Genomic DNA, 246,092 nt, shown 5'->3' on the forward strand with positions numbered 1-246,092 from the left:
AGATTTTTTTACAAAGAGAAAGAATCCGTGAACGCCAAAATTCTTAAGGTGAGTAAATTTTCTGTGTATTGAAGTTTAATTCCTCTTTATGCTTTTCAATGAGTTTTGATCATAGGTAGACAACTAACGCTTGAAAGCTGTTTACTAATTTTTTTGGTTTTAAATTGCACTTAGAAATGTTAACAGCACAGTTTCTTTGCTTAAGTACAAAGTAGCTTTCTTTCAGGGAGAGGTAAGAGACAGAAGTGAATCTGCTCTGGTACCGTTAGGATGCTTTTTGGTGTCTCTTCACCAGTGGTTCAGAGGAGGATGTTTAAGGAGAGGGCCAGAGTCACTGGACAGCGTAATAAAGCTGTCAAGAAATGTTTGTGCTAACAAACACTTCCTGTATTAGTTATTTTAATGGTCTGGCTTTTTGATTGACAAATGCAGAACCAGCTGCAAACAGCTGAATGTTCCAATTTTACTTCCTGTTGACTTTGGCGGATAGACCTCCTAAGCTGCCCAAGGAGCATCATGATAGGGGATTCCTGTTCCTTACCAGGCAAATGAGGTTAAAGGCACACATTAACTATTTTAGAAGACTGGATAAAACAAGCTGACATTTTTCAAGTTGTACAGTTGTGCTACTTGTGTTGTTTTGCCTTAGGCATGCATATGTATTTCCATAATATAAACGTATGAGAGCTGATAATAAAGAATCTAAATATTTACATTGAATGTTGTATGATGGTTTGTTTATACTGAATGAGACGTTCTGCTGTTAAAGTATTGTAGCCCTTTGGGTAAGTACTATCAGCAGTGTTTCAGTAGATTAAGTTGTCATAAATGCGAGGAGAGTTGCATTTAATTGGGCTTGGTGTTGTCTTCCCATGGGAGAACACTTTAAGGTGCAGTACTGAATTCTGCTAATAATCTTTATGCCGTTTGCTTCCTAGGATGTTAAATTTCCACTTATGTTGGATGTGTATGAGCTGTGTACACCAGACCTTCAGGAAAAAATGGTTTCTTATCGATCAAAATTCAAAGATCTAGAAGACAAAAAAGTAAATCAACAGCCAAAGAATGTAAGTCTTCTGGTGATTCCACGAGTGCTTTGATTAAATAAGTCATAACATCTGAAATTGCGGTACAAGTAAGGACTAGAGAAAATGTGACTTCCATAAATATATCGTTTTCTTCTTTAGACTCCTTGGTATTGAGCTTTGGATCTTTTTTGTGTGTTTTCATGAAAATACAGTATCTGTTTTGGTCCGACTGCTTGATGAGAAATGTTAAATGCAGTATGTAAACACATTGCTTATATTTTTATTTCAAAATGCATTAAAATGTAGTGCTTCTGCTTACTAGGGCTATGCCTAAAGGCTTCCTGTGGGTGACACAGAGTGATTGCTTATTGGCAGGTCACTTGTTCAGTGGAGTATGAGTAGCTATTTCCTGCTCACCAGCTGGAAAGGATTGTACAGGGGAGCACTATGTGTCTTAACCATTGAAATTTAGCATATACATATTAGTGACTGAAAGATTGTGCTTTAAAATCTTGTTAACTGGTTTCACCTCCTACCCTGTCCACGCATTCTAAAACCAGTTAGCCTTTCTTCAGTGGAAATAAAAAGCAAACTAGCTAAAACTGTAGTGTTTTAGCTAATTTTTTTCAAGTTTGCTGCTCAATTCCTGGCCTAACTCCTGGCAGTTTCATATAAACATTTGAATAAGGCTTGCATCTCTCTTTACGCAGTTAGGAACAAGGAAAGAGTGATATTTTAAAACGGGATATGTCATTGCTTAGAAGTCTGTCTCTGGTATTTTCTTGTTGCCACTTCTGCTGCTAGTGAATCTCTAACAAGGAATAAAATCTTCAACTACAGAATTGTTCTTGTGCTCCAAACCTGTAAATCCGGTGGGTAAACAGTCTAGGCAATATGTGCTAAAGTGGTTATATATTTGCTTTAAAAAATGGTAGTGTTTAGATTAGGCTTTTGGATGTCCAGCTAGAAATACAGTAATGGAACTTGTTTCAGGTTGAACAAAGAATGTTTAGGCTTAGAAACATCTTTGTATGGAGAGCTGAATGGAGAGTTGGTATTTGATATGATTGTGCCAAAGCTTTCTCAAAGCTGTTCCACATTAATTCAGCATATTCTGTTCTTTAGCCTAGCAAAAGTGATGGTGCACAGAAAGAAGTTAAATATGAGCCATTTTCATTTCCCGATGGTGAGTACAGAGAAGTAAATCTGCTCTGAAGTAATTTTCTATTTACTCATCTTTAAGAGGACATGATGGTAGGAATATTTTGAGAACTCTGGTTATTTTTAATGCCTTTGAAACTTAATCTTTGGAAACTGAGAGAAATTTAAAGAATGGAGAGATTAGGCAAGTTAGAATGCTGATGAGTAGTCAAAGACTTAATTGTCATCTGTCTGACAAGCTGGTGATATGCAGGAGACATGCACGTCAAAAGACATTTGCATGTAGTGTGCAGTTGTGTTGTATCCTCCTGTGTTGGTGGGTGGTAGGAACCTGAAATCAAAACAAAACTGTAAATTGGAATTTTAAAACTGCTGTGGTGGTGCTAGTGTTTCCTCACTTGGGGCTGACTTGAGCTTGACTGTCCTAAGTGTTCACCCTCATGTTGAAGACACTATGCAGAAATCATTTTGGAGATCTTGTTAACCCTTATTTGTTAGCATTTGGTGCATTCACAGAGGGGGGTGTGTGTGATGCAATGTGTGAGAAGTGGTGAGGGGTGTTTACCAGCTCGAGAGCAGTGAGAACAGGATGTTCTGGGGTGCTGAGAAATGCAGATCTTTGGGATTAGCTGGGTTTTTCCATAGAAAAACTGAACAGCTGATTGAACTCGCTGTGGAGAGGGTGATCTGCTGCATCTCAGTCTTCTCAGCACAGCCCAGCCGCAGCACACCAGTCCTTGCAGTTCCGTGCTTCACCCTGAATGCAAACAGCAACCAGCGTTTGAAGGAAGCATTGGCTAAACCTGTCCAGAGGGTTTACTGACTCTGTATGCCTTTGTTTTAATGCTTTAAGCTTACTGCATTTGTGTTACATGCAGGATACATGTATTTATGTCATGAAAACTGACCACACTCCCCATTTCCCAAGAGGCTGTTGAGCCTTGAAAGCCGCTGCTTTCAGTTCACAGTGTTTAGAGCTGTGCTATAAAAGGGGTTTTACACAGCTACGGTGCTGCAGTGCGGCTAACGTGTCTGTGGTCTGCATGCTGTTAAAAATGCTGAAGCTGTTCATGCGAGACTGGTGTAACTCTTTCTTTCTCTCTTCCTTCAGACATTGGTTCTAATAACTGCGGGTATTATGACCTGCAGGCGGTGCTGACACATCAAGGCAGATCAAGTTCCTCTGGGCATTATGTGTCTTGGGTTAAAAGGAAACAAGGTAAGAAACCATAATTACAGCAGTGTTAACCACCCTTCACAGCTTCTTTCATTGAAGATTAGATTTTATGTACCTGACTTACAACTAATCCTCTTGTTTTTCTTGCAGATGAATGGATTAAATTTGATGATGACAAAGTCAGCATCGTTACACCTGAAGATATTTTGAGGTTATCTGGAGGTGGAGACTGGCATATAGCTTACGTTCTACTCTACGGGCCTCGCAGAATCGAAGTGATTGAAGATGAAGCTGAACAGTAGTCTTCAGTTCTAGTCGTTCTGCCTAGGTGTGAAATAAATGTTGATTACCAATCACTTCTTCTTTTAAACCCCAGAGCTCTAGCAAATGGATAAATAATTTGTTCAAACCTTTTCATGTGAAGAGGGATGTTTCCAAACTGATCCATGTACCAGTTTAGCCACTGCGGACTGGACTGCCCACCACAGGTGGTGGTGACAATTCTTAAAATAGCTTTAATGTCTTGCAGAAGATATTTTTTTTTAAATGAGCCTCTTGCCCTTCCCTCCCCCCTTCCTCTCTGATGTCATCAAGTATTTATTACACACCTATTCTCACATTTGTTACTCTTGCATGGTTTATACTACAGTCCAGTAGCTGCCCATCCTTTGCCTTACCTGGCGGTTCAGTTAGGGAGGTAGAGAAAATACTGCCTTGTTGCATAACTCAGTGCTGCTGCCGATAGCCAACAACCGTGGCTGCAATCAAGTCTTTGTCCAGCCTGACCTGCTGATTCAGTCTGTTCTGTCGCTGGCATCTCATGACTTCAAAATAAATTGTGATCAACAATGCGTCTCCATTAAAAAAAGTTTGTCTCCTGGTAGTGTAGCCAATATGCGTCTGTTTTCACTTCATGGGCCTCTACTGCTGAATGTCTCTGAGCAGCCAGGTAATAAAGCCACCTATTTTTTCAGATGTAGGACACAGGCACAGGTTGCCCAGAGAAGCAGTGGCTGCCCCATCCCTGGAGGTGTTTAAGGCCAGGTTGGATGTGGCCTCGGGCAGCCTGGTCTGGTGGGAGGTGTCCCTGCCTGTGGCAGAGGGGCTGGGACTCGATGTTCTTTAAGGTCCAACCCAAACTGTTCTGTGATTTGTTTCCTGTTACTCTTTACTCAGTAGATAAGTCTGGTGTGGTGGCAGCCAAACTGGGCTTTGCTTACCTGCAGGAGCACAGCAGCCATGGTAGCAGGGGCTGCATAAAGCATATCAGTGTTGGCAACACCCAGAAAAGCACTGGGCCATCAACAGAACTCACCTTTGCTGGAGGAGCCGATTGAGGTTCATGCTTGAAGCATCAAGAACAGAACTTTGGATATGGCTTCCTTCAGTCACCTTCCCTGGGGCTGTCCTCATCCACAGCTTTCCCAGCATCAAGGTGGCATGAAGGCCATGTCTGAGACCTGTTGGTCATCCCCACACACCTGAGCGTACCATGCGCTTGAGTCCCTTGATCAATTGAACCTGTGGCCATCCTCATCTCCAGCTTTTTCATCATCAGGATGGCAGGAAGGGCATGTCCCAGAGCTGCTGGTTGTCCCCACACCCCTCAGTCCACAAGGGGCTCGAAGTTCCTTAATTCATACCTTCTACCAAACTGCACTTCCAGCAGGGAGCAAGACTTCAGCTGTGATTTCTACCAAACATCCCATAGCTCAGCCCATGCTAACTTAACTGAAGCACCCAGTAATCAAATTCCTAACACAGTTAAATCCCAAGGGAGGGAAGCGGACACAGAGCACTCCTCAATGGCTCTGCAGTGCCCAATGTAGCTCTGAGCTGGTTGCAAACCACCCTGGAAACTCCGAGGATTTAATAACTGGAGCAATACACTGTGGAAAGAGAGTCCTCTGATGTGTAGTTTTTCACTCAGCAATTAGATTTCACTGGATGACAAATTCTGCAAGAAATAAATAGCCACAAAACAAGTTGTAGCCAGCTACAGCTTAAGACCACAAAAAAATCTGACTGGAAAACAGATCTAGCTACACAGAAGAACTGGCGCTCACCAACAGCCAGACATATCATCCTTAAAATGAAACTGATATTGTCACTTCACACTGACCTGGGACAAAATTACCTCATTTATCATGAGGATATAGGTTGTTCCTACACAGCCAGACACAAGCAGCAACTGAAGTTAATGATTCCTAATAAAACAAAGCATAGAACATCCCAATTATTGCCTGTCAAGGTCCAGAGGCAGTTCTTCAGCTGGAGAGCAGACTGACCACAGCGTCCCTCCAAGGGACAATGATCACTATGACTCGGAACACCACAACTCTCTTATCTCCTCAGTCTTGACCCACTTGCAAACACAGGTACCTTTTGATGGTTTGCAGCTTCCCACTGTGCCAAACAATGATGCAGAAGTCCTGCGCACCTACCCACACTCTGAGCAACCACCCAGAGACAGCAGGCAGTTAGAGAAACCATCAGCTGCTCTGTTCAACACAGCTCTGTGGGTGCCAAACTCTCCTACTGCCGTCTGCCTCTCCCTCTCTCCTCCCTTTCCAGGACCCCCTCTCCTCCCTTTCCCTGAACCTTCATGTTTCTTGATCAAGACAACTAAACCTTTTCTCAGAAAATCTGGACAACTGAAAAATATTATTAAAAAGTTTTACTGTTTATTGAACATAAAATACCTACCAAAAAATCTACCACCTAGCAACAACAATAACAGCAAACCAGTCACAATTAACAGCCACCACCCCCAAAACCAAACTGGGCTTGATGCAAGTTAGCTGCTGCCTTCGGTGTCGCTGGTGAGGCTTTCCGCAAGGTCGCTTAACCCGGCTTTGTTCAGTGCAGCGATCAGATTGTCAGGGGTTGCGTGTGTGCCCTCCTGATCCTGCCAGGCAACCAGCAGCTGCTTCGCTCTCATCTTCACGTCCTCACTGTCCGACTCGATCTGCCTTATATCAGAATCCTTCATTTCCAAGTAGGGGGCCAAGACCTTCCACTGCTCCCCAAGCCTGTTAGCAAATGACTCAATTTGTTCGCCTGTCATGGGTTTGTCCCGTTGTGCCTCCGGACCTGGGGAAAAAAAACAAAGAAAGAATAACGGCAAGATACAGGAAATGTCTCCAAGTACTGCAAATGAATCTTCTCTGATCTGCTCCCTTTCAGACCTCCTATTTGTTTACTAAAAGATCTACACCTTTCCTTTAGTTGTTCAAATCTATTCAAGAGTTCCAAGAACAGAAAGATTTTTACAGATGCATTAGCTGGGTTTTTTTTTTCAATGTCCCTTAGTGTCCACGATAAAGAAAATCTTATTTATATTATCTCCTGTTTAACTGAGAAAATTGCTAAAGCCTCAAGTAAATCAGAACTGCCTCCTCCAAAGAAAACCAAAGATTCTGGCAGGCAGCCTGCAATTTTCAATACATGACTCAACTATAATATTAAAATACAGAGTAATCTTTAACATTCAGTTGTCTTTTGGACTTAACTGTGAGTACAGCAAATAAATTAACTCAGCAAAATACACTTTGCTTCCCTTTTCCTGAGTGACTGAAGCCTCACGTTCCCAGTATCAGCAGGCTTGGGAGTAGGACAAGAACTTTAACACATAGTCAGTGCTTTAAGGAATTTTTTGCCTTTCTGGCATCAAGATAAAAACATGGAATGCTGTGCTCTGCTGAGAAGGCAAGTGCTGCAGTGATTACACAGCTGGGTTTGCACACACAGCTTATCATGGTCTACAATCCACGGCTCTCCACTTGTTTAGTTTGCTCTTTTAAAGAGAAAGCCCTGCCATAATTACTTATGCACAGAAATTAATAGCGTTCTTAATTTTTAATAACTATCCCGCCCTCATGCCACCTGACGAGCCAGCTGGCAGGCAGTGGAAGTTTCAACTCTCTCCAGTGCTTATCAGTCCCACTCATTTATCTGAGCTAAAGTATTACATCAAGGGAAAGAATGGAAGACCACAAACAACAAAACAACAAAAGCACTTGGATCGCATCCATCTAAGTGGAACACTGTATGGAAATGCACCGACCACAGCTCTGACATCTTTGCTTTAAACCAAGATTTAAAGAAAGACGTAAATCCGACACAGTGAAGCCATGAAGGCCATGTCAGACAGCGTTAAGCTGGAAAGAAAAGAACATTTATGCCGGGTCTTGCACTTGAGGCACAACAACCCTATGCAGTGCTACAGACTAGGAGAAGTCTGGCTAGAAAGCTGCCTAGAGGAGAAGGACCTGGGGGTGTTGTTTGACAGCCAACCGAACATGAGCCAGTAGTGTGCCCAGGTGGCCAAGAAGGCCAATGGCATCTTGGCTTGTATCAGAAACTGTGTGACCAGCAGGTCCAGGGAGGTTATTCTGCCCCTGTACTTGGCACTGGTGAGACCACACCTCAAATACTGTGCTCAGTTCTGGCTCCCTCACCACAAGAAGGATGTTGAGGCTCTGGAGTGTGTCCAGAGAAGAGCAACGAAGCTGGTGAGGGGGCTGGAGAACAAGTCTTACAAGGAGCAGCTGAAGGAAAGGGGGTTGTTTAGCCTGGAGAAGAGGAGGCTGAGGGGAGACCTTATTGCTCTCTACAACTACCTGAAAGGAGGTTGTAGAGAGGAGGGAGCTGTTCTCTTCTCCCAAGTGACAGAGGACAGGACAAGAGAGAATGGCCTGAAGCTCCACCAGGGGAGGTTGTTGAGTCACCTTCCCTGGAGGTGTTTAAGGGACAGGTGGATGAGGTGCTGAGGAGCATGGTTTAGGGAGTGTTAGGAATGGTTGGACTCGATGACCCAGTGGGTCCCTTCCAACCTAGTGATTCTATGATTTACACTGTCAGCAAGGAGACTGTGGAAAAAAGTTATGGGATGGAAAAGCGCAGCAGAAAAGATTCACAGGGGCCCACAAGAGGCTTTCCAGCAACAGAAAAGCTCTCAATGAAACTGGCAGCGGTATCCAGCTTGTGGCTTCCACACCCTGCGTATCATCCCATCTGGCCACGCAGCACACAGAGATACAACACGCAAGGGAGAAGGTGCTGTGAGCTGAAGGCATGAATGAGGATGGAAAAAGGCAGATGCGGAGACACAGGAGAAAGGGAAGGATGCTTAGGAGCAACACATACCAGGGTTATAGGCAAGAGACAAACATGGAAGGGCTGGCTTGTGGAACGAACAAGAGATAATATTGGTCAGGAAGGTGGCTCTTCGCGCCGAGAAACTTTTGCCTTTAAGATGTTTTAAATGAACGGGAAGTAAAGATCTCAGAGTTGGGATACATCCATTTCTGAAAGCCCCAGAACTACTCACCCCAGCAGGGGCTAAAGGGATGCACTTAACCTGTGGCAATAAAAGGGCAGAAAGAACAGGAAAGCAGGGGAAGGAACATGTGGGTAGATCTTTACACAACAATGTTGGCATTTTAGCTATCAACATCTACTAACACTGCAAACATGCATCATGCAGCAGAAAAGGTGGAAAAAGCTTGGAATGAAAGTGCTAATCCAATTTCAACAAGCTGAACGCTTTCAGCACAGCTGGCCACAAGACTGAGAGGCTGCTACTGGTGCAGGTTCAAGTCAGAAGCACTGGGGTAACCAGGACTGGTGACCTTCAGTAGAAGGTATGTGGAAACACAGCTTCCACAATACACGTCAAAAGATAAACTGAAAAGACTGAGAACGTGCAGATCTTACTTTCATTGTTTTCCTTTAATAGAGCATCATTATCTTCCTCATCTTCATCTTCGCCTGTTTTTATTTCTTCAGAAGGAGGCTACAATGAGAGAACTAGACATTACTGAATTAATTTCGTGATTAAAGAGAAATTTTACAGCTCTGCGATTGTCTCCGGAATGTGAGTCAGAATGGGAAAACTGACACGATCCCACGTGAGAATTAATATTCCCCTGATCTCCTGTATCCAAAACACCAGTAACAAGTGTTCTAATAAAACACAGTATTAACTAAAAAATGAATGAAAGTATTCACTGCCTTCACAGGATTGTCTTCTTTTCACAGCAAGTACAACTAAGCATTACACACCTTGCTCTATTACTTAAAAAAAAAGTGACAAACAGCTTTCTACGAGATCACTACTGATGAACATTTTTTGCATTCTTCTTCATTAATTTTATTCCTCACTTGGGAATTCCTCAAACTTTTCTGTCCTTTCAAACTTCGACGTGGCAAACAAACATGCGAACAACAAACTTTTCACTCTCTAGTTTAGCTATGGATCAGCTGAGGTGAACAAAAGGCTTCTTTTCCCATTTTTCAATCACAGTCCTTATCTATGTATTTCTTTCTTTCCATAACATTTGGTATGTGACAGCAGTACCATCAAGAACACTGCATAAAAAGATATCTTAAGATATGAAACAGCTTTCCCCCCCAAGTATTCTGCTAAAATTGCTATTAGCATCCAGTTAACTCTGATGGCTGAATAAATAAAGAAGCTAGATATCACAATCCAGTTTTTACACCTCCTTAGTTTCATATTGCAGACAAGGTAGGTCTCAAATATGGAAGCACGAGTTCAAATCCTGGGCTGTGTGCTAACCCAAAGGTTTAGAAAACACACACCCCCCCCCCAACTGTTAGTCTCTCTTGTTGTGTATAAAGTCACACTGAAGACCCCTATCTGGCCTCAAATTTATGCTGTTGGACATGCAAAGGGTTAATGCCTTAGATTTAGAGTTCCACAAGGTCTATTTTTCTTTACGTATTTTAAAAATCAGGGGGCTGACAGAAGAGATCTGGTAAATCTTGCTATAAAGCTCTGGTAACACTTGGCACAGCATCTTCAGCTGCACACCCTGCCCCTTCTGCTGCTCTCCCAGCAGCCACAGCTACTGATAGTCATGAGCCCTAACGCCTAACATATTCCTGTCTACCAACCCAGGAGGGAAACTTGGGATTACGACGGCTGTTCGTTCACAGCATACAAGGCAGTTATTCAGTTAGTCTATGCTATTCACAGTTTATTGTTACTGTGATCTCCATTGATCAGACCAATTTTACCTGCAATTTGTATTTTACCTTCCCCTCCACGGTCTTTTTGCCCTTTTCCCTCCTCATGTACTGAATGGATTGCAGGAACACAAGCAGGATGTCAAATGAATTCAGCATTTATTATTATAGGATATTACTTACAGGCAGCTCCTTGGCTAATTTGATTACCATGTTTTCTAGATATTCAGGCAAGCTCTTGAATTGTTGGTTTGTTGGCTGGAAGAAGTGGGGACTTCTGCGCGCCAGAAGTCTCAACGCTCTCCAGCCATAGTTAGAATTGTTCACGGCCCTGTAATAAAACACAAGTTTGGATCATAAGCCTGGCATCTATGAAAACACAGAAAAAGATCTGAGGCATTTAGTAATTAATATAATTCTGTCAAAACACATATATTTTTTGGACATTACTGGTGTCCAACACAGATATTAGTATCACAGAGAACAATCTGTTTCCTTTAGCATTCCAAACACAAAAGAGATCAAAATAAAGCAAAACACAAAGATTAACATACTTATACTTATTTTCAACCATGTTTTCAGGGTCTGCTTGTTCAATAGCTTCTTCAAAAAACTCCTCCAACGTTGGCATATACTCCCTAAAAAAATAAAACAAGGAGCTTAATATTCCTCACAATCTACTCTCGAACAGCTGCTTTTCAGTTCCCTCAAACACATCTCAAGCTTATCCACTGAAGAAAACAAAACACCTACTCAAATTTAACAATTGCAAAGAAGCAAAGAATCTGTTTGACACACGTTGCCATAGAATTATTTACTGCTTAACCAGTGAAGCGTATCAGTAGTTGCTAGCACTGCCTATCAGATGTATTTAAACCTTCTCCCATACCAAAAGGTGACATGAAGATCTGTCAACAGCTTTCAGTGCAAAATGACTATGGGACCTAAGATGAATTCTGGCAATAAGGAACCAAAACTTCCATAAACACTGGCTGTGTTACAAAAACACTGCCACTCACACAGCTCACAAGTACTCAGTCCACGATGATTGTTAGTTTTGTGCAATTTGACAGGACAGGGTAAGTAGAACATGGCCTGTTTACTTCCCCACTCTCCCATTTCAGTTTCATCTGCTACCAGAGAAACCTAGACTACCATTACTCCCCAATTTCAATGATTCACAATCATTAGTTTAGAGGAGGGAAATACTAGTTGTACTTAACGATCCAATCTTAGTGGCTCTCCAGCTTGCTCAAACATGTTCATTTCATCCCCCACAGTGATCCCTGTACCTTCTGCTGAAAGAACTTCAGCCAAAGAACATTCAATGCAGGTCCAAAGTCTACAGGCATCAGGAGAAACTGATCCATTTGAGACAGACTGAACAGCACCAGAAACCTTGGGCTCAAAGAGATGGTATCAGTGGCACAACATCCCACTAGAGGCCTATCACTAGTGTATGCCAGGACTCAGGGGTCCACGCAAAAGGCTGCGCAGGGACAGGAACATCTGACATGGAGAGACTGAGTGACCTAGAATTGTTTACCCTGTAGAACAGAAGGCTTGGGGACAATACTTGATGGGGGCAGTAAGGAAGGAAGAGTCAGACTCGATTCTACTTGGTGGAAAGCAAAAGCAGCAGCTGGCAAAACTGATACACAGGAATTTCCACCTAAGCATCAGAAAAAACACCCCAAACTTTCCTGTGAGAGTGGTCAAACACTGGAACTCTGGCCCATGAAGGCTGTGAAGCTTCTGCTCTTCGATATAACATTCAAAACCCAACTAGAGAAGACCTCGGGCAACTTGCTCTAGTTAAACCTGCTTTGAGCAAAAGGGATGGACTAAGGACACATCTCTAGGGGTCCCCTTCCAACCTTTGCTCTTCTGTGATTTAAACCACAATATCTGTGGTTCATAAGGGACGTATTAAAAAGATGACTGATGTTTCTGTTCTTAGAACAGCTAGCGGTTGCTCCTCTAAGATATTCAAACCAGTATGTAAGGAACCATGACCCAGAAAAATAACGGAAATAATATTCACTCCAATCAGGACAGGACTGCTGCTTTGAGGATTAGAAGCAAGAAATGCATATTACCAAAGAGCTGTAAGAAAAGATTACCAGTGGTGCAATGCAAGGTCATAATGACCTGCAGTTCTCCTACCTAACATTTGACAAGAGACATCTACTTCTACAAGGGAACCCAGTGATCAGTTGGGGTAGGGGGAAATTGCACTGGTCTATAAATTCACTTTAGTTTTGTTTTGAAAAATACATTTTGGCTGGCAAAAGGAGTGCTTTATGCATGTTCACGTGTAGAAACATCAACTACTGGAACCAAGGCCAGCATCTGGAAAACACATCTGATTTGAATCCTGCTATATTTGGCACTATGCGAAAACTTAAAAGCCAGATTTTATCCCAAGAACAGGTACCTAAAAAGATTACAGGTAAGGAAGTATTACCACATATGAATGGAGACATGAGGATCCAATGCAAAACGCTACAGTCAAAGTTTAAAATAAGACTTGGAGCTGAATCCAGATCTCCCAGGATCTCTTTTTCCCCTTTTACCATATCATGCATTTTCTTGGTTTAGATCCTTTTTTTTTTTAATTTAACAAAGTTGCAGCGCAATACAATCGTGCACAGGACATCAAAACCTTTGGTTCTGAACACAATTCCACCTTTAATCCTTGGCCTAGTTCAGGCAAGTATCCTGTTAGAGGCCTTCCTGCACATACCAGACTCAGAAAAAATGAAGGCACTTCCTCTGCAGAGCTCTCAGCCTCTGGAAAAGCAAAGCCATCACTCGGGACATCTGCACAGCTAGCACCTCTCCCCAGGCATCCAGCGCTCAGAGACACTACTAGCAAAGTTCTCTTTGGGAATTGTCCTATTTCTTTTCTAAATTTTCATACTAGGGACCACGTCTGCACAGAAAGGGACTACACTCTCTGTAACAAATAAGAGAGCTACGCAGTGAAGTACATTGTCAGTATTCCCTAGAATTGTGCAAGCAGAAGCAAACGGACAACCAATAACTGCATTTTTCTACATCTGGACTATTAGTAGATGCAGTACACACTGAAACGATGCCTGCAAGGCAATTCCCTCTTATCTGGTATAGTTCAAAGCACATGTCTCCTTGAAAATAATAGCCAAACAACATGCTAACTTCATTAGAGCCCAACTTGGCAATCTTCCTTTATTATATAAAAGGTACTTAATTATACTATCATGCTCTACAAAATGGGAATTTCCATCTGTTTTTTTACTTAGATTTTAGTTTACTAAGCAATGGAAATTACCAACAACATAAACACCAGTAAAGGAAACCGTAGGGAGATTTTTAAGGCAAAGATTCATAAAAACAGCTTCTCTCAAAACACACAGTGAAACGTCAAACCATGAAGATCATCTTATATACTTATGCTAATTTTGTAATAGCTGTAATTTTGAGTGCAAATAGAGCGTTGAAAGTCAGAGACAGTGAGGTGTCATCTTTTACCTACCTACTCTCAGATTTACAAGCTTCCATGTTATCAGGACATAAATTCCAAAGGCGGGTCAGTTCCTCACTGAAAAGAGAGGCATAAACACATATTAAACTCCATATTCATCATTCTATCATTCCGTGCTCCATTATTCACCTAAGACAGGCACAGAAAACAATGCTACAGAAATTCTCACTCTAGAGCCTTTATAATAAAGCACACACAAACTTCATGATACATATATATTAGGAATTAACAGAAGTGACAGAAGTCTGACATTGCAAATTAAGAGTTAAATTTCTATTGTATTCTCTTGCTTATCTATGGTCATAAACAGTAACAAACTCTCTTTCCAAACTAGCTAAGGGCAAGCGATTTTATTTTGATAAATGAAATAATTTATCACTTTCTTTTTCAGGAGAGATATTTTACTGAACACTCAGTACAAGGTCTTGAAGCTCAAGACAAGGTCAAGATTTCCACACCTAGGTTGGGCGAACTGCTACAATGAAGAGATGAGCCTTTCTCCCAACAAAAAAAGAAGTGGAAAAATGCTGCACTTAGTGTCATGCAAACTATGGCACTTCTGTTGGAGAGGACATATCAAGAATAATTCTTCGCCGCAAGGATAAAATACCAGTGGCTGTTATTTTAAAACCCTCGGCATAGATAGGTTTTAAGCAAAAACATAAAGACAGAAGTATAAAAGCTGACCCAACAGTACAAACAACTGATTTTTCAGCCTGTAACTTACAGAATATTTAAAAGGGATCTACAAGAGATGACTATAAGGAAAGGAAGCCTACTGAATGGTTTAAAAGAATGACATATCCTAGGCTGTTCTTTCCTGGCAGTTCCAAAGTGAGGGAGTTGGAAATTACTGGCTAGGGAAAAAAAAAAAGTCAGTGGCAAAAAATCCCCACAGAAACCCCACAACTAACCAACCAAACCCCAGGAAAAAAATCCAACATACTTCCCCATCAGGATTTTTTTGTTTGGTCCTTTTCCTAAGAAGTCCTCTGGAGCTGGCCTCTTTCTCACAGGCCTCATTGGCTTTGAATCAGGCGGTCTAAAGAAAAAAAGTGCTCTTTAGTATCAAACCAGTAATATTTAGAGAACAAAATCAAGGCATCTCACTTCAGCTGGTGCCAAATTAAATCATAATGAAAATATTCAGAAGTACTGTGATTCTAGGAGTGGAAGGAGGGAAGGGGGCAAGAGGAGAGAGAAAGTAGATTAGGGAAAGGGATTTGCCAGACACCAAAGTTAGTTCATTCACAAATTTAAAAGGTTTATCAGTCCCAATACAGAAAAAGAGGCAAATCACATTTATGCCAGCAGCACACTAAGCATGATCTATATGATTTCCCCAGGTGCACCTGATTTCATGGGAACTAAGAACATGGATCCCAGACCACTGAGGTTAAGGTAAGACCTACCCAGGCTGAAACTCTGGCTGAGATCTAAAGGAGACAGAACATTTATAAAAGTCAGATTTCATAATCTTACTTTTCTCCCTGCAACAGTAATTTCTCTCCTCTCAAAGTTGCCCTCCCCATTTTGCAAACAGCTGAAGTCACAAAGAGGAGGCTTCACCTGTTCTCTCTCCATAAAAGAGATATCTTTGGAAAGAGATAATAACCCAGCTGCTCCTTACTACAACAGGCTACAGGCACATCTAGAACGAAGAAGGATGGAAAAGGAATGTTTTAACCCCACCTCATGATAGTCAAGTAGACGTAGGGAGTAAAAGCTCAAGTTTTGCCACTAGTCAGTAACTAATTACACCGGAAATCTTTCAATGGTGATAGCCACTTAATCATAACATCCCTTCAGGTGACCACCAAGTGGCAGACCTAATAAATAAGGTGTGTCAGAGAACTACTACACAAAACTCCAGGTATGCTGTTCCATCAAAGCCATAACACCAAGTGCTTCATTAGAGGCAACCCAAGGCCTATGGGAGAGTCAGCCACTACTCAGTCTAGGGCCTGCTGATGGCAGTAGGGGAGACAACATGCTTCTGTCTCCTCAGTCAATGCATTCCTAGTATTAAGAGAATAAAATGTCACCTTGAGACAGCGAGGAAGGCTCTCCTGAGACTCCCTACATGCCTAACTACTGCTCCACTAGCATAATAAAGCCCTAAGAATCCTGACAGAAATATAGAAGCCTTCTGCACACAAAGAAGGGACGTTCAACCATGCAAATCTCAGAGTTGCATGAATCGCTGATGTTCATATAGACCACAGGTACATATTCTGACGTTGAAGCACCATTCCAAATAAACAGCAGCAAGCTTCTACTTCATAACAATGTTACCTTTCTTTCACAAAGCTTGGGCAACCCTCGTTTTTCCATGAGTTCCAGTTTTCTTCTGTATTCAGTATATGCTACAGAAAAATAATATTGCACATTGTTAGAGTCATAAAAACCTTTAGAGTGGACCCTAAAATCCTTAATTGAGTTATTACAATCAAGCAGAAAACTTTATTACTCTGTATTTCAGCCACTATTTTGAAAGTCATCATTGAAAGTAAGTCTTAGGAACTGGTTCAGTTTATTAAAAACTAGTTTAATCTCCACTCCTCAATAATTGTGGGAAAGGCTTAATTCCTCCATCTCTAAATAAGAAAATGGATGCAGCCAAAGTAAAGGAAAACAGGAAAACAAGATGAGACCTTCTTTTTTTTTAATTCCACATGTACCTTATTCCTATCTCTTTGGGCGCAGCAATCCTTTGTGGAAAGATTTGCTTAAAAATATGTTTTGTTTTATTTTTTCCTCAACAACCAATGCCCCCTGTATACACTCATGCTGATGGCAGGAATTCACACTTGCATTTCTTCCCCAGGAGAAGGAAAAGCACATTAATGAAAACATTGGAAAAACAGAACTATAGAATAAAAAGACATGAGACCTTTTTTACTAAGATCACAGAATCATCATACGGTTCGGGTTGGAATAGACCTTAAAATCACTCAGTTCCAACCCCCGCACCATGGGCAGTGACACCTCCCACTAGATCAGGTTGCTCAAAGCCTCATCCAACTTGGCCTTGAACACCTCTGTGGATGAGGCATCCACACTTCTTTGGGCACTGGAACAGGTTGCTTCACAACCCTCACAGTAAAAGATTTCTTCCTAACATCTCATCTAAATCTCCCCTCTTTCAGCCCAAAACCATTCCCCCTCGTCCTATCCCTACACTCCCTGACAAAGGGCCCTTCATTAGGTTTCCTGCAGGCCCACTTCATGAGATAAATAATCCTCTCAGATATTATACCTGTGTTCCAAAAGACAGTTTAAACTGATACTGCTTTTTTGTGCTCTATATAGACTTTGTTCAGACAGGCACCAAAGTACTTACCTCTACCATTTTTGAGAATCTTTCCCCATCTGGAGGATTTTCTGAAAGAAGCTACGATTGAGAGGGAGAAAAAAGTTAACTTTTTGCATTACATTTATAGCAGAAGATGTAGGAAAAAAAGACAAAGAAAATACTGGTTACTGCTTCAAAGGTGGTCAAAACGATATTACATAACAAATATTTTTCCATGTAATTTTTATAGAACTATTTACTGTACCAACCTGGTAAACAGCTTTTGTAGTATCTTCAATCCAAAGAGACTGTTCATCTGTAAGAACATAGTTTGAACTGGAATTGAGAAAAAAACAAACCAAAGAAGTGTCACTAAATCAGCTCACTTTTGTTTGTAAAAATGTGAAGAGTTTACTACACATCAAAATAGCACTGAGGACACATCGTTTATACTACATACTGAGAGGATCTTCAGAAAGCACTTTGTGCTCTGGTCTGGTTCCAAGGACTGTCTGCTTAGTAGTTTGTGGAGATAATTAGATGTGATCATGGAAAATACTTTCAGGTTTACCTTCATCCACAAGGAAGACTATGTGCATGATTCGAGATCACACCTTGATGTTGGATCCAAAGCACAGCAAGTGTGCACAATAAAGAGATTTCCTTCAAGAAAACTGTCTCCTAACCCGAGCTATAGCACTACTGTAGACAAGAAAGTTTACCAGCTGTATACAAACAGAAATTGTAGACTATTAAATATGGCATAACCTGAAGGCATTAAACAAAGTTGCTTTGTCTGTCTAGAATTATAATGCAATCAGTAATTAGAAGTGAAAAAAAACACAGAAATAAATACAATATAGCTCACTTCATTCCCAAGCAGAGATCAGAAGTTTTTAAAACACTTCAAAAATCAGACAAGAAATCTAATTTTTGTTTTCACTGGTTCAAGAAGAGTCCATTTGAAGCATAAACATTAACATTCCATTTTCAGATTTCAAAAGCAATAACATAAACCAGCTTTTTATGAAGGAGTAGGTACCTTAAATAGCAAATATAAACACGACTACAACTATGTCAATAGCATGAGAAAGACTTTTAGAACTAACTTCTCTTATTTAAGAGGATATAAAAAAGCTCATCTTTCAGGGAATAATTAGTATTATTTTACAATAACCCCACCAAGTGCTCTATTACACCATTTTTATGCCATATTATCCTTGATGACTGATAAATGGAGTGCTTTTAAAGAGCACTTTGATGAATTGTCATTGACTGTCTACCACCTCTACAGAGTTGAACAGCAATCCAGAGGAGGTAAATTCTATTCCTTCTTGGCCACCACACTACCTTGGTAAATACTCTATAGCATGAGGGCAAAGATCTTAATCTAGCTTGCAAAGTCCTTTCAGATCTCTTTATAAAGAGCAGTGTAAAAGTGGTGAAAGATAGCTGCTTTCAATGTTAATCATTATGTGCGCATGTGGTGAACACCCCAGGAAATGAACAGAGAGGTAGGTTTTTTTCAGCGTACCATCAGAGTATCGAGTAGGAAAAGACGGTTCTGTTCCATCCCATTAATACATGAAAGCAATATTCACCATTGTTCTTTCTGGCTGGTTTAGACTGAATTCTGTAGCACACCAGGGAAAAAACAAATTGGCAACCAATGCCAGATCGTGGAGTCAATACAGATTCAAAATGATGCCACGTACAAGTAGCTTGTGTTGGTCTGACAATGTGCTGCTGCCAGAGACTCCTTCCCTCCCATGGCTGGCACTCACTTTAAGCAAGCTTTTGTGGCCTCTACTTTTCCGAGACCATACTCAATTCATGAATGTGGCAGAAAACTAACTCTGCAGAGATGAGCAGATTAGGTTTTTTGCTGGTTTAGTAAACACAGATTTAAGTAAGGCTAATTAACACTAGAGCCACTGTAAGGCAGAGCAGAGAATGATGCAGAGAGGAGCAGAGAAAGGCAAGAATAAGACTTTGCCTTTCGCGCTGAAAAATTACTTCAGTCACATCTTTTACTTACCAATCCAAGGCTCTGCAAGTCTCAAAGGAATCTTAGAATGAGTAGATATGAGCTCTCTCAAAACATTTTGGTTCGCCTCCAAGCTCTTAGCTCCCCCATCCCCAAAACAAACCATTACCACATTACCTTTTAAATTTGACCTGTCCCTTCAGATACTGAAACAGTATTAGGTACTGCAACAAGATGTGACGGCGAAAGTTGCTGTCACTCAACTGTAAATCCATCAGCTAAAAAACAAAAGTGGCAACAACAAAAAGAATTACACATGTATTTTCAAGATATTAAACATATATAAGCAAAAAAATCCAACATTTTCAGATAAGCTCCAGGGAGACCGTTCTTACAACAAGATGATAGCAAGTCATTACAGAACATCTACTCAATATCACCTATACTTTTAGGGCAGCATTTTGTAAGGTACTAAGATTGGCAAACTATCACCTAGCACAACTTAGGAAGAAGTAACAGACTTTCTAATGAAATCAATTTACTAAAAGCACAAAGAACTGCTTGTAGAAGCAGCCCTAGATATTAGCTTAACTAGTTGTATACTGCTGGATTTAACAACATTCACTTTGAAGCAAATAAGAATCGGGAAAAACAAATATTCCAGTACTTGAGTAACTGAAGGACAGCTGGCGCTGTTTTCCTGTGAACTACTGGCTATAACATAAGGATTCAGCTACCACAGAAGCATTCACTCCCATCAACACTAACACAGTGATAACACTCTTTAGTTTCTACCCTATGTGCTGCACAGCATGATAAATTATACAAAGAGAACATCTTAAGAATCTTGGAAGAAAAAGGCCTTTGACTACTGGGTGTTAACTACGCAACTGGTTCTATATCTCTGATACTATGTTATTTTAAAATTGTCAACACACAGGCCAAAGGCTTATGAGGAATTTACCTACTCTCTCATCCCAGAAAGAGAAAACTCATCCTGCACTGAGACTTGTGTTCTGTCATCTACTAATACATGCATTTAAAAGTTAGTTATTCCATTCACATTATTCCAAGGTGAAAACAACAATTTTAGGATTAAATTCAACATAGTGTTCTATTTATTATTAAGTCAGAAATACAATTTAAAAAAATCTTAAGATCTTTTTCAAAGCAATTTTAAACAGGTCTATTATGATGCAGGAAATATACTTGGCATATCACTAGCCAACCACTGAAAATTTAATTCTAAAAGCAATAAGAAAAAGCAACAGATATTTAAATATTTACTCCTGACTTCCCTTTCTAAATGTAACAATACAAATCAAACACAATAAATGTCAGCTTTACTGAGCTTTACTGCAGTCTCTTATTGAGATACAGAAATCCCTGAATCATCAAGTAGCAGAGGGAATCCACAAAGAAAGAATAAAATTAGAAAATAATAGAATAAATCTATCTAAATAAAATGATCAAACAATGTAATCGGACACCCAGAGAAGCTGTGGAGTCCATCTGTGGAGACAATCAAAACCCAACTGGACACAGCGCTGATCAACCTGCTCTGGCTGAGAACTCTGAGCAGGGAGGTTGCACTACACAGGTCCTTCCAATATTGACTAGTCTGGGATTCCGAGAAAAAAAAAAAATCACATACCTTTTCACTAGTTAGGAATTTTGCAAAATACACATGTTCTCCTCCTGTTTTCAGTTCTTCCAGCTTTTTTCGGGAAGCCTGAGTATCATCCAATTTGTAACTTTTGAAAACAGCCAAAACTTCTTCCGAGTACTATAGAAAGAGAGTTATTTACCTCATGAAAGTAATACAAAAACTTTGTCATTAATTACAGAACAGCACTAGACTTGGGGCCGAGCAAATAAAGTCATTTGTAAACTTGCTATCAACCAGTCAAAACAAGAACTACTTGCCACCAATACGTGGGGGTTCTCTAAACAACACAAATGACAGTAAAACTGTCATCTATCACTTCAAAACATCTAATAATATGGAGCACCTAAAATATGCTAAGAAAAATCAATGGGTCGTGAACAGTGCACAATTGTTTTGTTGTTTAGGTGTTATGAAGAAAAAAAGCGATGATAGTGCTATATTCAAAGTTAAGTTGTTCAACATATATAAAGAAAAGTACAAAAGTGAGACTTAAATTTGCAGTGCCGCTCTTGTAATCAATTCAGAGCCTTAAAGCTGCAATGAAGAAAGGCTTAACCCTGGCCTTAATCAGTTTCCCTGAAGCACACATGGGTTTTTTTTGCAGGTTTTTATTTCTGAAAGCCGAGAACGTAGATCTAATCAACTACATTTATATTACCATGTCTGAGCAGATGTTACCTCTTTTTACCAGAACACACAGAACGAAGATTATACAAAAAACCCAAACAAGCCGCCCCTTTTGCTATTAAATGAACATTGGCTGGCAAATTTTAAGGAAACACTAGCTTAACAATAATCATCAAAATTCAAACTAAGCAGAATTGAAACAGCTGGCTGAAGTGGACATTCAAGTCATCGCTTCTATAAAGAGCCTCGTTTCTTTATAAATCTATGATCTTTAGGGTCCCACTAGGATCATTGTGACTATTCAAAAGTAAAGTCTAGGACTAGGTAAAACTACCTTTCTTGTTAGGGAAAAAAAAACCCACCCAAACCCACAAGTTCTGCTTTTTGCAGCTAATGAATCACAAAAATGATACTTCTGACATTTTCCAACATATGAAGTCTTTCTGCTAGTGACTCATACAAGTTTTATTAGGGGATTTACTGTACACCTTAATATTCTGTTTACTGTCTAAATTTCACTTCAGAAAACAGCAAAATGCATTTCCTCATGCACGCTTATTTTCAAGTGGCATTAGCTGTTCAACTGTTCTATTTGTATGTGGTCACTCGTCTACTCATATAAACGGTTATTTTTACTTAGGTTGAATGCTTGAAAGCACAAACTCAGATTACCTTAAGAAAAGTTTTCCATGAGACCTTCTCGTAGCACTGCACAGGATTTCTAAAATAATCTTGAAGTGACCAGAATTTTCTATACAGGTTATAATCTATTGGAATGGAACTGAGGAGAAAAAATAATATTCAAAGGGTTACAAAAATCCACATGGAAAGCAAGCTATTAAACTCAAGTCTACTCAGGAATGCGCAATCATAGAAATTAATTTTAGAAGTGAAACAAGTCAATAGCGAGCCCTTCCAGAGAAATCTATAATTCAGAATTTATCTGTAATAGAGTTTGCTGTCCAGTCTACTGTTGCTTTCCCACCATAAAAGCAAGAATAGTGTAACTCTTAAGACCCCTTTTTCCTTATTAACTGGAGAATGAAGAGGAACACAGCTTTTTCTCCTAAAAGCATACATAGTATGTAATCAGAATCCCTGAGTACATCTTACCAGATCAAATTTTGTCAAGATAATTAGGAAAGTTGTGAAAAAGAGAGAATTTTCAGCCAGAGCACACAAGCTTTTCAAATCATCTGCAGATTTCTTCCCTCTTCCAGGCGTCTCCACTTAAACAGACTAAGACACTGCCAGGTTGTAACTAATCTTGAGAGGACCGGAGGTAAATAGAATTCCGAGTACATTTAATGGTATTTCCCAAACACCTCTATCCCTGCATTTTATAAAATACTGTTTCAATTTCTAGAATTACTATAAGCTCACCAGCTTGTTGGTGCTTCATCATCTCCCATTTCACCTTCTTCTACATCCATTCCTTCTTCTCTCTCCTCAGTGTGCTAATAGGAAAAAAGAATTAAAACCAAATGCCACTATGATTTACAAACAGTCTTCGTTGCATTCTCTATTTTAAACATTCAATTACACTTTAGATCAGAAAGCTGGAGCTAGTAATTCAAAAGACAAGAGAAGGTTCTGAGGAGACCTTACAGCGACCTTCCAATACTGGAAGGGGGCCTACAAGAAAGCTGGGGAGGGATTGTTTACAAAGGCTTGTAGTGATAGGACCAGGGGCAATGGGTATAAACTGGAGAGGGGCAGATTTAGACTAGGAGGAATTTCTTTACTATGAGAGTGGTGAGGCACTGGCAGAGGTTGCTCAGGGAAGCTGTGAAGGCCCCATCTCTGGAGGTGTTCAATGCCAGGTTGGATGGGGCCTTGGGCAGCCTGATCTAGCGGAAGGTGTCCCTGCCCATAGCACGGGGGTTAGAACTGGATGATGTTTAAGGTCCTTTCCAACCCAAACTATTTTGTGGTACTATTATTTCAGTAAAACGTACAACAAATTCCTGTCTTAACACCTTACTACACTTTGCAATGGTAGCCTTACTTCTCTTGGAAAAAAAGCCAAAGGGACAGCGCTGCCCTCCATACACTGTGGGGAAAACTTAGTGAAACGACAGTGCTAATTCCTCGCAATCAAGTCAACTTTCTTCCCCTCAAAGTTTAATGTACGAGGTATCGTGCTTATTTCCTGAATCAGCAGCTTGATCTGTAAGAGGGACAACTGAATTATAAACATTCAGTTCTGAACATTGTGCACAGCAGTACATTTCTGCACAGTCTTACAGGTTTCTTGCAAAATGAGTGAAAAAAGAGGAATTTTCACCTTCTGTCCTAGAGTGCTCTCATGTTCATTGGTATTGAAAACAGTGACATTTTCCAGGTTAAACTGACTCTGCAAGTTAAGTCCTGTGAAAAACAAAGGGTAAGTCTTAGAACCTGTGATGTTCCCAAGTCTGTTCAGAGTTGTTTATGAGATGCTTATATTAGATTCTCAGAAACAGCACTCAAAACTTGTGTTTGAAACCACTTACAATAACTAAAAGTGACTAAAAGTCACTTACAATATCAAGGGTAGAGCCAAGAATTGCGATACATGTGCAAAGTGATTTTCTCCAACTGAATTTGGTCTACATACATCATAAACTTAAAAGATTCAGCCTATTCAGTTGTCATTAGATGTTAAGTGTAATGAAATGCAAAACAAATCTCACCTGACTTTTCTGAAAGCGGAAATAACCTTGCCAAGAACAGCTGAATTCTTCCACAGAAGACCGTGTTCTGTGACTTAGATAATCTTCTTAGGAGGTCTAAATATTGTATAAAGTACAGAACATTAATATTGATCCCTCTTTCAATTTCTCATGCACTAGAATTTAAGACTTGCTAAATACATGACCTACACACCTAACGAAAGGAAGCTAATACTTGTAAATGTAAATGCTAGTCACTTCCTCAGATTGTCCATATTTTTTCCAAATGTATTCTACTAATTATCTTAACACTTTTAACAGCAATAAAAAAATGAGTTGAAATGAATCCTACTCAAATACAGCCTCCAATATGGGCCTTGTCATTGCTGAGGAATACATATTGCTTCGACAATCTGCAATAACTGTCACTGATGAAGAGATTTTCCCTAAGGACATTAACCACAAGACTCATAAATATCTGCCAAGATGAGTGATCTGCCTCCTAACTTCATTACTTATTGAATAAATCTGAACGTAAATCAAATTATTAAACTCACTTTAATTTGGTGAGACAGGGAGCTCTCTAATTCCTCCCCCCCGAAAAATTCCAACTCACCATTGCACATTCGTAGCAAGTAATTTTTTCCTGCAGAGTAAAACGTATTCTGAAATGAAGTAAAGATATTTAGATCACTAAGAAGACCCAAAACCTTCTTGAGCAGAACTTAAGTCAATCACCAGCAATGAGTAATTTAAAGTCATTCCTTCTGTTAACACTAAATTTCAGTTTTCTCTCAAGAGGCAGGTTTCACAAAAAGGCAACATAAAAAGTCCAAGAAAGCATAAACCACTACATTTAAATCCAGCTTCCATATAGAAAAACCACGAGTGACAATGAGCTGTAAGAGCAGTATCTAACTCTTTCTCCTGAGACACACCAATCCTTACATTTGCTGCTTTTATTATTCCATGTGTTATTTATACGTATATGCAAAGAGCAATACACAGAAGATTTAGAGCACTCACAGTACTATTTATCTGGCAACAGGAGAAAGAAATTGATGGGTACTTGAATTAGAACAGTTTGTGAACATAATGGAAGGGGGGCTGAAACAGAACAGTCTGAATGAATCCTTATGGAAGGTAGTTTTGGTTAGGAAATCCAGGTTAGGAAAATACGGAGAAACTGGAATGCTTTTCAGCACCTATGTAGTTGCTGACCCCTGTGGTCCCAGCAGTACTGCCAAAGGGCAAACAAAGAACACTGAGATCCAAGATTTCTTATGATCTTGCAATAAAATTCAGTCAGCTTAGGACTTCTGCCCAAGAGCCTGAATTCCCTTCTTTAATGAACAGTGCCCACAGCACAAGCGGCTCAGCAGCTCGTTGCAGTAGCTCTTCTCCTGCTATAGCACCATGACACAGCAAGACTGTAAACAACACAGGTCTCAAAACACGGATTAACATATTCACTATCACTATAGTTCACAGTAATGGTAAGATCATTACGGAAGTGACCAAGATAATGACTTGCCCTGCAAGAATTTGAGATGGAGAAACCTCCTGCGGCTCTGAGAAAGAGGCTGAATGAATCAAGAAAGAAACTACTCACACCAATTGTACATCAGAAGTAAAGTTTCCGGTTTCTAAATGTGACAGACACCGTATGATGTAGAAAAAGGAGTTGAAATAGAACAATCGAAATTATGGTTTATTTTATTATTAATTTTCCTCTCCTGCCCAGACACTATTAAGCCTCAAAATGAACTATGCTATTTTAACTGAAACAAATACAAAGACAGTTAAAATCTGTTTGTAAAAATGGTGCAGGTAAACAGGATCTTTGGCACAACTATACCACATTTTGGAAAAACACCTACCGATTTCCATGTAGCAACATTTTTCTCCACAAAAGTGAAAATTTTGTCACATTGATCCAAAGGCAGGCAATCCAGAACATCCCCCAGAAGCACAAAAGGGGTTGATGCAGTGCAGATACCTACGAGGAACAGGAAACATTTTATTCAGCCAATTTGAACTGAAATTCATTAAGGATGCACGGCAGGTCAGGGACATTGTGCCAAAAAAGAAGAAAAAAATGTTTCTTCGGTTCCTACAAATCCTAACAAAAAGCTTGGTCTAAAGCATAACCTTCCATTAAAGCTATTTCTACACGTAAACATATGCAGATGAGCTTTACAAGAGCTTTGCACTAACGTAAAACAAATAATAAAGAGTAACTGTTCTAAAAACCTCAAAGGCTGAAACAATCTCTCATCTTTTTGCAGGCTGAAAGAGAACTCTTTCAGACTTACAAACACATGGTTAGTTACACTACACACACTTAAGAAGTTTGAGAGACTTTTCCTCAGGCAAAGTACCACTAAAGCAGTGCTCCATGTTTGCCTAACCATGCTCTGTAGTTTAGTAGCAGCTGCATTCCTTGATCACAGGTCTCCTTATTCTACAGTTCATAAAACATATCTGTAGTTGAGCTATGTTTCTTAAAACAAACAAGTATTTGATGCATAATATGAACAAGTAAAGGAAAGAGAGGGAAAAGCTCTTCAGAAGAGATTAGCACAATAATTTCTGACACAAAAGACAGTTCTAGAAAAAGATGTCAGCCATGCGCTGACAGGGCAGTGCTGGGAGACAAACACTGTTAACTGAGAGATTATTTCTGTCTCTGCTAGCAACTGACAGAAAGCCCCACAAGTCATTTAACCTCTCTGCCTCAGCGGTCTCCTCTCTGAAATTATGATAGGAGACTTCTAAGCTTTTTTCAGTGGTGGACAAAGATAGAAAATGCTAATTAAGCCACAAAAAAACCCATGCCTCTTCCTCTACTATAAAAAAAAGAAAAAAGTCAACACAAATGTCACAGATATAACTGGATTTAATTATACCTCACTCCTCTCATGAAAGAGAATTAATAACTACTAGCATAAAGACCACATATTATCAAATCTAACTGTTGTGAATGATGCACCAAAATAAAGATTTTAAAATCCCCCTAAATAGCCCCTAAAACTGCCAAGAGATTTGAAAAAAAGATGCTCACCTTCCGTGACTCCATTAATAGCAAGCGAAATAATTGCCAGGAGATTTTCACACGGGGCTTTGTTTATCTAAACAAAGAGAACAGCGTCAAACTTCTCTATTCTGACCTAAATACATGTAGCAAAACTAAAATTCTTGTTTCCAAGTAGGCCTATTTAAAACGGATATTGACATTCAGCTAAGCACAACTTCAAACAATCTATTAAATTAGGCCTGTCAATTACTATATAAAGTTTTTATTGAATTAATAACAGTTCTTTATTACTTCTAGACATTAAAAACCCTACAACATCTACTGTATATTTACCTCTGAAAACTTTCACATTCAGCCTTCACTCGGGTAATACCAACAAAAACATTCTTTGATTCCTCTTCTCATCATTATTTTCAGCTGACAAAAAGCTTCATTAAATGCTAGAAATAGATAACCTGCTCCACCTCACTCTTAAAGTATTGTTGTAGAACAATGCATATTTATGAACTAGAATTTCAATGTATGGCAGACTTTCATAAACATTACAAAGAACTGCTGGAAACACGTTGACAACACCTCTCACTATAACGTGTTATCTGGAAAATACTGCTACTCTGTCCTCCCTACCAATCTCCTTTAATCATCTATATTCAATCTTAATTTTGTAATTTTCAAATAATGAGTGTTTTTAATAAACAGTATTTCCTTATACTAACATAAGTTGCTGCTAACACATTAACTTGCAAACAGAAATTGAGTTTCATAAAGAGATAAGCTGTAGCAGTTTAAAGTACTTACTATTTCTTCTTCTACAATAACTCTAAAAGCTTGATCCAAGGTGCACTTCTTTTCATTTTCACTGCAAATGCAAACATTCCACATCAGTTAAAAACAACTGTTAGGGGCAAGATTACTACAAATTATCTGAATAGGCACCTTATAAAAATCAAACAGCATTTACTTACCTCCCAGGAATCTGGTTAAACGCATTCAACAATGGCTTGATACTTTTGTTATGCAGAGCCTCTCTAGTGGAAGTCTACCAAAATGTAAAGGAATAAAAGTTACAAAACTAGTAGGATTACAAGGGGTAATGGGTATAAGTTGCTCCTGAGGATTCTGATTGGATTCCAGAAAAAAAATATTCACCATAAGAACAGTTAAACATTGGAATAATCATAGAATAGTTTGGGTTGGGTTAGAAGGGACCTTAAAGATCATCCAGTTCTAAGCCCCGACCAAGGGCAGGGACACCTCCCACCAGACCATGTTGCTCAAGACCCCACCCCACCTGCCCTTGGACACCTCCAGGGCTGGGGCATCCACAGCTTCCCCGGGCAATCTGTGCCAGTGCCTCATCAACCTCATCGTGAAGAGTTTCTTCCTAACATCTGATCTAAGTCTTTCCCCTTCCAATTTAAAGCCACTCCCCCTCGTCCTATCACTCCCTGCCCTTGTAAAATGTCTCTCCCCAGCTTTCCTGCAGCACCTTCAGGTACGGGAAGGCTGCTCTGGGGTCTGCTCGGAGCTTCCTCTTCTCCAGTCTGAACAACCCCAATAATGTCCCAAGGGAAATGGTAGACTCCCCTACACTGAACACTTGTAAGGCTCAGCTCGACGGGGTTCTGCGCCGCCTCATTTAAGCTGTGTATCACCTGCATGCACATGGCAGGGGTGTTGGAACCGGATGATCTTCGAGGTCCCTTACAACACAAACCATGGCATCGCATCCTACCCTACCCTATCCTACCCTACCCTATCCTACCCTACCCTATCCTACCCTACCCTATCCTATCCTACCCTACCCTATCCTACCCTACCCTATCCTACCCTACCCTACCCTACCCTACCCTACCCTATCCTACCCTACCCTATCCTACCCCATCCCACTCCACTGCATCCAGACGGGACCAGATGACTCCTCAGATCCCTCCCAACCTGGCACCTTACGATCCGCTCTATTTCACGCTGTTTTTCTCTCTCTGATGGGCACGGCGCTCCCGTCCCCACAGCCTCCCCCGCCGGGCGCTCCTCGAACCGGACCCCGGGCCCCTCCCTGCTCGGCGGGACGTGGGGGGGTGAGAGGGGAGCGAGGAAAGCGGAACAGTGAGAAAGGAAAGGGAAACGCCCCTGGACTCACCGTGAAGCGGAGCCGAGCCTCCGGGAGGCTGAACAGCGGCGGCGACATCCCTCCGCCCGGGCGCGCGACAGTAACGTCACGCTCAGCGCCGGCGTCGCAACGTACGACGCTCCGCCGAGCCGGCCCTCAATAGCCACACCCCCATCCATACATAACCCCGCCCTCCATATTCCCGCCCCTCTATAGCCCGTCCCTCCTTAGCCCCGCCCCCACACCCGCGTAGCCCCGCCCCATATAGCCCCGCCTCTACACGGTCACGCCCACCAGTAAACACGCCCCATACTTAGCCACGCCCTTCACCCCACACAGACACCTCCTCAGGCCCCTGTAGCCCCGCCCTTTTCCCCTCGCCTCGCCCCTCATTCCACACAGCCCTTCATTAGACACGCCCCGCCCTTAGCCCTGCCCCTCATTCGGCACAGCCCTCCTTAGCCCCGCCCCTCAGTCGACTCAATCCCCATAGCCCCGTCCCTCACATTAACCCCGCCCCCTCATTAACTCCGTCCATCTATACCCCGCCCCCTTACTCGACACAGACTCCTCCTTAGCCCCTCACCGTCCATAGTCATGCCCCGTCCAAAGCCCCGCCCATTAACCCGCCCATACATAGCCACGCCAAGTCGACCGGCCCATCCTTAGCCCCGCCCCCTTAACCACGCCCCACATAGCACCGCCCCTCAATCGCACCGCCCCTTTCCCTTGCCATGTTAATTCAACTCAGCCGCTCCTTAGCCCCGCCCATCTCCCCGCCCCTTTTCACTCACCCTGCCTCCTCATCACCCCGCCCCTCCTTAGCCCCGCCCCCTCCATTTGCCCCAGCCCCTTGTTCTCCGCCCCCGTTCCTGCGCACGTGGGCCGCGGGCAGTGGGGGCGGGGTGGGTAGCAGCCCTGCAGCCGCACTGTCTGTCACAGGTGTCCGTGCGGTGTTGTCCCGGTGAGAATGGCTGTGAAGCGTTAATGACACAGTCCCTGGTCCCAGCCAGCACGAGTTCACGAGGGGAAGGTCCTGTTTGACAAACTTAATTCCTTTCTGTGACGAGCTCACCCACCGAGTTGACCAAGGGAAGGCAGCTGATGGAATTTTCTGGATTTCGGTGAAGCGTACGATACAGTCCCTTGCAGTATCCTCCCAAACAAAATGTCCAGCACTCAGCTGGATAAACACATAATGCAGTAGGTGAGCAATTGGCTGATGGGTTGGGCTCAACCGAGGGTAAGAAAATGTCTGTGCTTGAACACACGTCCACTGGAGTGAAGCGATTGATCTCAGCCTTGTCTCACTGTGGTGGGTTAGAACATGTTCCAGAACCATCTCTGTGTCTCTCGCCTCCCACTCTTGGTTCTTGAGCTATAGGGTTAGTCGTGGTGGTTTTTTGTGTCAGACTTTGTATGTTTCTTGTTGGCTTTGATAAATGGTAAATGTTTAAGCTTGTGTGTTGATCAATAGCAATTGTCTAAACTTGTTTAGCTTATAGTGATATATGCCTTGAGAAATGTTTTTCTAAGGGGGACCCATTGTGAAAGGAATGGGTATCCTGCAAGATAAGATAAGGAAGCCTGGAATCCACATCACACCAGCAGAAAAGAACTATTTTTTTCAAAATTTGGGCTGCACCCCCCCTGCTCCTCCCAAGGTTGAAAGGAAAACTTCAGCCTTCATCCTTGGACCCCAGGAGGGGTCCTCGTGACCACCCAAAGGACCAACTGAGCATGCGAACGAGGCGTGGAGATATGTTAATGATTTCTCAAGAAAGAATGAATATGTAATGCATTTTTGGGAGATGAAATGAGTATGCATGGATCTGTAACATAAAAGACACGCGATTTTCTTGCTTGGTTTGCGTGTTTTTGGAGGAGCAATTCCCCCATGTACCGAGCGCTGCTAATAAAAAGAATACCTGCTTAATAATTACTATTTGGTTGTTATCAAGTTATTATCTCGGAATTCTTTCCCAGCCGCACCTAGCCTCCCACTCCAGTGAGGAGTTTTAGAAAGCAAGGGGGCTTGGCAACTCTGCTCTTTGAATCAGCTTCTTCCTAGGCACTGCAGAGCTGACTGGAGTTACTGGTTTCTCCCACTGCTTCTCCACCCTGCTTTCCCTTTTGCTATCAACACAGAGGCATTTGATTCACCTTCCTTTCCTTCTTTACCTTTCACCTTCCTTTCCTTTCCCCCAAAGCAAACGAAAAACCCCACCCTATCTTTTCTATTGCCAGTGCCGAAACTCCTTAAGCGGTTGCTGTTATTAAAACCCCAGCTGCTTGGCTGAGCCTGCCAGCCCATCCTGGTGATAAGTGGCCCTCAAGATGAGTGACTAGCACTAAACAAACCAGTCTAAGTCTATCTAGACTGTCACCACCATGCTCCTGAATGTGTGGCTGCCCTTAAATTGAAATTCCTCAACACAGCAAATCTTGTGTTGCAACGTTGAGTGGATTTATTTCACCCCTGGAAGACAAAGCAATGTTCTTTCATGAAGGTAGTCTGCTTCCTCTTGTATGTGGAGACCTGCTGGTCCCAAGGCAGTGGGCGTGGAGCACACTTTTGCCAGAAAACCTGGGGGCTCTGTGAGGGAAAGATCTCTCAATGCGCATGGTATTCTTTCTCAACACCCTTTGATCATGCATTTCTAGTTGCTTTGGGCTGCAGTCCCCCAAGCAGCTGAACCTCTGGTTTCTTGCCATCAAAGGGAGAAGTGTCCTTAGGTCCTGTTGCACTGGAGACAACACGGACTCTGAGACCCTGTGGGAATTGCTGTGAGGCCTCACTCAGATCCCGTATTATTTCTGTCTGAAGAGGTTACTATCGCTCAAGCCAAAAATATGTAATTGATATAAGAAAATATGGAACACAGTGAAAAGTGTAATTTGCTGGAAATATTTCTGTATTGCCTTTTTAAAAAATAATTGAGAAACTAAAGCACAATTTTATGATGATTTAAATCTGAAAACTGCTTTTTTTGGCTTTTTTTTTTAAAAACCAAACCACCTCTCTCCTCTTTCTTGCTTTTTGATGCCCTTCATTTCCCTCCCAACCCGATTAAATAAGGAAAGCATTATCTTATCTAGTTGGAACCTCCTTTTGCCCCCTCACCCCAATTATATAATAGAGCAAAAGTTTGTTATGAATTATCCAGTTGTCATAATGAAAACAGACTTTTAAGCCCCAGTTTGTTCTGCTTTACGTTTAGTAATACAGAGAGCAATTCAGGTACCTAAATAAAAATGCCCAGTGCCACATTAAACATTTCAGGGCACTGGAGACACCTACACAAAGACACATGAGAGTGGGAGCCATAGGACCTGCATCCTTCTGAAGCAACAACTGGAGGCCTGGTGGGATGCCCTTCTACGTCTAAATTGGCACTAGAGACCTGCATTGCATCCATAGAAAGTAATGGTGGAATATAACTCTCCATCCCGTAGATGTCTATGCTGAGCATGGCCTTTGTACTTCATTGGAAGGGAGACTTAGACTCATCTCAAGCATGAGTTATCTCGGCTTTAAGCAACTGGGTTAAGGCAGAGGAAGAATATGACCCTATCAATGCCTGCTTCTCTGCATTCACCACAATGATCTGATTTAGATAGCTAAGATTAAGTGAGATAAATCCTACCCCATGTGACATGTTTTTCCATTTTTAGATGATACATGCCTGTGAAGACATCAGAGGGTTGACACTATACAGAACACCTAGGAAGTACGCATAGAAAATTGTTTTGCTGAATAGCATGGAAGGAATTTTCATTTTCTTACATCCCTTCCTACTTTTGCTCTCAGCAGAAGCTTAGCCTGTCCTGATTCAATACAAATGAGCTCATCCCGTAGCTTTTTCTTAGCTAAAATTCATGATAAGCACAGTGCTCATCTGTCTTTGTCACACAGTTATGATGGCCTCCTAGAAAACTGGAGATGTTTCTTGTTTCTGTTGACTTTGCCACTCTTGCTAGTGCGTGTACAACTTACACCGGACAGAGTACCCATAACCAATGTATTTCCCACCTAGGTATGGTACCACCCTGAAAACAGGAACAACATGTTAGCCTAACAATACTGAGGAAACTCCCAGTGGAGTAGGAACATTGCTTCAGAGTTTCTGAGTTACAAATGGCCACATTTTGTGCAGGAACATTGCTTTCAGACAGCTACAAATGGCTTTTTTTTTTTTTTTAGCAAGATCATTGCTTTCAGTTGAGTTACAAGTAGTCAGTTTTATGTCTCAGGAAAGAGAAATATCAACCATTTTTGTAATTCTTTCAAGTTGCTGAATTGGTCTGCACTGCAGATAGCTGACTAGCCAGTTGTTCGTTTCTCCTCTTAGATCTCTTTCTTTGTCTTCTAAATCACTGGGAGAGTGCAAGGAATTCAGCTCATCACTAAAGCACTCCATTTCGTGGATCTTGCTCTTCTTTTGCAGTACTGTAACCTTGGGCTTTTGGTCAGTTATGTTGTCTGTCTGCATGTGCAGGCAGACCTTCTGCCCATCTCTGGCTCTTCATAGGAATTTTTCAGCAGTTGTCTTCTGCTGTTGTCTCTGAATCCTTGAGAGAAATGTGTGGCCGGAGTGTTCCTTAGTTATAGTATACAGTGGTCCAGTATATGCCTTGATTTCTATTAACAGGCTAAGAAGTCCTCTTCTGGACCTGAAATCCTTTCCTGCATCTAGCTTTGTGGGCTGGAGGCTCTGATTTTTCTCCGCCGTGCACCAGCAGGCTGGGACAAGCCCTTGCAACAAGGAGGGGGGATCACACATGTACTTTGGGTTGAGCTGTCTGGGTCAGAGGGTTAGCTCACCCACGCCTGCCCACGGTCTGTGCAAGCTCAGCTGTTTATGTCTGCATTGCTCCCAGGATCCTTTCCAGCGGCAGAACTGCCTGGCCCAAAGCAGTAATGTGCTTTTTGGAAGGGTAAGTGTAGGAGGCAGCAACAAACTGTTCGATCAGGAAAGTTGCTTGCAAGGAAAGGATCTGACCAGAATTATTGGAAGCATTACAAAATGTCCATCATTACTAAGTTTCCCTTTTTTTTTTTTCATTTGTTTGCGTAAGGTAAAGGACTGCCATGGCTTCAGCTTGTGTTTTAATTCAGAGAACGGAGAGAAAGCCAAGCCCCAATGTGGTTTCCTAGGTTTCCTAACCATGCTGCTTGGTGTCTGGCCAAAAAGCTCTGGTACTGCCAAACTCTTGTTACATAGGCGGAAAAAAGCTCAGGCATCCAGTATCCTGTTCATATTGGAAAAGGCAAACAATAGTAAGATTAAATTCATTGTTATTATTAAAAGCAAATATTTAAAATAGCGCATGAAAGGTTAGATGGGAGTATGCTTTTCTATGTGATGTGGTTGTAGTTAGTTTTTGTACCGGGAGAGGGAAGTGTTTGCCCAGAAAACGAAGGCGCAGGGTGAGGGACTGCTTGTGGGATGCTTCTCCGCTAATGGGGAACTGGGTGGATGCAGCCAGCCCAAAGTTTGTCACTTCATCTGTAAATAAAACCAGTGCTTGACACTGCCAAAAAATGCAGGATATGTCAGAGCCATGCCAATTCATTTCAAATCACTGGGAAAGGGGCTTCATAACATTGTAAATAGGCTCAACGTGATTTATTGTTTTGAATGAGTCACCTGTATATGCTATGAGACACACTGAGTATTATTCATTCAGTCTTGGCAAAAAGTTTATTTGTTCTTTATTTTTTTTTTTACAAGGCTTTTTACTATTTCTCATATCTTTTTTTTTTTGATAAATTAAACCATATTATCAGCGGAATAAAGGGCCATTTTAAATAATTTGAGGATATTCTAGCCCCCATCTCTTGCTGGATGAAAGAAAAACAGAGAAGAGCTCTCTGAATAGATTTTTTTAAAAAAAGTTTTTATGCTTTTACAAAGATAGTGGAAAGCCAATTACAAGTGTCCTGAGGAGATATCGCCAAAGTAAATGGAGTCATTTTTAGAATACAAATATTCCTTAAGCCAAAATTGATGTTGTAAGTGAACAGCGAGTAGGACTGCCAGCATGCTGGAAAGCAGTATAATATAATTGTTAGTGTGTGAGTACAGCATAGACGAACACTTTTTTTTTTTTTCCTGGGGTAGGAACAGATAAAGAAGAACAACATTGTTCCCACTGTGATTTAATAGCATTTTATAGCCACCTCTGATTTGATGCTGAATTTTTCCTCTGTTTGGAACAGTGTTTGTTACTTCTAGATGTCATGCAGAGGGGGGATCAAGGCCGAGCTGCTAGTGTTCGTGTTGGGATATCGACAGATGAGTCTAACAAGCGGACTGCAGTGACTGGAGATGTTAGCACCCCAGCTGTTGCTCTGCACCCTTGGCAGAGATTACTATTCATAGTAATATTCCCACAGCAGTGTCAGCAGCACGCCACTTCTGCTTGTCACTTGTTGCTGCCGCAGTGCAAAAGGGCTTAAAGCCATCTTCATTACTGTTTAAACAGAGATATCAAACTATGCACTGGACTGGCGGATAGAAATAGCTCTCTTTTTGGGGGATCAGAAAGTCAGTAAGAGGAGTAGTGCTGTCTGTATGTAGTAACAAATTGCTGTCTGTGGCAGTAACAAATTAAAATGCCACAGCTGTTCTTGATATGGAGTCAGTGTCCTAAATTAGCTAAAATATGTTAGGAAAGCACAGCATCGATCAGGATATGTCTTCTAGTATGTGCTAGGTGGGAAGCTAAGGGGGGAACAAATGAGTTAATATTACTTTCTTTAAAACTATTGCAAGCAAAATCAGTTTTCAGCCCAGATTTAAACACTATCACCAGGTGAAAGCCCAGATAGATTAAAGCAATTAACAAAACCATTGTCTCAGAACATCTGTGCTCAGAGGGCAGTTGATAGAACAGAGATCGTATTACCTTATGTCAATAGGTTGTGTAGTTTGAATTACAAAAAACTTCACCTAAACCAGATGCTATCTTTCCAAATAAAAGTCTTGTCCAAGAACGAATTGAGTTTCCATTTTAACTTCTGCTGTCATTCTTACATAAGAGTATAATTGGAACCACTGAAGTGTCCCGTCTTTGACACTAAGTGCTTGGTGCTTCGTTCTCCCTCCTTCGTTGTCCTCCCTTGTGCTCAAGAGCTCTTCTTTTCAATCTTTCTCCATGGACAAGGTTGCACAACATTTACTGTAGACGGACTGGCATGAAAGGTGGATAAATTGCCTTATTAGCCTAGTTTAAGTAGCTTACCTGCTACTTCCGAACAAGTCATGGGAAGTTGCACAAGTTACTTTCACCTTTCAAACAATTATGAATAAAAGCTGTACTGCCTTTGGTACTTAATTTTCAGATGGCATCCTGCCAGCCACTATAGTTTACTACTGATTGTGAGATACTGTTAATAATGTGTGGACTGATGAGGGGGAAACTTGATTAACACAAAAAATAGTCCCTCAGGAAAAAATTAAATTTAATTTGAAAAAAGTGTGTAACACTCTGCCTTTTAGTAGAATGTTATACTTCAACAAAGCATGCGTATAAATTTTATGTTTGTTTCATGATGATGTTCTGCTGCTTTTAATACTTTCTGGGTTTCTTCTTGATTTCACAAATGAGTTGCTGGGGAATATATACCATATGATCCCATTCTGTCATGCCAGTTACAGCAGAGATGTTGCACCAGTATATTTTGGTGGCATTTTTCAAAACACTTGGTAAGGGTACCTAGAGAGGGTTCTTTTACCTGGATTCACCTAGAAGACTATTTTTCATGCGAATCTGAGAATGATGGACTTTTCTACTCCTCATCTCCCATGTGGGACACAGGACTTAGAAGCCCAGTTATTCTAGAATACTATCACTCTGCATATAGGTGGAAATACAGTCACAGATAGCAATAGGTCTCACCCATGACTGACTTTAATGATTAAGACCAGGGTTTTGACCTTAAAGTGGAATAAAAATAAGTCACTGGAAGCTGAGAGCATGCAGTATGTTCTTGCAGCATGCTAAAGGTGCTTATATATGATTCTACTCAAACTACAGTGCATCATCTCCACCTACATTGAGCCAAATTAACTGTAGTATTCTAACAAGAGATGATGATCATCAGACAAGGCACTGCAGCTAGATACTTGCGATGGCTCCAAACCCAGGAGCTGAATGACTCCCTTTTTCGTCCCTTGATTCTATGTGGCAAGCTAGGGAGGAGGATTTTTTTTGGTGTGTGTATAAAACTTTGCACTATTTGTATGCGTTTTATTGTTGTCATTGTAATTGTGAAGAAACACAAATTTTATATGCAAATTTAATGTACTACAGAAATAAAAGACCATTAAATGTTTTCAGATAGTTTTATTTGCTACCTTTAAATGTCTCTTTTGTATTTGGCTAATTTATCATCAGAATCTTTGTGTCTTGACTATCAGTTTACAGAAGTGGTTATCATATACTGTAGGTTTTATCCCACTGGAGAGAACATGTTCCATTTTTGTTGCCAGAAGAATTTACTAAAATTCATCTCTTCATGCCACTAATACTACAGAAATCTGTTTTTTTTTTCCCAAAAGCAAGGTGTCATACATCTGGCTGCTATTCACAATAATCATGCTATCAACAGCTTCTTCCTTCAGTCAGTAATATTTTTTGGATTATAACCTCATAAAACTACTGTGAGTTCAGCAGAGAACTTGGATTAGCTTGACAATTTTAGCTAGAATTTCCTTGCAACATACCTCTCATTTTGAACATACTCCGATATGGATCCCTTTAGTTTTATTAACGAGTGCCTTATGATGTCAGGCTTGGTTATTAAAAAATGCAGAAAGGCATTTTCTGGGCCACATACTTATGTTTCTATAGTACAAGTGCCTGGGGTTACTTCTGTACTTTTGCATCTGCCATTGATATGAATTCTGAAGTATGCTGCTGTTTTGTGATCATGCTGCTGAAAATTGATACCATTTTTGCAGATTCACTTTATGTAGATTGCACTACTGAACCACATTCCTTCCTCCTTGTCATCTTCCTTTTGATGTTCCTTGTCAATATTTAGGTAAAACACAGCTCTGCTCCAAAGAACTTGAAGTGTAGTTCATACATACACATAACAAAAATACAAAGCCAGTGGCAGAGATAAGCAACTAATGTCGCTTGTAAAGTTTTGCTAATGAGCTATTCTTTGAGGATGAATTCAAAGTGAGAGAACAAAGCCGCTCAGCACTCCAGGCTTGGGGTGGAATGGAAGAAGACAGGAAAGTGAGGATTCCAGAAGGACTTTGGCAGAGAGAGTGGGAATTGATAAGATGTAAGAAGGAGGCAGAGTCAGAACCATGAAGACCTTCCTGGAGGATGAGCTTGGTCTCAACGGAGAAGGAGAGGAGAAACTCTTGGAGGAATGAAAGAGAAAATAAAGGCAGGGAGAGAGCCCATCTTAGGTCAAACATTCAGCCTGCTTTGCCCTGAAATAGAATGAATCTGCCATGCAGCAAATGTTTATTCTTTGGCTGTCCAATAGCTCTTTGTGTGAGGCATGGTTAAGGAGGAAATGATCCCTAACTGATGTTTAGTCCAGTTCCAATAACGTCTCACTGTTATACACATAGACTAAGACGAAAAGAAGGAATCAGCTCTGGTAGTTCAAGCTACAGGAAGGTAGTCTGAGAAAGCCTTGCTGAGGTTTTATAGCAGGAATCAATCAAAAAATCTCCCTAAGCCAAGGGAAACTCTCTGGGCACAAAGTCAGTCTTTAGATCAGAAGCTGTTGCTCTGTCAACTGCTGCTTGTCTCCTGTGCGTCAGCACAGGATACTTTATAGGAGAAGGGATCCTCTAGCTTAGATGCTGTATCATCTCTGCCTGCTGCTATCATGTGTTAGTTTTCCCTAGCGAAGAATGAGGAAAAGAAAGAAAAAAGTTATTTTAAAAATTGTGGTGGAATTCAGTTAAATGTGTTGAAATAGGTATCGTCTACAGCTAACCAGTTTATTGAGGTACACAAAAAACCCTGTAGGGAGGGCCAGGAGGGGAATTAGCAAACTCTGTGTGTCATATCTCCTGCCTCACTTCACTAGCATGTCCCTTTCTCCTTTATCTCATTCTTTATGTCATAATAAACATAAGATTTCCATGCCCAAATGGATGTTTGTAAAGCACCTTGCACTTTGTGGACCTGTGTTTCTGTCGCTCTCCAAATGTCCTTCTAGATCATCTGTGCTTGGAGGGCTCATGTCACCTTTTCAGAGGGATTGTGGTTGGAAACTGCCAGTGTATGGAAACTGATGACGTTCTTAAGAACCAGCTGAAGACAAAGCAGAAAATCCAGCCGTGTCCATGTGTAAATTCTGACTAAGGCATGTGTCATTGATAAACTGTGCTGTTGGGTCTCTCTGTTATACTTTATTTATATCAACTTAAAGTCTGAAAGAATGTTGCTTTGGCTGCCTTTCAAAACATGAAAGCTGAGCATATGTGGATTCATTGAAAGGGAAGTTAGTCACTTTTATTGTTTTAGAGAATCCAATCACTTTAAAATCCTTGCAACATCAATATGCCTCTCCAGGAAATAGATGCCCCAGAATATTTCTTGTTTTGAAAATTGTCTTAATTCAACTGTCAATCTAACTATTAAAGCACAGTTCACCTACTGAAGTATGCAAAAGTGTCTTGAAGTGTAGCTTGTTCAACCATAATGTCTGAACAGACGTGGAATCGGCGCAATGCTTACGTTTTTATCAGTTACCTCCAAGTGCTCGCTGCTAGTAGAAGTTGTCTTTTTCCAGGCAACCTCATATGTCATGCAGTAATGGAGAAACTTCATGAAGAGACCCACTGTCCTTTAACACTGCAAACAGTAACAAACCTAAAGATATTTACTCTGTCTCTCACTCTCACATGCACGTGCATCCACACATTGTTTTTTCAGCTTCATCAAGTCAAATTGTTTCTCTAGGTATAAGATGACAGTACGGGCCCGAAAGGTCAAGTGTTATTGCCGTGGTGCAACCCACTGTGGTGATGCAACCCAACTCCTTTCCAAGGGCTCTTCATACTCTGTATGACCATGACATGTGGCAAGCAGGTTGCTGGAACAATGTTATGGAATTCCCCAGTCTCTTGGCAGGTGAATCAGACTAAGCAACAATAAATGACCAAAGAGAATGCTAATACCCACAATAGCAAAATGGCTTTGGTTGGTAGCAGAGCTCTCTCTGGCTCCAAGACTGCTCAAAATATCTCCCTAGTCATCACTGGGAAGAGTGGCAAACAGGCTGTTTTCCTCTGGGGCCCCTTCTAGATGAACAGCCTTGAAGTTAGGCTCCTGTAAAAGATGTGGGAATGACAGGCTTAGATGCAGAGGAAAGAGAGTGAGGAATAATTTGTAGTCACTTTTATAGCTGTGTTAGAATCACAGCATCATAGAATGGTTTGGCTTGGAAGGGATCTTAAGGATCATATGGTTCCAACCTCCCTGCCCTAGGGAGGAACAACTTCTACTAGATCAGGTTGCTGTGAGCTTCATCCAATCTGGCCTTGAACACCTCCAGGGATGGGGCATCCACAACCTCTGTGAGCAACCTGTACCAGTGTCTCACCAACCTCACAGTACATTCCTTCAGTACTGTCTGTGGAACACCTCTTCTGCTCTTCCTGAGCACCTCTTCTGTGCTTCCTGCGCACCTCTTCTGCTAAAACTAAGGGTGATTCAGGTTTTAGGTAAGATGAGTGATGCTGTGGTGCCTTGTCCTCGCAGAGAGCCTAAGGCTGGTAGACTTCTCTCTTATGCACTCAGTTAAGTACCATAAGTTAGATGGGTTGGATCTGAGTGACAGAAGCATGTCTTTTCTATTTCTCTTGTATCACATTTTGAAGTGGCAAGTGGAGCAGACTGGCTGGACGATTTTCATTCATTGCCCACACCCACTCTTCCGTCAGGCTACAGCCTGGGAATAACGACTAAATGAACTTACTCAAAATAATCTCAGATCTGCTGCTTTTCCAGATAGTTGCTTGCTTTAGATACTTCTTACAAAACTAAAGAAAAATATGATCAGCCTGCTTATTTTTTCTGAGACTTGGTCATGGTCTTGAGACAGAAATTTTCTCATGAAAACTGATAGCATGTATTGAGAGATATATCTAGTACTGTAGAACTGGAGTGTCACTGTGATTCCTCTCCTTGGTTAGGTGGTTCCCCAGACTGTCTCATAAATCTGGATTCTTTCTGTAGTCATGATCATATTATTCATGATTTCAGTTTCTTCACATTTGATATTGGCTTTGATTTCTCTCCATAATGAGACTTAAATTCTCTAGCTATTCTAATATTTTGGCATAGTTATATTTTTGCAATTTTTTTATTGTTGAGAAGTTTCACAACATATAATTAAAATGGGAGTGTTTGCATGGCAGCATAATAAACTGAGCTATGTTTTTAGCTGAGCTATGGTTTTAGATTTGAAACCAGTCAGTTGAGCTTGTGCTCAGGGCTGTGACAGCAACAGATTTGCAAAAGGAAGTCAGGAACTAAGTTTCCTCAGGTCACTATTAGTGATACAAAGTCTGCTAAGGTTTTTGCTTTGCTCGGTAATAGGCTAAGAAAGCTGAAGAGCTGAAGCCTGCAAGTAAGGGTCTGAGGCAGACCTGCAAACATTTAAGTACTACCTGAAGCATGCAGGTAAATCCAAAATAAAATTCCTGCACTTTGCTGGACCTGAGAGCTGGGTGAGCTTGCAAAGGAGAGCATTCACTAACACATGAAAGAGTTCCCCTGGCTCTTGGGGGAAGAACAAGTTTGGGGAGGGACTGGAAGTCAATTCAACTTCTTTACTTGCTCGCGACTCTAATTGCCAATTTAAATGACTTTATGGCATGTTTTGTCCTTTTTTTCAAGTTGTTTTCCTACCATGACAGAGCAGGTAGGAGAAGAAACTTGCTACAAGGAGAAAACCATGCAAAGAGTTGCCAGATACACAACGTCAGTCCACTGAAAAAAAGTGAAAAATATATTTCCCCCTTATTTCTTTAAAGTAGGATTAGTAATCTGAGGTGCTCCTGTGCTTCACAGCGGCAGGGATGCTCAGGTAACAGTGTGGTTTCTAACCTGGAGATAAAGAATGCAATGACAAGAAAAAAATCTTGACTACAGCTTTCTAACAATCACATCTTTTCTTGTTATATGTAGCTTACCTACTTAAATTTCACATACAAGTTACTTCTCTGAGGTACCCAAGGGGACAGTCATAACTTAAGAAAGTATTCACATGAAGGTTTCTAAGATTAATCAGCTATCTGTTAGGCTTGGGATAGACTAAGTATAGCCACACGGGGCCTTTATTTAAAATCCAGCACTGGAAGAGTAATTTCTGTTTCAGCAGCAGCTGCCAGCGGGGCCACACTCTTGCTGCAGCTCTGAATCTAAAAATGTTTTAATACCTCTGTCTCCTTCACACAAGAAAAGGGTAAAATAGGAAGAAAGGAGTTGCAAGAAAGGCCACCAGATGAGAGCAAACAGTACACACAAACATTTTCCCAGCTTTTTGAGCAGGAAGCATTTGGCACAGGGGAACCCAAGGAGTGCTGGTGAGGAGATCATTCTTTTCAGTACGTGATGGGGATGATGTGATTGAGAGCAGCCCTGCGGAGGAGGACTTCAGGTGCTGGTCGGTGAGAAGCTCAACATGAACCGGCAATGTGCGCTTTCAGCCCAGAAGGCCAACCGTGTCCTGGGCTGCATCAAAAGAAGCGTGGCCAGCAGGGCGAGGGAGGGAATTCTGCCCCTCTATTCCTCTCTTGTGAGACTTCATCTGGAATACTGTGTCCAGTTCTGGAATCCTCAACATAAGAAGGATATGGAGCTGTTGGAACAGGTCCAGAGGATGACTACAAAGATGATCCGAGGGCTGGAGCACCTCCCATACAAGGACAGGCTGAGAGAGTTGGGCTTGTTCAGCCTGGAGATGAGAAGGCTCAGAGGAGATCTTATAGCGACCTTCCAGTACCTGAAGGGGCTACGGGAAAGCTGGGGAGGGATTAATCATAAAGGCTTGTGGAGATAGGACCAGGGGGAATGGGTATAACTTGAAGAGGGGCAGATTTAGACTGGACGTTAGGAAGAATTTCTTCACTGTAAGAGTGGTGAGACACTGGCACAGGTTGCCCAGGGAGGTTGTGGATGCCCCATCCCTGGAGGTGTTCAAGGCCAGCTTGGATGGGGCCTTGGGCAGCCTGATTTAGTGGGGTGTCCCTGCCCATAGCAGAGGGGTTGGAACAAGATGATCTTTAAGGTCCCTTCCAACCCAAACTATTCTATGATTCTATGATTTTTTTCTGGAGCAGCAGAGATGCTGTTTGCAGCAAGTTGATGTTGCCACATCTTACTGCTCCTGTGGCCCTTTTTTCACAAGTAAAGGCTGGTAGAGTATTGTGTCCCCAACATAAGAAGTGCATTGAACTGTTGTAATGGATCCAGAGGAGGGCTACAAAGATGATCCGAGGGCTGGAACACCTCTGCTATGAGGACAGGCTGAGAGAGTTGGATTATTCAGCCTGGAGAAGGCCCTGGGGAGACCTTAGTGCAGCTTCCAGTACTTGAAGGGGCTACAGGAAAGCTGATGAGGGACTTTTTACAATGACGTAGTGAAAGGATGAGGGAGAATGGCTTTAAATTGGAAGGGGGGAGATTTAGATTAGACATTAGGAAGAAATTCTCCACGATGAGAGTGGTGAGGCACTGGCACAGGTTGCCCAGGGAAGCTGTGGATGCCCCATCCCTGCAGGTGTTCAAGGCCACGTTGGATGGGACCCTGAGCAGCCTGATCTAGTGGGAGGTGTCCCTGCCCATGGCAGGGGGATTGGAACTAGGTGATCTTTAAGGTCCCTTCCGACACAAACCATTCTATGTTTCTATGATAATGAAAGTTCATGTTTCTTCTATAGATAGCAGAACATTTTTTGCTGCTTTGGCAAAAGGACATGTTCTTTCTTTAAGAATCCTTCTCCTAATCGAGCCCCCTAACTGCTGTCTGTCCACTCAGGATAGGCTCTTCATTCATTGCCTTCTTTAAGGAGAAGCTGTAATTGTTTTGGTTATTTAGTAAATGAGGCAAAGAGTAGTTTGAGCTAGTTGATCACTAATACCTGATGAACTAGTAGAATTTTCAGGGTGTTTATATTCCTAGTCCATACTCCAGCCAACTTTCTCAAAGTATTTTGCAGGCGTTCCTGTGGGAACACTCACAAAACCTTTCTTTGGTTGGCAAGTTTTATCACTGTCTGTAGTGAATACTGCGAGAAACTGCAGTGAAGAGTCATTTAGACATTGATCAGTGGGACCAATGATCTTTTTAAAGCCAAGCACAAATTTAAGTGATTTACCACACCGGGCTTTTAAATCTTTGCCAAATGTAATCCAGAAAATTGATGGTAGTATCCATATTTCCTACAGCTCTGCCAGGATAAAGCTTTAATTATTACAGCAAACTACTGTTTAATTTAGTAAAAAAAAAACCCTGACAACCTGGGAAGAAAAATGATCTTTTGTGATAGGCTGCTGCACATGGAAATCTTGTGTGACAGTGATACAAGATGGGGCTCAGTCTGGTTGACTACTCCAGAGAAAGGACCTCAGAGAATCTGTGAAGTAGAGGAGTAGATATCTTCTGTGTAAATCCTCTGTTGTCAGGCTGTAAAGTTTTTTAAAATAAGAGGCAAATTTCACCTGATTTCCTGAAAGGTGAAAAACACGAAGATATCTGTAGCTTCTATTGCTTAAGCCACAGTGGCATGCAGTAATTCCCTATTAGGCATGGTATAGTCTATTTTAAAATCAATACTTTATTTCATTAAAGCGTATGTTTCAATGCAGGATTGTTCTACACTAGTTTGGAAGAAAGCAAAAGTCAATGGGCAGGACAAAAGAAGTCAATATTCTTCATAAGTTCTGTTTCTTGTGCACTACAAAGTGCAAAGCAATCTCAGAGTGGCCATGCTGCCTTCAACTAGCTCAATCAGAATTAGCCCTAATGATGCCCTTAAATACCACAGTGCTTTTAGCTTTCTGAATGTGACTCTTGACAGTTCAGGAAGCCCAGTCATTGCTGTCAGGTTGGTTCATCAAGAAACAACGGCCTAGGAATCTGTTTGGTGTAAGTCTGCTTGCCTTTCCTTCTACATGCATCCCTCTAGTTGCAAGGGTAACCCTGTCTCTCAGTTTGCTAGTGGAATTAAGATAGTTCTAAATCTTCCCTATTTTATTCCTCTCCAAAGGAAGAAAAGAGCTTTACCTGCTCACCCCGTAACACCTTTTAGGAGTCTGGAGCACATTTTACCATTGCCATTTTTCCTGTACCACTGCATGATGACACTCAAGAGTCACTTACAACCACAATGTGAGTACTACTAAAATCAGCTGCTTCTCCATTAAATACAAGAGCTGACGTTAAGTGTTACAGTCATCGCAATGCTCTTCTCTATTACATTTTTTCTCCTTCTCTCTCTGGTTGGCATGTAAATGACATAGTTTATCCTCTATATTAATTGCAGGATTAGAAGCCAACTTGAAATTTATTTATCTGATGTTTTAATTAATATTTGTTTCAAGTGCATACTCTTAGTGCTCTAGAATTTAATTTATTCAAGCCATTATATTCTTATTATTTTATGAACCAAACTAAACCAGGTCAAGGTTGTCTGTGGTGTTGTGTGGCATTAATGGTGTCTTTACTGTACACTCTCTGATATCACCTATCCACAGGTACTGGGTGCTGTGGGGTAGCTGAGATGTTCACACAAGAGTGGTGTAGATGACAGCCTGAAACCACACCCTTGGCAGCAAGAGAAGCTGGCCCTGTGCACTGAACACCTGTGAGTAAGTGCCTGAATAAATCCCTTGCTCTTTGGGTATGTTTTCTCAGGCAGTGATCTCTTTTGAACAGAAGCAATGGGTCTGGTTCTGCCCTCCCACAGCTGTCACACTCTGTGACCCCTCAGGTGTGTCATCTCGTGTGGAGGAGAAATGCATGATGTGTGCTCCTTTCCAGTGTCTGTACAGCCCTGATCACGCTAACAAAAAATAACAACAAATATTTTCCTTATGTTCTACTTGTCACGTATTTTGGTTGATGATCAAAGAATTAACCTGTTCTAGGTTTGTTTTTTGTTTTGGTTTGGTTTTGTTTTGTTTTTTTTTTTTTTTTTTTAAATGAAGCAGAAGTTCATAACCTTCACCTGTTTTCTTCATTTTCCTTCTAATATGTTAAAAAATTAGGGCTGAACCTTGCAAGCTGCTGCATGTGTGTTGGGAAATAGCTGTGCCAGAGCTCACTGGCATCCCTGGGCTCAGAAACACCTCTGGCTGCAATGTCAGCCGTGGCAGGGAAGCTCCCACCTGACAGCTCTGGTGCAAGAGCCATGCACTTCTCAGATGGCAGTAAAATTATCAAAACAAGCTTGTTCTTGGCTCTTCCCTGTCATCCCTTGTCCCTTATCCATGGTGTGAGGAGCAGCCAGGCCCTGAGCGTGGTCAAAGAACTGTGGGAGTCAGCTCCAGATGGGGTTGTGCAGCCTATTATGTGGTATACGCTTTTTTTCACTCTCTCTCTGTGCTTGGAGAGCGATGTTCCTGGCTTTCTTTGCCTGTTTTCACAGCCATATATTCAGACAGGTTATTTTTACCCTGGCTAGTGTGATTACAAAGGAAATAGTGCAGTAGCCCCCTCAAATTGAGGGAAAAGAGCAAATCAAAACACACATCAGTCTCCTTAGCCACAGTGCCAACTACCACAGAAGTGGGGAAAATGCTGTGTACGTTGATTTTTCTGCATGTGAAAATGAAGGAAAGGGAAATGAAAAAATATGCCATCATGTCATTTAAAAATATGTACCTACAGAGTTGAAGCAACCATGAGTGATGCTGTACAGATGGTTTTTCTCTTGCCAGAGAGAAGTGTAGTGGGGTCAGATTCTTTTGATCTGTCATATGTATAACCTGCAATTTACAGTTGGAATCAGACTTGAAAATGTAAATGGATTTTCAGTTGCAGAGTCTGCTCCATCGTAATGGCTTTCATTCAAAGATTTGTCTGAGTAGAACAACAGTTGTTATGCCTGTGTTTTTTATTTTGTTTTATTTTTAGACTTTTCTTATATGTAGAATGCCAGGAGATGGATGCAGACTGGGAGACCTAGTGGTGATGTCTGCTAAATAAATGAGGTTCTCCCAGTGATACCTGAGTGAAAGTATGTTTTGAAAAGTGCCATTCCTTATCTAATATTGCAAAACACACAGAAGGAGAGCATTGATTTCAGCTAGTTAAGAGCCCTGACCCAGGCTTTTGACCACCTTCCTACTTCTAACATGGCTAATCTGGATAAAACAGGATGCAGAGATTTGCCTTAGAAATTAGCTTTTTCTTGAAGCTTTTTCTTGAAATCACCAGCTGGTGACTGTGGAGAGATCCCCTGGAAGCTCTAAGTTTTGCCCTTTAAAGTTAAAAATTGGGGAAAGCTGGTGGTCACCCATTTTAAAATGCCACCTTTAAAATCCCGAACTGTGCCCCCCCCCCCCCAGCACTTGGGTATTTGTCTATTTGTTTATTTAAACCAAACTATCTCCTTTTTATTTCAGTAAATCCTCTTTTTCAACATCTGTACATTTCTGCTGCTGTTTACTACTATTATTAAAGATGCATGTTTGACTGTTCATAAAGTGCACCTGTTCAAACGTGGATACCAATGAGAGTTTAGTATGGAAATAGGAGTTACGAGTCCAAATGCTGTTGTGGTCCTATTTCCCATGGCACACATTGTTTTGTTGCTTGGAGACCTGCTGTATGTTCTTGCTTTAATCTTTCTTCCGAAGTCAAGCTCTGTGCTTCTATTACAGCTGGAAAACTAGAATATATTCAGTGTTTCAAAACTTGTGTAGGAGGAAAAGGACGTGTAGGAAAAAACAACCAAGCACGAAAACAAAAGTCCCAACCCAGATCCCTGCAGACCTGGAGCCACCAGGAATTTGTGTTTGTGCTGGGAAAGTAGTACATGACTTCAGGCACCAACTGAATGACATGCTTCTCTTGTAAGACAAGGATGCATTCTTTTCACAAACAAGAATGGGAATTACGAAAACCACGACTGTTATACTGTTTTTGAGAAGAGTGCTCCTCTGTGGTTGATCTTACTAGAAACCACAATGAGAATATCAGCGTTCTTTTTCCTTCTCAGTCATTCTCCATCTATTTCCCTTCTCCTCCCTATCTGCCCCTTTCTCTTTCTCTTCTTATCTGTTCCTTTGCTGTACTCAGCTCTTCTCTCTTTACCCTTTTTCTCTTATTTCCCAGTTTCTTTGAAGCACCACAGGCATGCAGGGTTGCCCCTGCCTGTCAGAAGATGGACCAGTGGCAAAGCTGTACCTGCAGTTAAGTTTGCCTCCACAAGCAGATAGCACTAAGCAGTGTGCTCTTCAAATATCAGTTAATGCTGTTCTCACAGGTATTAATCCAGGAACATTATTTCCTGCTGCAGTGGGGTACTGCAATGCCAACGGATGTTTTGTCCGATTTCTACTCTCAGGCTTTTTTTCTGACATTAAAAAAAAAAAAAGTGGACAAAAATACATTGTTGCCATTCAGAAAAATAATTCATCATCTGTTTTATATGAGTGTGGGTAATAGAGCTGGAATTAAGGAAATGTCATTTTTGCAATATGCCCAGACTTCTGAATGAGAGGGTTTCCCAAACGAACTTCTTCCAAAGTCACAGACTTGCAGATTCCAGTGGCAGGACCTCTGGCAAGGCTGGCAAAAGCATGACTGCAAATGTGGGGAGTTTGGAAGCAATTCTTAAAGCCTGGAACCACACCGATATCTGAGCTGCAGATTTTGCTCGGCAAGACAGATAGATAAGAAAAAGTAGAAGTCGCATGCTAAACTCTGAAGTGAAGATTTTAGTCTCTTGAAGATCAAGGGCCTAAGTCTGACCTGAACTTAGATTCTGCTCTGGTGTAAAGCCAGAATAAATGTGCTGAAGCTCAGACCTACAAACTAATTTCTTAAAAGCCTTGTAAAATGCGGCACTACCTTATAAAAAACCAAGCACTTGAAAGCTGCTCTAATTCCACAGGAAACCACCTTCTATACCCATTTTGTTGCTCCCTGTCTTCTAGCGGTACTAACAAGAACAGAATATGGAAAGTTCCACCAGTCAGCAGGAAGGCTGGCGTGTCCTCAGATAATCCCTTGTGGGGCTGGACAGTGGGACCAGAGCCAGACTCTGTCGTCAGGGCTCCCCGGCTGGTCAGAGGGATGTGTTTGTTCCCAGCCATCCCTTACTGTGTCTCAAGATGAATGACTCCACACTGACCACTACAATTGCTCGATGGCCCCAGGAGAGATGCTGTTTAAACTAAAGGACTGCACTGGAATGAGAACAAATGTGTTTAAACTGGACATAATTGCATTCATGTTGTTTTTTTTTAAAGAAGGTTCCTAGTAAAGTTTTTGAAGAGCAGCCAAGATCATTAAAGAGACAAAGAAAACCCTAATTATTTTTAAAGAGGAACTTGGTACATTTTCTGGAGGATTTATTGGTGTTGGGCTACAGAGGAGTAAATAGACTCAGCAGTCCTCTAACTGGTTTCCTCTGAGCAAAGGGTCTCCTGGTAACTTAGCGTAATTTGTTAACTCTTAACTACACAAGACGTTGCTCTCTGCCAGGCTGGTGTTGCTCTGGTTTGATCACCCTCCAGAACGTATGAATGTTGATGTGGGAGAGACAACATTCTGTTTAATTTAGTGTTGAAAAGCCCACTGCCTTCACTGAGATGTATGAAAACTAATTTGCTATGTGGTAGTGTTGGTTACATTGGAAAAAACCCACACCTGTAAAAATCACCTCCCCAAAATAAGAAAACAAAATTCCCAAAATTGAGACATTTGAATGAATCAAATTCTTGAAAATCTCCTTTTTCTTCCAGTCACAAAATGAGGCTGGCAATACTTACATGCCTCTGGGAAGCCCTCTGGGAAAGAAAATCCTCATGGCATACAAGATCTTCTCTAAAAAGAGCTTTATTTTTCTAGTGATTTGCTTTTAGTTCTGGTATTAAAAAAACCCAACTCTCTATGCAAATTTTGGAGCGTTACGCTGAGTTTATTTTGAAAGAGAAATCAAAGAATGATTTTTTCATCTCTGAGCCAGATGGAAAGAAAAAACAAACATATTTCACCCTAAGAAAGAAAACACATGAGAACTTAGAAAAAAATTTTTAGCCAAGTTTTTTTATTTTTTTTCTTTTCTCTTTTCACTAAACAGCACGGAAAAAGTGAGATGGAGATGGTGAACAAAATAGGCACTAGTTTTAGGAAGGCCTAGTTTCTGGGGAACAAGGGTTTTCTCCATAAGGCACTGTGTTTTCCCCATCTATAGATACCCAAACTACCTCTGAGTGAATGTGGCTGAGCACCAAGAGCCCTACAGCTGCCTCCTCCTCCCTGGGCGCTGGGAGGAGCAGGGTGTCCCAGCGCTGGGGAGTGCCAGGCATAGGCAGCTGTCCTGCTGCTGGTCCCTCACGAGTGTGAGCCCCAACACCGGCACATTGTAGCACAGAGTCTGCACTAGGGGCAGCTGGGCATTCATGGAGGAACAAACATCTCCAGGGCGCACACAGACATCCGCAGAAGTGAGAAGGGAAAAAGTAAAGCAAGTCTGGAGGCTGGGGTTGGAGATGTTTGGTTCCTTTTGGATGCTGCATCTGCGTGAGTTGCTGTGCTTTTAACCAAGGTAGCTGCACTGGGGAAAAGTAGTTTTGTTTTCTTACTCAGACACCTCTCTCCTACTCACTGCAGCGCAGTTTCCTCTGACATCCAGCGGCCACCCTCTAACCACCTCCTTGCCTTGCCAGTGATCAGAGACAAGATCCTGCTTCTTCCTAACAACACGGGAGTTACCAGAAACAGAAAATGAAAAATCAGCCATCTGAGAGACAGAGAGAATCAGCAAGATCAATTTAACTATTACAAACAGCTAATTTAAGCTAGACACAATAATGCCTAATCTAGGGACTGCTCCCACTCTACTTGAGTCAAGACATCCTTCACTTGGGGGCCCATCTTTGTGTGCTTCTGCAAGGACAGTGAAATGCAGGAGGGAATTCTTGTACAACTCAGACCTTTAAAATCAAGGTTTTAGCACCTAGGTGCTGAAAGAACAATACACTAAAACTGCAATTAAGGGATAAAATAACTACCATCATGCTTAGAACTAGGACAGTGTAAGTGACAACAAAGGCTTTAATGAAAATAATTTTCATCAGTTTGATTTTTAATACCTACAAATTCTTCCGTTTCTACATCTCTCCCATCTCCACATCTCTCTTGGTTATACAAGCACACACAGAGTAAACAACATTCACTTCCTTGTCTCCACTTAGTGCTTCCTTTATTGGAACATTTGCAGGTATTTTTTATAGACATCAAAGGGGAGAAAGGTTTGAGATTTATCTGCTCTAATCAGCTGAAGATGTTTCCAAATAAATTAATGAAAGAAGTCAGAAATGACATTAAGAAATCCAGCACTGGATGTAAATCATGACTTTGCACCGTCTCTGTCTTCCCTCCCTTCCTGCAACAGTCCCGGTGCTTGCCAGGGTGTATAAACTGCATTTAGTTTGATGTAAAACAAGAAAAAGGATGATGGACATGTGTAGTCAGTATGCCAAGTTACCGTATTTGTATATGAGAAGGAAAGCCAAAACTGGAGCTGGGACAAAATGATTTCCTATCTCCTAAAACTTTCCATTCAAACTGTGTTATCACTCAAAACCATACAGAAAGCAGATTTAACGGGGATGTTTTCCAGACCCCGTGTGGCAGCTCTGACTTTCATGACAATTTCTTGGCCCTTTCTGGTGTGCTTCTTGCATCCCTGCCAATCTTTCTTTTCTCTGACAGGTTCCTGAGCTGTCTTAACACTCTCCCAGTCCTCCCAATGACTTCAGTCTTTGTTGCCATTTGACACCTCCATTTCCCTTCTGCAGCAATACTGGGTCAGAAGGATGGTTTGTCTCAGCCTCCCTGGCTGCTCAGGCCAGATTTTAAGGATGACTGAAGACGCCAGGCACGCAACTGCAGCATCCCTCCCCAGCCAGTTTTTTCCTAACAGCTACACTCAAACAGAGAGCTTGAGCCCAGGCATGTTTCGTTTCTCGTTTAAAGGTGAATAATTACAGTGATATTATAGGTAATTAAAACCCAGCATTGAAATTCACTTTGAAATGTGTATTGAATTCATAAACAAGTTGCATCCTCGAGCTGTCGTAGTTCAATGGTCATTCTCATGCTATAGCCACTCAACTGCCTGCAGTTTAGCATAGCTGCTATGCTAGTTTGCAACAAGCTAAGCAGCTATTGCTAATAAACAGCCATTCCTGTAACCGTGTGCAGGCGTAACTGTAGATACGGCTGTTGATCTCTCCTGCACAGAAAACCTCTTTAGAGGGAGTGGAGGACACTAGATGACTCTTGAATCTTCTCCATAGCCCATTGCTGCCATTGCTGAAGGAAAAGAGGGATGAAATCAGGGTGAGGAAACTATAGCTGGGGCTTATAGAGAGGTTTCTCATGAACTTCTTTTGTGAACCGAAGTCTATCACGTCAGCAAAAAGCAAGAAGACTTTCATTTAATGTGGCAGATGTTCAGAATGGGCTCACTTGACCAAAATAAGCCTACATTCAAAACAAAGGTAGCAGTGCTTCTAACTCAGTGTGGTTCTGCAAAGCATCACTTAGCAGTGTTTGTGAGGCTCTCTGGGTACACAAAGTAATAGTTTTGAACCTTGTTATCCAAAAATAGCACTTTGACATTATCTATACAGACATTGTGTAAATATACATGTAAACACTACAGTGTGTATTCATACACAACTCCTAAGTACAGCATGGCAGGATGTATAACAGAAACATGTTGTATTCAAAACCTGATGCAAAAGCCAAAAGGAAAGTCTCAGGAACTGCAGACTGAAGAAAAGCCCCACCTCCAAGATGGGGACAAATGATTTCTGCAGCTGTAATACACAGACCTCTCACTTTTAATTACGCAATTTTCATGTCTCGTCTGTCTCATATCTAATATGTAATACAGGACTGATTCCCAAATGTAACATTTTGTGTATTTTCTGTAAGCAAATTATAATTAAAATTAGAAGTTGTCCCCCCCAAATGAACACTGGAGGAAGTGCAGGATGTAGGAAAGCAATGGTCTTTAATTAGTTGGTCTTAGGAGCAGTGTTTGAAAATCTGAAGTACAAAATCTTGTCTCTTTCCAACAGAACTGGAGTATTTCAAGAAACTTATCTGCATTTAGCCAAGGTAAATGGCAGGTCAGGAGGCAATGGAAAAACAACTCTCCTTCCCAAGAAGCCAAACCGAGTTCCTTTGTTGTACAGCATGTGGCCATGCAGAGTATAAAGACTGAGATCCGACACAACGTTTTTGCTAATGAACTTGAACTAGTTGCTCTTTTTTTTTTTTAATTCCTAATAAGCCGCACTGCTGCCTAGACAACAGCTCGTGAGACTGGAGGAAACTGCCTGGGTGATGGTATGTTACTACCCACACTGTTCTGTTTTGCAGTGTATTTTATTTTCTGTTTTGTTTGGGAGAGAAGTACTAGTCCAGGAAAACAGACATCAATTTCCAAACCCCTTTGGATAAGTGGAAATTGATTAGAATTTTCAGACCATGGCATGTTTTTCTTACCAAATTTTGAAAAAGAAACATATTTCAGTATGGGGAGCCCCTTTATTTCTGTTTTCATAAAATCCTTCATTTAGGCTTGACTTGCAATGTGGGTAGCACCTGTTCGGGTAGAATCCCTCACAAGAAGGGAGAGGAATGAAAACACTTCAAAATAATTCTAAAAATTCTGAGATTTACTTCTGTGGCCTTTCTCATGAGGAGAAGGAGGGCAGGAAGACAGGGTGGCAGGAAAGCAGGCAGGATGGAAAGAAGAAAGGCAGGCAAGCAGGGCAGGCAAAATACGGCAGGCAGGAAAGAAGGCAGGCAGAAATGGCAGGCAGATAGGCTGGAAAGAAGGAAGGTGGGCAAGTAGGCAGGAAGGAAGAAGCTTTTATTAACATAGTACCCCAGTGGAACTCTGGCTGTGATCAGAGCTATAATGAGTATCTAGTCCTTAGTTAACTCAATTGTTACACATGCAGACTAGACTGCATATAGTACGGAAAACACTACCTAAAATCTGCTTTAAAAGTTATTTAACCAGAACAAATCATCTGGGAAAGTACAAGTATTTCTAACTGGAAAAATATTTCTCTATAGCTGAGCTAGGCCTGACAGCAAAACTTAATGAATTATTAGTACCTTTATTGTTTTCTTTGGCCCCTGTGCACTATATTTGTAAAAAAGTCAGTAAAAAACGAGAACAATTGTAAAAAGCAATATTTTGTACAAAAATACAAAGTTTTAAAAGCTCTTAAAAGTATATTCCATATTATTGATAAGAGTTGGACTATATATATATATTTATATAAAATCTATATATTTGTGTATCTGTATAATTTTCCTACATTTGGGATTTTAGCAAATGAAACGTACTGTTTACACAGTTGGTATGTTTTTCTATATGAGTGACCAATAGTCTTTCTCAGATTGACAGAATGTCTTTTCTCAGGAGACGAAAGTTGCTTACATATATGGTTACTGGTTGGGAAGAAAATATATAACAGAATTAGTCCAACTGTATATCCTGATGCTGTGGGTCGAAAGGCCTCAAATAATTACGGGATGCTGGAGAAGAGTTGCCACTGAATTCCTTTATGCTTTTAAACCAGTTTTCAGTGCTTGCTTTTGTTTTTTTCTCTCAGTTTTGGTAGGCAGTGTTGTTTGCTCCCAGGATTTTCTTCGTCTTTAAGTAAATTTCCATAATATGTAGGTATCTGTGAAGTCACAGTCTATTACGCTCCAAATATTTGCCCTACAGTAAGAAAGAAAAACAAAGAGAGAAAAAAAAAAAAGAATGTAAAAAGCCTGGCAAGATTAAATGTATTTCCAAAAAAGAAAACTGACAGAGATCAAGGTATGAAAAAGGTTTAAGTGGACTCATATTCCCATCCTCTAAGTCCCAGAGGATAAATATTTGTAAAGTATGAAGTTTTCCTGGAACAACAAATGCATGTAGGAAAACAAGGGCAAAGTACATTGTTACTTACACATGATCCTGTACTCTGGACACCCAAACAGAGTTCTACACTCACAAAGCTTATTCAACACTTTGTTTTGTCTTTTAGGGGAGCAATTTTTGTGGATAGGATGTAATTTTGGCTCTAGCTGACATTTCCATCTGCCTTCACTGAAATTCAGCCTACATGCTTGCAACTGGAGCAGCCACGCACCTTTGGCAAAGCAATGTTTAAACAGGTTGTATGGAAGAGATAAGGTTTTGGGCAGAGTTCCACCATGAACACAAATATCACCTAGCTCTGTGCAGACAGATCTAGGTTCTAAGCAGCCATGTGAACCACCTTCCCTCTGCCATTGCAGAAATGCCTATAGAACTTGAATGAGATGCCCCATGGCAATCACCTGGGTGACTGCTAAGTTGTGTTGGCCATTTATGAGTCCTCCACATCAACTGCAACAGATAAACTGCTTAGGGCCTGTGGACCCAGACTCTCAGCCCTATAGGACATGTCCTGACAGCAGTGGGAATTTTAAGACCTCTTTAGCAGTCACCAAGTGCCTCCTGTGCAACAAACTCTCAGAGTCCTTCTGGTTTTCAAAGGCTGGTTCTTCAGTCACGCTAAGGCCAGCTCCTCCCAGGTGTGGCCACTAAGCCTATAAAAACAGCTACCAGTGTTGCCAGGGTCTGGAGCACATGAGCTAAATCATGCTTGAAATTTTAGGTGTGTTTGAAGTCTACAGGAGATAGTCAAGATGCAGAGCATGCTATGCCTTTGACCAGCCTGAAGGCTGCTCTTTTCTTGTGGTGAAAGAGCACAAGATTTATTGCAATAAATACAGCGTCTGCATCGTGCAGAGTACTAAAGAAGGCCACATTTGGCTGGATCTGAGCAGAAGTGCACCAAGTGTGATTCTCCCTCTTCCTCAACAAGGCACTGCCATAGCACCTAGTCTTATGCCCGGATCTTTTCTCCTCTAGCTATCAAAAATTTATTTGAATTTGGCCTGCTAAGGGTAGGATGAAATAATCAAACCAATCATCTTGCTTACCTTTGTCCATGTCTTTTTCACAAATGAAATTGTTAACATCTTCACAGTGGAAGTCATTCCAGAGCCCAGCATAGATTAACCCAGCACAATCTTCCCCTGGCCCATGCCCATGGCTCCAGTTATCAGGTTGCCCGGTTTTCCAGTTCCTTTCAATCAAAAAGCAAGAGATATGATTGCACAACACAGCACACATGACTGTTTCTCACCACAAGAAATTAAAGAAAACATCACAAGATCTGTTTTGAAAGGGAAATACACGTTGAAACAAACAATACATGACTCTTGCTGAAAATGGAAAACAGATGTATTACAGAGAAGGGATTCGGCCTCAAGCTGCCAAAACTCAGAGACCTAAAATTAAACTGATGAACTTTATTTTAGTTTCTGAATGTACAGGCATATATAGTGGGAGTGCTCCATGCCCCATGTGTGTTACCCCAACCCTGCAAAACCTGTGCACTGCATTCCTGGCAGCAGATGGGACTGAGAAGAGCTGGCAGACTCACGAGTGCTACCCAGGATGGCAGCAATTAGTCATCGCTGAGTGCAAAGGTGCTCAACCCTCTGACTGCACTGAGGTGGGCCCCTTGGACTTGGACTTACCTGTTTTATGGACCCATATTTGGATCAGAAGTGAATTTTTCAACTTATATAGTATAGAAATAGAGTATAGAAATTATATATACACGTATCTTTTGAGATCATTAGCTTTGACGGTGAAACTTAACGCAGCATGCTAAAATTGCAGCAAGTGTTTCCTCATCCTGTTTTTGTTTAACAAGTGAGAAACACTTCCAACTTCGGGACTTATAAGCTTCATTTTCCTGAAGAAACAGGTTGTTGAAGGAAGCTTGTGATTACTGGCTGATATGTTCCATGCTCAGCTAAAAAACATGCCTGCCTGACACAGAGCATCTGACCAGGCACCTGGGAGGACACACGGCTTTCCATAAGTAATGAAATACTTTGAAAATCACAAACTGTCAGCTCTGAGGTTACAACAGGGCACCTAAAACCACAGTGTGGTGGAAACCTATTGAAAGCAGTGGCTGAAGTGGGAGCCAGTCACAGTGCTGCCATTAAGAGAAAGATAGTGGAAAACAGGGAGGGAGAAAAAGGGAAAAATATTATGGTTCATTTGAAACACATCTGACTTTTTCCATGTTTCTCATCAAAATGAACACTAATGAGATCACAGCTAATAATTTTGTAACATCTGACTAACTGTAGCCTGTTCTTCTGGAGCATAAACTCTTTAGTCCACTTCTCAGTATTAAAAATCTGGGTGGTTGCAATTTATTCTTTTTAGGGCAAATTAGGTGTAGCCCTAGGATTCCTGGAGAGCTGCCAATACAGTTCTCAGCTGGCCAAAGCTTAGACACCCTCGTTTCATGCATTTTTCTTATGTTTTTATGCTTTCCACTTGGATTTGGACTTTATCTAAAGGCTAGTCCCTTTTTATCAGAAGGAGCACTCTATTTTTAGCCAGTTGTAATACAAATAAGGAAAATTCAAACCAAGACAGCAAAACCGTCTGTGCTTCACATCTCAACTTTGTAATAAAAGTCAGAGCAAATGTTTTGGCAAGAAAGACTGCACTATGTAGTTCTGTGATTCTTTCATTCAACATTCAGTTTTCTTCCTGGCAAGAAAAGAAAGCCTTGTGCATGGAGAAGGGAGAGAGAAAAGACCAGTTCAACAGCATCTTCAGTAACCAATTATTTAATTGGCATCTACAGCCCTCTGGATCCATTGGATAACTTCTAGATGATGCTTTTAGAAGCGTTAGCAAGAGTGGTAGCATCTGCAGAAAATAAACACCATTGTTTTTTTTTTATTTACGTACGTGTAAGCTGGTAAGGATCCATCCAGCCATTTCCATTCATTTTCCTTCTCTGAATCTGTTAGTCCAATCCAGAAGCTGCCTTTCCCAGAAATCTGTCTTTTTATCCATTGCTGTGGAAGAAAGATCTTAGTCCATAACAAAAACACACAACTGCCTTGGAGCCAATAAGCTACTCTGGTTTCATAAGCATCTTTGTTATGAGAATAGGAAGGGCCAGAGAAATTTTTCGAAGTTGAAGATGTTTTGGGAGTTGGCCTTGTGTCCCCTTGCCTACACTAGAATCTGTCACAGTGTCTGCATGCGAGGTAGAGAGCTAGGCAGAAAATTAGGTTGACAAAGTCACAGCCAATGTCTTATAGATACAAACTGAAAAAACCATAAGAGTAACCGACGTCTCTCCTGTTATGTAGCCACCAAATAATTACATTGAACTGTAGTAAAAGTATAGCTAGATTTCTAGCTAGATTAAAAATACTTTTTTTTTGATCACAGTCGTTCTAGGCTACATGTATTAAATCACAAAATTTAAATTATATTCACTACTGCAAAGAATGCATTTTGGACAATATGCAAGGTAGAATGGACTCCCTCTTTAAAGGTTCAACACTCCTAGAATTTTCACCAGCCTTTCTGCTTGCTCTGTGCCCACCGCCTTCAAGGTCAGAACAAGCTCTGCTCACACTGCTCTTCTGCACATGGAGAAGCTGCTGAGAAGGCAGAGGGTTGATAAAACACTAACTGGAGTCAATCACTGTATCTGCTCCACCATACAAATTAATGACGCTCTCCGCTTCCCATTTGCCTGACGGTTAAATACACCATACAAATTAATGACGCTCTCCGCTTCCCATTTGCCTGACGGTTAAATAACTTCAAACTCTCTCCTTGAAAAAAAGGAAGTAATTACCTGCTCCTCTTTGTTGTTTATGATAACCAAGCGTGATGCCTTCTCTTCACAGAATAACTTTGCCCCTTCGAAAATTTCTCTTTCCATTGAAAAGTAGTAGCACTTTTCTGTATAGTTCTTCCAATGAGGAGAACAACCTATGATGTGAAATTTTTGTGTTAAACCAGTTACTGACAAGGGATCGGTGGTAACTTTCTGCATAGGACCAATAATAAGCAGGGAATCCCATTCTCATCTACAGCATGTTGACACCTAAAGTACTTACATACAATTTGGGAATTTACTTATTAGGATCCTAACTCTGTGAAATCGAGGGTGAACTGTGTGGTCAAGAGAATTATTTATTACTCATACTACTGCCGCCTTTTCTTTAGCGGTGAACATTAACTTAAATCTGTTTCAGGCCATTGGAAGTCCAACAGCTATGGCTTTACTTAACAAGACTTTTTGTGATAAATCCCACAGATATAGTCTAGGGCAGCAGAGATTATTTGAACCAGTAACTAAGTGGTGAGGACCCTCCTCTATATGTATTTGTATCTCAATAAAAGAAGCATGTGGTGTGTTGACAGCTTACCATTAGCCTCAGGCACTGACGTAGGTTCACTTTGCAGTGCCATTAGCATCCCTGGTCCTGGTGGCCCTGGTGGACCAGGTGGGCCCTTTGGACCAGGCAGCCCAGGGATCCCAGGTAGCCCAGGTAATCCTCGAGGTCCTGGTACCCCTGGCTCTCCCACAGTTCCTTGCAGACCTTGAAATCCTTGTGGGCCTTGTGGCCCAGGTGGACCGTCTTTGCCTTGTGGACCTGGTGGTCCTGGGTCTCCACTTGGTCCAGGCAGACCCGTCTTGCCTGGAGAACCTCTCTGACCTTTGGAGCCAGGTGATCCTCTTGAACCTTTCCCTCCTTTTTCTCCTGGTGGCCCAGCTGGCCCAGGTGGGCCCTTTTCACCTGCAGGTCCTGGTGGTCCTGGTTCTCCTTTTTCTCCTTTTTGTCCTTTTAAGCCAGAGGGGCCAAGAGGACCTTGAGGGCCTCTGTCACCTTTAGGTCCCCTTGGACCAGGAGGGCCTGAAACAATATAAGCATGTAAAGTGGGAATACGGACAGAAAACAAAAGAAAAAGCATGTGCAGGGTCTTTGTTTAATATATTTCAGACCAGCAACACTGGATATTCAGCACTGTGAAAACCAGGGTAACAGCTACTTCGAGCAGTGCTTGTAAAAGTACGTCTCCACTTCTCAGGTGTTACAGAATCATAGAATGATTTGGCTTGGAAAGAACCATAAATATCATCCAGTTCCCACCTCCCTGCCATGAGCAGGGACACCTCCCACCAGACCAGGCTGCTCAAGGCTCCATCCAGCCTGGCCTTGAACACTTCCAAGGATGGGGCATCCACAGCTTCCCTGGGCAACCCCTTCCAGTATCTCACCACCCTCATTGTGAAGATTTTTTTCCTTATGTCTAGTCTAAATCTTCCCCACTCCAATTCAAAGCCATTCCCCCTTGTCCTATCACTACATGCCCTTGTAAAAAGTCCCTCCACAGCTTTCCTTCAGGCCCCCTTAAGGTACTGGAAGGTTGCTATAAGGTCTCCCTGGAGCCGTCTCTTCTCCAGGATGAACAACAGAGATTCCAGAACTGGGCACAATACTCCATCTGGGGGTCTCATGAGAGCAGAGAGGGAGAATCACCTCCCTTGTCCTGCTGACTACGCTTCTTTTGATGCAGCCCAGGACATAGATGGCCTTTTGGGCTGTGAGCACACATTGCCGACTCCTGTTGAGCTTCTCATCAACCAGCATCTCCAAGACCTTCTCTGCAGGGCTGCTCTCAATCATGTTGTCCCCCATCCTCTATTGAAACTGCAGATTGCCTCAACTCAGATGTAGGACCTTGCATTTGGCCTTGTTGAACCTCACGAGGTTCATGTAGCCCCACTCCTCCAGTCTGTACAGGTCCCTCTGGATGACTTCCTATCCTTCCGATGTGACAACTGCATCACTCAGCCTGATGTCATCTGCAAACTTTCTGCATGTGCACTCAGTCTCGCTGTTCATATCATCAATGAAAATATTAAACAGCACTGGTCCCAGTATGGACCAGTGGAACACCACTTGTCACAGATACCAATGCTCTTTCCTGAGCCTCCATGAAATACGGGATACTGAAGAAAATAACCTGATGCACCTTGTCTTGTGAACTAGACAGTGACACCATGGGTCAGGTGATCAGCTGAGGCTCCAGTCCTTGCAAGACACACTTCATGATGTTGATGCATGTGGTCCTGCATGTTGATGCTCCTGTTCTCTCACTCTGCTATGCTTCCTTTTCCTTCTAGACCTGTCTCTCTACTCATGGACTACAGGAATCTCTCCTGCAATGACACTGTTTGCTGCTCTGTCCATAAAGGTTTGTCAAAAAGAGACAAAATGATGGATACTGAGCAACAAGTCAACTGTGGAAAGACCAGAAATACTAGTCAGTAACTGGCCAGCTATAACAGGGCAGTGAACAATACCCATGATAGGAAGTTGCAATATTGTGACAGCAATAAATAGCAAAATCATTTCGGAGTCTGACCATGGGTGAGCAAATGCCTTGCCAATACACCCCACTCCCACCGCTAATTTAAACTCCTCCACAGATAAATTCCTAAACTGGAATAATTTTGGCCTGGATGAAATGAGAAGGGTTAAGGTTACTGACATGTAATCTTGGGTCTAATTCAGCCTTAGTTTATTTGGAGCAATGGATTTATATTTGCGATTAGAGTTTTAGGGCTGACTGGTTCACATCAGGTTGGAAATATGAGTGTTCTTTTCATTTGGGATAATACTTGGCTGGAAGAAACCTCCTAAAATCGATGCTATTTATTTCTGGAGAAAATAAAATACCCCAAGATTAAAAACTAAGCAAAGTAGGATGTTTTCTGGCAGACTAACAGCTGGCTTAAAGTGAAATAGCAACTTGTTTTTCAGCAAGGGTGGACCTTTCTGGGAATAGGCCAATGTATATTTTTTAGCCATTTCCTCCTTAGCAGTGATTGATTTCTTGAGGTCCCACACCTTCACTAGCTTATTTTAGAAACCAAATCAAAAGCAGATCAAGTTAGTCAGTCACTCAGAATACATTTCGCTAAGTCAGAAGCTTCTTTCATAACATGTATGTAGACAAGGCATAGGAAAAATAGTAAGGAATATTCAAGCTACATGCACATTTCCGAAGTTTAGAATTAGATAATGGAAAACTCCATATCAGCATGCACCAACTAACTTCCACAGAACTAAAGAAATAATGCGAGCAGTAATTCAGCATAGACCATTATGGGCATCATTAGAGAAACTGCATACCTTGTAAGATAGTGAAGTTCTTGATGAGCTGGCCATGTTTGGAATCTACCAGCTTCATTTCTTCCATGATTACTGACAAATTGGCCACTTCAACATCTAACCTTGACCTCATCAAATCCTGTTGCACCTTGAGAGATGCAGAGTCTAAGCGAATATTGGCTAGTGTGCTGTTCATAAAAATAAGCTCATCTGAATGTTTACTCAAGGTGTCTGTACAAGTTGTCCTGACCTCATTGAGATTGCTAGTCAGTGTCCGTAGATGATGAGCAGTGTAGCTAATGTTGCTAATGATATTGACTATATCGGTTTCGAAAACCTGGAACCTCTCTTCTAGCTGGTTGAATTTGGCAGAAGTTCTGTTTTCATATTCTTTATGCTGTTCCTGGAGATCCTTTAGATTTTGTTCATTGGCTTGGGCAATTGTGGTGATATTCTCCATTTGCCCACTGAAGGAGCTGAGTTGATTGTTCATATCTTCAAGTGTATCATTGTTAGCTTTTGCCAATGCTGAGTTGTTGGCAGCCAAAGTCTGTAAGTTTTGTACTTTCTCCTTAAGCCAGTCAGTGTCCTTCCGAGCTTGAAGGACTACCTGCTGCAGATTTTGAAAGTCATTCTTGATTCTTAGAAGAGCCAAGCTTGTATCTTCCATTGACTTCTGCAGGACACTGATAAGATTTCTTTGCTGTATTTGTGTGAGGTTTAAGTTGTTCAGGTTCATGATGACCACATTATGAGAATGCACTTGGTTTTGCAAGTCTGTTTGAATATTACTTGTGTCTTGTTGAAGATTGTTGATATATCCAGTATACGCCTGAAGAGTCTTATTGACACTGATGATCATGAAAGAGTTACTATCTAAGGCACTTCTCATTTGGCTCTGTCTATCATCTAATAAACTTCCAGACTCTTGCAGCTTTTCCAGTGTATCTTTGTTTCTGGTAGTTTTCTCTGCAATGTCATGGAGCTGCTGGCGAAGAGCTAGAATGTCAGATCTGAAGCCAGACAGTTCAGTGTTAGTATTCATGGCTTTTTGTCCAGCTTGGTCATCTGTTGTACAGGAAAAAAAATTGAAAGGCTTTAGGATGAGTTTTTTAAAACACACGATAAAAAAGGAAAGTGTATTTTAATTGCACTCAGGTTGTCAAAATATTCTGTCAATAGAATTTCTATGCTATCTATTCCAGAAAAGAGAAATCAGTAAGGAAAGTTATGCCACTAGATAGAAAGAGATGAAGACCTTCTGTCTTAACGAGGACAAGATGGTGATTCTATTGTCATAGACAGGAAGAACTCTCATTAGAAACTGATATATATACACAGATAAGTAGTGCCTGTATTCTCAATGAAAACTGAACAGTAAGCAGAATTCAAAATATTAAAGAGGTATCGGTAACTTTATGTTTTGAGGTTACAACTGGCTATTACTGAAAGCTCAGAGGTAAATTATAGGTGTTTGTATTTTCTCCCTTTTTGTAGCAGGTGGAATATCTTAATTGTGATTTAGTACATATAGTTTCATTTTTAAAATCTTAGATTTAGTTTTAAAATAGTTCTAATACCTATTTTAAAACAATCTGGGTTAGAGATGAGCTTTGCCAGAAGACTACTCCAGATATGACAGGATACGATGTATTTCTGTTTTTCTTTCTAACATACTACTATTGCTTGCAATGACATTTATTTTGGTGTTATCATTTCCTCATGTTCTGAGTTTCAGGAAAGCAAAACCTTTAATCTTAGAGGAACATGTTTGCTCTTGCTTACACTGCCCTACACACTGCTTTTAGGAGCTTGCCTGAGTTTGATTAAGCTTTTTGAGGCTGCAGAGCTCATCAGCCAGGACATAGAAACTGAGGAAATAAGCAGTCAACACTCAATTCCAGGGAAAAATCCTTTTCTTGACCTCAATCACTTCCTTTTCCTACACATAGTCCATATATTTTTGTCCTCATCTAAGTGTAGCTATATTTATAAATTATGCAGTCTCAAGACCATAATTTCAGATAACTCCAAGAGAGGGCAGAATAGTTTTCATACACTACAGTGAACATAGCTGTCGATGGAGCTTTCTTCTGTGGTGTCTGAATGAATTGTGATGGTGAACATCAAATGGTGGTTTGTGAGATTTTAGTCTTAAATGTTTATGGAGTCTTTTGTGGCTAGACATCTTCCCAAGCACAGCTGCTCTCCCTGCCACTTGTCTTACTCCAGGTTCTCCTCAGGTCTGACTCTGTTTACCTCTTGGTTATAGCTCAAATTATATTGTATTCCTCACACAGCTTTGACAACTGCCAGGTCCACATACAGCTAATTCCTGAAGGCACGTCTTTCATTCACCACATGCTCTTATTGTTCTGACCCTACAGCAGTTCTCTTTCCTTTATGCCTCCCACACACAATGCCCCACAACTCTTCTTATTTCTGTATATGTATCAGTAAAAGTACTGTCACCCCATGTCTTTGAACTAAATGCAGTGTGCAAATACTTCAGAATCCAGCCATTTTTTGAGGGGAAAAAGTTGTAAAACTTTATGATTAAGCTGCAAGCAATTTTTTCCTAGAAATAAGTCTCAATATGTGGTTTATGAAATTAAACAAAATTTATTTCAAGAAGTATGTGCATGCATGTGTATATTATTATCTATATAAAATCTAATTATATAAACTATAAGTCTATGTATATATAAAATGACAATTAACAACTCTGCTTTCTTTCCAGACAAAGAAGAAAGGTAAAAATGTACACATAGTGAGCAGAATCCTTGTCCATGATCCTTTTCCATCTTCCTGCAAATTAAGAACTGTAATAGCACTTGGGAGACCTGAACTCATAACAACCTTGTGTCCTATATTCCCTGAGATGATTAAGAAATATTTTATGGAAGTAACCAACTTGCTTGATACATAAGAGTTTTGAACATTTCATTATTACTGCACCCCTTAAAATTACTTCTAGTTTTGAATCTTAATTGCTAAAACAGCATCAAGACGACGGGGTGACAGATTTTCATTTTATGTAGAATCGCTTGTGCTGTGTAACAGCTTCTGCTACATTTTATAGCTCTAGCTCAGAGAAAACTCTCTCCTGAGGACAACTTTTAAGTGTCTGTTTATTTTAGTATAAATGATTTCAGAGTGGCTTCAATGATAACTGTAAATATTGAAGCATGCTTAAAATGCTATCCTAATAATGCTGATCTTAACTATTCTAAAGTGTTTTCCAAAGTCTTGAGAAATTGGAATTGAGTGCTGTATCTTGTCATAGTCAGAGATTTTTCATATGAATTTTTTGCCGCTATCTCCCAGAAGAACACCCCAAAGCCATAATACAAAGGAGCTTTGCTTGTGTGTAGATTACCTAATTTTTTCAGATCGCTCTCCACCTCTGTGAGCTTTTCTGTATATCTTCTGTGGGATGTTTCCAGGCCACCTGTCACATTGTCCATTTTTTCTACAACTAGGGGGAAGAGAACAGTATGTTATGGAAAGAAGAAAACTAAAATTATGAACAAGTCTGGTAAACAATAAAGCAAACCAAAAAAACACTACTGTCATGCCGTCAAACACACCAAAAAAAACCCACCTTAAAATTGCCTTGCTTGCCACTATACTCTGCTCTTGCTTTGTGAAAGGCACTGGAACATGTTGCCCAGAGAAGTCATGGATGCCCCATCGCTGGAGGTGTTCAAGGCCAGATTGGAAGAGGTTTTGAGCAACCTGATCTAGTGGAGAGTGTCCCTTTCCATGGCAGGGAGGTTGGAACTAGATGATCTTTAAGGTTCCTTCCAACTCAACCCATTCTATGATTCTATGACTTCATGAGTCTATGAAATATTGGAAGGATTAGCTCCTATCTGCTAGTAGGACCCAGCATTCTTCCAGTTCTTCAGTCTAGCTACAGTCCTCAAACACTTCTTCACTTGTGAATAATCTCTCTCCTGAAGGAGGAAATCCCTCTGTGGATTATCCTCATGAATCAAGTCCTTTTCTTTTAACAATATTTTCATGCTCCAAGCACAGTGCTGTGTGGCATAGGCAGACTGATTGCTAAAGGCTCAGACCAATGAGAGGAGACTTCCTTCTATTTTGTTATGAGCCATTTCTCCTTAAAAAAGAATATTTTTTTATTCTGTGCCTTTTAATAATTAAAAATTGCCCCTTGGATAGCAAACTTTGGACTGAGATAACAGTTTGAAGATGCAATTCTAAATGTTTTGCGGATCCAATATAAACATCTTGATAATGATACAGATTGCTCAAAATGGTCTTGAAACCATTCTATCTCATTAAGACTGAAAGGATGGTCATTCAGAAAGTGCAAATTTATGGCTGATGTACTTTTTATTTTGTAATGTCTGAGTAATTTTCTTGTCACTGAGACAATCTGTTTATCTGATGAAAATGATACTGAAATGGTAAAAGCAGAACAATGAATAAAGTGCCTGGGGTGGCAAAAATGTGAAGTGCTTGGAAGGTAAGAGGCAGCCTTCAGCTTCCACACTGAACCTTGCCTAATAGGCTTTTGCATTCAAGCAACAAACAATGGCAGAAAATTCTTCTCATCACAAGATTATTTAGCCCTTTGGCTACACTGGGAGGAGAATGGATCTGAAACAACTCTAGGAGAGGCTTCAGGAATTATTGTGCCAGCACCCTCTTCCTCACGTCTCGAGATAGTGAAGCCAATTCTGCAAACCTCTGTGAGTTAAGGGGTACCACTAACTCTTTTTTGTCTGAGACAATCTGCCCCTAGGAAATAGTCTCATAGATGTTGTTGCTACATAAAGATTTGGATTTTTACTAGAAGCGTAAATCTAGGGCATCTTTTGCTGCTCATGAACAACCACAAGGATCCCACACCTTTAAAGTGTAGCCGATCAAGTGCTCCTTTATTAACTTTTGCCCTTGTTTTTCTGACTCTAGGTACCACAGTTACACAGCAGGCTTTTATTGCTTCTCCAAAATCAACAGAAGAAAAAGCAGACCAAGGTTATCTCTGGTACAACAAGTGCACCGAGGTTAATGGAGTTACAACTCAGAAAAAGTCTCAAGGTTTTCAGAAAGACCAGACACCCTCTGGTGAATTACACACCTGGTCCTTTCTGTACTGCTAACAAGCCACTAAAACAGAGACCTGCGTGTGCAAAGGCAGAGCTAGAATGTGGCTTTCTGCATTCGAGATGATGGCAGATTTTTTGCTAAACACCTTATCTAAGCTACAATAATGGCTTTGTTTTTTCAGGGGGACCATTACTCATCACCTTCTGCTTTAGAAAGCATCCCCTCCCACAACATAGCACATATTTTTCACTGTTCTGCTGCCCATTAAAGTTACTTGTCAAAACGCCATATGTCATTTTTCCTAAATGAAGCCGGAGTTGATTCTCTGTTTGTCCTGCCCAACTGCCTCCCAGGCAGGAGACCAGGTTAACAAAGGTCCTTCAGTTGCTTCTAACACTCCACTGATGCATGTATGCACCTATGCATCACATGCAGTGAGCATGGGCACCATACTTGGCTTTTCCTTCCGGCTAGCTCTAGGCAGCTCGTTGTTCAGTCTGTGGTGTTCTGCTTTGTTTCTGGATAATCACTGTGAAGGACATGACTCACTCTGTGCATTTAAAGAGGATAAGGTGAGAGCATCAGGATTTAACAAACAGGTCTACTCCAAGTGTTTCTGCTGGACCTGTGCCTTAACTAGCAATGTCACATCACTTATGGGTCTTGTTAATTCAGATTTAGTGCAATATTCACCTATTTTCTCCAGTTATGGAATACACTTGGAGTTGGCAAATGTATACGTATTATCAATAATGAAAGGAAAACATATTTTTTTTTCCTTTTGCTTTTTTTCTTTTTGTTCAGATGAATGCCAGTTTGTACTTCAGATCTGAAGTTTGAAAAACTGAGATTTTATACTGTCCAGTAGCAACAAGAATGTTTTCACAGTTGAATAAAATCTAACACTGGAAACTTTGATTAAAACATTCCCATGAAGAGTCCAAAGCAAATGAAAACAGTAGAAATTCTATCAATATGTAGTAGTCTGCACTGGCAGTTAGATGAGATTGTATAGAATTAAAGATAATGATGGTGTATGGTGTTTTCATTCCCAAAAGTAAAAAAAAAATCCAGCCCACACTAAAAAGACTGAATCTGGTCTGTAGCTATGGATATGCTTTGTGTGAAACACCCCAAAAATTTGTTGAATCAGTATTTTAATCAGAAGCCTTGCTGGTATTATTGACAATTGGCCATGATATGTGGGCAAGAGACTGCCTGCACTGTGTCTGAAAGATCACTAATGAGCACTGTTAAAAGGTCTTTCAGTCCCCAGCAGCTTGTCTCCCACAGAAGGTAAGTTTTTAATTTCTGCGTGCAACTGGATGCCAGAGAGGAGTCCTCGATCAGGAGCACTGACATGACACTTGGCTGGAAGATACTGTTAGATGCTGGAAAGAAAAGGTTGCTTTCAAATATGCAAGGTATTGGTTTTGTCCATTTGACACTAAACTGGTGATGATTTACCCAGATTAACTGACGTGAAGTGCAAAATTTGCTCTATCAGGCAAACTACTTCCTTTAATTCAGCTTGCCTTCAGAGAGCAAGTCAGTCCTGTTGTGTGAAGTGCAGAGAGGCCAGAGACGAGTTCAAACCACCCAACTCCAGCAGCAGAAACAGTAGAGGTCTCTGTAAATGTGAACTGCAGTGATAGCTTAACGATGTGGGCTATGCTGAGTTTTGTCATCCCATAAACAAACCAACGCATATATTTGATTGATACGGAGGCAGGATCTTAGCTTCCATGGTCAAACAAATCATGGGCTTGCAAGACTTGATCTCCTGCCCATATTCCCTCTCCAAGCAAGTTGTAGCTTATTTACTCTCTTGCTACTGCCCTGCAAGTGGAAGGGATGAACTCTGAGGAGAGTAAGTAGAGAGCCATGGCCAAATTAGGTTTTGTTGCTTTTGCTGTCAAGAGGGGTCATATGGACAGATCACCTCTCGTACCCCCTGTGAAGGCCACTGCTGCTGTCAGAAATGCAGTCTGTCTATGCCTTAAGCTTGGTTTTGGATAGCTTTACCTTAATTCTCAGCTTGGTCAGATCTCTCTACATTATCATCTCACTTTCTGACAAGTTTACTGTGGATAATGTAGTAAAGACCCTCCAAAAGAAGCCGAAATTTCAAGTAGTTGCTGACCAGAACAGTGAGGACTGTCCGCATCTGAGCCACTGTTTCAGAAGCAGGAACAAAATATGCCATCTCACCAGGGTATGTTGGCTCTAGGTAATGGCAGGCAAACTCTGGGAGAGAGATAAAAGAAGTAGACGAAAGTCGCAGTGGGCTTTAGTAAAGAAGCTTAAAAACAAGGACTGACCAGAGGATGAGAACTACCAAAAATTAGAGCTGAGAGCATGCCAGCTTCCTTCACTGGAGTGAGTCACAGGAAGATCATTCACCTCCAACAGGCTAATCCAACACTGGCTGGTGCCAGAAAAATTATAACTTTGTATTTTGAATTTAATTTAAGAAAGCATGCGTAAAAAATTGCAGATTGCTTTGTTAATGCATTTAAAAATAACTTAATACGTCTTCTCAAAGGAAACTAATAGTAAACTCCACTTGTTATTCCTTCATGACCTTGATGCTTAATTTGTGTTTTGGTTTCAGGTTTCTCCAACCTACTATGTAATTTTTACCACCAGTTTGGAGGTTTGTTCTCTGTTGACTTTGCCTCCCATTGAGTTATTTTTTTGCCTGCCATATTTAATCCACTGATTAGTAGTTTTAACGTTTTAAATCACAAAGGATATCTAAATACCACGTAGGAAATGAAAGTTTTAAAAGTAGTTTTGAGCTTCATAAACATAAGCGTAGGAGGCAAATTTAATGGAAACTTAGCTAAGAGACTGAAAGAATCCCTGATGCCAGCAGAATTCCTTCTTTCAGTGTAATATTGCAATAAAAGAGACAAGCCAAACTCTGATGCAGAGAGGAGAGTTCAAGAGCTCTGTAAAGTTTTAGAGTTTTGTTCTCCCTTCAAGGTCTAATTCCTTCCCAATGGTCAAAAATATTGCAATAATTCCTTTGAATATGTACTGTCAGCTGGGGTTTTGTTTAAATCATGTTTTACTTGCAAATTAGTGCTTAGGCACTGTGGAGATGAAGCTCTTAAGCTGCATGTACAAAGTCCAAAGTTAATGCCTGACATATGACCATTTGCTGCTTGACATTGCAGAAGGGATACCTTGGACTAAACAGGACTTTTCTTCAGCATACACCTCTTTCCCTTGGCATTCAGTGGAGCAGTCACCAAGTTGGTAAGCACTGGAGCAGTGGTGACCAAGATGTCTTAAGGTCTGTCAGCAAGATGTGTGTTATCTATCCACCCTCCTATAATCTTATAATCTTCCTCACCCCCACTTTTTTGTTGTTGTTTTGGTTTGGGTTTTGGTTTTTTGGTTTTTTGGTTTTTTGTGGGAGAGGAAATTCTCTTGTCCTTGCTCTGAGTAGATGTGGCTTGGTACTGCTATGACAGAAAGACCGGTCCCAAACTACTTAGTACAAGAAGGAGCTTTATAAATGTGTGTAACAAAGCCTAGGGAAAAGACAGTGCTAGAAGCCTCCATGGAAAGAGAAGCTTGAAAACTGTGGATAGAAATGAGGAAGAGAAACTCCATCTCCCAAAGAGATCTTTTGGACAGTTTCCTTACTGCTATTGCTTCCTTCACAAACATGAAAGAACATTTGCCAAAGCAAGATTTAGAGCACTGGTCCCTCCAGCTTGATACTCTGTTTCTGAGGCCAAGTGAGCCCAAGAATCGACAGCCTTGTATGAAACTCTCTTGAGGAAAATTCTGCTAAATCCCAGGCGCTTAGTGGCTGGATTATAGCCCAGAAGGATCCCATTCTCATCTGCTGCAAACTGATCTCTGCAGATCTGTATCTGAAAAAGGCTTAAGTTTGTCCTCCCCTAGTCCATATAACCAAATGATTTTATCATTATAGATCAAGAACAAGTTTTGGAATCCCGGAAAGTTCTTTTTTTTTTCTCCTCAGAGTTTGACTTCCAGAGACCAGTAACACATTTTTCAGGAGAATGTCTGGCCAATTATATGTGTTGCATTTTTCTACATTTGATTTTTCAAGTTGCCATATTCCATCTGTTTTATCATGAAAAAGGAATAGCTATGTGTCTCTATCTCTCCTTCACATTGTCTCATCTCCCTGGCTAAATCTTCCATCTAAACCAAGCAGTTTTCATTTTCTTCCCACTCAAAACTGTACCAAATCTTCTTAAATAAGTATTTATCCCTTTCTATTTCTATAATTTCCTTTTCTTTTGCTGGCAAAGGACCAGAGGTGATGTCAACTCTGCTACAAGCACAGCTGTTGGTGGCACAGGATGCACGGCACGCTAATCACATGACTATTTACCCAGCTTTTTGGAGGGCTTTTGAAGCTACTCTCTGAGTGATACTCAAGCAGCTAGTTTAAAGCTAGCTTGGTGTTCTCCACAACATGCTGCAATGTCCTGTTATAATACTCAAATGGAAGTTATTAATTTTCTTTTTCTTTCTAGAAACTCATATCTTATTTATTCCACTTATTATAGCTGTGGCTGTACAACAAGCAGACATTTACCTCAAAGCATTCATAAGAACGCATAAGTGGCTACAGTTTATTAGTGCTGAGGATGTATGGGAATTTTAAGTTGCACTTTCAAATGTGCCCTACCGATGACTTGCATTACCAGAATCCTTGAAATTACTGTTGAAAGTGTCTACGTGTCTTTGTTCATCAAAATAACTGTAGATAACTCAATACATTGGCACTTCCCATTTCAATCGTTCTTCCAGGTATTTCCAAGCAATATTGATCCTACACTTTGCTCCTGCGATAAGTATTATTTTATTAAGACTATTCCTGGCTCTCCCATTAAGAAGAACATTTATTCCGGAAAGTTGTGATATACGCAAAAGAGCTCAGTGAAATCAAGGTATAACATGTTACAGAGCTTTAAGTCTCCCAGCTAGAACTCCTTCGAGGTGGAAGAATGAGCATTTTGTTCTAATTTTTTTTCTTTTCTTTCAAATGTCTAATCTAGTTTCAAAACTTCATAATTGTTTGAAATGGAAAAATCTAAGGTTGCAGTTTGTTGTTACATGTGTACAAAAAGTCAGCATTGCCAACCTATTGAGGCTGAAGGTGAAAATTTCTTGTGATAAATTGCCTGTCTATCTAATATGTGGAAATGTGCTTGTATGCTTGGCTGAAAGTGAAATGTTTGGCTCAATGCATACATACCTTTGTATCCCAGAATGGCTACTGTGATGGTTAACAGGGCACATAAAATATATAAGAAGATGATGGAAAACTTCAGTGCCCAGTTATTTTTACATTTGGTACATTGAGTCCCCTCCTGAATACCTGCAAAAGAAGATTTTAAGAATTTTAAAACAATGAGAAAGAATATATTGCTGATTCTATCTCCCCATTTCCTCTCTTCCATTTTCCGAAGAACAAATTATTTATGTAAGCAGGTGATATATGGGTGCCTATCTCCCTATTCTGCCAGGAGAGATTCCGTGGTGGTTAAAGCATCAGCTTAGAGGTACAATCACTCTGTGATTTTACCATGTTGAAGAGAAGGACATTCTGCTTTGCTGAAAAACCTGTGGCTTTCCTGAGAATTGACTATTTTCCAATTGTGCTACAAGATTATGGTGAGCTTTGGAAGTCAAATGTTTATTAGCATCTCCTCCATCAGACACCACATCACAGTAGCTCTTTCTCAGTTTTCAGTCTTCCTACGGAAGCAAGAGCAGACAGTAAACGCTCTGGCAGAAAGGAAAATAAAAAATACAGAAGTAAAATAGTGTTGTGAAAAGCTGGTAGGACTACTAGTCCTGCTTTATAGCCATTACCACAAATGGTTACCATGTGAACACTCTTTCCATAATGAGAGAGACCTTTTTCTTTTACTTGGGGTATTTGGAGAATGCTATTCCCACAGAAGAGAAGGGCTGCTATACTAGTAACACTAGTGGTACAACTATACTAACAGAAAAATGCAGGTGAATTTCGCCTTGTCGACAAGTTTAAGAAAAAGGACCTCAAGCTGATGAGAGAAAACAGGCCTTTGCTACTTTATATTTGAGCCTTTTGCAGAATGGCTTGATATCTTTGAATCTCTTAGGGAAGCGATATTCCTCTTTTCTCTACGTGCTCCTGAGGAGCAGTGCTGGAAGCATTGATTAAGCTACCAAGAAATTAATTGGAAACCCAAACATGTAAAAACATGAAAACTGGACCACTGCTCTGAACGAGTGGTGGGATTTAACCCTCCTTTTGATGTGTGTTAAGCAGGACAGGATTAATGCAGGTTTCTGTGTCTGTCAGAAAATGCATTTCTTTGATATTTTACTCTATTTGTGTACTATTAGGGGAGTTTCACAGGAAAGCTTTAAGGTCTAATAAATCCTATGCACCAGATCACTTAACTAACCAAAACTTCCTCCATAGCTTTTTATGAGTAACTTTTATTTCCCCCGAGGCTTAACCCACAGCTAATTTTACTTTTCCCAATTCACGACATTCTGCAGAGTGTTTTTTTATTTTTCATTTTTTAAGAGAAAGCCATGGGCCACTTCCCCTGGGCTCACAGAGGACGGGTGACCAACGTATCAAGTTAAGTTAACTGTATTTCTCTCTAAAAGAACAGCATTTTCCACTGTCTCCCTTAAGCCCAAGGTACTTGAAGGAGGGATTACCATTTGGGGCAACTCAAGAAGAGGATTTATACAAAGTTTATTTGAGAAGGCATTTTCCTCTATTCCCTCTGCACATATACTAGCATGGCTAAGGCAGAAATGCATCTCTCACGGGTCAGCCCACTTTCCACATTATGTCATCTCATGCCTTCTCCAAATTTTTAAGCTGTGACATCACATTCTATTGCCATGTGATGAAAGCAATGCAATAGATTTGGGTTCCTTGGGCTTTAGGCTTAAGATTAGTTTGGAACGTCTAGCTCTTTTTTCACGAACAGGAACATTAGGGGGAAATGAAACAAAGATTTGTAAGCATAAACCCAAGAACAGAAACTCCAGAGGGGAAAGGCTTCTCTCCTGCCTATGTAGCTGGGAAGGAAGTGAGCTGCCACAGAGATGAGCGATGGCATGGTCCATTTATTGGTGACTTGGATTTGGAAGGTTGATAAATCCTGCACCACTAAAGAAAAGATGAAGGGTCCGTAGTTCAATAGCCAAGATTATTTATAGATCCTGATGTGTGAGCTGGTTTTCTTTGATTGGCTGGTGGTCTAAAGGAGTTTGCTAGTGGGGAAGCTCTCCTTGCTGATAAAGCTGGAAAGTGCAGTTTTCTAAAGGTTTGCAGTAGGTATTTAGGGACTGAAATTATTTCACAGTGGGAATGTGTTGTCTCTGGAGCACCATTTTGCTGTTGTTAGCTGGTCCTAATAGGCTCATTGAGCCTCTGTGCACTGAATCATAAAATCATAGAATCATAGGATGGTTTGGATAGGAAGCGGGCTTGAAGATCATCCAGGGAGGATGCCATGGGCATGGACACCTCCCACCAGACCAGGCTGCCCAAGGCCCCATCCAGCCTGGCCTTGAGCACTTCTAGGGATGGGGCATCCGCAGCTTCCCTGGGCAACCTGTGCCAGTGCCTCACCACCCTCAGCATGAAGAATTTCTTCGTTATGTCTAGTCTAAATCATCCCCACTCCAATTTAAAGCCATTCCCCCTTGTCCTATCACCACATGCCCTTGTAAAAACTCCCTCCACAGCTTTCCTTCAGGCCCCCTTCAGGTACTGGAAGGTTGCTATAAGGTCTCCCTGGAGCCTTCTCTTCTCCAGGCTGAACAACTCCAACTCTCTCAGCCTGTCCTCATAGCTCCAGCCCTCTGATCATCTTCATAGTCCTTGAATGTAAGGTTCCTCCTCTGAAAGGTTTACAGTTCAGATTCCAGTCCTTTAAGTCTCTGAACATCTCACATATCAAAAAATATGGGAAGCTTGGGGCAAAAAGCACATCACATTCACCTTCCAAACACACAGATAATAGAAAGCTTGATCGTCTCTATTTTGATGTTAATGGAAGCAGGATCAGATCTATTAATGGGAAGACTGATAGACTGCAGAGGTACAAAGCACAGAGAAAGGCAGAAATAAAAACAAAACTTTTGACAGCAACTGCATATAGAAATGTTTCACTTGATTACAGTCTCATGTTAAGATTACTCATTTTATGACATGACCTGCTTTCTGTCACCATACACTGGCTTCCTGTGTAGTGTAATGAGCTGCAACTTCACTGATGTCACTGGATGTATTGCAGTTCAGCATCTAGCATCATGCATGTTCCAGCACTTCATAAGGATCTTGTTTCACTTGTCTCAGTCCTCTCTATCACTGGTTCAATAAAACAGCACTTTGGCTTTTTGGAACTTTTACTTTCAGCATATTTCAAACTGACATCAGAACAGCACCCCAACAAAAGCCAGACCCTTCCATCCTTTAACAGTCCAGTGCTGTTGGTATCAATAACATAAACACAGCGTACTAAAGCAATCATACAGGCAAGAGAGATTCCATTAACTAAGCTGGGCTGGAACTGCATACTGCATCGCCTGCTGGTGCTTTCTGCCTGTCAGCTTAAAACTGCATCTGACTGCCATCGAACCCCCACTACCCTCATCTAACATGCCTCATATCCAGGGTTGGAGTAAAAAAGCCAGGGAGCTCCAACAGGCTCCTCTGTTCTCTACCTAGAGATGGACACTATTAAATCTTTCAGAGCTATTAAATTTACTCTTTTTTTTGCAAATACATAGCTTTTAATTCTGCTGCCTGTAACAGCTGACTTTCTAGTTTAGTAAACACGTAAAAATTACTAAAGATAGAGGTACCTTGAAGAAAAGATCTGGAAGACTCATTTCAATGTCTTTTTGTGCAGTTAAATAATCCAGGCTATGAGCAAAGGTAAAAGCCAGGAATGCAAACCTGTCTGTACAGGGATGAATTACAGTGTAACCAGGGCTCCATAAGTTTCTCAAGCACAGAGCCTGGCTTCAACTTACCCTATCACTCTTCCTTACTACCCTGTTTAGGGATCAAGCCCCAGTAAGATGGTTCTGATACGGGAGATGCATTTAGTCCACAGTGAGGACAGTTACTTTTATTGAAGAGTTGCTCTGAAAAGATCTGATAGTCCAAACATTAAACAACAACAGATGGGAGACTATTGCAAGTGCTCATTATGATTAAACAAAACCCAGCAGACTGGCATAAAATTATACAGGTTTATCACAAAAGTTGAGAGTATAGGCTTGCAGGAGCCCATATTTGGGCTTTAATTTGACAAAACTTCTCCACTTTTGCTCACTCAACTGCTTGCATTTGAGGCTTACATAAAATGCAGTCTTCTTCCAGGAGATGGATAACCTCTCATCTAGAAAGCTGCAGAGAAAATGTACAGGAAAAGACTCTACATATCCATTCCACTGACAGAACATATGCAAAACCTGCAAAAGGGGTTTCTCGGCTGAAGTCAGCTTTTCTCCATTTGTTATTGTTGCTCCCAGTGCAGCACACTCCTCTTTGTGCCCTGTACACGTGTTTTCAATGTTGGTCTGCTCCCAGACATTTGTCACTAACTTCCAAACCCAGGGAGTCAGGGTCACTTCCGCATGATGTGCATTTCTCACTGCTGATTTGATCAACGTTTAATAAATATCAGATGGGACACAATGTGCCCTGTTTTGCTGGACACATGCTTTTTTCCATTCCTTTCCCCAACTTATTTTAATAAGAGCTCTGGTTTTTCTATCTCACTGTTGGGAAGACATCTGGCCAAACAGACAGCAACCTAGTACAAAGAGATCCTGCTGGCTCACATGCTTTGGGGACCCCCTTCTCTGCAAACCAAGATGGTCACAAAAAAATATGCAAGTGAGACATCCCCCGGTTACCAGGCTTTGTAGTATTTGTTTTTATAGTGTTGCATTCCAGTGACTGAAGACTTTGTTCTCATGCAGGGGGTATACATCTGCAGATTCCTTTTGGGCTCTAGATAAGGAGGGGTTTTGCTGGGGAGGAGCTGGGGTTTTTGGTTGGGTCTTTTGTTGTTGTTTCTTGTTTTTTAATGGGAGACTAAATATTTTTGGTCTTTGACATGGAGTAGCCATATTACAAAATGTCTGATTCCTCAACCGTATTGCACTTCAGGAGTACATCTTTGAACACTTAAATGTGATATGCACACATTTTTTTTCTGAATAATCGTTTCAGAAGTATTTGCCTGTGTGTCCTTTTCTTGGCTCCTGCTGCAGGATCTTCGGTGGCCTAATAACATTTCTGCTAGCAGATGAATTTTGACAATGATGCAAGATTCCCTTTAGAAGTCTTACAAAAAACATACTGGCAAGATGATTGAAGAAATGTAGTGCAGGAAATGAAAATGCATACATCAGTTAGGAGAGGTTCTCCCCTGTGCCATTCATTGAAAAGAGATAACATCCCTTGAATTTCAGAAGGAAGACAGCAAGCCTAGTTTGCAGCCTTCAAATGATAAAATCTCTCAAGGCTAATGTTTTCAAAACTGATGAGCAGTGTATCTAATAGCTATACTTAAAGGGGTCTGAGCAAATTATGTATATTCAACATGTAGGGAGGAATCAAATACTGAGAGGTACTTGTGCAGATTTGCAACAGGCTTCCAGCAGGTGCTTATCTCACTAGCAAAAGTAGCTGATCCCATAAGGAATCCCTCTCCAATTTTAAATAAAAAAATACCTCGAAAACCTGGCTATAAGTGATTAGTTTCAGGCACCCAAATGTAAAATCATAGTTTCTCACTAATACACATTACTAAGTAAGTCTGTCTCTTAGGACAGAGAGGATTTTAAAATTCAGACATATAAGCATGTACATATATATTTATGTAGAAATATATAAAATCATGTATCTGTATGTGCTTTTTTTTAGAAGAAGCTTTTGCACTGACACACATCCAGTATATTAAATTAGCATACTCAAATCATAAGCAAACACATCTTTGCCAACAATAAATGTTGTATAGTTTTGAGATTATTGGATCCATCCAGCCACAAAATTCAAAGTGCGATTTTTGTCTTCTGTGTGGTGATACAGGTTACTAAGCTAGCCTTTATGAAAACAATTCCTGTGATCCTCCATGAATGGGTTAGTCGCAGTCAGTAAAACTGATGATTTGATGGCTCCACATGACCAACCTACCTCGGAAAGCAATCCTTCTTTATAATGATTATAAATGGCAAAAACTGAGACTGGTTTGTTATTTTTTTTTCATAATTACTGTGAGAGAAATTTTAAAGTGCCTGGTTTGGGAGAGCCATGCCGCTATCTTAATTCAAACTGTTCCTTATGCCATAGCTCCCTCATACAAGCATATCCATCCCCTGGGCTTTGTTGGGAAGAGCTATCGACCAGGTAAACCAAAGCCCTTTATTGCACATCATAAAACAGGGTGATACTACTGAACTGTGTCTGCTGCCACCCGCTTCTTCACTTCATTATTTCCTCTCTGCTTAGCCCTGGGGGACACATGAGTGCCAGCTTTCCTCCCACATCCGCAGTCTTCCTAATCCCTGTCTCTGCAATGGCAACAGCCCTGCTCGCCCAGGTAGTGCAGTGCTGGCTTGTGGGTGGGTAGATTGCAACAGACTGCTTAACTTCATTGTCAGATTTTTACAATGCCATTGGAAAAATATTTAGCACAAACATGCTGTCATTTGTTCCAGAATTTACTAGTTTTGCTTCTGGTTTTGTAATCAAATAGGGATAAATGCAAGCTATGCTTGTTTTGAAAATATTTCTGGTTATTTACTAGGAAGCAATTAAAGCAGTGGAACTTGAATTCTAAGCGGTGGGTATGTACTCACCTAACTTGTGCCAGTTTTCCTATGCCAGGTGGAAAATCATGAAACATGGCAGCAAGATAGAGGCCAAAAGAGCCACTCTGTATTTCAAGTAAGCTCTGCAAGACACAGAGCTTCTTTCTTCATAAATTAATAAATAAGTGAACCAACCCCAAACCACTCCATCCTCACAGGTTTCTGCATGTCTTGCATAACCTGATCACTCCGTTACACAGCTGGTGGCTTGTACAAATAACCTCTGGAGAGGAAAAAACATACCTCAAAAGTCTATTCTGTGAAGTTATGCCTCAAAAGAGCTGTGCAACTCCTGACGGGGCCAGTGATGCCAGTTCCTGTGATTTTTATCCTGAAATTCAAACTGCTGAATTTCTTTTTCACCCTGGTACCTATTTTTTCCAACTGCAAGGTCCTACACCCAGGTCAGGGCAACCCCTGATATCAATACAGGCTGGGGGATGAAGGGATTGAGAGCAGCCCTGTAGAGAAGGACTTAGGGGTTCTGGTGGATGAGAAGCTCAGCATGAGCTCGCAACGTATGCTCACAGCCCAGAAAGCTGAGCGTATCCTGGGCTGCAGCAAAAGAAGTATGTCCAGCAAGTTGAGGGAGGTGACTCTCCCTCTCTACTCTGCTTTGGTGAGATCCCACATGGAATACTGCATCCAACTCTGGAGTGCTGAGCACAAGAGTACATGGACCTGTTGGAAAGGGTCCAGAGGAAGGCCACAAAAATGATCAGAGTGATGGAACAACTCTCCTATGAGGACAGCCTGAGAAAGTTGGGGTTGTTCAGCCTCGAGACTAAAAGACTCCATGGAGACCTTATTGCAGCCTTCCAGTCCTTTAAGGTGGATTATAAGAAAGATGGGGACAAACTTTTTATCAGAGCCTGTTGTGATAGGACAAGGAGTAATGGTTTTAAACTAAAAGTAGATAAATTTAGACTAGCTATAAGGAAGAAGATTTTACGGTGAGGGCAGTGAAACTGGAACAGGTTATAATGCGAGGTATTAGATGCCTTTCCACTGGAAACATTCAAGGCCGCATTGGACTGGGCTCTGAGCAACCCCATCTAGTTAAGGGAGTCTGTACTACACGACCTTTAAAGGTCCCTTCCAACCTAAACCATTTTATGATTCTATGATTCTTACAACTATATAATTACGTGAAACTTTCAGCTTACATTTTATGAGAACAGCATATTCCTAGACTGTTAAAAAAAAAAATCAAAGTGGGGAGGAGTTGTTCCTTATTGTTTAAGACAATAGAATAATCCATCATTTACAGGATTTTTCATAATCCTGCCCCTAAGGAGCTGCTCTCACCACCAAGGAAGAATACTGCGGCTGGCAGTGTTTACTATGTCGCTCGTCCCCTGAAGCTGAATCAAGACAATTTGTCCCAAGAGCTCAGTATATTTCAGTGGAAATGGGGGTTTTCCTTCTCTGGAATGTCTGAGAAAAAATCCACCCTTGATGATCTGCAGGTTGCATCCTGAAGCTCTGCATGCAGGAGAGGCTGGGCAAATTCCCTTCCTTGAGACCAAGTCTGTCAGCGACAGTGGCCGCTTCCCATAAATCCAAATCCCACATCTGACATAATAAAGAGCCTCAGAGGGCCAACACTATTATCTCTGGAAAGCTTTCAGTCTAAGAAATACTTTATTCTATACAATGTACACAAACCCTTTCATTAAATGAGGGGAGAACCCTCATTTTCAGCCTGACCATCATCTCTCACTTATTTATATAACCCAGCCAGCATTCTCTCTCTGGCTTTGTTCTTCTTCACAGTAGACCAGAGATTCACAATGAATTGTCAGAAATCCTAATTATACACTTCACCAACCATCACCATTTAATTATATAGTATTACCATACAACGTCCTACTGTGATTAAACACAAAATATCTTAATTGAAAGGATACAAAAAGCCCAACCACAACACAGGCGAAAGCAAAGATTGCTGAGTATCTGAATTGTATGTTAGGCAAATATTATGAGCAGAACTGAAGGACTACCATGGTAAATTTTAAGAAAATCCTGGACTTGCAGCAGTTTAAGGTCCAGCCATAGTAATGTGGCAAGAATATCACACCACCAGAAGGTCCAACATCCCATAGACTATTAGATTTAAAGACATGTCTAGAGCTTAACTCAAGCCAGAACAAAAAAAACCAGTAAGTGCTGGTGCTTTTAAATAACTGTCTGGAACAAGAGAGATGTCTCTGTCCTTAGTTACTGAAAATCAAGCAAGAGACTACTCAGCTCATGTCTCTGGAACTAAACCCAAAAATCTAATTAGGCTATTCAGAAGATGAGAGAAAGACTAGAACAGCTAAAAGAAGATAAAAATCATGTATGAATTAAAAACCTGTTCAATGACAGGCAAGACAGTCACAACACATCACAGCAATGATCCCCTCTCAAACTGTATCCCAACAGAGAAGGATTTAGATTGACTTGCAAGAAGATATATAGCCAGATCTATACAGAGATCAAAGCTAGATCTTTGGTTTGTGTAACAGTCTCCTAAGGCAACCCAAGGATATTCCATCCAATGAATTAATTAAAGGTAGAGTAAACAAAGCATTAGCAAAGTCACAGAAGGGATAAGTCCTTCAAAGTTAAGGCATTTAGCCAGACGGCAAAGTAATGCCATTTCTGTCTAAGTACAGGTCCTTCATTCTTAAATAAATAAGCTTCCTAATGAAACACAGCTCCTAATTAAGATAGTATAATTTGATGACTAATGTAACATGATTTTTAGTCTTAGTAATTAACTACATTTGACAGAAAGGAGGACAAAAGTTTAACACAGTCAAAGTGTATATTCCCCTTAGCATTCTCTATTTTTACAACACAGATTTAGGTGTTAGTGACACTACTAATGGTGTTACATTAACTGGTAGGTAAAAAAAAACAATAGCTCTGTGCTTTGTGGCTTTTGACATACATTTCTCTAAGAAGGCAACATGATCTCATCTGGGGCTGTGAGTGTGTTAGGTGCCGATACCACTGGCAGTGACACCTGTACTGCAGAGCGACTCACTGGGGACATGCAAAGTTGTCCAGAGCACAGGTGGAAAAGCCATTCTCTTCACAGGAAACTTTCACCCTTAGTTTTAATAACTTCTTCTGTAACTTTTAATATTATGCTAAGGACAATGTTCAAAACATTGGATCGCTGTTTTACAGACCAAAGGAAAGCTCGCCCTTGCCAGATGAAGATTCCAGCCACACACATACCTCTCTGTACTCACCGATGCTGCCAAAAAATGCTATTCCAGCTATCTACAGAAATTAAACATTTTTATGTGCCTGCACAAGTCAAACAGGAATACTCAGAGACCATCTGTTCCATAGCTGTTTCTGTGCAGGTGCATATGTGCACGTGTACACCTCTAACACGATTGAGGCAGATTGTTCATTTAAGTCATTATAAAGTCCCATGTGTCTTTGCACAACGCGCTTTCAAACTCTTGTAACTCATATAAATCTAAACCAATTTTCACCAGGTAGTCGGAAACACACTGAATGCTCTTCTCATTTGTAATTTTTTCTTTTCTCCTCCGCTACCTGCTGAAGCAGAACAAAATCAAGTTTCAACCATATTCAATGGCATAAAACCTGAATTTCTCTTTTTCCATTGCAAAAAAGTACAGAGCTGCTTTTGATGAAGCTTTCAGCTTCATAATTGCCTTCAAGCTATGACTAAGTATGCCCAACTTTATGTGCAAAAGCAAAAGTTTGAGAGAGTTAAAAAGACTGTGATTTGTTAGCATTAAAATGCAGATGTATCTCTATCTACAGGCTTTGTTACATCTTCCACCTAGACTGCTGCAATGAAAAGCTGTCATTAACAGAATTGAAAAAAGTTAATCAAGATTTGATGCCTCAAATTAATTTACAGAACTTTATGCATCCTTTGCTGGACTTGGTGGTAAGGTTTCTGTCACCCTCATTAAGAAACATTCTAATGTTAAAAAATGCCTCTTTTCTAGAAAACAGAAAAAAATCCTTTCTAATAGAAACACTAAGGTGCTTCCGTTAGTGCTGGAATATAAAGTATACTTTACAGCAGGCACCTTAGTTGGAACGTGACCATGAGACTGGATCTACACCCCAAAAATGAAGAGGGCCACGAGGAAGAACACAGTAGAACCTCACACAAGAAAACACAGTACGTCTATGGAAGCCTGCTCTAATAATGTTTTTAATTCTGGCTGTGAGTGCAAATTGTTCCTTCTGACCAGCCTTTTCCATGATAATATCAAGACTGCCTGGCTGAGATACCATCACTGAACAGAGAAGAAAGTCCGCCTGCAGGCACTGCATCAAATGTAGCTCACCATCACAAACACTCTGGCTGTAAATTCACTCCTAATCTCCTGAGGCTGCATGTTCAGCTACAGAAGAGAAATTATGCTCAGGTATAAACACTGCTCCTTTGGAAGTGTGTTGCCTTATTCCCTTTGGTCAAATCAAGACATGGCATTAAATCACCTCCAAAGGATAGGGGCTGGCAAGGCTTTATTTTTCACCTCACTGCCCTTCTAAAACCACTTTCTAAAGGTAGGGCTTTTTCTTCAGAAATATTGCAGGCCTGATGGCAGACACAATAAATCCTGTTTCCATCCTTCAACCAAGCCAACCTCCCCCAATCCACCTCAGTCTCTGCTTCCTTTTCCTCAATCTTATCTTTTCGAAATAGATGCTTTCCTCTGTGAGGCTGGATCTCTAGGCTGAGAGGAAGGACAGTGACCCAATGCAGCTGCCATCCTTTAGTATTCTCACTCTATTTTCCCCTTTCCTTCTTGTCCTCTCTGTATCCTGCAATACACCCATCTCCAACACTCTCCCAGCATCCTGGCCGATACACACCTCACTAGCATCCAATTTCCTGGGAAAAAAACAGATTTAGAATGAATTTCTCAGGCAATCAGAACATTTTTCACACAGTTGTGCCAATGTGCAATGGCCGTCCATTGTAAGGAGTAAACAACCCAGATAAATGGATTTTTCCCACCTAATACCATCAAAATTTCTGTGATTTTTTTCACCATTTAATATTCACCTGTACCTAGAGAGGAAATTTTTATTCCATAAATCACTACAAAAAGTTTTCTGTACAGAGGTGGGAGTGTGGTTGATGAATGCAGTTCATGTTTTCCCTCCCAATAAAAAAATATGCAAATTTACACTGTCTTGACAAACATCGGAAACTGCTGAATTAAATCTGCTTATTACAAGTGAGCAGAAGCTATGTAGAAGGGCATCCAGAGCACTGTATTCACAGACAACATAGACTACTAGCCAAGAGTACAATAAACACACTACCTACCTACATAGCACCTACTCGCTATCTTCCTAATGCCAATGCAATCACTGTACTAAACAGGTGAAAACTCTGCTGCAGTCATGGAAATATGGAAGTTGATAAAACCATTAAAAGCATTAACCTACTAAATCTGTAAGGTGTACATAAGCCTTGTAACAACTTGGCATTTTCTTCTATCATATTTTTAACTATTTGAAGAATGTTAAAGTTCTCAAGTAATGGCTGCTAACAATCAGGTTTCCCTATTTTGGTAGGATACACCACTGAAAATATAAGAAAATGGTCCTTTCCTGTACTTATTGTAAAAGATGGCAAACACATAGAAAGTCAATAGAATTGCACGCATTTGTGTCAAGCCTGAATTTGGTTTTCAATGTATATTTTTTGCCAAATACCAAGATTTATTGGTCCTTAAAGCAAAAAAATGACTGAAGCAAATCTGAGGTCATTATTTAACTTTGAGGTGAATATATCTTGCTTTTTCACTCCCAAAGAAGTCAATATTAGCCTTTATTTATGCCATACTCTGCAGCTGCTCTTTTGAACTCCAACAGAGAAATACATCACACCCTTGACCCACAGTCTTTCAACCTGGGAGTGGAGACACTATAATTTATTTGCTCAATACAAGTGTCAAATGTTTTCAGCACTTAACTGCACTAAACACTCTTGTTCCTTACCACAAGTTCAGCTACACAAATGTAACCTCTCTGGCTTCCACAGTGTTACATGCAGTTTATATCAATGTAGGTCTATCATTCAACCAGGGAGTTGGAAAACATATTTTCTTCCACGTCAAGCTAAAAGCATAGACTAGAAGAACAGGTGAAGCAGCCAAATTGGCAGTTCAGTGGAAATTTTAGATTAAAAAAAACCCACACAGGCTATAACCTATTTAACAAAAATCCAATAAATTTCAAAATAACTCTTCTTTGTGTCTTTAAGAATCCACAGGCACTGAGTCCCTAAGTGTCCTAAGACTTTTAAATAGTAGCCTGACCAATAACTTTCAGGTATTAAAACATCTTCTAAAAATGTCTGTTTCTCAGCAGTTTTATTTTACTTAGAACATTTACTTCTTGGCTGGTTCCTTGTACCCAAATTTCAGCCCAGTATGATTTTTTCCATGTCTGAACTATATAATCCTGAAAAGCAAAGTTGGAAATGTTGAAAACCATAAACTATAGCTAAGGGCACACATCACAAATAGGACTGCGAAGAGTAGAGCTTTCAGTACAAGCAGAACATCTTTAATGGAAGATACATTTTGTTTGCTAAGTGTACATCACCTTCTGAACTCTTACTGAATCTGACTCAAGCCCCTATAAGGAAGAAATATTTTGATGCATAAGATATAGCCTTTTCACATAAGAGACTAATGGTTTTCACTATTTTGCATGCTCTTTTCCTTCTTTGCTCCTTGTCCAATGCACAGGAAAAGTGGCATCCTGTTTGCTCGTTTGAATGATGCATTACTCTATTTAAAAGGCTTTTGTAAGACTTTCTTTAATACTGTGAAAAAAACCCACAACCTTTCAAATTTTTTTTAAGGTGAATTAATGGATTCAGCTCCTTCATATCCTATTACAGGAGTACTATTTTTACTGGCAAGATCAATGTCTGTAGAATTTCAGATGTTGTTGCACAGTTGTGCAAATGATACTAATGCAACCCTAAAACAAGTTAAATCCCTTGATAAATGTTCTGGTAGCTCTTTATCAAAAGACAAGAAAGACTATGTCCCCTTGTATTACGCTCCTGTAGAAGTTGTAAGGGTAGCCCATTTTGCTGTGCACATTCTTCTCTCTTCCACTCCTTATTTTGTTAAGAGCTTTGTTAAAGAAAAGTTAAAGACACTTACGGAAACTTTCTTTAAGTGTTCTGCCAAGGTGCATGAGCAAACTCCGGTCAAAATTTTGCTGTACATGGACAGAAGCCAGAGGACAGAAGAGCACTTCATTTTTAATCATTTTTTCATTAGTCACTAAACTGCTTAGCTGCTCCACAATAATTTGGACTGTCTGAAAATGGCATCCAGCTTTGTGGGAGATCTTTCACTGGCCCCTCTCAGCCATTTACACAAACTTTGTAAGGTTTCCAAACTAACATAAAACTTAATGCATAACTAATGAAGAGTACAGGGCAGCCATTCAAGCAAACGGAATTATAGGATAAGCTGGAACCACTTACAGAAAGTGAATATCAATGTAGCTACGAGTATGGTGAGAAACAAAAACCATAAATGCTGTGTGCTGTCCCCAGAGAGCAGTGGCTCCAAAAAGGATAACAGGAGAGAGAGGACAAGCATAATTCCCGTGATGTTACGGCCAAAAGGACAGATCCAGCTTCCCAGCTTGCTGCAGTGAGCTGGCAGTTGGACAGGTCTTGGGTATCATGGCATTGATGAGCACCTGACTCAACACAGGGACCCCCAAAGTCCAACTCACTGCTGTGGCTCTCCAGCCTTCCCATACTGACAACAGTCCTTGGAGCCCAGAAAATCTTGGACAAGCTCAGCATCTCAGGGCCGGGCTAATCACGCAGAGACCAAGAGAAAAGATCTCCTGGGGCCAGTGACCAAAGGCAGCTCCTTGTGGGGTCAGGAGCTTTGAGGGCCACTGGCTCCAAGGTAGCACATGAGGGACGGAGGTACTCTTGAGCTAACAATCCTCATAGTGGGAAGGCTGCAAGTCTTAACAGGCATTTCCCCCACTATGAGTCTTAGCAGGGGATGGGGTCTCACAGTGAGAGGCTTAAATTGAACCAGATGCTTTTCTTATTTGGCAGAAAGCAACAACAACAACAAAAAATAAAAACAGAAGACTTGGCTGTAGACCCTAGGTGCTTTAATGGAGCACTTTTATCAAGAGGCAGAAGGAGTAAGATACAACCCTGGCTAAGAGTTGGAGGTAGAAAGATGCCTTTTGGAGATGAAGCAAAACTGTAAACAGTGGGAGTGTTTACAACTGGAACAAACTACCATCACAGGGGATTCCCTGTATTTTAATGTCTTTAGATCAAGCCTGACTCCTCATTTAAAAGATATGCTTTAGCCAAAATACAAAGTCATTTGACTCCATACGGGAGTAACTGGATATAATTGTACAGCCTATCAAACACAGGAGGTCAGAGTAGTTAAGCACTTTGGCTGTAATCCCTACAAATGGAAATATGTGTCTCAGCTGTGGCCTGCTGCACAGAAAATATATGTCTTTAGGGGAAATTAATGGTGATGACAAGGCGTCTCACTGCCCTGAGGGGGATGTGCCTTTCGAATCCAGCTGAGCCCAGAATTAAAATGAGGAGTGAGCAGATAACCCTCCCAGATGTTTTATGGCACTGGATGGAGACAGAGTATGATAAGGGTCAGTATGCTGGAACACAAGAGAGTTTTTTTTTCTTATAAAGGGTGTAGTAAGGCTGTTTGGTGAAAAAACGAAAGGAATAAAGGCTGGAGGCTAATTAAAAGCCTGCTTCTATTAATACAATGGGAGAAACTTCTCAGGAACAGTCCATTATGTTGAATCATCCCTTTTACCTAGGGGTGAAAAGATACTTTCCTCATCTGGCCCTTCTTTTTTTTTCTTTTTTGTTCTTTAAATATAAGTAGTTAATAGAAGTCTTAAATCTGGCTCTTCCAGTCTGCAGGCCCTTCTTCAGAGCTGCCCACCAAATTCTAGAGAGAAGGTAGTTTTGCCAAAGTGCAATTTTTTCCTTGAAGAGTACACAAAGCATATGGAAAAGTATGAGGGAGGAATGATTCAGTCAATTAATACAGATATCAGTACTAAGCCACATATATCAAGACTACGTTACAACTACCTGAAAGGAGGTTGTAGCAAGTTGGGTGTTGGTTTCTTCTCCCACATGACAAGTAATAGGACAAGAGGAAACAGCCTCAACTTCTCCCAGGAAAGTTTTAGACTGGATATTTGGTAAAATTTCTTTACCAGAAGAGTGTTCAAGCATTGGAACAGGCTGCCCAGGGAAGTGGTGGAGTGTCCATCCCTGAAGGTGTTCAAAAAGTGTGTAGATGTGGCACTTTGGGACATGGTCTAGTAGGTACGGTGGGGTTGGGCTGACTGTTGGACTTGATGATCTTAGAGGTTTTCCAATCTTAATGACTCTATGATTCTACACAAATTCATGAACATTTGCTGATAATGCTAGCGACTACTAAATGGCACAGTATTAAATGTTAAGATTTAGGACTAGGATGTGAAATAGAATTATTCTCTAGAAAACTGTAAAGATCTAACTTTGACAGGCTTGTGGAAGCTATTGCTGAAGTACTATTTAAGACAGAGCTCACTTGACATTCACAGAAGACTTCTTAGATCCAACTAGTCCCTACGGTCCCTATTCTGGACATACTTTCTGTTGTATATACACCCCTTACTTGTGGCAATCAAATTAAATGCTGCATTTCAGGACAATTTGGTTCATATCAGAAAGGTATAAAGAATGATACAGTAAACCAAACACTAGAAGATTGCTAGAAGTACTGGACAACTGTGCATGAAGCCTTAAGCAATGAAATTTGTTTTCTTGCAAACTGTCTTTTATCCACATCTATTGGGAAGGTTCCTGCAACTTGCAAGAGAACAGAGACCGAAATAGGGATTTTTTTTTTAATCAGCCTTTCATGGCATAATGGGTAATCAGGGCATCAGCCTTTTACAGCCAAGAAACTTGCCTCCCTCTGAGCTGTAACTTGAATCATACACCACATTAGTCACAGCCGGGGTTGGCTATGCTCTGCTTCTAGCCACAACTCTGCTCCACTGCGAGAAGGGGTAAGGGTGCTTTGGGGAATCTGCAGCATGGTAGTGACTCTGTCATTGATGGGGGACAGTCACTGCAGAGAGTGAGTGGCCACCTCCGTTCCAGGGTGACATGCTTGAGGGATGTTCACACTCATATTGAGTTGTTTTCTGCAGCCTGTAGGTCTATTAGTGTTTTTTTTTCACCTTTTTTCATCTAGTGGGCAGCAAAACGTGGAAGGCTGAGTGCCCAGACATACTATATTATCCAGTCTGACACCTATTAACTGATAAAACGCCATTGTAGTACTGAGGGTGCTTCTTAAATTAACAGTGTTGCCTTTCAGCAAGGATGCTTAATGTGTTGCAGAAAGAAAGACTGAGGGCCTGTGTCTTCTTAACTCATCTGAATAGTACCTGGCAATCTTACAAAGCTACAAGCATTGGCTTGAATTTTCATTAAGGCTCAGTGTGCAGATTCGGTGCCAGTTCCCATTGGCTCACTCCATCTTCAAGATAAGCTGCAAATGAATCCATTTTACTTTCTACAGTAGCGAGGTCAAATTATCTTTGTATCTGCTCCAGTGGAGCCTCACAGAGTTAATGTCATCAGACTGATAAAACTTGGACCAAAATTTGCTGTGCAGTCCCTGCTTTTCTGTTCTTTTTTAAAAAAGCTCATCCTTCAGTTGCGCAGCACAACTGCTAAAGCCACCACTTCTAAAACTGATATCTTTAGTTTGCTTGATCAAGACTTGCTTTGGTGAATGTCCTTTTCTTTAAACAGACTGAATTTGCTTAGCAACTATTACAAATTGAAACTCAGCTCTAAAGGTTTATTAACGTAGATTAAGACAATTTTCTGCAGTGTGAATTCACTTCATAAATCAGGTCTGGTATTCACATGGCCGTGCAGATGCACCAACTCAACTGCAGCTGCAGACACTTGGAAATCAGCAGAATTTGTCCCTAAATCTGCAATTGTTTGATTACACAATTAATGTATTATGACTTTCAAGTGAAGAGATTACTTAAAGATGTTTTATAATACAGAGTTACAGTATATTTAGCACAAAACACCGCTGCTGGTAAAAATGTGGCGAAAGTGAAAATTAGTGGGTTTTTCTAGTCCTGGCCTCATTGCAGTTTTTCAAATGTATCTGCCTCTGACATGTTGGTCAGCAGAGCAAGCATTTCTTCAGTATTGACACGCCATTCAGCTCTACGTGGAATATGAAAAAGATGCTCTCGTGCCACAAGAATGTAAAGCACTTCCAGGTTCAGGGGAGTTACTAAAATAAACAGTCTACATTTCAAAATTACCTGGCAACTCCTATTGAAATTGGGACCATTCATCAAAGTAACAGTTTAACACTAAATACATGAGTAGGAGGTTAACTGATGTTGCTGGTGGTTTAGCTCTTTTGAAATTTGGTCTATTATTACTATTTAGCAAGTGCCCCCAGAGCCAAGGTCCCTGTTTTGAAGACTATGGACTAACCACATTTCCTTATTTATTTTTGTCAATCAAAAAGTGACTGGAGTTACTGATTTTGGCAGAGCAGACAGAGTGAAATAAAAGCTCTAGGAAAAGAAACCTACATGTTTGGGACAGATACTGAATTAATGAGAAAAACATCCATGATTCAGCAACCACGAAAGAAAAAAAAAGGAATTTTTTTAAAAATAATTTTTACATTTTCCAACAGAAAGTTCTTTACTTTATTCACAAAAAAACTGACTCAAATTTAGAATATTAGCATAATCCATTTTCAGCGCTGAAATATGCCACATTCACCAGATCTGCAGTACTGTGTTAGATTTGCTGGAGACATTTTGACTACCCTTTTCTGTACTTACACATTTGCCCTTTAAATACAATCTGCCAGTCATGCTGTCCACCTTAAACAGCACAGAAACAAAATTTAACTCCCAGCAGGTAGAAGTGTGAAGGATCTGGTCCCTCTACTGCTGACATACAGTAATCGATGTCTTAATCACGGGTTTTCCATGGAATCTGCTGCCTTCCTTAGCAATTTTTTTTCTTCTGAATCGAATTTTCAACTCTTACATCAATGTAAGGACATTGTAGGACAATTTCAGTGTAGTAAGTCTGAATCAAAACTGGTACAAGCGAAAACAGAACAGCACCTGAAGCATTTAAAATACTACTTGCTGAAAAAAACTTTAGAAGACATACCCAAAAGCTCTAGCTTTTTTGTTTTAAGATGTTTTGTGATATCCAACAGGACTTCAAAAGAGGGTCACTAATTCAGAACTAAAATTATGCTCAAAATCAGCTTATATCTTCCCAGGACCAAATCTTGCCACAGCCTTTTCTGTTTTCCTGTCAAGGCAGTGCTTCCAGGAACATCCTCAGAGACTCTGAAAACATGCAATATAAAGTCTGGTCTGTAGGGAGTAATATCATTAGGAGAAATTAATGCAATGTAGAGTGTCTCTGCAAGATCACCATGCATGATGTTAATTTCTCCGCTACCTAAATTATCTTCCTCTTTCATGCAAGCTGTACATGAGAAAATCTAAAGGATCACTTAACAGTTTTAACAAGTGATCTGCATTCAGAATACTTTATAATTAACAGCACAACATTTAGCCAAGTGAGTACTTACGAAAGCCTGAGGTTGAAGAATAATGTGATTCCAGCTCACATACTGTCCTGGTTTCAGCTGGGATAGAATTAATTTTCTTCCCAGTAGCTGCTGTGTTTCAGAGAAGAATGTTGATAATGCACTGATGTTTTCAGTTGCTGCTAAGAAATCAAGGACTTTTTCAGTTTCCCATGTTCTGCTAGTGAGAAGGTGCACAAGAAACTGGGACGAGCATAGCCAGGCAGCTGGCCCAAGCTGGGCAAAGAGATATTTGATACCATTTAAAGTCATGCTCACTATATAAATGGGAAGTTGACTGGAGGCCAGAGTTCACTGCTTGGGGATGGGATGGATATTGGTCATTGGGCAGTGGGCAATTCATTGTGCATTACCTGCTTTGTATGTTCTACTACTATTATCCTTATCCTTGCTCTATTAATTGTCCTGTTAAACTGTCTTTATTTCAGCCCATGAGGCTTCTGGGGTGGGGGTGGCAGGAGAGAGAGAGATTGGCTGTGTGGTCTCAGCTGTTGGCTGGGGTTAAAACCATGACAAGTCCCCTCAACTTCTGTTCCAGGCCTCTCTTCTAATTTAGCTAGTCAGTTCAGTAAATACCAGAGACATAGGGAGCAGGCTGGGATAAATTAGCCCTCTGAAACCAGACTTTGAATTTTAGCCAGATGAGGTAAAAATTGAGTGACTCACATGTAGTGCAATAACTCGCAATTCAGTTACTTTCAGCCTTCTTCACGTGTCCCTATCTCCCTTCTCATAAACACCCTGAGAGCTCTGCACCTCTGACACTTCACCTGCAGTACCTATTACACAGATATTGTTCCCTGTTTAAATATATACATACAACTAGATATTACATCCCATTTCTGTTGTCATCCTGCCTGTCTGTGCAGGATGTTTCTCATTTGCTCAGCAATTCCAGCTCTCCCTGTGATACCTAAAGCCTTGTGCAATGTGAGATTAAAACTGCCAGAAAGCCTTCCTATAGGTATTTACCACTAGGTATTAATTGCCCATGTTGTTTCAAAGGGGTGCGTTCCTTGCTGGTTTGTAAGTAAATCTCAGATTTTTAATTCAGGCTGAAGCTGTCATTAAGTCATACAGGTTCTTTCTTTAAAAGCTTCTACTCTGAGCTTTCTCCGCATTCACTCTGCTAAAATGTTGGACCCTAGTTTGGCCACCCTTGCCACCTTACATTTCTTGCTGACCTCCTCCAGAAGAGCCCTGAGGCAGCTGCTACCTCCTTTCTTTTCCCCATCTGACTTCATAGTATTTCCTGCATCCCTCTGCCACCCTCCTTCCCCATCTCCACAAGACACACACGGCCTGCCCATTGCTCTGGAAATCCTTTGGAGTTATCCTTCCACTCCTAGCGTCTCCCTTCTCACACCCTGGCCTTCCTCCCCTCCTTTCACTTGCAAACCTTCTAACATACAAGGGAAGCTCAGTCTGGTCTCCATCTCCCGTGAGCCGAGCAGCACCTGGTCCTTGTGCACAGAGCCCCAGTCCTGCTCCATTACATTATCCTCCCTTGTACTCCTCTGCAGAAGTCCTCAATGCCTCAAGACCCGTCAGCTGCATTGCACATGTATCTACCACCTGGTCACCTTCTGGGATTGCTTCTGTCATGTGTGTCTCCATCCTCAACCTGGAAGCAATTCTGGGCAGGCAATCTACTGAATATGTGACAGTTTGAATGGAGCGACCTAAAGTATATTAGAAATTATTTAGGGAATATAGTACTATAGCTACTCAACCTGGAGTCTGATAGTGAGGGCTTTTGAAACACTACAGAACAAAATTTGTTACCCACCTCCCAACATCCCTCCAGTCCCACAAAAAGCAGGAGACACAGCAATACCACTTCAACAAAGACTCAGAGGAATGTCTGCTTTCCCCAAATCACATCATGTCATGTAAGGAGGCTGTAACAGAAACAGATGTTGACAGTATATCAAAAGACAGTTACCGTTATGCTGATAACTTGTTATCTGAGGGCTGCAGTTGTCAGAAAGGCTTTTGTACAGATCTCAAGCCCGCCTGGCTGTTGAAAGAGGACACATCAAAGAGGTACTGAGACAGAAACAGTCTACCATAAAACCTGTATTCAGCACCACATCCTTTCAAATGGCAATATAATCGCCAACAAGATGCGTGAGGATATGGAAAAAATGTTCGTACAGCATAAAATACCTGGCAGCTGTGGTGGGTACTTGGCAGGGTTCACCAGCCTGTGGGGTCATAGCTGAAAACCCCAGCAGAGGACACAAACTTTGGAAAATACAGATGAGTCAGATCTACAGAGCAGCTTGATTGTGAGGCAATTGATTTCACACAGCCAGTACTGTCTTCCTTTAAAAATATTGCCAACTAAATACAAAAAGGAAGGGCCCACTCGTGCAGGAGGGATAGGTGTGCATGTTTCAGCAAGCGGTGAAGGCAGTGCAGGTAACCACCAGACACTAACAGTAGGACACCCTGTAACTGAAGAGAGAGGAAGTGCAATTGCTAGGTGTATGCTCAAGATTAGAGATATGGTATAAGGGTGTCTTGTGATACTGCTGGAATACTCTATGTCATTTTTGCATCTGCTCTTTAAAAAACTGAAATGCAGCAATGGCTTGCATGGTACAGATGAAAGGATGATAAAAACCTGCCTTAAAATGAGGGGCTAAAATCTTAATTTTCCTGAGTTTATCAAAGATGAGGCTAGGCTGACTTATTCATGTTTTGTTCATAAATTAAACCCTTTCTGATAATGCAGGGCTTTCTAGTAAACAAAGTCATGATAAAAGCCAATGTAGTGGACAGTGAGGTTAAACATATTCCTGAAAGACACAAGCTGATGATTTTTATTAGAGAAGATGATTAAAAGTGGGAAACAGTGGAAAAGACATTTAATGGATTTTCTGTCAAATGAAGTTTTAAAATTAAGACTGGATGCCTTTTTAAAAGATACGCCTTATCTCCAGAAAAAAAATAATGTTCATCATTCAGCAATTACTCTGTCTTGCATTATGCAAAAGGTCAGGTTACATGATCATAATGGTCCCCTCTAGTTGTAAAGTTATGAGCATTTCTGAAGCATGCTAAGCCCTTGAAAACAGTTAATTGCATCAAACTATATGATTATAAAAATGAGTCACTGTCTAGATGGATAGGCTGATGAGGGAATCGTACAACAGCTAGTAACCAGCTGCGGTGCATATAGAAATCGATTCAACTGCAAAAAGCGAACGTATAGATACCACATGGATGTCTGTGCAAAAGACTCCCTGAGGGCACAAAGGCTGCCTGAAGTATGCTGGATCCTTAATTCTTCTTTGGATAGAAGACCAGAAAGGAAAATATTAATAATATAGCATGTTTGTTCCCTTTGTGCATTTGAAGAGATTTTTTTATCCTAACTCAGTTCTTCCGTTGCACCAGCAGTCACCTCAGCTACCTCTCTCTTGCACCTACTCACCGTGCTTGAGTTGGGACTTGTGTTTACAAAGCCAGGCTGGTCATGTTCCGACTGGCTGGGTAAGCAGGACTCAAGGGTCATCAAAGCCCCACGGTGCTGGAGCCTCCCAGCCTCAAGACTCGGCTGGCTCCTTCCACCCTCAAACTGGAGGTGAGCTCCCACATAGGCAGTGTTTGTCACCAGGGCATTTGGGTGGCGGGCGGAAGGGCAGAATTTCAGCCTTGAAATAGGGAGCTAATGTCACAGTACAGACCAGCAGGCGTTGCTCAGGTGGAATCAGTGCGTTTCTGTCAGGAAATGTATGATAAAGTAGAAACTGAAGAGGCACGAGACACATATGGCAACTGATGAGCCCCATTATGGTTTGGTGCTGTCTTTGCATTTCTCTCCTGCTCTGGTCTCTCAAAAAAGGGCCAGAAACTTTTCCTCTTCCTTTCCTGTTTTAGGGAAAAAGGTTTTCTGAAATAGTGTAAGCCATTTAAAGGGGAACCCCTAAACAACATACAAAAATATTGCTTTTTGAAAAAATCCACGCCCACAACTATTCCAGCGTGTTCCAGAGGACTTACTGCAGATAAGTGATGTCTGCGGTCATTTTTCTTACTAAATAGTTCACTCTGTCCTTGAACACCAAAACAGCTTTCACCTCACCTTTCAGTTTGCTGGAAACTCTTATAACTGAAAAAACCCACTGACATGTTCTTTGGCTTTTTAAATAATGCCAACAGATGCAGTATTTATTTTACTCCACTTGTGCATTATTAGCGAAACTCCAGACCTCCCTGAGAAAGAACAGGTGACCTGTTGGTAAGTGCCTTCGACTTAGAAGACTAATAGATTTCTTTTGAGACCTCATGAATGCATGACTCTTCAGGGTGTGCTTTTGTATCTATCCTGCAAACGCGAAACACAATGCCAAGAGCACCAAGTTAACAATGACCCTGTCCCTGGACCCACAGGACCAGTGTGGGCACATTAGCTCAACACCTTTGTTTTGTGTCCTGCTTGGTGGTAAGATGAAACACATCTTTCAACACTTAGGCATCATTTAAATATAAAAGGACATATGCATATGCAAACATTGAGAAAGCTTTTGGAAAGACATCCGTATAATGTAAAGTGCATTTTGAAATTATACAAGTTTCCTAATCTTGCAAAGTAAGGTTTTGCTTTTGTCTTCAGGTTCAAACTCACAGAGAGCTTTGTCTATGGTATCTCACCAGCCCTCACAAGAACTGTTTTAAAACAGCATAAGCTTCATCAGATACAACTGAGTTCCTCCCCTGCAAAAAAAAAAAAAGCTTTAATGATCTTCAAATATCAGGCTTTCTGAGAGGACCATAAGCCAAAATCTACTTGACTTTCCCCCCTAGCCTCCCTGTCTTGAAAAGCAAACTTCACATCTGCTTGTTATCAGTAGTTATCTCACAGCACGCCTCTGAATCATTTAGAAAACTCAAAGCACATGTTTATCCCTGCTGAGGAACCAGTCATTATGATGCTATTTACAGGCCCTTAGTGACCCAAGCTCACTACATGGTGTAGAAAACTGGCAAAGATTTTGTCTCAGGGGTTCTGACTGCTGCTAGGTTTAATTACTTGCCATCAGCTTTTCAGCCATAAGGCTGCACTCCCCCCTTTCAAGCTGCATTGAGGCATGCCTGTGTAAGGACATGTGGGAAAGCTAAGATAAATCAATTAGACACATGAAGCACGTTGCCTGAGACTTAAAGCAAATTAAGTCTTCATGTGGTTATTCTTATTCAGGAGAATAAAAACGCTTTCACTTTCCTGCGTAGACAACTTCAAAGCTGCACCATTTATACAATTGCAGTATGTAGTGAAAAACAATGAGGGGCCAGGAAGAGATGCCAATAGTCTTGGGCAAATGCATTCACATCTAAAACTGAAATATGCTGATTGATTAGCAATGTGGAAGGATGATACGTCCTCCCAACACCGAAGTGTGCTTCTCACAGAACACTGTGGATACCAACTCTTTCGGGGCCTTTCTGCTTAGATGGCCAAATGAGCCTTATATTCCCCTTAGCACAAGGATAAATAACGACATCACTATAAGATGCCCAAAGAAAGCCTGCTTATTGTGGGACAGGAAGTCTGATGCAGGACTACGCTTCCACTGACCGTACAGAGTCACCAGCTTTGCTCAGTATTTTTGATATTCAGGAAAACCATGTAGAAGTCTGACCTCACAGGCAGTGTCCAGCTTGCCACTACTCATTAGTAAACCGTAGTGAAAATTCCTAGCATAAAATCCAAACCTTTGTCATTCTGGAGGAAAGGATATTGGTTTCTCCTTGTGCAAAAAGCGGAAATCTCTTCAAATAATTCTTCATAACCCTCTTGAAAATCTGTGCAGGGCTAAACCCACTTTAATTTTTCATGATTTTGAGTCAAAACAGAGCCTTATATTTTTGCTATCTAACAAGCACTTTCAGCACTAATCCATCTCTAGCTTTATTCTTTTTTTTTAACCTAAAATTTTTCAACAAGTTAAAAAGGTTTTTTCTAAAGTTTTAGCGAGACTTCAAGAAACAACAAGAATCCCAAGATCGCCTCCTTGCCTCATTTCGCTAAAGAGTAATTTGAAAAGGTAACAACATCAGACGGGTGTTGCAGCTTTCACTGCTTTCAGAGAATGCTTCTGCGAGGGGACTTACAGAGAAGGGACTTAATGCCAAACTCCAAGTCCCGCAGTGTGCACGTGAAAACTTGTCAGAAGCTACTTACTGTAGCACGTCTGTGTCATGAACCAATTACAAACAGAGGCACCTACTATGAATTCTATAGAGAAGTTATAAGGTGTCTATCATCTTCTCAATTAAACTAAAACCCAAAAATAATTTTTAAAAAAATCCCAAACCAAAATATTTCAGCAGATTGAAAACAGCTGAATGTCACTACGATTTCCATTTCTTCATGTGGAGAAGTATGTGTAGCTGACAACTTCAACCACACGTTCTGCATGCTGACTCTGTGGAGAGGATGTTTATATATCCACTCACAGGCATTATGTTCTTTAATAACATAATCTAGAGAAATGAAAAAGCTTAAAGAGAAAGCAATAGGGTACAGATAGTTCAAACCGAAAGCTAAGTATAACTTAACTACACTTCAATTCTCATGTTTCTATTACCAAACTAGTAGAAATTTTGACTACAGTTAACATTTCTGGCTTTATCTTGAGAAAATGATGGAAACTTGGGGTTTCCATTGCAATGTGACACTGGAAAAAAAATCTAAAAGCAATAAGTATACATGAAATATCTGTTCTGCCACATAAATAGATATCAAAAGTTAAGCTAACATTCCACAGTGGCTTGACAGAATAGACTTTGAAGAAATCAAATTAGAAATGAAAAATGTGTATGCAATTTATTTTTTTATCCTAGTGCCACTGGTTCACTAAGTGCCTAGTTCACTAAGTGCTAGGGGGCTGCTGCATGGTAATACTTGGAGGTGAAATGCATAGTTGAAGTTCACTGCTTCATTAAAGCAGTGCAGTACAGCTTATTTTTTTGACTTCTTCAGTTTCTGGCTGGCACAGGGACTGGACTGATTCTTTGCACTGAAGTTCAGCTTGACCTGGGATGAAACTCCAGAGGTGTACATCACTGACATACAGGAAGGAAAGACAGCGATAGCCTGGAAGGGGTTGTTTCTGCTGCTGTTGAAGACTGTCCTTCTCCGCTCACATAAAAAGCTCATGATTTTGAAGTGACATCACTATCCTGGTTAGGTCCACACAAGGTATTTGCTTCACTGAAGATTTTACAACCTTTTCTTCACACCCAGGTCCTGCCATAGTTATCCAAGGCTTTTCACTTCCATTTAATTTTTCTTTGAGATGTAATTACTGCAATATAGTCAAGCTTGGAGTTACCCCTGAAGATCACTCAGAGGCAACAGCTGGCACATGCTGTGGCTTCCCACTTGGTAGGAATTGCTCACCACAGGCAACATGTCACAACAGCTCTTTCAACACACTACAGATTTGTATCTCTCATGTTCAAAGTTGCATTCATCTAGATTAGCTGAGACACAGGGAAGCTGGCATCTTTGCTCTAGCTTGCTGAGGTTGGAAAACCAAGGGCTTGATCCACACGCTGCTTAGGCAGCGTCTCACTTTTGGGTACAGTGCATTCCTAAGCCTTTCAGAGCAGGACCTCACTATTTCTGCCATCTCCGTTGCTGCATCTTTATTCCTAGTGCCTCCTTCTGCACAGACCTCATTGGCAGGATCCTCTGGTGTCCCTCTGCCTTTCTGCTGTCTCTCCTTGTTGGCCGCCCGCCACATGAGGATGAAATGCAAGCAACAACCCCTGCACAGCGCTCTGCTCGCTGTTGTGCCTCATTGGGCTGAGCAGCAACTGGTGATATGTAACTCAGGCAATGTGTATGTTCTCACCTTGTGATATCAGATTACAACTCAGAGAAGGTACCAAGCTGAGCAGAGATACAGGTGTGATTGTATTAAGTTACCACCTTAAAAAGTGGAAGGTCTGTACCAGGTAGTGGTTACCTGGGAGGTGGTGTGCTGGACACTGGAGAGTGAAAGTTGAGGCACAGCCCCTTAGGGCTGTACTCTAACCTCCAGTTCACCTAACTGCAGCTCATAACAGTAAACACCATAATGGAAAGCCTGGCCTAACTAAGGTGGGATAGGGTCTTCCAGACTACAAACCAACCTCTTTTGCATAAGAATCCAACCCAAACTATGTGAATTTAGCTAGCCCTTGTTTTCATCTGGACCAGCCTGTTTATACTGCCTAATTGTGGTCATTCCTGTGGCTTTGTTTGTTTGTTTACAACAGTACTTGGGAGTTTGGGAAAATGTTGCAAAAGATTAAAAAAGCAAAACCGGCAGTCATTCTTTAACCTAATGTTTATAGTTTACAGGAGGGCTTTAACATCCTACAATATTGCAAAACTCTAGCATGTCTGTTACATAGTTTGTCAGTATAAATCAGGGACAATTATGCAGTGCCTGAGAAACAGCTATTTCTGGTAGAGTTGGGAGCTCCTGCAGTATCAGGCACCCATGATAAGTAACTTATTCAAAGATGATGGAAACGCTACCAAGAGATTCAATTAGGTTCACTATTAATTCATTTCTACCATTACAATAAAGCTGTATAAGAAGTTCTGAGATCATAAAAAAGAAAGTGATATGGCATTATGCTCCTGTTATGTACTCACACAGTATATGCATCAATGAAGGATTTACAGCAGTATTCTTATTTACTCTCTTCCCTAGACACAAATGGGCTTTCTGAAGATGACCTGAGCTGAGTTTGTATGCTACATTTCCTATACTTTAGTTCATACATTCCAAAATTTTCCCTTTTTCCAGGAGCTGTCAATCTTATTGATACATCAAGTATTTCAATGTTCTCATAGTCTGATTGGAGATAGTATGGTTCACCTGAAGAAGCAAAGGTCTGGCTTCTTACTTAGCAAGAATTGATGCGACGGTTCAGGAAGAGGGACTTTGAAGAGCTCTGTGACTGTTAGGAACTGCAGTCCAGCAGACTTCAAAAGAGGATATTTTACTTCTACATTCATTAGATACATGCAATTGAAAATTTTCCTTGCCTTCCAATGCAGAAACCCTAAACCCTACAGTTCTAGTATCATGAGACTGAGACAGTTATGGAAGTGGGACATCAACAGCCTCCTTTCTTTTAACCTCCTTTCTTTTAAGTGCTCTGATACATCCAAAAGCCCAGGAGCTTTCTAATTAACCTCCTTGTGGACACTTCCCAGTGAAATGCTCTCTCCACACCCTTTGCTCCTCCTCCAGCCTACGCTTAAATTGCCAGATGGTGACCAATGATGGGACCCAAGAAGATATGCCAGGGGAGGTTTAGGCTGGTTATTAGGAAAAAGTTCTTCACCCGTGCGTGCCAGAGCATTGGAACAGTCTCCCCAGGGAAGCAGTCATGGCACCAAGCCTGACAATATTCAGGAAGCATTCGGACAACACCCTCAGACACATGCTGTGAATGTTGGGGTTGTCCTATGCAGGGGACAGGAGATGGACTCGATGATCCTTGTGAGTCACTTTCAACCCAGGACATTCAATGAGTCCATGATTCTAGGAACTTCTTACTGTGGTGCTGATGACATGAACTTATCATGCGCAGTGTATTTTCTAGAAGGCATGAATATTTAATTTAAGATGTCCGTTCTCTGCTGCCTAAATTCCAAATTTTCACTCAGAATCGCCCAGGGTTTTGCTTTGCTCCCTCCTGTCCTTATTCCGCTGAAGTTCAGTGTGCTGAGATTTGCAGCCTCGTGTTCTCCCTTAGTATTGAGGATTACTCTGCTTGTGGTGAAATATCCATCTTATACTTTCTTCCCTCTTTGTTCACATCTGGAGACAGGCATGATGTCATCAGTATGGCATGTCATCTGCCTCATCTCCCCTGGTGAAAATGAGGAAATTTACTTGATGCTCAGCATTCATTCAAGAGTCCTAATGCAACATGAAGCTGCTCAGAGCAGCCTACCCGCTCTGGCTGATCTGATTTATCTGTGCCATCATATAGCTCTTTGGGAGGATTTTAACAGCCATTGCCTTGCTCTCAGGAAAAAAATAACTCGTCTTATTCATAAATTCTCATTCTTCTCTTTCCTTCCCCTAGCCTCGAATCCCATTTCTGTGTTTTTAAAGGTGAATTATTTTTTCTGTTTCCCTTTCATTCCAGCAGAGAGATGGCCCCTTTTCTGTTTCAATGGGATCCGGGCCTTCCTGCCGCAGCTGCTCCCTCCTGGCTGGCAGCCGACTCTCTCATCCGAGTTCACTCTTAATGTAGTTCATTTTTCTCCGTCTTGTTTCATTCTTTGCCTTTTTTTTCAGGCTGGACCTCTCTTAATCAATCTCAGTCTTAGCCTTTTTCCTTCTCAATTCAGCCTTTTCTGCTCTGCTGGGTTTGGGGGTAATGGAAACAAGGCTTCCTTGAAGTGACTTGCCTACCCTCTTTTTTTCCGATTTCCTTACTCTTCTCTTCCTCCGCCAGGGAGGTCAGGCGAGCTCTGACCTTGGGTAACAGTGCAAACTGGAACATTTGCAGTTGCAACAGAAACAATTCTTTAATTAGCAGAATGAAGCCAACAGAGCTCTTCTGCCCAGTGAGACCTGATGCACTACATTTTACAGCACCTTCCAGGCTGAAACTCCCTCTCAGGGAACAAAGTCATGACTCTAATACCATCCCTCCTCATCAGTCAGAAGCAATACAAGTCAAACATATCTATGTATATTTGTTTTTAGCTTAAGAAAACATCAAAATTAACCACTAACACTCAAGGTGTGTTGCTGTGAACCCTTATTTTGTTACATGTGGCTTTTGTTTATAGAACTTATGACTCACAACGTCGATAGACTTGAAATAGCTGATGGATCCTATAAGAATTGATGATATGAAAGCTTTATTGGAAATAAATAATGTCTTTGTGTGCACCTATGGATGGCTGTAGGCATGTACGGTTGAATCCCATAGAAACAGAATGTGGCCCTACAGTTTCCATCTGAAATGTTTTAAAACCATATTGGCCTGAATGTGGTCTGAAAATTAGTCCTAGATGTAAAAGAAAGAAATACTCTTTATGAGACTTCTTGTCTGCTTAACATGTGTTCAAAAAGATCGAGCCACACTCTCCAGGAGTGCTGGGGTCACTGAACCAAGTAAATGATTTAGGGAAAATGTCAATGTCAAAGGCAATACCAAAGCATCATTTTCTTACATGATGGAGGGCCATCTCACCAGCTCACAAGCATCTAAGCCAATTCTTTTAGCAATGTCAGCAGGCATAAAATCGAGGGCTGACCATTCTGATATAAAACCATAGTGACTGGAAATCATGAATAATCCATGCAGAAACTGTCCTTTATTAATTATTACATTTCTTTGGAGCCCCAAGTTTGCCATGTAATGTTCAGTAGCCTCATTTTATGAGTAGCCACACTTTACTTATGCCATCTGCAGAAGAAAATGACTGCATTTAACAGAAGCCTCTTTTTATTTAGAGCTGCAGGGGGAACTAATTAAAGGTAACTGAAACCACAGATGCTAAAATAATTATATGGCATCTAAACTATTTCTCATCGTTTCTTTGTGTGATATATGCAGAATGTGATTGGAAACCTACCATCACCTTAAACAACATAATTTGTTGTGGCAAATGACATCCTCAGAACACTATAGGATGCTACTTAACGTAGATCTGTGTAACATTCATACATGTTTTATGTGTATGTACACACAAACACACACATATTGCATACATGAACCTTTTTTAGTAGTCTTACTAGCTGCATATAGTCTTCAAGACTTAGGAGAGAGAAAGATGCATTGGCATTATGAAACTATAATAGAGATGCCCACTTTTTGGCAAAGCAATGCATTTTATAATCACACATGGAACTGATCGTTTGGAATTAAACACATGAAACATTACTCCACCAGTCTTCAGTTAAGAAAAATTTTCTCACTGTATACACAAAAAAGGGCAGTACTGAAGCTTGAAAAAGGGTTTTGGATGAGGTTTGAATTATTCCAAACTCAGGGCTCAGTGGGGAGCTCAGATTTTAACATTTGCACAGGGAGGCAGCTGTCAAAAAGAGGTAAAATCAATTGACAAAAAGCACCACTCTTTAAAATGAAGAAGAGGAAGGATGTGCATTTGTACTCCCTTCTGCTTTAACTGTTCCTCTCCTAATGATGTTCATCATCATGGCATTCTAGTCTCTTTTTAAACTGATTAATACAATCAGACCTGCAAAAGGCATGCATTATCACAGACTGATCCAAAGTTGGATCTGGCTTTAATTTTACAAGCGCATTCTTCTCCTTACATCCAATCCAATGTTTGTTATTACTCATATTAAATGTTTTAGGGTAACAGTGGTTCCCCAATAAAGCCATGACAAACTCATGCAGGAGTGCAGGGCATTTGCCTGAGGGCCCATACCCTTCCTAGCCTGCTCAAGCCCAGCATCTTGGGCTTTTCCAGAGCAATGTCCCCATATCCATCTCCATTAGTTGACTTGCACTTCAGTCTTAGGTAAAGAAGGAAGTGCCAGCATATAACAGTTATCACAAAGTTTATCCACAGTAAACTTGGTTTTGCTGATAGTCCTTCTCTTCTAAGTGACCACCCAGCCAACATGCAAATATCTAAGTAGTATTCAGCATCACAAAACCAAAGCTTTGCTACTTTGTTATAAAAAAATGTAATGAGAACCTTGATGATGTCTCAGCACAAATATTACTTGAAAATAAGAACTAATACCAGAAATCAAATCAGTTCCATACTTTGGAAACAACATACTCTCGCCCTGGAGGTGGAGAAAAGGAGATGAGGCCACAAACTGGCAAGACGACAGCTGCATTTACCACTTTAAGCAATATATGGTCAGCAAACATCTATAGCTAAAAGATCAAAGTACAAATTTCCAACTCAGGTATTACTTTTGTCATCGTATGTGGATGTGAAAGATTACACAGAGTCTGAATGTTTTTGAAAGCAAACACTTGGTAAAAATACTAGGCACTAAATGCACTTCAGGGATAATACATACCAAGACATACCAGAGCATCCAAACACTCCTTATGTCTAAAGTGAACTAGAAAAACACCCTAATGAGCAATGACAGGCAACTGGTGAAGAAATATGTAAAGAATGAAGCTGATTTGTTTGCTATAACAGGCATTGTATAGGTCAGTGCAAAAAAAACCTCAGAAGGCCTGACTAAAAGGATTCCCTCCTTCCAGCAGCCTGGAGAGAGATAGCACTTAACAACATGCTTAGCTTAAAAGCTGGAGTTCCAGTTAGTCTGGGATTGCAATGACTCTTAAATGCCCTAGGAAATGCTGAGTGGCTTAAGGAAGGATTCAGACCCAGATGTGACAGTTTTCATAAAGTCATTTGCCTCATTAATTTTTTTTGTAAATAATTTAAATTTTCCCCATTGCCGTCTTGCACAGCCCAGGAAAACCAGCCTGGGAGCCAGGATATTAGCTTGGAATGAACCGTGTCCTTCTATTGGCTTCTACTGGGGCCAGAGCAAGTCATGCAGGCACAGCCTTTTAAAAGCACTATACCATCTAAATATGAAGATGCAAACCTTCTGTTACTTTAAAAGGTGCCTTAACAACTAAACCCTGCTGAAATCAAAGAAGCATTAAAAGACAAGCAAAAAACGTTACTTTGCAACACTGAAAGGAAGCATGAATTAGAAATGTAAAATTTCTTCAGGATCGTCTAGTCAATTGTCTGTTAAAGCAAAATATTTTCTGTACAGTTTCTATTTTTTTTTCCCTGAAGTTGTTTCTCACTGCTGTTCTAATGACTCCTGTATGAAACCAGGCTTAAAAGAGGTATATGGAAGCTATAGATGGACTGTATGATGCCTGCTTGCAATTACAGCAGAGCTGGAAGGAGTGCAAATGAAAACCAGACTGACGGTTTGGGTATTTTATGTCTCAATGAAACCTGCACACTTAGATAGTTTCAAGAATATCACATATGAAGTTTGACTGATAAAAGGCTCAGAGACTGGATGGTCTCAGCTTCTAGCAATCTTCATCTGAACTTGATTGAAAACATCATTCCCCATCGCAGATGGTATGTGGGTCACATCAATGGAAGGAGATTAAGTTCACCCTGTTGGTGCCCTTTCAGATCAAATGTGTTAAGAATGACCCTGACATGCCAGAAGTGTTGACTGACAGTCTCTCTCCCTCAGATGCTGGAGAGGTTATGCAAATCATGGTGTTTATGAGCTGTTACACAAGACCCGAGCCAAGTCTGGTAAAAACCACCCCACCAATTCGCTGGCTCATGAGCCCACCCAGAGAAGCTGGAAACCTCAGACAATGTTCCCTTCTTATGGAATGAGAAAACGCCACATTGAATTTGTGAAACTAAAAATCAGATTGACTTGGACTCCTGTGCCAAGATATTTATGTTTCAATTGCCTTTTTAAAGTAACAGCAGATAGTAGTTTCCACTTTCCTTGAAGCCATTTTTAAACAGGCAAAAGGGTCTGAAGAGTGAGTTACAGCCTGTGCCAGCAGAGAGGATTAAGGCTGTCAAGACACTATGATAAGAATTATGGTACTTTCACATTAGGATTTGGGATTGGAAGTATTGAAAGAAGGCCCTTACAGAGAAACTTGGAGGCTGTCCTTTTTCCCTGCTACACACTCATAGCTGCCCCTTTTCATACTACAATAATCATTACAACAGAGTAGCTGTTGATTTTAGTTTGGAAATCAGCTCTAAGGCAAGCAAATATTGACAAAATCCCAAGACGTAGTTGAACACATTCTCCAAATTCCTAGATATGGAGAAAAATTTCCCGTAGAGTGATAGCACTAGAATGAATGCTTGCCTTCTTCTGCATAGATAAGGGCTGGTACTGCTCAGAAAATGGCTGGCAGAAGACACACATTCGTCATACAAATAAAGCCATATCTCATCGCTCAGCTCTGCACTCTCTCCATCTCCTCTCCTCTTTCCTTGTATTTCAGCTGCAGCCGTATCAATGCTGATCAGTATAAAATCTTAAGAGACAGAGTGACAGCCAACAGTCCTATTCATATGTCCCCACGTGAGACTGAGGCAGTTGACTACAACACTGTAGAAATGTCTGGGTAACCTCCATGTTACATTAGCCATGCACGCAAGGAAGGATCAATCTTTACACCAGGCTCAGGGCAGCACACTATGAAGAGCAATGTACTTATTCTGGAAGTTCTGACCCACGAGCTCCAATGCATCTGCCAACAAATACATAACCACAAAGAGGAGGTAAGAGGAAGACAAAACACACTTAGGTTATCAGAGCTGCGTGTTTACAGCAAAGAAAAATGGGCATGAATAAGACAGGCAGAACCTGCCTCCATATAAGCAGTCTGTCGGTTCCTTGTAGGCTCTACATGAATATTGGTCAGTATCTAGCTGGCTCCACAAACTGAGACAGTACAATGAGTTTTGGCTTCAATAGAACTCAAACTCCATGAATTACTGTAGGCAAGGAAGATGCCCCAAAATCGTCATCTACATGAAAAAAACAGGATTCTCGGTCTTTAGGAAATTGTCCACAAACAAAAGGACATTCTCCTGTGGAATATCAAACTGTGAAACTGAGACCCTGCATGTGTAGGTAAATTATTAAAACAATCAAAAGAATTCAACAATTTAATTAAAAAGTCAGTACTCAGCTGGCTGGTTGAGTAACGAACACATTCAGAGAGAAATATTTCTGAATAAAGAGTAAAAATATTGCCAATATTTCTGAGTAAAGAATTTCTAACAACTAACTTGACCTGTAAATTAATTCCATTAAAAAAAGTGATTTAGACAAACTTGAAAGTAAAAGAAGCATGCAAAGGTTCAGCATTTAAACAGACTTGTAGACATGTAGCTGTAGATGTACAAAAACTCCTTTAGCATGCCGATTTCCTAAAGACACAGTAGCTGCAGATATTTTTGATTTTTTTAGGACAGGCTGCTATGGTTAGGGTCTGCATTTTTGTGACGCAAAAGAAACAAGACTGTGTCTAGAAACAGAGCATCATGCAGATAAAGCAGATTTAAGAGTGAAAATTCCTCTTGCTATTGAAATTATCAGTGCTTAAGCATTGAAGAGTGTATAGTCTTGAAAAGCATAACCTCCTTGCAATGCACGAAGTCTAAAACAGCTGGTAGGATGGGCCAGGCTTATTTGCCCTGACCTGTCTCCCCTGGGCACCCCTTCCTGTATTCTCATCTGTGGGCCCAAAGTATCAATAAGCTGAATCCCAGGACCCCCATCATCTCCATGCCTATGGCATCACCTTGCACCCAGCCTGCACTGACGACCTACACGCTGGCCACTCCCACCACCTGGTTTGTAGCTGCGGGCTTGCTGGAGGGTACAGAGTCAGTATATACACTGCCCACATGTGTGCTGCACCTCATGGGCATAAGAAAGCAGAGTCTTGGCCACCCAGATAAGCAATAGGGCTAGAAAGGGGCACTTGAAAAACTTGGCCCTTCCCAGCTTAAATATGAATGCTAATAAAGAAAGCAACAGAGACTCTAATATATGATACTAATTAAATTCACATATTCAGATGGTGACAAATGAAAGGGATGTTGAAGGTTACAGAAGAAGCATAATTGTAGCTGAGCTTCTGCTTCTTACAAAAACAAGAGAGACACTATGAGGGATGCCATATTGCAATTGGCTCCCATCCTAAAATAACTGCACATTATAAATATTTGACGCAGCATTTAAGACTATTGCCTTCACAGGATTTAATGCGGTATAATGTAACACATCTGTTTGTTACCCACATGGTATTAAGAGAGTGAATGGGTAAGATATGAACAAAAAATGCAAACCCATATTGTACACTGTTACTTCTGTGTTAATCATGCTGCTCTCATTTCCTATTGAATTATGATAATGGAAAATGTTTCATAATACCTGAACAGCATGACCATGTTCATTGTTTTTTGATATACGAGACATCAACCCTGTTCCTACCTTCACTTTCTGCACTCATGAAAAGTATCATGAGAAGCCGTGACTTGCATGGATGCTGTTTTTACTGCATTTAAGGTGAAAAGTTGAAGTACTTTTAAGAAAACGTAGCAGCATAAGACAGGTACAGTCATGTACATTAAGGAAATATGCTTACTTTTTTTTTCTCTTCAATTTATGTACTAAAAATCTATCATCACCAGCTTACACTACCTGAAAAACTGTATATTGAAGACAGATGTGTTAACCAAGTTAATAAACCTTCCCATCAACTATATTGCACCTAAGTGACATTTTCTGACTCTGCTTTGAAGAGCTGCAGGATTGCCCTACTATGACAGTTATCTCTTGTGTCAGTTCCTCGGCTCAGCATCCTTCCTGCTCTTAGGGGGAATCTTTCTTAAGGTCATCTTTCTTAAGAGACACCTATTTAAGAGAATCTTAAGTTGTAAGTGCTATAGTCAAAGAAAAGTTAAAAGCCACACATGGTCTGGGAAGGTGCACAGCTTCATGGACCTGCATTCCTACACTATCATCTTGGGGCAGCCAGAAAGCAGGAGGTGGACAAGAGAAACAGTTCAGCCAGAAGCTACGCCTGTGCCAGGCTCCTCCTTCCCACCAACACTGACTGACCCGTTACTGAGGGTTCTGGGAATTCAACACAATGGATGCACTTCGGTAAGTTCAGTATCCCTATGACAATCTTCCTGTGTCTAAACCAGAACATTTTGTTTTCTCTGAAAGCTGTCAATGAAGCAAACACTATTTTTTGGGGGGAAATTGCGTTGGCATCTCTCAGAATATCAAAATTAGTAAAACTTTCAGCAGAGAAAACCAGATTTAGGCACAGTTTGTTGTGCTATTATCTTGACTCTTTTACTACATAACTTTTCATAACTATGCTTCATCTGGGAAAAGACACAAATCTGTCCTTTGTGGGAAGCTAGATAATTGGTCACTCTAAATAACAACTTATGAACTACAGCTGAAAACTAACCAGACTGGTAAACAGGAATTGCAAGACTGTGATTTTTGCTTATTTCCCCAGAATTTCACACAGATGAAATAAATGCTTAATTCAGCCCTTCTCTAGCAGCCGTTCACAAACCAGGGGTGGTTCTACGAAACCACACAGCTTGCTCATGGATCCATACTAAATCATAACATTTCTCAGTTCTGTCTGCCTGCACTGGTCATCCCCTCCAAAATTTGTATTTATAGGTTCATTTGTCCATAGCTTGGGGATCTGTAGATTTGACCCAGGTTAGCCTAAGACCAGGAATGTAGCCAGTTGTTCATAAACATACTCACTCAAAAGCACCACAGCCTGATTCAGCAGCCCCTTAAACCAAGATCACTCTTCCTGCAAGAGCCAGGAAACCAAGGTAACAGCATTTTTAAAAGTATTATTTTTTTTTTTACACTGTACAATGTTTACATTTTTTCCTCAGCAAATACTCCATCCATATGTACTTGGTTATGGACAATTTTCTGACTTCACACACACTGTGGGCAAACACTGTGGTCAGAGGTTCCTAGGAGTATATGTGTGTATAGCTGTTAGTCATCATGTTCTCCTATCTTTGTAGAGGACATAATTAAGAGTATATCATTCACCTCTTTTGTTTGCATTATGGATGGACCTGGCTGAGATCAGCAGGAATGAACTTGAAACCTGGGTCATGGATGTGGATGATTACAAGAAGGTTCTCAGCTAGCATATTTGGTCCCCTGAGCCTGGAGGACAATTAGAGCAAAACTGAACAGTTAAAGTTTTTCTTTAATTAGCCTCCAGTCTGCGATGTATGGGGGGCTCAGAGCTTAAATCAATTCTTACATAACTCACGGTCATCTATTCTTTTTCCATCAATATTACTACTTCCATTGAAAAAATATTTAGTTTTTAAAAAGGAGGGAAATGTGATAGTCATTTATTGCCCCCACACTGCTAAGAAATTCCATGCTTTTATGTGCAGGAAGCATTGTGTTGATTTTGGCTTCCCCATGAGTTAAAAATCTTGTTTAAATGTTGCAGAATCTAAATGCTCTTTGAGGTTTTTCTGTGTTGTTTTATGGAAAGGCTTCTGCCTGATTATTTACAGATGCTGTCTCTGAGAAAGCCAAAAATAGTCCTTTACTAATTCAAAATTTAAACTAGCATTTTTATTATTTTATTGTGTAACCAAGAAATTCTGCTCTGGGGTCCTCAGTACAAAGAGAAAAAACAGAGCCCTTTGGCACACTCTTGGCATCACAGGCAGCAACATTCCCATTTAGCTAACAGCAGCGCCAAGCCTTGGCAGACCGTAGGGTCCTTTCCAGCAGAAGCGCAGCCTCCAAAGCATCTTGCAGCACAGACTCCCTTGGTTACATGACCATGAAGGATTCACATTGTTTCAAAAGTTACTTCTCCCACAGTAGTGCAGGGTTTTTAAAACAATTTTAGGAATTACCACAGCCCTTCAAGCCGTGCTGCTTTTCTATGGCCACCTTGGCTGAGCGTCAGCAAGGGATTTTTTTCAACAGTTCATGAAGTGGTAAGATATATCTAGAGCTCAACAAGCAAGATAAGTTGCTCAGCCAGCTCAGCAAGCAAGCTTTTAATCACATGATGCACTCCTCCAAAGTTTCTCTTCACTTCTCCAAGGTTAAGCCACTAACAACAAGGGGGACTACCCCTGTCAAAGGGGCGCCAAAAGCTTGGATCTCATCCTTGCCAGTCTAAAGACAGATTTTATTCTCTCAGCAGGCAGCAACAGGAGAGTTGCGCTTTCCTTGCTGCCTCAAGCGACTGCTTTTCTATCCTAGGTCCTATAAGATACCTGGCTGTGGAGACCCAGCCACTGATCTGGAAACCATATGTTAGACTATTCCCATCGTACAGATATGCCAGCTCCAGCAAACCCAAGAAGGGGATGGGGAACAGCACAATCCAGCGATCTGGGCAGTGGGTTACTAGACATTGTTCCTGCTCCACCAGTAGATACAGTAAGTGCATGGTTCATAAAAACCCCTTTCTGACCCTGGTGAACTCATCAGCCGCTCCAAATCCCAGCTAGAAAGGAGAGCAATGTATCAAAAACTCAGTATTGCAACAAACAAGAAGATATGTTACTGTTATCATTACAAAAAGTTCTGCATAAAATACTGTTGATAAAACAGTTGCAAATGTAATTTTCTGCCTGTCCACAGGTACTAATACCAGCTGAAACCTGTTCCTAACCCAGGCTCCACACTCATTTCTCTACTACAACGTGTCTTGGAAACAAAATAGGAGCTGTTTGTAGACCACCAGTTGTCTCAACCCCCCAGTGACATAACACACAGTACAGGACAAAGTCCGTACGCCTACATGGTAGATCAAATTTTCTTCTCACAGATTGGCCTACAATCTGGATAATATCCTTCAAACATAGGGCTTGGGAGGTTTGTTTTTATGTCCTACAGTCTAACTCCTTATCTGAAAAGTGATACGGATTTTCTGAAAGTAACAGCAAACCTCTCTCAGGTGATTTCTTCACAGATTCCAGTTGGCAGTTTCATTTGGGGGTGGGGGGAAGAAAACTGGGCTACGCTCACTTCCCACAGCTGAAAATTTCCACCACCTCAGACAGAAGCAGCTACTAGAGATGATCAGAAAAGTTGGTACGCTGACAAATAAATAAGGTTCTTCTTTGGATGCAACAAAATATTGTCACGTATTTTGAATGGCAGAAACTGCTCTAGAACAGTTATAATTTTAAGGATTTAACGTTTTGAAATCTATAGATTTCTCCCAGATATGAAACCATTTGAAAACCTAGATCATTAAATCAATTTTGATCTAAAATGAGCTCTGATCTTTTCTTCCTGAAACACAATGGAGCTTGGATTCCGAAAGGTTCTGGCTGGGTGCAACTCATTTCTATTAGCACTGGTATGACTAGCATCTGTTCCTTCTGAACGTGCCATCAGCTGAGACGTGGGGCTGAGCTTATGGATTAAATGCAGTATGGTGAAGAGGGAAGAATTCTTAAAGGATGTAGTCCAGAGAAGCTGGTGCATATTTAATTAAAATACACTGTTCTGCATGATACAATTAAAGTACAACCAAGGAATTCTGCTCTGGGGCCAAGGACCTTCTGGGGAGTCTTACTAAGGATGATACACTGGAAAGACCTTTATGATGTTTAGTCTTGTGAAGTTTCTTATTGACAGTACAATCCGGCCATATAGTTACCTCTCTTATTTTTGTAACTACATTTTGAAAGATAATGTACACGAAAGAGAATTTGCACTGCTATGCTACTTTTCATCCAAGGATTTTACGAGTTTTAGAAGTATCTATAAATTTTTCTCACAGTGCCATTCCTCATCATTGCTGCAATTTAAGAACCTCCCTCAGTAACACTAAACTTTCAGTCCCAAAACTCGTGGCTTTTATCTCTTGGGTTACAAGTTGTAACTCTTGTTCAACCTAGAGAAGAGAAGGCTCTGGGGAGATCTTAGAGCAGCCTTCCAGTACTTAAAGGGGGCCTAGAGGAAAGCTGGAAAGGGGCTCTTTACCAAGGAGTGCAATGTTAGGACAAGGAGTAACAGTTTTAGGCTGAAAGAGTAGAGATTTAGTTTAGATATTAGGAAAAGATATTTTACTGTGGAGGTGGTAAGGCACTGGAACAGGTTCCCCAGAGAAGCTGTGGATACCCTGTCCCTGGAGGTGTTCAAGACCAGGCTGGAAGAGGCTATAAGCAACCTGATCTAGTGGAAAGTGTCCTTGTCTATGGCGGGGGGTTGGAACTGGATGATCTTTAAGGTCCCTTCTGACCCCAAACATTCTATGATTCTAAGTTATTGTTCAATGTGGTTTGTGTTTTATTTCCATGATGGGATCATGGATCTGAGATACAATTGGGTGAAGTTAACTGGATGCCCTCCATCAGCCTTGCTCTGTCTCCAGCTTCCTCACTTTCTCCTAAGCTCTGTGGTCTGCTATTCTCAGAAGTGAAGAATCATGCAAAAGCTGTAAAGTGTGTTTTCTTCTCAATACATTTTAAGATGAACATTAAATGAATTTTCTAGCATGAAGTGGTCTTTCCCACTAGAGCTAGAAGACCATCAGGATATCCTGACTACCCTCCTGCTCTGTATCAGAGCTCAAATTGATTTCTAATTCCTCCACAGGCTCCTCAAGGATACTGATCTGCTGTGGCTGCAAGCAAATTCCATGCCTCAGCTTTAGTCTCTCCTCCAGTACTAAAAGGCTGACAATACGTATTAGCCTTGTTGAAAAGAAATGATCAATGTGAGACAACCAGTGAATACTGTTGTTGAGGAAAAGATCGTTCTAAGAACTCTTCATCTCTCCTCAACTTGCTGATGGATATGCAGTTTATCAATGACATGACACACGACAAACTGAAAGATTTGTCAGAGGAATGGCTAGCAAAAATTTTCTTTGGCTTCATATGTCTTTAATAAATCAAATGGATATGCAAGATATAACTGAGCATTTTCCTCTGTAAGCATATGCTGTGAGAATGGCATTTTCTGAAACGTGGCTGTTTAAAAAGAATGCCTTAATCAATTTTGAAATCCAGTTCTGAAAGAAAAATTGTAGGACAATGGCTTCTGACAAAGCTATAAAAATTAATAATCAAGATATTTCCTGGATACGACTAGAATTATTTGCAACATCATTGCATTCAGCACTTGTGACTGTTGGCCCTGAGTCCTACGTTGTCTCACTGTGCTGGAACATATGAAGTATGAACTAAACTCCACCGGTACTTTGTTTCTTACTTATAAAAAAAATCAGAAAGCTTCTTTTAACAGCCATACTGAGGAGGAAACCTTGCACAATAGTGAAATTTGTATCCTTTTTATCAATTTTATGGTAGAACAAGAACTGCAACAGTTGGCAAACAGTATTGCATGGATATCAAGACCATTAAATGGCAAACCAAGTGCTTCGCTTCTGAGTGATTTTCTCCTCTAACCTTTCAACTTATACGTTTATAGGTCTCCAAGTGCTAAGAGGAAATCCGCCCAACATTAAGTACTTGAGCACAATTACACTGGCAAAAGTCACATCTAGCCAGAGTCTAAATCTGATCCCTTATAAGAGCACCTCAGTGGACTGCATTTATTAGCAATCTCAGCCCGGGTGCAAACCGCACACTGGATGTAAGTCAGTCAGAAAACAGGCTCGGTGCTTGGTAGGGTTGTGGATTAACCAGCCTGCCATGGACATTACTGCAGAAACTGAACAGCACCACCATGGATGCTGCTGGTACTAATGAATGTGTGGTTGTGCCTCTCTGCATTGCACCACAGTTACCCAAGCAGACATCAGAGTGTAGTGAAAGCCACCTGCATGATGAGAAGTCTCTGTTGGGGTCTGCTGACAGTGGTCTGGCTGGCTCCTACTGTTTTGTTGAATAGGTCCAGAGGATTCCCCAGGACCTTCACACCCATTCCTAACAAAACAGAGGCACCAGTCTGAAATATTTTTTGTCTTCTCTTATTTTGGGCATGTGCTCACTACAGATGACAAAAAGTCACCATTCTCCTGTGCCAAGCCAGGTTTTTATTTGTCACCAGGCAACTCCTGTGTATTGTCACTGTTTCTCTCTCATACCTGGAGAGAACATTAAGCCAAAATTAGTGATTGCATGGCTAACATGCATCACGGCTAACATGTCATCAGAACTATATCTCTGCAAGCAGCTGTCTCTGCTGAGCATTAGCCCTTGTCTTCCTGACTCTGCCGTACTCCTCTGTGTAGCTTACTAACTTGGATTACGTGTAACATCTTTTGTTGTTTAACACTAATAGGATCCAGTTGAACTATGCATAATTACATCCAGGTCTCCTTCAACGGATGGCTTGTTCCCTCTGTCAATGATCTAATAAGTAAAGAGACATACCATAAAACAGAGAATGAGTAATGCACACGGAGGTGATTATTATGCTGTGGTGTTCATGCGAACAGCTGGAAGAGATCATGGATTACTGAAGCTGCATGGACTTTGGGATGGCCTCTACAAAACACACTCAAGAATCCAGAATTTCTTCCAGTGGCCAGGTTAACCTATCTTCTCAGGCTGCTTCATTCTGCTTGAGAAACTTCCTTCCACTGGCCTGGAAAGGCATACTCTTTGCTGGGTAAAATCCTGGCTGGATGGCCAGGCCCAAAGAGTGGTGATAAATGGAGTTAAACCCAGCTGGAGGCCAGTCATAAGTGGTGTTCCCCAGGACTCAATGCTGGGTCCAGTTCTGTTCAATATCTTTATCAATGACCTGGATGAGGGGATTGAATGTACCCTTAGTAGATTTGCAGATGACACTAAGCTGGGAGGAAGTGTCGATCTGCTTGAGAGTAGGAAGGGTTTACAATGGGATCTGAACAGGTTGGATTGATGGGCTGAGGCCAGCGCTACAGGCTTGGGGAAGAGTGGCTGGAAAGCTGCCTGGAAGATAAGGACCCTGGGGTGTTGGTTGACAGCCGACTGAACATGAGCCAGCGGTGTACCCAGGGGGCCAAGAAGGCAAATAACATCTTGGCTTGTATCAGAAACAGCGTGGCTAGCAGGATGAGGAGAGTGATTCTACCCCTGCACTCAGCACTGGTGAGGCCACACCTTGAATACTGTGTTCAGTTTTGGGCCCCTCACTGCAAGAAAGACATTGAGGTCCTGGAGGTGTCTAGAGAAGAGCAACAAAGCTGGTGAAGGGGCTGGAGAGATGTGGGTGTTGGTGTCTTCACCCAAGTGACAGGTGATAGGATGAGAGGGAATGCTGTGGCAGGGGAGGTTCAGATGGGACAATAGGAAAAAATTCTTCACTGAAAAGATCATCAAGCACTGGGACAGGCTGCCCAGGGAGGTGACTGAGTCACCATCCCTGGAGGTGTTTAAAGGAAGGGCAGATGAAGTGCTTAGGGATATGATTTAGTAGTGGACAGGTACACTTGGGCTTGATGATCTCAAAGGTCTTTTCCAGCCTAGGGATTCTGTGATTCTATTCTGTGTTTCTATGATCCCTCTTCCAAAGGATTGTTTCCTTCATCTCATTTCGCACATCCTGAAGAAGGTTACTCAGTTTCATAATGGAGATATCCTTGTGAAAACTGGGAAGAATAAAAGTGGAAGTAGTCTACAGCTCAAAATCATCCTTAAATAATAGCTAATGGAGGATCCAGGACACAAAATTCTCTCTCATCAGCACCACTTGTGTTCAGTTAGCCATTATAAAAGCCATCAATAGGCATATGCATCCGAGACTGGGCAAGTTATATTGGTGAGATGGATTAAGTGGAAATTCCCCAGTTTCAGAAGGTTAGAGGCCAAACACAGGGTCAGGCCCACCAGTGTGCCTCGAGGACCCCTGCTACTGACTGCAGGCATGGGGAGGCAGTAGGCTGGAGGTGACCAGTTTGCCACCCACCCTGTCAGCCCACTGTCCAGAGCTGGAGACGGAGGACCAAAGTAGAGGTCCATGGGCTGAATGCTGCCTGAGACATACACTGTGCAAATCTTAACCCAAAAGCGCTCCAAATAGAAAAGGGCACATGCCAAACCACACCCCCTCCACATGGGGAGACAATAAGGGTCTAATTTACACGGCATTGGCCTGTGACCTAAATAACTCACTATTACCTCTCTGAAAGAGAGGGAGCCATCACAGGAACTGGGCCACTTGAGACGCATTCAGCCAGTTACAGAAGCCAGAAATTTTGGTTTTCATGAAAAATCCTGTTGTGGCTTGGAGAGATAATGCAAGGGAGTGAGAGGAGCAAGTCTCAAGGCTAGAGTGAGCTATGAATGCTCATGGTGAATAGGGAGGTTTCTTACCCAGTGCCACAAGCCTGTAGCATGTTTGCTGGCAGAAACCAGCGTGCAAAGGCTCAAGCAGCCCTGTCACCCTGCGGTAGCTCTTGTTCCCTGAAGAACTCCATCCCCTCAAGGTATCGAAGGGTGAATCAGCTCCTCCTTTACTACCATAGGGTTAGGAAAGAACAGCTATACTTCATTAGCCCTCCTCAGTGAGCACACCCAAAACTGGCTATAAAAACCTCTCTTGCAATCTAATTCCTGACTTCCCTGGCCATTTCCTAGCTCCTCTGAGTCGTCCAAAAACTTTTGGAGAGGAACAGAGCAGGTCAGCCAGACTCCTTCCAGACTTCACCAGAAAAAGTAAAATACTCATCCTGTTCATATTACACATTTTGGGAGCTGGGGCACACAACATCTCAGCCATAATGCTGCAGCTCATCAAAGATTTGCAACTGGACTGCTCTGTAACGTTCCATGGGAGCTCTTGATGCTGACCTTCCACTGCAGAGCTGAAGTTCTCACAGCAGCCTCTCCAAGAAAGCAACTGCAGTCAGCATCCACCTACAAACATCCAGCAGGATGGGCTGCAAGTCTCCAAAAAACTGTTAGATATCAGTATAATAAATTATGTGTCCTACAGAAGCACAATCCGTCTGGCTTGCTTTACTGTACCTGGCTACATTACACTCAACCTAATCCAGAAAAAAAAAATCACAGCAGAGCTGATGGACTCAGCTGCCTGAATAATCAAAGGGAATACATTAATCAGGTTCAGATTAATGCCTGTTTGCATAGTTGCAGGATGGATTTCTGTTCAGGAAGAAGTGCATGCAGGTCAGATCTCACTTGCTGCCCTCTTTAATTCATAATAAAATTCAGTTTGTTTATTTCTGCTGAAAGCAGGCTAACCACACGAAATTTGGTTCTGTAATGTGAACACATACTACAGTAATAAAAAGTGGCCCATGCCATCATTTCATATGACAAACAGAATGAGAGAATAACAGAAAAGGCAGTAACTTCACAGATGTTTTTTCATCAGAGTAAAAATGTGCTTACAGTAGGTTCCATCTTCTCTGCCTTCAGAGCCTTTCAGGAAAAACACTACCTTTCTGTTCTAGACAGGATGCACTCCTGCTTTGCCACAGCTGAGAGCACTGGTACCACCCCTGGAATTTTTACAGCCTGAATTGGTTTGTTTATATTTGCTTTTAAAGAGCTGAGTTAGGTCTCACAAACATTGATGTGGAAGCACAGCCTTACCACAGAAGCCTCAAATTTGCCAAACCCCTGCCAGAGATACGCCGAATTAGCTGTAATACCTTCCATGATGCTACTGCAGCAAGAAGTCTGTCAACAAGTTCTCTTGCAGCACACAATGCTCAGGGCAAATACAACCACAACCTGTGTAGGAAGCTGAGCAGATTTGTAGCCACAACCACATCACTTAATGCTAAACATTTCCTGAACTGATCAGAAGAAATGGAATGCTACATACCTCCCTTCCTCTGTCCCCATGCCCTGTTCTTCAAGTTTTAGAGAGTTATTGGTTCTCCAAGGTATATCTTGGATGCATCTAGAAACCATACTGTGAGCTCTACCACGTTTTCTCTGCTGATTTTCTGACTGGGCATGATAAACCCACATTGTATTCTGATACTTAAACTATAAAAAGAAAAGAAATTAAGTAACCTGAAATCTCTCATTAAAATGTCATTACGAAGTTTAAATGAGATAAAGATTATCAACACATAAAGAGCCTCCTTGGCCTGCACCAACAGACCTAAATATGTTAGATGAAACAAGTGAAAAAAGCAGTTATAAATTTGCTTGGATAATCCATCAACTTTCTCTTTATTAGCTGTTTACAAATAGGTCTAGAAGCAATCGCCTTTCAAATATATACAGATGAAAATACAGAATCTGGCAATACAGATGAAAATATAGAATCATAGAATCATAGAATGGTTTGAGTTTTAAGGGACCTTAAAGATCACCTAATTCCATCCCTCTTGACATGAGCGAGGACACCTGCCACTAAATCAGGCTGCCCAAGGCCCCACCCTACCTGGCCTTGGACACTTCCAGGGATGGGGCATTCACAACTTCCCTGGGCAACTTCTGCCAGTGCCTCACCACCCGAGGCACTGTTCATTCTTTGAAGATGATAGTGTCTTGTGTTCACTTTGATCTGTGCTGTACAGATGTCTGCTCTTCTGTAATTACTTCTGTTTGCAGTCTTTCCCCACCTCAAATGCAAGGTCAGGCAGAGAGCTGGAGTCAGCTCCAAATTAGCAAGAGATTTGACCGTTATGAGGTTCAGTAAGTTCCCTGCCAACCCAAACCACTCTGTTTCTTTGTTGCTATTATTTTACATATCCAAGAAGGTACCCAAGCATCGAAAGAGTGAGGATTCAGTGAGGCTCCTGTTACTTGGACATTCTGTGCCATCACGGCTTTAGGCTTAGCTTTCAGACAGACTTGCTGTTAACCCTCAATCACTGTCCAGTTAAAGCTTTCCTCGTGTATTTGATGTCAGTCAAGGTGAATTTCTGACTTCTTCCAGTTTTATAGGGAGCCACAGGGTTGGCTTAATCAGGCTTTGAGACACCAGACTCAGAGTATGTAATGAATGGGTACCCAAAGATGAAGGTTACTGCACAGATGACAGGAATAATGCATGTCAGTTTCTGGGTAAGCAGGTGATGCATGAGAAGGAACAGCATGACAGTTTATTATTTAAACATGAAAGCTGCATTTTGAGAAAGTATTTTTCAAAGTAGTAACTAATCAGAAGTGAAGACCTTTGCTTTCTCCTGGGGATGTGAGAAGTTACATACATATTTTGTTTATGAATAGACCAAGAGTATATGGACCCTCCAAAACAATACTTGAGTTGCTTGAAGGGTACCTGATGAATACACCAAGTATCTGATGTCTACAAGCCTTTAACTGCGAAGTCTTGATGTCAAGAAAATGTAAAATCCAAATCTTCTAGGACAAACTGTGGTAAACTAGAAGAATTTATCAGCAGCTGCCTCCTTCTAGTACAGTTTCACCAAAAATGTTACCCTTTGTTATGGTACTCTCTACCACAGCTCACCACTGACCCCAAGTTATGATAGAACGGCTTGATTGTAAAAAATGTTTGGTGTTCAAGAGGAGAACTTGGCAGAGGATCCACCTTTTTAGTTGTGCTCTATGAATAGGCACTATTGAGGACCCCAATTTGTAGGTATGCATGGATATGAAGATCTGCCCACAGGTATGGTATGGCAAGGACATCCTCAGACCAGTGGGCTCTCTGCTATGTAGGCAGCAGGATGAGCAGTTGACATGGTTCCTCCTTTTTCTTCTCTCACCAACCATTTGCAATTTTTGCTCTTGGGTCCTGAATTTGGGCCAAAACAAATGGGGAGGGGAAAAAAAAAAAAGATATCCACATTTTGGGACAGGGGCGTAAGAGAGCAAAAATTCCCTAGACATTTTTTTCCTTTTCATCGGCAGCCACCACTCACTGCTCACAGGTTTGGTATGTCAGACATAGTCCCAGCAGAGACTGCCCAACGTACATGCAGGTGAGGCAGCTGTTCAGCAAAGGCTGCCACCACCATAAACTTGTTTCACCTCTGCAATCTATTTGGTATTTATTTGTCCTCATGACACTACACACAGATAACAGTATAAAACAAACAAAAAACCAATCATATTATTAATATGTTTTCCAAAGCCCATGATTTATTGTGACCAGAAGTCTGTGACAAGGATCCTGTCTGGCCAGTCGTGCCTTTGCAGTTCCTTCAATTGCCGTATCATAAGAGGAAAATATATCACAGTTCCTATTATCTTGACTTCTCACATAACAGAGAAAAACAAGCTCGGGCTCAAAATAATCCAAGAACCCCGTACCAAGAGAGAAAAAAATACTGAAAAATTAACATTCCACATGTTTCAAGAATGTAAACAAAAATGTCATCACACAGACATGCAGAAAACTGGTATTTCTCAAACTGCATGCTGCCAATTGTCCATCTAATGAGTTGTTGAATCCCAAGACAATCAGAAACGGCTCGTGAGAGCTTAGAGAACAACAGCGTTTGTTTTCCTTTCTGATTTCTCCTTATTAAAAGCTACAGGGAAACCACTGAGACAGAAAGACTACTTCAATTACTCTTAATTGCTGTCGGTTCTGATTAGCCTAGACCACGGTGATCTTGCAATGAGCAGCACAGGGGACAACACAGGTTCTCTGTCTCTTCACAGCACACTCTCCCTGCTTGCAATCGAAATGCCATTGAGGGAAGGGTTGAAACCATGAGCTCATCATTCACAGAGGGTAGCAATATTCATAATGACATTACTTTTGAAAAGTAAGAATTCGCCTTCACGTTTTGCTCAATTATCCATGTATTTTGGCCACTGCTCCAAGTAATCTTACAAATGAAACCCCAACTCCACCATGTGGTGCTCGCAGCTTACCCTTGGAGAGCAAGAGAGGTGCTATTACTCGGATGGGAGGGTAAACGCGGATGCAGCAGCTCAGCTACCAAGCAGGGATATGCACGTGGCCCAGCGCGCTGCCTAAATAAAAGCAGCAACAAGCTTTTTTCTAAAATCAAGACGAGAACAGAGGACTGCCTCAGGGGAGCTGAGTGAACATTGATGTTTTTCTGAGCAAAACAGAGGAAGTAAAATAAGCCTGGTCATTGCTATTTCTCCTTACATATATATCTGCAAGTCAGCTGAAGCATAACAAGAAGTGACTAACCATGACTAACATGGTTTCTTGACATACAGCAAGAAATAAAGATTGTTGGAGAACAGAGCTGCTAAGTGGCAAACTCTGAGTTATGCAGCTGCTTTCTTTTAAACTTTTCCCCAATAAAGGGAGTCGGATAATATATATATTATCAAACAGAGATAAAGTCGGTTACAGTTTTGAAGCATAAAATATAAAATAAAGTTTACCTATTAGCTTTTTTATTACCCAGTCATCTAGGACCACATAAAACATTGTTTTTCTTCATTAAAAATTAATACTATAGCAATGAGAATGTAGGAATGTCCACCCCTAATCATCTTTCAGTAAATACCAAATTACTAGGTAACCGAAGGGAAACAGACTCTCTTAATACTATTGCTCAGTGAGAAAATTCAGCAATAGATTTTAAGCAAAACATCATTTATTTTTATAAATCTCATATTGATGCAATGCAAAACTCCATGACAGGATTAACTTTACTATTTTAAGATTTTAAAATATGCACAGTGAGATACAATAGTACTTTGCCACTATTGAGGTCTTAGTAAACTCTTGCTTATGCCTTTATATTATGTTCTTGAACTAAGAGTTGAGGAGAGAGGACCCTCTGTGAGTTCTAGAAATAATATCATAGTAATGTAAACTATCCTCATTTTTGCAATACGTTGAACAAAATACAAGGGTGCAAAATTAAAATGCCCAGGTATGGATCCACAAAGCTATTTAGGATCTTCAAACATACTTTGATGCCTTAGTTTCTGCAGGAGCTCCTCTGATGGGTGTTACTGGATGGCACCGCATGTGCACTTACAGAGAAAACCAGTCCTGAGAGCCTGGCTCCAATTCAATAAAAAGAATGAAAATAAATGATGTGTCTTACTGTAATTTAAAGCTATGTACTTATGTAGGCCTTTCAGCTGGCTGCACAAGTATCATTTAACTCCATTTCTTCCAACAGTGAGATGACACAAATGTAGTCAAGTCAAAAATACTTCAACACCAGCAGGGACAGCGCTGCTTTAATCAGTGGAGTTGTAGCTATTTACAACAGATTTGTCTGTGACCTAGCAATGTAATTGGTGAGAAGTAGTCAGAAATTTCTCTGCTTTCCTTAGATTTCTAAAAGCCATTTAAAAATTATGAGAAAATTATATTATAGAGAGCTCCTGTGAATTTAAAGAGCCTGAAGCACGAAAATAAAGAAAAAAAATATCTTTGCATACTGTACCACAGCTGAAAGGCATAATCAGTATTTTAAGGCCTGGGAAATCAGCATGGAAAACACCAAATCTTCATAAAAAAACCAATAATGTGAAAAGAATGATAGTCTGCTGTGGGTATCTCATCTGCACCAGGCAGAGCTGCAGATAAATTACAGATCGTCCTCCTCCCACCTCTATCTTTCACCAAAACCTTCCCCACACCACTGTTCAAATATTTCAAAGAAGCCACTGACTTAAATGTCTAGTTTACTGGAAATCTGTTGGCAACGTCCTTATGAGTTGGTTGAAAAACAAGCAGTGTAATTCACAAAGCTTAAACCAGGGCTTTTTTAAACGGGGAAGATTGCTGACTGCTTTTTCTCTCTCTTAGTAGTGGTCAGCTCTGGCAGCAAAATGCTTTAAAAAACACATAAGCCATGCTAGAAAAAGATCAAAGTCAGATCAGATGGCAGGGCCAGTTCACATCAGTCTCACAAGAAAGAGTAGAAAACAAACAAAGTGAGAAGATAAGTTTTTCTTGCCATGCATCACCTCCCACTACCCACCTGTGTGTGCAGGCTCCTGGGAACAGTGGAAAATCTCTGCCATGGGGTCCAGACCCACAGTGCGAGGGGGACCACGCTGTCCACCTCTGCCTAATCCCTCTCCCCAAATCAATTAATGGGACTTTATTCTGGCAGGAGCCAGGCTTTTCGTCATAGCACTTCTCCTTGCTAGGCTGCCCTTTCTGGGAATGAAAGCAAGCCTGGGCACTGGTTGAATTGCCTGTCGAACAGCGATAGGGCTTCAGGGCTCCCCAGTTCAAGAAAACAAAGAACTACTGGAGAGAGTTCAGCAGAGGGCCACAAAGATGATTAGGGGAATGGAGCATCTCTCTTACGAGGAGAGGCTGAGAGACCTGGGTCTGTTCAGCCTGGAGAAGACAGGACTGAGAAGGGATCTTATCAATGCTTATAAATATTTAAGGGGCAGGTGTCAAAAGGATGGGGGCCAGACTCCTCTCAATAGTGCCCTGCAACAGGACCAGGGGCAAGGGGTACAAACTGGAATACCAGAGGTTCCATCTGAACATGAAGAAAAACTTCTTGACTTTGAGGGTGACACAGCACTGGAACAGGCTGTCCAGGGAGGCTGCGGGATCTCCTTCTCTGGAGATATTCACAACCCACCTGGACATGATTCTGTGCGACCTGCTCTCGGTGAACCTGCTTTGGCAGGTGGGGTTGGACTAGATGATCTCCAGACGTCTCTTCCAACCCTGATCATTCTGTGATTCTGTGACAGTGGTCTTTCTTGCAGGTAGATAATTGATGCACATGTAGGGCGTGGTTACCTCCAAGGGTGGGACAAGCCATGTCAAGAGAGAGCACTGGCTGGTCACAGCACAACTCTTCCTTCTGGCTCTCGCTGCACCACATGCCACTTATTTATTTGCATTTGCAAGACTATATGGACTGTGCTGTGCTAAAAAAATGTGCAAGCATGTGGCTAATCCCCTTCTTTCTTTAAGAATGTGAAGCCTTTTAAAAGCCTCGGAGGTCAACACAGAAAAATAGTCCCTGTGCAGAGTCTTAAACGACAACCCTTTGTGAACAGTCCCTCTCCAGCTTTCTTGTAGCCCCTTTCAGGTACTGGAAGGTTGCTATAAGGTCTCCTTGGAGCCTTCTCTTCTCCAGGCTGAATAACCCCAAATCTCTCAGCCTGTCCTCATATGGGAGGTGCTCCAGCCCTCTGATCATTTCTGTAGCCCTCCTCTGGACCTGTTCCAACAGCTCCATATCCTTCTTATGTTGAAGATTCCAGAACTGGACATTATACTCCAGATGAGGTCTCACAAGAGAGGAATAGAGTCTTAAACGACATACACATTTTCTATGGGATTTCCTAAAGGGCTGTGTGGGGTCCCATATAAAAAGCAATGAGCTATGTTTATTGTCCTGTATGTCCTGCAAACTACCAAACCCGGAGGCTGGCCATGTCCATGTGAGCTGCAGCGGCAGCAGTCCATGCCCTGCTGACGCAGCTGGGCTGGGCTCAGGCTGGTTCATGGGCGAGATTGGGTTACAGGGCAGAAATCATAACAAAGGCAGGAAACAGATCAGCACTCCTTGGGTTTAACACCCTCTCCCGGGACCCTGCTGGTTTCCAGACTGCAGATGTTTTTAACTCTCTCCTGAAACGTGCCCATTTGGCATGCGCCATTCTGATGAAATCTAGGCTGGTACATAAAATAAAAGCAATTCAGGGCAGGAACAGCCCCAACAGAAGTTGGTTGGAGCGGTTCGAAGGGTTTTACTGCACTTTCTATGAATGGGCTCGGAAATATGAACTCTGCTGAACAGCATCCAAATAATAGCAACCAAAGTCACGATGGAGTCCCTTGCCTGAGCTTTGTGAGGGCCCTCTCCCTATTGTTCTCTGCCATCTCTCTGTGGTTTCGCCACTCTACCACCAGGGCTCAAGCCACCCTGCAGCTGCAGAGCATCTCCTTGCAGCCTGGCTCTTCATTTTTTTGCTCCCGTCAGCACTGCACTCCCAGCACAGGGCATGAACAAAATCCCAGCCGACCTCATGCAGCTTTATTAAAACCAGTGCTAAAAGAACTGTTGCGCCCTCAAATGCTTAATTTTCATGGCTGAGTTCATGTAATGCATCCATGAGGGAGGGGATGTCTTTCATAAAGCAGATCAGCTCTGCAGGATTATGAGTATTTTGTTTAAAATAGCTTGAATGAGGTTGTGTGAACAATCATAGATTCCCCCAAGCACTGATTTGCTTTTAGGTGTTGGGTTTTCACTTTGAGGCAGAATGATTTAGGAATAAGTCCTACCTGTGACATAAAGTGTTGCCTGGTGTTGGGCAGAGGGGGAGCAAGATACACAATCTCCAGACTTGTGTTTGGGGGTGTTTGGGGAAAAGAGGACATCCCTCATGAGACTATAATGAGCACAGGACTATCTTTGGTCCCTACTGGGAACTCTGACATTCTGGAAATAGCAGTCTCGAAAGGTGAAACAGTTACTTAGAAGTTATGAATCCATTTCATATATAAACCCACTAGCAAAAGGAGAGACAAATGCCTGCTAAAAAAATCCTTGCTGTGAATTTCCCCAAGTGATGGCTCCAGAACTAGAGTGGCAATCACAGCTTCCTTCCAGCAAGATTATCCAAAAGGTGTATCTGCAAACGGGGTGATAGTCCTGTAACACATCACCCTGCAAAGCTCCCGTAACTGGTAGAGTAAGGAGGAGTTTCTTGCTTCAGTTTCCACAGTATTAAAAACATATGAAAACTATTAAAAAAAAAAAAAGGCATAGGAGTAGAGTATTATAAAAACCCAAACAAACCTCAAAACACACCCACCCTGGAAATGTCTCCCATTCACAGCTTCACTAAGTATTTTCAATCACCACAAGTCTTCCCAGAAGAACAACTGAAAAGACATCACATTATTTATTTTTCTTTCTAAATTACTGTTTTAGAAATCTCCCAGAAGGGAGAAAAATAAACCAAAATTATTATAGTGCCACATCAGCACAATCAGCAAGCTCAAAATGGAGAGGACTATAGTGATATAAGTATCCCTTTGATAGAAGATGCTTTTCATTTCACAGTCAGCTCTTCTGCCTCCTTTTACAAAGACACTTCTACTTAATCTCTTCTAGGCCACCTTGAACACCCACTGTACATACAGATTCTTGGTAGCTCTTTTGGTTATTTTGTAGGGGTTTTTTTAGTAATTTGGTCTCATGCACGTGAAAATTCATTCTTTGCAGTAAATGAAAGGCTTTCATAAGGGGTCTTCTTCCCGTTGGAGACTTGCTTAGAGGCTCAATTGCTATTCAAGCCAAGCATGATAAAAAGGGCTTGTTGTGGAGAACACAGCTCCATTTCTCTTTATTAAGGCATAGAACTACTCACAGTAACCTCTTGCATTGATGACTGAGAATGAAAACAACACCACCATGCTGCATTTGACTAAGCAGCTTGCCAAGAATACAAGTTTCTCAGGAGTCAGGAGGCCGAATTGCAGCAGCGGAGCAGACGTGGCTATTGCTGCAAAGGTGGGTCCCAGCCAACATCCTCTCACCCTGTGTGTTAGCATGCATGGCATTAACACTCCAGGCAAAGGGGTTAAAACTCATGCTGTCTCTTCATCGGTTCTTGGCCCAAAGTCAATGTTAGGTGAAGCAAGAGGCGAGCTGTGAAGTTTATGGGGTTTATGGGGTGCCAATTGCCCTCTGACAATGGCAGGCATTTCCTGCAGCTACCAAATTTCCCTGCTGTGTCCTCTTGGTGGGCTCAGTACTGAGCCTGAGCTGAGATGTGTTTTTTACCTTCTGCTAGACAACTCCAGACCTAACCCATATGGACAGAGTGAATGAGGGGAATAAGGGACAGACTTCCAGCTAAATGGAAGGACAGAAGTGACCTCTACTTGGCTTCTGCTTCCTCTTGGAAACAAAAAGCAGAACATAGGGTTTCCGTACAGCACCACAGACCAGCATTTCCACAAAACATATTGTTTTCTACTCCTCAATGAACTAAAACTTGAACTGTGAACACCACACAAAGCAGAGGGATCTTCCATGGATGTGCCTTAACACATTGTTTTGGAACCTGCAGAAAGGATGTGTCTGATCCAGGACCAGCAGGGATGGAACAAAGAGGGGTTGAATTATGGATCTCTGAAAAATGATCTTTACTTCAGTTCTGTTTGATGACCCAAGAGATAGACAATAATGACTAGACAACAAACACGTTTACTCCTGCAATATTTTAGCTAATAAAGACACACATCAAACTCATTACTTTGACACCTCAAAGTTTTCGTCTAATTCTAGCTAACCTTGACCAACTATTTAAAAAGTCACCAGTTTTAAGTTTTCAGTATTTTGGAGAGCCCTTTCAGCTCCTCTGTGATGAGCAGAAGAACCAGATGTTGGTTTGTTTACTTCCGCTTAAAACTGAGCCCTGCTCTGTATTTCCCAGTCCTCGCCTCTGCTGCTTGTTGCAAGGCACTTAGGAAAGAAATTTTGCATAACTCTGAAATATGCATACAGTCATTTTTATAAATTTGTAAAAGAGGTTTAACGTATCATAAATCAAGCAGAAACCTATTTTCTTACAGTGACAATTAAGTTACTGAGAAATAATTCGTTGGTCTGTTTGAGGCAGCAAGAAGACTTGCGAGTGGGGACTTGGAACAGAGTGAGGACAAGAACCACCTCTCAGATTGCTGGCTTTTCCAGATGCAGGGAACAATACACCCAGGAACACATTTGGAGCACAAATTTCCAGATGGAACATACATGCAATCTAGTGCATGGGTCTGTTTTTTTGTATATTTGAAGTCATGCTGTTAGGTAGTCCAACACCCTGACCCAAATCCAGATTGGATTTATACGTATGAAACAGAGCATATAGGCTTAAATATAAACATCTGCAGACACAAGCGGCGCCATGCAATAACTTCTGGTGACAAGTGAATTTAGTTGTGTGCAGATGCTATGTTGAAACCTTGACAGCAGGTGTTTGGATTCTGGCTTGAGGCTGTTGAAAAATGTTAATTAAGGACAACAGCTCTCCCACTCTGAACTTGAGTCTTACAGGTCAGATTTAAAATTAAATAATCAGTTACACAGGGCATTACAGGCCATATTTCCACCTGAGGCAATTAACTTCTAGGGAGAAGGAAGGAAGGAAGAAAAATATCCCTTGGGTCTATGTATTATTATTTTTTGTAGCCAGATTATAAGATAAGGCAGAAATGTAAGGAATCTTTCAGTTACCAGTTGTCACTACATACACAGATGGTTTAAAATCATACCTTAAACTCTTAGCAAAATAGAAAAGGCAAGCATTTTTCTGCCATTGAGCACGACTAAATGTAGGGTATATTGACAAGCCTGGCAAATAAAAGCATCCATGCCCATTCCTGGGCTAATTCAAAATATGAAACTCACTAGAATTTTCCATGTCCCTGGCTGGGATTTTGGTAGCAAGCACACAGATAAATGTTACATAAGGTAAATCAATAAGCATGTTTCAAACTTTTATAATTTCAGATTTTGAAAAATATGCAGTGAAACCCTGTCAGGCAGACCCTAGTGCCCAGGCATCCTCAAAAGAAAACCAGTCCGCCCTGCACCTTCATAGCATTATGAAATGGCTGTCAGCAAAGACACTACAAAGTCCTGTTACACTAGGTCTGAATGTCTGCACAAGACTTTTAACACAAAATCTCCTTACGAGCTTTAGCTAGGCTAAACAGAATTTGATCCCTGTGTCTTGCACTCCATCTCCTACAAAACCTCCAGCTGCCTCTGTTCACAAGCTGAACCACGAAAAAATACGTTAATGTTTTATTTACTTAAGGCAGAGATCCCTCTCTCTCTGGATGGGTGGATTTTCCAGATGCATTCCTGACTGAGCTGAAGAGTATTTGCAGGACACAAACCTCTCCAAGCACCCACTGCGCAACACTTGTCCGTGCCGGCTCCCGGCACTGAGCAAGACTTCTTCCCGCTCACACCTCCCACTGCTTTCCAGAATCTCAGCCCACTCACTTAACGCAGGCTGAAATAGGACAAACAGAAATTTCTTGGCTCTGGGCTGCTTCACTTAGTTTTACTCATACACAGAAGGTTAATCAAGACTGGACAAAATTTTATTCCAGCTTTCTTTTGGCTAATCTGTTGTATTGCAGCACAGTGGAGTATAAATTGGTTTTGACCTAGTGGAGTAACATGCTGTTCTTTGTTAGTGTCTGCAACAGGAGAAACCAGGGTAAAACACTTACAGAATCTTTATTTGCATTATTCCCATTACCATTGTCTCTCACAGGCTTCTTTTGGCTTTGATGTGCTTACTCTAGTGCTTGTATAGGACATAATACAGAGATCTGGAGTTGGAGATCTCTATGTATCCACTCAAAATGACCAGGAGGAACACGATGCTTTTGCTCAGCATGGAAGTCCCAATACGCAGCATTGGCCTCTCATTGTTATTGCCATTTTAAGGAAGTGTAAGTATCCACTCACTCACTACCCTTGCCTTTGGCGGGATGGGGAGGACAATGAGGAAGCAAAGTAAAACTTGTGCGTTGAGACAAAGGCAATTTAATAGGACAACAAAGGAAGAGAGAATACTACTAAAGAATATGCACAACAAGCGATGCACAATTCAATGCAATATCCCACCAGCTGATGACCAGATGACTGATTGTGGAGCAGTGATCATGGAACAACTCTGGCTCCCAGCCAACTTCCTGTTTATAGACTGAGCATGATGTTATAAGGTATCAAATATCTTTTTGGCCAGCTTGGGTCAGCTGCCTGGCTATGCTCCTCCCAGCTTCTTGTGCACCTGTACACTTAGAAAACATGGGAAACTGGAAAAGTCCTTGATTTCTTGGTAACAACTGAAACCATCAGTGTATTATTAATATTTTCTCATACTAAATCCAAAACACAGCAGTGACTGGGAAGAAAATTAACTTTATCCTAGCCAAAACCAGGACACCAATGCAAGCAACACCTGATAGGTATGTGTTTTATTTGCACATGCTATTAGACATAGTGAACAACATATTCTCAAGGGAAAATAGTACACCCCTTCTCACAAGACACCAGTGTGTCTGTCTCACTGGCAAGAACTGAAGTAGGTATACAAAGGCCAAAGATCAATTAGATGCATTTGAGCACCTGCAACCTCATAGTTAACAGCACTCAGTAAAAAGCACAGCATAGTACCAGCTGGCTACTTGTATTTTGAATAAACCTTAAGAGGAGTTCAGGAGTAAGGCTGGCGTGTGCTACAATCCCACAGCAGCAGTGCTGGGAGAGTCCACTAACAGGTATTTCCAACTATTTTTCTTCCTTCTTGTGATGGCTTCCTATCTGAAATTTTCATTTCTCCCACAGTTTTTCTGTGTTACCACTTTTTGTGGAAAGGGGTAACACAGGAAATATGTGGGAGGAATGAAAATTCAACATGAGCTGACAGTGTGCACTGGCAGCCCAGAAAGCCAACAGTATCCTGGGCTGGATCAAAAGAGGCATAACCAGCAGATCGAGGGAGGGGATTCTTCCCCTCTACTCTGCTCTCGTGACACCTCACCTGGAGTCCTGTTTTCAGTTCTGGAGTTCTCAGCATAGGAAGGGCATGGATCCAGAGGAGGGCCATGAAGATGATCGATCAGAGGGCTGGAGCACATCCCATATGACAACACGATGAGAGAGTTGGGCTTTTTCAGATTAGAGAAGAGAAGGCTCTGGGGAGACTTTTATCAGGGAGTAGAGGGATAGGACGAGGGTTAACAGTTTTAACCTGTAAGAGTGGAGATTTAGATTAGATATTAGGAAGAAAGTTTTTCCTGTGAGGGTGCTGAGGTGCTGTAATAGGTGGCCCAGAGAAGTCATGGATGCCTCATCCCTGTAGGTGTTCAAAGCCAGGTTGGATGAGGCTTTGAGCAACCTATAGATCTATATAGGGGTAGTAAGGGTCCCTGCCCATGGCATGGAGGTTGGAACTGGACGGTCTTTAAGGACCATTATAATTCAAGCCATTCTATGATTCTATGAAACATAATGGTATCAAGTGCTGGAAACACAATGCTTAGTTTCCTTCCAAGATGTTATTTTCACAGATAGTTTGTTATGAAGTTGAACAGCCCATAATGCAGCCTGGGTGTTTTGGCAGCAGGCTGATGTTACCAAACACCATTAGTTGTCCAGCTAGTTTACAGGGAAAGAAATACAAAATCCCCCAGGTGTTGCTTACAGTGTATCCAATTGTTTTCATTCCATTCATAAATACAATGTGCTGCTCAGCCCAAACACCTATTTTATAGCTCTAATGAAAAATAGAGAGCAAAATTCACACATAATGGTGACCACACTGCCTTTCAATGCACCTCTGTAAAAGACAGAAATTGATCAAACATGTATTTCTCCAAGCTTGCAAATGCAATATATGAAGAAAGATGTCAGGAATTCTAATTGTACTAGATAGGAAAAGCCCGTAACTAAGAGAAAATAGATTGCCTACCTAAGAGCACACAGCTGGAATGACTTTAGTCCTCATGGCACTGCTAAGAGGCCTCTTTATGGGTTTGGATTAGGAGAAATGCCCTTAGCCAGGCACAGCAGGACAGGTTGGAGAAGTGTAGCTCCAAATACATAGACATGAGTGGCTCTTACAGCTGCTGATTAAGTTAGCACAGGACACAAAGATCAGATAACTTTTTAGATCTCACCATTACTGCCTGACACTGATGGATTTATCAGGATGTAACAATTATTTTCCATCTTTAGGAAGGCTGGTGATTTTAAATTCATTATTTGGATGTACCAGCAATAATCCAATTCTCGCCCATGCCTTTTACATTGCAAGAGACAGAAGCTACCGACAGAGGAGAGACAGGCCTGCAGCATGCAGGCACCTTGACAGCTCATGAGCACCTTGGCATTCCTCTCCAATGGTAATCCTACACACATCAGTGTTTATTAATTTATTTATTGAGACATCAATTGCCTGCCAACTGTCCCAGTACTCTAAGTCCATACTGGAAAAGAAAAGAAAGACAAAAAAACCCCTTACACAGGTGGTCTCTCTGCACGCAGCCCCTGATGCATGGAGTGAAGCCCCAACACAAACCCAGAACCCCTGAGGGCGCTGAGCTCTCTCCAGCACTCAGGACTCTCCCCAAGAGAGGGCAGACTCAGCCCCCTTCAATCTTATCGCTCATTGCAATTAAAAAGGTCATTTGAAATGAAATTTCTTAGCCTAAAATGAACAGCCACACGGGCACCACCATTCAGTGGAGATTTAATTACCCCAGGACACATGCAGGCAAAATCCTCATCTGATAAATACGGTCAGATCAGTGAACTGGAAGCAATGTGCCCGACTTTCCTCTGGCTTTGTGAGTATTGGTGACCCCGTGACTTTTTATTAAGCCATATGATTACACACTGCAGGCACGCATGTGAAAGAATGCCCAGGGAAGGCAGTGGCCTGTGGCACCTGAAATTGCTCACTAGTCATTTACAAACTATAAAGAAAAGCTGACAAATCCCTAAAGCTTAGAATTTACTTTTTTTTTTTGTTAGGGGCTTAAGGTTTGTGTGGATATAGCACACCACCAGACTGATGCCTGACATTTTTTTCCTACATTATTACAGATGTGAACAATGGCCTGGATTTCTCCAGAGATAAGGACTAAAATTATTCCCTTTGTACAGTGTTAACGAATAAATGCTATTCCTGAACTATCACAAAGTTCCAAGCCATATAGTTTTGCTTATCACAATCATGTTTGAACTGTTATTTATAGGCAGAAAAACTTTGTATTTTTAAAACCCTTTTCTGAAAAAGATTTGTATCAGAAAGTTTTCAGGTTTTTTTGTTGTAAACCATTCATAAGGCTTTTGGCAACTGTTACACCCCTAAAACTCCCCAGTTGTATCCTACCAAAGGTGGATAAATAATATCTAGCTTCTCAGTATATAAAATACTATAAACAATATGCACTGAGAAAAGAGTTATTAAATGGATCTAGTTCAGTTGCTCCCAAGCCATTCATCAGAGAAAAAATCCTATTCTCCAATAAACCAGAGGTTATGTTTCTCCTTACCTCTTTTTGTTATAGCAGATTTTATCACTGTATGGCAGGAAGATTCACCCATTTCTGGTACAAAAATTCCTAGATTTAAGTCTTATATCTGAAATGATGTTCAGGAGCTAGGCTGTCAAAAGTGCACAGAGGGACATCCTGAACCAGTCATCTCTTGCATACCCCATGGAAGATATCTAAAAAAGTACCCAATTTATTTGAGGTGGCCCTGAAGTACTTTTTATCCTTTCCTTCCTGTCAGCTGTCGACCTACAAGGAGTGCAGAAGGACAGAGAACCAGTGCCTCGACACACACTGGAGATAACCTGGGGACATGATGGACTGTCCCCTAACAATGGCTCATTCCTGTGGCCAGGAAGTGGAAAGGTGAAGGTGCTGAGGAATCTGACTCAAGATCCAGAGCATGCGGGTGACGAAGATGGGTCCTACTATGGAGGACAGGCTTACAGCCTTCAATTCTGGCTGGGTTTGCCAAGGGTAATTCTCTTACACAAGCTCTTTAGTCTTCTACTTATCTGTAGTGTACTGGCTCTGTCTTTTGATTCCTTAGGAGGTTTCTCTCCATCAGCAGGGCTCTCAGCTCATTTCTTGGAAGCAAGCTTTGTAAAGCATTAAAAATGTGCTTCACAGCAGTTCACACACCACCTCCTCTGCTTTCAGTTGTTCCATCTTGTCTTATAGCATCAAACTATGCAATGAATAACTTCATACTGAAATTTCTCCATTAAATACTCTATTGAATGAAGTGCAGGGTTAAGTTCTAAAACATTAAAACAAAGAAACAAAATTCACAATGATCTCTATGTCTATTACCTAGGAATGCCACAAGTTAGGAAGATGAGATCTGCCACTTCAGAGTCTATTTTCCTTCAATTCCCTTGCCTGTGGCCATGCCCGGAGCCCAAATCTCAGAGGGAAAGATCAAAACCCATTGTAAAGAGATCGCATCCTGCTATCTACCATCTAAAACTAGTATGAGCTCTCAAGCCTAAGATTTAACATCCCTGAAGTGTAGAATACTGAAAAGTAAGTTTAGTCCTTTCCTCATTCTTTCCCGAAGTAGGGTGTCAGAGGGGGGTACAAACGAGTGAAGGTGACTGACAAGATATTTAACATTGGTGTCAATTGGATAGAGGAAAACCAGTGGAGAGCTTGTTATCTGGAGCACATAACTTCAAAGCAGCCTGAACAGTGACTGATTGTGATAACAAAACCACTTCCTAACGTGCTTTCCCCCTGCAGCAATCTAGAGGCATTGCAGCTGAGCATCGCACTTCTGGCAGCATCCCTGCACATCTGTAGCATCCATTGAGAAGAAGTAAACAGCATCAGTCAGCTGGAAAGAGCACGTTCCTCAGCTTCCCTGATTCCTTGCAGCAAATCTGTTGAAAAATGCTGGTGTGTATTTTCCTGCCATCTTGGAGTAGTCTGCATCTGTATTCATTGTCATTTAACATGTTAGTGTGTTATGCTTAGTATGTCTGGCTTAATATCACCAGATAATGTTCTGCTGACTGAAAAATTGAAGTAGCATGATAAATTCTCTGAAATTAGCTTATTTGAGGAGAAAGATTCAGAGAAAGGGGAAGCAGTGCAGGATAGCATGTATTCAGTCCTCCTTTGAAAAGCTTCTTCCCCAAAATGAGAATTGTCAGAGCATGCCTCTGTTTTTTCCTCCCTTCACAGATCTCTTCCTTCCTTGAACCAAACTACAGGCACCAGTAACAAGGCAACTAATAATAAACTCTTCAGCTGAACTCTAGGAAAGCAGTTTGGTCAAGGCTTTGCCTGCCAACACATGTTCCCAGCTGCCAGCAGTGACTCACTGCAAGCTATGTTTTTTACAAACCAGTCATGCTTTAGCCATCTCCCATTCGGAGCATATTCTGCTCCAAACAAGGCCTCACACTTCCAAATGATGGAGTCAAAAGCACTTGAATGGTTTTTATCCTCCTCCCATGCCTCATGTCAACAGGGCACACAGGGACGACTCTGGTCACAGTATATTAGAATCAGAATTATTTACCTTGGAAAAGATCTTTAAAATCATCAAGTCCAACCATAAACCTAACACTGCCAACTCTACCACTAAACCGTGTCCCTAAGTGCCACATCTACACATCTTTATATACCTCCAGGGATGGTGACTCAACCACTTCCCAGGGCAGCTTGTTACAATGCTTGACAACCCATTTGATGAAGAAATTTTTCCTAACATCCAATCTAAACCACCCCTGGTGCAACTTGAGGCTATTTCCTCTTGTCCTGTCGCTTGTTATTTGGGAGAAGAGACCAACACACACCTCGCTACAAGCTTTTGGGTAGTTGTAGAGGGTGATAAGGTCCCGCCTTGGCCTTCTTTTCTCCAGATTAGACAACTCTGGTTCCCTCTGCAGCTCCTCATAAAACCGGTGCTCCACATCCTTCAACAGTTTCGTTGTCCTCCTCTGGAAACACTCCAGCACCTCAGTGTCTTTCTTGTAGGTAGGCGCCCAAAACTGAACACAGTATTCGAGGTGTAGCCTCACCAGCATGGAGTACAGGGGGATGATTACTTCCCTGCTCCTGCTGGCCACACTACTTCTGATATAAACAGATGCTATTGGCTTTCTTGGACACCTGGGCACACTGGTGGCCTATATTCATCCAGCTATTGACTAACACTCCCAGATCCTTTTCTGCTGAGCAGCTTTTATTAGCACAACTGCTCTTACACCATGGCTCCTGAAACAAGAAGTCCACTGCTGCTTTTATTGCTGCCCACTCCAGCACGCTGTACACGAACAGTGCCAGGATTTCTACAGCTCCCGTCAGCAGACAGGACAGGATTCCTTTCAAAATGACCTTTTATCAAGTGTCTGTATATCAAAACTTGGTCCTTACCTTGGGCTTTCCCCATATTGCCATCTCATACCAATGAGGGCACAGCTGGGACAGCAGGCATAGCATTTCCTACCGGTCAGGCAGGAACTTGAACTACTTGGCTACACTTGGATTGCAAGAGTAACTTCTGGTGCTTCACTGGAAATGCTGACCCAGCTGGCCAATGGATCTGAAGTATTTAAAAGATGTGCATGTCACCTTCTGGAGGAGCCTGGTGTCAGCTGAAGCAGCTAGCACTGATGAAGGGACATGACTCCCACTCCCTCCACATATTGCTCAGAGGCTGTCTGAAAACTCAGCAGGGACTGTACAACTGGGAAGACACCAGTTTTCTGAAGGAGGGAAAATAACCCCTTTTGGGGGCCACAAAAGCATAAGCATTTGCAGGCGAACAGCACGCATGCTGGTACAGGGGCGTATACAAACCAGGTCAGCCTAGCTCCTCCCTGTGCTGCCCCATGATGCTGGGAAAGATGAGGAAGGGAGTACGGGAGGAAGTTTGGGCTCAAAAATAGTATCGACAAAAAGAAGGCTTCTTGGATCAGGACACTACTGAATTATTCAAGTCTCACCAGTGTCATTGCAATAGCTTGATGATCCCATTCTCCCTTTAGTCGAAGCTCTTCTTCAGTGCTGCAGACACCTGGGGACACCTCTCTAACCACAGCGATTTCATTTTCATGAAGGAGAAGGGGATTATGGATGTTTCCTAAGAGTGGAGCTACCCTGCATCCTTCTTCTGTGGTAAAATCCCCTCCTCCTGCTACCACCAGACTGCTGGTCTTCTCCTCCCTCCCTGCTGCCCCACCAAGCGCAACAGCACAAGCATTTATGGAAATGCTCAGATAAACCAACTCACATTGGTGGTAACACACTAGTAGGAGAAACAAAGAAATTAAAGCAAGTTAACATGCAAAAATCCCACCATGTCACAACAGTGCAGTTACTATTGGGATAATAAGGATAGTGGAGTACACACTCCTTGCTAAAACCTTTTGCAGTTCACTGTAAGAGCATGCTGACTAGAGACAGCTAAGTAGTGGGCAACATGGAGGGAAGTTATTTTTATAGTTATTAATGAATCCTAGTATTTTTTTACTTTCTGGAGGCGACAGAAAAGAACAGTTAACACTTCTTCCCATTTCTCAATTTTTTTTTCCTTTTTTGCTATTCCAGGGCCTAATGTAGGAAAAAAAAGGTAGGAAAAAAACCTGTGTGCAGCCTTATGGCAGAACTTTCCAAGCCACAGATGCTGGCTCTGTGGTTGGCTGACCTATCCAAAATAAAGCACAACAGCAGGGAGCAGTAGAGTAGTTCAGGGGGTAGAAGAGGTCATGCGAATGTGATCCCCACCTCCTGAATGCTGCATCTCCTTATGCTGCCTCCTGCTCCTTTTGGGATGGAGGGAATTGTTGACTTATTTTTTATTTTCAGCCTGCCTTTCCTATCCATTAGCCAAGTAGAATTGTTGAAAACAGTTCTACAAGAGAGGAAAAATAAGGTAAAATTTTATCGTGATGGCTTATAGTTGAAAAGGTGGCTGGCAGTTTGGATGATGAGCCCCTCTGGCTGCTCTAAGCCAGAGCTGGTGCTCTGGGAGCTCAGAGTCCACCACGTCTGGGAGCTCAGAGTCCACTGCGTCATCTCCCAGCAATCAGCCTGCCCCAGGTGAAGCTGATGGTTGCAGAGACTGAAACATCTCCATGAGCGAAAGAGAACACAAGAGCATTGAAAAGAGAAGACTCTAAGACTGCTGACCCCTGCACAGACATACATGGCACTGCCTTCTTCACACGAGAAGGCCATTTTCAGTGAATAAACACCAAAAAATGGAAAGAAAATGAGAAAAGAATGGACATGACCAATGTAGTTTTAATAATTTTTTATATCAGCATGCATTCATATCACATACTTCTTCTTTGAGAGGAGTGCACAGGGCACATCCTGGCTTAGCTGGCAGTACCACTTCTGTGAGACTACAGGAGGTTCCATGCCCCTGCTCTTGGGAATAACTACAAACTCTGCTGCACCTTGGTCTTTGAGCCAAAGGAAAACCAAGCCAGGCAGAGGACACGTAGGAGGCAGAACTTTTTTTGCAGCACATTTATTTTTGTTCAGGTGTGGGCTTCATTTTCCTAATGCTAATGATCAAATAATGAAACCATCCTCTTCTTGTTTCTGATCAAGGCTAATTCTCAAGCATTGTTTACCACGTAAATAAACTACATCTTAAAATCACAGCTTTTTCTGGGCAAATAACTAGACCGAAGTGGATAATGGGACTGTAGCTGTATGTTTTGATGCTGCCAGCAAGGGAGGTTTTCATAGCAATTGCTTGACTTACCCGAAGCACCATGCAAGAGTGAGCTGAAAGACCTGCTGCCACTTACCAAACCTCTTGTAGCCAAAGGACTGCACCTCCTCCTCCTCTGCAAAATCGTCTAGGGAAAGAAAGAAAGACACAACAGCAGATTATTACTGCTACCACTGGAAAAAGATGGGAAGAAGTTTTTACAGCTGCATGTTTGTAAATTAATGTACTTAAAAGTTTGATCAACTTGTAAGGCATGTTACCAATCACCTCCATTGCTCCTATCCCACCTCTGTCCCTGGGTAGAAAATGCAGTTCAGTGCCTTTCCCCCAAATCAGTATGACCAGCAGAAATCCAGACTACAAATGATTTATCAACTGGCAGCTAACCTAACACCTGTTTAGCCACCGAAATGTAGACCTGAGCAGACATGTCATGTCCCTCATCATGAGGGGCCACGGTTGCCACCAATGAACCACTTCGGACAGCTCACTCGGATCACTCAGTTCAGCCTTCTGCCTGTGCCATCCAGGCAGCTGGTCTCAGACTATACACGCACCAGATAGGCCATTTGTACAAAGTGCTACATGTGCCTGTGCCAAGTAATAAGAGAGGAGTCAGAGGAGATGGCTGTCCATTTGTCCACTCACCACCTCACATAGGCATCAGCTAGCTCTGAAGGGGCAAGATCCAAGAAAAAAAATGGGAAACAGAACTGACAAATTTAAACAGATGAGAAAAATAAAACTTTTTCAAGCTGTTTTGTTCTCAACTTCACCAGCTACTGAGCAGCAAAATGCTAATAATCACAATTTTATTCTGTCAGAAGCTTAATTTCTCTCCACTTCCTTCCAATAGCAAAGGAAAAGTCAGGCATCAGCAGAAGAAATACACCCACGACTTCTTCAAAAAAAAAGTCATATGTTTTTGTTCATGTGTTCAGTCTCCTTTTACCAACACAACTCCTCTTTCTGCTGAGTTAGAAAGGTGAGAGCTCTGCCTTATCACCAGCACCAGCCGCTGCACCAACTGTCATGAAGGGCAGCACAGCCCAGGCTTCTCATTTCCCACTTCCCTGTTTCCAAGGGGGAGCAGAGCAGATCCATTTCTCCTCCCACAAGCACCATTTAACATGAGAGGAAGCCTCCACGGGGCTTTCTTTAAAGAGGACCTAGGACATGGCTTTCCAAGTGCTGGCTAGTGGTTCGCAGCCCACTGCTGTGCTAGGGAACCACATTGCTGTTGCCACATTTCCAAGCAGAATCATGGAGGCAAACCTGCCTCCATGCTGTGAAAAACACAGCCAGAAACTGATGGCAAACCCTAGTCTCCAAAACCCAGGTACTCCTGGACTTTCATGTGCATTATGGTGGAGGGGTGGCAGACTGAGCACCTTGGTGAGTCTCAGCAGCTGCTCACATCACTTTGTGCCACCTTTCCAGCACAGGAAGCTGAGGAACCCCACTTACTTGCCACCTCTCCATCCAGACCCTTCCCTGATATGAGGGGAGAAGGAAATGGAAGCTGGAAGGCCAGTCAAGGAATTCACAAGAAGGGAACATTTAATGAGTGGCAGTGGAAAAACAGGCTTAAAGCAGATAAACAGCTGTGATGGAGTGAAGGGTCTGTGCTTCGTTAGACCGTTGTTGTCCACAGACTTATTGCACACAAACAGGCTGCTCTGCATCATGAGATTGGGCTAACTGGTGTCACAGCTAACTCAGGGCGTGACAGAGCCTTCAGAGGATGAATTCAAAGCTGAAGTAAAGACATGGTCTGCATACAGGCTCAACAAAGTCTAAATCTTCTGAGTGTACATCCAGCATAAACGTGACCTGCAGCTCCTTGCAGCCTGAAAGGTGCCATTGAAGTCTGAGGGAAATGTTGCCTGCAGCAGCAAAGGAGTCCATGAAACGTATCACTTTGCAGAACATCACCCTTTTCTCAGACAGCACTTTGATAAAACAGCTCAAAACTCATATTCTTCATGAGATGACACATATTTTGTTCCCTGCCAGAGGTGCTCCTGTCCATATCTCAAGCTAGACATCCAATTCAGAGGAGCATTTAAGAAATGGAAGAACCAGCAAACACTCCTTAAGCAAAATAAACACATCCTGGTTTTGAAAGCAGAAAGAATCCTTTAAAAAAACAGACTCAGCAAACCCTCACAATTGTACCAAATGTTATCTGAAAATGAGGTCAGCTGACAAAACATGACAAATACTAATAAAGCACAACCAGTTGACAACCAGGCTGCTCATCTCAGCAGAGAACTACTCAGGAAAAATCTTGCCCTCTTGCACAACAGATAAATGCTACACGAAAAAAACCTATCAGCTCCAGAGACCCTAGCTTCCTGCCCTCTCCGGCTATCAGGGCTGTGACACAATCATCTCCTTTGTTTTTCAGAAGTGTAACCTGACTTACCCGATCCATATCTGATGTATGCAGCCAGGCTGTCTTTAAAATCCCGTGGCTTTATCCAACACCATATCTCCAAGTCTTTCCTCCTGGCCTGCTAGCCTCTTCCCTAGTTGTTTGGTTTTTCACGCTTAGCTCAACGGCATTGCCTCTGGCCATGCATTTATAATCATATTTTTGTTTCTGTGGACTTTTTCGTATTTGCAACATATGTAGGTATGTTTCATATGCATATATTGCAGATATATAAAATATGTATACACATCTATATAACTTTAAAATGTATTTATTTTTAATATTTGCAACACTGCATGCTATGCTTGCTAGTGATGATTTTTTTTTTTAAGCTCTGAATACTTTGTAATTATTCATTAATCTCCTCATTTTGAGGACCATTTGGAAAAAAAAAGAAGCGGGCACAGGCAAGGACAGTTTTGTCAACAGGTGACTTGGCTCCCTGCTTACTGAAAACTAAAGCATCAGATGAAACTTCTTTGAATTCCTGTAAGTTGATCTAGCAACAGGCAGCAACGTATTTTAGGGGAAGTCTATTAAAATTCTTTACGGACTAAGCTCAGTGGTCTTTCAGTCACAACTGCCACTAGGCACTTTTCCCAAATCATGTGAAAATATAATATTTTACAATATGAAGGGTAGTACAGCAAGTTTAGGAAAATAAAGATAGGAGGGATAAATGAATAAAACAAAGTTAGACTAAATGTTCAGAAATGAACAGCACTGCATCCTTTGGAAAAACAGACTAGGATGGGTTGAAAGACCTACTTCAGAAGAAATCTAAGTTTGTAATATTAAAAATAAAGTTGACAAACAAGTCTATAAATTTAAATTCTAAGGCAAAGCCATGTGTCCCAGCTTGCTCCCCCCGCGCCGTTTGGGCAGAATTGCATTCACTGGAGGTGGCAGAAACTTGGCCCTCACATCCTCGTTCCAGTGCTGAAAATATTAAAGTAATATCACAAGTTTTGCAAAAATCTGAAAGCTTCGTAGTGTCTTTGCATCAGGGAAACAGAAGAGAACTCAAGTTTTCATTGAAAACGCAACAGTTTTTCTAGAGAAAGCTATGAAAATGTGATCTGTGATGAATTACAGAGGTTAAGAAAACACACGCCAAGTAGGAAAGCAAATAGTAAGAAAACTTCCAGCATGGTTTTGTGCCTTAAGCTTTTAAAGGCAGTTACCAGAAATTGGAGTGGAAGAAATTCATGTGTTTTGAGCACCGGTGGCTGACACTACAAAAGGAAATTTTGTGTTTTTACATCACTGGTGCACTTAAGTGGGGCTACACCTGGTGTAAAAAGGCTTTGTTTGACATCGTGGAAGACATAAGTTTAAAATGTTTTACTTCAGTTTCAATCTAACCCTTCTCAGTTACATAGAGGACTAGAAGGAATGCAACATTTCCGTTACATACATATACATTTTTATACAGGCAAGGCTTATTTTCCTGGGTGAAAAATATGAATGGCATACTTCTCCTTGAAGCAGACAATAAAGCAGATTCCATTGTTATGTCCCAGCCAAAAGAATTAACTCTTTAGTGCCTGGAAGACCAGCCATAATTTATTTATGAGCATTCATCTGTGAGCTGAAGGAGAGGAAATCTAATCTAGAATAAGAAAGGTTAAAGAAACATGAAAAGCTGAGAAAAATGCAATTTCTTATTCCACTGACTTCTACTGAGCTCTGGCAGAAGGAAGGTCCATAAAAAAAAAAAAGGTGAACTTTGGGCAGAGTAGAAACACACATGAGCAACTAATTGTATTTAACCATGTAGGGGAAAGACCACCGCAGATCTCCTGTTTCATCAGGGTTACAAACAAGAGTCTTCTTGGACCCTGCAACAGACTGTCACTTGGAGCTTACAACAAACTGCTAAACATGAATGGCTTACTGTAGGTGAGCAGCAGTACATCGAATATTTTAGGGAGTCAGTACAAAGTGAGAACCCTGGTCCAAATTAAAAAGAGGCTTTGAGATATTTTGGCAATATCCACACCTCACTGTGTACCAATGCCAAATTCTGCTTGCCTTCCAGCTACAAATTATTACTGCAACACCTCTAATAAATACAGTTGTAGAGTTAAATAAGTTACAGTATAATGCTTCAAGGGAGTGGAAACTATAAAAAGGGAGTTCAGCTGGGGATTAACACAGCAAACAGAGGGAATTCATTTAATCTAAAACAAATTAGACTCTCATTTGATTAATTTGCTAGAGGCAAAGCAAAAATCTGTGGAGTAGAACTGTGTAATTTCTAGTTCTTGTTCTTAAATCTTAAATAAATTAATCATGGACCACTTACAAGTCACTTTGAGGTCAAGAAAGAAAGAGCTGGCGTGGAGCCAAAAAGGATGCCAAATCTGCCCTGGGACTATACAGGGCCTGTAACCACTGCACTGCTCAGTCCTCTTGCTGGAACAGCACCAGGTCTGAGAAGCCTTTGGTGCAAGGTGATTTTAGGAAAATTGTTTCCATTTTCTCCCCTTCCTTTTGTAGGTGCCATTGTTGGCATACAGAAAGTGTCACAGAAAGCTGGAAATGTACAGGTCTAGCTTTCACCTTTTAATAGTATAATTTATTCAGGCATTTAAAAATAATTAACTAATGACACAAACTAGATCTCTGAACTGTAGAGATGCTGGGTTGTGTGGTGGCTGCAGACATATGTTATCCAATAATTTCTAGAACTTTCAAGTGCAGTAAACATGGGTTTAAAGTCTTTGTTTAAAGTCTTGAATTAAGTAAAGACACCAATATTCTATGCTGCACTTCAAAATACAGGGAAATCTACTTCAGGAGAGAATGGGGTGAAAACTGTCATGCTGACTTTTAACTCTGATTTTAGAAGCAACTTTACAACCCCCATGAAAACTGAATTTATGGCACTTGAGAATTTACCCCTCAAGCACCACCTCAGAAACTCAGGACTATAAGACTAATTTGTAGTAACCGTAACATCCAGGGTAAGAGTTTCCTTTAAAATAAATCTCTCAAAGAACTTTAAAAGTTAGGGCTCTGCCTTTCCCACTGACTTTATGGGAACTGTATATTTACCTCCCAGAGCAACACTGTAAAATTCATTTTCATATTATCAAGAAGACTTTTTTTTTTTTTTTTTTTGGTACCATTTGGAAAGATGCTGTGCCCATTAGTTGAAAATTATTATTTTCCTTTCCTTAGCCCATAAACTAGCATGGAAGTAGAACCCTGCTCAGAACCATGTAACAAGTGTACTTAGGATCTGGTCAGAGAGATCATCTGCAGTGTTAAAAAGCTACTTCTGCTCGCTTTCCCACCTCAGCCCTCTCAAGGTAAGGCAAAACTGGTCCACTTGTGAGGTTTCTGTAATATTAACAACTGTTCAGACAGATGAGAACAGTGAACACCAATATATTTCTCATATCACATTTCAAAAGCTTTTTGAGCAGCCACCAGATTTATATGCAGTTCTGGTCACTATTAACCAGATCTACATTCAAAGTGCTGACCTAGAGGTGAAACTGAGCCGGCAGAAGCACAGCAAGCAGCTGCAGTCTTCAGATGTTGATGATTTCATCAGTCTCTAATTGGTTTCCACTGGTTTCCATAGCTTTCATTCTGGACAGTCTCCTGCTTGTGCTAACGGGCTGCTCATTCTCCTTTCTCTTCACAGATGCTTCGTTTCACTTGGCCTCTTCTGCCTTTCTCCACTAGTTTCTAGCCCCTTTTCATATTTAAGTCTTTGTCTCTTTGCTTCTACTTTGGTAAGACCTCCCTAATAAAAATCTACCCCACACTTAAAACCCTTCCCTACTGACATGGTCACAAACTGATCTGTCATGTTCACAATGTCACTGTATGTCACCATGTGTATGATGCCCATCTTTTCTACCTGGTCCTTTGTTCAACTTGTCATGCAGTGAGCTCCTTCAGACAGGGATTACGTGGATTCTGCATTTGTAGAGCACCTGGTCTCTACCTGGCAGAGGTTCAGCGGAGGCAGTCCTGGAAGTGAGCCCACCTTCCTGCATCCCAAAACATTCTTTGGTATGTTGTTTGAGCCTGGATTCTGGCAACGAGAGCGAGGCTTTTCCCCACGTCTGTCCATCAGGCTGCCAATCTGGAAATTTATCTACTTTCAGTATTGCAAGAAACCAAAAGGCAAGGTCCAAGACCATAGATTCTCTCTTAACACTTAAAATCTAAGACTAGGATTGCGTCAAAACCAAAACAAAAGATAGAATCATGACAAATGGGTGCATTTTAATGTTCCGGTCTCAATCAATTCTTGCAATGCTACGCCCAAACATTAAGAATGCAGAAAAGGACATGAGATTAAGAAATCCAGAGGTATAAGAGTGATGGCTCTAGATTTCAGGCACAAGATGAAGGCAGTAAATACGAGTGTTTCTTGAACAAAACTTATTAGCCTGTAAGTGCCACAGAGCACTGCTACAGTACAGGGGTCAGGACCAGCTGCATGGTGCAGAAGGTTGACCTTAGAAGTTAAAAGTTTAAATCATATCGTATTTCAGCATAACGATTTAAGAGCAAACAGACCTATTCTCATTAGTACACTGAAAAATTGTGCCTCCCCGTCTATATGTTAGAGGAGGCAATTAACAACAGCATTAAAATGGCATGCACATTCCTAACAACACACATCTCTATTACCTCCCATAACTCAACCACTTTGTTCCCCAGCAATGTCCCAGTCTTCACCTCAAATTTATGCACCAAAAGGGATTGCAGTTTTAGGTGGAAGCAGTCAAACTCCAAATCTTAGGTTGATCCTTCACTTGTACAGACCATGTTCACATTATTAGCAGGATCAGGTTCACTTCCAGTGCCTGGTAAAAAGCATCTTTATTTTGCTTTCTAAGGGGGAGGGCTGAAAGGGGAGAATCTCTGTTCTAACACACAGGACCTCAGGATAAGGAACGTTTTGTGAAGCTGAAGATAACTGGGCACACATCCCTCGCAACACTGAATTGCTTTCAGCCTTGACATTTCTTCCAGCTCTCTTTATTTACTCTGGTTTTACTCTGCAAGGCCTAATCAGCTCTATTTTTCTGCAAGATCATCTTTCCCTCCTTATCCTAGCAGGCAAAGGTGTTTGAACCTCTGGGCTCAATGGTCTTTGAGTGTGGATCTAAGCAAACTGTTCAGTGGTGGTGACAAAAAAGGGCTCTGTTCAGCTCTCAGCTGAAGCAAAATCAGCCTAGAATAAATTTATGTTATCCAAGGTAGAAGGAGTCACTAGAGAGTTTAAACAACTTCTTTCTTCACAGTGATAGGCTCACTGGAGCTATTTGTAGTCCTATGTGGTTGGGAAAAGTGAAATACGGAAAGCAACGATGAACAATTACAACTATTTACTGAAAATACTCTCGCCATTAATAGCTTATATGCTAATTCTGCTCAATATCCACTACAGCTGTACAGTGATAATTCTATCTGTGCAATAACAGATTTCTTTTGTGTTTTCACAGCCTCTAACACTCTGCTTTCCTCTATAACATTAATAAGAATATCCTTTGACACATGCGTACATGACCATCTTTCTCATCCATATGTTTAAAACCCTCTGTGCTACCAACCCATTCAGGATACACACTGACTGTATAGTAGCATTGCTCAGGATTTGTTCTGCGTTGTATCACACATTTATTATAACTGCTCATGCCTTTGAACTTCTGCGGTAGGGTCCTGTGACATGTCCAACACACACCACTCAGAGCTCCTACACGCTTCATGTTTATGTCACTACATTCACATAAACTCTGTTATAAGTAGACTAAGCAAAGGTTGCTACGTCACTCCATTTCTAATCCTTGGGTTTCAGATGCCTTCTGGTTTCTACAAAATACTCTGGAGTGGATATTTTTAAAATCTGCAGTTTGAAGTCTCTATCCAAGAAAGACCTATTGGGAGATGACTATTAATTTGATTTTGTGCACATGAAGATAGGAGAGAGCGCTACATACTTATTCAGTATTAGAAAATTAAAACATTTATACCTTTATTCTTTAAAAATAGTGGTGGCATCAAAACAGTTAGAGAGAAAAACAAAACTTGTCAGGAAGGCAGACATCATATAAATACAGTATTTATGTTAAAGACTTTTCAGTGAAGCCAAGAAAGGGCAACTGAATTTGCACTCACGCTCAGCTGTTGTATGTGAAGGCTTTACTTGCACACTACAACCAGGTTCCAAGTTAGAACAGAAGGGATGACTTTGGCGATATGGGCTGGTAAGTCATTAATCCTCTGTTAAAGTGTGCACTGTATAAGGGGAACTATAAATGGAACTGGCATGTCCCACGAAAGCTCAATGTACTCTATATACAGAAAATTCTGTTCATGAAGCACATAGAGCTTCCTTTGAGGAAAACTGGTCAATGCCAAGAAAGCTGGACGTTCAGACTAGACCATTCCTGAGGCAGTTCTGACTTCACTGATTTCAGTAGAGCACACCAAGGATGAACCTATCCTGCCATTTCACTCCATACATCTTTTTTGTTTTTTGGTTTTTTTTTTTAAAAAAAAAAGGGAGGAACTGCACAGGACATGGTATTTGGTTTCACTGGAGTTTGCAAGCACAAGACAACAGACATTTTGTTCTCCAGCACCATCGCTTTACAAGCCGTAGATCGCAAGGTGCCTATGACAGCAGAAAGAATGAGAAGAAGGAGGATCAGTGGAAAGAAGCAGCTGAGCTACCTTGGGTACCACAACACAGAGCTCCTCATTCACCCTGGAGCAACAGTCCCAAAGCGACCACATTGACTTTGTCACAGCCTGATTTTGGGTATTAATATTAGTTGTTATTCAAACAACATCCACATTTCAGGCAAAAGAAACTTAGCACCAAAACTGACATGACAGTAGTGATTACAGATGCAGTTTAAGGTAATAGTTACAAAATATAACACAGATACATAGAAAGAAGTTCTCAGTTTCAACAACACTTGTCCCTGTCTTAAGTTAGGACCAATGTTTTTGAACATGTGGTGGTGTTTGACAAAAGCACCTTTTTTCTTTTGTTTCCTAGGCAACAAATACTCCTTCACACCCCAATAAATAATTATAACTTAGACATATCATTTGATAAAGATACATCTGATCCTTAAACAGACAAGTCCTTTTATAAATCACATGAATTATTACTAAAAAGTATCACCAAAGTTTGTGAACTCAGTGTAGATTGCTGGAAATAAAACTGCCAGCATCTTAAACATAAACTTCAATTTGTTTTATTGATTTAAAACATAACACATTACAAATTCCGGCAATGGAAAATATAATTTATTCCTTACAAATATTTAGTGATGTAATTATTTAGACATTCCTCCATTCTCCAGAGAGGGTAGATATAAGAGACAGCTGCAATCAACACATCATTTTGTTGTTATTGAGAAAAATGCTTAACTACACTGAGTTCTAAAGTCCTACAATCATTACTACCATCAAATTTAAAGAGAAAATACGAAAAAACAAGTCTGCACCCAGAAAAGGAAATCACAGAGTCAAAATTTGGTTTGGCTTCCTGACTTCCACAACACCGGCAATGGCACTTGATGTGATGATTTCTTTGAAGTTTATCTTTTCCCCTACTATTAGAGCAGTCATTTAAGTGTTTTTTTCTGTGTTTTATTACTGATTTCCAAAATAAGATGCCTGTGATTGCTCTCAGGGAAACCGAATGGTAAGGACTAGCAACCAGAGTGAAGCATCTCCCTCTCAGTGTCACATAAAGCAACAACATGCGCTCCCAGCAGGAATAACATCTTCCCTCCAAATGCCACTTCTCTGCTTTGCAAAGAAGAGCGATGAAGGCAGAATGGAAGGAGACACAAGTTGCGTTATATGTATTGCCATCCTCAGCCCTTTGTATCCAGACTCCTCCTAAAACCAGTGCAGCTTCAGCCCCTACAAAAACAGGGCATAAGGCTTTCAGTGATAACAGGCAGGGGTTTATATTACTGCATTCCCATTGTTTTGGTTTGTTCCTGCCATTACACTTACGCTGATAATGACAAGCTGATGTCAAAACTTTTGGCACAAGTACCCTATAACTAAAAAAACACTGTAAATACATTATTTTTAATGCATTACACAGCCCTATAGAGACATGTCACAGTGCCACAAGTAACTTAAACAGCACGTGTGGGCTTGCAAAAATAAAACCCCCCAAAAGCTTCTTCTCCCTTCAGGCAGATCCTCTAGCAAGTGAGTAAATAATCACATCATTTGGTGTCCCAGACTCTGGAAACTAAGTGTAACTACCACGATGTTTACTGGCCTCCTGGCATCTGGAATCAAACTGCAATCCAAGCACAGGCACTGATGCCCAAAAGCAATTTTCTTATATGTATGTTTTTTTCCTTCCACCCTTCAAGTTTTTTTGCCACTGCAGAAAAAGAACTAGATCCAACTCTCACAAACTCCCAATGACTTCCAAAACTTTCTATAATGTCCTTTGATGTCTTCATTTTAAGTATTCCCCAGTGTGTAAAGTCTCTGTGTTTTGCTGTAAGGCTATCAATTTTCACAAACAGAAGGCTTTCTTGCACACACCCCTACATCTTTACTAGCTTACGGTGTAGCAATGTGGCAATCTGGTTCTCTATTCGATTTTAGAAGTGTATTATCTAATACCTCTCAGTCACAACTTTGTAGGATGGGGTCAACTGGTAGAAGTGGAGTGTTTTACCCATTTAAAACAAAAAGAGAGAGAGAGGGGAGAAAAAGAAGAGAAAAGGAAAAGAAACAAAGTTTCAGTTTTAACAGATGCAAAGCAAAGCCCAAATATTTTCCAGTCGGTGGATGTTGAGGAGAAATATGCCAAATACATTTCACAAGCCAGTTAAGCCTCTGCTGGCACCTAATCACTGCCAGATGTTTAGAAACAAAACGAAGAACATCGCAAAACGCTGGCAGAGAAAAAATAAACAAATAAACTGGGGAGAAGCAGAAGTCGGACTTCTCGGGACGCCGCGGAAAGGGGAGATAAAAGTTGGGTGCCGAGAGAAAACGTGCCGGGGAAAGCACACACGACGGAGACGGGACGGGACACGGACACCCCGCGCCGCGCCTGCCCCGCACAAACCCAACCGGGGCGGCGCGAAGACTCGAGCGCGGGGCTGCGGGCAGACACAGGCTCTGCAGTCCCCGGCACCGGCTGCGCTGCCCGCACCCTACACGCATACCGACCGCCCCGCCGGCATCCTGCTCGAAACCTCCCCTTGCTGCAGCCTGTTCACACAGCGCCCTGCCCGCGTCCTGCCTGCAATCTCCCCTTGATGCAGCCTGTCCGCACGCTGCCTTACTTGCATCCTGACTGCTCCGTCCCGGTACCCTACAGGTACCTCCTGCCTGCACCCTGCCCGTTCCCTGCACCTGCCTGAAATCTCCCCTCGATGCAGCCTGCCTGCGTGCTGCCTTCCTCACCTGCACCCTGCCTGTACCCTACCGATCTTGCCTGCACGCTGCCTGCAATCCCCTCTCGCCGCAGCCCGTCTGCACGCTGCCCTGCCTGCACCCTGCCCGCCCTCAGCTCCCTTTCTGCACGCCGCCTGCCCTCTCCCCTTGCCGCAGCCTGCCCGCACGCTGCCCAACGCAGTGCCCGCTCGCAGCACTCGCCGGTGCACGTGTAGCGGGCGGCGGAGCTCTCGCCCGTACCTTTCATCTTGGCGCCGGGGCGGGTCGCATAGGACGGTGGGGGCGCTCCCTGCCTAGTGCCGGTCCATGCCGGGGCCGGGCGCGCCCCCGCCGCTGCCCCTGCTGCGCAGCCCCGGCCGCTGCCGCTGCCCGCGCCGCTCGCCCTCGCTCCTCGCCCCGCCTCCCTCCCTCCGCCTCGGGGAAGGGGCCGCGGCCGGGGACGGGCTGCGGGGCGGGCTCGGGGCGGCGGGGGCTGCCCGTGGGGAGCAGCCTGGGGCGGTACTCGAGGCGCCCTCCCGGGACCGGGGAGCTCGAGTGGGATGTGATCCTGCCGGGAGGGCGAAGGGTCGCGAGGGGCAGGCACCCGGGGGTTTGGCTAACGCCGTCCTCCTGGGGGTCGTCGAATCATAGAATAGTTTGGGTTGGAAGGGACCTTAAAGATCAGAGAATCATAGAATCACCGGGTTGGAAAAGACCTCTTGGATCATCAACTCCAACCATTCCTATGTGCCACCAAGCCATGTCCCTGAGCACCTCGTCTACTCTTTAAATACCTCCAGGAATGGTGACTCAACCACCTCCCTGTTCCAACCCCACTGTGATGGGCAGGGACACCTCCCAAGAGACCAGGCTGCCCAAGGCCCCATCCAACCTGGCCTTGAACACCTCCAGGGATGGGGCAGCCACAGCTTCCCTGGGCAACCTGTGCCAGTGCCTCACCACTCTCATAGTGCAGAAATTCCTCCTTATGTCTAATCTAAATCTGCCCCTCTCCAGTTTATACCCATTGCCCCTGGTCCTATCACTACAAGCCTCTGTAAACAGTCCCTCCCCTTTGCAAACAGTCCCTCGCACCACCCAAGCTCGCTGCGCTACGCCAAAGGAGAGATTTCAGAGCTGTGGGTGCGCATGGGTCAGCTGGCAAGAGGCTGTGGGACACGAGAAGTTCACCCTGCTGCCGAACAAAGCATCGCAAGAAGTCCTGCTGGATTCAGTGGGGCTGCACGCTGTGCACGCGCTTAAGAATGTGTGTAAATATTTGTGGGATTAGGGATATACAGCCCAGTTGTCTTTTCTTTCTCTAGTTCTGGATGTTGGCAGAAAGAATGAGATTTTTCCAGGCTCTCATTTTCAGATAGGTGCACTTTGATTTTCTGCAAACCTACCCATTTTTAGACTATCGATGGTGAGGGTAGGTGTTTATGATCCAGCTTCGACTGTTACTCTCTGTGCTTATGAAGCAGAGCTAGTGCAACATACACCAGCTCGTTCTGGGGATGAACAAAGCAGCGGAGGCACCAGAAAGTTTTTCCCTTCTCAGTGAGGAGATGCACACTGCTTTGCCTTTGCAATTCAAAGTATCGCAATCTGTTGAATGTGGAGATGCCCAAGGAAATTATTATGCTGCATGCTCTTTTCAGGGTGTTTGTGGCTCCACTAAGGACCGTAGTGCCAGAAAGGTCATGGCACACTGTCATAGTGTTAGTTTAACACCAGGTCAAAAAGCATTGGAAACCGATCAGGTACGATTGTGCCTGAGCAAGGAATGCAGGATTAAATCCACAAAAGTAACCCTTGTAGAGCAAAAATTGAAGAGCAGATTCCTGAATTCCTTCAGCTGGTCTAATGACTTGACATTTCCTTGACTTGGAGGGAGTACCTTCAGTTTGAGATCACCAAAAATACTTGACGACCACCTGCAGTAGCCATTTGCTGCTCTAAAGCAGGGCTCATGTATCAAAGAGAGTTGACTCAGCTTTTCGTTTATGCTCTGGTAGTTGACCGAAATATCTATTTTAGGTACAAAACACTTAAATCTGAATACAGTCATCAGGTAATGACTGGTGTCCTGTAGCGTTGTGTTGGATTAGGACAACAGGTCTCACAGTGTTTGTAAGACTGATTAACACTTGCTCAGTTGCATGATTTATTTGATCCTAAGTTAACTGACAACTTTTGTTTTGAAGAATCGGTATCATTGAGTTTCCCAAACTAGAAAATATTGATGCCCTGACCCAAAGCCCAGGAGTATGTTTTCCTAGAAGAAATCTTTCTGCTGCTTGTCATAGACAGGATGAAGTCAGTAGTGAAGTTCCATTTCTCCAAAGAAAAAGTATTTCTGTTTGAAAACACAGTGCTGAAGGAATGCTTCAAAAATAAGACAAAGTAAGAATATTAGTTTATACCTGTGTCGTTACAGAAGGTGTAAGGAGCAGAACTGTGCAGGAATTTAGGAAATTCCTCAAAAACAGTAACTAATAATGCTTTCCTAATTCTTCAGACAGTAACCTTAATGAACTAAAGGACAGCAATCAAGAACTGCAGAGACTGACAAGTGAACTGCTGTGTCCGAGGAAAACATGTTCCTTACTAATTGAAAGAAAGATAATTAGTGTTTTGAATTCATTCAAAGTTTATGATTTATTCATTTGGGCTGAGGTCTACCTCCATTCTTGTCACTTTATATTTCTGAAGTATGCATCTATTTGACTCAGTAGGATCTCCTGGGATGTAGCCCTTCAGGAAAAGGGAGCAGAACAGAGCTGGCAAATACATAAGATGCTTTCCATGAGGCACAAGAGCACTCAGTCCCCAGATGTGGGAAATCCGGCAGGAAAGGGAAGAGACCAGCATGGCCGAGTCAAGATCTTGCACCAGCAGTGCAAGCAGGGACAGGGAACCTGTGAAGTGTATAAGGATGCTGCCTGGTTGTGAGGGATGAGGTCAGGAAGGCCAAGGCACAGCTGGAACTGAACTTGCCAAGGGAAGTGAAGACCAACAAGAAGGGCTTTTACAGGTACGTCAAACAGAAAAGGAAGGTTAAAGAGAACGTACCCCCACTGATGATTGAAAATGGTGACCTCATATCAACAGATGAGGAGAAGGCTGAGGTACTTAACAACTTTTTTGCCTCAGTCTTCACTGACAACCACTCTCCTCACCCCTCCTGGGTCAGTGGACAGCAAGATGGTGACCAGGGGCATAAACCCCCTCCTACGCTAGAGGAGGATCAAGTTTGTGACCACCTGAGGAACCTGAACATATATAAGTCCACGGGACCTGATGAGATGCATCCCAGAGTCCTGAGAGAATTGGCCAATGTGGTTGCCAAGCCACTCTCCATGATATTTCAAAAGTCACAGCAATCAGGAGAAGTTACCCTGGAAGAAGGGTAAATTGTGCCCATTTTTAAAAAGGGTAGAAAAGACGACCCTGAGAACTACCGACCTGTCAGCCTCACCTCTGTGCCTGGGAAGATCATGGAACACATCCTCCTAGAAGCTATGCTAAAGCACATGAAAGGCAGGGAGGTGATTAATGGCAGCCAGCATGGCTTCACCACGGGCAAGTCCTGTCTGACCAACTTGGTGGCTTTCTATGATGGAGTAACTGCAGCAGTGGACACGGGTAAACTGACAGATGTGATCTATCTAGACTTCAGTAAAGCCTTTGACACAGTCCCCCACAACATCCTTCTCTCTAAATTGGAGAGAGATGGATTTAATGGGTGGATGGTTCGTATTTACAGAGTAGTGGTCAATGGCTCAAAGTCCAAATGGAGATCCATGACAAGTGGTGTCCCTCAGGGGTCTGTACTGAGACCAGTGCTGTTTAATATCTTTCTCAATGATATTGACAGCGAGATTGAGTGCACCCTCAGCAGGTGTGCAGTTGACACCAAGCTGAGTGTGCAGTTACCACACCAGAAGGATGGGATGTCATCCAGAGGGACCTGGACAGAAAGGAGAAGTGGGCCTGTGAGAACCTCATGAGGTTCAACAAGGCCAAGTGCAAAGTCCTAAAGTTGGGTTGGGGCAATCCCCGATTTCAGGATGGGGATGATATGATTGAGAGCTGCCCTGCACAGGAGGACTTGGGGGTGCTGGTTGATGGGAAGCTTGACATGGACCGTAGGTGTGCTCTCACAGCCCAGAAAGCCAACCATATCCTGGGCTGCATCAAAAGAAGTGTGGCCAGCAGGGTGAGGGAGGTGATTCTGCCCCTCTATTCCTCTATTGTGAGACCTCATCTGGAGTATAATGTCCAGTTCTGGAATCCTCAGCGTAAGAAGGATATGGAGCTGTTGGAACAGGTCCAGAGGAGGGCTACAAAGATGATCAGAGGGCTGGAGCACCCTCCCTACAAGGACAGGCTGAGAGAGTTGGGTTTGTTCGGCCTGGAGAAGAGAAGGCTCTGAGGTGATCTTATAATGACTTTCCAGTACCTGAAGGGGGCCAATAAGAAAGCTGGAGAGGGACAAAGGCTTGTAGTGATAGGACTAGGGGCAATGGGTATGAACTGGAGAGGGGCAGATTTAGACTAGACATTAGGAAGAATTTCTTCACCAAGAGGGTAGTGAGGGACTGGCAGAGGTTGCCCAGGGAAGCTGTGGATGCCCCATCCCTGGAGGTGTTCAAGGCCAGGTTGGATGGGGCCTTGGGCAGCCTGGTCTGGTGGGAGGTGTCCCTGCCCATGGCAGGGGGGTTGGAACAAGATGATCTTTAAGGTCCCTTCCAACCCAAACTATTCTATGATTCCATGATTATCTTTTAATTGTGTAAGTTGTATTCCACATTAGATTTCTTATAAAAATGTTATAGATACGTATTTATGTCCCAAGGTTTGAACTGTTTCTTGTTCTGGGTGAAACTGGATCACTTTACTGGGGCTGCTCAGAGCTGGAAAGTGTGCTTGTCCTGTAGTTTGGGCAACTTTCTCTTTCTCTTCCCGTGCCCCGTGAGCTCTGCCCACACAGGCACAAGGACGTTGGAAATTGCCTACAGACACAGCCTGTGACCTGACAAGAAATCGAGCTCAGTTCTCTCAAATTTCATCCCCAGCTACCATGCAGATACCACAGCATACTTGATTTCAGGTAACAAGAGCAGTCTCCCTCCAGCATCCCTCCACTGCCTGGGTTTCAGACAGATGCTGATCCTGAACAGCCAAATCAGGTGCTACTATCAGAGTCCTCAGATTTCTGCTTAGATGCAAGCTCCCCATGAGGTGGGACCTTCCAGACCTTGAACTTTATCTCTAGTTCTTACTACACAGGGACCAAGAGATACTCCTACCAGGTAGGTAAACCATCAAATATGTACATATTTAGGGTACAATACAGCACATAAGAGAGGGTGCAATATGTAACTAGCATTGTGCAATCCTGGGCCTTCACAAGCTTCAACTTTTTATTCAGTCTTTTATATTTTTCAAATTTCATTTAAATATATGGTGAAATTTGCCAAACACAATTATACTGCCTCTCTGGTTAAAACCACTCAATTCAGAAAAAGTTTCAAGCATATTTTCATATTGTTTTATTTTTAGGAAACCTTAGACTGTGTTCTAGGGAAATTTAATTTCCCAGAAATACTTAATTTTAGGGACTTTTTCATTATTCGAGTTCAGGGTATAAATTATGAGGCTTGATTTTTCATCCAATAATAATAATAATATAACAATAGCTTACTACCACAACAGGCTGCCTGTCACAAAGTGATCCCGCGTTGCAGACAGATTCAAACTCAGAGATGGTCTAAAGGATGTAAAAAAAGTCATCCTTGTTTAGAAATGTTTACATTATGGCTTGTTTACATGGAACTATTACAATTTATTCATTAAATGCTGAAATAAGGTACCCAAGTGAATGCTTTGCAGTTGATGTGTCAGTGTGACTTCAAGTACTTACTAACCACGTGTATGTTGTTCATTTTTTCCTTGTTACAGTCTTCTCTTGAATATCAAGGCATTTAATTTATAATAGTTCACTCTCACTTTTACTCTACAAAATGTGTTCGAATCCGGCAGTAATCCAAAAGAAAAAGATGTAACTGTAATCTCCCTGTATGTGCTTTGGAGTAAATTGTGAAGACTTTGCTGAAGTGATCTAAACTCAGAGGTCAAGTGCTTAATCCTTGTTCACTTTGATTCCACTTCACAATGGCCCATTACCCTCACCTGACTCTTTCCCACAGCCTAACCTACAACGTTATTTTTCAGCATTGCTCCTTTCTTTGCCAACTACAAGCTCTTTGGCTGTTCAGCAAGTCTTGGAGATGCTGGAAGCCTTGGTCCATGCACATGGAGGTATATGTGGCATTCTCTTTTGAATAGCAGCCTTCTCATTGCCTGAAATCACGTGCAATATAAAGGGCAATAAATAATAAAACAAAAAAAAACTGAAAAAGAATTGCATGCATAATTGAGGAGAACTGTTTGTGACACAAGAACCATATGTGGAAGATCATTTGTCTGAAGTACATAGCATCTGGGTTGAGTACAAAATGTGCATTTGAAAAGTAAGAGTTGAGTATTATAACATATTTTAATGATAAATCTTTTTCTCCACAACAATTTCATATTGTTGTTAATGACCATTTTGGATCAGTGCCCAGAGTGAAGACATTATCCTTGGATCTGGGTAATGAGTTTGTAAATGATCCTGAACAAATGGTGAAGTTATTTACTAATAATTTTCTTAAATCAACGTATTTTCTTACTCCGGGTATTTAGCATCATAATTTGAAAGTATTTAGTGAACTAAACTTGTGAGTTTGTTTTTTGGTTTTTTTCTTCCCTGTTTTTTGATAAATTGGGAAACTGAAAGAGATTCTGAAGACAGCAAAACAGCTATCTTTTCATGATGCCAGAGTTACTCAGAGATACAGACTTGTTCTAACTAAGGTTTGAATGTGGATCATGCAAAAGCCCATGCACGAGTTCTCTTGTCTTTCCATTGTGACCTTTTCTTTTGAGAACCTGGGTTTTTTTTGGATGGATAGCACAAGACAGCTCTGGAATAGCCCTAAATTCAAAGAAAAGCAAAATGCTGGAATACAATCAAAAGTACAGCAGTTATGATTACCTGCAGATGATAGTTAGGGACTACTTTTATATTTTTGATATTTGATGAAACGTATCATTATGGGTTGTATTCATATTCTGAATGAAGAGCGATTATTTCTGGTTCAGAAAATTTAGGAACTTTTATTCTGGCAATTTCCTCGCACACTATTTTGTGAAAATTAACAAAAAAAACCTGTAGCTGTTGTGTCTGCTGACTAAAATATTCGACTTTTGTAGACTTAAATTTCACATAATGAAAAGAAATTTCATTTGTGCAGGAGTCCTTGAAGATGGAAAACCCAAGACCAAATAATTAGTGCCAGATTTCATTAGATGTATGCAGCAGTAGACTTTTATATATTAGTAATAATATTTTGTTTTTTCATAGTGTGCATTTCTTTCAACACACGGAGTAAAATAATTCTGATTTCCTCAGAAATAATTTCTAGTTGCCTGAGGTCTATCCCGGTCATCTTTTTGCCTGGAGTGTATCAAAACCATACCAGCCAGGGTTTGGGTCATGTTGATGAAGGGAGGTAAAGATCTTGCCATGTTTTGAGACTGCCTGTATGCCAATGATGTTCACTGTTATCTTCACCGGAAGCCGGGAAACAGGAACCCAGAACTGGGCTCTGTCAGCCTGGAGGAGTGTCCCCCAGCTGTTTTTATGTGACACAAGTTTCTTTTAGGGTTCAGGTACAACTGGGTGTGTTCTGCACTCTCCTGCCAAGCTGTGCAGCTTCTCCCAGAGATAGGGTGATGCACAGAGGTGCCTCTGTAAAGCCATCTGGCACTAGAGGGAGTGGAAGCTGGTGTATTCTACTTCCAGACATGACAAGGCCTGATTCAGGTGCATCTGCTCCCCATATTTGCTCGTTACGGCAGTTTAAGTCCACAAGGAAAGTCCAAGTCCATCATATGCAATCGTCCTGACCTCTTGCCTTGCATTGCAGACCTAAGAGTCAAACACAGGCTAAGTGAGTATGGCTTATATACTGCTTGGCCACATGAGAGGAGCACAGCAAGAAAAGCAAATAAAAATGTAGTGAATCCTCCCTACATTAAGTTAACATTATTGCAATGTATTTTGGCTCTTCAGCCTGTGAGTTACACCCACCAGGACTCCCTGACGCTTCAACACCTGGGTGTAAGTAGGTCCAGGGGAATATTAAATTACAACCCTTCAGCTCTGTATTTGGTGCAAGAAATGCAGAAAAAAACTTTGAAAATCAGGGAACAACATGATTGCTATTGCAAAGTATTTTGCTCACTATGTAGACCACATCTTTAACTTATGTAAATTACTGGTTATGGAGAAAGTTGAAGTTTTGCTTGTTGAGGCATAATGACAATAAAAGATAGTGACTCGAAAAAGGATCTTTAGTTTTACTTACAAGGTTTACATTGGTCTTTTTAGAGTCAACAGACTTCAAGAGGAACAAATGAACCAAAAAATAGTAGTGATAAATAGTCCCTTGTATGTTGCTTCTTAGGTCATATTATCAACAGTTGCTTCTGATGCAGTATTTCTATCTTCTTTCAGTACATTACAGGGCACTGGACAGTCACTGAAAATATTAATGAAAGTTTTGGAGAAATCTCATCTCTTTCCTTTTGTCAGGTTTCATAAGGAACACACGTAAATAATTTTTGTCAAGAAACATTACTGAGGTGGTAAAATCAAGCACTTACAAGCTAGGAAATTCCAGGAGAATGATTTCCCATGGGATCTTAACTTACCTGCATGTGTTCGGAGTCATTGACAAGACATATTTATTCCTACTGATAACAGTTATCAATGTGGATGTTAGTTTATAATAGTGTATTCATTTTGCTCATGTAACTCCATTTATTCTGTATAGAGAAGGGACTGAACTAATTTAGTGAGCACCCATTCAATATTTTATCTTCTCTTCATTGTTCCTCTAGGTTACATTAACTGCAACATTCACACTGTGCTCTGAAGATAAAATTATTGATTTCCTCTATGTCATCAGGGTGGCATTTATATGTTTCTCAAATGTTAATTAAACTTTACAAGTGATAAGGAGCTTTATTACCTCCATTCATAGGACTGAACCACAATAAGATTCAAGTTAAAAGTCATCTTCTCATAAGAAGTAAATCGCTTGAAGTGCTATGATTTCTCAGGGTACCTTGTGCTACAGTTGATGTTTACACTATACACCCAAGGGTATCTTCCACTTGCCTCTTTGGAATCCAGGCTAAAAGTCCCAGTTATGGTCCCACAAGACTCAGCCACACACAATGCTGCCTCTGCCCATCCTTTCCCTGCTTTCCGTGTATATGAAACCTGCAAAGAGCAGCCCTGGCACACTCTGAGCCAAATCCTGCATGTGGATGACTGAAAGATCAGGATACTGGTTGTGCTGCTGATAGTATAAACCCAGTGATTCAGCTACAGGCATGCACAGTGGTTTATTTGCTTGAAGGTTAGATGACATTGACTTCCATAGTGGGAGTGAGTACTCAGCCCCTCTCCAAATTGTACCATGGGTTTCCTATCAGGGCAGTTGAGAAAAACAAGGATAGTGATAACCTAGGAAGAGTGTGTTCTGGAAATGGGTGGGTTGAGGCCAGCCAGTGGCAGCTCACCCACTTTCTCCTAGACAGATGAGGAAGAAAATGAGAAGCTCAAAGGTGAGGAAAAACTTGTAGATTGAGATGAAGGAGTTTAATAAGTGAATGGGGAGAAAAAGAAAGAAAGAAAGAAAGAAAGAAAGAAAGAAAGAAAGAAAGAAAGAAAGAAAGAAAGAAAGAAAGAAAGAAAGAAAGAAAGAAAGAAAGAAAAGAAAGAAAAGTTTCCCAACTGACACAATCACTCACCACCTCCCACCAGTCTCCAGGTGCCCAGCAAGTCTCCAAGCAGCAGCTACTTTGGAGAAAAAAGGTCCCTGTTTTATTGCTAATCATGATATATGTAGTGTGGAATATCTCTCTGGTCAGTTTGGGTCAGCTGTTCCCTCCCAACCTCTTGCCTACTTCCAGCCTACTCTCTGTGGCAGCAGAGTGAAGAAAATAGAAGGCCTTGATGCTGTGCAAGCACTGCTCAGCAACAGCAAAATATTAGTGTGTTATTAGCACTGTTTTGGACACCAGTCTAAACCACAACACCATACAGGCTGCTGTGAAGAAAATGAACTCCACCTCTAACAGACCAAGCTCAGTTGCTTATATCACGTAGGCACTGCCTGGCAGAGTCAGAGTCTTATCTCTAGCACTGAAGCCACCAGCTTTGAAAATAAGAATGTCTTTTTTCCCCTCGCCTCTTCTCTGACCTTTATAACAAGTGAGGCAGAATTATTTTAAAAGGACTTAATGTTTTCTTTGACATACAAACCTGTGGTTGACATCTTGCTTCTATGCTGTGCAGGTTTCCACTGGGAAAGAGAAAAGGCCATTCATGCGCAAAGATCATCTACCCACCAGATTTCAGTGCTGTGCTCCAAAGCCTGGGAAATGAGAGTTTCTTAAAGAAAGTGTCTACAAGTTTTTTGACATGGACAACAGTATATACATTTTCCCCTAGGTTTTTTCTTGGAAATGACTGAAAATTTTCCAAAAAAATTATCAAGAGAAGTCCAAACAAAATCAGCCAAAGGCATCCAGCCAGCAGGGGAAATTACAGCTAAAATGACTGAACTTTGGCAAAGCTGTAAGATCCTTACAATGGAAAATGTTGAGTAACTTTAGTGAAAGGCCAAAGCCAGTTCAGGAATGAAGAAAGAATGACCACTGTGGCCAGTGATTTTAATCTTCCATCTATCATGCAACTCTGTAAAGGGAAGATACAACTCAAAATGTATTTGGAGATATCTAAGGAGATGACACAAGGGAACCAGTTGATTTTGACCTCCCTTTTGTCACTCCCAGCTGTCAAGTCTTCTAAAAGCCCTACAAAGCTTTCTCTCCCAACAGAAATCTCAGTTTTCTCTACTTGAAAAACTTCTAAGAAATGAGACATATGCATCCATATCTTTCTGAGATACACATAAAATCACCTACAAGCCTACCCAAGCAATGAGTTACAGCCTTCAGGTGCTGCTTCTAGGCTCAGCATTAGCCACTAAGACCTTCCCAGGCAGAATATGCCCCATCCTTTTCTCTACTTGGAAGATGACTGTTCGGTGTGCAGCTGGCTTAAGGAGTCTTCTGTAAAAGATACTCCAGGCATTTCAGTTTAAAATTCAGCAAACAAGCACTGTTACTAGCCCATTTCAACGCAGGTGCTACATCAGAGTATTGGGATTGAAAAAACTCCCTCATGCTCTGACAACAGCACATCTGCTGCTGCTAACAGAGCACAGCGAGGCTGCCACCTCTTTACCTCCCAAAGAGGCAAAAGCACAGAGACCAAGAGCAAAGCTCCATAGTACTCACTGACTCTGTTGTTACTTCAGGGATAGTTGGGATGGAGAGGATTCTGTTACACATTTATAAGGTAACACTTTGAAGTGCAGTTTTCATGCTGTCATTTGTAATGCTCTTTTCCTTATGGAAAGAGACCAGGTATGCTTGATGACAGAGCAATTTTTGGTCAAAACCTGTCAAAATCACCATGAATTGCAGAACTAGTATCTGAACACATGTTCATTCAAACTTTTCCCTTGTGATATGGAGATCTTTGGGGTTTCTTGGGCAACTGCAAAAGCAGGGAGGAGTGTGAAGCCAGGAGCAGCAGTAGACACCACGTTCAGCTCATGTGCCATATGCAATGCGAGCTAGAAACATTTCCCAGGGGAAGGAAAAACAAGACAAGGTACCCGAAACACCACCTGACCGCTGTTCCTGGGGGAGGTTTTTACGTTAAAGTATGGAAGGGTTTGGTTTTTCTGTTGCCATTTATTTTTCTGAGTTTAGAAAGGTTACTAGTTTTGCATTGCATTAAACTTTACAAAGTATTCTTTAAAATTGGTAACAGGCATCTGGTCCGCTCATAATGTTCTTTTCCGCCCCTTGAGATACTTGCCTGTGTAATAAAATTCTATTTTTCTATCTATGAAATGGATGTTGTCAAAATGGATTGTTGCATGGAAACAAATATCCAAATATATATATATAAGTATCAGAGAACAAAAAATCACTTGGATAGCAAAATTACAACATAGAGTAATTTATGTTGGAAGGAAACACAGGAGATCTCTGGTGCAGCCTCCTGTTCCAAGTAGGGTCAGCTGTGAGAGAAGACCAGGTTGCTCATTGCTTTGCCCAGTTGGGTCTTGAAACCCTGCAAGGATAGAGACTACTCATCCTTCCTATGCAACCTGTGCTCCTGCCTGGATGTACTCAGGCTGAAAAAGTTTCTTTGTATCCTGTCTGAACCTCTCTTTTTTCAACTCATGCCTGTTGTCTTTCCTCCTTCCATCATGGACCACTGTGAAAAGCCCAACTCCATCTTCTCCCTGACCTCCCTGTAGGAAGCTGCTATCACCTGCCAAGCTGCCAAAGTGCGCTACTTTGAGCCCGATGATCCAGCCAGTTCTTCACGCATCTAATAGTTCACTCATCTTGATGATAATAACCCATCCTGAATACAACTATACTGTGGGTGATTGCATCAAAAGCATTCCTAAAATTGAGCTAAGTGACATCCACTGCTGCCCCCTCATCCTCAGGTCCAGTTGTTCCATCACAAGGCACTGATGTTGGTCAGGCATGATTTACCCTTGATTCCCAGTCACCACCTTCTGCTTCATCTGCCCAGAAGTTGAAACTTGCTCAAAGATTTTGCTGGAGGCCAAAATGAGGCTTACTGGCCTTTTTTTTTTGCTAGATTGTCCTTCTTGCCCTTTTTGAAGATAGGTGCAGCAGTTCTCTTTCTTCAGTCACTGGTGACCTCTCTCAATCTTCTTGACCTTTCTGAAATTACAAAGATGACTTGAAATGATATGTTGCAATGACATAAAACCAGCTCTTTTGGGACCCTTGGACAAACCCTATCTAGTTTCTTAGACTTGTATACGTCAATGTTTCCCAAGAAGCCACTGACTCAATTCCTTCTCTTTTCTTGAGTTTCCCTTCTCCCTGACTATTGTTGCTAGACATTGTTGGTGACGACCAAGGCAAAGTTCTCAGCCTTGCATCTGCTGGCACCGCTACGTTCAGCAGTGGGTCCATCTTAGAGACTATGAGATGCTCCTGACAGTGGACTTGTCTCCCTTGACGTACCCAGACAAGTCATAAGTAGAACCTACTGGAGATAAGCCCAGGTTAAAGTGCATCAGGTGTGGGGTATTTGTGGCAATCCAGGAAGATCTGTTCACCTGTGCAAGACAACATCAAAACAGCCGAAGAGCTTAACTTTTTGTTATTGCATTTTATTTTACATTTTATTTTAAATTGCATTTTTATTTACATTGTATTCACAGTCAAAGAATGCTGAAACTTATAAGCCATTTTCATGTCCTATTGGCACAGATGCTATTTCTTTCACAGAACTAGAACACAGAATACGACGTTTTGCTGGTCGTTGCTGTAGCCCCTTGCTCTCACAGGAAAGGGAAGGGAAAAGTTTTGAGTCATTCAGCAATAACCACAAAGAAATATCGCCCCATCCACATCCATTTCCAGAGAGGAATTTGAGGTTTGGATGATATAGAAGAGGAATTCCTGGTGGGGGGAGGACTTCCCAGGCTCTGCTGATAGAAGGACCTTCAAGAAAAATAGGTTTTATCATTTCTGTAATTCTTCTAGCTCTGTGTTTCTTATTTTATGAGCGTGAGCTGTCTCCGCCTCCCTGCCCCTTCCCGTTGGGCTCATTCATCTTTGTGTAACCCTGATTCAGCAGCAGCTTGGTGCCTCCTGGGATGAGGGTGAGAACTGGCTGCATTTGCTGGCTACAGGAACAAACATTATCTTGACTGAGAGGAACTCAGCTGCTGCCAGCAAATAGTCAGCTAGCAGAGCCTTGGCCGTAACTGCATCCACCTCTCATTTCCTCCTCCTGCAGGGAGTGAGCTCCTTTGGACTAACAATGCTTTCTGGTAATGGTTCGTGATGCTTCAAACCTTTTTTTAAGCTGCGGAGTGAAGGAAAGGGACATGGAAGTGCAACTTTCAATTTCAGAAAAAGTGTCTTCCAGAAGCGACGACTGTGATAAATTGGTGGATGGCCCAGCTCTAAACATGTAAAAGCATTCCAAGAGGGGTACTCACCTGTCTTGACAAATATCCCAAGTAACAATGAGATGCCAAGTCTTTTAAGCTGTACAGTTGGGTGCTCATCTGGGCTTGCCCATGTACCAACTTCCTTAACATCTTGGCTCCAAGCTTTAAAAAATGGAATGAATTACAGTAAAGTGCCGATTTTCTATTTATTAAAAATAAATTGCCTTGTTGGAGTGTTTGAGGTGTTCATTTAGGTGAGGAGAGTTATGCGTTTAGAAAGATGGCAGAGCACTTGTATCATCTTGGTCGTAAGGAACTGTTGGAGCTAAGCTAAATCACAAACATGAGTTTTGTCCAAGTTATCTGGAAAAATATGGAGTCTGTAACCCTGTTTACGTCTTCTCAGAATGGATTCCAGTCTCAATTCAACTTTAAAACCATGAAATATGAAAGTGCTCTCTGCACTGATACCAGGTGCAATACATAGTCCTGTGTTACATGGCATGTCCATGATTCAACTTCTTTCATCCAGCTAGAAGCAGACTGCTCCTGTGATTCCTATATTTTCTGCACTTTGGAACTTCTTTGCTGACTTTGGTAGTTGCCCCAGAAACACAACTGGTGTAGGAGGTGATAATGCAGGATATGAATTCCTCCTCTGACATAGCTATGTCGGCATCCTACAAGAAATCTTGAAATGTATTTCTTATGCAGTGGGGCAGAAACCTGAAGAACACAGCACCGGGACATGATCTACTCTGGTAATTAAGTAAGCTGCAGCATTTTATACCACTGGAAGCTTTTTTTCAAGGGTGGTGGCAGTTCTCTTAATGGGTTGCTTTTACCAAAAGGTGACTCTGAATCTGAAGAGTCTTGTGAAAACAAGACTGCAACTAAAAACTGCAAAGGATGAACGTGAAAACTGGAGGTTCGTAACCTATATGCATCCAACTCTATTGAGTGGATTGGTTTGTGACATTTTAAATTATACATTAAAGTCTCTGTTCTTGTTAGTTTTACGGTAACTTTATGCTGGTCATGCAAGACACCCTTATGACTGATGTATTCAGGTGTATTCACTTAGTTGTATACCCTGGCATTATAAAATAAGCTGAATAAGTTCAGAGCTATTTTCTCCTCCTGCTGTTGCTGATAATCTGTGATCATGGGTTTTCTTGTAATTGAACATCTTCAACTGTCCTATAAACTGTCAGCAACCAATGCCTGATCTCATTTACACCTAAGCCTGGACAGATGTGCAGCCACCACAGGGCTGGGGAGCTCAAGGATCACAGGTGAGGAGCCTCGTTGATGGTCCAATGTGCTAAGCTTTCTCCAGGATTTAATTGGTCGTGCAGCCATTACTCGTGTTAATGTTTCTCTTGGCAAGGATACACCAAAATGGTTTGTATATAATTACACAGCTTTACGTTGACTTGGGCTTCCTGATTATGCTGATGGGCAGCATTTTTGGCTATTAAGAAACCTATACATAATCCTATACTATACATGGTGATGATATATGAATTGATATTGGAACAATGACTGAATTCCTTCATGGTTTATTAACACCATTCTGAATTTAAACAGTTTTGATTAAATGCTTGCTCAGACTCATGCTGGTTTATAGCCATGTGGCGTTTTCTGGAAAGAGGAATTTTCTTCTAACTTGTTTGTGTAAATACTAGTCTTGATCAAAGCATGGAATTTATGTACTCAGGAAATTTTGCCATTGAAATTTTGTTTTTATGCTGAATCAAACCAGACATGAACTTATTTTCCCTACATCCTATGGTATGTAATTAAAAAAAAATACTATTTAGAAAATTGTAAACCTGTAAATTTTGTTTTGGAGTTTTAATTTTTGGTTTACACATTTTAAGGGTTTGCTCTCTTTCTTTTTTTTTTTACATTTCTACATTTTTTATATTGATATTATTTTATGCTGGTTTTAGTATTTTGAAATCAGTTTATGACTTCAGTGGGACTATATTTCACTCTATTGTTTTTAAAAATCATTAAGTTTGGCTTCTGTTTACTATGCATTGAAGCATTTTATCTTCTCCATGTAACTGTTCTTTGTTTCTGTTGGGTTGAAACAGTTTATCAAACTGTTCAGTTCCAATACAAACAGGAAATACTTGAATGGGAGTGACATAGCAGTTCTTTGCAAAAAAAAACCAGGAGACACTGTAATCAAGGAAAGAGGAATAGAAAGGAGTAGTAAGCAGCCCACAGTAATGGTTTTAAAAGATAGTACCACCCAGTAAGCCAATAAAATATCTCAGCTATGATGTTAGTTTGCATTACGTTACGCGATGTTGTCTTATGCCAACTGCAGTAGGGTATAACATGACATAAGTTACAGAAATTATTTTTAAATGAATACAAGAAAAATAGGAACATAATTTCAGAATGCTGAAATGAAGTTTCATAATGTATGATTAATTTTATTCTCTCGAAACAGTCAGTGTTTGTGCTGAAAGTCTTTGGGGGTGGAGTTCACTTCTATAAACATATTTTAAAATGTTTGAAATTTAATGAAAAAAGCACTATTGCAGTTGAAAATATTTTGGTGGGAAAGTCAGCCATTACTTTAGGTACAGTTCTAAAACAGGATGGCAGTTTATTAGAAGCTGAGTATGAAGGAAATGAACACTTTTCAAGGACATACACAGACACGGGTGTAGATATTGCTGCTTGTTTCTGGAAAGCGGACTGAGTTGCTTTTAAAGTCAATGGAAAAGAACCTATTTACTTTTCACCTTTTATAGGAGTGGGTGTAGTTTAGCTCTTTAAAAGCTATCAGATATCCGTTTGAACCTCAACTGCTCTTTGAAGATGCTGTTTTTAGAGCAGTTTTACTACTTTTGCTCTTTCTGATGGTGCTAGCTCTAGAGAGGCTGGTAAGGTGGTGTCTTTACAGATAGCCTTTGCTTTAAACTTTTACATTCAACGTCTTGGAAGACCAGAAGCCATCACTGAAATCTTGGCCCTTCTGAACTCAGTGGGATATCTGCCACTGGGTTCAGCAGGAAAGCCGTGCAAATCCAATACAGTTAAGCAAACATATGATGGGTTGGGATGTGTAACTCCTCTTTGTATGCATATTAGAGGCAAATTGTGCTGAAACCTGCCTGTGCTCACTGCGAGCAGGCGGCAGAGTGATCGCTGATTCATAACAACACACAAAGTTGTTTGGAAGCGAGAATTTGCCATACATCTGTAGGAAATAATGTTACAATGCTAATGATGATCTAGCAGAGATAAAGGCAAATCTATATAGAGAAAGTGGTTTTATTTGAAAAACTGAACAAATTTAATTCATATTCGCACTCTTGGGCCCATATGCTGATGCTGGCAAGCACCAGGAGAGGTATATACCCAAACTGATGCATTCAGGTACCCAGATGTGAGTACCCAGGCGTTGTGGTCAGGATTCCCTGGCAGGCAGGACAAAGGATGACACTTATGAAGTTGTCCCTACGTGTCCTGCTTTCTCCTTAGGTTGCTGACAATAATCTGGTTTTGTATGTGCCTTTTCGTATCGCCTAGGAGTTGAAAGTCATTAGTTACTCCAGTCTGTCCAACCCCTATGTGTCTCCCAATCTGGGTGTCTTGGGGAGCCACACACACGTCAGCTGGTGTCTTGGTGGACTGCTAATCCAAGCACCATCAGCAGCTGTGGCACTCTTAAACCTTCTCCTGCTGCTGCTTCAGCTGGTTGCCTACCCTGACCTTCTCACTCCTGCTCCATTCATACCAGTACTAACATTTCTACTGCAGTTCTCTATGTATGATGTAAAATTCAACAGGTTTTCTTTCTTTGCAACTTTTTCAAGGCTCCTACAGATTTGAGCTACTTGTGAACAAATACAGCTCCCTTTTCACTTATTTGGCTTTGGAAGTGGCTCTGTTTGGATGCTAAGATTGACTTTCCCTCTCAGTAAAAAGATCCATCTTATGATGGATATGAAGATTGCAAAACTTCACTGAATGGTTGCTATGATTATTTATTTTTTTAATTACATCATTATGGGAGTCTTCAACAAGACATATTTTTGTGAGTTTATGTTAAAAAGAATCATTTTTTCCCAGCTTAACTGCTTGGCTATGTAATTAAGACACTCCCATTTGTGGCCCCCTGGTGCTAAGCCCCCTGGTGCTAAGCCCTCCAAGATGAATAAAAGACTTTACTTTCCATTAAATTGTAAACATCACATACTTTTAAAAAAAGATCTCTGATAAAGGGATAAGATAGTAATGAGGTATCTTAAATCTATTTTGCAACTGTTAGTGTAGTTTTTGCCTTTTATAGACTGTTGCATGTGAAGAACTGCGTGAAGTTGACCAAATTAGAAACAGATAGCTTTCTATTGCAGAAATGAATGAAGACTTTAAAATGAAATGCAAGAACAATCTTCTGCCCACAAAAAAACCAATCCAAAAGTAAGATTTTGATTTATTTGATTCTACACATATTTTTATCATTAAGCTCTGTAGCATATTCTAAACATTTTCTGCACTGTTATGCATGTTAAGCCACCAATTCCCACACGCTGAGCCAATGGCAAAGGAAACCGTTGTGTCACTACAGTTGAGGAAAAGAGAAAGTCTCAGGCAGAGACACAGAAAATTTCAGATGCTCACTCAGACACGTTAGCCTACATGGAGATGACACCACACACAAGAGCAGACGGGAGGACATAATTTAATGAAACCACAGTAAGGCAAAAATAGAAAAAAAGAAAAGGAAAAGCCAGCTAAGATGACTTAAGATCTGTAATTTTAGATAGCTGGGTGGAATTAGCTGTGCGGTTTTGGAATAAATGAGTCAAAATCACAGATGATTGTGAAAAAGAAGCAGCAAATCTGTTGATAGCAGCAACAGAGATGCATCAGCTAAGCACATGTATGTGTACGTGCAGATATCAGGATCCACAGAACAAGAGCTTGTAGCCTGGTAGAGAGCCCATTCACATCTGCTGGAGTCCTTCCTTTGCTGGTGACTTCCTGACGTTCCCACCTTTGAAGGCAAGAGACTACTTGGACTCTTCCTTCTTTTTCATAAACAGGCACAACAAATTGCGATTGCTAATGTGTATGCTAAACTGTTCTCATCCTTCCAGTGGCTCAAATGATAATTTTCAGAAGTGTTTCTGTAAATTGGTGCTATATATAAATTAGCAGTTGGCCATGTAAACATCTCATTTATTTATTGAATTATCTATTTGACTTCAAGCTGGGCTGCCCTATGGACTGCTGCTTGCTCAGCTGTGTTGGTCCTGGGCCTGAAGAGGTGCAGAGTGAGGAAGCTGCACTGCAGAAGCTCTTTTGTATTTCCTACTTTCTGGCATCTGCAGTTTCTTTCAGAAGTGGGAGAGGAGGGATGGAGGGAGCTGCGACAGCACAAGCCCTTGGCATTGACTGTCCTCCTCTGTGCTCACACAAGGGGCAGCTTGCTGCATTATATACCAGGAGGTATCTCCTGAAGGAGAGTCCAAGACAGATGCAATTCCCTCCAAACCAAAATATAGTTGCAGCTACAGAGATGCAACTCTGACCATTTTCACTTCCTAGGAGAGCCAATCTCATTGGAGAGCCATTTCATCCAGTACTGACTTCTGTGGGGAAGATGACCTACTTTCTCATGGCGGAAGGCCAGAGTCTTTCAGAAAAGTTCTGTTGGCCTATGTCTTATCAGAGAGGAGCACAAAAATAAACCATCCCAAACTGACAGACTTATCCCCACAAATTATGTGTGCATTTGTGATGTTGTTCTGTGAAGTCCATTTACTCCCTGAGCACAAAACTCCATTTATTGGTGAAAATTGGATCTTCGCTAAAGGTGTTTGCCAGTGTTTTTGTCAGTCCTTCATACCAAAGTACCACCTAATGGGTTGGAGAGGGGGAAAGAAGTCCAAGGGTCACCTTGCAAGGTGCTGCTGAAGTAGTTTTTGCTACAACCAGATACAAAGACTAGGCTTTGAAAACACATTGATTAGTTTTCTTTTCTCCTCTTTTGCCTGCTTGCTTGTTTGTGTCTGTGGGAATATGTGTGCATGCGTGTGTTTTATTAATTTTTTCGCAATTGTTTCATAGTGTCCCTTCTGATGTCTTGGAGACCACACATTAAGGAACACTGGGTGTAGACTAATTGTAAGACTTCCCTAGTAGCATGCAATTGAGCTTGAAAATCCCTTCTGCTCTTTTCTTTTTATTCCCATAAGCAATATCAAAATGCCAACAGAGAGACATTTTTTGTATGGGAGCGTATTTATCTTGCATCAGCCAATGTACTCACATGTTGCAAGCAAACCCATCAGGGCATGGGACAAGCCAATAAGCTACTTTACTTTGAAATAAATTAAAGGCACGAACTTGTAGCATGGCTGTGACCTGGTGATAACTGCAGTTCCCTTCCATTTTCCCTTTATATGAAATAGTTCACCTGCAGTCATTGCTGGGTAACCTGCATTCTTCTGGCTGCAGGAAAGAAGCCTACACCAAGGCACTGCAGAGTGTCATGGCTGGGAGAATTTGTTAATCTTTCTGATTTTTTTAAGGCTCACCACAATAGAGTACAAGATCGCTGAAGGACAGGCAAAGAAGCAATGAATTTCCATAGGAAAAATGAAGAAAAACACGCTTCATTTAAAATATATATGGATGTGCTATGCTCCTGCAAAGTAAAGTAGATGAACATCTCCCAGAAATAGTGCTTCGTATTTCTTTTAGATGTGGGATATTTGTTAACATTGTTAGAAGGACTCAAAGCCAGATGGCTTCATTTTGAATTGTTATATGGTGTTCTTTTTCCACTGTGCCTAACAAAAAATCATTTATGAAGCAAAAGAAAAAAACTCTATATTACGTAACTGTTAATTTTGCTTCAAAAAAAGAAAATAAAAAAAAAAAAGAAACCATTTGGGATCCCATGGAAATATTATTGGATTGTTGCTGAAAATTTATTGCTTAAGACAAACATTGGATTAAATGACAACTATTATAATGGCACCTTCGTGACCATTACATGCATTCATGGGAAAGTGGTTAATATTCCCAGCAAAGCAGCTGAACTTTTCAGAGAGGCAAAAATCTGTTCAGTTTTTTTCAGAGGCAGTTGGTGTTTTCTGAAAATTCACGCTGCTGGAGGTGCCCAGGAGCAACAGATGACTGTGAGCACCTCCTGCTACCAGCGCTTTCCCAATAGCACCCAGAGCACATCCTAGACAAAGTCTGTAAGGAGCAGCACTGTTGGGGGGCAGATGATGAAAATGAAGCAGAGAGGAGCTGTGGATCACATAATGTGATGGTGACAGGGCCAGGAATAAACATAGACCTCCTGACTCCCTACCTTGTGATCTCCCCAGTAGACATCTTCCTGTTTTCCTTTGAAAATGTTGGCAGCTTACTGGAGAGGAAAATCTACAAACATTACACATTCCACTGTCAAAAGAAGGGCTTTGTTATCTGATATAGGAACTCTTTTAATTATTGCAGTAACTTCACAGCATGAGGTCGCAAAGGGCAAATTTGTTAGCAGCATTTATGAGTGATCTCTCCATGGGTAGCACACAAGTCCAGAAGAACTGGCTTGACATGTTGGGGGGTTTTATGCAATCCTATTCAAGAATATTTTCATAACAAGCATCATAACTTTTTTGACTGGAAATAGTGAAATTGGTTCTGATCCAGTGAGAACTGACTTGATTTTTCATGCACCGCTTGAATCAACAGCAAAACCTGTTCCAGCTCCTGCTTCTTTGGATTTTCGTTTCGGATAGAAACAGATGTACACAAATCCAAAGAGACAGTTTTTCCCTGTAGGAACCAAGAATTTAAACAAAACTTCATACACCTCCATCAAGCTGACTGTACCAATTAGACATCTGGATAGCTAATTTAAATGCTTTCATTAGTCATAGAACATTTTTGTTGGGTTTTTTTTTTTCTGGATATTTCTATTAAATTTGTTCACAATAATACTTTTTGCCTCTTATTTATAGTGGAAATATTAAAGAGGTGAGAACTAAAATATGTCACAAGCTAAAGCACTCCCTTCGATGTACAGCAAATTAATAGTAAAAAGAAAAATGTGTTCAGCCATGTAAATATACTATAAGAAAACTTATATCTTAAATTGTTGGTCTGAAGTCAGTAGTGAAATTTTGTCACCTTTTTGCTGCCTTACACTTGATGGTACAAAGCACATTGGATTCAGCACTGGGACTGAGGCTGAGAGAACCTGGCAATGTTTTGTCTTATAAACCCTCGAACATCAGCCTACATCTAACAAGCCAGAGCACACGTCATTGGGACTTTTGCATCACGCCCAGAATTTGATCTGTGCCTGAATAAGGTACATTGGTTTAATGGTGCATCTTGCTGGGGTAACTCAGCCCACTGGTCTGCATTTTGCATCACTGGAACTTGTATGAGCTCTGTACTCCTTTTCAAACAGGTCATACAACGGCTGAGATATTACAGCAGCTGTGCTAGAAAAGGATGTATTCTTTCCATGGCTATGCTAAACAAGAGCTACGGCAAGCAGTGCTGATGGAAACGATAACAACCTCAGCTCTTGAAGGGCTTCCAAAAAGGAGATACGGATCTTTACATTTGTATCTTCATGCTGGTGATAGAAAAAAGCAAACACACAAAGCAGCTTCTTACATTCATTCAAAGAGCGAGAGGTGCCTTAATTCCGCAGTTCAGCACTCTTCCTGTTACCATCCATAGTATTCAGTGTATGTGTATGGGTTCATAATCGCTGGAGGTGAGCCTCCTAGTCGGATACTTGTCTTCCTTGTCTTGGATGTTTGTAGGCCCTTTGCAAGGCTCAGAGGTTTGTAGGGTTAGGACACCATGCACCATTCAGACTCCTATATTAATGTTGCTACTGTGGTGTTCTTATTTGAGAGCATGATGAGCTTTCCAGAGCTTTCTGGTACACCAGATTGCAAGGTCCTGGTTTATAGTGACAAAGAAAGAGAGCTGTGACATCTCAGCTAAGCAAACCCTTTGCTACAGGCACTTTGTCTTAGGTGGTATCATCACTACGGCTTTAAATTCAGGACCAGTGGGGCTGCTAGACCTTGAGGTCCTGTATGATTCCAGCCTGCCTTACAAGAGTCTCCAAAGAGCAGCGGTCGGCCATCCTCAGGCTGTCTGCTCCAGGCTTTTAGCTTAGGCTTTGTAACTCCTTCTTCCTCTGAATACAGATGATGCTAGGATTTGGCAGCCTCAGGTTGTAGGTGGTCCAAAGGTCTCATGAAGCTCTTGAACTTTGACATCACAGTGGCACTGCTGTCCCTTCTTAAGCACTACATTAGCAGCTCTGAATGTGGCCCACATGCCCTTTCCTGGCAATACAATCTGCAAGGGTAGACCTTTATGATCAAGCTTTTACATTCCCAAAGAAGTTATTGGGGCTACACATGAGCTGAAGAGTCTCAGCTTTAACTATCTAACCCTTATAAACCTTCATAGCCCTTGTGGATGTTTGTGTGAACATAACAGTGCACCTTCATAAGAGGGGTTTGTTTTGTGCCTTTGCTGATCTGAACATGTGCAATACTTCAGATCATCTATATCATATAGCAGGGTCAAGCATTTTAATTTACATAGGGTCACCGTTGCTACTCCTCTTAAACACCAATGGAATTTTTCAATATCCTTGAAGTAAATCCCTTTTGCAAAACAGTAAATGTTAGTATGACAGTATGTCAAACATGGATTTGTTCCGAGATTATTTACTTACAATTAGACAACTGTGCTGGCTCTCAGAGAGACTAGTCAGCAAAATCAACATTATTTGAAAGAGCAGCGGGATGGCCAGTGTTTTAGAATCCAAGGAATGTGGTTTTCACAAATTCCACAGCCTGGTGAGATGCCACTGAATTAACTAATCTGTTCTTCAAAGGGGTTTTTGGTGGGTCTATTTTACTTGTTTCTACATTTCCAAAGGTTTATATTTTGTGAGTAAAAAGGAAACGGTGATTTCTCCATTTTAAACCTTGTGAGAGAGACGTTTGCCCATAAAGATAAAAATATTTTCCATTATTTTTTTTTCTTTTTTTTTTTTTACTTTGCTAAACATGTACATATCCACACTCACAACTCTTGGGCAGCGCAGAACAGGGAGTCAGTTAGTAGCAGCTGCCAGGAGTAAAATTTCTGAATATGAAAAGGCAGTAAGTTTGTTTGCAACTCCAGTCCACTTCATGACACCAGTAGTACTTCTGCAAGCTGCAGTTTGGACTGTTCTTTGAAACTGCTGTTTCTTAATAAACATTCCTTGTAAATCCTTGTGCACAGTTTGCTTGTTCCTGGGCTGAGAGCAAAAGGTAGAGCCTGTACTTACACGTGCTAAGGCAGTTTTTAAGTAGACATTCTTCTTAGTGTATGTTTTCAATAAAATCTTAATTATCTTCTTTACTAAATTGGCATGTTTGTTTTTGTGGACACAATGTAATTCAGTACATACTTTTAAAGCCGGACAGAGACAGCAGAGAAGCTACAAAGCTCACTTGGGAGTTCAAAAATGAGTGTTGGACATCTTTTACGCACACATCGAGGAGCCGGCGTTTGGTTTAGCACAACCCAACAGAGCAAGGGCAAAAGCAGACAGGGAGCAGCTCTTTGCCTGTGTCGGCAAAGCTGAGAGCTGCTGGGGCAGAGTATCAGTGACCTGGCTGCCTCCCTCACCTGGGACACAGCTCAAACCGCACTTGCTGCTGCTTCTGCTACAGCCTCCAGGGTGGCAGTTTTGGCAGGGGCAGCCCTCCTAGGGAGCCCTAGCAAGACCCCTGCCTGCCTCTTGCTGCACAGGAGCAACCGTTCTGCTATCCCCTTGCTCCCCGCGCCAGCCCTGCTCCTCCTGCCTGCTCTTTCAGGCTGTCCATGGCCTCTCTTCTTCCTAGAAGTGTTGCAGAGCCCTCACCATATATTTGCACGAAACAGCTAAAGGTGAAGGTATTAAATGTCTATAAGAGCAGGCGTGTGGGGCTCTGCAGATCTGTGTGGGCTGTAGATAATCTTACAGGGATGCAAAGTTCAAACTGAAAGGTAATCAAAGAAAATGTTTTAAATGACTTAGTTAGTATGTTATCTATCCACCTATACCACCATTCCTTAGTACTCTCTGCCACTTCATTGTATGAGAGGCTGAAAATATAAGCAACATTCTGGAAGTTGCCACAATTTTTCAGCTTAATTAAAAATAGTCCTTGAAATCCCTGAAGTTTCTTTATAATACCCCAGTGAGTTTATCTTGCTTTTTTCAAGATTTGCCTGAAACTTAAATCTGACTTCAAGATCTCTGTAGCATTTCTGGTCTACCTTTTAAAGAATAATTCTGTGACGTGCTACATTCCCTCCTTCCCTACACTCATTACCATCAATAAGGACTGGTCCCTAAGTGGATGAGAGGAGATAAATGAAGTATCAGCCAGCAATGCTTCACATCAGGTATGTCAGGTAAGGAGGTAAAAAAGGGAGAAGAAATCAGTAATTTTTCATACATGTTAAAAGATACTTTTCAAGCTCATCCTAAAGGGGAAAAAAGGTCAGCAATAACGACAGTATATTTTCTTACAGGTCTACAGATTTGTATTTACTTGATAACCTAGGTAGAGTCTTGCTAAAACATTAAAGGCATTTTTGCACTCAGTGTTCACATAATGATGTGGGAACAGATGCCAGAAATAGTCTCAAGGGAGTAAAAAGAAACAGTGAACTAGGAAACCAGGCTTCTGTTAGGGCAAGTAATTAGAATATCTGAAGAGTGACAAAATTCCGGTGCCAAAACAGCTCCATTTCATATCATGGAGGAGATGCCAGGAAGATGGATTGTACCAGAGACCCCAGAAAAATGCTAGCTTCTGTTAAAAATGTTGCAAAGGGCCCATATGCTACAAAATTTGCTTCACTAACATACTCTCTTGCTAATCTTACCCATTTATTCAGTTTGTGCCTTCGCTGCTTTAGTAATTGTCCTTCAAAAATTTGCAAGTAGCCATTGTCTACCACAGTGATTTGCATCACCTTGAGGACATGAAGTTTTGTGCACCAGAACTAAACCATACACAAGAACCAGACCTGGAGCAGCACCAGAGCTGGCTGTAGATGAGAAGGGAGTCAGCACTGCTGCAACCTGCCTGAGATCCACTCGTGCAAGTCAGTTGTATTTCGCATGAGGACACCAGGGAGTACAATAACCATCTGGACTTGTTTTCCCTTCAGGACAGGAGAAGCCTTCTACTGCAGATACTCTTCTTTACTTTTGGTTGTATAAGGGAGGGGGAGGAGGAGGAGGCATCTGGCAGCAAGGAGCAGAAAAGCAGGAAAGAACAGTGGATGTGTTTAGCTCTGCTACATTGAGTAGCCCTGCCCTGGTCCATTTGTTGCGCAATTTAAAACTGCCTGTCAGCAACGTTATTTATGGCGAGTCACAGGCTGAGTTTCAGAATCAGGAAGCCAAATCCAGCTTCCTTGATGTCATTCTCCACCCAGGCTATAAGATCTTTACCCTTATTTCTTAAGAAAATGATTCACACATTATTTTTGTGTGTCTTCTGTTGCTCTTAAGAACTTTGCAATGCAATTAACCAATTTCAATCAGATTTGGCAGAAGGGCACAGGGCTCAAAATTGTTCAGTTCCCAAATGTTTGATTGAACCATTTGTCTGCATAGAGAAACAAAAGGCAGAGGAGCATCTGTTCCTCACGGGAATGCAGGCAGAGCTCAGCCTTTGTTCGATCTGAAAGTGGCCACCTGACTCACCCCCACGTGCACGTTTGCTGGCTGCTGGTATGCAGGCATATCCAGACACAGCTTGTGCTGCCCAAAAGATTTAGGGGCACTGCAGGACAGGGAAGTGGCTTATCTGTATTGCAGTGGTTAGTGGGAAGCATGGGGGACGTGAGAGGAGCTGGAGTCTTGGGGCAGAATGGCATGGTCATGAAGACACAAAGAAGAAATCATAGAATAATAGAATCATAGAATCACCAGGTTGGAAAGGACCCACTGGATCATCGAGTCCAACCATTCCTAACACTCCCTTAAACCATGTCCCTAAGCACTACATCCACCCATTCCTTAAACATCTCCAGGGAAGGTGACTCGACCACCTCCCTGGGCAGCTGTTCCAGTGCCCGATGACTCTTTCTGTAAAGAATTTTTTTCTGATATCCAACCTGAACCTCCCCTGACGGAGCTTCAGGCCATTCCCTCTTGTCCTGTCCCCTGTCACTTGGGACGATTCACTAAAATGCATAGAGGCTATAGGTTGCAAGCGTGTGGCAAGTTGCTTCCAGTTCTTGCAGAGCACCTTAGCTACTGCAGGACTTCTGGGCTCAGCACAGCCTTGCTCACATCTAGCTGAAGTCGGAGAGAAGTGGCGATACATCGAGAGCAGAACACACTTCATGACATTCTGTACGTTTCTTGGCATAGATGAAGACAAACCAGGTGATGCATAAATTCACAGATCATAGTTTAAGAAGATTAAAGAAATAGGGCTTTTGACTTTATAAAATAAAAGCCTTGAAGGAATCTTAAGGGTGGAAATAACAGTAGGAAGGGTCCAGAGACATGCTGATAGCAGAGATGATTACGTTCCTACTAATAAACCAAGGGGCTCTGATTTAATCTATGGAATGACCAGAAACAAAAGGAATTCAAGTGGAATTTTCTGCCTGCAGAGCAGTGGATAGAGCATGCAGGAAAAACAGCAAAGGAAGAAAGAGGTGTGGTATGCAAGTATGGCCTAAAAAGTATTGTGGAATCTATCTAGGAACTCAGAGAGGGGCACAGTTAATTAGAAAGGACTCCTAGTTTCCTTCTCTCCTCAAATGTCTCTCATTTGCTATTAGAAGCTCAGCAGGGGTGATATGATACAATTACTCATTAGGTAAAGGAATTTCAAACCTTTGCACTAAGAGGAGGCTAAACTTGTCACTCAAACTCAATCTCGTGTCTTTTCACGAGCCTCAGCAATACTTAAACAAGGATCACAGAGCCATGCTTTAGTTTTGTTTTGTTGTGAGTGCTCAGGGTTTGCAACAGAGTTTGCTCCTGTGTCTACGTGCTGTGCTATGTGTCCTGCACACACCATCATCCTGCCTGCTAGATGAGGCTGAAACAGGCTAGTTTTATCTGCCTAAGCTCATTTCCCTCAAGAAATGCATCAACTGCAGCCTCTCCCTTTCTAACGAAATCATTAGCTGTGAGTGCAATAACCGTATTTTATATTCTGGGCAGAGGGGATGATGCAGACAATGAGGTTACATAGCTTTGTGGCCATGTCTGCACGAATGATTAATCTTTTGTATCGTCATACCAGTGCTGCTGTAGCTTTTGTGGTTTAAGGGTACAAGAAAGGTACTATTTTTTTATTAGACTGAGGAAACTGTAGATTTGCGTCCTTTTTTTTTTTAAACTATGGCAGCTTGAGTAATAAAAGATATTTCCTTCCTCTACAAATCTTGCTTTTCTGATTAAATCTCTACAAACTGAATGCTGCACTGACTTATGGCACATTCAACATCATCCTCATGTACCACTCTTTTCAACAACTAATAAATAAAAAATATCGAGTTAATGTAGATCAAAGGCATTTAGAAAAAAATCTTCAAATTAAACAGGAACATATGTAGCTCACATATCTTTATTTGAATAAAGAATATGGAAAAACTAACAAAGTGTACTATTTCAGCAGATCTGTTTTCCTCGGAAAACTTTGCTGAGTAAGACACTGAAATGTTAAACTTTGTTTCTCTTTCCATTTCTGTTGCTTAAGGAATTTTCCACAATACTGTGGAGTGTGTGCATGTTGGGAAAATAACACTGCTTTAACATTTTTTTGTAAGTCACTTTGATTCTCTTTTGTTATGCCAGAGATTTAATGTTTCTTTTGACATCATAGCGGTTGTTTTTGCAAGAACTGCTTGAGACAGCAGCAAAGCAATCTTGCTCATTTCCATCCACATGTACAGAACAAAAAGCTATTTAACAGACACCAGCTAGTTTTGATGTATGTTCAATGGATAACAAAGAACTAGTAAAATCCCCACAAAGTTCTCAGAAAGAGATTGAAAAAGAAGGAAAGAAATTTATCCAGAAATAACACCACTTAGTTTGTGACCAAACTGAAGAGCATCGTCTCAGGTTTCTTTGTGAGGCACTGCTTGGGATCAGGTGCTCCTATGGGATGTATTCTGCAATCCAACTTTTCTCCACAGGACTTATCTGTGGGCTTATCTGCCTTTGCTTTCCTCAGTGGAAATACCACCCAACCCATCCAAGGACTGAACTTACTGCCTCTGATTTTTCAAGGATCCTTTAGTGGGCAGGAGAGAGATTTTCTCTAAGAGAGCGAGTTATTTGTAAGCGAGTGAGCCACTCCATTTTTTTATAGCAGGGCTACTTTTGTGCAACTCTATGGTTTCAGATGATTTCCACAGAAATCTCCAGCAGGAGACAGATCATGTACTTTGCCTCATGTACCAAAATCCAAACCTGAGCCTGTAGAATAGGTACTTTGCACCTCTAACAACTCCCTTTTGTACAACTTGTTACGGAGGCATTAGAATTGAACTCCCTATGACTTCCCTGTGAGGTTGCTCTGGTTAAAGATATGGACTGAAAAAATGGAAAAGCAGATCTTACTTTTTTAGAAAAGCAGCTCAAAAGTTTTCAGCCAAAATCTATTACTTCCATGATCCAAACACACAGAAGGAAAGTACATTTAGAAAATATAAAGCAGAAAGCAGTGAAGCAGGTGGCCTTAAACTTCGAGTCATGGAAAATGTGACCATGAGCAGAAATACCTCTATTTCTGGCATGTTAGGGAGTGTAAATTTTCCCATCCTGACTAACCTGGAAGAAGATAAAATGAAGTATGAGTTGGGTATGCTAAGCAGGGCCAATATCCAGGCAAAGAAGAACAGGCCAGGGCTTTGCAAATACTTTGAATTACCTGAAGAAGAGATAGCAAGAAACTAGATAATACAATGAATGCCTCTGTTCTTCTCCAGCTTAAGTTTGGCACATTTTCAGGTAGGAAGAGGCATTTACTTTTAATAGATAGTTACTGGTGAGCTAAATTCCTGTAGTCCTTACTCACATTTGTTGTGCTTGGTTTGAATAAAAATAAAATGCAACAAAATACACTGTATACCAAGTGCTTAAGTGGAATAGACAACGTCTACCTTATTGTGATCATATATATATGATATGCAGCCATGGCAGTGTGCTAGCATCAACACGAAAGCATACAGGGGCAGGATGGTGAAGAAAAGACCTTGTTCAATGAAAGAAATCAGCAGAACTAGATAAGGAGGATATGTTCCCCTGTATAATGACATTTGGTCAAAACCCATTTCCCTTGTGAAGATAGATTGCTCCTCTATGGACAGAACGTAGCAACGTCGCTATTGCAGCCCAATACCATTCAATATCATGCTGCCACCTTGCCTCGAAGTATTTAATAAAGTAGGAGTTCTCATAAGCACTTCTCTCAGACCCAGGATTTCTCCAGGGAAGTTTCTCTCCCTGATCACTGCTGTCTTTGACATACAGACACAATCAGCACAGTTTGCTTTGGCTTTGGAGGGATTAGCTGCAGCTCTTGGTGAAGGAGTAAATCATCTCGCAGTGAAACTGCGAGATGATTTATAGAGAACATTTGAGGAGAACTTTTAATTGGTGAGGCTATGAGGATATCTCGCAAAGTCTGCATTGGCAAACACAGCCACGTAACTGGATACCTAACACCATTGCTTCCAGTTGCATATACAAATAGGGTTTCCGTATAATGACAAGATGGGAGTCGTCTGTCAGTAAATCTCTTTCCTTTTACCATAAGTTTCTCAGCTACTTGGAGCAAAATAGACAAGAAATGGAAGAGAAAGATTTTAGAGGACCCAGCTGAAAAGTAAGAAATTGAAAAATAATGTGCTAGGGACATAGACTTGGCATTTCTGGCAAATGTCAACTTTTCATATAATATGGATAAATGTTGTCAGTTGTTGACAAAATGTATTTTTTCTGTTTTCTCCACATGAAAAATCCCTTTTCTGAGATCTGTTTTTGCAGTAAGTCCAAACACCAATGCTTATGCTTAGCAGTAAATGCTGTTTAATTGCGAGCAAACATTACAAACAGAAGTTGAACAAAGTTTACATGGTTTTTATTTGTGTGTGTGTGTGTGTGTGTGTGAAAAAACTAATTGCTTTAAGAGCAAATAAGAGAGTGAATGTAACTGCTTGTCTGTTCCCACTTGGAAAACGATATTCATTTGTCTTTAATATTGGCCAGTGCTGAAATATGTAGATTATAAGGGTTTATTCTCTAGACTGCTCCCTGTTCTGGCAACAGTTATATGTCATCACGCATGGAGGATAAGTGAGCACTTTATATGAATATCTTAGTCTTAACTAATGGTTGCTGTATTTCCAGAAAAGCAGCCTTCTGATGGAGTTATCCATGTGAAGATTCTCCTAGTATCAAAGATGATCTTGAATTGGTTGCTCACAGACTTTGGGCAGAAGTAAAAACATTTTGTGGAGGAAGTTTCTGTCAAAATGTATTTAAAGTAATTTCTCTGAACAAAAAAGAAATGCAATCTATTAGTTCTGAAGACAGAACAGGAAGGAAGCTCTTCCTTTAGCGGAAGAGAATGGAAAGAGAACTTCCCCATGTAAAATTTAAAGGAAGGAGTGAATAAAGACAGTAGCTATCAGCAATCGTGGGTATATAAATACAAGCATGAAAATTTTAAAACTGAAATATTTTATTTTTATTCCTGAACAGTGAAAATATCTAAGAGAGTATTTCATCTGGACATGTTAATACCTCTATTGCAAAATACCTCTGTGTTGCAAAATGAAGCACGTACCTTCCATTTCCAAAACAGCTTCAAGAAATCTAGAAGTGGATTTTGGACACAATCTGACAATTAGAAGAACTACTATTTTCTCATGCTGTTAGGTATCACAGAGCATGATTTTTTATCATGATTTCTTTGTAGCTGTTCCCTTCTGAATTACATATGAGTGTGTACACTCCTTCAATGACAAAAAAAATCCTAGATCTGTTTGTACGTGTGAGAACCGAAGTCTGACTTAGACACTCCAATACTTGTCATGTGTAGTGAGAACAGAGGTTAGATGTGGTTTCAATAGCGGTAAAGCCTTTTTTGTCACATTTTTGCTTAACATTCAGAGATGGGCTAAAGATTCAGAGATGGAAACATTTTCCTAGGAGAAATGAGAGGGAGAAATTGCTGCTGGGGAAGAGCTTTCACGAGTAAGAGCAGAGGTTTTTCAGTATTGTTGATGATCACTCAGAGAAACTATGCACCAAAATATTTAAAGTTCAACTCCCATAGATAACAATTTTCAGTTAGAGATGGAGAGGAATCTGTCACAACAAAAAAAGAAAAATACACTCAAAAGCTGCTAGTGGATGGCCTAGTGCTGACAAATTCTTTACACAGGGCACTGTTGGATTAAGTGATTTATGTTATGGATGAAGGAAATGGTGAACAGCGACAGAACGCAAGCTCCCAGGTAATCAATCATAATTTGAATGTAGTCGATAAATTTGCATTTACTTAGTCTGAAAATATAGAACTTGATTTTACATCTGTCTCAATTTTTTATCCTTCTACCATGAGACTGACAAAAATCAAAAGTGCATCTTTGCTTCCTGATTATCTTAACTGCATCAGATTGCATTTAATGTCCCAGCTGAGACATAATTTGTCTGAGAAGTACTTTATATGAGTACTATGAACAATGCACATAGTTTGGCTACAGATATGATCCTGTTCCACGAGAATGACAACATTACTTCAGATTCTACCTAATCAAGACATAACAAAGCAACTGTCCTCATGCAGAACACAAAATAGCAAAGCTTTCTGAAAAAGTCCCAATTTCATGTCTCTGCTTTTTTCAGCAATGCAGAATACTCCTTCCCAGACTGAAGAAATGTAGAATAAGTGACAACTATTCTGTTTTAATTTGGGAAAGATTCATCTGTTTTAAACTCTTCTGTATGGATATATGTACCTGCCCCAAATAGTCCAGAAAAAGCTTAATGGAATGATGATGCCTATTGGCTATTAATAGAATGAGTTCTGTGATTAGTCAAGCTTAACCTACTTGTTTTGATGATGTCTTCAAGTTTACTTCTGTTTAGACAAGAATAGAAAGCTTCTTACCCACGTTTCTTAAGTATGAAACTATATTTTTCTGTAATGGCAGAGAAAAACAATGATAGTTCAGAGGTGCCAAACAAACATTTTAAAGTATACTTTGCAGAACAGGTGACTCCTGTCTGGTTTGTTTCCTCAGATGTAGTGAAAATACCCAGCCTACATAATAACAGGAGATAATCCAGCATCAAATTCCTTTGTTAGGGAGTAAGCAAGAAATACTATTTTGTGCATTTATTAGGTAAAAGAATGGATATTATTCACCCTTTAAAATGTCATTTAATGGAACGATCTGCATTACTATCAGGAAACTATATGTTGCAACTCTGTATAGTAAATCTTAATAAAATGTTTCTTGATCTTGAAGAAAAGAGAACTAAACTCCAAATGTGAGTACAGGTCAGATGTGCACAAGGCATTTAGGAATTCAACTCCTTTTTATCTACTCAATTAAATGTACTGGCCAGATACTTGGTTTTCCACCAGGTTTCCTAAGACCATTCCTCTACTATATCATCCTCCCTTAGACAACAACAGCTAAGGAGACAATGAAGCCCTCAGTGGAGGAATGTAACTCGGGCAGGAAAGGACAGGAGCCCTTTTATTTGGTAATGCAAACATTGGCCAGAAGAACGACTGTTCCCTCTGGAGCTATAGCTCCTAAACTCAAACTGAGATGAGTTTCTGTGCAGTTTCTACAGCTGCTCCTGTTCTCCCTTGGGCTCATCACGCAATTATTGAAAGTTTCTGTGGCAAGCATCACAACATGATACATCACGCCACGCTTCCCCATCTGTGTTTTAGCTTGCATCTATGCACATATCGTAGGTGTCAGCCCCCTGGTTGTGTACAAAGCATAGGCTGTGCAGGCATATCAGGGCTGGGCTTACAGGCATGATGGCTGGCTGATGCACACCAGTGTCTAATGTTAATCTGGAAACAAAGCACAGCCTGGACCCAGAAACTGGAAGTGAAGACAGCTCTGATAGCTTACGTATTGCCTGAGCATCCTCGTCTGCAATTAAAACATTACTTATCAACCCGAAAAGACACATAGCTTAATAATCATCCAGTTTGCTTTCAACCACAGCTCTGAACTTTCAGACTGAGGCTTATCTGTCCTGGCTTGTAATAGCAACAAGCCTGGTGAGATGGCACCAAGGAGCATGGGGGATTGGCTTTCAGGTCTGGTGGGATGGGGAGGAGGCCAAAGAAGGAGCTGTCTGCACAGTCAACCACAGGCGACTCAGCTCATAGGAGAAGCTTGCTGGAGGCAGTTTCTAACATTTGGTTTGAGAAACAGCTGTGATTTGCTGATCTACATAACTGAGATGCCTCCCTGGAATTGTCTCCAGAGGAAGCCCAGCATTTGAGCAAACAAGACAACCAGGAAGGATGTGGTATTGAGATATACGGCAGTCAGGTCTCCCAGCTCCTTGTCTGTGTGCTAAACATCTTTCTTGGGTACCATGCTTCTTCAGAGATTTATAATGGGAAGTGTCAGTGCTGCAGCCTCCTGGGATTGCCATCTGGAAGTTAGTAGCTCATGACTAATCCTGCATCTCTACTCGTGGTATTTGAACTGACAGATATGCATCCACCTCCCTGTCGGTATGGAATTCTTGCCCAGGAAGAATTTCCAGTCCTTTGTCCAGTCTCTGTCTTCGGACACCAAGATTTCCTTTTGAACTCTATTCCAGTCCAACAGTGCCAGGGTATTTCCCCTTATATTTAAGTTAATTTTTTGCTACTTTGACTTCTTGTGCTACACCACACCTTTCTACTCCCTCTCAGCTGCCAGTCCCTGTGGTGACAGTCCAGCGTTTCTCTCCACACTCCTGTAAGAAAACACTCAGTTTTTCCTGTTAAGCTTTTTCTTGAAAAAGTCTGTCCACCCTAGCCTCTAATCAATATGTATTTTTGATGAAACTCCGTGTGAAAGATTTTATCATGTATTCCTGCTAAATGGCTCTGCCATCCCAAATATTGCTTTGAGGTGTGAAGGGGAAAGGAGAGACAGAGGAGGCAGGATCGGGAAAAAGGGAAGAAACAGTAATACAAATATTTTACATTCCCCCAAATGCATGAAACTCTGCCTATCATTTCACAATTAAACGTGGGACTCAGGTGCTTTTCCCTAGAGTGTTTTGAAATGCCATACATAGTTTTTGCAGTTTTGAGACTGCAAAGACATTTCTGAAACATATTATATAGCAGAAGTAGACTTTGCTGGATTTTTTTTTTTGAATAATTTCCTGTGGAAGCTTATTTCTTGTTAAAAAGCGAACACATCGCTTCTAACGGTCTTGAGTGTATGCTTCCAACATAGATGATGCTGGTTTTCAATTACATGTGCCACAGTTATAATTTTTGTGGAAAATGTGACAATTACAAATAATATAATTGAAAACAAACGCAAACAAAGCACAACTTACAAACAAGCTGGGGAAAAATGTCTGTCTTATGAAAACAGGTTATTATCTTAGCCACAAGTAAACTTTCCAGGTCATCTCTTTCAAACACAAGCAGCTCTCCTATCTGACCAGCTACCACATTTTACACTTGCAGTTACACACTTATTGCTTCATGTTTTCTACTGCTTGCTCCCTCAATCAAACACAATGGCCATGAATGAGATCTCCTCTGCTTGCCAGGGCACAAGGCTGAGCTAGACCTTGGGCTATCACTTGTGCTCTATACAAGGCCCCAACCCTTCAAGGCATTTGAGGTAACTCACCTTTAACTTCTGCTAGTGTCAGGACAGGCAGAAGACAATCCTGGGTACAGCAGAACTTGTTAACTCTGAGGTCAGATTTGTGCTTCAGCCTGAATGTTGGGTCACGCACACTGCTTACATGAGCCTTCAAGCTCTGGCCGATATCCCAAACAAGCTAGAATGCTGACAACTGGAAAAGCCCAGGAACAAAGGAGGAAATGGCCCTTTCCTTCAGACAGTGTAGAAACCAGCACTTCAAGACAAAGTTCAGCAATTTAAAGCCCAAATTCTGGTGCGGCAGAATAGATGTTGCCAAGGAGACTTAGACTCTGGAAAAGAAATTCAATGTGGTTAGCACATCTGAAAATCAGGATTTTGTTATCGTGCCTGGCCAACCAGCTACCTCCCTAATTTAATAGACCCGTATTAAGAAAACTGACCCTGTTCCTTATACACTTCAAAATGTTTGGTCTTGCCTGTGGGAATTCTGAAATGCCAAGTAGAGCGAAGTTATGTCTCAAGTTAACTTTTCCTCATAAAGTCCTGAGCATCTATATTCTAAGTATATACCAAGCATTTGTATTCCAAGTATATTCCAAGCAGAAGACAAATCCACCCACTAAAACATAAACCCATCCTATGCAAATCTCCCTTCTTCTGACTGTGCATAAAGACAATAATGTTGCAAAGTTGTTGAGATTTTTGTGCTATTGCAATTTGTAAAACGTGAAGTAGTCCTCATTCCTCAAATAACATTCCTAAATATCTTAGTACTGAAATGGAGTTACTTAAACGGCAGACAAATAAATGCTATATAAACACCTCTCATGACAATGGCTACTTATTTTATATGCAAATATGCCTCTATTTCTCACTGATTCTGTATCACTGCATAAACAAGAATAAAAAATTACAGCTTACTATTTAGCAAAAAAGCCCACTATTTAAATTAAGATTATCTCTCTGCCATGAAAGATGCAGGTGTCTTAAACCATGATATTTTGAGGAAAAGTGTACAGGTAGTTGCTCCCAGTAGTCTGTTACATCTCGGGTCTAAAGCTAAGAGCTGTCATACTGAAACTTGCAGGAGCTCTGGCTTAACATTGGAGAAAAATACTACTGTTATGAACTAAATCCTTGGGATTATACCAGCTGTGCTTCTGGCCCAGAACATGAGACTTTTCTCATTTAAAATCCAGCCAATACTCATATAAATTATGTGAGCTGATCTCAGTTTTGTTTTGGGAAGTGGACAAACTGTGGTGAAACAGCTTTTCTCCAGTGGCTGAATCCTGCAGAGCCCTATAGCCCATGCTAAACTTCTCTCCTCTAAGTAACTTTAAAAGCTTTCAGTTTCAACAGACCATTCACAGAGAAAGCTGAGAATACCTCCTGAAGATATTGATAGCTCTTTTTGTGGTCATTTAGGTATATGTATTTACTGCAAGCTGAGTTGCATTCTTTTTGGACTTCTATTGACTTCAACAGAGGCTGCAGATTGAGCAGAGGACTTATTCACACAGACTGAAGTCAACAGGAGCATTTTCAGAGACTCACACGGGCTTTGATGGGTCCTAGCCCAGAACAAGTGTTTATAGTGTCTGAAGCCAGAAAAAAACCTGAATGAGATCATCTTGTCTGATGTCTAGTTAATCACAGGATATGCACGTCTTATCCAGACATGCTAGTAATGAAATAGTATTTTTTTTCTAACTCAGGAGATAAGAAAGCATATGCCATGGTGGAGGAGAAATGCAGGTCCCTTCCTTGTGGCATGGCACCCTGGCTGCTGGGACCTGCCTGGGCAAGAGGTTCCCAGGTAACTCCAGCACCATTGCCAAGCCACCGAGATGCAGCTGACTGTGCAGCACAGTACCCACTTCCCAAATTCTGAAGGAAGCTCTGGATTGTCAAACTGCTGAAGAAAATTTAATCAATGCTATTTCCTACTGAACTCATTAACAAAGGTGGTAAGCAGAAGAAGCCAGACTGATGTATTTTAGGACCAGAAAAGACTGCGAATACCAGCCAGCCTAATCCTCTCAAAATGTGTGTGTATGTACGCTATAATATAATAACAAAAAGAAATATGGCTGTACAAGGTTAAATAAAAAATGTCTAGTCCAGTAGTACTTCCAAAAGCAGCAGATCCTCACTGAAAAACAGGGCAATATAAAATCATCTGTCTCATAATCAGTGGCTTAGGAGTCTCTTGAATTGGAGGCTGGAGCTGAAACAGTATGCAGTAATAAACTGGTAGAGAGCTCGCTCCTCCATGAACTGCCTGATTTTTTTTTAAGCAGTTAAGTTTACTCCCACAATCTGGATTAAGCCCCTTTTTCTTTTAATATATTTAATGTCATTGTAAGAACTCTGTGTGAGGGTAAATCCACTTCCTTCTTATAAGCTGTCTTAATATTTTCCTCACAGCTATGAGGAAATGTCTTATTTCAAGGCTGGATTTTTCCAACTCTGAGTTCATGGTGCTAGATTTTATCATGGTTTTGTCAACACACTTGAAACACAGGATGGAAAACAGATTTTAGTTTTTCCCTTCCCCTGATATACTGTATCCATTTTTAAGTAATAGCCACTCAGATTTTAAAAATCCCGATCCAGAGGACCATTTAATCGCCTGATTTACTTTAAGTACGTAAGTAATCTCATTGACTTGAATGGGACTACTCTCAGGTTAAAAGTTAAATGCATCGTTAAATGCTTTGCCTGAACAGTATTTAAGTTATTTTTAATTTCTCATTTGCTCTCATTCCTTGCTCACGATACTTGATCTGTACAATGTGTTGGAATTGCAGCATTTCAAGTAAATAGTTCAGCACGGAATTGCATAGGTTACAACACAGCAATTTCCATTGCAGCTTTTGTCTAGCATTGAAGGAATTCTGACTGATGGATACCAAGGGCTTTTTTGATGTTATTTTCTCTGAGGAACTAATGCTCTTCATTCCTGCTAATTCCCTCTGCTGCCTAGTTTATTTGTTCAGCAGTGCCCTAAACAAGAAAGGTTTCCTTCAAACAATAGGCTGCTTTGCACTCTGTGTGTGTGTGGTTTACTGAATCCAGACCTAGGGAAAATGTACTGGTCTTCAGCTGGTATGAATCAGAGCTGTTTGCAGAGATGAGGGAGCTATGCTTATTTACATCAGCTAAGGATCTGACCTGCTGTCTACTGAGTTAATATATAAAAGTGTGTATGCGGGCAGTTAAACATTTAAGAGAGGAATAGGCCTTCAATAATCTGCTCTTGGGATATGAGATATAACATTAGAGACAAAAGGCAAAAGGCTGAAATGAAAGCTTATTTCTTTCTGAGATCAGATCTGAAAATACATAATATGTTATTGTCTCCCAGTGCCAACAGTGAAATAGTTTTGAATGATGTTTGCAACATATTCACACCTGTTCCATGAGCCTTCAAAAGCTTTCTAGCTCTTAAATTGTTTTAAATGAATCTGCATTATTTCAGAATTTTTCAAATTAGTCCATTGCTGTGTCCTACATAATGTGACCAGTGGCTCTCGCTCATTTTGCAAACAATGTGAAGTGGCCGTTTCAGATCAGCCATATTAGGAAGTTAACTATCGCCTAACTCATGGTTTCAATTATTTTCTAAAGGCTTCTATATCTGTCTGTTGACCAGATGCAGAGCCAAAACCCTTCTGTAAGATATTCAGAATACAGTGAGCTACTCCTTAGAATGCACTACTACCTCAATACTCCAGATTCTTGTCCATATTCCAGAGTAAAACGTTCCTTCATGAAACTGCCCATAAGTAATTTGAAGATGCAAACTACATTGTACATAACAGAGATTCAATTATTAAAGAACTAAATAAAACTTAACTTGAAGGAACAAACATTTATGTTTTGCTGCAGAATTTCCATTTGGAGCTGAGGTGATTTTTTTTTAACATCTTCAAATTTTATGAAAATCGCAATGTAGTGGTGCAAAATGGCTTTGGCTTGCATAGGAGGAAGCTTAGTTTTCAATAGCTCAGGAAAGAGAGGGCTCCACTGCAATGAAACCCTCTAAGAGCAAAGAGGTCATCACACCAGCAGTTCCTGGAATAACACTTTGATGTAATTGCTGAGTCAGACAAACAAAGCCATTAAAAAAATTGTGCCACAGAAACACAGCGAAGAATTTCACATTAGCATTTTTAGGAGAAATAAAATTATCTCCCAGGTAAATGTATAAATATGAACCTACCTTGAATATCTCTTCAGCAGATAGATGTTCATGGACTTCTTGATCTGGAGACAGCATTTTCTTCATTGTGCTAAGTAACACAATGACCTTATCTTTCAAGACTTTTTTTACATTCTTAATCTGTAGAAACAAAATAAAAACATAAGCATCAGGAATCCCTAACAGTCACTGTCCAGAAAGTAGAGTATGTGATACTGTGCTGGACTCTAATTATAATGTAGCCAACCCAAAAACTAAGTGAAAATGTAGCATGACTTTGAAGTATTAGTCTAATCCTAAGTAAATGATTGTACTATATTGTGCTCCTTAGGAGTTTGCCTTCATCTTTTGTGAGTTTAACACTGTGATTCAAGTTTTCTGAAATGATTTAGGTGTGGTAGCTGCCATCTTGGCTTACTGAAGATTGTGCTAGGAAAGGGTTGACAGGATTTTGTACCACCTGAAATAATTTCTGACTTGGTTGTACTTCAGTTGTGAATGCTCAGAACTTCTCAGCTTGCATGCATGTTACGCGTTGCACGTATCTGTACTGAACAGTCTATCTATACATTCCATGTTGGCCTGTGTCATATACATCGTAGCATTACAGAATGACAGAACGTTTTAGGTTGGAAGGGACTTTCAAAGAGCACCTAGACCAATCCCCCTGCCATGAACAGGGACATCTTCTACTAGATCAGATTCCTCAGAGCCATGTCCAATGTGATTTTGAAAACTTCCAATAATGGAGCACCCACAATTTCTCTGGGCAACCTGTTCCAGTGTTTCACCACCCACATCATAAAAAAATTCTGCCTTATATCCAGTCTGAATCTACTCTCTTTTAGTTTAAAACCATTAACCCTTGTCCTGTCACTACAAGCCTTGGTAAAAAATCTCTCTATCTTCCTTAAAGCCTGCTTTAAATACTGAAAGGACGCAATAAGGTCTTCCCAGAGCCCAGAGCCCTCTCTTCTCTGAGCTGAACAACCTCAACTGTCTCAGCCTTTCCTCACAGGACGTCTCCTGTTCCATCCCTCTGACCTTTATTATGGCCCTCCTCTGGGACTGCTCTGATGGTGACCATGCCTTCTTTTGTGCTGGGATCCCCAGAGGCTCTTTTGGCCTCTCATCATATGAAAGATACTCCAGTTGCTGAATTATCTTTATAATCCTGCACGGGACTTGCGTCATATGTCCACGTCTCTTTTACTGGGTCTCTTTTACACTCCATGTGTGGCTTCACAGGTGCTGAGCAGAAAGGAAGGATCACCTCACTTGACCTGATGGCAATACTCTTCTTAATGCAGCTCATGGTCCTGCTGGAAAACACAAACAAGCCAGTTCATGCTGAAATTGCATGTCACATCAGACAGATTTATTTGTCCCACTTTGAGACATCTCCATTTAGATTAGTCTGTTGGGTTCAATTTCTAGTCAGGGGAGAAGAAACAGGTCTTCCAAAGTGCAGCCCATATAACTCTGAGGTCAAGGCCTACAGCAGGTCAGTTAAATTCCAGCTTAGCCTAGAGCTCATCTTTGACTCCATAGGAAACCTAGATCGCTCACTAGCTTAGGTTCACACACTGCGCACGCTCACACCTGGACTGAGAAGTTCCGTAATTCTCTTCTTAATGCTTAGTATTTCACAGTGCCTGAAAATGTATTAAGCAACTTGAAGTGTGGACAACCCCCCTATTCTCTGCCAGAATGATTGCACACCAGAGCAGAAGGAAACAGGAGGAATGAGGAAGATTTAAAAGTTTAAATAGTTGTCCTGTTCTGCCACATGTGCATCTTCATAGGCTCCCTACATTTTTGTCATTTGCAAGAACTAATTAGCTGTTGGTAGGGGATGTGGAAGTGTATTTTACACTTCATATACTTCCAATTAGAGAGACTGTTCTCATCAGTGTCTCCTATGACATTTTGCTACTTCGTAGTCTTTCCTATCTTACCTTCATTTCCCTTTTGTCTCATTTCTATCTTATTTGCTCTGAACCCAGGTTGGTTTTTTTTTATTCTCCTCCCATTTGTCAGGTCTCCATAACTTACGTTGTTTTTTCACAGCACTTTAAAAGCTTTGAGTACTGAAGCAGATGCATGGGGCAGTGTACTAGTTATATAAAAGAACAGCTGTAAAAACATGTCCAATGGCAGTTAAGCAAGAACTCTTAGAAGCATGAAGTCATTAATTCTAATTGCAGCAAAGCTCTTCTTAGAAATTGTCCCTAATATTTGAAATGGAGAAAAAGTCAGCTTCCAGCATCACTCCAGCTTTACTTCCTTCGCCTTGGTGCTACCGCAAGCAGGGGGACTGCATGTGTCCTATTACCTGCCATACTGAGGAAGCATTATCTTCAGGCATCCTTCTCTGTGCTTGCTGTCCTTCAGGCACCGGAGCATGTTCTGCTTTAAATGTAGCAGAAGAAAGAGGCCAAGTTACCAGCCAGAAGCTTGTTCTCCACCAATGCAATTTCCAGTTTCTTCATCGAGTATTATCAAGACTGAATTTGAATGCCTTCAGTTACTTCTCAAAAAAGCAGTAGGTTAGAGTAGTCAGCATCCTGAAGAGCTGTGCAGCACCTCACAAACTATATGTTGATAATTCAGTCATCTTCATTTCCTGAAACTCCAGAGGTGTTTCCAATAAACCACCACTCTCTCAACTAGCTGATACAGAGCTGAGTGATGAAGACAATGGATAAGCAAACCAGATGAAAACACACGAGGAACCCTGTTTGTTTCAGTTGCAGGCTGAAAGCTGATATAATACATGTCTGCATGCAATAAAACTTTCTTGTTTTAATGTTTCTAGAGAAGATTGAAATGAAATCCTTGTGAAACATCTGGTGAAAAACTTCAGCATTTCAATATTAAATGCTTCCTTAAATCTGTTTGTGTAACTGTACCATACACGTTTCCTTCATAGCTTTATAGCAAATTGTTTCCAACTTATTTTGTTATCCTTGCACTGACTTTGATATCTCCTGCTGATAACATAACATCAGTAATAGTGCTACTCCAAGTTCAATAGTTAGCTGATATCCCAAGCATAAATTCTTAAGATAACCGCATAATTTTCTGGTTCCAGCTCTAAGGTTTTGATTCTCTGTTCCTTAAAATTAATTTAATTCCTTTACATTATAGATTTGTCTTCCCAAATATGGTGTTCAGTATTAGAACAGGACCCTTCTGCAATGCCTCTGGATAAGGTGTGAAGAAAATTTGTATGCCCTTGTTAACAACAGTTGTCATGTTACAGCTGGGACTGGTATTTAGAACTTCATGTCAAAGCCCTGAAGGGCACGGAAAAAAAGAAATCAGCAGTGAAGTGGTGGGATTTCTCCACACCTAATAGTCATCCTTAGCATCCATGGATAGACAAGCAACAGGAAATCAGAAAAGGCTCATACATTTTAAAGAATGCTAAGCCTTGTTAAGATGGTCTTGCTGACCTCAAAAGTTATAGTTTAGTAGTTCCAAATAAAGCCATGTTAAATCTTAGAGTGATGCTGTAAGTTATGCAGGCTGATTTCATGCCTTCAGCCTGTTTCATGTTTGTGCTGAGCATAGTGTGGAGTCCTGAGCTGGCACTGCCTGATTCTCTTCCAGACACAGTAATTGTGTCAGCCTGATTCTGAGCTGCAGCGCTCCTGCACTTTGTCATGCTGACACAGCATGACACTTTTGGGGCCTGAGCTGGTATTTTTGCAAGATGTGTAGTTTAGACTTTCCGTAGTTATCTAACTCAGGGTAGCTTCACCTCCTTAGACAGTGACCTTCCAGCACGATGGAGAGCATCTCAGGAGCTTCCCCCTCTCACCAAGGAAAGCAGGAGGCTTGGTTCATAACTTCACCTACTCATGTAGAGCTCAAAGATGTACTGAACACAAACTGAAGGAGGACTCCAAGAGCCTTTGAAATAAAGGAGAAAGGAGAAACCACTCAGGGTCTCCTCAAGTACTAGAAAGGATTAAAAACAAAAGGAAAGAAAACTTCACACACCAAAATTCAATTCTATAGCTTTAAAACCCATGCTAACCCTTAGCAAAGCTTTGTGCATGCTTTACATTAGCCATGTAATTACACCACAAACTCCCACTTGGGTTTAATTTCAATTGAAAGCAATGAAACTAATGGTGTACTTACAAATAAAGCTAGTTAAGATTTTCTAGAACTGGGGACTATTTCATAAAAGTATCAAGAGATTTAATGTCAATATATAGCACTTTGCATGATCATAGAGCCTATAAATATGTACAGATATTTTCAGTCTGATCATTATTACCTAGCTAAGAAAGAAATGTGAAAATACATAGTAGGAAATAACTCTTCCAAACAGCAAATTATTTAGTAAATATATAACTGGAACAAAATCCTACAGCTGATGTATAACACAGGAAATTCCATTTCAATATATTTCTTGATGCTTAATCCTGCCAGGTGGAAAGGATCAACAAAATGGGAGAAGTCACAGTACATGCTGAAAAAATGTTATACATTTGTGGAGGTCATCCAACAGCAGAGAAGGAAACTCCACAAAGCAGCTACAGCTCTCATCGCTTGAGTTCAGCTAGGTTCAAGATCAATGTATATCTGTATTGTTACAATTATGTTTCAATTCAGCAGTACCTTGCAAAAAGCGTATTTTTACTGAAATTCCTTTTTCAGTCTAATTTCTTCTAATGTATATATATATTAATTTCACTTAAAAAATTGAAGTACAGGAATAATAGTTGAAGTGGGAAAAAGACACTTCCTACAGCTTGCTTACAAAAGCTTCTTCACCCTGTCTCCAGTATGATTCAATATTAGAAGAGTACCTCATTATCTGCAACAGCAACAGTGACCACTGAATCACCTTCTTGCTTTAGACTGTGAAAAATATGAACATGTCAGTACAAACTGGTGACATGGTACACTATGGCTGATGGAAGCACTCAGATCGAGAGAAAAATAAAATATTAAGAGGAAATGGTAAAACATGGATGCTGAGACAAAAATTGGAGCTCTCCAATAGGTCACTGCAAATCAGATTTGGAATGTTAAAAGAAAAGAGAGTGGATATTTGATATGAATCCTGAAGATATAATTTATGAGATTCTGGCTTAATTAAATACAAAACAGAAATGAGAGAGGAAAAGATTTCCAGAGGGAGCATGACTAATAACTGCCTTTCAAGAACGGCGTCGGGCTCCTAAGTGCACTTCAAAGGTTAAATTTAAGCCTGAGATTAACTTTTAACAGGCATACTAGCCCTAGACAATTTTGTCCTCAGGTTCCTTAGACCTCTTCTTTCAGCCATTAGATATGAATAATAACAGCAGAGCAAAGAACTAGAATTTGGTGAGTTTGTAAAAAGAAATAGATACATATAGTAATGCCTATTCCCATGCGGTTATAATAAAGTGTAAGGAAAAACATCTAAGACAATGCAATGCACTTTGCAGTGTTCAAAGTCAACCCACCAGGACTCCATGTCTCAGTATGAGTGTTTGTATAGATTTCCCTTAAGGAGTGACTTGGCAAGGTGCAAGTGTGTATGACCAGAGACCCAGAGAGACCTTCAGAAGATAGGCAATTCTGAAAATAAGCAGAGGGATCTGTGTCAGAGGCAGCCTCTAGCCTCTCCGCCCTGCGGCAGGAGTGCTGCTCTCTGTCCCTGCAGGGCTGGGATCTCCTGCTTTCTTGCAAATTCCTGTGAAACACAGGTGTTGTGTTGGAACTCTCCTTTTTACTCTGGATCAAGTAAAGCTTTCTCTATATCAAGTCAGGTTCAGAAAAGCCAGCAGTAACTTTTGCTGGTAAATTGATAATAGCATAGAAAAATGCCAAAAATGAGGGAGCAAACCTCTCCAGTGAATGACTGAAGTCTTTGTTATGATCCACTACACACGTAGGCTAATAACAGACATTTCAAAATGTCTGTAATAGATTGTCGTCCAAATCTATTTTGCATTTACTCTCTATCCTGAGCCAAGCATGAGGCCCAGAGGAAAAGACTGCCCCTTTTACTTCAGCCCAGGCCCCAGGGGTGCTTAGCAGTCAGTCTGGCCAGGGGATCGTGAAGTCAACAAGGATGCTTGCTTGGTATTCCCACAAAAGAGAACTTGAAAAGTTTTGTGTAGTGATGAGTCTTGGTCAAGGAGTTAGCAGCATTTCAGTGAGCCAGCAACACATACATGTTAAAACAAAATATATATTCCCTCCCATCCATCATTTTCAGAAAATAAGAGTGGAGCTATCTTAATTTTTAATGCAAACAGGGGACTTGCAGTTCCCATTAGAGCTAACAGGTCTCTCCACTCTTCCTGATAATGTGTTTAAAAATACACCCCTCAAATCTCTTGCCTAAGCAGCATTAATCACGCTAGATCTTAACCATCAATCATCAACTGGCTTTTATGAACTACGAGGTAAACAAAAAAGAATGGGGGTTTTAAAACAGCTGTTGCAGAACGTGAGCTACAGAAATCTACTTTTTCTGCCTTCTCTTTGACTTCAAGGGAGTATTATTGATAAATATCACACGGTAGGCTATGACTTGCTAAAAATATTTGTCCGTATTTTATATTAAGCATCTCTTAGAATTTAAATATCTCATTTCAACCTATCCAGCACTTCATGCAGGTCAGATCTCAGGTATATTTCGCACACACAGATTAACTGAAGAAAATAATTAAAAGGGTAAAATCGCAAAACATTAGCAGGTATAATGATGTACAAAATGCCAAAATTTGCTTCTCTCATTTCAGACTCTACTCATATGCCAGCCTGCATGTGGATTCTTGATTTTTTTTTCATTTCTGTGTCTTCAGAAGGTGTATGAAGAAGGCCATTACATAATCCAGTGTTTTTTATAGCAAACTAAAGCTACGCTGAAGAGATTAAATGTTGGAAGCTATTTTCAGCCAGACTAATTGTAACAATTTCACTAAGAACATAAGCTGCAGATGTCTCCTAAGCTAAAAAGCAAGACGATAGAAGAGGTTGTAAAATGAAAGGCTACCGACTACAAAGAAATAACAGATCCATATTACATTAAATTATGCAATTCTGCCCAATGCTCCCCCTAGTGGTTTTGACCAGAGAGCTGAGCATGAGGTCCTATACATGCAAAATTCTCCAGCCTAATGACAAAACGTCCAGTTAATAGGATTAAGTACCTTCTCATCAGATAAGTAGAACATGGCAAAATCCCTGACACTCCCAGCAATTAGATCAGAACACAGCCCGACCCCTTCCTGACGCTGGGAGGAATTTTGCAGAAGAGGTGTTTCAGTATTAATGGTAAATACGTTGGGTTCTTTTTTTACTTTTCTTTGGTAATGGGCTTGTATTTCTTTGGAAATTTATTTGGTCTTTTGCTATAAATATAAAGGTACAATATGCAAGCAACTGTAGAAGTAAATCCACGCCATAAATAAATCCAGGCTCTTAATTTACATATGCACTTGCGGCTGATAACTGCATCTCGAAGAAGACTATACTGGAGAACAAGAAGGCACTTAAATACCGTATTCACTTAATCAGAAGAGAACTATAATGTGCAGTTGCATGGTTTTGAAAAAAATAAACCCTTCTCTTCTATCTGCTCTTGGGAAAGAAGTAAAGCAAATGCCATTTCTTTCCCTTATTTTTGTAGGAATTTCTTTCAATTGCTGATGTATTTGTTTACAAAACTGATTGAATTGACATTTTTTGGAACACCTGTTATTATGTTTGATATATGAAGTATCATTCTGAAGGACAACTAAAGGAATTGCATGTTTGGAAACAGGGAAGGGAACAACATTCTAGAAATATCCTTTTTTTTCAATTTGGCAATACTGTTTAGCATGGATGCATTTCTAAAATAAACTAAGAACATCAGAGTGTGAAATCAGTAGCTAGTATATTTCACAAGGTAAAAGAGACAGACTGAGCTGCATAATCGTCCAGTTTCACATACATATGTCCTAATTCTGTTACACCACTGTGCAAACTCAGTGGAATTAATCTAGTTAGTCTGAATAGATAATTGCAAATGAGGTCAGGCTTCTTACTTGTGTTTTCATTAACAGCAGCATTTAAGTACTTATTAAAGATCTTAGAAACCATAGTTAAAGTCAAAACTAACAGAACTTGTAAAATACTTAGTAAACATTATGCCTAAGCATTTGAGCATCATGAAGATGCTTACATTTAACTGCACCAACCTGCTTCTTTAACAGAAAGAACATGAAGTCTGCTTGGTTATATATAATATACACGCTATGGCTGAACGGTCATCAGTGTGCACCGACAAGGCAGGAGGAAATGAATCTCCGGGAAAACCTGAAGCGTATGTATGTTTTTCATACCAGGGGTGTGCTGGACACCCCTGGACCCAGGTCTCCAGTCTCCTAGTGCATTTTGACCCCCACACTCGCTGGCATCAGGAAGGATTTGCTTTCATGAGTAGTGCTTAGAAATTATTATGTATGTGAGTACATGCATACACACACAGACAAGGGGGAGGTAAGAACAATCAGGATGAGAAAGTAAAGGGATTAGCAGATAAGTATACCTTTAAGAAAAAGTATTTACAGCATTTTTGTTGGTCATTTGGTCTGTCATAGATTATAGAATATAAACTGAACTCAAAATTCAATCCAATACATTTTGAATTATTTTGCTTGTTTAAATAATCTGTGAAAATATTTATTCTACAATTATGTGCTTTACTGGAAAAGGTGGTTATTACAAAGAACTGAAATAAAGTTACCTAATTTAGAAAAAAGCAGCTATTGTTCAACTACTCACTTTTAAGCATGGCTTTATTTTTGTGGATAGGAATCCCATGAGGATCAGCCAAGAAATATTTCTTTGCTTCAGTCTACGTTAATAATATTTCTATAACAAAAAAAAAGTTAGGGGAGAGGAAGAAAGATATAAAGGAAGAAATGCATTACATGCTTTTGGCAGTCTCAGGGTGATGTGTTCTTTACCTGGTTTGTACCACACCAGTAATATTAAGGGTATTTCTCTAAAGGCGACAAATGCAGATAAAACGGATAGGCAGTCACAGAGAGCTTCAAGGTGCGGGCCAGCCTGGGCTTTCATGTAACTTTACAGTCATTACTTCCCTGGAAGTCTAGAGACTATATTTTTATGAAAACAGTCTAAAGGCACCTGCAATCTACATTTTCAAAACGCAAAAGGAAGCTGTCACAGACTCAAAGATAAATATATAGGTTAAATCATATATATCTATCAAAGATAAATATATAGGTTAAATCATAACAAACTGATGATTAATCCTTGGAGATATCAAAAACCCAGGATGAGGTCCCAAGCAAACTGCTGTAGTTGACTCTGCCTGGAGAGGGGGGGAGGGCTGTGTGTGTGTGTGTGAACTCAATGAACTCCAGAGGTGCCTCCCACTCTCAGCTATACTGAGATTCAGTCATCAGAAATGGGACAGCCATACATATAGCTTGGGTTACACACAGCTGATCACTGGCAAAGGCTGTGGGCCAGATTCTTATCTGATCGAAATTTTCTTGGCTCTGTATTATTCAGCATTCACTATCTCAAGAATTCGGCTGTGCAGCTGTAGGGAAACACAGAGCTGTCTAATTCTCCTTCATCATCGGTATACAACGATTCCTGCTAGATTTAAAATCTGATTAAGTCACCTTCTAATTTGGCTTTTTTAGTATTATCTGAAGTTGGAGAGAAGTACGTAGATGAAGAGGTAAAGAAAGCTTTGATTGGCATTAAGCAGATGAAAATTATGATGGAAAAAAATGAAGATAAGCACATAGATCTGATGAAAACCTTAAAGAAGAGCAGTGAAGAAAAACAGGTAAATAAAATGCATCTGTGTTTTTTCTGTTTGGGTTTTTGTTAAGTTGTGGATATTTTTAATCAAAGATAAGGCAGGTTGTACATGGATTTAGCCTTCCTCCTGGAAGTGGTATAGCATGCCATCACACTTAGGCCAATGGGCAACCCAAAAGGGATCCCTTGGTGTCTTCCCTTTCCTGGGAAGAATGTAAACCACACTGTATATACACTCTAAGCAGTACACATGCCTTTTTGTGGTCACATAGTAAAGCCAGCACTGATAGGTAATCTTTGTTTCTCTCTCCTCCCATAGTGGAAGAAAACTCTCATGGTACCTCTATCGAGGCTCTCACTGCCTGTCTCCTGGAAGCTGGAGTTGGGCCAATAGACATCCTTTACTAGCCTATCAAGAACCTGGATGTTCACATTTCAGAAAAATTTAAAGCATTAGTTTACATTTGCCAGTCTCTTAAGGGCTTGCTGGCAGGCTAGACCCTGGCAGACTGAGCCTTCAACCCCAAGGGAAGTTTTCAGACTGCACTGGAATAAAGCACTGAACAGAAGCACTGTTTTCCTCACTGGTGACTAGAGCTAGAGGTGAAGAGTTTCCATCTTTCTCCAGAAATACAGCTTTCTAGCTGAGTGAAATCCTGTTAATTTTTCCCTGTTGCTGAATGTCTAAGCCATTTCTAAAATCAAACTGAAAAAGTAAGCAGTAGAGAAAATAAAGCTGAGCCTCTGCAAGTTAGCAAGTCACCTTCTCTCGGCCTATCTTGGTTATAAGGCAAAACGTGTTATCTGAAACCACCATCCCTGAGATCTGAGCTCTCGTATTTTATCCTGCATTTGGGAGGTAACCAGCAGTAGTCTAGGCACAGTCAAGTCACCAAATGGAAATACAGCAGTTCTACAGTAAAAGGAGACATTAATGCTGTATGTGGACTCAAACATTACTTTGGAGAGACAATCTGAGTTTTGTAAAGTCCAGAAGCCAGAGCTGCTGCAACAGCATTGTGTTGAATAAAGTATCACACTTATTGCTTGTTTCTTAAAATCTCCTGCTTTGCTAAATTTAGCCCAAGGCAACTGAAAGCAACTGTATAAAGGTGTCTCATGCAGGAGGTCTAGCAGCTCTGCCTTGCACATCTTTATACACCCCAGGTGACAAGACGTTTACCAGCTTTCTTTGCAAACTTCAGACCTTCAGAAAAATATCAAAGCCAAAACTATAAAGTGCTCTAGAGAAAGTATAGGGGGTCAGGGGAATTTCCCATGTCCTAATGCAATGCCTAGGCTCAGAGCCACATGCTCAGATGATGCTGAGAAATAGAGATCACTGTATATAAAAATAAATACAAAGATCCTAACTATTGCTTTTGGTGAACTTGAAAGAAAATTCCATCTTCGTCCAGCATCTAGTACTTAGTTTAAATTATTTCTATTAGCAAGCCAAAAAGTACTTGATAGTTTTCTAACATCTTTAGGAACAGGAGTACATTCCCATCGTCTACACTGTTGTTAATTCTTACTGGATGATTTCCATTACGTAACAACCACAGCGAAAGCTCATAAAACTCTGAAAAAATATGTTCAAAAGATCAGAAAATAAATAGATATAGACTATGGAGACCACAGTTACCATCTCCACTAAGCACATTCTGGCAGAAGCTTTCTTTTCTGTTAGCCTCTTCCCTATTGAAATACTGCCTGAAAGGAATAAGAATGACCAGTTAAAAGATTTCTGCCATACTTAGGAGCAATCTGGAACATCTTTTGGAAACCTAAGCTATTAAAATATCCTGTACCTGAGAAAGAAATTGATGATGTACAATCTACTTCAATAGGAAGAACGTCTATCTTTCCATTACTAAGTCTATTCTAAAATACTGCTTCTGATCTGCTCAGCTTTGTGCTCTTCCTGATGAAGAATGATCCAGTAGATAGAAGCAGCGTTGTAAAATGCATCGTTTCCCTTCATTAGGGAAGGAGTGTCTCACACTTCCACACGAGCAGGAAGAAACCCCCTCACTACAGTCTTTTGAATAGGATAATCCCAAACAGAGCATACACTATAGTTTTACATATTTCTGCATTAGAGAAAGAATTTATGTATGGCAAAAACCTCGCCTGTTGAAATATCTGTTCCTTAAAGAAAAGAGCAAAGCAGCAAAAAAAGGGCTATTTGAAGAACAGCTGAATACTGTAGGAATGATATGGATAAAAAAAAAATCTAAGTTGAGGAAATGACCCTTTAAGAGGCTGGTTGAATGCTTCTTGCACAGAAAGATGTGTGGGTTTTTTCATTACCTCAAAGATCCAGGTAGACTGTAGAGATCCATTTAGTTTTGTAGGATGTGCCCTCGGAAAGAATGGCATCAGAAAAATCTTGTAAGAAAAATTTTTTTCAATTCTTAGTTCCCTCAACATGTGGCTGCAGCTAAGAAGACAACCTACCCTAGCAGTTGAGGTTTAGCAAAAAAAAAAAGAAAGGAATCATAGGTAGCCAAAATAGAGATCTACACTGGGATGAGTATTCAGAATATTAATTTGAAAATTACCCTCAAATGATTCTTTTTTCTTACTTAGCAAGCCTTGCGACTTATGGATGAAGTAAAGGAAAGACTAGAAGAGGAAGAAAGACAATGTCAAGTATCTTCGAAAAATTTATGGGATGAATGTGAATCTTGTTTGGAAAGTACCTGCATGAAATATTATACAACTTGCAAACGTGATCTGTCAACATTTAGAAGAAAGGTAGGAAGACATTTTGTATCTAGGAAATACTCTCAAATTCACCTAACAGTTTTAGAGACAGCACTTCTTATTTTCCCAATGCCAGCTCTGCCAGTTTTGTCAGGTTACTGAAATAAATTTGATTTGGAGGGTGTGGAAATGTGAAGTTATATGACTGTGATTACATGCAATTATATTCATTGAACACTGAGCCAAATTAGTTTGGTTGCACATTGGCGTGACTCCATGGACACTGATTATTCCCCTGACTCCAGTGGAGTCAATGGAGATATACAGCAATGTCTCTCACAGTAGAACTTGCAGTAAGTTCTACTTATACTACATCATTCTTTCCTATCTTTATTTTAACCTACTCTTTAAGTAACAAAACAGCTTTAAAATGCTGAAGTGTTTTTTGACAGAGCAAACTGTCAGCAAATGAGATTCCCCTAATTCTACCAGAAAGAAAACATGCTGGTACATTATTATTACAAAATTTAGCAAAACTGTAATCATACATTTTATTTGGGCATAAGCTTTAAATGCAGCTTAGCAACTTAAATGCAACCGAAACTGCACAATTACTGCTAATGAAATTTTAGCCAGATTACCTAGCTTTCACATCTCCAGGCACTGAAAAATATGATAATAATGAAACACAGTGAGTTTTAGAAGTGACAATCTTCAGAACAAAGGTGTCTAATAGTTGTGCATATTGTTAAAAATATTCAGGTAATAATGTGGAACATATTAAAGTTATATATGTATATATGTAGGTATATGTATGTGTTTGGCAGGTTGTTTCTTGACCCTTACCAGTGTTCTAATGCCATGAAGTGCAGCTACACAAAACATTACATTTGCTCAGGTGAAGGTAATATATTAAAGCATAGAGCAGGGAATCAGTGCCTGAGACCAAGGGACCGGGAACTCTGCAAAGGAGAGTTGACACTTGGTCTCTTCCATCATCAAACCATGGAATCAGTATCACTGCTTCATTGATTTTTACGGGTTTCAAGTATGTGAGGACTTGGCCACTGGTGAGAGAGGGTAGGGTGCTTCTTGATCACAGCGAGAACAATTGCCTTCTGTTCCCTATGCCACACATAAGTACCACAGAAGTGTTTCCAAGATAAAGTCCAAATTGTTTCTTGGAAGAAACCCAAATACCAATCCTAACTTTGAGCCTCCACAGATTAAAGGCCAACCGGCAATCCTTTTACTCCAGATCTGATTTGGAGCTAATGATTTAGATTGGATGGACTTTCACTCTTCAGAGTCTAGTGTCTTAAACTGCTTCGAAGAATATGCTGTATTTGTAGATATTAAGATGGCATAGTTTCTATGGATATTTGAAAGAGAAAAATTAGAGCCACTTCCCTGAGAGATAAAAAGCTGATAACTTGTCAGGCCCTTGATCTATCTCCTTCTTATACACAGGTTGAAGATTTTTTGAAGAAAATACCTCCACTCATTTTCACTTTTCATGAAGATCAAGGAAAAGACATCCAGTTTAATGAAAAGCCTGAGAAAGAGGATACCCAGCTAGTAAAAATGGAAGATTTATTTAGCCAACTACTATCAGACATGGGCTCAGTATTTGACAGAAGCTTCATTATTTTCAAGCAGATGCAAAAAGAATTTGATCAGTCTTTTCAGACATATTTCATGTCTGATCTGCACTTGGACGAGTCCCCCAGCATGCCAGCTTTACCCGAGGACACCACAAGAAGCGACAGCTCACAGAAGGGCTGGGGTGTACCTGGCTTCTTACAGACAGTTTTTGATTTCAGTAAGACAGTGTTTGATGGTGTCAGTGAGGTGATTGCCGAAGTATTTTCTGAATACAGAGATAGTAGAAGAGAAGTGCCAGAACAAGCTAAAGGCAAGTGTTAGATAATGAAAATCAACTGCACTGTCAATGACATCAAACACTTTGGGACTGCTAAACTATGGTTAATAATTCAGTTTGAGGTATGTTAGTGTGAGATACGGCATGGAAGCTCTCAAGCCTTTCTTGGTTAAGAAGACATGGGTAAAAGATAACTTATTGATTATATTAAAAGGTACAAATCACCTAGAAATCTCAAAGAAATGCCACAGGGGGACTTGCAGGTCCTACACAGCCTGATTTTCACAGCAATTCTCAAAGCATCTGCAGGAGTTCCTCAGGAGTGCTTGAACTCATGACAGATGCAGGTTTTCATAAATTTGACTGACACGTCTGATCTCAGCGTTCATCAGGATATGATATGTATCATATCATATTGACATGTCACCAGTTCTAAAAAAGTAATTCTATGACATGTCAAAGCGTACCCTTGCTCTTTTCCAAAAACATTTAGCTCAGCCAGACAGCTACACGGTCTGTTGTAGGCTTCTACAGCAACACAGTGGGCCAGCCAAACACAGACCAGCCATCAGGTTTTCCAGAAACCAGAAAAATTCTGGGCATAATGTTGCTCTTGGATGATAACTCTCAATAGAGGAAACAACCTTGATCTACTTTCAGAAGACAAATAAGCATTATCCCTCGTGTCTCACTAAGGCAAGTTTGAAAACAAGCATCATTCAAATATGTGCTGGTGCCTGTCTATAAGGACATACCACAACTCTGAATGGTAGGTGACATAGCCAAGTGATTCTGCCCCTGTATTCCTCTCTTGTGAGACCTCATCTGGAATACTGTGTCCAGTTCTGGAATCCTCAACATAAGAAGGATATGGAGCTGTTGGAACAGGTCCAGAGGAGGGCTACAAAGATGGTCAGAGGGCTGAAGCACCTTCCCTATGAGGACAGGCTGAGAGAGTTGGGCTTGTTCAGCCTGGAGAAAAGAAGGCTATGAGGAGAACTTATCGCGACCTTGCAGTACCTGAAGGGGGCCTACAGGAAAGCTGGAGAGGGGCTATTTGTAAAGGCTTGTGGGGATAGAACCAGGGGGAATAGGTATAAACTGGAGAGGGGCAGATTTAGACTGGACATTAGGAAGAATTTCTTCACTATGATAGTGGTGAGGCACTGGAACGGGTTGCCCTGGGAAGCTGTAGATGCCCCATCCCTGGAGGTGTTCAAGGCCAGGCTGGATGGGGCCTTGGGCAGCCTGATTTAGTGGGATGTCTTTCCTATGGCAAGGGGGTTGGAACTAGATGATCTTTAAGGTCCCTTCCAACCCTAACTATTCTATGATTCTATGATTCTATGGTCACCAGGAAATACAAAGTTAAGTAATGCTACAACTGCAGTTTTTAATCTTTATTGTATCATGACCCATGTTACTTCAGCAATAAGCTTTGGTACTGTGCTACCATCTAGCTGTATGAGATTATGAAACATCTGGACTTTCAGGAGTCAAAAAGATCTTATTAGAACTCACATATTTTAGAAATAACATATAATACTATTACCAATTGTTTGGCTATTAGTGAGGAATATACTACTATGCCTTTAGAAAGGAATATACTACAGTGGCATTAATTCCTTGAAAGAAAACATGATTTGTATACTCTACTCACTTGTATATTTTAATGTTTTATTCGTTGTTTGATTGGTTGTTTCTTTTTTGGAGTGGGGAAGGAGGGATTTATGCCAGATGTTTTGAATTAAGGGCAAAAAAATATATTCTAGCACACCAAGTATGTAACATATGTATATTTATCAAGAGCCTAAGCTTAGTGGCAGTCTAAAAACACTGTGACTTTACTCTAGATCCTGACAGAAGTGGCATGTTCCCCAGAATTGTGTCAGGGCGCCGAAGGCCTCTGTGCAGGGAGCTTCAGGAGAACTCCTCTGGATGCCCACAGTTTCGTGAGAGATGTCTGAAATGTCAAGACAATCTTTTGCACGGTAAATAGCTATTTTCTGATTTTTTTTTTCTTTCCATAATGCATTGATCACTGGTTTGTAGAGTCTGAGACTGTCATATTCTGCTGTTCTGTCTCCATCTTTTTGGAATGCTCAGTCACTGAGTTTTTACTGTAACTATGGATGCAAACACTATTCCTCACTCCAGACTATTTCAATTACCTTTCCCTCTGTCTCCACAGAGTGTCAGTATAACTCAGTTGTTAACATACCACTGGCGGTCCAAAGAGAAGTTCTACACTCCTTAATAAAATATCTATGTATTTTGTTAGAGTTGCTATCCTGCAGAGAAGGAAGGGGTCAGCAGTAATCGATGCTGCCTGGGTGCAGAAGTGCTGAGCAGAAAGCAGGGAGAAGCTCAAACTCCTGACAGTGTCCTCTGCAGACTACAAGCACTCTTTGTGGAACCATGCCAGCAAACAGGGCTGACATGAAGGACAGGAAAGTTGTCAGTATGTAAGCAGATGGCAAATCTCTGGCACACATTCTCCATGGGTACCTGGAAAAAATTCAGACTGCATCACCTAGAACTGCTCTCAGGACTTTCACTGCACTGCAACAACACATTTGTGTTTTCAGAATTATTTTGGCCTTAAAAGCCACATAATATGTTTAAACCCAAGTGTCTTCATAATATCTCCAATGCAGCAAATATTAATGATCCAATGACACATTTTGAAAAGAATATTGAACCACTTACATCTCAATAAAAATATCTTTCTGTCTAAAACTGTGTATCACAGGTACGAATTTGTATCTGTGGTTACCGTACTATCAGCCTGAAGGTGCCCCTTGACAGCCCTATTTGACAGAGAATAAACAGAATTTTTCCATAACAATTTTTGTATAGGTTGAATATAATGTTCTTGTTTAAGATCGGTATTTTAGTAAAAAAAATACAGCAATCTTCAGTGCTGAATTCATGGCATACATTACTAGTCAGATACTAATGTCTAGCTATTGTCAGATAAATATTAGGCCTTAACACTTAGCAGGAATACTAACATACATTATGGGTTTTCTTGTAATAACCTATGTACTTGGAAGGATTCATAATGGATTATGAGCAATTAAAACAAAAGATAAGGCATAAGGAGATTATGAAGTTGCCATATGTAAAACCTACCAGTTCTAATTTAGCATAACAGAAAATCTATTGCCATGAACTATGACATAAACCTTGAAGTACTTGGTACATCACTGTAATACAGGAAATAGGTTAATTAATCCATTTAGTCATTATAAGCCTAAACTACACTTACTAAAATAGGTAAGCAGGAATTAGTCCATTTTTTTTAGGATTATTTAAACACCAATCCAAAACATGCCTCCTTGCTAGACTTTTTTACAGTTTTCTATACCTCAGATAGAAAAGATGAAGTAGAAGACATATTACTTTCCCATAAGCTTCATGCTGCCTGTCTTTTCTAACAGATTGCCCAAATGTTCCTGAACTGCACATCAAGTTTGATGAAGCCTTTAAACTGGTTAACCTCTCAGGGGAACAGTATGAACAGATTCTCCAGGTGGTTCAGCGTCATACAGAAGACACTTCCTACCTTTTGAATAAAATGAAAGAAAGATTTGGGTGGGTGTCTGAGTTATCCAATACAACCATTGGACCAGAAAACATTTTCAATATAGTTAAGGTAAGAGTTACCTACTGAAGGGAATTACTTCACAGTGCTGTCTTTGACCCATGCTTTGCTTATATTCAAACTTTGAGGGATTGTGGATGTTTTTACACATGTAATTTTTGGTCTTTACAACATAAAGTTCCTCTTGTCTTGAATTTTGTATGCTTGATAATCCCTTGATGAGCCAAAACTCCAGAGATTGGAAATTGTTTTCCTCTAAATCCTTTTATTCTGATGGATGTCTGACAGACTAACCTGAATCACTGTCAGATAAGAGCAACTTGACACTAGCAGCTTTGACTGGCCTCAGATTACCTTCCCAGATAAATTTCACTGCACTGGTCAGTGACACATCCTTAGTGGATCACTGAATATCTAGCTATATGCCTATATCTGTACCTATATATCCCAAAGCTCAATGAAAGCAAATGTTATGCAGTCTAATGTCGTGGAAGCTGCACATCTTTAACAGCATCTGTCAATATTCCAATAAGTACATCATCATTAAATGTATCTCACACTCAAGAATATATCCAAGGTAAATCCAACTCATTTTCCTAGGCAAGGGACAAATCCCGTTTTCTCTTTCAACTCAGAAATCCAATGTACTATTATTACAAAAATTGATATGAAACAGTTGTACAATCCACCAATAATCACAAAACTAGGAACAGGTGGACAAGCAATATTTAAGTACGCTTTCCCAACTGGTTCTAAGGTATCTGCTCCAGAAAAATAAAGCTACAGAAATAAGTCTCTCTTAGAAAAACACATAGGAATGAACAACTAGAATCACACAAACTTTGTCTTGAAATTAGTGGGCCAACTCACACACAAGTTTTCATTAGGAGATCAGAAGCTCCTTACAGATGTAGTTCATGGTATAAATATTAACATGTAGTTCTTCAATATGGGCTTGCAGTGCTGTGTCATCTCTTCCCACTGCCTACAATACACTCTGGCATAAATTCAGACACCTTCTGTCTTTTCAGGAGAAAATAATCTAAAAGTAGTAGGCAAGTCTTATGAGGAGCAGCTGAGGGAACTGGGATTGTTTAGCCTAGAGAAAAGGAGGATAAGGGAGGACCTTATCACTGTTTACAACTATCTGAAAGGAAGATGTAGAGAGGTGGGTGTTAGACAAGAGACTGGCCTCAAGTTGCACCAGAGGAGGTTCAGATTAGACATTAGGAAAAATTTCTTCACTGAAAGGGTGATCAGGCACTGGCACAGGCTGCCCAGGGAGGTGGTTGAGTGATGGATAAACCTAGAGGTGTTTCAATGATCGATAGGCAAGGTGCTTAGGGATACGATTTAGTAGTGGACAGGTACGGTCGGACTTGATGACCTCAAAGATCATCAATCACTCTATGATTCAATGAAGTCTAAAAAATTTCTCTATTGAATTTTTCCATATTAAAGACAATGGGCACAGTAGGTATAAACAAAACTGAAAGTAGGCAGTAGTTTGTAGTGTCTAAAGTACTGATTTGTTCTCTCCTAGGTGGTTCCTGGGGACCCCTCTGGTAAAAATGAAACTGTGGTAGACGTGAATATTCTGACTTCACCTACTTTCACCATTAAAGTTCCTCCCAACATAGACCCAAAGAGCGCTGAATTCATTGAATACATAGCTGGGAAAGCGCTGCAACTATATAAGCAGAATTTTTAAGTCGTAAGTTCATTCCTTCTCCTTTCATAGAGAATGGAATTCTTTGTAAGAGGTGTTTACATTGCAATAAATTTTAGCTGGAAAAGGATCCAGTCATGGTACACTCAAGACTATCTCCTCAGAAAGAACACATTGATTGAGAGACAAACACAAATGTTATGAAAAACAAAACCAAATACTCAGTGTTCTAGTCTGCAAAACACAGACATGATGATATTAAAAGACTTGACTTATTTAACTGTGAAATCCTCAATCTTTAGGTAACATCTGGGATGAGGCAATGTGATGATAAATATTCCTTCAGAAAAGAATTGTCTCAAAAGCCTTGGCATCAGAAACCATGTCTTCATGTTCATTAATCTTGAATAAACTGGAACAACCACTATTCATTATGGGGGGTAGGGTGTATTTATTTTAAGTGGTGTTTAAGAGTATGCTCCTTCTTATTTTTTATTATAAAGGAGTCCAAAGTTAGGATCAGCATCATGACTTGAGATAGTTGTCTTACCATAACATTTTCCTATTACCAGCGCACTCCTCAGATTAATAGTGTTAACAGAGTCTGCAGTTTGACTTTTAGGAGTGTGCATAAAAAGATCCTTCTCATGATCTTTTTTCTGTGCTACCATTTCATACAGAAATGAAAAAGTAAGTGGCATGAATTTCCAAATCACAATACCATTTTCTGTTCAGTTTGCACAATAGATTTACAGTACACAAAAGTGTGATAAAAGTAAAGAGCTCAAACTCTACAAGAAAAGGGAAAGATCTATAAGAAGGGAAAAAGAATAAAAAATCTGTTTCTATCTGTTTTTTATGTTGTGCGTGTTTCTATAGCAGGGCACAGATATTCCCGATACACTTGTTTTTCTAACTCTTTTTTCTCAGTCCAAACCCAAAATGTTTAATCAATTTTTTTTTTTTCTCCTAGGAAAGAAGATGTGTGAAATCTTTCTTCCTGAAATCTCATATAAACTCCTTAGGTGAAATACTCCTAAGCTCAGCCCATAGCCAATTGTTAAATGACAATTGTTAGAATAGTTGCAAATAAATACAATTTTGCTTAGTAAATACTGTGACATATGAGTGAGCAAGAATGTAGAAATCTTTTAACTCAAAACCAAATGCAAAGCCATTTTAATATTAATTTCTTTAAATAAAATGTTATTTATGTTGTAAATTAGGTAATTGTTGATAACCAGCTATGGCCCTAGTTATACAAAGATTTAAGGAAATAATCAGCTGTAAGCATACAAGTAATTCCTATTTGCATACTTAAATTCAAGCACATTCTTAAGCCTTTTCAAGATTTGTCCCTACAGATGTTGCACATTCAGCTAAGTCTGAATCAACCAGATTTCCATATGTATGTAGCATATTATTTTCCAATGAAAATGTTCTATTTCTTCTTGCAATTGCTTTTGATGTTTGTCATGTACATTAAATAACTTTTCTGAATATGCAGTAATGAGTAAGCCTACTGCCTTTGGCATTTCTTACTTGTAGCTTGCCTCTGGAGTCATAATTAACAGGGAATCCTTTATCAGAAAAGATGGATGCTTTTTCGTAAATGGTACACATTAGCTTTCAATGGTATTTGCAAATTATAATGAAAGGTTAGGAACTGATATATCTCTCAGTTAGAAGCAGAGCTGTAGGTGATTTGGTTTCATTTGCTGTGCCTGGCATTTCTAAGAAGGTTTTTTTTTGCATGAAGTTATATTCATCATTTCCAAGTGCATCTTTACTAAATAAATTCTACTCATTTCAGAGTGTACAAACTCATCTATATTAGATATGAGCAGAAAAAAATAACCATTCCTTAATTACACCATACCTTCCCCTTTACTACTTTTATGTGCAAGTAAGCATACACATTTATGCAAGAAAAAGGCCATTTCATTATTTTATTTAGTGGGAAAGAGATGTTTTCCTGTCTGCTGTAAGGAAAACTACCATTTTCTAATCCACAGTTCTGTGTTCCATTCAACCTCCATTGTATATGCTTGTATTACAGCCTTCTAAATGTGAGAGATAAGCAGTCATAACTCCTGTAATCACACCAGTTGTCAGAAAGTTGAGCTTCATCTGAGAGATAAGTGACTCTTCCATAATCCTTGACTTCTAGGATATACTAACAAAGAAATATTGAGAGACGAAACAGCTTAACTAATAAAGAGAGGATACCTAGAAAGTTCTGAGGATACCTAGAAAGTTCTGAGGACACCATGCCGGGAGTGGTTGCAGTCAGCGTGGAAGGCATGGGTCACGGTGCAAAATGATGCTGAGAAACGGGAGAGAGAAGCTGAGAACAAGAAGATGAGAATAAAAGCAAGTGCCAAGTACTACCCTTAGCGAGGAAGCCCATGTGTAAATAAAACAGGGAGCAGGACGCAGCTAACAAGTCATGGCATAAAAGGATCTCAGTTTAGAAGCACCTGTTGGTGTAGCACTGATGCAACAGGGAAGGCGAGCTGGTGCATGGAGCACGGGGCTGCAGGAGCACCACACTGAAGGCAAGGGAGGCCAGCACTGGGATATCCTGGCTGCAGCAAGTCCAGAGGAGAGCCATGAAGACGATCAGAGGGCTGGAGCACCTCCCCTGTGAGGACAGGATGAGATAGTTGGGGTATTCACCCTGGGGAAGAGAAGGCTCCTGGAAGACAGCTTTCCTTACAGGAGGCTACAGGAAAGCTGGGGACAGGCTCTTTACCAGGGAACGCTGAGATAGGCCGAGGGGTAATGGTTTCAAGTGGAAAGAGGAGACATTTAGATTAGATATTATGAAGATTTTTTTTTCTGTGAGGGTAGTGAGGCACTGGCACAGGCTGCCCAAAGCAGGTGTGGTTGCTCCATCCCTGGAGGTGTTCAAGGCCAGGTTGGATGGGGCTTTGTGTGAACTGATTCAGTGAAAGGTGTCCCTGCCCATGGCAGGGGGGGGGTTGGAACTGGATGATCTTGGAAGGTCCCTTTGAGCCCAAACCAGTCTATGATTCTCCAGACACGTGTGGGCTGCCAGACCCAGCTGAAGGCTTCAGCCTTGTTCAGCTCCCAAACGGGATGCTTCAGGCTGCAGAGTGAGGCAGGAGGGTGACAGATGCCAGCAGCCCTTTATAGCACCCTACACTTGAGTAGCTACTTTGCACTTGAGGCAGAACGAGGTAAAACCAGTAGAGTCTGGAGCACACATTCGGGTTAGCAGCTCCAGCCAGCCCTCCGCCAGGGTGGCTGTGGCGGATTCCCAGCATGTTTGCGTGGACGGCACAGGAACGGGCACTGGCCACCTGCCCCACCGCGGGGCTTTCTTATGCCCCGCCGACCCCTTCAGGTCAGTCTCTGCCCCGCTGGGGTCGCACTGCTCCGACAGCCGCGGGGGGACTCGGAGCCTCCCCGGCTCCCGCGGGGCTGCAGCCGCTGCCCACCCCCCGCATCCCCTCGCACCCCATGACCGCGAGAAGGCGGCACCGAGGGTCCCGCGGCGGGGAGGAGCCGCCATTCGGGGACCCGGGGAGAGCGGGGAGGATGCAGTACGGAGCGACCTGGGGCGGGGAGAACGCGGCGCCGAGGGTGCCCGGACGAGAAGGGAGGAGGCAGCTTCCAGGATCCCGGGGCGGGGAGAAGGCGGTGGCGTCGTGGGTCCTGGGGTGGGGAGAGAGGGGAGAAGGCGGCTCCGAGGGTACCGGAGCGAGGAGGCGGTGGCTCCCAGCATCTCGGGGCGGGGAGAGAGGGGAGGAGGAGACTCCCGGCATCCCGGGGCGGAGATAGAGGGGAGGAGGAGACTCCCAGCGCCCCGGCGCGGAGAAAGAGACGAGGAGGAAGCTCCCAGCATCCCGGGGCGGAGATAGAGGGGAGGAGGTGGTTCTAAGGGTCCCGGGGCGGGAAGGAGACGCTGGAGTCCCGTTTCGCCCGCCCCTCAGCGCTGCTTGGCGGGAAAGGCCGGGGCTTGGCGGGAAAGGCCAGGCTTTGGCGCGCTCGGAGGGGCGGCGGAGGCGACGGCGGAGATGCCCGGCGAGGGGGAGCTGCCGGGCGGTGCGGAGCACGGCGAGCTGCAGTACCTGCGGCAGGTGCAGCACATCCTGCAGCGCGGGCACCGCAAGGAGGACCGCACCGGCACAGGCACCGTCTCCGTGTTCGGCATGCAGGCGCGCTACAGCCTCAGAGGTCGGGACCACCGGGGGTGGAGGTGGGGAAGGGACTCCAGGGGCGTGTGGAGGCGGTGGGGACCCCCCCCCCCTCTCCCTGGCTGTCACCTGGTGAGCACGCGGATAAGATCTTGGAGCGAGAGAATGGCTTGGACTGGAAAGGGACCTTAAAGATCATTCAGTTCCAAACCCCGTGCTATGGGACACCTCCCACTGGATCAGGTCGCACAAGGCCCCATCCAACTTGGCCTTGGATGCCTCCAGGGATGGGGCATCCACAGCTTTCCTGAGCAACCTGTGCCAGTGCCTCACAGCCCTCGTGGTGAAGTATTTCTTCCTAACGTCTAATCTAAGTCTTCCCCCTTCCAATTTACAGCTATTCCCCCTCATCTTATCGCTCCATACCCTTGTAAACAGTCCCTCCTCAGCTTTCCTGTAGTCCCTTCAGGTACTGGAAGGTCGCTATAAGGTCTCCCTGGAGTCTTCTCCAGGTTGAACAACTGCAACTCTCAGCCTGTCCTCATAGCAGTGGTGCTCTGTCTTGAGATAGCCTGTCCTGATTTTTCCTACCATTCCCTGGTAGAAAGAAGGGTGGTTTTGTGAAATAGGTTTGCCAAGAATTTTTTCTTAAGCCTCTGCTTTGCTTCAAGACTGCATACACATTTGTCCATACGCTGCACTGCAGAATCCCTGTGGCAGAGTTTGTCCAGGTCCCCGTGCATAATGCATCCTGCCACTCTGTCCAGGAAAATAAAAGTCAGGTTCTTGTCTTCCTTTATCTGCATGTGAGTATTACACGTCAGCACAGGAAGGACTTGGATATGTTGGAGCAAGTCCAGAGGAGGGTCACAAAGTTGATCAGAGGGCTGGAGCACCTCCCATACGAGGACAGGCTGAGAGAGTTGGGATTGTTCAGCCTGGAGAAGAGAAGGCTCCTGGAAGACTTCATAGCAGCCTTCCAGTACTTAAAGGGGGCTGAGGAGGGGCTCTTTATCAGGGAGTGCAGGGATAGGCCGAGGGGTAATGGTTTAAAGCTGAAAGAGCGTAGATTTAGAATAGGTATTAGGAAGAAACTTTTTCTTGTGAAAGTAGCACAGATTGCCTGGAGAAGTCATGGATACTCCATCTCTGGTGGTGTTCAAGGCCTGGTTGGATGAGGCTTTGAGCAACTTGATCTATTGGGAGGTGTCCCTGCCCATGGCAGGAGGGTTGGAACTGTGTGACCTTTAAGAACCCCTCCAACCCATTCTGTAATTCTGTGATATCCTTTAGCAACTTCTTGCTTCATATCCTGAGCTCTGAATGTCAGATGGTGGCGTTACCCTATATGTGGGGAAAAACCTAAGTCAGGTCACTCTGATAAATTGCTGGTCACCTCTTATACTCTTGAACTCTTTTTCAGACCAGTTTCCACTACTAACTACGAAGAGGGTATTCTGGAAAGGTGTGCTGGAGGAGCTGCTGTGGTTCATCAAGGTTCAGTATTTGGTTATTTCTGTGGGTCGTGTACTTGAGAGTGATATGAACTGAATGACCTAGTGTGGGAAGGGTTAAAGAGTTCGGAGTAACTGCAAATGCTTCTGTTTGTATAAGAGAACAGCAGAAGTGCAATCACCTAATATTTTTACTACACCTGGGATGCTCTTATTCTCAGGACACTATGCAATTTAGTGGGGACTATTGCTTTGTTAACAAACAGAAGAGTTTTTCTTCTGTTTCTTTTTAAGGGAAATAGTCTGAAATAGTGAGGGCTTTCGCCGATTAGACTGTACCTCACAGTTATAAAGCCTAGTACAGTCTCTTTTATCAGTGTTTGAATAAGAAGTAATAATATGAAGTAGACTGTAGGCAATTTAATTATCTGCTTTTTAATATTGAGATAGCTTGAATTAAGCAGTGCGGAACCACAGGTGAAGTAAGACTGATGTATCACTAGGCTTTTTAGTAGCAAAAGCATGAGATTTAATAGAGGTAATAGCTGTAGTTAGACTGTTGAAATTCAGCTGTAGGTAATACCTTACAATGTAATTCTTCCTTTATATGTTGGGGAATTGTGCAGTTATGGGAAAATCTACCTAACCATTTGATATATAGCAAGACTTAAATATAGATTGAATTTTTTGAAGTATAATATTTTTTTTTTTTTCAAGAATAAAAGACTAGACACTCCCCAATATAGGACACTTTCTATGTTGGGTTTTTGAGTGTGCTGATTTGGACACATTGCAGAAATCAGTGAGATTTTTGTGGGTCTTTTTGTGACTTTTAACAAAAGGATTTTTAAGACCTAAAGCTCATTACAGGTGACTTGGCAAAGTCAGTGCCTAGGCTGTAATTTTTTTGTTTGTCTACTTTTCTCCATCTGTAAAGTCTTGCTCTCTTCAAATGTGTATATGGAATGATATGCCACAGTTGACATTGAGACTGTACTCTGTGTGCATTCACAGAGTTAGGAGAATCCCGAGTTAAGTAACAGCAGCATGGCACTGCAAACTTCATTGTACTGTGTTGCTCCTAAGTTTTATTCTGTTCTAGAAACTACATTAATCAGGCTGTTCATGTATTATAACAGGAGAGATACTGTACAGTAGCAAAGCTTAAGACAGCCGTTTCAAGTCATGTCCACTTGTTGGGATTAGGAAGTAGACTTCTTAATTCCTGTGTTCTGTAGGGTTCTACAAATGCCAAAGAACTCTCTGCAAAGGGTGTGAAGATTTGGGATGCTAATGGATCACGTGAGTTCCTGGATAAGCAGGGTTTCAGCACCAGAGAGGAGGGGGATTTGGGACCAGTTTATGGTTTCCAGTGGAGGCATTTTGGAGCAGAATACAAAGACATGCATACAGGTAATCATATGCAAATACCGTCTTGATTGCTTAGTGAGATGACTGTGACACCTCACTTCTAGAACACCAATGCAGGGTCCTGATTTCCATGATACAGTTGTACTGGCAAGAAATGATGCACTACATCATCCCCAGTTACTGCACTACATTCATTGGAGACTGTGTAAGAGAAAGATTTTTCCATTCTGCAGCTGAAACAAGGTAGGATGTAGACACAGCTGATGATGCCTTGGACAGAATACCTGTAACAAGTTATGAAGAGATGTGATACCTGTCAGTATTATTTTCAGTGGAACTGGTTCATTAATCTTACTCTAAAGTGTCTTGGTGGCTCTTTTCTAAGTCACTGAAGATGAGGAGGTACAAAACATTTAGAGGACTGCCATCAAAAAAAAAAAAGACTCAGAAAAAGATAGTCTCTCTGTCTTTAATTGAGTTAATTTTAACTCAGAATAACAAAGTGGCTAATTATATTTTTTCCTATTGTTTTTCTATCAATACAGTCTCAAATTTCACAGTAGTTATGGACATTGGATGTAGAATTGACATTTTGACTGCTGGCAGAATACGATTTTATGCTAACACAAGTAACGTGAATTGTGAACTGGGATATCCGAGAACTTAGTAAAGTGTTTTAGCATTCCTGAACTTAAGAGGTCTGAGGCATAACATAATTTGAAAAAAGTGAGCAAGATGAATTCCCATAGGTTTCATTACTGATAGATTTTCTTAACTTGCATTACTAATGGATAGGTAATTAGCTTCAGGAACTAACACAACCGTTTCAAAAGGGTTCTGGCACAGTCTTGCTGGCAGACAAATTCCCTGAAGTGCTAATTATGTATTACTACCTTTATATATTACCACATTGTTTGCCAGCTTGGGTCTCTCTGTAACCATATTTTGGTGTCGCTTTTCAGTAAGAGTTATTAGGAAAAATTAGTTACTCACTGGCATGAGTCAGAACACTGAGTAACAACTAATGACTCTTTTATTCTGGAACCCATTCTGATGTTCAGTTAATTGCAGTGAATTTCTTATGTAACTGATACTAAGCCTAAAAATCACCCTGTGAGCATCCTTGGGTGAAATGTAATATCCTGTGCTATACACAACTGAAACTCCCTTCTGGCACTGGGTGCTATGGAAGTCTAATTTTTGTACATGACCTTGTGAGTGCTAGATGGATGTGTTTATTCATCTGTCAAAAACCTTTCTCCTTTTGAGCATGCAAAGAATGCTGGCACCCCGTGTTGCTGGTCTGGGCATAACTTTATTGGGTTTTTTTAAGAGGGAGCACTGTAGCATGCAAATTTAACATCTAGAAAGGCATCTTAATCCAGAAGTACGATGAGCAAATAATTTAAATACCATGGATGACTAGATGGTAATGTCTTACACATTCCGGTACGGCTTTTGTCCTATTTAGGTAACAAGTCATCATGAATTATAAAGTAACATACTTTATCCAATTAATTTTTTTGTATTGCAGCTTTTGTTTTCTTGGGATGTAGTGTTTATTCAGACCTCTTAGTATTAGACCTCTTAAAAAAATGTCTAGTTGTTAAGACTTGGAATAAAGTGTTATAAATAGAATAATCCTGTTTCAGTGGGTGCTGAAAGTACTCAAAGTACATGAAAGAGATGCAGGGACATGAAAATACCATCATGAGAATTCTGTAAGCCTTAGAGCACCCTAAGGAAGGCTATGAACAGCCTACACCTAGAGGGTGCCAACTGATGAATTAAATCACTTTTAAAGTTATAATATAAGTCTTCAGAGGTTGTTCTTTGGGCCTTGCTCTTCAGGGGGATCTTCAAAAAAATATTATGACTTGAATCTATCTGGCTTAGATCTTTTTTGGTATCTTTCTACAGATTACTCCAATCAAGGAGTTGATCAGCTGCAGAATGTGATTGAAATGATCAAAACCAATCCAGATGACAGAAGAATCATTATGTGTGCTTGGAATCCCAAAGGTATCAAACAGCAGACTTTAAGTGAATGTAGTTGTACGTTATCTTGCTGTATGCTAAATTATTTTCTAATCCTGTGTCAACGTTAGTTCCATTTGGTATCCTTGCTTATTCTTTATAAAACTACTAGGAATGCATTAAAAATAACCAGAGGTTGTTCTTTTACTTAATTCCCATGTTTACACCTCAAAAATTTTGAGCCATTACTTCAATGTTTTTTTCTCCAGGTTAAAGTGAGGGCTATACCTGGCTACCAGTGTCTTTGACATACAGTCGCTGTTCAAAGACAATAGTTCTTATTTTAAAAAGGCTAAAAAACAGAAACCAAGAAAGAATATACCAAAGCAGTGTGTCTGGTTTTTAGCCACGTAATAAATTGTAAACTTGCCAAAAGAACTTAAAACTTGAGAACAAAAATATTACCTGTGTTGTAGTCACCTCTTTGAACACAGATTGTTTAGATGTCCATTCACTCTGTAGGGCTACTTTTAGCTTCAGTAGCAATAATTTGTCCACAAGAAAACAAAAAATCACCCAGTGTTTTCCACTCGTGTCTCTGAAGGCGGATGCCACATGCTGTTGCTGTTATTTTCAAGCTTAAACATTCTTGGATATCAGGAGGTACCTGGTTAAAGTTTTCCTTACCTAGCTGTAAATGTGCTATCTGCGTTTTTAAGTGTAGATAAACACTGAAAAGATCTTTTGTTTTCTGATTATTATCCTTGTATTGATCATTACTTTTATAACTCAACGAGCAGCAAAAGCATGTTGCAATGGGAGGAGAGTAAGATGGAGCAGTTGGAAGTTGCTTTAGGGTACATACTTAATTTTACCTTTAATGTCTTCCTTTAGGGAAATCAACTGTGTCACCAGAATGAGTAAAACTAAACTGCTGTGCAGCATTATGGTATAAATCTGTTCTGTGGAATACCTGTTTATGACTTTTCTGGTCATACAACCCAGGAGACAGCTTGTCATGACCCAGACTTAATTGCTTAGGCAGCAGGTGCTTTTAAACAAGTGAAAAAGCAACAGAATGATAGTGCAGTTGGATTTTCGCTCTCTACTGTGTCTCATTAAATGCTTGTTCAGATATTACGTCTTATTCGGTCTTAAACATCTAGTTGTTGAGGCTTGAAATAAAAGTGTTATAAATGCAATTATAATGCATTTATGATAATGCTGTTTTAATGCCGTCACAATTTTTTTCCCCTCTTTTCTGTACTGCAATCCGTAGATATTTCTCTGATGGCTTTGCCTCCGTGCCATGCTCTTTGCCAATTCTATGTCCTAAATGGTGAATTGTCTTGCCAACTCTACCAGAGGTCTGGAGATATGGGACTAGGAGTGCCTTTCAATATTGCCAGCTATTCACTGCTCACATACATGATAGCCCATGTCACAGGGCTAAAGGTAGGCTACTTAATCATTTTACTTAATATTGTGTGAGAGTCTAAAAGATAAGGCTCTTCATGTCATGTCCATGAAAAGCTGGAATGAACATCCTGTTCAAAATATCACTGAACTATGTGTAAGAAGGGCCCTGTGAATTTAATGTGAATTGTTTCTGGCCTGTATGGGCAGTTAGGATGAGCAATGTAAGAGTTCTCAAATTCAGGTCAAACAGACAGAAGATCCTCCCGGTCCTTTTAACTGAACCTGTCAAAACTGACCTGTTCCACTAGTCTACTTTTTAGAAATCTGAACTGAGCACTTGTCCTGATGGAATAATAATATACAAGTGATTAAATTTTGTAGCATGTGTTTTTTATTGGAAGTGAACAGTAGCTCAGTGGTTGCTGTCAAGGTTCCAATTTGGATGTTCTTCCAGCCTAACTTCCATGTATAATTTCAGTTGGGTATTTTTTTCCATTTCTTACTGCAGATGATTATGTAGAGTGGTAGTATGTGTTCAAATAGCTACTGCCCTGACTCTGGAGCTGTATTTTGTAATTTGGCAGAATAATTTAAATGCGCTGCAACCTTATTTGAGCGAAACCCCCTTTTCTTCAAAGCATGTGAAAAATTATACTAGCAGGGCCATTTGGGCCTGATCCTCCTGCTACCAGCAACATGAAGGGGAACTTAAAATAGAGAAGTAAGGAAGAATCGGACTTCTCAGTAATTGTGGATGTGCTTTTAGGCCAAGGTACTAGAAAAAATAAAGTTTAACATTATGTCTATAAAGCAGCTGTTCCCTCTCAGCCACTTCCTCTCACAGCTTTGATGAGTTTTTGGCATGATATGTCCAAGGGCTGATCTACATTGTTCAGAGGCCAGTAAAATAGCCAATGAAACTTAACCTAAGTTAAATTAGATTACTGAGGGGCTGCTAAGTCACAGAACTTGCATGCTTGCAAAAACACATCTGTATGCTCGATAAATGCTTTGGGGTTTAGCCTATGACCGACACCTCCGCTGCCACTGACTATATTGTTTAGTAGTGGCTAAGGCAACTAGTTTGAAATGAATTTTGGCAAGTCCTACTTAATATAATCTGAGAGGAAAAGCTGGATGTCATTGCCGCATCTGTTTCCATCTTGGTGAGCAGATTAGTAGTGCTCCATTCGTTTACTGAAGCTATTATCCTAGCAGGATTTAAAAGATAATTTTTTTTGTAAGGCAGTGGAAATGTCGTTATAGTTTCCATTAATTATGTTTTAGTCTGGGAAGAGAGTGTCCTTCAAAGTTTGCAAGGATGTCTTGATAATCCAGTACAGAAGCTCTGATTCTACACTAGGTGTAAGATGCTAAGAATCAATACTGTAAGCATCGTGATGTTTTGATTTTTTTGAAATCCCGATGTTTGAAAACCTCATGTATCCTCCTTTCTCTTCAGCCTGGAGAGTTCGTACACACATTAGGAGACGCTCACATATATCTGAATCATGTGGAACCTCTAAAAGTTCAAGTAAGTAGTTATTCTGTATTCTTGTATTGTTTTATCTTCCGCAATGTTTACCCAATACAAAGTTACCATGATATAAATATAATTCTGCAAGCATTAATTTGTGTGGCTTTTCTTCTCATTTCTAATTTAATAATTGTAGTACCTGAATCTCTGTTCAACTCGAGTTGCAAACAGAAATACAATACAAACATGACTGAAATGTATATCAGTTTACTAGTCAAGAACCAAGTTAAAGATCCAGAATCTGTACCACTACTTTTAACTTCATCACTCCAAAACATTAGAAAACCATTCCACCTAGTATAGATATACGCAAAATAAAATGTCTTTGTAGTCTGTCAGAAAAGGAAAAGCTATCAATTCACAGAGTTAATCAATATTACCATTTGGTTGATTAAGGCTATGTTTACTTCAGGAGGCAATTTGTTCAGTAGGAGCAAATCAGAATTTTATTTCATTAGAGTTGGTTTGGACTGAATGTCCTCATTATTTGTATGGTTCAAAACCACCCAGAAAATTAGTTATTAGTTTGAACCCGAATGTTGCTCTGAGAAACAGCAGGATATTTGATGCACCTCTGGGTCAGAATTTCCAATTTAGTTTCTTCTGGAAGAAATCTAATTTGTAACCACCAGAATTGCTCTCAAGCTAAAGAAGCTTGCAGAGCATTCAGATGATCACCGAATCCTCTTCAAAATAAGCTGCTGCTCTGTATCAAAATACTAAATTAGATTGCACCGACTGGATTATAATTTCTTTCTTTCTTTCTTTCTTTTTGAGTATAAGTCTTTTCAAGGAGGGAAACTCTACACAGTGTACTCTGAAATGAGATTAATGAGGTCTAGTTTATAACACAAAATCTCTGCCTTCAAGTATTAGCTTAATACAGAAGCTTGCTTTTTTTTTTCAGCTTCAGAGAGAGCCAAGACCTTTCCCCAAACTCAAAATTCTTCGTAAGGTTGAAGACATCAGTGACTTCAAGGCAGAAGACTTTCAGATTGAAGGTTATAATCCTCATCCACCTATTAAAATGGAGATGGCTGTTTAATGCTATGAATGAGCTCTTAATCTGGAAATGTTACCTTAGCTATTTAGCTTTCTCTGTACTTAAAAGTTATGGGGGTTTTATGTACTTCAAGAGATAAATATTTTGTTATTGAAAAACAAACAGTAGTAGACCAGTGCTGCTTTCAGTACTAAACTCTAGTTGTACAGAACAGATGATTATTTATTCCAGCTGTCCTATGCAGATGTTGACCCAGTTTTAAGTTGTTAGTGAGACAGTTTTCCACGTTTTTTCAGTTACCAGTGGCCACTTCTGTTCAGTTACTATCTGTGAGTAGCACTTCCTTACATGCTTTATGTAGTACTGAAAATAAGAACTTTTATATAAGTTGGAGAATTCCTTTGAGGTTGTAGAAGTCTTTAAATATGTTCTAAAGAGTATTATATTTAATAAAGTTTTTTTTTAAAAAAATCTTTTTGGAAGGGACGATGTATATTTAATTTTATTGTGTTTGTTTATAGTTAGTAATAAGTAAGAGTTGCAAAGCAAGGGTAAATTCTGTTTTACTTTAGGATCCTGGAAGTAAGATCTAGCAAGGAAAAACAAAATCACACTTCTTATGGTCTTGATATATGAAACAGCAAGAAGACAAAAGTTCTTAATGGAACCTTGTCTGAGGTGTAATCTTTGCATAACATCTCTGTATCAGCATTTGTTTTATTCCCCAGCCCCCCCATGAATCTGATATAAATCGAAGAGAGACATAGTTAAACAGAGTTTACCAGATCGTACTAGTAACAATCTATTTGTGACCATTTAAAACCAGATCCCATAGACATAGAGACTAATTTTGCAGCCTGGAGCACTAAAAGACAGAGATAGAAGAGTAAAATTTAGAGGCAGTGTTTAAACGATTGGAGCTTATTGATTAGCAGATTTCAGCTTTCATCTCTCCTTATCCTTGCAAGTTCTGCAGTAGCTTCAGTCCTTACAAAATTCCTCTTCAAGAATTCAGTTGTATACAGATCTACAGTTACTATTCAGACATGGCATATTCAAAAAGTATTTAAACACATGGAGAAATATATTTCAAATAATAATTACTATGTATTGATGATTTTTTTGAGTCAGTAAACAATGGTAAATATCATTGTAAAATTGTACAATTTGAGATAAATCTAAGAATTTCATAAACAATGGGCTTTGATTTCATTCAGGGGCCTGCATAAGCAGACTTGCATCTATTTTAAACCAACTAATTGCAACTTTCAGAAGAGCATTTTGCATCAAAGTTATTTGCAAATCTCATACTGATCTTCATTATACCGATCACTGATCTTCAAACTAAACCTTGTCCTGTTCTCAAAAAATAAGTTTGAGGAGTCTGCTTCTCAGCTAAAGTCTTACAGGGCTAAATCGTCAATGCTCCTTTTGGCTTGAAAGGAGCTTCTGCCAAACTTCTCGCTCCAAAAACCGATCATTTCTTGCAGAGTATTCTTCCATTTTAGTGGTATATCTGCATATTTTCCAGATTTTTTAGACATTCAGACAACAATGAAGACATGGCATTTGGGTAGCAAACTAGCTGTACTGGTTTTATAATTTAAAGTAACCTAGTTCAGATATTCTAGCCGTCATCTGCATTAATATACCTCCCAGCTTTAGGTTGTCCACTTCTTACCGTGTGCATACTTTTAAAAGTTAAAAGTCCTTGAGCATATTTACAGCCTTCTAACACACAGGAAAATAGTTTAAGTTGCAAATTCATTTAACAGTTTGCTACACTTAGCAAGTTCAGTTCCTTTTGCTGGAAACCACTTTATGTAACAGGTCAGATGAGGTGGAATCTGCAGGGCATTTTAGCAAGTGTAGTCAGAGAGGCTGCGAAACAGAATGTTGGCCTCAGGGCCTGACTAGTGGGAATTAGCGGCCTCAGTGAAGTTAACCAGTACAGGAATAGCCAGCTAGGAGAAGAATTTGTAGTGGGAATCATTTACTTCCTTTCATAAAATAAAAAGGAGTTAGTTCCATCATAAGGAAGATTTTTAAAACCCTTTTAAGTTTTACCTTTATGAAATATCGCAGATGTTTTGTTCTCACATCAGGTTGTGAACATACACAGCATGCTTTAACAGACCGATGTATGTAGCTCTAGAAGAATTACTGCTTTTCAGTATAGGAGTTAGCTACAACTTCACTGTTCCACTTTCTCAGCACAACTTACTGTTGACAGCAGTTGTTGAAAGGAGGCTTCTATCCTGAAGTCCAAGAATGTCTATGCTACTCAAAAGATCAGAAAGGTAAAAAGCAGACTTCATATGGCAGTCTTTAATGTGAATAAAAGTGAAAATACCATTTTAAGTTAATAGAATGACTTTTATGATTTCAAGCAAAACATGACTATTCAAAGAATTTGAATATATGGACTTAAACAGGAGGTACTCAAGGAATTTTGATTTGCAGAATATGAAGGCTGTTCGCTGCTGCAAAGATGATTATGACTAGTATGACTGTAGGCTATATTCAGTGCAGTCTTAGACAAAATATGGGACGTTGTTAGATCTGTTTGGGAAGCTATAAAAGGAACCCATAGGCCTGATCAGAGAAGGGGACATTCCTGGGCTTGTGTATGAGTAAGCTGTCTCAGCATCTCCCTGTCCCTTGCACTTCCCAGCTTAAAGATGGCTTAGAGAACGGTACAGGGGGCATTGGAAGTCAGTTCCTTACCAGCTCTGCATATCCACAGCATTTCTGAGTCCTCGCCACTTGCCCTGCTGACTGCTATACTCGCTCTGCCTCATGATTTGGCCTTGAAGAGCTTCCTCTCTTGTGTCATTCCTTCTCTGAGTGCATCCTTTTATCAGGTCCCTGCTTTCCAATGGCAATTTGATCATCTTGGAGACAGCAATTTGTTATCATTTTGCTCAAATACCAACTCCCTTTATGTTCTTCTACCTTCTCAGATAAGATTTCATAACCCACATTATTTCTGATGTGTTATGGAATACTGCAAAATTTGCTGTGCTGTAATATCAGAAAGAATATTATTTATCTGGCCACGGTAGATGAGGAATATGAAAAGAAAGAGCTGTTTCTGAGTGTTCTGAGCACAAGTCTTATGAGGAACAGCTGAGGGAACTGGGATTGTTTGGAGAAGAAGAGGCTGAGGGAAGACCTTATTACCCTCTACAACTACATGAAAAGAGGGTGTAGTGAGGTGGGTGTTGGTCTCTTCTCCCAAGAAACGTGATAGGAATAGAATAAATGGTCTCACATTGCACCAGACAAGGTTTAGTTTGGATATTAGAAAAAAAATTTTTTACTGAAAGAGTGGTGAAGAGTTAGAAGAGGCTGCCCAGGGAAGTGGTGGAGTGTCCATCTATGGAGTAGTTCAAAAAACATGTAGACACAGCACTTTGGGACATGGTTTAATAGGCACAGTGGTGTTCGGCTGAAGGCTGGGCTGGATGATCTTAGAAGTCTTTTCCAACTTTAATGATTCTATGATTCTATGAATTCTGAGACAAATACCTACCTATCAGTCATCAAACCGTTATTAGCCTGATGTGGTGAGTTTGCCACCTTAGCAAGTGGCATCTGTGAAGCATCTGAATACGAAATACAGTCCAGGTTTCAAGTACCTTAATCAAAACCACAAACTGTTCACTTTCACCTGCTTGAAGTTTAACCCACACTTCTAACTTCCCTTTGTAGCCCATAGGTACGTGGGCTTGTAGGGTAACGAGGCAAACGCATGCTGTGACCACCAAGTAGCAACGTCTTTTTTAAGGAAAAAAAGAATGATCACTATAGTCAGTTGCTACTTGAGTATTTTGTAAAATTAATTGCTTTCAAGGCTTTCAGATACTGGGGTATCATCAAATATTACCAAGCGTTTGAGTAATTCACAGGGACACCCAAGTTTGTACTAGAGAAAGACAGTGCCCAATACCAAGACATCAAAAGCCCTTTGGTGTGGCTCTACAGGCTGACATGAAACAAAGGAAATTACATGCAAGCTTACGCTCAGAAATCACAAACGCAACAGCTGAAGAAATTAATCAAACTAGCTTGGGCAGTAGGGAGAGAAAGACTTTCTCATTGCTGCTGCACTTTTCAGAGCCTTACACTGGGACTTTTTGGCCATCAGCAGCACAGACAAATTTTCATTCACACTTCCCAGCCTGCAGCTGTCAATTTGGAGGTAACTCAAGGCCTTAGTTTGTAGAAGCTGCTTAAATATCACTCTATTGTGGCAGTGTAATGGGAAAAAATAGTTAAGACCTCAAGTCTCCCAAGCTAACATATTACAAGAGCTGCTGGCAACTCATACAAAAACATTTGTATGGTGTCCTTCCTGTATATCTCAGTAAATCCAAATTACTTTAATTACTCAATTTAAAGGAGAGATCACATGAAAACTGGGATGAAGTGAAGTTCAAGGATGTTTCCAGTATTAAAAATAATCAGCTTATACTTGTAACGTTAAGACCACTACACCTGACATGATGAACTAAGGTACATTGAAAATTCACTGTGTGCCAAAGAGCGTAGACATACTGGAATGACTTTGGAAATCACTGCCCCTTAATTGAATGTTGAACTGCATGAGTGAAAGTGAAGTGAAACTGCGAAGTAAGAATGGCTTTTCCATTCCAGGACAAGGGCTTAACCTATGAAAAGGCAGCTGAGTTTGTAGCTAAACCATTATGCAATGCTCACATGAACTGATCAGGCAGCTCCTCCAGATAATTACCTCACAAACTACCTCAAAGTCTTTCCAGGATTTAGTCTCTTTTGGGAGCCAACTCACCCTCCTCTGGTTACCCAACCGTGTCCCCAGGCAGGGACTTGTCCTACACTTGGGAATGGACTGTCTCAGCCCCACTTAAGTACGCTCAGCACTGCACAGCTTTGGGACATCCTTGCCTATGTGAAAGAGCATCTATTTCCATCCTGAGACAACTAACATGAATATAACAGTGATTCTACTGTCAGAAATCATTCCTTTTTCTGAAAACCAGTCCAACCAGATGAGAGACGGCCTTGTAGACAAGATACGCTTGGACCAGAGTCAGGATTCAATTTCTAGCAGTGTTACAGATTTCCTGTCTGGAGCTTGGCTAAGTTGTTCAGTCACTTCAGCCCTCACATTAATATCTCATGTTTGTAGTATGTGTAATAGTACTCCTCTTATTCATAGGAGAATTCTGTGGATAAATACATTAAATGCTTATGTGGTTCTCAGACATTACAGTGAAAAGAAGAAAAAGGTTACATAGACCATCAATTAAAGCCAGTGTTCAGGACTAGCCTTTACTTTGTAAAGCAAGGCTACACCAATGGGTAATTCAAACCCATCCTAATACATGTTCATTATAAAACACCTCCCTCCCAAACTAAGTGTCCTATCTACTGGAAGACAACAGCTGAAAGCAAAAAGCACAATGAAATATGTTGTTAGCAGAGCTTGGCATAGGAAACTGGCAGCAGAGAACCTATGCTAATGCAGTCGCTGTTGTCTCCAGTTGCCACAGAGAACAAAGAATTTGTTAATTCACATTGTTTGGCTCTGTAGATTTGGTGTCAAGACACAGCAAAAAGACGGGTGCAATAAAATCCAATTTACTTTAGGTGGGAGACCAGTATTCTAAAAGGTATCAACACCTTACTATTACTGGTATATTTGGGAATTTGTTCTTTGGACTGACTGAAAATATTTCATTTGAAAAGTATTTAAAGACAGCTGATGTTGGTGACTTACTACTAATGCTAGCAAAGAACTTCCCTGGCGGAAAGGAAAGGTTTCAATCTCGTAAAATAGCTGCCTGTGTACCAGACAAATTCCTCCTAAAGCCAAAGAGGGCACTGGGATTACTGACAGGAGTCGCCCTGGCCAGCCTCACCTGGGGCCCCCACCCTCTGTCCATGGGCTTTTGTTTCTCCCTGGGCTGCATTTCAGCTGCTGTGGATGTGTCCGGCCATATACCCACACCCCTGCCTGGCCCCATGACTGTGCCCTGGGCTGCACCTTCATTCTCCTCACCAGCCCTGATCCAGAACCCTCCTCTCACACTGCTGGCCTGGCCTGGCTCCAGCCCATCCCTGTCCTTGTTCCCAGGCAGGTGCACAGTGCTTGATGCACAGAGAAATGAAGCTGGTGAAGGGGCTGGAGAACAAGTCTTATGAGGAGCAGCTACGGGAACTGGGGTTGTTTAGCCTGGAGAAGAGGAGGCTGAGGGGAGACCTCACTGCTTTCTACAACTGCCTGAAAGGAGGTTGTAGAGAGGTGGGTGTTGGTCTCTTCTCCCAAGCCTCAGGTGATAGGATGAGAGAGAATGGCCTCAAGTTGCACCAGGGAAGGTTCAGGTTAGACATTAGGAAAAATTTCTTCACCAAAAGGGTTATCAGGCAGTGGAACAGCTGCCGAGGGAGATGGTAGAGTCACCATCCCTAGAGGTATTTAAAAGACATGTAGATAAGGTGCTTAGGGATATGGTTTATTAGTGAACAGGTATGGTTGGACTTGATCTTAGAGGTCTTTTCCAACCAAGCAAGTCTATAATTCTGTGATTCATGGGAGGTGGGATGGTTCTGGCTGGGAGGCCTCTGCTCTGCTGTCCCTTGGGAAGCCGATGCACCTCCCAGTCCCTGGAGAGCAGCTGGCCCCTGTGGCACCCTGCCAGTTGTCTCAGGCTGTCTCAAGCCCTAAGGCAGCACCACAGAGCCTCGCCCATGGCTGTTCGAGGCTTTGCCTTACAAATCTACAAGGTCGAGTTGGACAGAGTTCTTGGCAAGCTAATCTAGTTGAAGATGTCCCTGCTTCTGCAGGGCGATGGACTAGATGACCTGCAAAGATCCCTTCCAACCCAAAGCATTCTATGATTCTACGAAACCTGTCTCTGGGCTTTGACTTTCCCACAGCACTGGCCCCTATCTAAACCCAAGCTTCTGAGTGAACCCCTCACGGGAGGGGTCCAGGGGTCTTCAGATACCATCTGAGATTTCCCCTTCACTCAGCTCTCCTAAGCCTGCCAAGCCTCTGAGGCTACTCAAAGTCTGCCTGAGATCCTCATATGGTTCCAACCCCCCACACCATGTCCCTTTCCCCTGGCTCTGTGTCCCCTGAAATGCCCCTACACCTCACAGCAACTAAATCAATCTTGAGCAAGTCCCATCTGAACCCAGATTTCTGTTGGACGGGAGGACACATACCTCTGGAGGGGGCAGGTGCTGTGAGGGCACTAAGGGCAGGAGTTCACAGGCTGCCCAGGGAGGTCTTCGAGTCACCTTCCCTGGAGGTGTTTAAGGAACGAGTGGATTAAGTGCTTAGAGGCATGGTTTAGGGAGTGTGAGGAATGGTTGGACTCGATGATCCAGTGGGTCCTTTCCAACCTGGTGATTCTATGATTCTTGCTGGCCCTTTCCAGTGCCACTGGCGGTCACTACCTTTCCCACCTTGCCTTCAGGACCCACATCAGCTCAGATCATGACTCTCAGTCCCTGCCTGAGCTTCCCCCAGGTGTGACTGTCTCCCATCACATTGCAGCTGTGCCAAGACATGGACCTCACTTTTCCAGACCCTGAACTGCAGGCTGATGGCCCTGCTTGACCTGGGTCCAACTTCATAACCGTGGATGGGCTGGCAGTCACTGCGTTGTGTCTGACCCTGGTCCCTCTCACTGGGCCAGACCCTGCCCTCAGAGGGGTTTCCTCATTTCATCTGGCAATCTTCTTAGTTGATCCTGTCTGCCACCAAGAGGATGAACTACAGCTTGCTAACAGCAGGATTCTCTGGAGTTTTGTTCTTTGTAGTTGAGCAGCACAAATGGAGTTGGCACGAGAAGAGGAGCCAGGCACCTTCGCACTCTAAAAAACACTCTTTCTTACAGCCACAGCAAGATCGTGTCTACACATGTGCTGCTTGTGCTGAGCAAAGCACTCGCTTGAGCATCAAACATACAGAGCCAAATGGGAGCTGTGATAATTATTCTTATCAGCTTCAGCAGCCCTGCAGCTCTCCACAAACAACATTGTCCAGCCTACGCCGTTCTGCACAGATGTTATCCAGGTTTTCTCATGGAGCTGCAGTGTGCTCCGTGGAGAAGCATAGACTTTATCTTTGTACCCTGCTCCTCTCCCTTTCATAAAGGCAATTATGATCATGGATGCATTCTTTCATATTTCCCACTGATGTGAGAATATGAAGTTTTAGCAGTTGCCCTCATAATAATAATAAGACCCCAGATATTTCCAGGTTGTTAACACAAATCGTGTATGGGAAGAATGAATCAGGGAGATAAAGTGAAAGGAAGCAACCTTGGTAGGGAATAGCTGAAATGAATACCAAGTAATTTTCAGCTATAGTATTTAACTTTAGTGAGAAAAGCAAAGGATTTTTGGCACCAACTCCAAAGATTATGCCATAGTTGAATTAAACAGATAACAATTAGGGAAAAGCCCAAAATACTTGTACATATTCCTACATGTTCTCTGGTTGCCGCACCAATTCACACCAGTTCCTAGTGGTGCTAAGGCTTACAAGGAAATAACAAACGTTGAAGGCTGGTTTCTGGATTTCAATTCCCAATGGAATTAGTCAGTAGCGTAAAGGGTGGAATAACAGTTGATTAAGCATACTGTTTTCTACTCATTTTATAGAAAATGTAACACACCTTGTAAAATTTCTTGTTGATTTTTTTTCCTGCTTTTTCTGCTCCACAGGCAATCTGAAGAATTATATAGCAGGGTGTGCAGAGCAGTGAAGAAATGCACATACCATACATCTGGGGTTTTAACAGTGCTGCTAAGTATAGGATGTTGGGAGCACAGATTCTGAACTGAACTTCCAATTTCACTGGAAACCACAGATTTTTAAAAAAAAGCCCGCTCATATTTCATACTAAATGTTGGCTGCCTTCCTCATGCAGGCATTACTGTCCTGTTATGTATTTTTTTTAGAAACAAACTATTTCTTTAAACTTAAGGGAATACAGGTGCAGAATGTGTGTAAAGGTCCTGTAGCAAATACATTTAATGGTACTCTGAATAACTAGTTGAGCCGAAACTCTGAATATGTGAATGTACCAACATTATGCTACAGTACTAGTTGAAGTCAGTGTATTATTATTGAAATTAAAAAAACCAAAAAACCTCTCCAACCTTTGGAATGATTGCATGTTTGGAAAAGTTGGCACCTTAATCCGTGAGAATTTACACTCAACTTTTTTTACTGACACACTCTATTTCTTCCTTTATTTCCCATTTTCAGTTTGCATCCAGAATCTGTGAATAAGGAAATGTAGAATCAAATACATTGAAGGATTCTATTGACATTTTTTTTCTGTCAAACTCTCATAAAAATAGCTGCGTAACTGATATGAAGTGGTAGGAATTCAGGAAATAGAAAGGAAATGAAAAACTGGAATTGCCATTCTGTCTTTTGGCCATACTTAGACTGAGTTACAATGACTATAGCAACATCCAGACTAGGTTTGAATCAAGTGGACCAGGAGCTATAGGAAGTAGAGCAGACTGTTCTGCGGGAATGAGTATATCTTGGCAGCATATACTTGAGTAAAGCATCCTAAAACATGGACATAGCTGCCTGAATTTTTCAGCAGAAAACATTCTTGATGAAAAAATGCAGTAGTTTAAATAAGATTAATTTCTCAAGCAGCACTTTTCTCCCACACAAGGGAGAATTTTAATCCCTACAAAAAGCGAAACATCTGAAAATTACACCACAGTTCCTCTTCAGGTCTTTGCCATCCTGTATTCACAGAATTCCTGGATCAGTATTTCATGATATATAGCATCCCACAAAAGCGCTGCACAGCACTGCAGCACCCAGAGTAGGCCAGCAGATGTGACGTCAGGGAACACACAGGGCAAATAATTCAGTCCATAGCAGTCAACAGAGGAAGATTTCCAAATCAAAATATGTGACTTCCATCTAATTACTTATAGTCATTCAAATATTTTAGTTTAAAAAACTTATTTTCCAGTTTATTTTTGGCCAAACATTGATGAAAGAATATGAACAGCCTTTTCTCTGGAAGCCTTCCTTGATATATGAGGTACTTTCAGTCTTCTAGAAGATAATCCTGGAAGTGCAGTAGCCCTGCAGGCTACTGAAGGGAACTTCTGGCACAGAAGGATAAAATTGTTAGTAATACATCTACTTTGGTAATGTCCAGTACTGCTCTTTGTTGATATATATCGACATCTGCTGCCATCGTTCAGGATTGGAAGAAGGAAGAAAAAAAGATTTGTCAAGAAATGTATATAAATAAATATATTTAATCTAATGGTTTATTAGATAACAATATATTAGCAAAAAGTAATATTCATAATTATTTTTTCTGGGATGATCTTTTCTCATACAAATCTTGTTGTGGTTTGAGTTAAAGTAGGATCAGCTTCTGACTCCTAACTCAGTTGCTGTAAGTAACTTCATTATATGAAAACTAACTGCATGTTTTTGAGACAGTGTTCTTCCCTAAAGTGATAACACAGGGCACTGGTATGCAAAAAGGCCAATGTCTATACTCAGCCAAGGCCGTCCTCAAGCTGTCGGAAGGGGGCCGCAATGAGGAGGGGCAAATAAGGCAGGTGACCCTAAACTGACTGACCGAGTATTCCATCCCATATATGTCATACTTGGTATAAAACTGAGAGGTCACAAGGGTCTCAGATGCTCTTCTGTGACAGCTGATGTCCAGTGAGGACCTCGTCTGTCTGGTTGCTCCTGATCCAGTTGCAGGCGTTCCTGAATCCAGATCCAGAGTCCAGCTCCCTCCTAGCCGTGGACCCAATCCCTTGTGTCTGCTCTGCAGCATTTGTGGTGAGGTACAGTCATCAAGGGGTGGGGGTGCAATCTCATGTATTTGTATATATTTTATTGCTTTCTAATTATTTTATTATTATAATTACCTTTTCATTATAGCTGTAGTTTTAGTTTCCAACATGTAAGTCTTTTTCCCCTCATTTCTCTCTCCCCTCTCCCTGCAGAGTGAGAGGGGGGAAGGGATTTTGGAGGCTTAACTGCACAGTTTTAGCTGCCCGGTTTTGCCGGGTGGTGCTAAACAATGACAAAATCTGCATCTGCAAATATCATCCTGCAGTTCTCACCCACCTTTAATTTGACCCTAGATGTGTATTTGGAACAAGATATAGATCACTTCTGAATGATTAATGCAGCAGTAAACTGGAATCCATAAACTAGAATTTACAAATTCAGCATCACTGTGCTACAGAAAGAACTTTCTTATTACATGTCTCCTCTTGTGAATAAGCTTCATCCTACTCTGAAAATAAAACCGCAATGCTTTTTTTCATAAATCAGTGGAAACAAATTTATCTTAATTTGTGATCAGCCCTCAGCTTTGCCATACCACTACTGCTTTCCTGCAATGCAGCATTATGCAGTAGTAGAAGAGGAAAGTGTCTGAGAGACGTATAGAAGCAAAATCACCACTGCCTATATCATAGACCTGGAAGACTTAGATTAGATCTAGTCCGTCTGTTCAAAGCACAAAATATAGGATAACACTCAATACAAATGTTTACTATGTGTTGTCCAGCCTCCTCTCAAGGCCTATATGTGTAACTGTAAGCAAAGTTATAGCAATTATACATCCCTAAATAACTCTACCACACTGCATCTGGAATAATACTAATTTACACATTTTCAGAATAACAATAAGCTTTTTATTTCTTCCTAGGAGGTAGCAGAAAACCGTAAGAAAACGAGAACAGGTATATAAATAACATCAAGCTGAACCGAACTCCTCACCTCAGCTAACTGTAATATGGAATAAATTTTTCTAATCCAATGAACATCCAATGTCTTGGCAAAACTATTTCTAGATATACCAAGGAATATATTTCCCAGAAGATAAATCTGGGCTGTTTTAGCTGCATCTGACAACAACAAACTGTCCAAAGCTTTCACAATATTTCACAGGAAGCCTTGTGCAACTCTCTCTGGCAATAGGATGCTGCTTTATGAAGGAATATAAGGGCCCTCCGCTGCTGATAGTTTGAGAGCATCCCTCAAAGTCAAGGAAACCAGAAGTTCTAGAAGATACCAGCAGTTATCAGACTTTTGAGGTTCATGCTGTCAGTGAAAGAGACATCCCCATTTCTCATCTGTGAAGTTACTGCAGGTTAAGGGCACTGTGCTTCTAAATGTAGCTATCTGAGCACAGATTTTTGTGTTTTCATTGACAGTCGTAATGACCACACTTTGGTTAATTCCTATCAAGCTCCTGAGTATCCTTATGTGCATAAGTTTCTTGCTTAAACCAACATAGCTGCACCCATGCAAACTCACTGTTATACAAAATATACCGACATAAAGAGACTTCTATTTCTACCCTAATGCCAGATTCTCAGTATTCATATTCCTTGGGCACATCCTTAATAATAGACAGGACTGTAGCACACGGCCTTACTGAAGAAATTACTTAAATGTCATTGGCCCTGTTTTTTACCTCCTAAAATGGATCTGAATTGTTACAGTCTTACTCAGCCCAGCAAAACTTTTAAGAATTCAGTGGGAATTGATCATCGTCTGCCAGCATTTCCCCACTTCATGTACTATTTAAAAACTTACTATCGTGAGATCAAACATTCAAATCTGTTTTAAATGCTGTTCTGAGTAGCAAAGAAAGTTCTATGGGGAAATTGAAGGATTGGAGGTGTTTTGACTTCTACTTTTTCCTTGAAAGCTGTATTTTTAATTAAATAGATAAATTTTGCTAAATAAGCCCTTCCTTCTACTCCCTAGCTATTTCATTGCAAGAGAACTGCAAACCAGATAAATCCTTGGAAGAAGCAGAGGACAGCAGAGTCTCCTTGTTAACCCAACACGAAGAGTTACATGGCAAAAAGTCACCAATGTAGCACAAACCCAGTGTCTGACTTTGCACTCCTCTAACACATGAGAAGACACTAGCAAACGACGGTCTTCATCTCACACAGTCCCCTAATTATTCTCTAAGAGATGCATAGTAATGGTTTTCATCAGATACGGATCTGTTTAAGCTTACTTCTTTCCTTTTTTCCACCTTTTCTTGAGGGGAACAAGCATAAATATCAAATTACACCAAACAACTTCTCCTCTCCCTCCAGATTTCATCACCCCTCCAGAAATAATCTGAAATGGAGTTGAATGATGTCTTCTGTTCTTTCAGAACAATGTTTTTTGCCAGAATGTTCTCCACTTTCTCAGATTATAAATTGCCATTACAGTCCCTTGCTTTGTGCTTATTGATGATATCTCAGGTTGTCTGTGGTTTCTAGTACCCGGGCTGCACTTCAGAGGCCAGCTGCACTTTTCAATAATGTTTTTTTATCGTTCACAGATGTAGTCCCCAGGCTTGGCTGTTCCAGTCTGGCTGCCCTTTCTCTTGTCAGTATTTTTGAGCAGGCAATATCATTTGTTCTGTAATTTCCCCTTCTAACTAGGCTGCCTTATGGATGCTCACTTTACTGCATAAATACGTTATTTTTAATACTCAGCAACATGCTAAGTGTACAAGAGTGGACTCCCAGACCAACAGCATATTCAGTAGGGAAGTGGCTAAAAGGTTAAAATCTTAGATTAAAATCCACAGGTAGGACAGATGAAATCAAGAGAAAGGCATAAAGAGAAGCTTCTAATAAGCAGAGCTAGGCAAAATTCTTTTAGACATCCCAGAGCTTGAACAAAGTGATTCTGAAATGTTCTGATCAATTCCACCACTAGGCACTGTGCAGTTGCTACAATTTTCCATCCTGCAAAATTTAAGTGTGTGCAGAGTATCCAAAAACTTGGTGATACCTGTGCTTTGTTTGATATTTTAAAGCTAAACATACGTATAAATGACTGCAAAATCAAGAGCAGACGTGCAAAGGAGGGCAACTAGGAGCAGGGAATCTCTCTGAATTAATGAGCATTCTTATACTGAGATCCCATGAGCATTATCTGTCACTCTTGCTTGGCCTACAGAGCATTCAGGACAGCAGCTGTGGCCAGATGTGCAGCATCCCTCTCTTGTTGAGCAAACAAATGTACATACATCGGTGTCATCCACAGTGGTTTGACACTCATCAATGTCTCAGCTTGTGTTAAACGATATTTTATTCACCAAAGATTTAAAGACAGCAAAGTTGATAACACAGCAAGGGGAAAAGTTACTGATACTGGAAAAAAGGGAGACTATATATTGCTTAAAAATTACAAAAGATATAGATTCTGAACTGTGTGACTTGCAACAAATACCTACCTGGAATAATCTGAGTGGTCACTTTCACACCGGCTTGCCTTAGCATCAGATATGTTCTCAATTTCCAAGAATAAAAAATGAAATATTTTGTGTAAATGCACAACATATGTGTTTGCTACTTTCCTCTTCATGACAGCACCCTTGATGTGTCTTACTCAGAAGGGTTTCCTGTTGCTGGTGAGCTTTCTGTAGGTGCCTCCAAAGTTGTTGACAACTTCTTCAGTGTGTCTGTTGACCATGTGAACAGACAAAACCTTGACAGCCCATATGATGATGTGCCACAGGAGGTTTAGGCTGGATATTAGGAAAATGTTCTTCACTCAGAGGATGGTGGAGCACTGGAACAGGGTCCCCAGAGAAGTAGTCATGGCACCAACACTGACAGTATTCAAGAAGCATTTGGACAACTCCATCAGACTCACAGTAGGAATTTTGGGGTTGTCCTATGCAGAGGCAGGAGTTGGTCTCGATGATCCTTGTGGGTCCCTTCCAACTCAAGACATTCTACGATTGTATGAAAACGTAGCAGAACTTACAGCCAAATATCCAGAACAGAATGGTTCTGGGCCCTCTGCTCAGCTGATACTTGAAGAAGTAACCTTCTCTGACAGTCTGTGTACTTGAAGTATCAGCATGGAACCATTCACTTTACATCCAGATCTGAGTGGCCACTGTCAATTCAATTACATGGTCACATTTCATTTTGTACTTGCCTGTTTCCAGATGCTGATCCCTTCCTAAAAGAAAAAAAAAAAATTATAAAGGGCTTTCAAAATGAAGAGTTGCTCCTGTATCACCTCCCACTCCACAGAGGAAGAAAACAGCCTCCCTAGACTGACAGCCCAGAACACTGTTAAAATCATAGCATCATAGAATCTTTAAGGCTGGAAAAGTCTTCTAAGATCATCAAGTCCAACTGTCAATCCCAAACCACCATGCCTAATAAACTGTGTCCCAGAGTGCCATGACTACATGCTTTTTGAACACTTCCAGAAACAGTGAATACACCACTTCCCTGGGCAGCCTGTTCCGATATTTTGCCACTCTTTCAGTAAAGAAATTTTTCCTAATGTCTAACCTGAATGTCCTGTGGTGCAGCTTGAGGCCATTCCTTCTCATCCTATCACCTGTCACCTAGGGGAAGAGACTAACACACACCTCACCACGACCTTGTTTCAGTTGTAGGCAGCGATAAAGTTTCTCCTCAGCTTCCTCTTCTCCAGGCTAACCAACACCAGTTCCCCCAGCCACTGCTTGTAAGACTTGTGCTCCAGCCCCTTCACCAGCTTCGTTGCCCTCCCCTGGACATGTTCCAGCAACTCAATATCCTTCTTGTACTGAGAGGCCCAAAACCGAACACAGTATTCAAGGTGCAGTGTCACCAATGCAGAGTACAGGGGTATGATCTCTTCCCTAGTCCTCCTCACTCCACCATTTTTGATACAAGCCAGGGTGCTGTTGGCCCTCTTGGCTACTTGAACACACAGCTGGCTCATGTTCAGCTGGCTGTCTGCCAGCACCCTCAGATCCTTTCCTGTTGAGCACCTTTCCAGCCACACTTCCCCAAGCCTGTAGTGTTGCATGGGGTTGTTGTGACTGAAGTGCAAAGCCTGGCGCCTGACCTTGTTGGATCTCATACAATTGGCCTCAGCCCATCAATCCAGCCAGTCCAGGACCCTCTTCAAGGGCAGAGGCCATCAGATCACATCTCCTCTGAGGAAAACAGTTTTACTATACGTGATACGGTTTTTATATACCATCCCTTTCAAGCAACTGCATGAGTCGTTTTAGTACTTACAGTCATGTTCAAGTTCTCATTTCCTCATAAGGCATTCTTTTTCTGGCAGTGAGGTAATGGCAGTTGTGGCCCAGATGTTTCAAGTCCCCAAGACTCAGGGCTGAGATTGACCTCTGTTTTTTTTCCAGATCCTCATACCACTACTGAATGGCAACAAATATTCCCAGCAAGGGTGTTTGTTAGGGTAAACCACACACAAATCATGTCTAGCAAACTGCAGTGTGTCAGAGAAAGGACAGACCCAGTGTGAAGCCTCATTCCAAACATCATTTTCTTTAGCAGCATGGCATAAAGAGAATGTTAAGAAATACAAGATAATAAGTCCAATTCTGTGAGGTCTCCTCTGTTCAGAGTATTTGCTTGAGGTCTGAGAAACCAGTGTCTGAGCCTTGGTTTTCTAAGAACCTTTTTCTGTGATACCGGCTAAGTCGCTTTACTTGCCTCTGTCTCCGTTCCTCTGCTATTCCTATCTACAGCGTGGGAAGAACATCCAATCCCACTTGCCTTGATGTGATGAATCACGTACTACAGCGGCTGAAGTCATTTATGTATCCAGGCAGGTTGTACCAAGTACATTTCACTCATGACGACAGAAGGGTGTTCAGCATTTTATAGTAAAACAGACCGGGTCATGCATAGACTTCAGTTTTAGGCTGACTAAAGACAATGGTGAATACTTAAAAGAAGCCTAAAATAACTGAGTATGTACTTGCCAGATTGCTAAGTGATTTTAAAAAAAAAAAAAAAAAGCAGACATTTTTGTCTAAGAAACTGTTGAAAAGGTAGATTGAAGGAGGTAAAAGGCATGACATCATGAAGACATGGGTTTTGTGGGTGTTCAGATGATTGCTTAGAGAGTTTTGACATATTCAGCAGTGTCAGTGAAACACTAGACTTGAGTGGAAAAGAAGGAATTGCTCATTCTACAGTCTAGGGCACCGACTGGCTGAAAGGGCACTAGAATGCCTTCCTAAAGCGCTGCTGCAAACCGGTGACGCATGACAGTTACATCCCGTATGAGGAGCTTGTGCCACATGCTCACTGGGCACTGCTGGTGGAACACCATTGCAGCCATGTCCATAACAAACTGCTTTGCCTAAAAACAGCCTTCTGCCTGCCTGGCTGCCTGTACCTTGGGGTCTGAGATGTGGCAGATCAGCGGCTGGGGAAGCAGACACCGCTGACAGTCACAGACGTGGCCTAGGTGGATGAGGCCAGACCTTGGAGGCTGAAGTCAAGCACTTACCCTCACATGGTGGGGCTGCACCCCAGGACCACCTGGGCTAACCCCAGGCTGAGAGGCCAGGGGCTGGCAGGGTTTTCCACAACAAGCTCCACACCATCTGCACATGATTGATACATCGTCTTTGTGGCAGTCAAATTGTTGTTGCCCTATAGGCTTTACCCAACTTTTTTATTTCTTTTGGAGTAGTTCTATTTTCCATTGTGGCGCATAATGGGAAATCACCGCAGGCCTTTCTTAGGATATCACTTCTCCAGGCTCAAGGTTAGTAGGAGATACTGAATAACTCCCATCTGAAAGAAAATTCCCGGTAGATCAAACAGTAGATTCTGGCTGCTGCACAGTCATGGTCTTCAGCTTGATCCTGGATGAATCAAAATACTTCTTCCCTTGCTTAAATTGCCATTTGGAGATAATGAAACTGATCTCATTTGTGACATGTCTTAAAGTGACAAATGCTATATATTAGGTAATAGGGGTTGTTGGGTACGATGGCAGATGCCTTGGAAATGCCAAAGAGAGATGCTGCCTATCAATGGATTTCTGCCTATTGCCTAGCATAACAGTGGCTGTGTTGGGATGAAGAACAAATGAGGGTTGTGTTGTTTGGTTGATAAATCAAGAATATTTGCATGAAGCAGGCTGGCCTGTCAAAGGCATGTGTTTCTCTGTAACTTCCAGAATGCCATTTATCATTGCCAAGCTGCAGAGAGCATCATTGCTTCTTACCTTAATGATCCGTTGAACTCAGAAGTCGTATCTTTTACTAAGTATAGGCATACGTGCTCTTCAAATCACTTAGCAGCAGTCTGAAAAGTCTGGGGCCTTTCTAATGGCAGTGATGCCAGAGATTATGTTTAGCCTATTAGTAATATACTTACTGTAAGCTTAAAGCCACTAAAGTTATTGATTGAACTTCAGTTTTGTAACGAAAAGAAATCTCCCCTTGCAAACGGTAGTCCTTTGGTAAAGGTGGCAAGAAGATCAAATGCAGAGATTTTAATGCAGTCACCTTAAAAAGTAACTGCAAATTACAATGTAAAAATGGAAATTATTTCTATTGTACTTGCAGTCTTCTAGCACAAAGAAAATAATACACATTTACACTAGTCATTCATTCTTTTTTTGTTTGTTTGTTTTTGAAAGAGCAGAAATTGTTCCTTACCTTGTAAATACAGTGCTGGCACTTTGAAACACAGAAGCCAAGATAGTCAGCCACAGAGCCCCTGGAAGGCTGCCCCACGTGGGGGTATTGAATGAATGGTGAATTCAGCAGTTGGTACCTGTTGAGGTCCAGGAAAAAGGTGAGTTGTTTGCACACATGGGTTGAATTTTCAGGGCCAAATATAAGATGCACAGATCTACCAGTTTCCCAGTATGTACTTATCAGCCGGAGACTCAAAAACCTAGCAGCAAGGCATGAAGGAGAGTGGTGAAGTGCTCCTACTGAGAGTAGCTCTTCTTGTAAAAAAAGGGAATGCTTTCCTAGCAGCCAGCTTCAGTGTTGGTTCATGACCGATTCTTCAAGAGTACTTATTATTTCAGGTTTCCCTTTTAAATTTCCACTCTGTTTCTCAGGTCCTCTTTCCTTTAAGAACTACAAAGCAAAAGCAACACAGTGGCCAATGCACGGTTTTACTCACTTCAAGTAAGTAAAATATTATGAGGAAATGGACTACGTTCTTTAAATGTACAAATGTGCTACGAATACTTGGGCCCTCCCAATGAGACTGATGATTACAATTTGACAAAAAACTATGCCTTTAAATTAAAAGAGAATGTTAAATTAAGAGAATTAAAAGAGATATATAACCAATATGTGATGTAGAAGAAGCAAATACTTACATGAAGAACCATCAAGGAAAATAAGCTCGAAGACCAGGACCAGTAAAGAACATGGATCTCACAGTAAATGCCTGAAAGTTCCTAGGCACTAAATACCCAGACAGAGAGGAGGGGAACATAACCTGAAATCCTACATTCACAAGGAAAGAAATGCTAAGCTACTTGCTAGAGTGTCTAAAATGCCATCATGCTGGGAATGAGCTTCAGAGACAAGCATTCCTGTCAATTTGGGATCCAGGGACTGAGTTAGAATCTCTGTATCTTCTTTTTTACTAAGAACTGATCAAGGCTCACTCTTAAAAATGACAGCAGAATAATGCTCTTCTTGTACTGGGACTCTCCACTAACATGAAAGAGCCTTGCTCAATTTCCATTGTGCAAAAGGGAACAGATGCTCCCCAGTTCCACGTTTCTACCTCCTTTTGAAAATACAACGGAGAGAGAACAGGGATCACCTACTTCCCTCTGCCCTGTGAAGAAGCTCAGAACTTAGCACAGGCAAGAGAGCAAGACGGAAGGATGGAGGTGAGTGGCTGAAGTGCTAAGGGAGAAGCAGGGAAGATGTTGATATTTCTCCAGCTAACTTTCTCCCCCAAAGCGTTAGCAGGGAAGAGTACAGAGGAAAAAGGAACCTGGTCCTGAGAAAATGCTTAAGCTTGCAGCTGAATTCCTGGTTGTTCTCATCAACGTAGCGACCTCTCACGCTTAACCAAGTATATGAGATCCAGTCACAATCCAGAATTGTGCATCAGAGCCCAAGCTTTCCACTAGAGGCCATTATATAAAAAAATGGGTACAATCATCCCTTTTCCACCTACCGCCTCTTCTCACCCTGTTTTGAAAGAGTGCCTACCAGAGGTGGAAGTGATGAGGTTCCCAGCCCTGCACCGATTGCCAGCTTCCTGCAGTGCCTGGAAGGTCAAAAGGAGTCTTGCTCCTGTTGCGTTAAGATTAGGCTGAGGAAGGTGCAAGATGTGCTTCTAGGCATTTGCACAAGAGAGTAGCTGTTGAACGCATCACAGTTCTGGACTTCAGCAGTTAACCACCCAGATCTGTTTATGGTGTCCAAATCAGCTATTCAAATTTAGCCTTAAATTTCTGAGCAAGGTGTGAGAATTTGAATATCCTGTTTGTCAAGTACTGCTTATCATGAATACTCCTGTGGTTTAAAATTGATGTGATGGTGCAGTTCTGCGCAAAGTCTTGTGCGTTGGGGGAAAGCTGGCACAAACAGAAGTATCTACAGAATCTTCACAGAAAACTTAAAACCTGACAAGTTTCTTGGCTTGAACAGACCAAGATAAATAACAAAAGTGGGTGCTCATTGAGTTTAGTAATTTATATTAATTTATCCTAATTCTAGGTGCAGAACATTCTAAGATGTTTTAGAATAAACAGTACTATAGATGAGCGCACTAAGATTGCATTTCAGCTTGTTTCCACCCATTAAACTCTAGACTTTTTTTTTTTTTTTTTAAAAAAATAAAGACATCACCTTTCCAAGGCTAATTTTCAGTGGTATGAGGTACTCACAAGCCCTGTGAAATTACAGCTCAGTGGTTGCAAGGATAAGAACACAGAAGGTTCTTCTAGTAATGCTTTATGCTACAATAGGGATGTATTTTCTCTAAATAGTAGGATCACACACATTTTTCTCTTTGCAAGTTTACTCAAAAATAGTATGAAAATATTCTTAAAGTACTACAGCTTGAAACAATACATGACAGAAACAATCTGCAGGCCTAACATGCAGAACAGGTATCAAAAGGTTCTGATGGACAATGGGGAAGAGTACAGATTACCAGAAATTACAAGATTGTGGTAATTAAAAATAGTAAAACATCAATTACATTACAGGAAACACTAAAAATACAGTAAACTCTGCAGTCTGTAGGCTCTGCAAGAATGGTTATAGTGTTGTACGAGTTATCACTGAAACTGAAACACTACCAGGTCCTTAATCTACAGTGGTACTGTAGACACACGTCAGGATTGTGGTTTGAGTTATACCGGTCACTGAGACCAGTAACATTAAATAAAGTTGAGATAAACCATGAGCTATCACAAGAACAAATGTATAAAATTCCCTGAAAAATTGCACAGAAGTCAACAGTTACGGATAATACCGGATGAAGCAAGAGAGTGGAAATGTGTGTTCTCTACAGCGCGGCAGTGACCATCA

The 246,092-nt window shown here is 41.2% G+C and overlaps 5 protein-coding genes across 7 annotated transcripts in view; 3 read left to right on the forward strand and 2 right to left on the reverse strand.

The window, feature by feature from the left end:
* The window catches only part of USP14 (ubiquitin specific peptidase 14), a 19,888-nt gene extending 15,639 nt beyond the window's left edge, over positions 1–4,249 (forward strand). Inside the window, exons 12-16 of the mRNA XM_054059882.1 lie at positions 1–48; positions 939–1,067; positions 2,154–2,214; positions 3,301–3,408; positions 3,517–4,249. The exon at positions 1–48 is cut by the window's left edge and continues 45 nt beyond it. Of these exons, the coding sequence (XP_053915857.1) occupies positions 1–48; positions 939–1,067; positions 2,154–2,214; positions 3,301–3,408; positions 3,517–3,668 (498 nt within the window). The 3' untranslated portion in view covers positions 3,669–4,249. The remainder of the gene's footprint in view (positions 49–938; positions 1,068–2,153; positions 2,215–3,300; positions 3,409–3,516) is intronic.
* Positions 4,250–6,043: 1,794 nt separating this feature from the next.
* Positions 6,044–29,432, reverse strand: THOC1 (THO complex subunit 1). Of its 2 annotated transcripts, XM_054059748.1 has the most exons (22): positions 29,295–29,432; positions 28,120–28,193; positions 27,953–28,013; positions 27,182–27,248; positions 25,998–26,116; positions 24,734–24,782; positions 24,139–24,234; positions 23,751–23,833; positions 22,847–22,920; positions 22,136–22,244; positions 20,822–20,953; positions 19,345–19,445; positions 17,450–17,516; positions 17,229–17,279; positions 16,181–16,251; positions 15,298–15,321; positions 14,832–14,927; positions 13,877–13,942; positions 10,914–10,997; positions 10,543–10,690; positions 9,085–9,163; positions 6,044–6,459 (listed from the first exon to the last, which is right to left on the reverse strand). In XM_054059748.1, the coding sequence occupies exons 1-22, from the start codon at positions 29,340–29,342 to the stop codon at positions 6,164–6,166; spliced, it is 1,995 nt and encodes a 664-aa protein (XP_053915723.1). In that variant the 5' UTR covers positions 29,343–29,432; the 3' UTR covers positions 6,044–6,163. The 2 variants fall into 2 exon arrangements, with proteins under 2 accessions (XP_053915723.1, XP_053915724.1); XM_054059749.1 differs by lacking the exon at positions 15,298–15,321.
* A 24,453-nt stretch (positions 29,433–53,885) lies between these two features.
* COLEC12 (collectin subfamily member 12) lies at positions 53,886–152,212 on the reverse strand. Of its 2 annotated transcripts, XM_054059879.1 has the most exons (10): positions 152,053–152,212; positions 140,023–140,073; positions 72,920–73,042; positions 65,966–66,064; positions 62,608–63,654; positions 59,833–60,321; positions 59,256–59,392; positions 58,349–58,458; positions 56,503–56,648; positions 53,886–55,246 (listed from the first exon to the last, which is right to left on the reverse strand). In XM_054059879.1, the coding sequence occupies exons 1-10, from the start codon at positions 152,057–152,059 to the stop codon at positions 55,227–55,229; spliced, it is 2,229 nt and encodes a 742-aa protein (XP_053915854.1). In that variant the 5' UTR covers positions 152,060–152,212; the 3' UTR covers positions 53,886–55,226. The 2 variants fall into 2 exon arrangements, with proteins under 2 accessions (XP_053915854.1, XP_053915855.1); XM_054059880.1 differs by lacking the exons at positions 140,023–140,073; positions 152,053–152,212 and adding an exon at positions 138,986–139,016.
* A 47,134-nt stretch (positions 152,213–199,346) lies between these two features.
* On the forward strand, positions 199,347–213,333 carry CLUL1 (clusterin like 1). Its single transcript, XM_009565145.2, has 9 exons — positions 199,347–199,446; positions 200,370–200,479; positions 201,837–201,985; positions 204,553–204,720; positions 206,140–206,584; positions 208,405–208,542; positions 209,995–210,209; positions 211,702–211,872; positions 212,801–213,333. The coding sequence occupies exons 2-8, from the start codon at positions 200,377–200,379 to the stop codon at positions 211,867–211,869; spliced, it is 1,386 nt and encodes a 461-aa protein (XP_009563440.2). The 5' UTR covers positions 199,347–199,446; positions 200,370–200,376; the 3' UTR covers positions 211,870–211,872; positions 212,801–213,333.
* A 2,324-nt stretch (positions 213,334–215,657) lies between these two features.
* Positions 215,658–225,810, forward strand: TYMS (thymidylate synthetase). The gene is made up of 7 exons (XM_009565148.2): positions 215,658–216,030; positions 217,414–217,487; positions 218,683–218,857; positions 220,736–220,837; positions 222,072–222,247; positions 223,674–223,745; positions 224,656–225,810. Exons 1-7 carry the CDS (start codon positions 215,871–215,873, stop codon positions 224,791–224,793), a joined length of 897 nt encoding a protein of 298 aa, XP_009563443.2. The 5' UTR covers positions 215,658–215,870; the 3' UTR covers positions 224,794–225,810.
* The last annotated feature ends 20,282 nt before the right edge of the window (positions 225,811–246,092 follow it).

The sequence above is a fragment of the Cuculus canorus genome, chromosome 2, assembly GCF_017976375.1.
Source record: "Cuculus canorus isolate bCucCan1 chromosome 2, bCucCan1.pri, whole genome shotgun sequence".
Classification (NCBI taxonomy): domain Eukaryota; kingdom Metazoa; phylum Chordata; class Aves; order Cuculiformes; family Cuculidae; genus Cuculus; species Cuculus canorus.

What these genes read in the sequence shown, in the direction of transcription:
- THOC1 (XM_054059748.1), bottom strand. Translation starts at nt 29,342, where the DNA reads ATGTCGCCGCCGCTGTTCAGCCTCCCGGAGGCTCGGCTCCGCTTCACG. An exon ending in AGGCTCGGCTCCGCTTCACG is followed by an intron (nt 28,194 to 29,294) that starts GTGAGTCCAGGG and finishes ACATTTTGGTAG; the next exon opens with ACTTCCACTAGAGAGGCTCT. An exon ending in ATTAAAGGAAAACAATGAAA is followed by an intron (nt 6,460 to 9,084) that starts GTAAGATCTGCA and finishes TTTTTTCCCCAG; the next exon opens with GTCCGGAGGCACAACGGGAC.
- COLEC12 (XM_054059879.1), bottom strand. An exon ending in GAACTTCACTATCTTACAAG is followed by an intron (nt 60,322 to 62,607) that starts GTATGCAGTTTC and finishes ATATTGTTTCAG; the next exon opens with GCCCTCCTGGTCCAAGGGGA. An exon ending in TGAAAAAGACATGGACAAAG is followed by an intron (nt 55,247 to 56,502) that starts GTAAGCAAGATG and finishes TTCTTACTGTAG; the next exon opens with GGCAAATATTTGGAGCGTAA.
- CLUL1 (XM_009565145.2), top strand. Translation starts at nt 200,377, where the DNA reads ATGAAGTCTGCTTGGTTATATATAATATACACGCTATGGCTGAACGGT. An exon ending in TGTCAACATTTAGAAGAAAG is followed by an intron (nt 204,721 to 206,139) that starts GTAGGAAGACAT and finishes TCTTATACACAG; the next exon opens with GTTGAAGATTTTTTGAAGAA. An exon ending in AGTGCCAGAACAAGCTAAAG is followed by an intron (nt 206,585 to 208,404) that starts GCAAGTGTTAGA and finishes ACTTTACTCTAG; the next exon opens with ATCCTGACAGAAGTGGCATG.
- TYMS (XM_009565148.2), top strand. Translation starts at nt 215,871, where the DNA reads ATGCCCGGCGAGGGGGAGCTGCCGGGCGGTGCGGAGCACGGCGAGCTG. An exon ending in GTGTGCTTGGAATCCCAAAG is followed by an intron (nt 220,838 to 222,071) that starts GTATCAAACAGC and finishes TGCAATCCGTAG; the next exon opens with ATATTTCTCTGATGGCTTTG. An exon ending in TGGAACCTCTAAAAGTTCAA is followed by an intron (nt 223,746 to 224,655) that starts GTAAGTAGTTAT and finishes TTTTTTTTTCAG; the next exon opens with CTTCAGAGAGAGCCAAGACC.